The sequence below is a fragment of the Dama dama genome, chromosome 5 (assembly GCF_033118175.1).
Source record: "Dama dama isolate Ldn47 chromosome 5, ASM3311817v1, whole genome shotgun sequence".
Taxonomy (NCBI): domain Eukaryota; kingdom Metazoa; phylum Chordata; class Mammalia; order Artiodactyla; family Cervidae; genus Dama; species Dama dama.
Genome location: NC_083685.1, coordinates 105066337 through 105321615, shown reverse-complemented (window position 1 = coordinate 105321615; position 255279 = coordinate 105066337). Strand labels below are relative to the sequence as shown.

The window sequence follows — 255279 nt, the reverse complement described above, 5'->3', positions numbered from 1 at the left end:
TACTGTGGAGAAACTAAGACCGCCTGCTGCAGCTACTGAGCCCGCCTGCCACAACTACAGAGTCAGTGCACCACAATGAAAGATCCCTGGTGCAGTCATATAAATAAACACTTACACACACACACACACACACACACACACACACACACACACACACAGAGCTAATAGTCACTGAGTACCTACTGGGTGCCAGTGGCTGTGATAAGGACTGTTAAGAACTGTGAGCCTCAACTTCTTCACCTGTATGATGAAGAGGTGTATTACAGAAACTAGAAAGATTTCTTGCAGTTAAGTCCTATGATTCTGGTTTGTAGGTGGGAATGAAAGACAGGTGAGAGAGCCTTGAGATTGAGTTCCTTTAGTCAACTCCTAATTTTATAAGTGATAATACTATTTTCTCTATTCAACCACCTGGAAAAATTCCCAGCTTCCACCTCTAACCCCACAGGCTGAGATTATTGCTAAAGACTACTAGTCATTCAGGAAAATGGGTTATGTTGTGGATTTAGAGCAAATGTTTACTTTTGGTTCCTAAAAAGGAAGGAAATTCCATTTTTGGAATTCTTTGGCCTTGCACAAAAAGTGAGGACAGTAATGGGAGCAGCAGAGGGGTGGGGTTGACTGGGGAAGGAAGGGAGGAGTTTCTTCCGAAGCTTAATTACTGTAATCACTGGAAGACCAAAATTGCTAGTCTTGTTGTTTGTCTGGCCTTCAGGAACTTTTACAGTTATTTCTGTGTGAATCCCACTCCAGTATTCTTGCCTGGAGAATCCCATGGACGGAGGAGCCTGGTGGGCTACAGTCCACGGGGTCTCAAAGAGTCGGACATGACTGAGTGACTTAAATTTAACTATGTGAATCAGTTTCTCTAGTTTCACAAACTACTTTTTCCCACATGGGGAGAGTGGGTCCCTGAAAAAGGAAAAGAAAAGGGGGCTCCTAGTGCACAAGACCCTCTACTATGGTAGTGTGAAATGATAATTTATCACCCCTTATAAACTAGAACGTGCTCAGTGAGGCAGTCCAACTATGGAATTCAGGCTGTTGAAAAGTGCCAGAGAATTTTTCTGAGCCCTCAGTTTTTCCTTTGGAAAAGGTTTCCTTTTATTTATTTATTTATTTATTTATTTATTTATTTATATTTGGCTTCACTAGGATCTAGCTCCCTGATCAGAGTACTGCTGATCAGAGTACTGCTTTGGGAGTACAGTCTTATCCTCTGGACTACCAGGGACATCTCCTGATAGCCTTTTAAGGTGTCAGGATTAGATGGCTAAATCTATCCAGGTTGAAGCTGCAAGAAGGCCTGTTCCGTTGTAGTACCCTCCTCTATCCCTCACTCCCCACCCAGAACATTGGACTGCCAGAAATTCCCTCTAAAATGAGAAGGCTGAACATATGGCTGAAGCAAGAGTCCCATTATATGAGACTGTTTTAAATGGGACTAAGTTATGTTAGTCATATTTGTACTTAGGTCTATTTTCTCTCCACCTCCTTCTGACTTGGGTTAATGGAAGAAGAGGCCCATTGCCCACCTCTCAGTATACTTCTTATAGCTGAAGTTCACTCGAGGAATAAAAGACATATTTTCAAAACAGTGGGTTAGTTGGGTTTTTTCCCCCAATTATGGACAAAATATATACTCACTATAGAAAATTTGCTAAATACAGAAAAGCACAAAGAAATGTAAAACCACCTAACAAATCCCACTTTCAAAATATCACATGGTTAACATTCAACAATCTGTAAGGTAATCCAGGAAATCATTGTCCTTGTAGGAGAAGAGTCGAGTGCAAGGGAACTTGCTTTGTCTGGAGCAAGTGAGCATCCAGTGAGACTCACGCCGGAAACTTGAATTTTGTTCCCCCACTCCCTCACTTGGGTCTCCTAAGTAAACAGATAAGAAAGGTATACATTAGAATTTTAGGAAACATCAGAGAAACTCAGAGCCCATTTCCAAACAAGTTTAAAGAGATTTCACTGGGATAACACTGTTAGTCCATTCTAGATTAGAAATGAATTTTGACACATTTTTTAACCTAACAGTCATGCTGGGAAAGGAATGGAGATGAGAAGAAAGCCATCTAATTTTTCTGAATACCAGTTAGTTCATGTATATATTTTGGGGGAAGGTCTCAATGACCCAAAACATCATACCTAAAATCCACCATCTTTAAGAACTCAATGCAATTTAGCCAGATTTATTGCCTGTTAGATACTAGTCCTGTATGAAGCCCAAGTTGAAGGTGCTAGGCCAAGATCAAGATTAATCAGGCACAATATTTTCCCCCAAGACAAGCAACTAGTGAAGGAGGTAGACCTCAGAAACGTTAGAAGCATTAAGTCCTGTGCAAGTGCAACAATCTAAATACGTATAAAGTGCAATGATAAAGAGAAAAGAATGTTAACTCTGTTTGGAGGTTATTTAGGTAAAGGCCTCCTGGAGGATTTTGCCAAGGGGAAGGTAATCTCAGCAGAGGTTTGACTTGGGGGTTAACTCACAGATTCAGATAAGCAGAGAAAAATGATTTATTTGTTTTGTCTAAACCTGATCTGGCCTACTTCCTGAAATCTCACTGGTAGAACAGACCAAGTTCAAAGGAAAAAATGTAAAAGTAAAGTTGCTCAGTCGTGTCCGACTCTTTGTGACCACACGGACTGTAGCCTACCAGGCTCCTCTGTCCATGGGATTTTCCAGGCAAGAGTACTGGAGTGGGTTGCCATTTCCTTCTCCAGGGGATCGTCAAGCTCAGTCTAAATGGATTATTGGAACAGTTCCTTTAGGTCATGTGCAGTCTCTCTTGAATAAAAATGATGAGTCTTTTCAGCTAACCTCTCCCCTTCTTGGTCTTCCCCTTTAGAGTATTTAGATTATAGGAGAGAAATCTTTCTTTAGCCACTTGATAAAGGTGGATAAAAGTGAATGGGGTCTTTGGATCCATGAAGTGAACATCACTCATTGTCTTCTAGTCTCTAAGCAGTGTTACTCGCTTGCCTGGTCTCTAGATATCTAGCTGGCCTTTAAAGTTGAGGTTTTGAGGGACTTCCCTGGTAGTCCAGTGGTTAAGACTCTGCCCTTCCACCGCAGGCAGTGTAGGTTCCATCTCTGGCTGATGCACTGAGATCCCGCATGCAGTGTGATGCAGCCAACAAAGTTGAGTTGTTTTTTTTTTTTAATTTTATTTATTTATCTAGCTGTGTGTCGGGTCAATTGGGCTCTCTAGTGGTGGCACGCAGCCTTAGTTGCCCAGCAGCATGTGGGATCTTAGTTTCCCAACCAGGGATCAAACCCCATCCCCTGCATTGCAAGGTGGATTCTTAACCACTGGACCACCAGGGAAGTCCCAAAAGTTGAGTTTTGAGCTACTAGAACTCAGAGACCATTCTTTTGATATCACTCCCTATGTAACGAGCTTCTTTAACTCTGATGTTACTGAGATGTCTCTGAGGTCTGGCAGTGATGGTAGCCTTCCCTGTGGTCCTTACCTCACAGTTACCTGCTCTACTACCCACCCCCACCCCAAGTTCCCAGGCTAAGAAAGCTAAACCGCTGAGCTTCCCACTACCCAAATCCACAACACAGACAACTTGGTGTACTTGTTGCTAGCTTGATATGGTGTGGTCTTCAAGGCGGCATCATCCTGAGCCCTAGATAAGAGAAGAGTAGAGCCTTGAATGTTATTTTCATTTATTCTACACTTCTACTCCCTGGGACAAAGCCTGGACTTCCAAAAATGTAGATGCATATCTGATAGTTTTATTCTCTTTATTCCTATGTTCATTGCCTCCATCCTACCAATTTTCCAGTATGAGAAGTGAGGCCTTTTCCCATATATTCTTTCTCCATTTTAACTTCAAGTTAAATCTTAATAGTGAGCAGAGGTACTCTCTCTACATTTTAGGAGCCATGCAGGTTAGGCTACTGATATGTTAAAAAATGGTGGTGGAGGTAAAGTGCTATGGGTAGGAGTCAAGAACTTTGTCTGGCTTGTCAGACTAATGTCTTGGTGCATGTACTTGGTGCATGAAACAGGAGGGAAGGGAGCAGGGCACAACTTGGAAAGAATGACATAGCCCGAGGACAAAACATAAACTGATTAGAATCAAATAGGTCCAAGATGGCAGACAAATCAATTTCAACTAGACCATAATCCTCAGTATATGCTCATTGTAACACATCAGCAAGCTGAATAACATACCCAGAGGCACCATGACAGTTCCAAGGCTGACCATCAAAGACCAAAAAGTGGGCAGCAGCCCAATTCATGGAAATCTCTGCCCATTCCCCCAAATAGTTGGAATAATCCTCCCACTCATTAGATTATGAAATTACCCAGCCCATAAAAGCTAACCACACCACATTTTGAGGCTGCAGTCACCCTTTATGATGGCTCAAACTCTTGTCTGTGGAATATGTTTCTCCCAAGGTCACTCTTGGCTTATGAGATGGCCCATACTTTGTCTGTGGAGTGTGTTTCTCTCTAAATAAATCCACTTCTTACCTATCACTTTGTCTCTCACTGAATTCTTTCTATGATGAGACATCAAGAACCTGAGCTTCTTTAAGTCCTGAAAACAACAGTGTGATCTCAGTTGGAAGACTGTTAATTTTGGCTAGTTTCAAGTCCCAGCCTTGTGAGTTCAAATCCCAAGCAGGGTTTTGGCTAAGTTCAAGTCCCGGCCACATGGGTTCAAGTCCCAAACTGAGGTGAATGATTTCAGTCTTACTTAGATCTTGCTCTTTGCATTCCATTTGTATCTGCCTAATCTCCCTACCTACCTCCCCATCCTTTATGTTAAGGTAATGACAATGTTATGGATGTGAAAAATATTTGAGAAATCCAGTGGACAGAACTTGGTAGTTTTAGAGGATAACAGAAAGAGACCCACAGGTTTCTGGTTTGGACACATGGGTAAATGATAGCACCACCAATCAAGAGAGTTAATTCAGGGGAATTCCCTGGTGGTCCAGTGGTTAGGGCATGGAGCCTTTACTGCCAGGGGCCCTGGCTCAGTCTCTGGACAGGAATCAATATCCCACAAGCCACTTTGTGCAGCCAAAAAAAGAGTAATTCAGGAAGGAAAATAGCTTTTCTCCCCCCTCAAGAAAGCAAGGCAAGGATTTGTTAAGGCATAGTGAAACCGTGTACCTCAGACTAGGACCTGAATCTATGAGGCCGGGACTGAAACCCAGCCAAGAGCCACTGTCTTTAACTGAGGTCACACACCTGCTATCTGGACTTACTGAGACTTAGAGTCTTTATGTCTCAGCACACAAGGAATTCAGTGAGAGACAAAATAGTAAGAAGTGGATTTATTGAGAGAAAAACACTCCACAAAGTGTAGGCCATTGGAGAAGGCAAGAGTGGCCCCGAAATATAACGTGGTTAGTTTTTATTGGGTGGGTAATTTGATAGGTTAATGACTGGGAGGATTATTCCAACTATTTTGGAGAAGGGGTAGAGATTTCCAGGAATTGGGCCACTATACACTTTTTGGTCTTTATGGTCGATCTCAGAATTGTCACAGCACCTGTGGGTATGTTATTTAGTTTGCTGATACATTACAGTGAGTATATACTGAGAATCAAGGTCTAGTGAAAGTTGACTCATCTGCCATCTTGGACTTATTTGGTTCTAACCAGTTTATGTTGTGTCCTCAGACTTTCAAACGTTGTGCCCTGATCCCTTCCCTCCTGTTTCAATAGTACACTGTCAAGGGGAGAGCAGGCAGACTCAGGTGAGTAGCTACCAAGAAAGTAGCATTTTAAAATAAAATAGTAAGTTCACTTTGAATATTTTTAGTTTTAGGTGCTTCTGGACTGGATCTCAAAGGAAGATGGTAGTGTTGCCAAAATTGGCTGTCTGTGCACCAATGCCAGACAGAAATACAGAGATAAGAGTTTTGGGGGAGAAGGAAAGAGTGGCTTTATTACTTTGCCAGGCAAAGGGGGAAAACAGCAGGTTAGCACCTCAAGAACTGTGCTCCTCTCCCTGCTGAGTAGCAAGAGGTTATACAGTCAGTCAGGACTACCTGATAAGAATCAAGGCAGTAACAGTCTTGTATTCTTTTTTCTTCTGCCAAGTTTCAAAAGGGTAGTGTTGTTGACAAGATTAGGACGTGTGCAGGGTCTTAGGTGATCCAGTCTCCTAATCTTGATGAGCCTCTCTGGCACCTTTAATCTTGCTTCAGGCTGTTTCCTGGCTGCTCCTCCTTTGATTAGTAACTGTTCTGCCCTTTGGAACTCAGGTTGTGGAGGCTGGAGTCTCACCTACAAGAAATGGGGTGGGGGGCGAAGGGCAAAAGACCTCCATGCCCAGGAGTTCCACAGGGCACTGCTGGGCATCAGTAACTGGACAAACCATTCTAAGTCACTAATTTATGAACGTAGTTAAGTCTTGTTTGTGGACAATACTCCTAGGAAACTCATGATTCAATATTCACCCTTTATATTTTGCTTAGTCAACAGTTTTCTACCAAGTAGCTAGTTGAAATCAGCAACCCTGAGGGAATGGAAATTTTATTGGGTAAGAGAAAGAAGCCTGATATAATTTTGGAGGGTTTTTTTTTTTTTTTTACTACTTCTTAGAAAGGCATACTTGGAAAAATAAGTTAGATTAAGAAAGAACTTTAGTGTTTTCCTCTCCCAACTTTCCTCCCATTTTATAGCCCAGAGAATAAGGCTGACAGAGTGAAGCTTTGAGTAGAAAGCAGAGTAAGGGCCCCAGCCACAGGGATGGAGGGAATGGAGATCCTAGAATGTGAGAAATAATCCCTAAAGCCTAAAGAGAAAGACCACCTTAAAACAAGGCAAAATTACTTTACCATTTTGCCCAGACTGTGTCCTGTCCCTATAAGATTTTACTACTTGGAGAGGATGCTTGATACCTATCCTCAAGTTGCCACATCACCAGCGGGTGGCTGACTATTCAAGAGAAACTCTGTATATGTAATCACTTTGTATACTGTAAAGCATAGTTGCAAATGTTGTTCTCTATTCCTCAGAAAAGTACATAACCCAACTCTAAAGGAAAAGCCTAATCTACAAGCAGTGAACAGGATATGAACAAACAAATACAACATACTGTTGAATATGTTCTCTATTTAACGTATACAGCTTATCTGAAATAAAACAGAAAAAGTGGGGCTGGTTGGGAATAAGGTGTGGTGTCTGGTTGGAAGGGAAATAACCCACAGTTCCTTTATGACCTTTGTCACTTTTTTCTTCCACATATTCATGTATGAAGATGACTCAGCCCTAATACCAGTGGCTTATTTTTAGTAGAGGCAACAGAGCCATTTGAAAACCTAAGCATAGTAACTATTGCCAATTGATAGCTTTACACGTCAGAAACAGTCAACAGATACTCATTTGTTCATCTCAATTTAACATGTATGACTCAAGGGGCACCAGAGAGTCTTTCCTTCTGCCACAGTGCTGGAAATTCCTGGTGAGAAAGTCACTCCTTTGGACATGAGATTTCAACACTGGATGTCCCTTAGAGTGGAATGGAGTCCAATTCCCTCATTTTACAATTGAAGAATTAGGCAAAGTTATGGCTATGTTGGAATTAGTATCTAGAGCTCTGGACTGTTAGCTCAGTGATCTGTTCAACCTTCCATTTTTCAAATTCCTAGATCAAAAGCCAAATAATATCATATGTTAGATACAAGACCTATGGTCTGAGAGGAGGAAATATCCTGGGCTGATATCCTATTCTGATGTATATGTTGCATATAAGGGAATAACATTCTGTTGTTCACTATCAAATTAGCAGAAATCAAGACTCAGAGAAATGTATTCTTTGTTGCTTTGTAAAAATATTAAATTTCAAAATCTTAGCCAAGCATGAAGCAACAGGCAATGCTGACTGAGAGAGTACAAGAGGTCTGGAATTAGCTGCCGGGTCTGAATTGTGTTTCTGTCACTTACTAGCTGTGACATCTGGGGCAAGTTACTCTTTGTACCTCACTTTCCTCATCTGTAAAATGAGGTTAAGAATAAGAGGACCCATCTCATAAGGTTATTGTGAGGATTTGACGAGACAATACACATAAAATGCTTAGAATAGTGCTTGGCACATAAATGTTTAATAATTGTAAGCTAACATTATTAATTGATGTAGAATTATTAGCAAGAAGTCAAGCCCACTTCCCTTTCCTTTGGGGAATCTCTTCTTACTACAAGTCACTGTCTCAAAATCACACCTAACATGTCATTCTCTCAGAAGGATTTTGCATTTTCTTCTTAAGGTTTCTGCAGGATGATATTATCACTTGAAAACTACAAAGGATATGTTCTGGGGAAGTGGCCTGGTTGGAAATGAGACTTGAAGTGTCATGATTACCCTATTTAAGAGGGCCTCTGAGGAGATTTTTGAGCTGTCTTGAAATAGCAGGTCATGTGGGGTGACAACTAGAGGGCAGATTATAACCAAAGCTACAGGAGGTCCATTTTTTTTCTCAAGAGAAGATCCTTATTTAAGAGGACTTACCTGGTGGTCCAGTGTTTGAGAATCTGCCGTTCAGTGCAGGGGATGCAGATTCGATCCCTGAAACTGCCAAGCAACTAATCCTGCAACTACTGAAGCCTGCAAGCTCAGGAGCCCTCAGGAAACTAATGAGTCCCTGCCCCACAACGAAAGGTCCTGCATGATGCAACAAAGATCCTATGTGCGGCAACTAAAACCTGATGCAGCCAAATAAATCTTTAAATATTTAAAAAACAAAGATCTTAATTTTAAAAACTTAATAAAGCTAAAATTAAATTTTTTTTTTAATGAGAGAGAGTTGTCCAAAATAGTTAGGGAGATCTTCGGAAATAGTGGAGTGCCCAGAACTGGAGTTTTTCAAGTCCAGTTTTGGCAGCAAATGGCAGGGATATGGTGAAGGGAAGCACAAAATGGTAGTTGTAATAAATGAGTTTCAAGAATCTATTCATTAGATTTGAGATCTTAAAACCATTAAGCTGGCAAAGTTTCTTTTGGAGCCAGCCACTCCCCTTTTCTGCTTCTTTTTTAATTCTAATAATCTACCTGTTGGCCCTCCATTCTCCAAGATCCAGTGACTGCTTCCTGCCATGGGCTACCCAAAGTCTTTTACACACACCCACCAGCTCCCCTGCTGCTCCTTCTATCAAGAACTTCTAGTATCCTAATCCCAACCAGTTCATAAAGAAAATAAAAGGCTCTTCAAGCTAATTCTTACTAAAATATAAATGACTATGTGTTCTCTTCTCAAGGATACATCCTTCTTTTAAACGGAAATACTCATTTGCTAGTTATGTTTGGCATAATCACAAACATATAAAATAAACAAAGACCAGAATATGCCACTCCAAAATATTCCCCTTTGGCATATGAATTACCAACAGTCTCAGGAAAAGCTTGAAACAGAGCATAAATTTTCCTTTAGTAAAGGAAATTTCCAATTGTGTATCTCCCTCTTCCTAACCAGGCTTTATTTTCTGGGGGGGGGGGGGGGGGGGGCCCTGCTATAAACCTTGGTGGATTTTCTTAGTTCCCAGGTCCTCAGGGCAGAGTCCTAACCACTGGACCATTCCCTTAACAATTGTTATAAAAGAGAAGGTATCCACTTAAATTTGCTTAACAAACCTTACTAAACAACCCTTGTTTATTGTGCTATTCCTATGCCTTCCCATAACTTGCCTTCTCTGCCCAGAAGCCCCAAATTTCTTCTCCTTTATTTACCCCTTTGCATAGCTCATCATCACTGGGTACTCCCTAGATGCATGTGCAACACATCTGGTTTTCTTTTGTTAATCTGTGTTTGACCAGTCTAACTTATTGGTGGGTTCCATTTGGAGATTCTAGGATGGGTAGAGGAAAAGACATTTTTTTCCAGCTCTTCAATTGGACAGTGATGTCCCTACACTGCAGACAGTGACTGCAGCCATGAAATTAAAAGACGTTTGAAACTTCCTTGCAACAGCTGTGACAAAGCTAAATAGCGCATTAAAAAGCAAAGACATCACTTTGCTGACAAGGTCCATATAGTCAAAGCTATGGTTTTTCCAGTAGTCTTATACAGATGTAAGAACTGATTAGAAAAGCGTGACACTAATGCTTAAACAATTGATGCTTTTGAACTGTTGTGTTGGAGAAGACTCTTGAGAGTCCCTTGGACAGCAAGGCAATCAAACCAGTCAATCCTAAAGGAAATCAACTCTGAATATTCATTGGAAGGACTGATGTTGAAGCTGAAGCTCCAATACTTTGGCCACCGGATGTGAAGAGCCAACTCATTGGAAAAGACTCTGATACTGGGAAAGATTGAGGGTAGGACAACAGAGGAAAGATGGTTGGATGATATCATTGACTCAATGGACAGGAGTCTGAGAAAACTCCGGGAGAGAGTGAAGGACAGAGAAGCCTGGTGTGCTGCAGTCCATGGGGTTGCAAAGAGTCGGACACAACTGAGCGACTGAACAAAAATAACAATTGGAAAGAAGTATGCACACAGCAATAATTATTAGGTTGGTAGGATTAGATTTTTAAAATTTCCTTAAAAATTGCTCTTGAGGAATGATATTGAAAACAAAAGCATGACAGTAATGTTCATTCTGATCAGAACATGATTACACTGTGGAAGAGGAAAACCCAGAGAGCAGAGACCATTATGGTTCTTTGCCAGAGGTCTTTTTGTTTGACCTGTACTAAACTGTCCTAGGGAAAGAGTGAAACAGAGTTGTTCCTGAACCTTGCCCTCCAGAAGATTTATTCAACCTGTTTTTTCCCCTTCAGTTTTTCCCCCTCTCCATTTATTCTCTCCACTTCAGAGAGTATTCCTTGTTCTTAGTATCTTCAATTTTAATTGCAAAAAATAGAGGGGCCTTTCCATATTACTCTCAGCTGGGTAAGATCCTGGAAAAGGCTAGATGCAAAAGCAGGGATGAGAATGAGGGGGGGAAAACTGCATCTGTGAGATATACCAGTAAAAAAGCAAAGACAGGGTCATCTGGCAGAAGAAAAAACACTCCAAAGGACAGAATTGGATTAAACTATAATTAGTGGATTTAGAGGTAGAAGGTACAAGTGAATGGGCTGTGACTAGACTGGGAAAGAGACAAGATGGCATTATGATACAATAATAAGAAGGCAAAGATATTTCCAGCTCACAGACTGCCCTGTGATCCTCCTTATTTCCTATATCCCTTAGAGTTCAGTTCAGTTCAGTCACTCAGCTGTGTCCTATTCTGTGACCCCATGGACTATAGAATGCCAGGGCTCCCTGTCCATCACCAACTCCCGGAGTTTACTCAAACTCATGTCCATTGAGTCAGTGATGCCATCCAACCATCTCATCCTCTGTCATCCCCTTCTCCTCCTGCTTCAATCTTTCCCAGCATCAGGGTCTTTTCAAATGAGTCAGTTCTTCACATCAGATGGCCAGAAGTATTGGAGTTTCAGCTTCAACATCAGTCCTTCCAATGAATATTCAGGACTGATCTCCTTTAGGATGGACTGGTTGGATGTCCTTGCAGTCCAAGGGACTCTAAAGAGTCTTCTCCAACACCACAGTTCAAAAGGATCAATTCTTCAGTGCTCAGCTTTCTTTATAGTCCAACTCTCCCATCCATACATGACTACTGGAAAAATCATAACCTTGACTAGATAGACCTTTGTTGGCAAAGTAATGTCTCTGCTTTTTAATATGCTGTCTAGGTTGGTCTGGAGAAGGGAATGGCAACCCACTCCACTTTTCTTGCCTGGAGAATCCAATGGACAGAGGAGAGCCTCATGGGCTACAGTCCACGGGGTCGCAAAGAGTCAGATACAACTGAGTGACTTCACTCACTCACACTAGGTTGGTCATAATTTTTCTTCCAAGGAGTAAGCATCTTATAATTTCATGGCTGCAGTCACCATTAGCAGTGATTTTGGAGCTCAAAAAAATAAAGTCAGCCACTGTCTCCAATGTTTCCCTATCTATTTGCCATGAAATGATGGGACTGGATGCCATGATCTTAGTTTTCTGAATGTTGAGCTTTAAGCCAACTTTTTCGCTCTCCTCCTTCACTTTCATCAAGAGGCTCTTTAGTTCTTCTTCTCTTTCTGCCATAAGGGTGATGTCCTCGGCATATCTGAGGTTATTGATATTTCTCTTGGCAATCTTGATTCCAGCTTGTGCTTCCTCCAGCCCAGCGTTTCTCATGATGTACTCTGCATATAAGTTAAACAAGCAGGGTGCCAATATACAGCCTTGATGTACTCTTTTTACTATTTGGAACCAGTCTGTTGTTCCATGTCCAGTTCTAACTGTTGCTTCCTGACCTGCATACAGATTTCTCAAGAGGCAGCTCAGGTGATCTGGTATTCCCATCTCTTTCAGAATTTTACACTGTTGTGGTGATCCACAAAGTCAAAGGCTTTGGCATAGTCAATAAAGCAGATGTTTTTCTGGAACTCTTGCTTTTTCGATGATCCAGCGGATGTTGGCAATTTGAACTCTTGTTCCTCTGCCTTTTTAAAACCAGCTTGAACATCTGGAATTTCACGGTTCATGTATTGTTGAAGCCTGGCTTGGAGAATTTTGAGCATTACTCTGCTAGCCTGTGAGATGAGTGCAATTGTGCGGTAGTTTGAACATTCTTTGGCATTGCCTTTCTTTGGGATTGGAATGAAAACTGACCTTTTCCAGTCCCATGGCCACTGTTGCATTTTCCAAATTCACTGGCATATTGAGTACAGCACTTTCACAGCATCATCTTTTAGGATTTGAAATAGCTCAACTGGAATTCTATCACCTCCACTAGCTTTGTTTGTAGTGATGTTTCCTAAGGCCCACTTGACTTTGAATTCCAGGATGTCTAGCTCTAGGTGAGTGATCACACCATTTGGTTATCTGGGTCGTGAAGATGTTTTTTGAATAGTTCTTCTGTGTATTCTTGCCACCCCTTCTTAATATCTTATGCTTTGTTAGGTTCATACCATTTCTGTCCTTTATTGTGCCCATCCTTGCATGAAATGTTCCTTTGGTATCTCTAATTTTCTTGAAGAGATCTCTAGTGTTTCCCATTCTATAGTTTTCCTCTACTTCTTTGCATTGATCACCAAAAAAGGCTTTCTTATCTCTCCTTGCTATTCTTTGGAACTCTGCATTCAAATAGGTATCTTTCCTTTTCTCCTTTGCTTTTCACTTCTCTTCACAGCTATTTGTAAGGCCTCCTCAGACAACCATTTTGCTTTTTTGCATTTCTTTTTCTTGGGGATGGTCTTGTCCCTGTCTCCTATACAATGTCATGAACCTCTGTCCATAGTTCATCAAGCACTCTGTCTATCAGATCTAGTCCCTTAAATCTATTTCTCACTTCCACTGTATAATTGTAAGGGATTTGATTTAGGTCATACTTGAATGGTCTAGTGGTTTTCCCTACTTTCTTCAATTTAAGTCTGAATTTGGCAATAAGAAATTCATGATTTGAGCCACAACCAGCTCCACATCTTGTTTTTGCTAACTGTATAGAGCTTCTCCATCTTTGGCTGCAAAGAATATGATCAATCTGATTTCGTTGTTGACCATCTGGTGATGTCCATGTGTAGAGTCTTCTGCTGTGTTGTTGGAAAAGGGTGTTTGCTATGACCAGTGCGTTCTCTTGGCAAAACTCTATTAGCCTTTGCTCTGCTTCATTCCATACTCCAAGGCCAAATTTCTCTGTTACTCCAGGTGTTTCTTGACTTCCTACTTTTGCATTCCAGTCCCCTATAATGAAAAGGACATCTTTTTTTGGTGTTAGTTCTAGAAGGTCTTGTAGGTCTTCATAGAACCATTCAGCTTCAACTTCTTCAGCATTACTGGTCAGAGCATAGACTTGGATTACCATGATATTGAATGGTTTGCCTTGAAAACGAACAGAGAGCATTCTGTCATTTTTGAGATTTCTCCAAAGAAACAAGTGCTGTATTCTGGACTCTTTTGTTTACTATGATGGCTACTCCATTTCTTCTTAGGGATTCTTGCCCACAGTAGTAGCTATAACGGTCACCTGAGTTAAATTCACCCATTCCAGTCCATTTTAGTTTGCTTATTCCTAAAATGTCAACATTCACTCTTGCCATCTCCTGTTTGACCACTTCCAATTTGCCCTGATTCATGGACCTAACATTCCAGGTTCCTATTCAATATTGCTCTTTACAGCATCAGACCTTGCTTCTATCACCAGTCACATCCACAACTGGGTGTTGTTTTTGCTTTGGCTCCGTCTCTTCATTCTTTCTGGAGTTATTTCTCCACTAATCTCCTGTAGCATATTGGGCACCCACCAACCTGGGGAGTTCAACCTTTAATGTCCTATCTTTTTGCCTTTTCATACTGTTCATGGTGTTCTCTTAGAGTTAGGCAGGGTCATTTGACTAATTCTGGTCAATGAACTGGAAGGAACAGTGACAGGTGTCACTTGCAGGCCAATCCAACCATTTAAGGGTTACTGCCTGACTCTGCACCTGTCTCGCTCTGTTGTGCTGCACATAGGCCTTGTATTAAGATGGCAGAGCCACATGTTGGAAAGAATCAGGCTCCCAAGTCATTGAAGGGGAAGAACTAACCACAGAGATGATGGCCCTGCACAGATTTTAGGTGAGTGATAAAGTCTGGTTTTGATCAGTGCAATAAACTATATGTTTATGTCCCATACCCATCTTGGGACAACCAAATTCGTATGTTGAAATCCTTAGACCCTAGATAATGGTATCAGGGGGTGGGACCTTTGGGAAGGGCTCCCCCCTCATGGTGGCTCAGACAGTAAAGGATCTGCCTGCAACAAGGGAGACCTGGGTTCAGTCCCTGGGTTGGGAAGATCCCCTGGAGGAGAGCATGGCAACCCACTCCAGTATTCTTGCCTGGAGAATCCCCATGGACAGAGGAGCCTGGTGGGCTACAGTCCATTCCGTCACAAATAGTTGGAAATGACTGAGCAATTAAGCACAGCACAGCACAGCACAGCCACCCTCATGAATAGGATTAATGTCCTTATAGAAAGATCTTGGAAGATCCCATGCTTGCTTCCACTGTGTGAGGTTACAGTGAGAAGACTGAAATCAGTGAAGAAGGGGATTCTCACTAGACACGAAATCTATTGGCACCATAATCTTGAACTTCCCTGTCTCTAGAACTATGAGAACTAAATGTTTGCTGTTTGTTTATTTCTTTATTTGGCCACAAAGTGGCTTGTGGGATCTTAGTTCCTGGAGAACCCCGGCCTTTGGCTATGAAAATGCAGCGACCTAACTACTAGATGTCAGGAAATTCCCCAATGTTTGTTGTTTATGAACTACCTGTAGTATTTTGGGGTTTTTTGTTTGTTTGTTTTTTGTTCTCACCATGCAGCCTGTGGGATCTTAGTTCCCTAACCAAGAATTGAACGTGCCCCCTGCATTTGGAGCATGGAGTCTTAATAACTGGACTGCCAGGGAAGTCTCAGTATTTTTGTTATAGCATCTGAAGCGACTAAGATATTAACCTGTGGAAATGAAACCTTTCACCTCAGATTAGGACTTGAACCCATGTGCTGGGACTCAAACCTGGCCAAAACCCACGGTCTTCCAACTGAGATCACACACCTGGTTTCAGAACTCAATGAAGCTGAGACTCTTGATGTCTCATCACAGAAAGAAATTAGTGAGAAAGTGATAGGTAAGAAGTGGATTTATTTAGAGAGAAAACATAGTCCAAAGAAGGCAAAAGGAGAAAAGGGTGGGAGAGGTAGCTAGACAGTATCACCGACTCAGTTGACATGAATTTGAGCATACTCCAGGAGATAGTGGAGGACAGAGGACCATAGTGTGTTGTAGTCCATGGGGTCATAAAGAGTTGGACGCAATTTAGCAACTCAACAACAACCACACTTCATAGACAAGAGTGTGAGCCATTGCAGAGGGTGAGTGTGGCCTTGAAATGTGGTTTAGTTAGCTTTTATGAGCTGGGTTATTTCATGGGTAATGAATGGGAGGATTATTTCAACTATTTGGGGGAAGGGGCAGAGCTTTCTAGGAATTGGGCTACTGCCCACTTTTTGATCTTTGATGATCAGCCTTGGAACTGTCATGGTGCCTCTGGGTGTGTCATTTAGCTTGCTGATGAGTTACAATGAGCATACACTGAGGATCAAGTTCTAGTTGAAGTTGATTTGTTTGCAAATCTTGGACCCATTTAATTCTAATCAGTTTATGTTTTGTCCTCGGATGTCATTCTTTCCAAGTTGTGTCCTGCCTCCTTCCCTCCTATTTCACGATCAGTTTAAGTGCATGTACCAAGACATTTTTTTCTTAAGTACAACCCAGCCTATCCTGACTAATACAAAAGGCACTACAATCATAGTATTATAGAAATCACAGATTATATGACATTTACATTCACCCTCAATTTGAAGAGGTTGAAGGGAGGAAGGAGAGATATTGCTGAATCAGTCTACTATCATATTCAACAGTACAGACCAAAAATACCATGTGCAAGTCATAGGCTCCCAGTAGGCATTCTGAAGAATCAAAGGACATGGAAACAAGAAACAGATTGAAACTAAATCCCTGCTCTGAATGTAGAACCTCTTCAGCTACATAATCCTTTCCCCAAAGAGTTTTATCCTGAAAGACTATCAGGGTTAAGGCAAGTGGATGGACTATTATAGGCAAAGTCCTTATTTTTGCTAAAGGCTTTAATATACCTATTACCTTTATTATACCAAGCTTAAAACTTGAAGACAAGAGAAAAAGAAAGAAACAAAGTGGAGACAAGAGGAGAGTTGTAAGAGAATGTAAAAATAAATGGGATTGAGGAGTTTATGGACACAAGATCAGTGGTATTAGTGTTATTGTTCAGAGGCAAGAGCAGAAAATCCAGGGATATCAAAAGCAGGCAATATAATTAAATAGAACAAAGATGACTGATGTAATTTGCATTGGGTTGTGATCCTTAAGGTCTCATTGGGCCAGAGAAGTCTGTGTTTTCTGAGAACATCATATTCTATGTGGTATAGCATGGTAGTTAAGCATGTGAGCTCTGGAGTAAGAGTAAGATGGACTCATAGCCCAGCTCTACTACTTACTAGTTTTGCATTCTTGCTTAAGTTATTTAACATTCCTGTGTCTCTGTTTCCCCACCTGTAAAATAGGAATTAAAATAGTGCCCTTTTCATATGGTTGTTGAACCAGACTATGTGAGGAGTCTCTCATGATTCCTTCCCCAATCAGCAAATAATGCAGGTGTCCCAAAAAACTCTCCCTCCCCCTCCCTCAGTGATCAGGGTATCACTCAGAAGACCGAGGAGGTAGTTTTTCCTTCCACACTCTATAGCTAGAGGCAGACAGATGATCTGAGTATAGTTCTTGTGAAACAGAGGCAATTACCCTCACCAAATGATCCTGCTGTTTGATTTGTAGTTTGACTCTGGAGTCAAAGGTGGGAGGGTTCATGCTTCATTCTTGCTTACATTCGGTGAAGATGCCCTGGGGGCCCATTCCTACGTATTGTTATGAATGTTCTCTTTTTGCCCTGCGTTCCCAGATGTCTTTCTGTTTCTCATACACAGGCATAATGCATCAGTTCTGATTCCTTAAATCATTAATAACAAGACAATCATGACCTGAGTCAATTCTATTCTTTCCACAGTATTAGAGTATTGGTTTAGAGTAATGATTTCTCTGCATTCACAGTGATTCCCTCCATGGATGTGAAACCGGGAATATAACTTATTGCAGAGTGAAGCAGCACATATGTGATTTACGGCCCAGGCTCTGACACTGCATGAATTGGTTTAAATCCTGGTTCTACCTCTTCTAGCCATCTAAACTTGAGCAAGTCACCCAAGCCCCATGAACCTCAATTTCCTCACCTGAAGAATACGAATAGGCCTGGCTGGCTGGGGACCTGGAAGTTGGACTGGCCTTGGCTTGGGTAGGATGGCAGAGGTGACAGACCTCTGTGGCCCCGGTGACAATGGCAGTGTTTCACGATGAGGTGGAGATCAAGGACTTCCGATATGTAAAGAACTCAGAGATGTACTTCTACCCCTGCCCAAGCGGGAATAAATTCTGCATCACCCAGGAAGATTTGGCAAATGGGGAAGCATGGCAACATGATCTAGCTTCTCTCTCATTATATAAGTAATTTTTGACAAAGGTCAGTTTACTTGTAGAGAGACAGTCCCAGCCTCTTCCACCAATAATGAACTAGTTAAATGCTAAAGAAGACTTTAGGACTCCAAAGCCTGAACTTTGGGGAATGAGCCAAGCTGGAAAAATCAAATTCAATCACTATCTTCTTCCCGGGGATAATTTTTTTTTTTAATTCGCTGCACCATGTGGCTTTCAGGATCTTAGTTCCCCAACCAGGGATCAAATCCATGCCCCCTGCAATGGAAGCACAGAGTCCTAACTGTTGCAGGAACAGGGACCCCTTCCAGGGCCTGAAAGGGGGTCTTTTGTCTAACACTCAGAAATGAATTGTCTGAGGAGACACAGGTGCTGACAAATCAAGAGACTTTATTGGGAAGGGGCATCCAGGTGGAGAGCAGGAGGGTAAAGGAACCCAGGAGAACTGCTCTGCCTCGTGGCTCACAGTCTCAGGTTTTATGTTAATGGGGTTAGTTTTCAGGTTGTCTTTCACCGATCATTCTGACTCAGAGTCCTTCCTGGTGGCGCATGCTTTGCTCAGTCAAGATGGATGCCAGTGAGAAGGATTCTGGGAGGTGGTCGGACACGTGGTGTCTCCTTTTGACCTTTCCTGAACTCTTAGGGTTAGTGATGGCTTGTTAGTTCAGTGTTCCTTACCAGGACCTCCTATCATAAAATAACTCATATAAATGGTTACTATGGTGCCTGGCCAGGGTGAGGAGTTTCAGTCAGTGTGCTTCCCCTAACATAATCACTGGACCATCAGGAAATTCCCAACAGTCATTCTGTAGCTTGCTGTTTGTTAAAGTGTGGTTTCTTAAAACTGGCTGCTGAATTCATCTCCAGTTGAAAAAGCAAGTCCACCACACGACATACCTGAATTTTGTGCCTAGAACTTTGAGTTGGACGTTTTCTTAATTTTCCATCTGATCATAAAAGAAGATAATTTCAAATCAGTGCTATCTTTCTTTCCTTCAGTTTTGTTATTTATATGAAAGTGAAAGTGAAGTTGCTCAGTCGTGTCTGACTCTTTGTGATCCCATGGACTCTAGCCTACCAGGCTCCTCCATCCATGGAATTTTCCAGGCAAGAGTACTGGAGTGGGTTGCCATTCCCTTCTCCAGGGGATCTTCCCGACCCAGGGATCAAACCCAGGTCTCCCGCATTGCAGGCAGACGCTTTACCGTCTGAGCTCTCAGGGAAGCCCCTGTTATTTATATACTATACACCTAATTGCTTCATTATCTGACAAAAGCATCATCTACCTCAAGTCATTAGGATTCTTTTTTTTTTTTTTTTTTAATATTTATTTATTTGGCTGCATTGGGTCTTAGTTGAAGTACGAGGGATTTTTTTTTGACAGTGCACAGACTTCCTAGTTGTGCTGTGAGGGCTCTGAAGTACGGGGACTCAGTATTTGCAAGATGCAGGCTTCGTTGCTCTGAGGCATGTGGGATCTTATTTCCCCAATCAGGGATCAAACCCGCATCTCCTGCATTGCAAGGCAGATTCTTAACCACTGAACCATCAGGGAAGTCCCAGGATTCTTTAATTTTTTTTTAAAGGAGATTAAAACAAAAAGAATGAGGATAATAGTAGTATGTATATCATGAAGGGGTTATTTGGATTTAAAAATTTACTGTAAGTAAAGCACTTTGTACTTGGCAAACTTTCAATAAACATAGGTTATTATTCACTTCTGTGTAATAAATGAATGGTAAATATTGCCCCTTTGTAAATATTTTATAGACCTACAGATCCCTTTTTTTTTTTTTTTTTTGGGTTTTGTCATACATTGATATGAATCAGCCATGGATTTACACGTCTTCCCCATCCCAATCCCCGCTCCCACCTCCCTCTCCACCCGATTCCTCTGGGTCTTCCCAGCGTACAGATCACTTTTATGCAAATAATTTCTACATGTTTCTCCCTAGACCTAGCATCTCTTCTGAACCCCAGATAAATGTCCTCAGTTGATCACTAAATATTTTCTCTCTTGCATTGCTCTCCATCAGATTCGTCATTACATTAAACTCATCTTCCTCTAGCTGACTCCCTCTGGTCTTCCCTATTTCTGTTAATATTATTATTGTCACAGTTTCTTAGGTGTAATAATTTTGTCACCCATAACTATAAAAAAAATAACCAACAGCTGACATTTATTATTTACTATGTGCCAGACAGTGTGTTAAATTTTTATTGAATTACTTTATATAATCCTCAGAACAGTCTTACGATGATTTATCAAATATAGAAACTGAGGGTTAGTGATATTGGATAACTTCTGCAAGTTTATATAATTAATAAGTGACTGAGTCAAGAATCACCCTGACAGGACTTCCCTGGTGGTCTAATAGTTAATAATCTGCCTTCCAATGCAGGGTTCAATCTTTGGTTGAGGAACTAAGATCCCACATGCTGCAGAGCAACTAAGCCTGCCTACCATAATTAGAGAAGTTCATGCCACAACGACGTTCCCGCCTAGTCAAAATAAAAAAAAACACCTCACATCTTTTTAAAACAAAGCCATGCTCCTTAGCACTATCATCAGTGTTAAACAGGTCCTCTCTCTCTTTTTCAGTTATATCTGATCAATTCCTGTCAGTTTATCCTAGAAATTCTGTTATAAACATTCCTTTTAACACTTTAATCCTTATACCTTGATTATTGATGATGTCAGCATCCTAATAATGAGTTTCTTTTCTTCCAGCTTCTTGCTCTTCCAAATTTTAGCTAGATTCTTTACTGTCTAAAAGATAGCCCTTCCTACATACCAGGGTAATTTTGAATCATCTCTTCTGATCTATTTGTATCTCTGTAAAGTGAATGAATCGCGCTGAAACCATCCATCTCAGATTGGGACTTGAACCCACAGTCTTTTAATTAGAATCACTCACCTGATGTCTGGACTTACTGAGGCTCAGGTTCTTTGTGTCTCAGCACAAAAGGAATTCAGCAAGAGGCTAAGTGATAGGCAAGAGGTAGATTTATTAATATAGGACACTGGGGAGAGATGTAAGCAGGCAGGTGAGGGGGCTCTGCCCTCTGGATTAAGTGGGCTACATTTTTATAATCAAAGGAAAGTGAGGAAGGGGGAAAGGCACCTTCTTCCTCATTCTTTGAGTAGATGTCAGGCTGACATCACTAGCTCCTCCTTTTGTATCTGACAGGGGAGTGTCTGACCCTATGGGGTCAAACTAGGACTACCACAGCACCTATTCAAATCAGCAGAAGGGTGGTAATATTTTTCTCTCACTTAATGATCTGAGGTATATCTTGTGCTTTATAGTTAAGTAAGCCTGCTTCATTCCACAAAATTCCCATAGCTTTCTTGAGCGATCATTAACTTACAGTGGTCTCCCAATTTCCCTAGGTTTCCCTCTCTATCTATAATCTTCTACTGGGACTTCTACAACTACCTGTGTAACTATCCCATTCTATCCCTATCACTCTTGATAGGTTTTCTTTTTTTTTTTAGTTATAGGATATTAAGATATTTCTCATGTTACTGTCCTATCCCCAAGTTTCAGTGGGTTTCCATTAATTATAGCCGAAGGACTTAACTTAACCTAGCATTTAAAATTTGTCTCTAATCTTGATGGTTCTATCCCCGACTATTCTGTAGCAGTTTATGAAGAATGGCTAACCAGTTTCTCAAACGTTTTCTGCTTTTCTCTTATACCTTTACTCTTTGCTGCTTTCCTAGTCTCATAGTACCTACGAACTTATCTAGTTACCATCTTCTTTTTTGTGTACACAAATCCTACTTCTTCTATAAAATCTTCACTCTATCAAAGCAGTCTAGTGACCCCTCTTTCTCCCTTCACAGTAGTTGATATCGTTAGTAAAATTCACTAAACATTACTGCTATTATTATTTTGGGAGATGAATATATTTGATTGGCAGATTTTATTTTATCAAGGAGTGGGTGAAAAGCCAGTGATCTAATGTCTGAGATGGTGAATTCCCATTCTTGGAGGTTTCAAGCAGACGCTGAAACCCGTAGATAGGGTTTCTGGAGAGAGTATTGGTGCATTTGCCAGTTAAGATTACTTTCATCTTTAAATTCATAATTTTTTCTGATTTGGTTTGCAGAAACATTTATGTATGGAAGCATGGAGGGTTTTGTGTGAGGTTGGGAAAGGTAGATTAAGGTGAATCATGTAACTAGAATGGCTTCGAGGAAGAGATGAGACCATCCTGTTTTTCCATTGCCCATCTCCCTTCTCCAGCATTTGCCTGGGCAAGACCCTCCCCACCCAATAAAGTTTAAATCATCAAGTTAAAAGAACTTAACTCTAAGACATGGTCTTGCAGTCTACCAATCAATAGCATTGGAATTCTCAGATTCTCAGGATCCATCCCAGAATTTACTGAGTCAGAATTTGCATTTTAACAAATTCCCAGTGATTAATTTGTACACAGGTATTTTAGAAGTACCAGTAGAGTGGACTCTAAACATTAAAAAGGTGCTTTATATAGAACTCTATTGAGCTGATAATGATAGCTCAATTGTTAAAGAATCTGCCTGCAATACAGGAGACCCAGGTTCAACTCCTGGGTTGGGAAGATCCTCTGGAGAAGAGAAAGGCTACCCACTCCAATATTCTGGCCTGGAGAATTCCGTGGACTGTATAGTCCTTGGGGTTGCAAAGAGTGGGACCCTACTGAGCAGCTTTCACTTTCTACAAAAAAAGAAGAAAAAAAGAAAACTAGCAGTCAGTCAACAACTTTTTTTTCTTCTCTCATGCCCCACATCCTATCCATCAGTAAGATTTAGGTATAGGCTTGAAACCACCCAGTTCATATGGGACTTGAACTTAGCCAAAACTCAGATTGGGACTTGAACTCAGAGTCAGACTCACTGTCTTTTTCTATTTTTCGGCTGCACCACACATCATGCAGAATCTTAGTTCCCTGACCAGGGATAGAATCTGTGCTCTCTGCAGTGGAAGCACGAATTCTTAATCACTGATCCACAAGGAAGTTCCTTGAACCCACTGTCTTTTAATTAAAATCACTCACCTGTTGTCAGGACTTACTGAAGCTCATATTCTTTATGTCTTAACACAGAAGGAATTCAGTGAGGCAAAGTGATAAGCAATAAGTAGATTTATTAATATAGGATGTTTGTGAGAGATATAAGCACACAGGCAAGGACCCTCTGCCTTGAGAATCAAGTGAGAAGGCAGGTTTATTTAGGGAGATGCACACTCCATAGCCATGAAATTAAAAGACGCTTACTCCTTGGAAGAAAAGTTATGACCAACCTAGATAGCATCTTAAAAAGCAGAGACATTACTTTGCCAACAAAGGTCCATCTAGTCAAGGCTATGGTTTTTCCAGTGGTCATGTATGGATGTGAGAGTTGGACTGTGAAGAAAGCTGAGCACCAAAGAATTGATGCTTTTGAACTGTGGTGTTGGAGAAGACTCTTGAGAGTCCCTTGGACTGTAAGGAGATCCAACCAGTCAATCCTAAAGAAGATCAGTCCTGGGTGTTCATTGGAAGGACTGATGCTGAAGCTGAAACTCCAATACTTTGGCCACCTGATGCGAAGAGCTGACTCATTGGAAAAGACTCTGATGCTAGGAAAGATTGAGGGCAGGAGGAGAAGGGGACGACAGACGATGAGATGGTTGGATGGCATCACCGACTCGATGGACGTGGGTTTGGGTAAACTCCGGAAGTTGGTGATGGGCAGGGAGGCCTGGCGTGCTGCAGTTCATGGGGTCGCAAAGAGTCGGACACGACTGAGTGACTGAACTGAACACTCCATAGACAGAGTGTGGGCCCCCTCAGAAGGTGAGACGCCCTGAGAGATACACATTTAATAGACAAAATGCAGTCTATCTCAAAAGATGGGCACAGCCTGGAAATATAGGGTGATTGCCAAGTTTTTAATGGGCTGGCTGGGAGGATTATTCCAATTATTTTGGGGAAGAGGCAGGATGTCTAGGAATTGAGCCACTGCTCACTTTTGGTCTTTAATAGTTGGCCTTCAACTGTCAGGGTGCCTTTGGGTGAGTCCATTAGCATACAAATGCATTTCAATGAGCATATAATGAGGCTCAAGGTCTCCTGGAATTGAGTCTTCCTCCATCTTGGGCCTAGTTGGTTCAAACCAGTTTATATTGTATCCTCAATAGCTCTGTCATTCTTTAGGGGTTGTGCCTTGCCCCCTTCCCTCCTATTTCAGGTTTAACCTTAAATATATACCCTGTAAAAAAAAAATATATATATATATATATGTATATATATATATACCCTGTAACCGACTACTTTTCTTTCGTCACCAACTATTGCAAACTACCATCATCTCCCACTTAGACTACTACTAGAGTCTCAATTAGTTTTTCTTCTTTTATTTTCTTTTTAAAAAAGATTTATTTATTTATGCTTTATTTTTTGACTGTGGTGGGTCTTTATTGCTGCACTCAGGCTTTTCTCTAGTTGCGGTGAGTGGAGGCTACTCTTTGTTGACGTGTGTGAGCTTCAGTAGTTGTGGCACATGGGCTTAGTTGCTCTGCTGCATGTGGGATACTCCCAAACCAAGGATCGAACCAATGTCCCTTGCATTGCAAGGTGGATTCTTAACCACTGGACCACCAGGGAAGCCCTCAATCAGTTTTTCTGATTCTGTTTAGAAATTTTTAAAATTTTGAAATTTTAGATTAATGGAAAGTTGCAAAAAAAAAAAAAAATAGATATGAAGAAGTCCATGTATCCTTCATCCAGTGCCTCTAATGGTAACATCTTGTATAACTATACTACAATATTGAAATTGACATCAGTATAATCCACAGATTTTATTAGAATCTCATCATTTTACATGCACTAATTTTTTTGGTATGTGTATACTTCTTTGCAACTTTGTTACATGTGTAGATTCATATAATTATCTCCACTCCACAATCAATATACAGAACAACAACAACAAAAATATACAGAACAATTCTATTACCACAGGATTCCCTTCTGCTACCCCATTTTTTTTTTTTCTTTTTTCTTTTTTTCTGCACAGGATCACTTTATAAAACCAAATGTGCTACCTTTGTGAGCCAAAATTAAAGAATTTACTGAACTCTAATGTTGAGATAATAAAAAACATACAAGGTACAGTATTTTAAGACCAAATGGAGCAGTGAGGTAACACCTTCCAAATAAGATCTTTGATAATCTATGAGTAAGACTACATATGTATCCTAATGGGTGTTTTCTAGTCTTATTGTGGTGATCATTTCACAATATACACAAATATCGAATCATTATGGATACACCTGAAACTAATCTTTTATGTCAATTATATATTTAAAAAGAGACTGCATGGTCACAATTTAACAAGACTTTTAAAATCAGATATCTGTTAACCCCTCTGCTATTGTAACCTAATCACCAGAGTCTAAGTAAGTAATAAAAACTTATATGACATTAGAAGCCCCTTATCCTTTCCAGTCCCGTCACTGAATCCTGATTCTTGAATGTCTAACAAACATCTGAATCACTTGGGAGGTTTTAAAAGCATGGAACACACTTGGTTAAGGTTAAAAGAGACAGCAATGTGAAAGATCTTAGGAGACAGCACACAGCCTGGAGCTAATCCTGAAAGCCCCTAAAGCCATCTCTTTTAAACAAGGGGCATTCTGTCACCTTAATGGAAATCTCGCCACAGACGATTCCCATCTGCTACAAGCAAAAGACCCTCCGCCCCACCTAGCCCAGGGACCCCTTCCTCAGAAGGTGCCTTCGCCTCCAGCCTCTCAGCCCTCTCATTTCCATTCCACCCTTTATTTCTCGAAACACAGCCTCCCAAGAAACCGTCCTTAAGGACCCTGTCTCCCGAGAACGACCCTCGCCAGCCCCTCAGGCCCCACTCTCCTGAAAGACATCAGCGCGGCGCTACCCACTTAACCTCCAACACCGAGCCGCCACTGCCCCCGGCCGCCCTCTGGCCCCTGGCCCTGCCTCCCCTCCCCCTCCGACCTCCTCAGCCCCTCCTCGCCGGGTCCCCGCCAGCCAAACCCCCTGCCCTCACGCTGCCCGTCCCTGGTCCTCGCCCAGCCTCCCCCGAGCCACACCGCACCGCCAGCCTTCTCACCGGCCGCCCCCCTGCTACCCCTTTAGAATGTACCCTACCCTCTCCCTGGTCACAAATTCCTGGCAACCACTAATCTATTCTTTATCTCTATAATTTTATTATTTCAAGAATATTGTGCAGTGGATAAGAATTCGCCTGCCGATGCAGGGGACACGGGTTTAATCACTGGTCTGGCAAGATTTCATAGGCCAAGGAGCAACTAAGCCCATGCACCCCAACTATTGAGCCTATGTGTTGCAACTACTGAAGCCCCATGTGCTTACAACCTATGCTCCGCAACAAGAGAAGCCACTGCAATGAGAAGCCCACACACAGCGATGAAGAGTAGTCCCTGCTCACTGCAACTACAGAAAGCCTGTGTAAAGCAACAAAGACCCAGCACAGCCAAAACTAAAAAAAATAAATAATAATTTTAAAAAGAATATTAAAAAATAAAAACAAGAGACACTTCCCCGGCAGTCCAAGACACCATGCTTCCAACGCAGGAAACATGGACTTGATCCCTGGTCGGGGGACTAAAATCCTGCATGCCGTGTGATGTTGCCAAAAAAATAAAATTAAAAAAAAAGCAAGAATCTTATGTAAATGCAATAATATAGAAAGTAATTCTTTTGTGACTGGCTTTTTTCAATCAGCATAATTCTCTTGAGATCTGCCCAAGTTTTGGCATGTATCAGTGGTTTCTTTTTTTATTGTTGAGTAGTGTTCCATACTTGGGGGGGAGTTGTTGTTGCTTGCTTCTTAATTTTTAATGGAGTGTAGTTGATTCACAATATTGTGTTAGTTTTAGATGTACAGCAAAGTGAATCATGGACATTTGGATTGATTCCAGTTTGGGGCTATTATAAAAAAAGCTTCCATTGTTACTCAAAAACTGGATTCACCTCTTTGTGGGTGTCAAGCAAAAAGACACATCCAAGCCAAAGTGTGGGAGAAGGAAGAATTTATCACTTACAGCTAGTAAGGAGAACACTAGGGATATTTCCCAAAACAGTGTCTCCCCAACAGCAAAATTGGAAAGCTTTAAGCTAAGGGTACATGTCTTTTCATGAAGGGGCTTGAACAGAGAATTTAGCTTAGATTTGGGATGAAGGTTGACAGAGTTCAAGCTTTTGTTAACTGAAGTCATGAGGTTCAGAATATGTCAATATTATTATTCCTTAGGTTCTGACCAGTCTGGAATCTCAGCCTATAGCCATTCTCCACGAGGGTGGGGGCCTTAGTTCCTGCTGAACTCAAAGATATGTATTAGATTGTTATGCATGTCTCTTAAGGATCTAGGATTCTTTTATTAATAAACTATTGCTTCTTGATTGCTTTCTCTTCGTTCCTGCATTCTAACTTTAGTTCCTTCAGAATCCATAATTACTGAGCCCTCTTCAAGGGCAAGCCTTGTGGCCAGACTTTGATCCAAAGTGGCTTAGGCCAAAAATGGCTTCTCTTAAAGTCAAAAACACCAAGGCTAGGTCTCTTTCTCTGGGGACCTCCTACCTTATCTGCTTACACTATAATCTGTGTACAAGGTTTTGTGTGAACAGAACATAAATCACTTTCTCTAGGATAAACACCCAAGAGTGAAATTGCTGTAGCTGTACCATTTTACACTCCTGCCAGCAATGTATATGAGTGGATACAGTTCCTCCACCTCCTTGAGAGTATTTGGTGTTTTCACTGTTTTTCAAAAATTTGAGCCATCATCATAGGTGTATAGTGATATCTCATTGTAATTTTTAACTAATTTTATTTATTTGTTTGTTTTTGGCTGCACTGGGTCTTCCTTGTTGAGTACTTATCTAGTTGCGGAGAGCACGGGCTTCTCATAGAGGTGGCTTCTCTTGTTGTGGAGCTAGGTGTGCAGGGTTCAGTAGTTGTGGTCCATGGGCTTAGTTGCCCCATGGCATGTGGAATCTTCCCAGATCATGGATGGAATCTGTGTCCCCTGTATTGGCAGGAAGATTCTTAATCACTGGGCTACCAGGGAAGTCATTATTGTGATTTTTACATTTTCCTAATGGCTAATGATGAATATCTTTTCCTTTGCTTATTTGCTGTCTATATATCCTTTCAGTGAAATGTCTATTTCTTGTTTTTGCTCATTCTCTAATTGATATTTTTTTTTAACAGTTAAGTTGTGAGAATTCTCTGTATAATCTAGATATAAGGGCTGTGTTGGATATGTGACTTGCAAATATTTTATCCCACCCTTTAGCTTCCCTGGTATCTCAGCTGGTAAAGAATCCACCTGCAATGCAGGAGACCCCACTTTGATTCTGGGTCAGGAAGATCCCCTGGAGAAGGGATAGGCTACCCACTCCAGTATTCTTGGGTTTCCCTGGTGGGTCAGCTGGTAAAGAATCCACCTGCAATGTGGGAGACCTGGGTTCAGTCCCTGGGCTGGGAAGATCCCTTGGAGGAGGGCATGGCAACCCACTCCAGTATTCTTGCCTGGAGAATTCTCATGCACAGAGGAGCCTGGTGGGCTGCAGTCCATGGGCTCACAAAAAGTCAGACATGACTGAGCAGCTAAACACAGCACCACCCTTTAGCTTGTTTTTTTTTACCCTCTCCTCAGGGTCTTTTGAAGAGCCAAAGATTTTAATTTTGATAATGTTAGGGGAAACACTGACTGAAATTGCCCATCCTGGCCAGGCACCACAGTAACTATTTGCATGAGTAATTTTACAACAGGAAGATCCTGGTAAGGAACACAGAACTAACAAGCCACCACCAACTGGAAAAATTCAGGAAAGGTCAAAAAGAGACAGGAGAAACCAGTCCATATGTCCTCCCAGAATCCTTCTCACTGGAATCCATTTTGGCTGGATGATGTGCGTGCTATCAGGAAGGACCCTGAGTCAAAATGACTGACCAGAGACAACCTAGAAACTAATCCCATCAGCATAAAACTGAGACTGTGAGCCACATGGCAGGGCAGTTCTCTCGGGTTCCCTTACCTGCTGCTCTCCACCCGGGCAAACCTTCCCAATCGTCTCTTGCTTTGTTAGCATATGTGTCTCCTTGGACAATTCATTTCTGAATGTTAGACAAAGGCCCACTCTTGGACACAGGAAGGGGTCCCCCTACCTGCAACAATAAGATCCAATTTATCAGTGTTTCCCTTATATGGATGGTGCTTTTGGTGGCAATTCTGAAAACTCTGCCTGGTTATTGGTCCTAAAGATGTTTTACCATGTTGTTTTTCTAAGCTTTTTATAGTGTTGACTGAAAAAAAAACACACAGCCTAAAAAGTTGTGAATTAAGTTTTATTTAATGAACTTACTGAGACTATAGCTTGGGAAACAGTCTCTCAGATAGCTCTGAGGAACTGATCCAAAGAGGTAAGGGAAAGGTCAGAATATATAGTTTTTGCTCCCCCCCCAAAATGTTAGTAGAACATCAAAAGATTCAGTTGAGTTCAGTTCAGTCGCTCAGTTGTGTCTGACTCTTTGCAACCCCATGGACTGTAGCACACCAGGCCTCCCTGTCCATCACCAACTCCCAGAGTTTACTCAAACTCAAGTCCATTGAGTCAGTGATACCATCCAGCCATCTCATTCTCTGTCGTCCCCTTCTCCCGCCTTCTATATTTCCCAGCATCAGGGTCTTTTCAAATGAGTCAGTTCTTCGCATCAGGTGGCCAAAGTATTGGAGTTTCAGCTTCAACATCAGTCTTTCCAATGAATATTCAGGACTGATTTCCTTTAGGATGGACTGGTTGGATCTCCTTGCAGTCCAAGGGACTCTCAAGAGTCTTCTCCAACACCACAGTTCAAAAGCATCAAAAGATTACTGCTAATCAATTTTAGAAACCAGGCTTATGGTTGCCAAGGGGGAGGAGGTTGGAGGAGGGAAGGATTGGGAGTTTGGGATTAGCAGATGCAAATTATTATTTATAGGATGGATAACTAACAAGGTCCTACTGTATAGCACAGATGACTGTATTTAATATCTTATGATAAAACATAATGGAAAAGAGGATGAAAAAGAATATATTTACATGTATAACTGAATCACTTTGCTGTACAGCAGAAATTAACACAGTCCTTGTTAATTAAAATAAATCAACATTTAAAAAAATTACTTATAATCACAAAAAAGAGATTCATTGGGGAAAAAAAAGCAGTTTCACTAAAATTATTCCTTTGATATGCATTTTAACTATCTAGGGCCAGTATCCTGTTTTTCTCTTGATTTCCCTTCATGGTGCACCACTAGAGAGGCTACAGTGGTTAATAGTTTGATGACAGCCAATAGTCTTTGTTTACTGAAATGGCAGGCAACATTTTCTACCCCCCCCTTTTTTTTGTTCACATATTTTTACACTTATAAATCTATGATCCATTTCTTCATTTTGGAGAGAAAAACCTATAAATAAGGCCATGCACCTACGGTCAACTAATCTATGACAAATAGGGCAAGACTACACAATGTTGGAAAGACAATCTCTTCAACAAATGGTGCTGGGAAAACTGGAAGCCACACATAAAAAAATGAAATTAGATCATTCTTTAACTCCATACATAAAAACAAACTCAAAATGGATTAAAGATCTATATGTGAGACTAGAAACTATAAAACTCCTAGAGAAAAACATAGGCAGAACACTCTCTACATAAATCACAGCAGCATCTTTTTCAATCCATCTCCCAGAATAATGGAAATAAAAACAAAAATAAACAAATGGAATCTACTTAAATCCAAAAACTTTTGCACAGCAAAGGAAACAAAATGAAAGGACAACCCATAGATTGGGAGAAACTATCTGCAAATGATGTGACTAGTAAGAGATTAGTCTCCAAAACTTACAAACAGCTTATGATGCTTAAGAGCATCAAACCAAAAAACCCACTCAAAAAATGGGCAGAGGACCTGAATAGACGTTTCTCCAAAGAGGAAATACAGATGGCCATTAGATGTTCATTTCGAACAAGAGATGTTCGAAAAAGTGTTAAATGTCACTAAGATGTTCAACCTCACTAGTTATTAGAGAAATGCAAGTCAAAACTACAATGAGCTATCACCTCACACCGGTCAGAATGGCTGTTACCAAAAAAATCCACAAACAACAAATGCTGGAGAGGGTGTGAAGAGAAGGAAACCCTCCTACACTGTTGATGGGGTTGTAAATTGGTACAGCCACTATGGAGAACTGTATAGAGGTTCCTTAAAAAACTAAAAGTAGAGCTACCCTGTGACCCTGCAATCCCATTCCTGGGCATATATCCGGAGAAAAAGATGATCTGAAAGGATACATGCACCCCAATGTACATTGCAACACAGCTTACAGTAGCCGAGACATGGAAGCAATCTAAATGTCTGTCGATAGAAAATGGATTTTGTGCATGAGCCCATGCTAAGTTGCTTCTGTCGTGTCTGACTCTTTGTGACCCCATGGACTGTAGCCCATAGGTTCCTCTGTCCATGAGATTCTCCAGGTGAGAATACTGGAGTGGGTTGCCATTTCCTTCTCCAGGGAATCTTCCTGACCCAGGGATGGAACCTACATCTCTTACATCTCCTGCATTGGTAGGCGGGTTCTTTACCACTCACGTCACCCAGGAAGCCCCAAGAAGATGTGGTTCGTATATGCAATGGAATATGACTCAGCCATTAAAAAGAATGAAATAATGCCATTTGCAGCAACACAGTTGTACCTAGGGAGATGGCAATGGCAACCCACTCCAGTACTCTTGCCTGGAAAATCCCATGGACGGAGGAGCCTGGTAGGCTACAGTCCATGGGGTCGCTAAGAGTCCGACACGACTGAGCGACTTCACTTTCACACATTGGAGAAGGAAATGGCAACCCACTCCAAAGTTCTTGCCTGGAGAATTCCAGGGGCGGTGGAGCCTGGTGGGCTGCCGTCTATGGGGTCGCACAGAGTTGGACAGGACTGAAACGACACAGCAGCAGCAGCAGCAGATGTACCTAGAGACTGTCATATTGAGTGAAGTAAGTCAGAGAGAGGAGAAATATTGTATGACATCCCTTATACTTGGAATCTAAAAAGAAATGATACAATTGTATTTATAAACAGATGCACAGACTTTGAAAACAAATTTACAGATGCCAGGGGGACGGGAAAGTTAGAGATTTCTGAAGGTCATGTACACACTATTGAAAACGGATAACCAACAAGGACTATTGTATAGCACATGGAACTCTACTCGATTTTATGTGCCAACCTGGATGGTAGGGGGACTTGGAGAGAATCGATACATGTATATGTATGGCTGAGTCCCTTTGCTGTTCACCTGAAACTATCACAACATTGTTAATCGGCTATATTCTAATACAAAATAGAAACTTCAAATTAAAAAAAAAAAAAAACAAACCAACAGAACTGGCACTTCTACAATATGATCACCCATGGTAGTCTTATGTGCCACTGGGAGAACCCAAGACACATAAGACGGGACTCACAACTCTGGGGCCAAACCTAGAGGAGTCAAGCTCTCAAGCTTGGCTCAATACATGATCATCACTAGCAATTTTAGTTTGACAAACTGACGTCAGAATGAGAAATAAAGATTAAAAAAACAAACAAACAATAAATTGCCAAACTTCATCGAATACTCCAGTCAGGTTAATGTACATACAAAACTTATGAGCATTTACTTAATCAGAAATTAAAGAAAACCATGCCCTAAAAATGAGGAAACTCTTTTATCCTGCTGCTGCTGCTAAGTCCCTTCAGTCCGGTCCAACTCTGTGCGACCCCATAGATGGCAGCCCACCAGGCTCCCCAGTCCCTGGGGTTCTTATCCTACATCAAGTTAAATTAAAAAGCTGGCTTGATAAAAACATCTTCAGAATTCTGTTTTTAAATAAAGGTCTTCTACTGGGAAACTTTTATTTTTCTGTGTCTTTTGGATATAAATGTTCTACCAGATCTTCCTAGGAGATCTGTGTGTGTGTGTGCTTGTATGTATGTGTTTTAGATATCTGACCTCTTCCATGCTACTTTAAAAAACAAAAATTAATTTTTGGCTGTGCTGGGTCGTTGTTGCTTTGCCTGGGTTTTCTATAATTGTATCCAGCGGGAGCTACTGTCTAGCTGTGGTGCCCTGGCTTCTCATTATGGTGGCTTCTCTTTTTTTTTTAATTTTTTAATTTTATTTATTTATTTATTTTTTAATTAGTTGGAGGCTAATTACTTCACAACATTTCAGTGGGTTTTGTCATACATTGATATGAATCAGCCATAGATTTACACGTATTCCCCATCCCGATCCCCCCCTCCCACCTCCCTCGGTGGCTTCTCTTATTGTGGAACATTGGCCTCTAGCTGTGTGGATGGGCTTCAGTAGGTGCAGTGGGCGGGCTCAACAGTTGTGGCTCAACCGGTCTTAGTTGCTCCTGGCATGGGGAAATTTTCCTGAACCAGGAATCGAACCTGTGTCCCCTGCATTGGCAGGCGGATTCTTATCCACTGTGCCACCAGGGAAGTCCCTCCTTGAGCCTTTAGTTTACTTCTCAACCTTCCCCTCAATCCTGCTTTTTATTTATTTATTTATTTATTTTTCAATCCTTCTTTTTAAAACACCATTTACATAATATATTGCATACGAATTTGCTCATTTGTTTATTGTTTATCCCCATTCTCAATCCCATCGCCACCTTCAAGAAAACTTATTGCCATAGCCCAGACCCTGAAACAGCGCCTGGTACACAGACGGTAGTACTTGGATAAGTAAATTTGCTTGGCAGGCTGGAAAGAACGAGTAAATGTAAAAGAAGGGTTACGGTCTACTTCTAGGTCAGAAGCTCTTCAGACTTCCCGTGAGCGCCACCTCTCGGGAGCCAGTTTGGTCGAGAAAAAAGAAAGTGAGTCATAGAATCTTAACGAAAAAAATAAAACTTGTAAAATGGCCGAACGTAGCTTGCCGGAAGAGCAGGGAAAAACGACTAGCAGCTGCTCCCTAGAATGACGCCGGACTGTCAGGAGGAAGCGTAGGCGAGCTGTGTTCAGCAAAACGAGCCCTCCTGCAACCGATCTAGGCAGAAGCGTTCCGCGCGGGTGGGTGCCAGGAACCTGGAGGAGCCGGGGCGCGTTTCCGGCGGCTGCAGACGGTGCTGAAGCCCAGGTAGCAGGAGGGTTGGTAAGAAGAGTTCGGGCTCCTGAGAGGAAAGGGAAACGAGTGGAGTCTGGGAAGGAGGAGGTGAAGAGGTGGGACCTGTTCTGCTCAGAGAGGTGGCCAGGGGGATCGGATGGGAGGGAAGCGCCTGACGACTGGTCCAAACCTGTCAGCTCACGTCCAATGCCACGTGGACTTACCTTTGTCTGTGGCTGCCTTTCCGCGACTGTAGGGGTTGTGTCTTGTTTCTGGGCAGCAATAAATGACTCACTGTAGTACTCTTGTGTGGAAAATCCCGTGGACAGGGGAACCTGGCGGATTAAAATCCACAGGGTCGCAAAGAGTGGGACACGACTGAGCATGTACCTACACGTACACACAGAATGAATGATAGCGGTGTGTGTCGTGTATGTCCATAGGGACTGTTTGTGGCTCTTTAGTCCCATTTTCTCCTGGGGAATCGGTGCTTATCTTAAGCTTCCATTAGGAGTTCTCCACCAGTTTCGGGGCTTTGTCTTTTTTTCGTGGAGTTGCAGGGTGATTATCATTTAAGAGATTTTCTTTTCTCTTATTGAGTTCTAGTCCCTGTGACTAGGTAGCAGGACAGACACAGAAGTAAACCATCCCTGTATAGATGCAGCAGGCCAGTGGAAAGACAGATAAACAGAAAATTCAAATATATTGTTACAGTGTTGTAATAAGAGGTAACAGGAGAGAGGTACAGAAAGAGAGAGCCAGAAAGTGGTCCTGCTAGCCAGAGGGATTGTCTTTCAAGATAAGAGGATTCCTTTCTCATCTTGTGGAGAAGGATCAGTTTCTGAGCCCAGTCTTCTGTGTAAAAGGAAAAGTCTAGAATTGGTTCTCTCTAGGCTTCCTTCCAGCGTGATGTCCCATGTCAGATATTACTCATGGTTTTAATGCTCCTACGATCATTAGTCAGAATATGTTTTATGTCTCTTGACATAGCATAAGTTGCATAGGGTTGGGTGATTTGGATTTTGGTCCTCATCCTGGTGCTCCGAATCTGTTTGCTCATTTGTAAAAGGAGATCGTAATGAAAGAATCTCTCATACCCCTTCTACGTCTAAAACCATGACTGTGGCAGTAGGTCAAACCACATATCAGACTGCCCTTTACATTATCACTGTGGACCTCATCTGGATAGTTGAGAAAGATAGTGTCTTTTAAAAAATCTCCCGCCTTAGTTCTGCCACAGTATTGGGTACACAATACTGTGTTAGTTTGAAAACTGGCTCCTGTACACAGAAGGAAAGGAAGACAAAAGAAAGGCCAACCACTCAGATTGGTATGTGGCAAGTGTAATGAGCAAGAGTTTGAGGCCTGTCTTGGGTGGTTGTAAGGTGAGTAGATCTCTGCTCTTGTCCACCAGAATTTTAAAATTATATATAGAGGCCTTAACTAGGTACAGTCATGTGGTTCAGTTCAGATGGTCTCAACAACCCCTTACTGTCTCAAGGCTGCTGTCCTTGGAACAGCCCCTAATGTGAGGACAGTAGGCAGAGTGTAAATCCCAAGGACAGGGGCAGGGGTGAGGCACTTGCAATTGCTGAAATCAGCTGAGTGTCAACTGATGGTCAAAACCTCCTCCAATACTCAATCCCTTGTGACCAGCCCTTACAGTCTCACCCCCTCTCCTGCAGGGTCAGAAGTGTGCCCTGAGAAGTCAGCAAGTGGTTCTGCCACATGGAGGTGGCTTGTTTGGCAGCTATCTGACTGCAGTGGAGGCAGATGCCACAGCAACAATATAAAGGCACATGCAAGAGAAAAGACAGATTAAAATGATTCTCAAAATAAATAACAGTTTTCACCATCAAGAGCCCCATAATTTGAACCATTGATTTACTAAGTCCCTTTATGAGGCAGTAATAATGTCCAAGGCTATTCTGTTTTAGAGGACAGCTTTTCTCATTAAAGATTATTTTAGTGTTCGGTTAAGACAGGCTTTGCACACTGTCATTTAAAACTTGCTGGATGAACTGAGTAAGGGCCTCTCTGTATGTTTTAATGTCCTCCACGCCAGTGGAGGGGACCAAGTGATGGCTCTGTCCATGGGCTTCTCCAGGCAAGAATACTGAAGTGGGTTGCCATTTCCTCCTCCAGGGATAGGGCCTAGGAGTGCCCACATTTCTAGAGACAGTGGACTGGTGGTAGGGTGCTCATCTGCTACAAATGGACAGGTCATTTGGTCATTGTGAGGGTTTGAGCCATGGTAGAGGTGGGTAGATGGAACTTATTCTTAACAACCCCTTCAAAGGAAGGGAGGTTCTTTCCATGATATGCTGTTCCTTTGTGAGAAGCTCTGCCCAGAGGAGCATTGTGTACAGTGCTAGAAGCTGTTGCTCTGTGGGGTGTATTGGGTTTCTGCCCTCTTCCAGAGCTGGAACCAAAATCCTAGGGGTACTCTCCTTCTCTGCCACAGTGCCCAACTCAGACCTTCCGGAGTTATAGGTACATCTAACTCAAATGGTAGCCCAGCTTGGGAGATTCCCAGAGCTTTAATTTGCTTCACTAGTATTTATTGCCATCTCAAAGGCAAATAATCTGCTGCTCTAATAAGACTGCTGCTGTAATCCCCAGTCCCACGTATGCCTTCTCTTTACCATGTGATGTAAGGGATGGAGGCACTGTGCCAGGTGGGGAATAAAAGTCCTCCAAACCCGCCAAATTCCTACAAAGGCTTGTACCTGTTTCACATTCTTAGGGGTTGGATAAGTGTGTACCTTATCAGTGACAACTTCTGGGACAATTTATCCGACCAAAGGACTGCCAAAAACTTTACCAAGGTGTCTGGGCCTTGAATTTTCTGTGAATGTACTGCCCACCTTCTCCCTCATGGATGTTCCGACAAAGCCTGCAGAGTGTCCTACAGCAGGGGCAAGTTATTACGTGTTAACATTATCATATCATTGATATAATGGACCTGTTTTATCAGAGTGGGGAAAGGAAACAGGGACAAGTCTTGGGCTATCACCCAAGCATGTGGGGTTATGCAGGTAGCCATGGAGAAGTCCTTGAAACGTCCATTACTGGCCCCTCTCACATGAAGGCAAATTGATCTTAGTTATCAGGAACTTATGCTTATAAAAAGTTTTCCATAAATCTCCTTGAAGATGAAGCACATTTAAAAAAATATATATTTTTTTCACTGTACCAGGTCTTCATTTCTGTGTGCAGGCTCTCTCTAGTTGCAATGAGCGGAGGCTATTCTAGTTGTGGTGCTTGAGCTTTGCATTGCAGTGACTTCTCTAGGCTCTAGGGTATGTAGGCTCTGTAGTTGTGGCACTTGGGCTCAGTAGTTTGACTCTGAGGATCTAAGCACAGGCTCAATAGTTGTGGTGTGTAGGCTCAGTTCCCTGCGGCATGTGGAATCCTGGACCAGGGATTGAACCTGTGTGCCCTACACTGGCAGGTGGATTCCTCACCATTGACCACCAGGGAAGTCCAAGATGAAACACTTTTGCACGAACAGTTTTGCAAAAACATCATAGTAAAACAATGACTGTAAATGACAAAAAAAACTTTTAAATGGCTATGGCTGAAGATCTTGTGAGAGTTCATTATAATTCAGTTGACAAGGAAATGTAATATTTTTTTGACACACATTTTAAAATTATAGTTGATAACATTATACCAAGACATAGCAGATTTTTAAAAATTTCTTACAAGTATACCCCAAAGAAAGTTTAACATCACTTATTTGACAGTGCTTCCCATATAATTTAATATATTAAGTAGGCTAATTATTTTAATATCTCTTTTTTATAAGGAAAGAGATTATATCTTTTGAATTGTTCTAGAGGCTCTCTGGAAAATCCCAGAGTTAGTTCTAGGTCAACAAAACTATTTAGGAATAGATTTTTGGAGAGCTTATAAAAAATATAAAAAGGTTTTAAAACACAATTAAATAGGATCTTAGGTCACTGTGAATTAATAGTTATCTATTTAACTTAAGTTACAAAGACTCCAAAGGCAACTACAGAAAGTTACATAATTGTTTAAAAAAAATCCCCCAAAACTTTGCCCTTTTAATAGAGAAGACTCATAGAGAAGTACACCCCAAAACTCCTAAGAGAAAAAAACTTTCATTCTTTCTCTGTCTCTTGAAATTGTAAATCTTACCATGTATTTGAAATGTAAATATCACGGGAGATAACTAAAACATTGCCCACAGATTGAAGAAAGAGGGTGGGGAGGGGTGTGAACACACAGTCTGCTATAGGACCCCCCTCCCACAAAATCTAGCCCTCCGTGTCCATCAAAGGCAAGTACAAAAAAATGTTTTGTACTTTTCTTAAGTAATCAAAGACCTGAAAAGATAACATGAAGCACAAGAAATTATTTTGATAAAACACAGAATCTTTTTTTTCTAGGCAAGTTACTCAAAAGGTAAAGAAAAGCCTCTCACAGTCCCATAAGGAACAGACCAGTAGTCCAGCAAAACTTTGTCCTTTGTCCTTTGAAAGAAAATTGTTTCAGCTTTACATAAGTACACTATTGATATCAAAGCTTATTTTTCTTTAGGCCAACTAAATAGAGCTTTTTTACAAATTAATTTTGACAATACTCTGGAGATAGAAAAATATCACCTATATTTATAACATACATCCATAGACATATGAAATACAGATAGACACAAAGAATTCATAGCTGTCTCTCCAAAACTTTAGCCATGAATCAGGTATCCACTCACATGGCTAAAGCCTTTTACTAATATTTGTAGAGAAGACTAAAAATTTGGGAATTTCCTGGCGGTACAGTGGTTAGGACTCCATGCTTCCACTGCAGGGGGCATGAGTTCAATCTCTGGTTGGAGAACTAAGATCACTCAAGCCTCGCAGCATGGCCAAAAAAGTTTTTTTTGTACTTGCCTTTGATGGACGCTGAAGACTAGATTTTGTGGGAGGGCGGTCCTATAGCAAACTGTTTTCACACCCCTTCCCACCCTTTTTCTTCAATCTGTGGGCAATGTTTTAATTATCTCCTGTGATATCTATATTTCAAACACATGGTAAGATTTACAATTTCAAGAGACAGAGAAAGAATGCAAGTTTTCTCTTAGAAGTTTTGGGGTATATTTCTCTATTATCATAAGTCTAGGGTAATTACTGAAAAAGACTTTTTTCTTTGTATTAGGGGTTGGGCAGCGTGGAGTGCTTCATCTCTTTCATTGTCAATCACCACAACATCCTCCCCTTTGCGCTTCTCACTTTCCCAGGGATTCTGTCTCTTAGTGTCCTAATCAGGCTTTGTCACAGCACTTGGACGTTAATCTGCAGCGGCTTGTGCTCCCCTGGCTTTGCTACATAAAAGCTAAGGTCTCCAACTTATCAGCCTGCTCTTTCACCTTGTCTCCCAGCCCCAGAGCTGGCAGAGCAGTGGATGCCTGCATGTTCTTCTCTAACTTCAGCTCTTCTTCCAACTAACTCAAGCTTCAGCCTCTAGTGCCTCTGTGGCCAGTGGCCTGCCCACTGTGGCAGCCCTTCATTTCTCTTCTTTGTCACCTGTGTAGTTTCTCTAACAAACATGTTAAAGTAGCCAGGGTTTTCGGGGCACCCCTGTTCTCCTGTAGTGATCCACAAGCATCAAACATACAGGCCACCTTCCCCACATAGAGGTAGATGTTCAGCTTGGAGTTCCTCTAGGGATGCTTCTTTCTCAAGGCCCATTTCTTCAGTCTCTTGGCTGGCTCACCAATTGGTAGTTCACAAACGGGCCATGTACGCAGAGGGCAAGGAGAGACCAGAGACAGAACACTCTAGGTTGGAAGGTGGCAGTTTTAATAGGACAGGGACACATGAGGCTCATCTTGGCTGATTGCATTGTACCCACCCACCAGAAGCTTAAAATTTATATAGAGGCCTTAACTGGGTTCAGTCACATGCTCCTTGCAGATGGTCTCAGTAACACCTTACCTCTCTCAAAGCTGCATCCTTGGAATGGCTCCTGCTATGGGAACAGTGTACACAGTGTATATTCCAAGGACAGGGGACGGAGTGAGGAGCCTCTGATCACCTGGGTCCAGATTGAGGGTGAACTGGCAGTCACATCCTCTTGATATGACTTAACAGAAGCTTATTAAATCAAATGAAATAGCAATTATAACCCTGGCTTTTGGACCCTTCCCCACTCTGGGATATTAATTCATGGATGAGGGGACTGAGGTGGAATTAGGTTTTTACTAGAGTCCTGGAATTGATGTCACAGATTTAAACCAGCTTTATGGGATAATCTGCTTGAGAAGGATAATGATGTAGGCAGGATATTCAGTGTTGTTTCATCCCTCCACCTGTCTATCCCCAGGACCATGGCCAACAGCGAGCGCACCTTCATTGCTATCAAGCCCGATGGAGTCCAGCGAGGCCTCATGGGAGAAATAATCAAGCGTTTTGAGCAAAAGGGATTCCGTCTTGTTGCCATGAAATTCATGCGGGTAAGTGGACTTCATCTTGCTGTTTCTATTACTTCATAGAAATAGGGGAACACCGTAGGTCAGCCTCTTTCTCCCTTCAGATCATTTTAGGCTTCTCCATTTAGAGTGAACAAATGTCCTGAAATGGTGGCTTCTCCAGAGTCTTGGAACAAAGCAAGTTATTCAGGACTTTCAGAAGTAGCCTCCCTTTTCTCTTGGCAATGCAGAGTTCCACATATTACTGTAGCACAGTGATTTCTGACTCAAAGCCCTGGGCCTGTTTGAGCTGCTAATCTTGAGCTTCCTGAGCAGATCATTTTAGGGACTCCCCCACCCTCACCTTTGCCCCCACCCCCCACCATTTGAGGCAAATTGTTTTTCAGCAAGGAAATCTTTTTATCATTGCTTAATACCTGCCTAGTGTCTAGCATGTATTAGGTGCTATGGGGGCATATAGGGGGAAGTTGTGGTTGTAGGGGAGGCCCACCTGAAACAACAGAGAGCAGACACATTTGCAAGATACCTGCAAAGCAATATTTCAACAACTCCAAAGGATTGATTGGCCAAGAACCCTTCTTCAAACAGACCTGGGAAATAAGAACTTAAATTCTTAAAGCAAATACATTAGGGGATCATCATTTTTTTCCCTATTAAGGGTCAACTTTCATGAATCAATCAGAGAAAGAGTCAACTTTGGACTTTCCCAGTGCATTTTATTTTTTAGCTGTGCTGCATGGCTTGTAGGATCTTAGTTTCCTGACCAGGGAACGAACCTCGGCCCTGGCAGTAAAATCATCGAATTCTAGCCACTGGGCTGCCAGGGAATTCCCTGTCTAGTGCATTTTAAATTTAGTTTGATTTGCACTATAGTTCCACTCTGATGTTTTAGGAAGAGTGTTTTAATATAAAAGGGAGCAGACTGATGTTTAATGCTGAGGGGATAGCATGATAGAATGATTAGAGCCAGGTATTGGACTAGCAGTGCTTTCCAGAGAGTTTGTATACTGAATTAGGTTTTGAAGGTAAAGTGAAATCAAAGTATTATTGATCAGATATTTACCATGTGTTGGGCACATGTGTTTTCTCACTAGCTCTCATGACAACCCAGAGAGATACTTATTTCTATTCCCATGGTTGTTAACGATAAGGAAGCTAATTGAGGCTTGGAGAGTTTAAGTAATGTGTGGTTACCCAGTCGGTGATGCAGTTAGGATTTTAACTCCGGGCTCTCTGACCCGTAAGTGCATACATTTTGTCCTTTACACTGTTTCCTATCAAGGGCTTGGACTTGGTGAAGAATGGGAGGAGGGATAGCTGCCGTGAGCCTACAGGGTTATTTAAATCTGATGTGGAGGAAAGTGAAGGAAAACTTGAGTTCCCTTCCACCTGCCCCACCCCCCCAACCCACCCAAAAAAGCCAGCACCAATTAATAGAATTAAAAGAATGTTGGTAAGGGAAAGTCATCAGGAGACAATCACTGCAAGTTTCCCATTTGGATTGAAGGGATAGGTCAGGATGAATACTAACGGGGTGATGATGTGGCTGTGTAATTTTACTTTGGCAAGAGACGATCAACTGGGCTGAACGATAGCATGTTCAGGATGTGCTTTTTGGCAGCAAATCCCCACGTTTGTGTGTATCACTGAAGTGTGCAGCATTCTGTACGAAGCAGTACCACAGAACTGGGAAAGCCAAGGGATCTCATTAGACCCTTAACGAGCATGTAAGTGGTAGCAAAGAGGAAACACAGGTGAGTCGAGTTGGCATTGCTAAGCAGATGGTTTGCTCTCTATAACTAGTCTGATTTGTTCCCAGATACCAGCCTTGCAACGTGAAAGATTTATTCTTTAGTAAAATGACTTATTGTTAGATGGCATGCGCTTTTGGTTGGTTTGCAATACCTGTGGAAATTGCATGGTCACTGCACTGGGCCTTTGTTATTTTTTAAATGTGATGAGAAATGGCTTGGTTCAATTTGCTTTTCATCCAATGCTGAGACCACCTCCCTCCAAGATTTTAGTTGAAGATTGTTTGGGAATGGAAATTCATTGTATTGTTAGTTTTCCTGTCTAAAATACCATGGCTGGATTCAGCTCTAATGTTCTGTAATTTTATGCTGATCAATCAAGGACAATAGGGGAAAATTGGTACTAAGCTGAACACTTATAGTCCCTGTCTCTTCTTCCCTTTGGTAAGTTGAGTGAATTAGATTATAATAGAACAAGTGAGCTGAGAGCTCATGTTTTAAATAGCAGGATGGCTGAGTGGGAAATAACTAAATTGCTGGTTCTTAAATAGTTTGGGAATGAAATTTCTTTCTCTGTCTCATGGGCTAGGCTTCTGAAGACCTTCTCAAGGAGCACTATATTGACCTGAAGGACCGTCCATTCTTTGCCGGCCTGGTGAAATACATGCATTCAGGGCCAGTGGTTGCCATGGTGAGTGTACATGTTTGGGATGTTGACACAAATGGCTCAGTTGGGAGCAAAGAGTGAATATTGTGATTCTTGCTCCTAATGCCAGGTCTTCACTGATGCAAGGATGCTGAGCCTGGGGCATTGGACAATTAGGGTATGAGTTTTCTGACTCACCAAAGGCAAAATACATTTGCTTAGTGAGCTGAAGACTCACATCTGGGAGACATCAGGAGAGATATGCCTGATTGTAAGCTCCTGGAGGGTAGAGAAACTGTGTCTTATTTATTGTAGTAATTCTTCTCTGAGTAGGTATTGGTTGTCATCTTTGTGCCAGGCTCTTTTTCAGACACTGGGGATATAATCATGAATAAGACAAAAATAGGTAACTGTTTTCAAAGCTTTCCTTGCCTACATATCCTGAAAAGGGAGGATGGGCAGATAATAAAGAAACCAAAAATCATACATATCAGCTAATGATTAGTGATGCACAGAAATGAAATAAGATGACGTAATAGGAAGTGACCACATTAGATTGAGTGGTCAAGAAACATGATTTTCAAACTGAGTTCTGCATGAGAAGGAGCCGGCTATGCACAAATTTACAGTGAAGAGCATTCTCAACCAAGAAAATGGCATGTGCAAAGGACCTGAGGTGGGGAACTTTTTGAAGTACAGAAGGACGTTTGGAATAGATGAAACCTGGTGGGTGAAAGGGAAGGTTGGGTGAGATTAAATCAGTGGCAGAGGCAGAGGCCAGATTATGTGGAGCTATCTTGGCCCTGTACTTCAGGACTGCTGGGAGGCTGTAGGAGTTTTTTACACTTGGTGTTTTAAAAAGGCCACTCTGACTGCTGTGTCAAGAATAGTAGAAAAGCAAGAGGAGTGCAGGAAGACCAATATTCCCAGTGCTGGAACACTTAGATGCCGCAATAAATACTTGTTCAATGAATGAATGTCATTTTATGGGAGCCTTTTATTTTCTTTTTGAATTAATAGTTTTCAGATTTTCTGCCGAGATTGATTTTTTTTCCTTAACCATATCTTCTTTTGTCCTTGGAGGTCTGGGAGGGACTGAACGTTGTGAAGACAGGTCGAGTGATGCTTGGGGAGACCAACCCTGCAGACTCCAAGCCTGGGACCATCCGTGGGGACTTTTGCATCCAAGTTGGCAGGTAGGGGTTCTTGCATTTTACTCTTCTCTAAAGTCCATGTTAGGTGCAGTAAGAATTTGGTTTTCTGCAGCTGAGGGTAGATATGATGCCATATACAGATCAATTTATAATCAGAGTTTATTGTTTCCCTCTTTCTTAATTTGGCTTTTCTTAGTTTGGCTTTGCAGGCCCTCTGCCTTTGGTCATCATCATCACTCTGGTTATGCCTCTGCTGTGAGAGTAGAACCTGGCCAGAGTCTTCCTGAAGGCTCCCACTGCTTGCATTAATGTTCAGATGGGCTGAACATCAGAGGGCTGGATGTGTGGAGGGAATTCTTTGTCCTTACTTTGATGGCAATTATAGGTTTCTTCTTTTGACAAGGAATAATGTACCTGGAGCTTTGTTTTTTTATCCTGCTCTTACGGCTGTAGGCTTTCTGGCAATGGAAATGTGGGGAGCTTCTGGGCAGTTTAATCCTGGTTTTGGCCATCTCTTTCCCCATCCAGGAATATTATTCATGGCAGTGATTCCGTGGAGAGTGCAGAGAAGGAGATTGCCTTGTGGTTTCACCCTGAGGAACTGGTAAATTACAAGAGCTGTGCTGAGAACTGGATCTACGAGTGACTTGGAAGCAGACCACAGTGCTCATCCCATGCTAGTTTCCCTCCCTCCCACAGGCAAGGACCAGGCCATTGCAAACCTGGTTATTTCTGAGAACTTGCTTTTCACTTGGAGGGAAACTCTTGGAGCTGTGGGTGCTCCATGTACAGTGTTACATGCTATCATCAGATTAAAATGTTTAATCTCAAGGAAAGAGTCATTGAGTTACTTTTGTTGTATTGCTTTGTATTTTTTTTTTATTTTAGGTACTTGGCTAATCTAACAGAGTGTAAATACAATATAAATTATTTATATTAACCTGAGAGATCATACATACATGCACGTTTTTTGCCTGTCCCTCTTTTCCCCTGCATTCCGTCCATTCTTGGCATTGAGCCAGTCAACAGCTATCTGCCAGGGATCTGCTAGGTTGCCCAAACTGTACTATATACATTGAGGATTCACTGGAAATAAAAGATATTATTTTTCTTGCTCTTGAGAAGCTCTCAGAGATTCAGTGTTTGAGTGAATATGAGAAGTTGTAACTACTCCAAAACAGAAAAGCTATGTGGATAGTGGGCCTGGATTTCTGAGATGACCTTAAAAGATGCAGGAGTTATCTTGTAAAGGGTTTTGATTTGTTAGGATATTGATTTGGTTGCTTTAACAGAGACAAGATGGAAATGTATTTATTTATTTATAAGTTCAAAGTGGAAATCTAATGTTGATCACTGTGATTGCAGTTAACAGTACTGTACTATATACTTCAAATTTGCTAGATTGGGTAGATCTGTGTTCTCACCACAGGAAAGAGAGAGGGAGGGAGGGCGGGAGGGAGGAAGAAAATGGTAACTATGGGAAGCTATGGTTATATTAATTAGCTTGATTTTATTAGCTTGCAGGTAGATAGAGCCACAGGACCAAGTTCTGGCCAAAGAGATGTGAAAAAGTGAAGATGGTAAATTTAAGGTTGTACCTTGAAAAAGAAGAGGTAATCCTACCTCCCAATTTGCTGGAAGCTGGATATAGGGGTGGTAACATCTATCTTTGGTTAGATGGAGGGAACTGAATCCCTGGACCACCTCAAGGATTAGAGCCTTACCACTATGTACCATTAGAGCCTCACCTCTATACCTGCTTGGATTCCAACACCTCCCCCCCCCCCCCCCCCCCCGCCCCATCAGTTTTACTGAGGTATAATTGACAAAATTGTAAGATATTTAAAGTGTACAACATGATTTGATACAAGTATACAAACAGTATACATTGTGAAAGGATTTATTCCATTGGGGGCCACCTTTTGGAGCAACTGAGGACTAGATGTATTTCTATTTCATACAAAGAATGATGGGGTGACAGGGCAAGATAGAGTACCAGGACTTTGGGGGAATGAATATGTGTGTAGTAAGACAGGAGGGTTGTGAAATTGCATGCCTCATCTCAGGACTTAATGAAGGTCAGGTTCTTTATATCTCAGCTCAGAAGGAATTCAGCAAGACACAAAGGTAAGCAGTAGATTTATTAATATGGGATGCTTGTGAAGGGTACCAGTGGGTAGGCAAGAGGGCTCTTCCCTGATAACTGAGTTTTTTTTTGTATCAAAGGAAAAGTGGGGAGGTAGAGAATGGAGGAAACAGGACAGGCTCCATCTTGAAAGCAGGACTCTATCTTGGGCCGGACTGTGGACTTGGAGCTTTATGCCCGGTATCTATGGAAATGACATTCCAACTGGAAAACCAGAACCCCTGGATAGAAGAGCCCCAGGGCTCCTACCTAGACTCTCCCTCACCTAAAATACCCTAATTATCTGTGTAACCAAATAGAATCATAAATTCTATTATGCTTATTGGGGTATGACCACAGGCCTATTGATAATTGTCCACTGTTAACTACCTAGGCTTAAGGCATATGAATCACGGGTTAACTTTGATTGTATCTTTCTTTTCCTTTGTTCAGACTAGTTTCAGGAAATTTGGGGAGGTGGGTTTGGGCACATATACTTAGGGTATATAAGGTTTTCACAAAAACTGGTCAGGGTCCTTGGCTAAGAAGAGACTCTGCCTTAGGCCCACCAGTGTAATAAACTCCACTATCTGCATTGTCATTCTGGGTGAGTTTGTTTCCCGGAACGCGTGGCTACAAGACCACTTTCTTCCTCTTCTTTCATAAATATGTTGCAGGAAAATGGGGCACAAGAGGATGGTCTTGTCCTAGGTCTTGGGATGGGCCACCAAGTGAAGGTCCTTAAATTCAGGAAAGAATTTAAGAGCAAGCCATAGTAAAGTGAAAGCAGTTTTACTGGGAGATACACATTCTGTTACTGAACTTGTGTTCATGTGCCTGATGCACAATTAGGCCAAACAATACCTAAACATTGGAGTTTGGAGCAGAGAAAGACTTACTGCAGAGCCATGCAAGGAGATGGGTGGCTCATGCCCCTGAACCCCTTCCCCTTCTCCACTCCTGGCCCCATTTCGCAAAAGGTTTCAGCAAAGCATTATTAAAAGGTCAGGTAAAGGAGTGGGGTTGTAGGGTGTGTGATCAGCTTGTGTACAATTCTCTAATTGGTTGATTGTGAGGTAATAGGGTGATGTCGCTGGAGTTAACATAATCCTTAGGCTCTAGGAGACCTGGGGGCTAGGTGTCCTTGGTCATCAAATGGTTAAATATCTTCCATTTAGTGGGGGCTTTCACATGTGTAGAACTACTCAGGAAATGTGCATCAGGTACTATTATCTCAGTACTTCAGAGAGGAGCTAAAGCAGAGGATACTGGGGGAAGGGTCTGTGTCAGAAAGCCCCATGGGGGCCTCAGTTCAGTTCAGTCGCTCAGTCATGTTTGACTCTTTGCGACCCCATGAATTGCAGCACGCCAGGCCTCCCTGTCCATCACCAACTCCCAGAGTTTACTCAAACTCATGTCCATCGAGTTGGTGATGCCATCCAGCCATCTGATCCTCTGTTGTCCCCTTCTCCTCCAGCCCCCAATCCCTCCCAGCATCAGGGTCTTTTCCAACGAGTCAACTCTTTGCATGAGGTGGCCAAAGTATTGGAGTTTCAGCTTCAGCATCAGTCCTTCCAATGAACACCCAGGACTGATCTTTAGGATGGACTGCTTGGACTAGTTGGTTACAATTCCATAAGTAGTCTGTCTCAAGAGGCAAAGCAGCCCTGAGATGTGGGGTGGTTAGTTTTTATGGGCCGGGTATTTCCATAGGCTAAAGAGTAGAAGGAATATTCTAATCACCTTGGAGAAGGAGTGGGGATTTCCATGATTTGGGCCACTGCCCACTTTTTGGCCTTTCAGTCTTGGCCTTGGAACTGTCATGATGCCTGTGTTTGTGTCATTTAGCATGCTAGTGCATTACGATGAGTATAATGAGGCTCAAGGTCTACTGAAGTTGAATCTTCCACCATTTTGGGCCTAGTCAGTTCTAACTAGTTTTTGTTGTATCCAGTTTTTTTCAAGGCTGTGTTATCTTTTAAGGATTGTGCCCTGCCCCCTTCTCTTTTTGTTTATACCTTCTCCAGTCTTCCCAGCAAGAAAAGGAAAGGTGAAAGGCAGAGGGCTGCTATTGACTATAACCACAAGGTGCTATTAGTGACCAGACCAAGAGGCAAACAGCTTTGCAGAGAAATATTCATGAAATTCCCACTCTTTCCCACAATTGACATTTGATAACTCTGGAAAGAAAACCCAAATAAAAGTGTGCTACAGATTGGGGCCCAAGGGAACACTAGGTGTTCCTGCTCCAGAATGAAGACTGCCAGTGTACTGTGGTTTAATGCTCTGCAGCTAGAGGTTTGGAAAGTCAGCAAAGTGTAATAGAGGCCTGGAGTGTCAAGTCATCTAACACAGGTTATCAGTGCAGTGCCAGGACTACCAGGGTGATGACACGCAATTCCTGTGGTTAGCTCACTGCCCTGAGCAGAGAGTATGTTTGCCCATCTCAGGCTGTAAGCACTGCTGGAGAGGTGGAGGTGGGGGAAGCTGGTCACCACCAAAGCTAGTAGTTTGCCAGACAGAGAGGAGCTAGAGATTGTCTGCAAATGTATGACAGGCCTGATTTCTGTGAGAGGATCTAGAATCTTATCAAGGGTGTGTCTCAGACTGAACTGTATAACCTGGCCACATAATAGTGCCAGGGCAGAAGAGACGGTCATCTCACGGTGGGAACGTTGCAGGGAGGAAGCCAATTCGGACTCCATGTTCGAAATTGTTTCTTTGACTTTTCATTGCCTTATTATTGTAATCATACTTAATGGCCTCCCTGGAGGACCCTGCCCCTCTGCTTGACAGGAAAGTGCCTTTGTTCAGCTCTTGGACAGACAGTTTGTTCCTGCCCACCTGTGAATAGAGATTAACACACCCCATCCAAAGGCTGACCATTCCCTTGGAGATATTTTGCAAGACTGAAGACCCTTTCACTTTACTTCCCCAACGCCTCTCCCTCTCTAGTCTGTTTTTTGATTTTAGTTCCTCACTGCTTCTTTCTCTCTGATCTGTGAAAGAACCTGGCATCCATAAGATGGTTATTTTGAAGCGCTAACCTGCCAACGTCTCTGTCAGCTGCTTTCTGAATAAAGCTGTTTTCCTGCCTCAGCACCTCCTCTCTTGGCCTTTTGTGTGGCGAGCAGAGCAAGCTTGGACTCCATAACAGGAAAGGGCAGCTAAACTGGGCTGGGAAGGCTGGTGGAGAGACAGGCAGGAAGGAGCAGGGTATAGGGCATTTTGTTAAATTAGCCTTGGATGCCATCCTCCAGGCAGAGGCAGTAATCAAAGCAAGGCGGAGGGTCAGATGGTGTTTGAAAAGGATGCTGACGGAGGCTCCTTGCGGGGAGCAGTGAGGTTGAGGCGCGTTGGGAGGCTGCTAGTTAAGATGAGGGGAGTGGAGGGCTTGAAGCAGGGCTCAACTTGCTTGAAAGGAGGGAAGGGGAAACGACTTCACACGTAGGATAAGGGCTTGTGCCAGACGGGGAGGAGAGAAAGCAGCTCTGGGTACTCGGTGGATGGGCAGAAAATATGGTACTGACTCGCACAGAGTCGGACACGACTGAAGCGACTTTGCAGCAGCAGCAAGACCTGGAGATGTTTGAGTGCTAGGAGATACTGAAGACAGGAGTTGGACTGGACGCGTGCAGTTCTACTAGGGGATCATCCAGGTAGGGGAAAAAATCACTTCCTGCCCCTGAAGCCCTAGCCAGCTTCTTCCTTAAGCTCGGGGCTGGTCAGAGTCTTCCGAACGCGTCCGGCCTCGCGGGTTGGGCGGCGGGTCGTCCGGGGTGTGGCTACCGCCGGCCCCTCCTCCGCGGGCTCCCAGCCAAGTCAGTTGCTCAGCTCTCGGCTCAGGTCTAGGCTCTGGCCCTCATCGCTACCCGCACCCGCGCTCATCCCCTTACCGGTAAGGTTGCGGCTCCGCTCCCTTTCTCGCTCTGGGGCCCCTCCCCGCTCGTGCCGCGTCAAGCGGGTCCCGGGCCGCAGGCGTCCCCTGGGTCCCGCAAGCGTCCCCTGGGTCCCGCAGGCCTGGCTTTATCCCAAGATTTGGCCGCGTGTCCTCCGCGGCAGCTCTGGACGGCCGAGGGGCGCTGGCTGGGTGCGGGTAGGGCTTGGTTTCCAAAAGGTCACGTAGCGGCGGGAGGCGGCGGGCGGCTGCGGGCTGGGGCGGGCAGGCGCGGGCGCCACGTGGCCTCCCGGCCGGCGTCTGACCCCCTCGAGGCCTGTGTGGCCGCGGACACCGGGCCTTGATTACACCTGCCGCCCACAGGACCATGGCCCACGCGGAGCGCACCTTTATTGCTATCAAGCCCGACGGCGTGCAGCGCGGCCTGGTGGGCGAGATCATCAAGCGCTTCGAGCAGAAGGGATTCCGCCTTGTGGCCATGAAGTTCCTTCAGGTGATGCGCCCCGCTCCCTTTCCCCCGGCTGCGGCGTGGTCACGGGTGGTTTTCCTTCCCCGCAGCGCCGATCCGCGTCCTTTTCCGAGTGGGAAAATCTGGCTGATCTAGGGCCCGCGAGAACTTCCTTTCCCCTCCCTCCCCAGGGCGCCTGGGGCCCGCCGACCCTTCCCCAGGCCCCGGGGGCGGGGTGTGGGCGGGTACCCTTGGAAGGTTAAACGGAGGTAAAGTGACTCAGGTTGCGATGGGGCTGTGGGCCGCAGGAGGGCAGCAGGGAGTGGAGAAGGCCTGTGTCCTGGGCCCACGCGGGTCCACCCAGGCACAGGATGGAGACTGCAATCCTTTTGTGCTTCAGTTTTGCAACTCCTGGATGACTGAGGTTTTAGATGGGGCTTCCGTTCCTCTGCCCTTTCCCTGCAGGCTCCCTTTGGCATAGGACAACTTTTTATTTTCCACATTAAATTTGGGGCACAAATCTGGACCTCAGGGGATACATATCTAAGAACTGAATTTTAAACCAAGCTCCTCAGTGAAGAGATATTTCAGTTAACATCAGAAATGTTTAAAAGGGCATTATGAAAGGGCCAGAGGATTTGATATGACCTCTCTTTGGAATAGTTCCTTTGATTGCAGCCAACACTTAACTCCATAACCACCTTCTTTTAAGGATTATAACATCTGTATTACAAGGTCATTGACATGTTAGTGTGTGTTCACGATCAGAAGAATCTTTCTGCTAATAAACCCATCAGTTTCATGGTTTGGATGAGATTTTTAAAAAAACACATCTTAATGAATGTGAACTTAAATACATAACCAGGCTTTTAGAGAACCTACTAAGTTACTGGGGTAGGGAGGAGATCTGAGTAGTTTAATTCCTAATTGGTACCTTCTCTTCAATGCCAAGGCCTCTGAGGAACTCCTGAAGCAGCACTACATTGACCTGAAAGACCGCCCATTCTTTCCAGGGCTGGTGAAGTACATGAACTCAGGGCCAGTTGTGGCCATGGTAAGTTTCTTGTGGTGGAGGAGGTGGAACCAAGTGGAAGAATAACAGCTGATAGGTAACTGGGTTTGCTCAATGTCTTCATGTCCCTTTTTAGACATCATCTCCAGATACCCCAAATTCTTTGTTTTACAAATGCAGCCTGCTTGTGGTTAGTTTACAAAGCAACTGGGAGCTTGGGAGGAAAAAGGAAGCGAGAATCAGACATAACAAAAAGTTCTTTTAATCCTGTGCTAGAAATGAAGTGGTCTGTTTCTTCCTGTGGCATTAACTTCCAATTGGAAGTGAAGTGAATAGAAGCAGGGGGTATAATACAGGGTCAATAAAATTGTTGAGAAAGAAGACCTACTTCCTGTTCCCTGACAGTAACCTTTTCTTCTTTGTTTTTCCCTGGGATACACTTTCCCCTTTCATGTCAGTTTTTGCCACATCTTGCTCTACCAATCTTCTATGATGCCCTTCCCATTGATCCCGTTCTAGTCTGGTCACTTTTCTTTACCCTTTCATCATTACTTTTTTAGAGTTTGTGACCGCACAAGAATTTTTCAGTCTTGTTAATCTCTTTCAGACTAGGAAGTCAAGTTGGGCAGACCTTTTCTCTGTATCCTAGCAATACACTTGGGATGGAGTATGGAGTATTTTATATCAGCCCCTATTACTTCTGGGGTTGGTTGATAATCAGGTCACTGATTGGTCTGATTGATGTGTGCTGTTGTTCCATTGAAGTTGCATTCAACTCTCTGCAACCCCATGGAACGTAGCACACCAGGCTTCCCTGTCCTTCACTGTCTCATGGAGTTTGTGCAAAATGTCCATTGAGTTGGGGATGCCATCCAACTATCTCATCCTCTGTCACCCCCTTCTCCTGCTCTCAGTCTTTCCCAGAATCAGGGTCTTTTTCAATGAATTGGCTCTTCGAACCAGGTAGCAGAAGTATTGGAGCTTTAGCATGTCCTTCCAATGAATATTCAGGGTTGATTTCTTTTAGGATTGACTGGTTTGATTTCCTTGCTGTCCAAGGACTCTCAAGAGCCTTCTCTGACATCACAATTTGAAGCATCAATTCTTTAGCACTCAGTCTTCTTCATGGTCCAACACTGAATTTGTACATGACTACTGGAAAAACCATAGCTTTGACTAGATGGACCTTCATTGGCAAAGTGATGTCTATGCTTTTTAATAGGCTGTCTAAAGAGTCACACACGACACTGAGTGACTGAACTGAACTAGGTTTGTCATAACTTTCCTTCCAAGGAGCAAGTGTCTTTTAATTTCATGGCTGCAGTCACCATTCGCAGTGATTTTGGAGCTCAAGAAAATAAAATCTGTCACTGCTTCCACTTTTTCCCCTTCTATTTGCCATGAAGTGATGGGACTGGATGCCATGATGTTAAGTTTTTTTAATGTTGAGTTTCAATCTACTCTCTTTCATCCTCATCAAGAGACTGTTTCCTCTTCACTTTCTGCCATCAGAGTGGTATCATCTGCATATCTGAGGTTGATCTCCTGTCAATCTTTTTCTTTTTTTGCCCTTCTGGCAATCTTGATTCTAGCTTGTTATTCATCCAGCCTGGCATTTCACATGATAGACTGTACATATAAGTTAAATAAGCAGGGTGATAATATATGGCCTCTTTGTGGTATGCCTTCCCCAATTTGGAACCAGTCAGTTGTTCCATGTCTGGTTCTAACTATTGCTTCTTGACTCGAATACAGGTTTCTCAGGAGGCAGGTAAAGTGGTCTGGTATTCCCGTCTCTTTAACAATTTTCTACACTTTGTTGTGATCCACACAGTCAAAGGCTTTAGTCAATGAAGCAGAAGTAGATGTTTTCTGGAATTCCCTTGCTTTCTCTATGATCCAGCAAATGTTGGCAATTTGATCTCTGGTTCCTCTGCCTTTTCTAAATCCAGCTTGTACAATTGGAAGTTCTCAGTTCACATACAGTTGAAGCATAACTTGAAGGATTTTTGAGCATTACCTTGCTAGCATGTGAAGTGAGCTTAACTGTATAGTAGGTTTGAACATTCTTTGGCATTGTCCTTCTTTGGGATAGGAATGAAAACTGACCTTTTCCAATCCTGTGGCCATTGCTGAGTTTTCCAAATTTGCTGGCATATAGAGTGTAGCACTTTTAACAGCATCATCTTTTAGGATTTTTTTCCTTTTAATAATAGTTTATTTTTGGTTGTGCTAGGTCTCTGTTGCTGCGAGAGCTTTTCTATAGTTGCAAGCAGGGGCTACTCTAGTTGTGGTGCTCAGGCTTCTCACTGAGGTGGTATCTCTTGTTGCAGACCATGGGCTCTACAGCGCTTGGGCTGCAGCAGTTGTGTCCCATGAGCTCAGTAGTTGCTGCTCCTACACTCTAGAGCACAGGCTCAGTGGTTTTGGCGTACAGGCTTAGCTGCCTGTGGCATGTGGAATCTTCCCAGATCAGGGATTGAACCTGTGTCTTCTGCATTGGCAGGTGGATTCTTTACCACTAGCCATCAGGGAAGCCCCATCTTTTAGGATTTTAAATAGCTCAGCTGGAATTCCATCACCTCCACTAGCTTTGCTCATAATAATGCTCCCTAAGGCCCACTAAGGGCTTCCCAGGTGGCGCTAGTGGTAAAGAACCTGCCTGCCAATGCGGGAGACAAAAGAGACACAGGTTCGATCCCTGGTTTGGGAAGATCCCCTGGAGAAGGAAATGGCAACCCACTCCAGTATTCTTGCCTGGAGAATCCCATGGATAGAGGAGCCTGCGGGCTGCAGTCCAAGGGGTCGCAAAGAATCGGACACAACTGAAGTGACGTAGCACTAGCATTAAGGCCCACTAAGACTTCACACTTCAGGATGTCTGGCTGTAGGTGAGTGACGACACCATGGTGGATATCTGGGTCATTAAGACCTTTTTTGTGTAGTTCTTCTGTGTGTTCTTGCCACTTCTTAATTTCGTCTTCCATTAGGTCCTTACCGTTTCTGTCCTTTATCATGCTTGTCCTTGCATGAAAAATTGGTATCTCCAATTTCCTTGAAGAAATCTCTTGTCTTTCCCATTATATTTTTTCCCTAAGAAGGTCTTCTTATCTCTCCTTGCTATTCTCTAGAACTCTTACTTTCAGTTGGGTGTATCTTTCCTTTCACTTCTCTTTTCTCAGCTATTTGTAAGACTTCCTCAGGCTGGTTCTTTGCCTTCTTGCATTTCTTTTTCATTGGGATGGTTTTGGTCACTGCCTCCTGTACAGTGTTACGAACCTCTGATCATAGTTCTTCAGGCACTCTCCCTACCAGATCTAACCTCTTGATTCTATTTGTCATCTCCACTAAATAATCGTAAGGCTTTGATTTAGGTAGTATCTGAATGGCCTAGTGGTTTTCCCTACTTTCCTTCAATTTAAGCTTGAATTTTGCCATAAGGAGCTGATGGTCTGAGCCACAGTCAGCTCCAGGTCTTGTTTTTGCTAACTATATAGAGCTGCTCCATCTTCGGCTGCAAAGAATCTGATTGTGGTATTGACCATCTGGTGATGTCCACAGATAGAATTATATCTTGCATTGTTGGAAAAGGGTGTTTGAGATGATCAGTGTGTGCTATTAGGTAGAGGTAAATGTTTTCAGTGGTCCTGATGGCAGAACTGATGTACTTCTTTTTTTCCTACTGTCAAGGTCTGGGAGGGCCTGAATGTAGTGAAGACAGGACGAGTGATGCTTGGGGAGACCAACCCAGCAGATTCTAAGCCAGGCACCATTCGTGGTGACTTCTGCATTCAAGTTGGCAGGTAAGTTCTAAGGGGCATTAATCACTTTTCGTTAAAGCCACTTACTTTGGGTTTAAAACATGTATTTTCGGCATATTACAATTTTAGAAAAACTTGAACATTTAAATTAGGTGGTAATTATCACTGGAGGAATGCTTTCTTAAATAGCTACTTCTCTAGGCTACTTAAAATTTAACCCAAGACACTGCACAAGGGAGTTGCCGTTAGGTCCTTTGTGACAACAGAAAGTGACAAGAGTGGGGCAAGAAATGTTTTTAGTGTTGGCTCTGCCTTGGGGTGCTGTGTCCAAGGGTGTGTCACTTTGAGCCTTTTTGCTTCCCTCACCTACACAAAATGTTACAAAAATTTTACAAAGTTAGGAGGATTCAAATGAAATAGAGAGTCTCAGTAAGTGTGAATATTTTGGTTGGGCTTTGCAAATTAATGTTGTAACAAATACAGCAGAAATGGCTGTTAATAGTGTTACATCTCCTTTGGGGTTTGGCCTAGATAGTCCTATATTTTTCAAAATTTGAGAAGGAATGTTTTGTGGCATGGCAATTCTGGGTATAAGCACTGTTTCAAAAACTTAGAAACATAGTAAAGTTGAACCAAGGAATGCCTTTGAGTTCAGTATCTTTATAGTTTTACAGTTGCTTTTAAGAGGAAATAATTTGGGGTCATCAGCTGCTTCAAGGGGCAACTGGCTGAAAAAGTCTTTAGTGGCTCTCCTTTGTTTCATCCATTAAACAGACTTTCTTGTACTTTAAAATGTGGTAACTAGTAATTATTCTTCTTAGGAACATCATTCATGGCAGTGATTCAGTAAAAAGTGCTGAGAAAGAAATCAGCTTGTGGTTTAAGCCTGAAGAACTGATTGAATACAAGTCTTGTGCTGTTGACTGGATATATGAATGAGAGATGGTCAGAGCATCAGTCCCTTCAGGCACCACTTCCTGTGTTCCTGGGCACAGCTCTTCATTCCACTGATATGGAAGCAGCAGGATGGATGTTTCTTTCCTAAAGCATATTTACCAATAAAGCCTTTAAAAACTACATACAGCTTCCCGTGATTACTCGTTATTAAGCTGGAAGAAGTGACCTGGTCCCCTGGCTACTGTAGTGTTATCCACTGAATGAATTCTGCTTGTTATGGAAAACTCATCTGATCCTTCTCAGCATCTAGTATACTTCCAGGCTAAAAGGAAAGCAGTGAGGCTGAAGAGGACAAGTGCGGCACTGGTTGCGTATCTGAGGAAATAATGAACACTGTAAGATCTCAACCATCTAGTGGATGTAGAACTGCACATTTCTGTACAAAAATTCTGTTGCAACTTTGTAGGATAAACAGACTAGTCAAGTTGTCCAGATTTACACTCTTGTTGACTGCAAATTGGGCAAGTTGAAGAAGTGGAAAATGGAAACCTAAGGATATCAGTAAGATGAGGATACCATGGCAATGCAGGGTTAAATGAAACAATGTATGTAAAGCTGTTTGACCTAGTGCCTGGCCCATGGCTGGTACAGAAATATTCCCTGCAATCCTACCTCCCTTCTTACTCTCTACCCTAGAATGGGATATTTAAGATTATTCCCTGGGCTAAATTAGTTAAGTGGTTACAAAATCCATATTGTCTGTTTTTAAGGTTAATTTTACTGGACTGGCACAGTTGTAAAATGATACCAAACAGTACCTATCATTATCATCTGGATTTTGCCTTAAAAATTAGATTATAGAAATATGTGGGTTTATGAATAGCTGTTTTTGGAAACCAGTGACAGCTTTTTATATGTCACTTCCACATAAAAGACTTAACATTTTGTGGTTTGTTTCTTTTGCCATGGGCTTCTCGGTTCCCCAATCAGGTACTGAACCCAGGCCACTACAATGAAAGCCCAGAATGTTAACCACTATGCCACCAAGGAATTCTCTCAATTTTTTGTGTTTTTTGCACACACCGCTATAGTATAAGACAATGACAAATACATCAATCAGTTCAGTTCAATTGCTCAGTTGTCTGACTCTTTGCGACCCTATGGACCACAGCATGCCAGGCCTCCCTGACCCTTACCAACTCCTGGAGTTTATTTAAACTCATGTCCATTGAGTCAGTGATGCCATCCAACCATCTAAAAATCCTCTGTTGTCCCCTTCTCCTCCTGCTTTCAATCTTTCCCAACATCTGGGTCTTTTCAAATGAGTCAGCTCTTTGCATCAGGTGGCCAAAGTATTGGAGTTTCAGCTTCAACATCAGTCCTTCCAATGAATATTCAAGACTGATTTCCTTTAGGATGGACTGGTTGGATCTCCTTGCAGTCCAGGGGACTCTCAAGAAGTCTTCTCCAACACCACAATTCAAAAGCATCAATTCTTCAGCACTCAACTTTCTTTATAGTCCAACTCTCACATCTATACATGACTACTGGAAAAGCCATAGCCTTGACCAGACAGACCCTTGTTGGCAAAGTAATGTCTCTGCTTTTTAATATGCTATCTAGGTTGGTCATAACTTTTCTTCCAAGGAGTAAGCGTCTTTTAATTTCATGGCTGCAATCACCATCTGCAGTGATTTTGGAGCTCAAAAAATTAAAAGTCTCACTGTTTCCACTGTTTCTCCATCTATTTGCCATGAAATGATGGGACCGGATGCCATGATCTTAGTTTTCTGAATGTGGAGCTTTAAGCCAACTTTTTCACTCTCTTCTTTCATCAAGAGGCTCTTTAGTTCTTCACTTTCTGCCATAAGGGTGGTGTCCTCTGCATATCTGAAGTTATTGATATTTCTCCCGACAATCTTTATTCCAGCTTGTGCTTCATCCAGCCCAGCATTTCTCATAATGTACTCTGCATATAAGTTAAATAAGCAGGGTGACAATATACAGCCTTGACGTACTCCTTTCCCTATTGAACCAGCCTGTTCCATGTCCAGTTCTAATTGTTGCTTCCTGACCTGCATACAGATTTCTCAAGAGGCAGGTCAGGTGGTCTGGTATTCCCATCTCTTCAAAATCTTCCAGTTAAGACTTTGGTGTAGTCAATAAAGCAGAAATAGATGTTTTTCTGGAACTCTGGCTTTTTTGATAATCCACCAGATATTGGCAATTTGATTTCTGGTTCCTCTGCCTTTTCTAAAACCAGCTTGAATATCTGGAAGTTCATGGTTCACGTACTGTTGAAAGCCTGGCTTGGAGAATTTTGAGCATTAATTACTTTACTAGCGTGTGAGATGAGTGCAATTGTGCAGTAGTTTGAGCATTCTTTGGCATTGCCTTTCTTTGGGACTGGAATGAAAACTGACCTTTTCCAGTCCTGTGGCCACTGCTGAGTTTCCCAAATTTGCTGGCATATTGAGTGCAGCACTTTCACAGCATCATCTTTTAGGATTTGAAATAGCTCAACTGGAATTCCATCACCTCCACTAGCTTTGTTCATAGTGATGCTTCCTAAGGCCCACTTGACTTTGCATTCCAGAAATGTCTGGCTCTAGGTGAGTGATCATACCATCGTGATTATCTGGGTCATGAAGATCTTTTTTATGTACTTCTTCTGTGTATTCTTGCTCCCTCTTAATATCTTCTGCTTCTGTTTGGTCCATAACATTTCTGTCCTTTATTGTGCCCACCTTTGTATGAAATGTTCCCTTGGCATCTCTAATTTTCTTGAAGAGATCTCTATTCTTTCCCATTCTATTGTTTTCCTCTATTTCTTTGCACTGATCACTGAGGAAGGCTTTTTTTTATCTCTCCTTGCTATTCTTTGTATTCTTTAAAATACATCAATAGTGCAGTGTAAAAAATGTCAGGATTCTAATTTCAAATTAAGAACTGACAAGAAATGTAACATTTTCTAAGTCATTTTTTAGTTTCAAATGAATCTCATGTTTATATATGCTGCATGCTTTCACTACATTTAGTAGCAATTTCACTACAATTAGTAGATCCTGTGGTAGACCTGGGATCTGCATTTTAATGTGGAGGTACCCATCCCTGATCCCCATGCACCCTGGCTGAGCTACTTGTAATTAGCAGCAGCAGCTACGTACAGGTTTATTTTGTGCCAGGGTTGTTCTAGGAATTTTTTTGTTACATGTTCAGAACTCTTCCTCACTGCTGCTGGCTTACCTTATGAGAGTACAGGTTCTGTGAGGGAGGAACTGATCCAACTTTCCCTGGGGCCTTTGACTGCTTACAGAAGGCACTCAAGGGACTTCCCTGGCTGTCCAGTGGCTAAGACTGCAGTTCCACCTGCAGGGGGCGCAGGTTCAATCCCTGGTCCAGAAACTAGGATTCCCTCCTGCCGCCAGGTGCGGCCAAAAAAACAATTACAAAGAAAAAATAAAGGCATTCAGTATTTTGAATGAAAAAGGAAATCCCTCAAATACCAAGCATATTCAAGAACTGCTCATGGGCAACTTAACTTTAACGTTTTATTTTGTGTAAAAAAGGGCAAATTTAGTGAATTATTTTCATCTTGTACACAAAGTTATAATTTTAATGCTTTTAACACATCCATGCTGAAAATTTTCAATTTGGTAAAAATGAAAGGAACATAAATTTTTCCAAAGGAATTTTTCACGCCATTATATACACTTCATGAGAAAGTTTCAAACACTTTCTCAATTATCACAAGTTACCAAGAAAATAAAAGATTAAATTTGTACAGATATTGATCTATATATCAAATACATACAGAAATGATGTAAAAACCTTATGCAGTTTACTTTGACCTCTGTCCTCAAAAGATTTGCCCAGGGACAGATGCTTTTCTTTTGTATAAATGACTGTGGCTTTATTTAAAATATGAAAATCAAAGGAAGAAACCCAGTTTAATCACAGTATTTTTAAAATCCCTTCCCAATAGTAAAGGATCATTACCAAATATATAGCACCATAATACAAATAGTGATGGGAGAGGGTATTCACATCACACAAAATGAATAATAATAAAAACAAACAAACACTGAAAACCCGTGTTAGTATCCATAGAATAAGAAGTTGATAACAGCTTTAGCTTTCCTCATACACAGCAAGGAAAAAGTTAAAGAGTTTAAACTACCAAAAATCCCCAAATAATCCTAACAGGAAAAAAAAAAACAACAACAAACCCAAGGTCAGCAGTATATTTGAACCGTAAGAGAACGGGGCTACTGAGTTGTACACTTGGAGTTGTGGCTAAGACAAACTTCCTCTGCCACCAAGTCATTTTCTGTTCTTTCGGCAGTAGGAGTTAAGAGCCTGAACAGTGAAGAGGGCTTCAGATTGAGTTTATCTGGTACAGAGTCCTTACCATGACCATGTTGGTCATGGGATTAAGACAAGAAAATACTTCATAAATATTAACACGTGGCAAATTTGAGAACAGCCTGGCTTTACTGTAAAATTAGAAGCTTATAAAATCTGGCTACAAATGAGCATTTCACAGAACTAATTACCAGGCTCCAAATTAAATCCCTCCTGGTTTATTCGGTTCCCCATAGAGATATTAAGCTCAGGGTACTGTTAAAGCACACGCTACAACTGGCTTCTTGTGCCCATAACATGCAATCGGAGTGCTGGGTTTAAATTCACTGAGCCTGAGAATAAAGACTGTTGTAACCTTTGCTTTAGAAGTCTTCCAGGCTGTACGTTCATGGGAAGAGTCTTAAAAGTTGAAGATTTGGGAAGTTTATGTCACATTTACAGTAGGTCCCTCTCAGTAATGTTTAAGATAAATATCCAGTAATTTAACAGCTGAATTCACATATATTTGACACATAAGAATCAACCTGGCATTGATATGACTTGCATTTATGCCCCTAAAGAGACAGTATTAAGAAATGTTGACATGCAATTCCATACATTCTTACACTATAAAGTAACAAATTTTACTTCCAGTAGCAACTACAAAACCTTATGATATTAACCCCTCTTGCATAGAATGAGGTAAACCTGTGCATATTACCAATGCTATTATTCCCAAAAGTAGAGCAGTATTTTAGAAAATAAATTGCTGGTTTTTAATGTTCTATGCATTTTAAAATTCAAACAAAAAAAATCTTACCTAATATGGTCTCCTGGGGCTTTCCATTAACATTTTTTAAAGCATTCCATAGGCTGAAGGACTGTAGAGGTTAATCATTTTGATTAATTTCTAATTAGCCCTACCTATATTCCAGAGGAGATGGTTAATATTACCACTCTGAAGAGGCCAGGCTAATACCCAGAAGCACTTCTACAACAGATGCAATTAATTCCTGAGAGTTTAGTTTATGAACCTCACTGGTAAATGCTAAAGCTCTCTCATTCAGTCACAACTCAGTCAGAAAAATGCAGAGAGCAAACCTTTCACCAATTTACCCTTATATCCTTTTTTAAACAAAGCCATGTGAATTTAAAAATAGGGAATGTTTGAAATGGTCCAAATCAGTTATTACTGTTAAAATTAAATCTGAATACAGTTAAAGACAATTTATACATATATATATATATGGAATTTTAAGAAAATTAAATTCTCTTTCAAATTAGTTTTCTAACAAATCCAGGATAGTCAAAAGCAGAGCAGGAATGATTTTGAAATCTAGACTTATCTTGGCTTTAAACAACTGTTAAAATAATTTTGATTCTCCTGGTAGTACAGAACACATAAGTTTTGGGGTGTAGTTATATGAGTATTCTCTCACAGATGGAAAGAAATGGCAGAGAACTAATGAGAATTCCTTTTGTGGGATATTTTTTAGTAAGGAAAATAAAATAAACTTAGGACAATATTGCATTTTCCCCAATCCCTCAACATGTAGACCGAGATCTTGTATATCTTGTCAACTATTCCAGTTTAACACTTTAGTGTTAGGATAATTTTACTCATTTTTAATTAAAAGAGAACATATAAAAGTATCCAGAGTTCTTCCAGTTTCATACAGAACTCCAAATAAATTTTCACAGAATGAAACACTTCTGTACAAATATTTAAAATGGGCTGCAATAAAATGCCAACAAGCAGAATTAATTACCCTTCCATGATTTATGTGGTGATGAGCTCTCCACAGGGGGGATTCAGTTGCATATTCTGCAGCAGAGGAAGCTGGAGATGTGACTGGCCTAACTTTTAAAATCCCAAAATCTCCCAACAGGTACCAAAAAGGTTCATTAGTAATGACAGTTCGTTTGCATTTACAACAGTATCTTTCTTAAGTCATTTCCTTCAATCCTGCTACCTAAACTTTAATCTTACCAAAAAGTTAGAATTTCAATTCTTGTTAACAATGCACATAAATCCAAACTTGGAAAATATTACAAAATTCTTTCAAAAGCTTCAAATACAACACAAAAATTGTCCATCTTTATAAATTGAAAAATTTCCCCCCAAGGCTAAAATAGTTTCCCTACCCACTTGAAAAATCTGGAACTGAAATTTTCTATGTTTAGCAAAATGTCCCAGTAGAATAGCCCCGCTGTACAGTTGGATTGATTATAAAATCAGTCCTGTGTAAAATTCTTTCCCTCCCACCCTCAGTTTCTGAGCAACCTCAAGGCTCTTGTTTGATGTAAAAGTTGGCAGAGCCATTGCTTTCCTGATCAGATGCTCCTTGGAGGAAACTATAATCCTCTCCATCTATCAGCTCCTCTTTCAGCTGCAATGTAGTCACTGTAACAAAGAGATAAATATACAAGATGTTATTAAGTCTTTCTGGAATATTCAGATTGCTTTTAATCTTCATGTTCCACCAGCTTTATAGTTAATAAAAGGCTTCTTCATGTCTTCAATAATTTTAAAACTAACTCCCCCTGAAGGAAGAGCATTTAATTACTTTTAATTTTCAAAGTGTATTTGTAGTTGAGAAAAGCTTCAAAAAAGAACAACACTACAAACTGGACACTGCACAAATGAACACTGTCAATGAAATGTGGAAGGTGATAGTGATCACTAATTTGATTAGAATTTTTCTCATGATTAAGTATTCACTTTTATGTCAATGCCTATATAAATGATGTATTTTTTGGATAGTTCTGAACTATAGTAAGTAATACAATAAATATGACTTTAATATGTGATCTCCAAGGAGTACCTTTGTTAAAGACTCTTCATAAAAAAAGATAAAATCTAATTTTAAAATAGTATTAAAAATAACATAAAATATATGATCTACATATAATTTCTATCATTTATAAAAATAAATAAACCCAATAGTAAAGACATCTGTATTAAAACTAAAATCAAGAAAAACTTAAGTAATCATTTCAGGTAAAACAGAAATTGACTGACATCAGCAGTGTGAAAGTCACTGGTATAAAACAGCTAACACTTGGAATTCCCTAGCGTCCAGGGGTTAGGATTCTGCTTTCACTACTGAGGGCATGGGTTCAATCCCTGGTTGGGTAACTAAGATCCTGCAAGCCTTGCAGTGCAGCTAAAAAACAAACCAGAAACAAAACGGCTAACATTACCAATGGGATCACTTAACAGTAGTACTTACTGCCTGTCCAAATTTTTATCTGAAGACCTTTTTTTTTTTTTTTTAATGAAAAGAAACAACAGTATAGGCAGTCTTCAATTTATGAACAGGTCACGTTCCAATAGGTCTTTATTTTTATAGACAAATGTTTTCCAGTTTCCAGTATTTTCAGTGGGGTTTAGGTTTCTTGGTAGCCACTGAAGTCATGCTAGTCAGCATTTTTAGTGACAGGAGGGCTCCCTCTAATGCATGGACAAGCAAGAAGAGAAAGAAAAACCTTTTTCTTGCTGGTCCCAGCACTGGTCTTAGGCAAAAGTTTAGGCAGTTTAATTCTCAGATTTTCCTATCTTCTTTTATAAACATCTCTTAAGTTACCTCAACACAATTTGCCAATAACTTCAGATTGCCCTAAAGCCCACCCTTTACTTCCTATTAGAACTCTGTGAAGAAAAAATTACTTTCTTACTTTAAAAAAAATTAATTTTTTTGGATTGCACTGGGTCTTCATTGCTGCACATGGGCTTCCTCCGGTTTTGGCTTGCGGGGGCTAGTCTTTGTTGCAGTGCATGGGCTTCTCATTGTGGTGGCTTCTGTTGCAGAGCATGGGCTCTACGTGTGCAGGCTTCAGTAGTTGTGGTACATGGGCTTAGTTGCTCTGTGGCATGTGGAATCTTCCAGGATCAGGATCAAACCCACATTCCCTACTTTCGCAGGGAGTTCTTATCCACTGTACACCAGGGAATTCCCTAAAAGGGCTACTTTTAAAGTCAAAATAATGATAGAAAAACACTTTGTGTCTTGATTTCAGTTATAAAAGATTAGTTTCAAAAACAAGGGTCTTTGACATCTTATTTGGTAATTTAATCTTCTGCATTTCCCTGGGGGCACAGTGGTAAAAATCCACCTGCCAATGCAGAAGACATAGGTTTGATCCCTGGTCTGGGAAAATTCCATATGCTGTGGGCAACTAAGCCTGTGTGCCGTAACTACTGAGCACGTGCTCTAGAGCCCAGGAGACACAGCTACTGAGCCCAGGTGCTGCAATTCCTGAAGTCAGTGCTCCCTGAAGCTTGTGCAGCACTGAAGCTTGTGCTCCGCAACAAGAGAAGCCGCCACAGTAAGTCTGCGCACCGCAAGAGAGTAGTCCCTGTCCGCCACAGCTAGAGAAAAGCCTGCACAGCAGCGAAGACACCGCACAGCCAAGAATAAATAAATAGTCCTTAAAAAATAAGGAAGAGAGTAAAAACAAGCATAATCTTCTGAGACATGCTAATTCATTTTATTTTGCTTTGGTAATGGTGTTAAAAAATTTAAGTCCAGAGACAGAAAAGTGAATACACTATTTCTATAATAATAGCAAAACACACACCAATCAGACTGTTGAAAGGTAAAGCAAACATGACTGACTGCTTGCTTTCTTAAAAAATCCTTTAAAAATTACTTAATATGAAAAAAATGCTTTTATGGAGGATATCAAACACATAACAGTATCCTTCAAATCAAACCAACATGCATTAATTATTAAAGACATTTGGACATGCAAATAAACACATGGAAAAGGAAAAAAAAAAACAAATTTCATTAAAGGTGCAGTACCCACAATAAAAGGTTGATTAAAACAATATCTTGTTATATGATGATCAGATGGCTAAATGAATGAGAAAATAATTACTGTGCTTCAAGACCAAATATGTTCCATTCAAATGGGTGTTTTTTTTTCCTTTTTTTTTTTTTTAATGTAAGAAAATTAAATTGGTATTCTAAAGCACATCCTGAAACTATCTGCATTTATTATTAACAAAAAAGTTATGGATTATGCTTCTACTCATGTTAATATATGGAAACAATATTCTAAAAAATGTAACTCAAGATAAACATGAAACATTCACTGAGATGTAGGATGTTTTATCTAAAGTTTCAGAGTTTTCATGGAACCTAAAATAAAGCCTGTCTGGTATCTTCACACTCATCACTTCTTCTTTACAGGCCTTATTGTCAATGAATGATGGATGAAATAAAATAGACCCTGTGGCTGATGTCACTTTCTACACAAATGCATTTTCTTGGCTCTGTTTTTAAACAGAAGTTACTTTGCTGACTCTAATCACTAACATTTCAGGAGTTAAACAGAAATCACACTTTTCTAGTTAGAAGTCCATAAATAGTAAACTCTTCCAAAAGCAAAACAAACTATAGTTAGACCAGCAACACAGTCCCTATACAGTGTCACCAGAGTAAAATCACACCAAGTCCCATAAATGTGCCCCCAGCTCAGAAGACACACATGATAAAGTCTAGTGGAAAGGGAAGGCATCAGGAGGCCTTGTGGGCTCTATCCTGTATGTCTACTCCAAGTTCCTCGGTTTTACCAATCCTAAAAGTCAAGTTCTCTCACAAAATGTGATACACACCTTCAAAATCAGTCTAATGCATAAAACAAAACAAAACATCTAAAATGCAGTAAAAATCAAATATATCCAGAGTTCACAATATCTACAGTTAATTAAGTTATAGAAGACTTTCATAATAACAAGTACAAAAGGAAAAAAAAGCTAAAAAGACAAACAAGGAGCTGAAATGCTCTTTTGATATTTGAAAGTATTAAAGAGAAGATAAACTTGGATTTGCAGTCCTAGTCCATTTCTTACACAATAAGAGGTACTGTAATTTTTTCTAGATATAAAGATATGAGAGTGATCTTCAGAGAAACAGACTGGGAAGGATAAAGATCACCTAATATACTGTTTAAGAAGGCAAAAACTAAAGAACACATCCTTAAAAGAAAAGAAAAAAAAAGGCTGATGACAACTTCAGGTGCAAACAGAGCAATAAGAAGAAAACAGAGCTAGACACTAAGTCTCATCAGGGTTTTCAACAGGGATTTGAAAGAATGCAAGGCTTTTAAGGAATGAAAATTAGATGAAAAAATTTAGTTTACAAGCAATAGGTAGGACACATGGCAGAATATATGCCAAATTAGATACAACCTTGATGCTATTTGATCTGTACTGAGTCTAAAATTCATCATATGCAAGTGAAGATTCTCTGACATTCTACGGTAACATGTTTGTTCTTAGCAATGACAAAGGGCAGCCTTCCTTACTCTACCAGCTTATCCTAACCAATTCAACTTGAATTAAACATTAATCACTGTACATATTTCATGTTCATACAGAAATAAATTTCACTCAAATTCAATACCAAAATTATACAGGTATTTCCAAATTCATGTTATTCAACTAAGACTGTGGTAAATGTTACTACCAGAACCAAAATTACACAGGAATACAAAACACATCTGTTTACTGAATGAGATGCTAATGGAATGCTATGAAGAAAGCCTCATTTTTGGATCTGATTAATCATATTGGTCCCTTATAGCATATTTCTCCCTGAAGTCAAGTCACACAGAATTCTGCAATGCAAAATGTTCAACCATTTTAACAAAACCATGAAATAGTACAAGTTATCTCACAAATTCCGTAAGCTGAAATTACAGCTTTACCTGAATTTGAAGCTCAAAAGTGGCTTATAACAAAATAAAAATCCTTTCCTGATTATTCATTTTAGTGAAGTAACTACCAAGGACTAGTGAAAATGAATTTTTTAGTTGAAAGAAAGAGAAAAATTTGATGAGTCAGCATCTGTCATGCGAGACCATGCTTTGTCTCCCACCACCCTAACCCAGACTTTGACCCTCTGCAGTACCTGAAGTGTTGATGTGACTAATTACCTGTTTTGAGGCTGGGACTGAACTCTTGGCTAGTGCGGGGAGGTGGGAAGGCCTCCGGGGCTGTCTGTGCTGGAAGGGTTCAATATGGAGGAGGAGTCAACTCTTCGTCACCAGAGAAGCTCCTCCGCACCCCACCTGTCATGGGCAGGCTTGACAAACTGACAGGCTTCTTCCCAACTGGCATCTTCCTCTCTAAATATCAAGTTAAACTAAAGTAAGCTTTTACTTACATGCGTGGGAAGAAAAGTGTATCATAACTAGGAAAGGTTGTATTGCAGAGGATACTGTGAAAAGAGAACCAACTATGCAAGGTTTGTATTTTTGAAAACAAGGGTGTGTGTATGTGTGAAACAAGGATGTGTGTGTGTATGTGTCTGTGTGTTGGGGAGTGGATGATAAGGGAGATTATTTCTAGTCTCTCTGAGTCTAGTAATCCTGGTTCTTGACTCTGTAATCAATTTAAAACAAAACAAAGGAAAATGAATGACAGAGAGCATTGAGTGTGGAGAACAGCTAGCTGGCTAACTACTTTGAAGTAAAATTTTAGTTTGAGGGGGACTGAAAATCCAAGGGTAGAGAGAATTTTAAAGCCCTACTTGTAGGTATTTCACTGTGCCCATATAAGCCCAAACACTGTCCTTCAGGGAGAAATCAAACAGCTTAATTAATGAATTATACAAGTGGCAGAATTTCACTGGTATGAAATATGTTTCCCTAACTTTTGGTTTATAATTCACTCTTTCAGAAAAAAATTCTTACTCTGAAAAGCAGTTCTGAAATTTAAAGATTTGGGGCCTGCAAGATCTTAAGCAATCTAATTTCTTTTGAAACAGCCTTTGGTTATAGTTTCATTAGCACACATAGCCTTCAAAGACTTTTACAGTACTTTCACCACCAACAAAAAAATACTCTAAGCTTTGCAAAGACTGAACAATCAAGCATACCCCATTTATCTGGTTAAAAATTGAAGGATACTTACAGATCTTTGTGACTATAAGTTATATATGTTTTATTCCAGAGTTAACAAATAACTCAGGAAAGAGCAATCAGAAATTTGCTTTGCAAAATCAGAACTAAAAGACAAATCTAAGTCAGACAGTATTAATATGTAAAATGATCTGGAAACCAAGTTCCTATGAGTACACATTCAACTCTCAAATCAAAATCACCTGTAGCATTCATTTTAATGAAAAAGTCTAATGTACTACACACTTGGGGAGGTAAAAATGCAAGGAGAATCTTCAATTCTCTACTATTTGCAACAGTCCTTGGAGATGGTACAGAATTGAGTGCTGGTTTCCTGCTCTAGAATTATTAAACTTTTGAGAAAAAAACACTTTTCAGATTGGACAGATCGTGTCTATACAACAGTCGATATGATCCTCTTGACAGAAGACTCTTATTGTTCAAAAGCACTAGTTAATAGTTATCCCTTTACAGCATGAACACAGCTAATTAAAAATCAGGCTAGAACAATGAAGTCAATCAATTATTTTTGTAAAAAATAAGCCTTACCAAAGAACATACCACTAGATGATTTTAGGTTGAAGAAAGACCAGAGTCATAAGATGAAACAACAGAGCCAGGATATAATAATCTGCAGACAAACTTAAAAAAAAAAAAAAAAAAAGGTTTTGTGGTCTATCTGACTGACAAAAATCTTCATGCAATGGATGACTCAAGGTTCCTGGACTCCAGGTTCTTATTTTGAAATTTCTAATAAACTATTTGCTGAGTAATGTGAAAAAATAAAAGGAATAGATAGTATCCTAAAATGAAGAATGCTTTTCATTCACACATGACTACAAGCCTTATCCTGAATTCTGAAATTCAAAGTTTTTTTTGGGCAACAAAATCAGACCTCACTTGGTGATACTATTTATAATAATCTTTATTTGACCCATTAAATGTTACTATTTATATATATTCTGCTTCAAAGTGCCGCAGAGTCTGCAAGGGGTGTTACATAATATATGCTACACACACTGTACTTCTTTAAAAAAAAAAAAACCAGAATTCTAAAGTCCAAAGTGCATTTGATCTCTAGGATTTCTAATAAGGGACTGTGAGTCCATAGTTTTATCTTTTCTATGTCCAAAAGACAATTTAAAGGCATTAGAGATGATGTCACAATATTAAGAGCTATTAAAATATTAAATAATATGTTCTAATTTTAAATTCATTTTTTCAGCTAATCTAGAAATCTGATAATGTCACTAAATGTCCCATTTAGTGACACACATTATTAAATGTCACTAAAAACTGGGACACTGATATTATCACTTCATTAATTTCATATTTCTTCCCATGTCCCTAGCCTATTAATTCAAAATGATTAAACCCCATAAACCGTAACAAACCCAGGAAGAGTCACACTGAGAGAGGTATGTGAACTATGTATACAATGCTCAGAAATTTCTTCTAAAAGATGCCATAAAGTCACTGAGTAATAAAAAACATTCTTAAATTCAACACATTGTAAAGAAAATTCTGAAATCTCAAATTCTTGTCCAATTAAATGTAAAGACAGGCCAAAGCAGCCTGTACTCATTCAGTCTGAGAGAAAGCTCAGTGATCACACCTGCTGTGGTTAGTCCACTGACATGAAGTTACCACATGACTTCTTGCTAATCAGTTCCTGATAAACTGGAAATCATTTTAATCTGCCTGGTCTGGCAATGTTCTCTGGAGTTCTTTTAGGTAAATATCAACCATGGTAAGCAGCCAGTAAGCAATAATTCTGGGTCTACGGGAGGCTTACGTCTATAAAATAAAAGAGGGTAAGAGATAGGTCTTGACGGTTATCACTGTTGAGACTGATCTGGGTTTCATGTAGGGAAGAAACCAAGCACCACTGCAGTGGCTGCTCTAAGTCCCCAATCAAAACAACCACCAAAGTAACTTTATCTTAAGATGAAATAGTCCATGACAAGTTTCACAAAGAGAAAAAATCTATATATAGCTTTCTATGATGGAAGGGGAAAGATTTTAAAAGAATCAGAGCTATCAATATATTTTATATTATTTTGGCTATTAATGCCAGTTATCATTCATTGTAAGATAAAGTACTGTCAGAAAGCATATTAGTATTTTCTTAAGCTTGATTTCATTAACTATCAATTTGAATTTCATTTTTCTTTTATTTTTTTAACTTGAATTTCTTTTAAGTATCATTTTAGAAAGAGTTTTTTGATTTAGAAGGATAGGTTTTTAGTCTCCAAGTCTATTGTAAGCACCAAGCAACTGTTTTTATTTTTAATAAAAAAAATTTTTAAAAGGACTAATTTTCAGTTTTACATATTACTTCAAAAATCATTAATAGACTCTACTCTTTACCATCTATTAAATATTTGGTAATAATTTCTCCTGCCAATCAAAGACAAGTGCTTCTCATTTTGAAAAAGTCTGCCTTTTATGGCATACTGCACCTTTAAGCATAATACAGAATGCATAGTTATCAGGTCTCACAAGGGATACCATTTCTATGCAAGGATACCAAGTCCCCAGTTGGTTAACAAGTTAGGAAATGTACATAAACACCATGTGGTGACCCACTTTTCTTATGTCCTTTGTATTGCTGGGACTTAGTCTTTTTCTTCTGTTTTGATGAACCTGACTGGCTTTCTCTTGATGCTGAAAAATAAAGAAAATTGATATCAGATAATTTCTTACAACTCTTGATACAATTCAGATGAACTACCTTTACCAAAACCATGATGTTTATACAAGTACACAATGCTTCGAAAATAAGGGTACCTGTTCCTGTAAAACCATGAACCTCAATACCAGACAGACACCATTATTTATTCAATAATCACTTCTTACATATTAACAAATTTTAGCCGGTAACTTTAAACTCACTAAAGGAAGTCTAGTTTAATTCAGTGGGTGTTCTTAATGTTGTGTTTCTATAGTCATTAAGCAACTGACTATTGAGTTCACACTGCCATGGCACACGTGGCCTGATTCTGTGATATCATGGTTGAGTCTTAGCAGGTAAGATCTTACCTGGCAACCAATCAGACATAGGTATATTCTTGTCACGTGAGCTCACAAGATGATTTATGTGAGACAGTCCTTGGAGAACTGCTGATTTTTACAAAAGGACACCTTTTCTGTGTACCAACTTACACTGTGATGCTGGAGGCTGCAGTTGATATCCAGTTAACTGACACCACCCTACAGGATAGAGGTCAGGGGACTCACAGTCTACCCACTGATCATATTCTTCTTCCCATCCGTCAAAATGTATCCTCAAGAGACGATGAATAATTCGAGTTACTGTGGCTACACATATTAATCGTGGCTCCATGAGATCTACTGCTTCTAATTTCATTCCAACACGAAATCCATGATTTGGAACATCCTAACATGAAGAAGCAAAACATTAACACTGGTGAAAAGAAGAATGTATAACTCCATCATCACTAAGAAAGAAAAAAAGAGAAGTAACATAACCAGTTAACAATTTAGACCAAAAAAACCCCTTATTGAAACATATGAAGGTGAAGCATGTAAGAACTAGTTAGGAAATGCATTCATTCCTAATAATGAAACAAAGTTTGGAAACAAATTTCAGCTCCTATGTAAAGGAAATACCTACACTGTTTAACTAATATGTATGTGTTTATTTAAATTTACCTTATTAAACAGTTTTACTGGTGCTGCAATGGAGCCAGTTTCCCTGAGGTAGTCAAACCATTTAAAAGGAAGCTTTGTGTAACCTGGAAAACACAACTAGTTTAACTAGAAGTTCATTTAATATTAGTGTAATATAAAAATGCAGATATAAAATAATTCAGTACACATTACAATCTCATGAGCTAATGCTGTAGAGTACAATAATTACTCCCTGTTATATGGCTCTTCCTGTTTTTCTAGACAGAAACAGATGCACATGTATCCTACAAGAACTAGACTTTTGCTTTTCAATCCTAGGCTTAGAATAGTCTAATATTTAATATTTTTCAGTAATATTTTTCTTTCTTTGTAAGAAAGAACAGTGACTGGGCAAATACTGTTTTTATAGTCTTCTTTTTTGGCTTTTCTCTTCTTAAGAGAAAAATCCAAGGCTCAGATATTGAAATTAGGAAAATCACTGGTTAAGCCATATGAACTATTTAAAGGTGTCATTTTTTAAAAAGTCATATGGTAATTTTTATTTTTTTTGGTAATACCACCTGCCTTGTGAGATCTTAATTTCCTAACCAGGGACTGAACCCAGGGCCCTGACAGTGAAAGTTCCAAGTCCTAACAACTGGAATGCCAGGGAGCTTCCTCATACAGTAATCTAAAGATGAAAACTTGCTTTCTCTCAAAGGCTAAAGTCTATTTTTTAAAAAAAGTTTAGGTATGCAATAGCCCTGTGAGCCTACATCATCATCTCAACAGGGCTTGAGAATACCAATTCTTATTATAAAATGTACAAATGCTCAGAAAAAATTCTACACCAATTTAATTTATTAAAGCTAGCTAGGTTACAGGTTTTTATGTTTTCAGACACCCCACAGCTCTTGATATAAACATATACATATGTAACACACATGTTTATATATACATATTATATTTTCATATAGCAAGTCATCTAGGGCTAAAAATAAAAAGAAATCTAGGGCTGTGGTAAATGGTGTAGACAGGTACCATGTAAAAAGAAAACAAGGATGAATACCCAGTGTATATATTAGAAAAAAGTACCTCTGGGTGGAGTGAGTTCAATCATGTTAATTTCACAGAAACCAACAGGGAAAATAGAAGGGGAGGTTGCATGATAACAGAACCAGTCAGATCCATCTGCTGCTTCTGAGCCATCGATCCCAATCATCAGGAATCCATCAGCCAGCACCTTTTAAATTAAGAGAATTCCAAGTATTTAAAATTAGGTGCCACTATTATAAAAATGATCCTGTAAGTGACATTCTAAAAAGAAAGCAAAATCTATTACATAATGATCTCGTAAAAGGGAGAAATGTTTATTGAATTCTCTTAAATAACTGAAATTATAATGGAAAAAAAAATCTGTATAAATTCCAGTGTGTGCCAGAAATAAAAGCATGGTTACACAGAAGTAATTTTAGAGGTCTAGGGAAATATGCTCCTGACAATGGCCAAGGCTGTTTCTTCTGTGGCATGAAACAGGGCTGAGTGCTCTTTTACAATTTAACTATCTAGTCTCGGCTAAGCTTTAAATCTTATTCAGTAGGAGCTCTCACTTATATCCTTCTGATTTATCACATAGTGGAGTTTTTCTAAACTTCTTCCATCTTCCTCAAGCTCCAACTTTACCGCTTTCATGCTCTGGGTAACTGTGCTCCTCCATGATAGAAACTATGTGAGGGACCTCACAGTCCAGACTGATCTAAGTAGTAGTCCTTCCTTTGCCTCTCAAGACAAACCTCTCCGTGTCTCCCAATTCCCGTTACATCAAAAGTATTTTATTTTGAAACAGTTCACACTTAAAAAAAGGTATATAGAGTACAAATTCCTAAATACTCTTCACCCAGAGACCCAAGTCAAGTCATATCACTCAGTCGTGTCTGACTTTTTGCGACCCCATGGACTGTAGCCTGACAGGCTCCTCTGTCCATGGGGATCATCCAGACAAGAACACTGGAGTTGGTTGCCATGTCCCCCTCCAGGGGATCTTCCCAACCCAGGGATCGAACCCAGGTCGATTCTTTAGTCTGAGCCACCAGGGAAGCCCAAGAATACTAGAGTGGGTAGCTTATCGCTTCTCCAGGGGAACTTCCTGACCCAAGAATCGAACCAGGGTTCCCTACATTGTAGGCGAATTCTTTACCAGCTGAGCTATCCAGGAAGCAATGATCTTCTAGTTTGTCAAATCCAGTGCCTTTTCCCCAACACTTTAGCCTCCTTTACGATATCCCATACCAGCTGACTACTCAATTTTTGGAAACATTTATTCCCAGATTCTCATTACATTATGGTCTGCTGATTCATCTTCTCACCTCTGTGTTCATTGCTTCACATTTTTTTGGCAACCATCCTTTCACCTTCAACTCTTGTTTTTGATTTTAGCCCTTTTCTTTTGTTTTCATGATGGCATTCACTCTTCAATGGTTGACTTTTATGCCAAAATTTCTCAAGTTTTATCATGAGTTTTTCACCCTCCCAGTATCTCAGGCCTGCATTTTACCTGCATGCTGAACATATTCTCTGAGAGTTAGTACAGGGCATCAAACCAACAACTCTTTCTCCAGCTCCTTGCAAAGGCAATCAATTGCTGGGTCCCAACAACTCCCCAAAACATTCAGTGCTTTATCCTAGCCGTTAACTCTATCTCCACTATGTTGCTTAATATCATTGCTTTCAGCCTTCCCTATGTACTTTTCCTCTCTTACAGTTAAAACTTTCCTTTGCTATGTACTCTGTTCCAGAAAAACATCTATTTCTGCTTTATTGACTATGCCAAAGGCTTTGACTGTGTGGATCACAATAAACTGTGGAAAATTCTGAAAGAGATGGGAGTACTAGCCCACCTGACCTGCCTCTTGAGAAACCTATATGCAGGTCAGGAAGCAACAGTTAGAACTGGACATGGAACAACAGACTGGGTCCAAATAGGAAAAGGAGTACGTCAAGGCTGTATATTGTCACCCTGTTTATTTAACTTATATGCAGAGTACATCATGAGAAATGCTGGGCTGGAAGAAGCACAAGCTGGAATCAAGATTGCCGGGAGAAATATCAATAACCTCAGATATGCAGATGACACCACCCTTATGGCAGAAAGTGAAGAGGAACTAAAAAGCCTCTTGATGAAAGTGAAAGAAGAGAGTGAAAAAGTTGGCTTAAAGCTCAACATTCATTCAGAAAACTAAGATCATGGCATCTGGTCCCATCACTTCATGGCAAATAGATGGGGAAAGAGTGGAAACAGTGTCAGACTTTATTTTTTTGGGCTCCAAAATCACTGCAGATGGTGATCGCAGCCATGAAATTAAAAGACGCTTACTCCTTGGGAGGAGAGTTATGACCAAACTAGATAGCATATTAAAAAGCAGAGGCATTACTTTGCCAACAAAGGTCTATCTAGTCAAGGCTATGGTTTTTCCAGTGGTCATGTATGGATGTGAGAGTTGGACTGTGAAGAAAGCTGAGCGCCGAAAAATTGATGCTTTTGAAATGTGCTGGAGAAGACTCTTGAGTCCCTTGGACTCCAAGGAGATCCAACCAGTCCATCCTGAAGGAGATAAGCCCTGGGTGTTAATTGGAAGGACTGATGCTGAAGCTAAAACTCTCAATACTTTGGCCACCTCATGTGAAGAGTTGACTCATTGGAAAAGACCCTGATGCTGGGAGGGATTGGGGGCAGGAGGAGAAGGGGACGACAGAGGATGAGATGGCTGGATGGCATCACCGACTCGATGGACATGAGTCTGAGTAAACTCCGGGAGTTAGTGATGGACAGGGAGGCCTGGCGTGCTGCGATTCACGGGGTCACAAAGAGTCAGACACAACTGAGTGACTTAACTGAACTGTTCATGCCAGAAAGCTTTACCAACTAATGAAAACTCAACCTGATCAAGCATTAAAGACTGCACAGATTAATTTCACATCATCTTTCTGTCTACTTGCATGTTCAGTTCTCCTAGTTATTTCTACTATACTGGATATATATGTACTGATTTTCTCTTTAATCTTAACAGCTCTAAAACCTCTAGAAAGGACTACCTCCACTCATACGGGATTCTTTTTTCCCTTTCTGAACACAGCTTAGTGGATCAGGGGCTCGTATCCCACTTTCAGAGGACCACGCAAAAAGCTGGGCTCGGTTGTTCAGATTCTCTCTCCGTAATTAGAATTAACATACAGAGAGATAGCAGTCAAGCCATGGGTTGGAGCTGGCACTGAAAGGCTGTGATACAGAAGGGTGAATGAAGTGAAAGTCGCTCAGTCGTGTCTGACTCTTTGTGACACTATAGACTGTGGCCCTCCAAGCTCCTCTGTCCATGGGATTCTCCAGGCAAGAATACTGGAGTGGGTTACCATGCCCTTCTCCAGGGGATCTTCCCAGACTAAGGACCGAACCTAGGTATCCCACAATTGCAAGGAGATTCTTTACCGTTTGAGGTACTGGGGAAGCCCAACAGAAGGGTGAGAGGCTACCATATGGAGACTGAGTAGCAGGACACCAGCAGGGAGAGAGAGTGAAGAGTGGCACAGACACAGATCAGAGGTGGAACAAAGAGGCCCCTAAGAGGTGGAGGACAGCACCAAGTTCATGCCTTTCCAGGTTTCATCCCTGGGTCCTTCTAGGTCTGTGAACGTGCCCACTGAATCCTCAGAATGACTTTTCTAAAGCCCACTCGAGGGGGCTTCTGTTCCTTATAAACAAAAAGCCTGGCCCAGAATATTCAAAGCAACTTGTCTGATGCGTACTGTGTGTGAACCTTTCACCATTTCCTAAATGTGGTCTGTACCTTTCACTCTTGATGCTTTTGTGCATATTCTCATTCCCTGGCACAGTTTCCTTCTGCATCTCTTCTTGGCCCAGTTTCTCCCATCCTTCAAAATGAAGTTTTCAAATGTCCTGTCTTCCACAAAGCTTTTCCTAATTCCTCTGAGAAGATGCTCTTCTTTATCTGAATTCCAACAGTACTTGTACCATTTTTGAATCATGGTTGATCTTGTATGTTAAACACATTTTCCTACATCTTATCTTGTTCTACAAGACTGTAAGCCTTTCAGAGTCCAAACCAACCTAGCACTGCAAGAATTCATTTTAAGTATTTTCTGAGTGAAGCTTAATATTCTACTCATTGGACACTTATTTTTCTTTCACACATAGCATGATAGAATGGTGCTGATTCCCAAATCTGGCTGACTGTCAAGAGTTACACCTTGAGAACTTTTTAATTATTATTTTTTTAAACAAATACAAATATCTGGGTAGTCTTTCTTATGATTCTGATTGAGCAGGTCTACAGTAGGTCATGGAAATCTAAATAGCACCAGGGAGTCTGGATCGCTAGTCAGGTGAAAAGGAGGAATAAGGGTTTAGAGTCAGTCTGGTTTAGCTGTGTGACCTTGAACACAAGTATACAGGACATGGCAGCCATCATAACTTTTTAATTCTTTTGGCTTAAGGCTTAAAGGACTTCCCTTGTGGCTCAGCTGTTAGAAAATCTGCCTGCAATCCAGGAGACCTGGGTTCAATCCCTCAGTTGGGAAGAACTACCGGAGAACGGAAAGGCTACCCACTCCAGTATTCTGGCCTGGAGAATTCCATGGACTCTGTAGTCCATGGGGTTGCAAAGATATGATGAGCGACTTTCACTTTCACTTTAAGGCTTAAAACTGTGTTGAAATGCAAGTCACAATTTAATTACACCTTTATGTAAGTGTATTCTGTATCAATGGTTCTTAACCCTGATTGTACTTCAGAATCACCTGGGGACCTTAAAAAAAAAAATGCCAATGCAAGATTGATTAAATCAGAATGGGAGTGCGGGGTTGGAGAAGAGGCTTAGTCATATATATATATATATATATATATATATATATATATATATATATATATATATATATATATATATATATATTTTTTAAAGTTCTCCAGGAGATTTCAATGCCTACTGACAACTGAGAACCACTCTTCTACATCTTTTTCTATAAACAGTTTCAGAAGAGAGGAAAAAGAGAAAAGAAGCAATAAAGTACTACCAATGGAGGGAAAAAAGCACAAAAAGGAAACACAGGAAACTGAGGATAAACTAGCATTGTTACAATGTTGTATTGGACAAGTTTTGACTAGGAAGTAACTTAAATAAATATTCTTCCTTTAACTTAGGATATACTTCCATAAAATAAAAGTAGCAAACTCAAGATAACAATCTTGATAATAAGATATATACAAAGAAAACCTCTGGTATGAGAATTCAAATTTATCTTGCAATTACTACTGACATTCTCCCCAGTGAAGACACAGATGCACACATTTTAGGTGAAAACGAATGTTAGGGGCCTCCTTCTCCTATTTGTTGTTGTTTAGTTGCTAAGTCCTGTCCTACTCTTTTGCAACCCCATGTATTGTAGCCCACCAGCGTCCTCTGTCCATGGGATTTCCCAGGCAAGAAAACTGGAGTGGGTTGCCATTTCCTTCTCCAGGAGATCTTCCCAACCTAGGGATGGAATCCATGTCTCCTGCACTGGCAGGCGGATTCTTTACCAGTTAGCCACCAGGGAAGCCCATTACTTTAAAACTAGTTCCTATAACTTCATTTCTATATTTTAAAACCTATTCTCTTACCTTTCTAATGGTCGCAACACATATTGTGGAAAGATTTAATGGGTCTATAGCTTCCAATTTCATTCCTTCCTTGAACCATTCCCCACTCTGGTCTACTTCTTTTACCTAAAGAATTACACGAAAGCACATCTATTGTTACAGGTGTTACCAGTTTAATAATTAAAATAATACCAATTTGAAAAAGTTTACAAGATGAAAATACCAAGTACCTTCTCCTACCTACCTAATATTATAACTCAAACTTCCATTACGGAATAGAGAGAATTCAGGCAAATAGAATTTAAGAATAATTATAATCAATAGTTGTGACACATATGGATTACAAGGTCTTAATCCTTTTAGGTGAATATATGTAATTGTGATTTCCATAATATTAGGAAAAAACCCACAACCCTCTTTCAAACATAATTTACAAATGAGGGTTTTTATAAAAACTTCTTACCTTAGCAAATAAATGTGGTGGTGTATCAAAATGTCCATCCTGTTTCTTTGTAATATCTACAAGGAAAAGTTACATACTAATCTGTCAGCATTTGTGAGAAGACCAAAAACCACGTTTTTTTGAAGGTTTCAAACTCACAAGGTATGTATACTCTAAAACATGGCAAAAATACGTGCCTTCTACATTTACGGTGAATAATATTCTTTAAAAGTCTCTATCTCTTTAGAGTACATGTGCTATTAAATACATTCAGCCAATCAGAATGCTGGGAATTCCCCAGTTAGGGAATTACAGTTTTAGAAGTATGTTTTAAAGTGTTTAGTATTAAGTCTAACCACATTTAATTTTAGTATTTCTACTAACACTGAATGGAAAGGGAAAGGCTATTTTCTTTCAAATGGGCTGGATAAAAAAGTGTAAGAAAACAAATGTAGTTTATTTTTCACTTGAAAGGGCTTTATTTTTTACTTGAGCATAAGTGGAAGGAATATAAAGGAATTGGTTAGGACATTTAATTTTCTGGTGTGAACCTTCCCTAATTAAGGTAGAATAAGCAGCCCAAGGCAACTGATTTTGATATTTGCTATTCTGTGGAGAAAAATACCAAAGTAGTACAATTTAGCCTGAATGTTATTTTCAACAGGAATCCTTGTGACAGGTGCTTACCAGATCTTTTGAATCGATGGCCTATGCTTCGAGACCAACCAATATGATGGATTAATGGGCTGTGCATATGGCACCAGAAGTCATCTGTTCTATCTTCACTCTCTTCATATACTAGTCTTAATCTTCCTCCAATTACACTTTCCACCACTGCCACTCGAGTTCGACACAAATGCCTCTTGTCAACCACCTCTACTCTCATGCAAGGTTTGAAAGGATACTGCATGCTCTCTGAAACCTTGAAAGAAAAGCAGAACTTTTGAGAATTCATGACAAAGGTCTACAAATAATTTTAGTATTCTACTATAAAAATATCTAGTGCACTCAATAGATAACACAGGTCATTTGATTCACTGATTGAAACAATTCCTTAAAAAGCTTTGAAGTTACTCCATTTTTTAGAGCTCTCATTTGCCACTTGAGTCCTTTCTAAGATCTTGTCGTTACCTTTTGTGAGAAATCGGGAGGAAGAGTTTTGGCACCAGTAAGTCGTTTCACTAGAAAAGCTTTCCAGTTTGTATACTTATGCTGAATAGCTAAAAAAAAGAAATAACCAGTTATACTTCAGCAAAGAATAGAACTGCTTCAAAAGTTATTTGCTTTAAAAAAAAAAAAACCTAACAAATTTCCCTGCAGTTAAAATTCTGAAGAAGAGTATCAAAAATAGGGAAAAGAAGTATGTCTTGCTAGCAAATAAGTTACCTGAAAGAAAAAAATATTATTTTAATTTTTATGTCACTTGTCACTGTAATGTTATTAATTGTGAAACTGCATTAAAGTTCAGATACTTCAATTACAGTAAGGGTAAAGAAACTACTCACTTCTAGGAGGGACAAGAGGTTTTCCACTTGCAGCACACCAACCAACTGGATGGATATCAGAACCACATATACTACACCAGAAGTCCAGACCAGAGTCATTTTCAAATCCTTCATATCTTAAAAGGGCATTGTAACCTGAAACCAACAAAGCAGTCACCACATAAAAAGAAAATCAAATTAAATAAAACAGAATATAGCTGCTGGTAGTGAATATCAAATGTCATTGAGCATCTGCAACAGGTGCAGAGCTTGTGAATAGACAGAAGGCTGGGCCCCACATCCCAGAAATCATTTAGCAGATCTTGGGTGAGTCTTAGAAACTGTATTTCTAAGAAGTTCCCAGAAGTGATGACACTAGTGCTATATGGATGAAACTTTGAGAACGATTTGAACAATGGAAATTAGTTTAACTGTTTTCAGAGCACGGCCTATTTCTCTGAATATATTTCAATTCTACCCATAGTTTCTTAAATTCTAAAAAAGAGGAGTGAGAAAATTCTACTAGGATGCATAGTTTTGGAAATAAAGAATATTGTGGTAAGTTAATATAACCTTGTTAAGTCACAGAAATCCAGTTAAAGTACATTTCAAAGACACTGCTTTATCCAAGTGATCAGGTGACCAAATTATTTTCAGATAATTTGCATGTGGCTACTTTAAGAGTTTAAATTTTTCTGTCTTGTTGATTTGGAAATAAGATTTAAAAACACCAGGTAAAAAAGTTCAATGAACACAAATAAAGATATGTGAAATCACTTAAAATCTACATGTACTAAACAAACAGGGTCTTCCCAAGTGGTGCAGCAGTAAAGAATCTGCCTGCCAATGCAGGAGATGTAGGAGACTCGATCCTGGGTCAAGAAGATCCCCTGGAGTAGGAAATGGTAATCCTCTCCACTACTCTCTCCTGGAAAATTCCATGGACAGAGAAGCTTGGGTGGGTTACAGTCCATGGGGCCACAAAGAGTTAGACACGGCTGAGTGACTAAGCACGCATGCACTAAACAAATGGGAAGACTTATTTCCTGGAAAGAACAAATAGTATATATATATATATATATATATATATACTGTTTATAATTTAATAAACCTTATCTTTTAAATATTTAAACAGACAAACTTTTATTAAATACATACAACAGTAAAGAAAATAAGAGTATAAAATATCACTTCCTCAAAAAACCCTCTGATGTATGTAACAGTCACCTATAACCAGCTTTGTCATCTCTGTAAGCTTGTCTTTGACGAACAGTGTTTGTTTCTTTGCTTATTTAAAATATTTTTCTCTCAGTGAAATAAGTTACATGAGAAAGTATTTTTATTGTTTATTCCTTTTAATAAACCTTATCTTGATAACAGATTAAAACATTAAGGTCTTTAGTGGAATAAAAAATGCCCAATAAACTTGTATTTCAGGTTGGAAGCTAAGTTTAGTTAGCATTTTCATGTGTTAATATTTAGGTTTTGAAAATTTATAGCATTAAACTTTTAGTTTTAAAATTCAGTAATTCACAGAACAACTCATGACTTGCTAACCGTTTGTAATTTCTGGGTTCATGATCAACAACAGGTTCACTTCTAAAATGTCATTAAAGTGGCTTAAAATGAAATATATATTGCAATTAGAAATAAATAACAGAAATATAAAACCAGAGATGGAAGATAGAAATGTCTTGAGTATTAAATGCATTGATCTTTAGAGCCATTTATATGCAAAAATTTAAACATCAAGCAAAAAATACATATTGCTGTTTTAAACAAGGTACAGGGAATAATACAGGGATTTAGAGAATGTCTGTACAGCTGGGGGCTTCCCTGGTGGTGTAGATGGTAAAGAATCTGACGGTGATGCAAGATTTGATCCCTGGGTCGGTAAGATCCCCTGGAGAAGGGAATGGCTACCCACTCCACTATTCTTGCCTGGAGAATTCCAGAGGAGCCTGGCAGGCTACAGTCCACGGAGTTCCAAAGAGTCAGACCTGACTGAGCAACTAACACTTTCACTTTTTCACTTACATAAGCTGGGGAAATGTTTCATGGAAAAGGCAGGAACTGTACTAGGTTCAATACGGTAAGTGAGAGAGTGAGAGTGAGTAAAGGAATGAAGGTGACACAGAACATGCTGTGTGAGAGAGAAGGAAAACTAATCTCAGAACGGATCATTTATGTCGGGGAACAATAAAAAATCTGTTCAGTGGTGGACAGTGAAACTTAGTAATAGCTGTAAATGCTGACCATCCTGATTCTTTAAGGACAAAGAAGCCACTAAAGACAGAAAAATGGAATTGAGATCATTTTTAGGTAAATTAAGTCTATCAGCAGTACACAGGGTGGAACTGGAAGGGCATTTTTGGGAAGATGGCTGGAGATAAGACTAGAAAGAGTAGGATGAGTAAGATACCTCTTCCAATAATCTCAGGATACCTCTTATTATCTGAGTGGCTGCTCCTCCTCTGAAGTATCACAGTATCCTACCATACCACTTACTAAGCACCTTGTCATAAAATGTATTCAATATTTAGCAGATGTAAGTTCACCAAAAAAAGAAATCTTTTAAGTCTGCATATCACCTGCCCACAGGGTCTAACATAGTAGATACCTAACACATTTACTTCATGGGCAACAATGTAAAAAGGGCTGGGATACATGGAAGAAGTGGGACTGAAGAAAATGTAGTACCTAAAATAGATGAAATTTTCATCATTAGTTTACTTCTGATATTATGGACCATATTGCTTTTTTTAGTACTTTTTGTTACCTTCCGAAGTATTTCCCTGTAGAGGTTGAGGAAACTATAGGGCCCACAGATTTGGCCTACTGTCATCCAGAATAGTTTTTGCATTTTTAAATGGTTGAAAAACAATTCGAGGTAAAGTAATGTTATGATATGTAACAATTATATGAAATTCAAATTTTAGTGCCCATAAAAAAAGTTTTAGTAGAACACAGCCATACCTATTCATTTATGCATCGCTTTGGCTGCTCCTATGCTATGATAGTAGAGTTAAATGGTTGTGACAGAGATTGCTTTGCTCACAAAGCTGAAAATATTTACTGTTTTTTTTTTTTCTTACAGAAAAAAAATTTGCTAACCTCTGCCCTTTATCATACTTATTTGGCAATACTTGAAAATTTATAAATATGCTTTCTTACAAATTACAAAGAAGTGATTTTTAAAGTGAATTATTATGCACGGTTTTCACCTGCTAATTTTACTACTCCAGCGATCCAGAAGACTTTGGTAGGTAGGCTGCAGTCTGTGTTGGGAACTTCTACTCTCACATTTTCTGAGATATCACCCCAGCAGGTCCCCATAGGCGCCTGTCATATAAAAATTATTAAATTATCATCTTATGAAATCAAGTCTAAAACACATGGTTCAAAATTAAGCACTACTATTCAATCATGGTAACATTAAACTAAAAATACCATTTAATTGATTCTTTTTTTCTAAAAATATAATTGTTATTCCTTGCATCACAGAATTCTATTTAGAAAAAGCCAGTGTCAGGGACAAGCTCAAGACAAAGAGAATTCACATATACTACAACTGATCCATATCCAGTTCAAAATTCAATAGTGCCCAAATATAAGACTTGAGAGCAATTTTTATAAATGCCAAATTACAAACTTGATATTAGGTTTCACAGGAAAAAGTTGACTTAAAAATTCATTGTTTTATCATGAACTGAATGAATGTACTTTACCTTAACCTCTAATTTTAAAAGATCTGGCTAAAGAGTAGAAAGAAAGAATTCCAATCAGCAACGTGGTTTCCAATAACACAGAGAAACAAAACTTAGTTATCTGTATTTTCAACTTCAGTTAAGTTCGCAGAATATAAATATAGTCTGTTACAACAGACTTGTGGCAAAAGCACCAGATAAAGTTGTTAAAACGGTGAAGTTAAAGAGATTTTGGAGAGTTGTACATGGTAAATTGTTAAATGATTTATTATTTCAAAATTTCTCACACAGGAATTACAATAAACAAAGAAAACTTTCAATGTTAGATCTGGTAGTAATCAGCCTCCACACAAATGGTTAAGATGGGGACTCAGAAAACTAAATGAATATCATGAAGGGATTTGCCAACATTTAATGTGTTTCCAAATTACAATTTCCATTATATTTTACTCCTTAAATTTGAGGCAGTTTACCATTATTTGGAATTTAGCAATGGCTAATTAAACCAAAGTGAATTTAGGAGTTTAAATGCTGATAATACCAAACAGTCTCTGTGGCCCTTGAGAATCAGCTCCTCATTAAATACAATTCAGAACCCTGATCACAAGAAGTATTAGGTAAAGATGTAAAAGACTTGATAACATGAACAAATCAGGAAAAGACAAAATAGCTTCAAAGCTAAAAGATGGCTAAACACAAAGATATCCAAGAGTCACGCAAACTAGTCCATCTGAACACTGGGCAAATGTCTTCCATGCAAGGCTGCTCATCTTGGGTGGTCGCTAAACCAAAAGGGGGTTAGCTTAAAACAGTACTCAACCTGTATGCTCTCAATAGCTGAAGGAATTTCTGAAGGATAGGAAGAAAATGTCAAATAATACTGAACTAAGATAAGTCAAGAAATCAAACACAGAATCAACTTATGGCTATTTCTTTAAGTAGTAAGCAAAGAATATACTTCAAGCACTTGGATACAGTGGCCTATCTCAACTATTTCTAATTCTGGAAGGATACACATATCTATCTTCCTGAGCTGTACAAAAAATAATACATCCATTATGACTACCTCTTTCTGCCATTTTTAAATCGAAAGAATGGACTCTTCAGGTTCTGCTATCTCCCCCTATATCATTCTAGACTGTAGGGCCATCCCTATTGCCAGCAGATACGATCAGAAAAGGAGAGGCTGGAAGGAAGACAGGTAACAGATTAAGCTACCATATATTAACACAAAGACCATGTATTAATTTCTGTGAGGATAAACCAATTACACCAGACAGATGTAGTGGAATGTATGCATTAAATTAAGGTAGGATATCCATTCCTCTTTGTTTGGCTGCCAAATCTTATGAAATGGGCTTTATCTTTCATTAAGAAGGAAGACGCATGGTTATGCTGACAAGCTGTGTGTAAAGATGAGCACACTGCTAAAAGAATTTGGTATATAGGACTCCCTTTTGAGTTAGATGTGGCAATGTCATACTGACTTTTTTTTTTTAAGTCTTTTAACAATTGTTTGGAGAAAATAACTTTTAGTCACATTTTATTAAAAAAACAAGGGTCAATATGCTTGCTCACTTAGAAAATAAAGTTAATGCTCACTATAGTTTGGGGATGTTATGTTTTCGTCCCTACAGTCTGGATTGGTATAGGAGAAAGTAGCAGAAAGTGACATTTGTTCTTGCCTGTAAGGTTGTGGTTCTGCTAGGCCCTCTTAAACCAATCCATATGGTTCACTCTAAGAAAAAAAACGAACAAAAACAATAACAAAAAAGAGCACAATCATCACTGCGTAGTATGTGCTCAATGTGTTGAAATAATAAAGGAATTTTAAAGATACAGCTGCCCTTTTGTTTAAAATGGATACTCTTAAGTGTGGAAGACTAAATGACCCAGGGCTCGAGAGCCATCTTCAGCCAAGTCATCTGTCTTCTCTTGCTGGCAGGAGGGATACCTCTGAAAGTCTGGATTGGCATAGCATGGACTAGCAGAACCATCATTTACAGGTAACAACAAATTTACCTTCCAGACTCAGGACGAGAGGTCCACCTCAGGTTCCTCCCAAACCAGGAAGATCTGCTTCATCACTTCCTGCTCCAGGGCCACTCGTGAGGGCTATCTGGGAGCGACTCTCCTTCCCTGCAAGGTAAGCTGTCATCAGGTCCTGCAGGTCATGGCCAAATCCAAATGCTGAGGGCTCCCCAACACAAATGTATGATAACCTCCACCTGACTGTCCGTAAGAAAGTAACTGGATGGGATTCTTACTTTTTCTGTACTTTAAGAACATTCCCAGATAGTCCAATAGCCCAGATGGCTAGTATTTAGACTCTCAGAAGGCTGACACATTACACACATGATGCTTTGTGGGAGAAATACAGATTTCCCTCCACAGAGCTGAGAACTTGTAACTTTTGATAATCAGAATCTTCAGCAGTAATAGAATTCAACCGGGCAGAAGTCAGCCCTGAAGTTGTACACTGGTAACTATTATTGATCCTAATAATGATATGCCAAATATACAAAAAGCCACCATTAAAATACTTTGACTAATAGGCATATGGTGACTAAAGTGCAACTAGGAGAGAAAGATAAGCTATTATATGGCCAAAAGGGGAAAAAACAACATAGGAAATTGACTAGAAGAGAATTAGAAGTCCTAAATGTCATTTGCTGGAATTGACAGAAAGTAGGAACAGAAAAATAAAACAGTTCCCTCTTTCTCCAGAAAGTCCACTCACCTTTTGATTTGATAATAAGACCTACTTTTGGGGTTGAGTCATAGCAGCAGGGCTTCCCAAGTGGTGCTAGTGGTAAAGAATTGACCTGCTAATGCAGGAGACATAGGAGACGGGGGTTCAATCCCTGAGTGGGGAAGATCCCCTGGAAAAGGGCATGGCAACCCACTCCAGTACTCTTGCCTGGAGAATCCCATGGACAGAGGAGCCTGGAGGGCTACCGTCCATAGGGTCACAGAGTTGGACACTTAGCAACTTAGCACGCACGCACAATAGAAGGGGGATGGGAGTACAAGGAAAGGACAAAGAGAAAATGGGATGCTTGGGGTGAAAATCAGATTGAGAATGAGGGAATGCTGGACTTCCCTCATGGTCCAGTGGTTAAAAATCCACCTGCCAATGCAGGGGACGTGGGTTCAAACCTTGGTCTGGGAACCCTAGCTGCGGGGTAACTAAGCAGGCACGTGCCGTAACTACTGAAGCTAGTGCACTCTTGATCCTAGTTGCTCTTCAACAAGAGAAGTCACTGTAATGAGAAGCCTGCATACTGCAACTGGAGAGAAGGCCCTGCTAGCTGAGAATAGAGAAGGCCTGCGTGTAGCAATGAAGACCCAGCACAGCCAAAAATAAATAAGTAAATAAATAAAGCTAAAAAAAAAATGATGGAATGCTAGTGTATGTAAAAAGAGAAAGGAAGCAGTGGTTACTAATTTGAAAAGCATAAAGTAGTTCATAATTTTTAAAAAATATTAAATGAAAATAATCTAGGTTACTTAGGCCTTCCTTGAAACAGATTATTTTTATTATATTTTATTATATATTATATGCTACCAGAAGCCACTGCTTTCCCGCAGAGAATTTATTTTGTGGCAACACAATAGCTAAATTACAGTACTAACAAGTACCAGAGACTAAAAAGTTCTACTTTCATTAGAAAGAAACTCTGCAATCTAGGATGACATACTGAAAACTCTACCTTCAGTTAAAAAGTATGTGAAGTCATATTTATTTTCAATGGAGTTATGTATGCATGGTTAAAGCTAGGGAAAAAAAACAAAGAATAGTTTTATTTGAAAGAGACTATTTTACTAATAAACACAGACCCAAGTTTTACTAATAAACCATTGTTACCACACATACACAAACAAAAAGCCTTTTTTCTCCTTAATATATTCAATTTATATATTCAAAAAATATTTTTAATGCCTGTTGCAAAGAAATATTTATAACTTTATCCCTTTCGAAATAGCTGGACCAAAAGAGAGGATTAGAAAACATCATGTAAGCAATACAATGTGCTATTTGTGGAGGCAAAGGACCTTTTTAAAAATTACGTAAATACAACTATTTTCAAGGGAGAAAAAAAAGTAGGATGATTACATTTCTGCTTTTAGCAAGGACCATATCAATAAACTGACATCAGAATATATAGTTCAGGTACCAAACAAAAGAAATTTGAAGTCTGTAAATTCATAATTAAAGGCATATGATTTTAGCTTTTTAAGATTCATATACATTTGATATTGAAACATTTTGGCCTGTGCTGTAATGCTTCAGTTCAGTTGCTCAGTCATGTCCGACTCTTTGTGACCCTGTATCAAGCTTCCCTGTCCATCACCAACTCCTGGAGCTTGCTCATGTCCATCGAGTCGGTGATGCCATCCACCCATCTCATCCTCTGACGTCCCCTTCTCCTGCCTTCAATCTTTCCCAGTATCAGGGTCTTCTCCAATTAGTCAGCTCTTCACATCAGGTGGTCAAAGTATTGAAGCTTTAGTATCAGTCCCTTCAATGAATATTCAGGACTGATTTTCTTGAGGATTGACTGGTTTGATCTACTTGCAGTCCGAAGGACTCTCAAGAGTCTTCTCCAACACCACAGTTCAAAAGCATCAACTTTTCGGTGCTCAGCTTTCTTTATCGTCCAAATCTCACATCCATACACGACTACTGGAAAAACCATAGCTTTTGTCGGGAAAGTGATGTTTCTACTTTTTAATATGCTGTGTAGGCTGGTCATAGCTTTTCTTCCAAGGAACAAACGTCTTTTAATTTCATGGCTGCAGTCACCATCTGCAGTGATTTTGGAGCCCCCTAAAATTAAATCTTTCACTGTTTCCACTGTTTCCCCATCTATTTGCCATGAAGTGATGAGACTAGTTGCCATGCTCTTAGTTTTCTGAATGTTGAGTTTTAAGTCAGCTTTTTCACTCTCTTTCACTTTCATCAAGAGGCTCTTTAGTTCCTCTTCACTTTCTGCCATAAGGGTGGTGTCGTCTGCTTATCTGAGGATGTTATTTCTCCCTGCAATCTTGAAAGAAATATTCTACTTGATCTTTTTTTTATTTTGGCCATGCTGCATGGCTTGTAGGATCTTAGTGCCCCTACCAAGGGCTGAATCTGGGCCATGGCGGTCAAAGCATGGAATTCTAATCACTAGGTACCAGGGAACTCTCTATACTTAATTTTATAAGGAAATAATGGGGAATAGAGTGTATCTACTTAAAAGACTATGACATTAGAAAAGTTAAGAATGCTTTAAGGCTAAATATTCTTCATACATACAGAACAACTCTCTTGGTTTCAAACATAAATGCCAGTAGGAGAAAATAGTCTGTGAATTTCATTAACATAGGGTACCTAACTGGAATGCAGTACTGCAGAAGTATTTTGAAGATTTTTCCACAGTTAGTAAAGATAAGGTTACTGCTTTTAGAAGCTGCGAAATAAAAAAATAGATTAGTTTCTGGCCCTGTTCCTGGTATAGAGGTTTCACAGCCTTCGTAATTTCCTAAGGGATAAGAGCACTAGACATATGTTTTGTTCTAATATTTGATCTTTGACCTTGATTCCAGACACAGAGCTCCTAAATCCTTTGCAATTTCTTGGATGACAGCAGTGTCTTTTGTTCTAACGAGGCATCTCTTTGTGGGCCCCTAGCTAGCTTCAGGATGGGAGCTGGTCACCATATAGATCAAACTCTGATTAAAAGCTTCTTGGAATTTTCAGCCCCATCATCCATCTTCCAGGAAAGGGAAAGGAGTTGTAGACTGAGTTAATGACCCATTATGCCTATGTGATGAAGCCTCCATAAAAATCCCAATACATAGGATTGGGCTGGTGGATGAGTAAAGGTGCTAGGAGAGTGGTGTACTTGAGAGAGCATGGAAACTGTGCTCCTTCTCATATATCCTGTGCTACACATCTCTTCATCTGGTTGCTCATCTCTTCTATTATATCCTTAATGATAAGATAGTAAACCATTTCTCTGAATTCTGTGAGCCATTCTAGCAAATTATCAAACCCAAAGAAGGGGTCATGGGAACCCTGATTTATAGCTAATCTGTCAAAAGCAGAGATGACAATGTGGAACTTGCAACTGGTATTTGGAGTGGCGGCAGTCTTGTGGGACTGAGCCTGTAAGTGTGGGATCTGATGATAATTCCAGATAGACAGTGTCAGAATTAAACTAAATTGTAGGATACTCAGCTGGTATCAGAGAAATACTTGATGGGGCAGAAAACCCACTCATCTGGTATCAGAAGTACAGTATTGGTAGCTGTGTTAAGGTGAAACACAGAAGGGTTTTTCCTATAGGGGCTTAATTCAAAACCATTAAAACAAAACAAAAACAAGGGCTTCCCTGGTGGCTCAGCAGTTAATAATCCACCTGCCAATGCAAGAGACCGGGGTTCAATCCCTGGTCTGGGAAGATCCCATACGCCGTGGAGCAACTAAGCCTATGCATTACAACTACTAGAGCCCATTCTAAAGCCCGGGAGCCACAACTACTGAGTTCATTTGCCCCAACTATTGAAGCCCATATGTCCTAGAGCCCATGCTCTGCAACAGGAGAAGCCACGACTGAGAAGCCTTTGCACTGAAACTAGTTTCTCTTTGCAACTAGAGAAAAGCATGCACAGCAACGATGACCCAGCACAGCCATAAATAAATAAAAAAAAACAAAAAAAAACTGCAGGTTAAAGCCCAAAGTTGAAAATTTCAATCCAGCTACTGAAAAAGGTAGCAAGAGCTCCTTAATTTATAAGAGATGGAGTAGATGAACTAGATTATTTTTAAGATAATTTACAGCTTTGTGACCCTATGATTCAGGAATAATTAAAAATGGTATGATATTACCTAACACGTGAAACCAACAAAATACTGTAAACAACTATACTCCAATAAAATTTTTTTTAAAAGATGATATTACCAAATTTAGTGGTTTCCAACCACAGACACTGCCAAAGAAGGGAAAGCCAAGAGTCAGGTGCCAAGACTCCAGTCAATTCATTCTACTCTTTCCAGACCAGCTGGTATAAATTTCCTTTATCCTAGCTATGTTTATTAGAAAAAAGAGAAATTGTAGTGCTTAAAAAAAAAAAGAAGTCTGAAAACTATCACCTAGATAAAAAGTTGCATCACATATACAGCAATAATATGCAGATTTCTAAGTAGATATATTTAATGAAAACTTGACTCCATTTACACTGATAACTATAAAGAATGTCAAAAGTAACTGAGTGATTGACTATATAAACCATTAAGCATAATTACAGCAATATTCAGACAGAGTATTGTCCTATGACATATTTTGCAGAAACTTTCCAGAAATTTAAAGACAGACCATGGTAAAGAGGAATTCCACTGAAATTCTATGCTTTTAGAACTAATCATAATCATTTTTAAGTACTGGAATATATAAAGTATTTACCTGGGGTCCTTACTGCATAAAAGGTTGAGTTATGCTAAAGAAGCAGGCAGTCAAAGTTGTGACACCACCCTACACTCAAGTCCTGGTTCAACCAGAACAGTTCTGTTTCCATGTTTTTAGACTTTTTTTTTTTTCAGTGCTGCCTGGCTTGCAGGATTTTAGTTTCCTAATCAGGAATGGAGCCTGGGACCCATCAGTTAAAGCACAGAGTCCTAATCTCTGGAGTACCAGGGAATTCTCACAGATTGAATATTTTTAAAAATTATGCTTGAAAATAGAATCCTCTCAGAGTAGGGAAAGGCTCTCAACCTATGCTCAAGTTGGAGACAATGCAGGTGTAGAGTGTGGAGGAAGGGGCCTTTACTGATGAACAAGTGTTAGAGCAGGCATCAAGTGTTAGAAGACTGGAAAACTGATGAGTCAAGGCAGGACCCTGTGCTTGCAGCTCCTCCTAGCAACAATAAATCTAAAAGCTAGTAATTTTCCTTGGAGAATGCAAAAACTGTGTAAGGGGGAGAACCATGAAGAGTCAACTCTAAAGGACAAAATCAAGTACAATAGGAAGTCTCACCTTCTCAATCAAATGACTTCAAATAAAAATGCTGGTTAAGGCAACAAAGCAAACTCATTTTGTACTGAAAAACACTAAGACATTAAAAATAGAAAATGTTTCCTAGTTAATAAGGAAAAGACAGTAAAGGAAGATGAGTGGAGCAGGAAGGCACTGGGTGACAGACACTTTGCTTGTAAATGAGAAAAAAGAGATCCCATAGTATCCTTATTAACTATACAGCTAACTAAAGCTAGCTGCTTTTATCAATTGTAAAAAATTTCAATTTGTTTTTTATAAGACAAAAAAACAATTTCATTATAATAGAGATTTTCTTGCAAAGAACTTTAGCACAGTATTACTATTCAAAGATATTGACATGGAAGAAAATATTATATCTTGGGACGTTGAAATACTATTTTTAAAATATTCTGACTACTTATATAAAATAGCTGGACATGGGTTATGGTATTAAACCTAGAAAACCAAAATACTAAAGATAGAAAAAGAGATAAAGGCTACTCAGAAGGAAACAACAAACAAATGTTCCAGAAAGCTACAATGGAAGAGTTATTATAAATGAGGACTTAATCTAATTCTGATAGTCTTTGTATCAGAAAAGAACCATCTCAAGAGAGGAGAGTTAAAGATCTGTTTTGTAGTTCTCATGAAAGCTACCGGGGCCATATATTTAACATCTCTCTCAAGTATGACACTACTACCAACATTTCAATAAAATATATCAGCTACAGTATATTTAAGTGTCCAAGATTCCACTTAGGCTGGTTCAGATAGCAGGCCACTGACTAAGGGCTTAACACCTGTACTTTCAAGAAAGAAAAGTTAGCAAACTAATGAATTCGGCTTTAATTTATATTACGACCACTGAATTAATAGGCTTGGCCTTGATCAAGATCCTTTATTGGCCACAAATGAATTAAAATTTATTTTGATTTCCACAGCAAGAACTCAAGCTCAGTTTTGTTCACATGCTATTATTTAATAGGAAAGCCCTAAGTTAACAATATGTTAAGTGTACACAAAACTTCACTCATTAACTTTCTAAATTCTTTTCTTCTTATACACGGTCAGTAGCAGATAGAACCTTTAAATATAAATTAAAACTTATAGGTTAAAAAAGTATTGAAGAGAATTAAGCACAAATAATTGAATCAAAAGGAATTAAATCAAAAGGAAAGAATTTATCATTAGATACATTTTAAACATAACTCTCAATTACTTCAAATGTCTGTGACAATCTACTTGTTAAAAAGAACATCTTGCAAAAAATAATTTCAGTCCACAATACTACACTGCTAATAGTTCCTTCTTTGTTTTTGTGATTTTATATTCTTGACCAAACAAAACTAGATCTTTCCTCTTCTCAATTATTAAGTTAAATCACAAAAATTTAGGTAACATACAATGGATGGTTTCTATGAGGTTGAACCATATGATTTTGCTAGTATCAACTATTTTTGATACACAAAACAAGTAATTTTATATGGTTCAACTTAATGTGAAAATTGGATGAGACTCACACCTTCCCATTTAAAATAATTTCAACTTGCAATGTCTTTAAAGGAAACCTTTATTTATAAAACTTAAGGTTATGTAACTATTAGTAAGTACAATAATTAACAAAAAAGAAACATTTCCATTATGATGTATAAAATAAAGACCTTCTAAGGATAAGATGTTTAAAAAATGCTACTGTGCCTTCAGATTTAAACGATGATTAAGCATTTCAACACAAACAGAAAATTCCATACTCACATGTTTAAAGCAGGTAACTGGAGCTGCTATAAAGCTATTGCTATTGATGTAGTTACCCCAGTTGAAACCTTCTGTGGAGACTGCTGCTGAAATAAAATAAGTTTAGATATATTGGAGTTCTCAGATCTTTTATTTGTAAGAAGGTTATTACTTTATAATTGAAATGACACATATTTATCACCTCTAAATTGTTTTTTCCTATAAAGACAAAACTTCTGTAAATAAATATGAACTTTAGCATATATCATATTTGCAAACAAACGGTTTAACTTTTCTACACACAAGATATGCTCCTTGGGAAGTGAGGCAAGAGCTCTCCAATTATAAGAAACAAAGAACAACTGAAAGAAGATATGTTCAGGATAACAAACACTGTTCTGACTGCTCCTGTGTTTTATTCCCATGTAGCTCTAACTGCACACTTCACTGAAATTTCTATCCAGTATCTACCACCTAATACTTTCACTATCGTTCTTTACTGTCTGACTCCCTACTTACTGCCTTGCTTTTGCACTCCTGTTAAGAATCTTTCTGTTAGAAAAGATCCTTTCCTCAATCTCCTTCTCTTGTTACTCTCTTCTCCCCAATCCCTTTGAAGCCTAATAAATGTCATATTTCTTTGCCTTATCACCACAACGTTTCCCACTGTCCACAGCCAGAGAATCAATGCATAAAAAATAAATAATAAACAAAATAAAAAAGAGTATTATTAAGGAGACTGTCACAAGCACCATAACTTGTAAACACTATACTTTTCTAGGATAATTTACTGAAATGAAAGAAGCCTAGTGTCATTATGTGCAAATAGGGAACAGAAATAGCTTAGTTAATAGAATCCAAAATTAAAATGTTATTAATTAAAACTAGATGAATTAGTATCAAATAGTTTACCTCTTGCATTCACCCATATTACCTGATTTAGTCTTTGCTTGATTTTGTAAGGTAGCTTGATACTGAGCATATGCAGCTAGTTTAGCAACTAAAGGTTGTTTCTGAAGAACTTTTGCTTTCTTTGTTGGAGGCTTACCCTAAAACAAGAAAAGTTAAGTAAATAGGATTCTTTATCATTCCCCACCCCCAAATGTGAAAGTAAATAGGATTCTTTATCATTCCCCACCCCCAAATGTGAAAACTAACTTGATTGCATACTACTCATTTTAAGGAAACATTGAGGGTTTAGAAAATTATTAAAGCAGAGGAAACATACAGGAAAATTCACATGAGAAATGTTTTCTGGAATTCTGCTACAATGTAGATATCTAAAATGGGTAGCACAGCTGGCACAGACTTAAATAGCAATATGCAAATTAATATATTAATAAAAAATTATATTCCATAAAATGTTAAACTATAGGCTGTGGTGGATAACAGATTCCATCTTGTACTAGATAAATCCAGTGGTTATTCACTCATGCAGGTTGCTAAGCATTACTATTTATATAAGAAAAAAATAATTCAATGTTTAAACAGCAAGTGACTGAGGTTTATACCTTTAGCGCTAATGCAAAAGATCAATGACAAAATGATCATGGGCCAAATTCACAGTGTGACAAACTGCCATCCATTTGGGTACAGACCATTGCTCAGGATCTTTAGGGACTGTCTATCTGAAATACAGAAATACATCTAAGTGATGTATTTCCTTAATTTGGGGAACTTAAATAATCCTTTCAGTGCTATGTGCTACCTTATTACAATAAGATGAAGACGACGACAAATGTGATCATTCAAATAAAATATATTACAAAAACCAGCTATGTGATGCCTTTATAAAGTTGTTTATATGCTACAATAGTAATAACTTAAACGGTCGTTTTGTAGGCATTCCAGTCGTTTTGTAGGCATTCCAGTCACTTTGTAAGCACTGATGTACATTTATAGGAAGACAATTTTCTTTTAGTATTATGATTGTTTCCAAAAAGGTTAGTTGGATTAACCAAATACCCTCGGTCAAGGTATCAAAGGGGTTGCAATGAAAAGTACAAACCAAAAATAATGGAAAAATAACACTGAAGGGTAAATCATTCCCTGCCCCCAACACTGAAAGTTTCTAGCTTGATACTAATTACAAAGAAAACCAGGGGGGAAAATGGCTTCAATTTATTTATGTGTGTGTGTGTATATATATATAAAGATATTTATTACATATATACTTATTTAGAAAAAAAGACACAAACAATTCATAGTTTATTTTGGATAGTATGCCTTCTCTATTTATAACAGCTGCTCAAATTTTATAGAATGGACAAGCTCATATATTTCTTAAAAATGTGGGGTATAAAATACTAACAGGCTATTTAGACAAAGGTGGAGTGTACTGAATCACAATCAAATGACAGACAAACAGTGAAAGCCATAGAAATAACAGATATAAGAACAAGAAGGTTTCTGTACCGTTACCTGAAGTCTGGCCAAAATGCTTGCCTTCTTGGAGTTTGACGAGTAACTTCTTGAACATGAAACACTGCAGAAACGCTTTGTTTTAGAGTAAAAAGCATCTCGCACACCAACCATTCCACACATTTCACAGGTAGCTAATTAACAAATAAAAACACTGGTGTTATGATCATAAAACTGATTTTCATCTAACAGTTTAATAATTCCTCCAATTATCTGAAAGTTTTAATTTTTAAAACATTCCTTCAGGCAGATAGAAAGTTTCTTCTGTTACTTTAGAAAAATCCAAATAAAAGGTAGGGGAAAGATTAGAATGATGCCATGGCTATAGGCTCCAGAAGAACTGACAATAAAGTCTGGAAAGGCTTTAAAAAGGATCAAAAGACACACAAATGTAAGTTAGATTCAACTAACATTTCCTTGGTGCTCACCTTGTGCCAGACATTACAAGATCTAATGTTTGAAAGGATTATAAACAAAAGATGAAAAGTAGCTGCAGTCCAAGTGAAGAGTAATACAAAGCACCAGCACAGGTCTTTAAAATATTGTGAAGATTCAAACATAAGGGTAACAAAAAGTGAATCTCAAAAGATATACAAGTTGTGGGACTGCTGAATTATACAGTAGTCCTATTCTCAAATTTGTGAGGAATCACCATACTGTTTTCAATAGTGGCTGTACCAGTTTACATTACCACCAAGAGTATATGAGTTTTCCTTTCTCCACATCCTCCTCAACATTTGGTATCTCTTGTCTTTTTGACACGAGCCATCCTAACAGGTATGAGGTGATATCTCAATGTGGTTTTCATCTTCATTTCCCTGATGATTAGTGACGCTGAGCACCTTTTCATGTATTTATTGGCCATCTGTAGGTCTTCTTTGGAAAAAAATATCTTTCAGGTGCTTTGCCCATTTTTAAATTACATTATTTGCTTTTTCTGCACTATTGAGTTGTACAAGTTCTTCGTGTATTTTGGATATTAACGCCTTATCAGATAGTTTACAAATATTTTCTCCCATCCTGTAGGCTGTCTTTTCAATATATTATTTCCTTTGCTGAGCAGAACCTTTTTAATTTGTTGTAATCTGTGTATTTTAGCTTTTATTAGCTATGCTTCTAGTGTCTTACCCAATAAATCAATGTCAAGATGAAAGTCAAGGAGCTTTTTCCCTATGTTTTCTTCTAGGGGTTTTATTGTTTCAGGTGTTTATTGTTACACCATTTCAAGTTAATTTTTCTATGTGGTATAAGATAGGTCCAGCTTTTCTTCTACATGTGGATATCTAACTTCCCAACACCATTCACTAAAAACTGTCCTTTCCCTGTCACATGTTCTTGGTGCCCTTATCAGAAATTAGTCGACTGCAGCCCAGTGTATCAGAAAGGTATCTGACCTCCCACATTCACTGTAGCATTGTTAACAATAACCAAGTTAGAGAAACGTATTAGATGCCTTCTGATGAATGAGAGGATAAAAAAACAAGTTATACATAAATGTATATGTAAATGCATACGTATATGTAAAGTAGATACTATCCATTATAATCGAGTAGTATTCAGCCATATAAAGAAGGAAATATTGTCATTTCTGACAAGGACAAAACTGGAGGGGATTATGCTAAGTGAAATAAGCCAAAATGAGAAAGACAAATAGTGTATAGTACTACTTACATGGAATTAAAAAAAAAAAAAAAGCCTATTTCATAGAATGGTGGTTGCCAAGGGTTGAGAAGAGGGAGAAATGGCGAGATGAAGGCCAAAGGGTACAAATTTTCAGTTACAAAAAGAAAAAGTTGTGATGATCTAATATATAGCATGGTGACTGTAGTTAATACTACTACTGTATTATATACTTGAAACTTGCTGAGTAGATCCTGTGCTCACATGACACACACACACAGAATTAACTTTTGGGGACTTCCCTGGTGGTCCAGTGGTTAAGACTCCACATTCGCGATGCAGGGAGCCTGGGTTTGATCCCTGGTCAGGGAATTAAGAGTCCGCGTGCCACAACTAAGACACAGCACAGTTGAATAAATAAAAAGTTAACTTTGTGAGGTGATGGATGTGTTAATTATCTTGATCTTGGTAATCATTCCACTAGGTACATGGATATCAAATCACATTTATACATTTAAACATATACAACTGTATTTCTCAATGATTCCTCAATAAAGTTGGGGGGAAAAAGATAACATAGCAAACAACTACTTCAATGGATTTAAATCTCCACCTAAACAGTTACAACTGGAGGGACTTACAGTTTAACCAGTACTTATAAATTATAAGAAATCATGGAAAAATGTAAGGTACCAGAGGATGAGAGATAAAGGGGGTCTAATGGGGAAAAAAGCCCGAAGGATTTTCTGTTGTAAAAATTCTAGAACAGATTAAAAGGTTTGTGGATCACGTAGGTTAAAAAAAATGCAATCCCAAGGGGATAGTATGTCTTTGCCAAGAATGGAACATGTCAAACTAGAACTCCCATGACTAGGATGTAAGCTCCACCAGGGACTTTATTCTATATTATTCCTATCTGTATCTTTAAAACAGAATCCGGCACATATAAAGCTCCCTCTTGTGACAGATTACCACATTAGTATGTTATAACTAAACCATGGCAAGATGTATATTAATAGGAGTTAACACATTTGATAAAATCTCTCATGTAGCTCTGTCAATTAAGGACTGAGAAATTCAAGCTAAAGTAGAAAAGATCTAGGTAGCTATTAACTGGTTGGATGACCACACCTACTGGGTCCTGATAAATGAAGTTAAGTTCTTTGATATGGTGTGAATGATTGTGTACCAGGCCCTTCGATGCTTAACTTTTAATCAAAATATTAGAATATAATCTATAAGGCATAATCATCAAATCTGCAAATGACAATCAGAAGACACTGCATTCAACATTAGATGACCAAATTAGGAATATGCTTAAATGGAAACACAGTGTCCTGAAGAAAAGAGATAAAAGTTGAACCACCTCTGATCTAATCACACAAAGTGACCAACTATTTGCCTGAGGTCTTTTCCAGGATAATTCTAAAACCAGGAGGGTATCAGGCAAATCAGGACAAGTTGCCACCCTACTACCACACAATCTGAAATATCTCCAGAAGAAAGTGAGCAGGATACTGATGAATTAAAACACTGTGATGCTATGAGAAATGCTTGAAGCAACTAGGTTTACTCAGTATGCCCAAGAGAAACACTAAAAATAAATGCTTTTGTGTGAAGGGAAAAAGGACAAAAGTCAGAGTAAGGATAATCTTGGTTCAATATAAAGAATATTCTGGTAATGAGAGATACATTATCACTGAAGTGTTAAAACAGAAAACTTACAAGGAATTGTTACAGAGAAGGGAGACTTACCTTGAAAGTTTCTCTCAATTCTGGAAGTCTATTATCTTACACACTTCGAATTACATAGGGATTTATTATTTAATTACAGAATTTAAGTCTCATCAAGTTTCTCAACAGCCTTTTGTTTTCATTTTATTCTACTTGTTAATAAAGAGATCTAACACAAATCCAGTGATCTTATCTAGAACTGTAAGTTTCAGATTCTGTTTCTTTACTGTTCTTTAAAAATTTTAAGGGAAATGATAGGAGAAATGGAATCAAAACATACCCTCAAATATAAAGGTATGATAAAGGTGAAGGCAGTTCACCTGAGCTGAAGTATACGCTGTATACTCACCCATGCCAGATTTACCATCTGGGTATGTGTACACTTGGCCATTGTTTTTGATAATGGGGAGATTAGAAGGTAAAGGAGCAACTTCCTCTTCACTCTCCTCAGAGCTGGAGCTGCTACTTGTGTCCTCACTGCAGCTATCATAACCGTCAAACATCCCGAATGAGTCTCTTCTGTTCCTTTCAGATCGTGAAGAATGTTCAGTCTTCAAAGCAGAAGAAATCAATAACTATGATATAGCACTCATGTACACCACCCAAAAGACCTTAGTTCAAATTGTGATAAATGAGGTTTGCAAAATGAAAATCTAAATGTCTTTGCCAAAATGGAGCCCTTCATTTCCATGAGGCATAAACCTATTAACTACCATGTTAGCTAAAAGGAATAACAATGATGGAACAAACACTGAATGGGAGTCAGAAGATGTAACTTAAGTTCTGCCATAAACTAGATAAATTACTTCTCTACAAAAATCTGATCAGATGATTTTTTTAAACTTTAGTAAAATACTTGTAACAAATAGATGGTTTCTTAATTTGCCTTTTATCTCTAAAATTAAAATTTTTTATTTTAATTTAGAGCATCCAGGAAATAGATGCTTTTAAAAATCACTAGTTCTGCAGAGATTGGAACTTTTAAATTTGGGGGAGACAATTTTTAGATATCAGCTATTTCAAAAACTATAGAAGATAGCATTTCCACATGTAACACTATTTCATTTTTTCTTTAACATAAATGGTTAGACATAACCCAATTATCTCCATCTAAACACTATGCCCTTTTAAAAAAACAAGCACAAAGATACTATGTATCACATTTAGCAAATGCTACTCATATGTTCCTCCAAAAGATATTCCCTTACTCAAGCCACCAAAAAATCCCCAAACTAATACATACCACCACCCCAACTGTTCCTGAAATCAATTCCAAACTTCAAATTCAGTGATAAGAAAGTTAACAAAGCAGGAAATAACAAAGAGAAAAAAAAAAATGGAATATTTGAAATGAAAAAAAAAAAAAAAAAAAAAAACCATCAATAAACATACATTGAGTTACAGCAGAGTGAAATTGTCAACCAAAAATCTTTAGAGTCTGGTACCTATCTTATTCTTTTGCCCAGTTATAAGTTTCTTGGTATCATCTTACACTTTATGCACAATTTCTTTCCTGGCTAGTTTAAAGTCTTAACGTGACCAGTAACAAAGCTGAAATTTATTTCCAAAGCTTGACAAGATGAAACCATGGATATGCATCTCTTAGTTTTACTAAACAAACTATCATTTTCAGATATGCTAGTATTAGACAGTTTCACTGAGGAGGGGAACTGATTTTCCACTTGTATTATGTGTAACTATGAAAGCAAAAGAAGTAGTTTTTCAATCCATAAAATGGAAATATTATACACTCGAATACAATCTTAAGAAGTCATCCCCTCGGGAGGCTCTACAAATGTTCTACAAATATTGCCACATTAAAAAAAAAACAACTATTCATCTTTCAGAACTCTCTTTTAGACCCAATTTGAAAAAGAAAAGCTGACTGTTTGTAGCCACTTTAGAATTATTCTTCTAATCTCCCACTATTGTTTTCCCTAGCCTGATTATTCAGCAGATTTGGTTCTGAAAAGTTTTTAGTTATTTCTATAAATCACATGTATCTTCAAAGAATCAAAATCTGCTACCACCAGATTTCAAAAAAAAAAAAAAAGACTATGAAGGCAATTCAAAAGGAAAAGTCTAACAATATAGGTAATACTGGTAAGCTGGTAGGGAATAGGATAATCCTTGTTTGTATCAAGTGTGGGGCTAATAACACAGAATTATGACAGACCCAGGTTTGAGATTCAGCTTTGCCATTTACGAACTATGAACCTGGGCAAGTGATGAGTTTCTTTCTCTTATTCGTTCAGCATTCAGCAAGCATTTGTTTCTCAGAGAGGCTAAAGAGAGATCAATGGTTCTCATAAAGTTTACAGCAGACGAATCCACAGTTGGGAAAGATTCAAGCAAGGCCATGTGACAATACAAGGCATGTGAAAAGGACAAGGAAAGGGTAGTCAAATGAGATTGAGGAAGGATCCTGAGCACAAAAAAGGCAGCCACTTGAATATCTTGCTTGAAAATTTAACTCAGATGACCATTACATCTACTACTGTGGACAGGAATCCCTTAGAAGAAATGGAGGAGCCATCATTGTCAACAAGGGAGTCCAAAATGCAGTACTTGGATGCAATCTGAAAAACGACAGAATGATCTCTGTTGGTTTCCAAGGCAAATCATTCAATATCACGGTAATCTAAGTCTACACCCCAACCAGTAACACTGAAGAAGCTGAAGTTGCACGGTTCTATGAAGACCTACATGACCTTTTAGAACTAACACCCCAAAAAGATGTCCTTTTCATTATAGGGGACTGGAATGCAAAAGTAGGAAGTCAAGAAACACCTGGAGTAACAGAGAAATTTGGCCTTGGAGTATGGAATGAAGCAGAGCAAAGGCTAATAGAGTTTTGCCAAGAGAACGCACTGGTCATAGCAAACACCCTTTTCCAACAACACAGCAGAAGACTCTACACATGGACATCACCAGATGGTCAACAACGAAATCAGATTGATCATATTCTTTGCAGCCAAAGATGGAGAAGCTCTATACAGTCAGCAAAAACAAGAGCAGGAATGGACTGTGGCTCAGATCATGAACTCCTTATTGCAAAATTCAGACTTAAATTGAAGAAAGTGGGGAAAACCACTAGTTCATTCAGGTATGACCTAAATCAAATCCCTTATGATTATACAGTAGAAGTGAGAAATAGATTTAAAGGACTAGATCTGATAGAGTGCTTGATGAACTATGGACAGAGGTTAGTGACATTGTTCAGGAGGCAGGGATCGAGACCATTCCCAAGGAAAAGAAATGTAAAAAAGCAAAACGGCTGTCTGAGGAGGCCTTACAAATAGCTGTGAAAAGAAGAAAAGTAAAAAGCAAAGGAGATAAGGAAAGATATACCCATCTGAATGCAGAGTTCCAAGGAATAGCAAGAAGAGATAAGAAAGCCTTCCTCAGTGATTAGTGCCAAGAAATAAAGGAAAATAATAGAATGGGAAAGACTAGAGATCTCTTCTAGAAAATTAGAGATATCAAGGGGACATTTCATGCAAAGATGGGCTCAATAAAGAACAAAAATGGTATGGACCTAACAGAAGCAGAAGATATTAAGAAGAGGGGGCAAGAATACAGAAGAACTATACAAAAAAGATCTTCACGACCCAGATAATCAAGATGGTGTGATCACTCACCTAGAGCCTGACATCCTGCAATGCGAAGTCAAGTGGGCCTTAGGAAGCATCACTACGAACAAAGCTAGCAGAGGTGATGGAATTCCAGTTGAGCTATTTCAAATCCTAAAAGATGATATTGTGAAAGTGCTGCACTCAATATGCCAGCAAGTTTAGAAAGCTCAGCAGTGGCCATGGGACTGGTAAAGGTCAGTTTTCATTCCAATCCCAAAGAAAGGCCATGCCAGAGAATGCTCAAACTACCACACAATTACACTCATCTCACACGCTAGCAAACAAATGTTCAAAATTCTCCAAGCCAGACTTCAGCAATACGTGAACCGTGAACTTCCAGATGTTCAAGCTGGTTTTAGAAAAGGCAGAGGAACCAGAGATCAAATTGCCAACATCCACTGGATCATCAAAAAAGCAAGTGAGTTCCAGAAAAACATTTCTGCTTTATTGACTATGCCAAAGCCTTTGACTGGGTGGATCACAATAAACTGTGGAAAATTCTGAAGGAGATGGGAATACCAGACCACCTGACCTGCCTCTTGAGAAATCTGTATGCAGGTCAAGAAGCAACAGTTAGAACTGGACATGGAACAACATGTCCAGATAGGTTCCAGATAGGGAAAGGAGTACATCAAGGCTGTATATTGTCACTCTGCTTATTTAACTTATATGCAGAGTACCTCATGAGAAATGCTGGGCTGGATGAAGCACAAGCTGGAATCCAGACTGCAGTGAGAAATAAAAACCTCAGATATCCAGATGACACTACCCTTATGGCAGAAAGTGAAGAAGAACTAAAGAGTCTCTTGATGAAAGTGAAAGAGGAGAGCTGGCTTAAAGCTCAACAATCAGAAAACTAAGATCACTTCATGGCAAATAGATGGGGAAACAGTGGCAACAGTGGCAGACTACTTTTTGGGGCTCCAAAATCATTGTACATGGTGACTACAGCCATGAAATTAAAAGACACTTACTCCTTGGAAGGAAAGCTATGACCAACCTAGACAGCATATTAAAAAGCAGAGACATTACTTTGCCAACAAAGGTCCGTCTAGTCAAGGCTGTGGTTTTTCCAGTAGCCATGTACAGATGTGAGAGTTGAACTATAAAGAAATCTGAGCACCCAAGAATTGATGATTTTGAACTGTGGTGTTGGAGAAGACTCGAGAGAGTCCCTTGGACTGCGAGGAGATCCAACCAGTCCATCCTAAAGGACATGAGTCCTGGGTGTTCATTCGAAGGACTGATGTTGAAGCTGAAACTCCAATACTTTGGCCACCTGATGCAAAGAGCTGACTCATTTGAAAAGACCCTGAGGCTGGGAAAGATTGAGGGCAGGTGGGGAAGGGGACAACAGAAGATGAGATGGTTGGATGGCATCACCAACTCAGTGGACCTGAGTTTGTGTGGACTCTGGGAGTTGGTGATGGACAGGGAGGCCTCACGTGCTGCAGTCCATGGTGTGGCAGAGTCGGACACAACTGAGCAACTAAACTGAACTGCACCAAATGTCTGGTGCGGAATATTCTAGGCAAAGGAGAAGGCAAGACAAAGGCTTTAGGACTGGCATGTACTTGATACAATTGAAAGATCGGGGTAGCTGGTACCTAGTCGGAGATGGGGTTAGAGGAGGATGCTACAGTCATTACCAGAGCCCTTGAAGGCCAGAGTAAAAGTTTGACATATTTTTTTTTTCCCTGAGGGCAACATAAAGACACTATGAAATATTTTCCACAATGCCTGGAATATACATTTAGTAAAAACTGGCTACAATTCTAGTTGTAATAAATTCATACACCCTAACTCCATGCAGAGATTTTTTACACCCAGAGTTTTCATACAAACTTGTCGTCCACTTTACAGTCAGCCTGGTTAGCAGCTAACATTTACTGACCTCTTAGAGTCAATAGAGAGTATCTTATCCTGACTCAACTTGTTAAGAGAATATAAACCTAAAATTTCAGAGAGTCAAACATTTTAGTTTTAATAACTATAGGCTGTTAACATTTTTCAAAAAAAGATTATGATCAAACATATTTAGGAAATTTTCCTTACTTCAAAGCCCTCTTCGAACCCTTAACACACTGTGAACATTACAATAATTTAAGAGGAATATACAGTATGCAGCCCTTTCCAAAGCATCTTAAGGACTACTGTTCTAGACATATACTCTAATCTCTTCCATTCACCCTGCAAACACAGAATATGTCATCCAAGTAACACAAGGGGAATATAACCAGTGTTTATGTGATTATATTTACTGCTCCTCAGCCCAGTCACTGGATTGAACCTGGGCCACAGCAGTGAAAGTCTGGACTCCTAACCACTAGGCCACCAGGAAACTCTTTGTGTTTCACTTTGGTATAACTTTTCCTGGAGTTAGCAATTGTCTCATTCTTTTTTCATTTAATCACTATTCAAAGTATCTATTGCCTTTTTCTAAATTCTTCAACTGTCCAAGGTTCACTTTTATCCTGGAGCCACCTTCGTCCATCCTCCTCCAATACAGCATGGTTGCTTTCCAGACCTCCTGTACAGCTGTCAATCCAAGGATATCCCTTTCACCATTGTCTTGGCAAGTTTTGACAAATACAGCACTCATTAAACTATCACCACAGTCAAGATACAGAACCTGTCCAGAATCACCGTAAGTTTCTTCATGCTGCTTTGTAGATTCTTTCCCTCCCGTGGCCCCACCTGTTCCCCAAGTAGTTTGCTACTGCTGCTGCTGCTAAGTCACGTCAGTCGTGTCCAACTGTGCAACCCCATAGACAGCAGCCCACCAGGCTCCTCTGTCCCTGGGATTTTCCAGGCAAGAACACTGCAGTGGGCTGCCATTTCCTCCTCAAGTGCATGAAAGTGAAAAGTGAAAGTGAAGTTGCTCAGTCATGTCGGACTCTTCACAACCCCATGGACTGTAGCCCACCAGGCTCCTCTGTCCATGGGATTTCCCAGGCAAGAGTACTGGAGTGGGTTGCCATTGCCTTCTCCCCAAGTAGCTTACTGATCTGTTTTCTGTCACTGTACATTAGTCTTTTCAAAGTTTTAAATATAAATGAAATCATACAACTTTTTCTGGGGGGAGGGGGTATGGTTTTCACTCAGCATATTATTATGAAATTTGTTCCTGTTGTGAGTATCAGTGATTCATTTATTTTCATCACAAAGTAGCAAGATCAAATTATTGTGTGGACATATCAAAATGTATTTATTCAGTTCAGTTGCTCAGTCGTTTCCGACTCTTTGCAACCCCATGGACTGCAGCACACCAGGCTTCCCTGTCCATCACCAACTCCCAGAGCTTACTCAAACTCATGTCCATTGAGTTGGTGATGCCATCCAACCATCTCAACCTCTGTCATCCCCTTCTCCTCCTGCCTTCAATCCTTCCCAGCATCAGGGTCTTTTCAAATGAGTCAGTTCTTCTATTAGGTGGCCAAAGTACTGGAGTTTCAGCTTCAGCATCAGTCCTTCCAATGAATATTCAGGACTGATTTCCTTTAGGATGGGCTGGTTGTATCTCCTTTCAGTCAAGGGACTCTCAAGAGTCTTCTCCAACACTGCAATTCAAAAGCATCAATTCTTCGGCGCTCAGCTTTCTTTATAGTCCAACTCTCACATCCATACATGACTACTGGAAAAACCATAGCCTTGACTAGATGGACTTTGTTGGCAAAGTAATGTCTCTGCTTTTTTAATATGCTGTCTAGGTTGGTCATAGCTTTTCTTCCAAGGATCAAGTGTCTTTTTAATTTCATGGCTACAGTCACAATCTGCAGTGATTTTGAAGTCCAAGAAAATAAAGTCTCTCACTGTTTCCATTGTTTCCCCATCTACTTGTCATGAAGTGAAGGGACTGGATGCCATGATCTTAGTTTTCTGAATACTGAGTTTTAAGTGAACTTTTTCATTCTTCTCTTTCACTTTCATCAAGAGGCTCTTTAGTTCTTCTTCACTTTCTGCCATAAGGGTGGTGTCATCTGGATATCTGAGGTTATTGCTATTTCTCCCGGCAATCTTGATTCCAGCTTGTGCTTTTCGCAAGATGTACTCTGCATATAAGTTAAATAAACAGGGTGACAATATACAGCCTTGACATACTCCTTTCCAGATTTGGAACCAATCTGTAGTTTCATGTCCAGTTCTAACTGCTGCTTCTTGACCTGCAATATGATTTATCTGGAGGCAGGTCAAGTGGTCTGGTATTCCCACCTCTTTAAGGATTTTCCAGTTTGTTGCGATCCACACAAAGGCTTTGGCATACTCAATAAAGCAGTAGTAGATGTTTTTCTGGAACTCTCCTGCTTTTTCCGTGATCCAACAGATTTTGGCAATTTGATCTCTCGTTCCTCTGCTTTTTCTAAATCCAGCTTAAACATCTGGAAGTTCACGGTTCACGTGCTGTTGAACCATGGCTTGGAGAATTTTGAGCATTAATTTGCTAGCGCGTGAGATTAGCGCAGTTGTGAGGTAGTGTGAACATCCTTTGGGATTGGAATGAAAACTGACCTTTTCCAGTCCTGTGGCCACTGCTGAGCCTTCTCAACTTGCTGGCATATTGAGTGCAGCACTTTCACAGCATCACCTTTTAGGATTTGAAATAGCTCAACTGGAATTCCATCGCCTCCACCAGCTTTGTTTGTAGTGATGCTTCCTAAGGCCCACTCAGTTTCGCATTCCAAGATGCCTGGCTCTAGGTGATCATACCATTATGGTTATCTGGGACATGAAGATCTTTTCTGTATAGTTCTTCTGTGTATTCTTGCCCCCTTTTCTTAATATCTTCTGCTTCTGTTAGGCCCATACCATTCCTGTCCTTTAATGTGCCCTTCTTGGCATGAAATGTTCTCTTGGTATCTCTAATTTTCTAGAAGAGATCTTTAGTCTTTCCCATTCTATTATTTTCCTCTATTTCTTTGCACTGACCACTGAGGAAGCCTTCTTTCTCTCTCCTTGCTATTCTTTGGAACTCTGCATTCAAAGGGTACATCTTTCCTTTTCTCCTTTTCCTTTAGCTTCTCTTCTTTTCTCAGCTATTTGTAAGGTTTCCTCAGGTAACCATTTTGCCTTTCTTTTTCTTGGGGGTGGTCTTGATCACTGCCTCCTGTAATGTCCTTATGATTAGACTGGGTTTCTACTTTTCGGAAGAAGATCACAGATGTCAAGTGTCCTTTGCTACATGAAGGATATATCCTTCAATATAGTTTATCCCTGTTGATGCTGACCTTGATTACTTGCCAGAGAAATATGTCAGTTTTCTCTACTCTAAAATTACTACTCTCCCCTCCTCCATATTGTACTCTTTGGAAGGAACTATTGGAAGTCCATGCTTAAGGAGTTAGGAATTAAGCACCCCCTCCATAAGGGTGGACTATCAACACAAATTATCTGGAATTCACACAGATTTCCTCTACTTTACTAAGATAAAAATTCCTTCTTTTTGGATTTGAGGTTTTCTTATCATTAGATTCAGACTGTATATTCTCAGTTGAAATATGATACTGATGATACTTTTCTCAGGGAAGCAAATTTGGATTACATGGTGTCTATCTGCCCCTTACAGGTGATGATAAGTTTGAAGACTTGGTCTCATTGCCGTCTGTTCCTTCACTGAAGTTTTACTATTTTTCTTATTTAAATAAGCAGTCTATAGGAAGATGGGGCTTCCCCTGTGGCTCAGCAGTAAAGAATCTGCCTTTGATGCAGGAGACACAGAGGCATGGGTTCGATCCCTGGGTCGGGAAGATCCCTTGGAGGAGAAAATGGCAACCCACTCCAGAAATCTGGCCTGGAAAATCTCATGGACAGAGAAGCCTGGTGGGCTACAGTTCATGGGGTTGCAAAGAGTTGGACACACGACTGAGCAATTAAACAACTACTACAGAGGACACTTCAAGACCATGTGAATAAACTGCTCATCAAAATCTCACTCCAGATTTAGCATTCAATGATGATTTTTGCCCAATCTTTTACTATGATTTTCCAATCCCAGAAATCCTCCCATATCCATCAGCTGGTATTCTTCTGTAAAGGAGAGCCCTCTTTCTTATGGCTTTTAACTTCTGGATTCCTGTGTTTCAGTGGTTTCCCTATTGTCCTTTGTTATTTGGGGGTTCAAACCATGACAGATTCAGCCAGCTGGAGCCCATGCAGGCAGACTCCTGTGTAACTCTGACCTGGCCCTATCATGTTTTAGCATTTCTTTACTTTCTGGCATCACAAGACAGTCCAGGCTTATCTTATACTCACTTTCTGTCTCAAATCTGGAATCAACCATTTTTCCAAAGAGCCTTGGTTTCTTTTATTGGGAATGTTAGAAATAAAGACCTAGGTGGTCCATGTGCTCATTGCTACTAGGGTATCTCTTTGATTCTGGAGCCCTTCAGTGCAAGTAAGTTGGAATAAATATGCACACAAAAATATGACATTTGTCTTATATATATACAGTGTATTTCAGAAAATCATATGAGTTCACACTTACCTCTCCCATCCCTACAGGGCTTTTCCTTACCTTCCCACATTCGTATTTCTCTCTCTCTTCTTCTACTGAAAACCCTGGCCTCCAACAAAATTAACATTTATATGCTTCATCCTTTTCTATATTTAAATAGTTTCAGAAGTGTAACATCTATACTGATATAAAAATGAACTTTTATATTCAGAATTTCTTTGTAATCTCTTCTCTCCAAACCAAGGAATAGAATATCAAGTTCAAGAATTACTTGGATTTGTTATTTCTCTCTCCTTCAGTTGTGGTTACGTTACTAACTTGCAAGTCGGTTTTTGGTTTGCATCTCCCTTGACATCCTTAGTGAAATAGTTTCAGTTTCAGGGACTATCAAAAAAATCACAAGAGCTATACAAGGAGGTGTAAATTGCAGAACTATCATTTCCTTGCCTTACCCTATCACTGACTCTTCTAAGGTGGGTAACCAACTTTATTGCTTTCTGGTTCATCTCTTATTGTGTCTATGTTTTAAAAAGTTAAACTGGTATATTTATGCTTCCTTATTTTCTCTTCTTTCTTACACAAAAAGCCACATACTAAATTCCTCTGTCCTTTGCTTTTATTTAGAAAATTACCTTGGAAAACACTTTGCTTCAAAGCATAGACATTTTCCTCATTTCTTTTTAAGCTGAACGGTTCTTAATTGTGTGTGTGTTTATCAAACTAATCTCACTTGGACATTTAATAGGTTTCAGTGTTTTACAATGAAAAATATGACAAATTTTTGTCATATGACATATGACTAATGTTGCTGCCATGAATATATACATGTATATGAATTATTTGCAGTAAACCTTCAGGATGTATTCCCAGAAGTGTGACTGCTGGTTAGAATGGTGAATGTAGTAATTTTGTTAGCTACTGTCAAATTCTCCTGCATGGAGATTTCACCATTTTGAATTTACTCCGGCAATAGTGAAGTAAAGAGTGTTTTTTTTTGCCAATATGCTGATTCATATGCTGGCTGAAAACAGTATGTCAGTGCAGTCTCTTCTGCTGTTTTAACTTTTTACTTGGAAATAACTCCGAATTTTCAGAAAAGTTGGAAAAATAGTACAATGAAATCCTGTGTATTCTACCCAGATTCACTAATCGATAAAAAATTGCTCCATTTGTTTAATTCTTCTGTTGAAATGTATAAATATTTTTCTGAACCATTTGAGAGTGAGTTGCGTTAGTCTTTTCTTTTTTTTTTTTATTGCACCCTACCAGCATGAAGGATCAGAGTTCCCCAGCCAGAGATCAAACTCACACACCCTGAAGTTTCCACTGCAGAACCTTAACCACTGGACCACCAGGAAGTCCCATACATGTCTTTTTATTCCAAACTGCTTCAGTGTGCATTTCCTGAGAATATAAACATTCTCTCATAACCACAGCACAATTATTCAGTTTCAGGAAATTTAACATAAAACACTTTGCCCTAACTTACCATCTGTAGTTCAATGGACCCAATAATATCCTTTATAAAATTTCTTCCCTCCAGTCCAGGATCACATGTTCTATTTGTATCCTTAGTTTTCTTTAATCTAGAAGATTGCTTTTGGAGAATACAGGCCTCCTCCCCTTTTGGTGCTGTCTACGTTTTCCAGTATACTTACCTTACATACTTCTCCCTGAAATTAATAAGCAATCCTGGGGACACATTTAAAACAAATACTGTTTTTCATTGAAATTCCACCCTTCTCTTCCCTAAATTAGGCATCCAAAAGCTCCTGCAGAACCAAACATTATGATGTCACAAAATGATTTTCTAATTCTAGTATTCTCTTACCAGTCAGTAGGAAACTCTCTCATCATCCCCTTTATGTATCTACCTATCTACTCATTATCAGTATGAGCTCACTAACTCCTTTTTTTCCCCCCAATAGTTTATAATTCACTATTGTCCTTAATTATTTGGGGGTTCAAATCACCCCAGATTTGGCTACTAGTATCACCCTGAACTAACTCCACGTCATTCTGACATGCCCATATCCATTCTGGACAATGCCTTACTTTCTGGGATATCAAGATAATCTATTATTATTTTAAACCTACACTGCTCCAGCTCTGAAATCAACCATTTCTCCAAGGAGCTCTCATCCTTTTTAGTGGGGACTGGTATTAAAAACCAGTACAGTTCTATATTAAGCTATTTTTTATTATTCTTGTATATGTGTGTGGACTTGTCTGTTATCTTTTATCCTTTTATCTTCAGTGTTTTTAACCTTTCAAATGTTTATAAAACTTTGTATTTAGGAATTTACCCTAAATTTTCCCTTGTGTGTTATATATGACAAATTTTGATTTTGCTTATAGTTTTCTGTCATGCAATTAAAATTTTTTAATGTAGTAAAATTTATCAGTATTTTCTTTCAATGTACCTTGATCTTGAGTCACAGAAAAATTTCCAAATTCACCCATATACGTTATTTGTATAGTTTTTGATATTTGTATCACTGATCCAGAGCTTATTCTTATGTATGGTGTGAAGAGGGGCTTTCTAGGCAGTGCCAGTGGTAAAGAATCTGCATGCCAATGCAGAAGACACAAGAGATGTGGGTTTGATTCCTGCATCAGAAGATCCCCTGGAGCAGGAAATGCCACCCCACTCCAGTATCCTTGCCTGGAAAATTCCATGGGTAGAGGAGCCTCGTGGGCTACAAGTCCATGGGGTCACAGAGCCCAACACAAGTGAGCACACAAAAAAACAAGGTGAAGAATAGACCTAACATTATCTTTCCCCAACTATCTAGTTGTAGTAACACTTTTTACTAAAATGTCTATTTTATCACAGTGCTTTGAAACACCATTTTATGTAGCAGGTTTCTATATGTAGTTGCCTCCATATCTAAACTTTATATTATTTCATGTATTTTCCCTTTAATGTTTCAAAACACTTGCATGTTTTATTTTTCCAAATGAACTTCAGCACTAACTAGTTTAGCCTTGTATCAAAAAATTGTTGGGTATTATTAGTGTCTCATTAGATTTACTAACTTAGGAAGAAGTGACATCTTCATAATATTGAGATGTCTTAAGAAAGAATATGAAATGCTTTTTACAGCCTGCATCATCTTAGGAATTCAAGTATATTTTGTGGTTAATGTAAGTGCAATTTTTCCTTTTGTTATATTGTTGAATAGCACATTGTTCAGTTGCTCAGTCATGTTCAACTCTTTGTGACCCTATCAACTGCAGTACACCAGGCTTTCCTGTCCTTCACTATCTCCTGGAGTATGCTAAAACTCATGTCCATTGAGTCAATGATGCCATCCATCCATCTCAACCTCTGCTGCTCCTTTCTCCTCATGCCCTCAATCCTTTCCAGCATCACAGTCTTTTCCAGTGAGCTGGCCCTTTACAACAGGTGGCAAAAATACTGGAGCTTCAGTATCAGTCCTTCCAATGAATATTCAGGGATGATTTCCTTTAGGATTGACTGGTTAGATTTCCTTGCTATCCAAGGGACTCTTAAGAGTCTTCTCCAACACCACAGTTCAATAGTGTTAATTTCTTCGGCACTCAGCCTTCTTTAGGGTCCAACTCTCACATCCGTACATGACTATTTGAAAAACCATAGCTCTGACTATATGGAACTTTGTTGGCAAAGTGATGTCTCTGCTTTTTTTTAATAGTGTTTAGGTTTGTCATAGCTTTTCTTCCAAGGAGCAAGCATCTTTTAATTTGTGCAATCACCTTTCACATTGATTTTGGAGCCCAAGAAAATAAAGTCTATCATTGTTTCTGTTTTCCCCCCATCTATTTGCCATGAAGTGATGTGACTGGATGCCATGATATTAGTTTTTGATTGTTGAGTCTTAAGCCAGCTTTTTCACTCTGCTCTTTCACCTTCATCTAGAGTACACTAAGGTGTTTCATTTTATATCCTGCAATCTTGCTAAGTTATTTTGAAAGTTCTGTCATTAATTTTCTAGGGCTTTCCAGATAAACTACATGTCACCTGCAAAGAAACTTTTCTTTCCCACTATGCTTATAATTGTTTTCTTTTTCCCAAGTGAATTGGTTCATACTTCTAGTACAATATTAAACAGGGCAGACAAGGGGCACCCTTTCTTTCTGATCTTAGTGTTTCCCTACTAAGATGCTAGTTTTAGGATTAAGGTGTGTGTATGTATGTATATGGTGCATGTATATTTATGAAAATCACTTTAAGGAAGAATCCATCCATTCCTGTTTTCTTAAAAATTTCTATAAGGAATAGATCTTTCCTATTGTCACAGACTTACCCAGCATCTAAAAAGAAAATATGACTGTTTTCCTTAGAGGTATTAATATGGTAAACTATACATCAGTAGAGTTCCAAATACTGAATCATTCTTGTATTCCTACTGCAAACCTTACTTTATCACAATATATTTGAATATAGTGTTAGAGATTGCACAACATTTAGGATTTTGCATTGATATTCACAAATGTCTAATTTTCATTTCTTTGCATTATTTTTATCAGGTCCAAAAATTGGTGATTAGTCTTGCTTCATAAAAATAATTAGATAGTTTTCTTTCATTTTCTATGGTCTGAAATGATTCATGTAGCATTGGTCTCTAAAGGTTTCACAGAATCCTATGTGAAATCATTTGGGTCTTGTGTTTTGTGGAATAGGTGTTAGTTGCTCAGTTGTGTCTGACTCTTTGCAAAATCCCATGGACTGTAGCCTGCCGGGCTCCTCCAGGATTCTCCAGGCAAAAATACTGGAGTTGCCATTCCCTTCTCCAGGGGATCTTCTGGACCCAGGGGTAGAACCCAGGTCTCTTGCACTGCAGTCTGATTCTTTACCGGTTCAGCCACCAGGCAAGCTATTTGTAGGATAGCTACTTGATAAATTTCTCCATCTCTTCTATGGAAAGTGTTCAAGTATTTTTTTAAAAAAATCTCTGGTGAGATCAATTTTCTGAAACTGTATTTTCCTAATAATCCATTTCATCTAGGTTTTCAAGTTTATTTGCATAGTGTATGCAAAATAGTTGTTTATGATTTTCTCAATGTCTTTTGTATAAAATTATTATCCTTTTGTTATGCATTCTATATGTCTGTGCATCCTCCTCTCCCCCTTGATTAAACTAGCTAATGGTTTATTTATTTTGTGAATTTCAATACAAAGGTCCAGGATTGACCCATCAATTTTATGTATAGTTTTTACGTATAGCTTTTTAATAAGTTAATTTCTACATTTACCTGTTACTTCTTTCGGTTCCTGTGTTTTGCTTTGACTTACTCTGCTGTTCTTTTTCATTTCTGAGTTGGGAATTATTTATTTTCAATCTTTTAGTTTTACTATGCTCAAGTAACCAAGAAGGCAAAGTGATGTTATCTGAGGAGGCTTTATAAATAGCAGAAGAACAAAGAGAAGCGAAAAGCAAGGGAGAGGGGAAAGGTACATCCAATTAAATACAGAATTCCAAAGAATAGCTGGGAGAGACAAGAAGGCCTTCTTCAATGAACAGGGCTTAACAATAGAAGAAAACAACAAAACAGGCAAGATTAGAGATCTCTTCAGGAAAACTGGAAATGTCAAGGGGCCATTCCACCCAAAGATGGGCACAACAAAAGATAAAAATGGTAGAGACCTAGTAGATGCTGAAGAGATCAAGAAAAGAGAATACACGGAAGAACTGTATAAAAAAGATCTTGATGAATCAAATTACTATAATGATGTGGTTAGTCATCCAGAGCCAGACATTCTGGATTGTGAAGTCAAGTGGGCCTTAAGAAGCACTGCTGTTAATAAAGCTAGTGGATGTGATGAAATTCCAGCAGGACTATTCAAAATCCCTAAAGGATGAGGCCATCAAGGTTTTGCATTCATTATGTCAGCAAATCTGGAAGACCCAGCAGTGGCCACAGAACTAGAAAAGGTCAATCCTCATCCTAATTCCAAAAAAGGGTGGTACCAAAGAATGTGCTAACCATCGGACAATTGCACTCATCTCCCATGCTAGTAAGGTCATGCTTAAAATCCTGCATGCTAGGCTTCAGCATTATGTGAACTAAGAACTTTTAGATGTCCAAGTTGGGTTTAGAAAAGGAAGAGGAACTGGAGATTAAACTGCCAACCTTTACTTAGATTATAAAGAAAGCAAGGGAATTTCAGAAAAACAACTATCTCTGTTTTACCAACTAGGCTAAAGCCTCTGACTGTGTGGATCATTACAAACTGTGGAAAGCTCTTAGAGAAATGGGAATACCAGATCATCTTACCTATCTCCTGAGAAACCTGTATGTGGGTCAAGAAGAAACAGTTAGAACCCTGTATGGAAAAACTAATTGGTTCAAGATACAGAAAGGAGTACAACAGGGCCATCTGCTGTCACCCTGTTTAACCTATAGGCTGAGGACATCATGAGAAATGCTGGGCTGGATGAGTTACAAGCTGGAATCCAGATAGGTGGGAGAAACACCAACAACCTCAGCTATGCGCATGATACCACTCCAACGGCAGAAAGCAAAGAGGAACTTGAGAGCCTCTTGATGAGGGTGAAGGAGGAGAGTGAATGAGCTGGCTTAAGACTAAATATTAAAAAAGCTAAGATAATGGCATCTGGCCCCATTACTTCATGGCAAAAAAAAGGGAAAAGGTAGAATCAGTGACAGATTTCCTCTCCTTGGGCTCCAAAATCACTATGGACGATGATTGCAGCCATGAAATTAAAGGACACTTGCTCCTTGGAAGAAAAGCTATGACAAACCTAGACAGTGTGTTGAAAAGCAGAGACATTATTCTGCCGACAAAGATCCATATAGTCAAGGCTATGGTCTTCCCAATGGTCACAAACGGTTATCAGAGTTGGACCATAAAGAAGGCAGAATGCCAAAGAATTGATGCCTTCGAAATGTGGTGCTGGAGATGACTCCACAAATTCCCTTGGACAGCAAGCAGATCAAACCAGTCAATCTTAAGGGAGATCAACCCTGAATATTCACTGGAAGGACTGATGCTAAAGTGCCAGTTATTTTGGTTATCTGATACAAACAGATGACTCTTTGGAAAAGTGCCTGATGCTGGGAAAGATTGAGGGCAGAAGGAGAAGAGGGTGTCAGAAGATAAGATGGCTGGATGGAATCACTGATGCAATGAACAAGAACTTGGGCAAACCTCAGGAGATGGTGAGGGACAGGGAGACCTGGCATGCTGCAGTCCATGTGGTTGCAAAGAGTCAGAGACCACTGTGTGACTGAGTAACAACAAAGTAACCAGATGAGGCCCAAGATGGAGTTTCTCATGTTGAGCCCCAAGTCAGAAAACCAAAATTTAATGGTTGTTTCTACACTCAGCTCTTCCGGAAGAGACAGGCCTAGGTCAACCTAGGCACAAATCAGCACAAATTACTTGACGCAGCTCTAAGACCTCCTTTGCTCCATTAAGGCAAGTAACACCATTTTAACCAATCAGTAAATGTCTAGTAAAACTTCTTTGTTCCTCTTGCTCACTTTGGTCTATCAAAATCTCTTGGCCTTGTGCAGCTTTTCAGAGCTCCTTTCTAACTGCTAGACTGGATGCTGTCCAATGTATCAACTGCTGATAAAGCCCAAAAAACCTTTTAAAGTTACATTCACGTTTTCCTTTAACAACTGACTGATAATTTAGGAGTATGCATTTTCCTCTGCTCACAGCTTTAAGTGTATTCCACAGATTCTGATACATATGTAGTATTTTCACTATTGTTATTTTTATAAACTCTGTACTTTGTTTGCATTCCCCTTTTACCCAAGAGTTAATATTTTTAAACTGAGGCATAATTTTGAATGCCTATCAAGATGCAGAACTTCTCTATTACTTCAGAAAGCTCTCTCATGTCCTTTTCCAGTCTGTTTTTCTCCTCCCCGTAGTTTTAGCACCATTGGTTAATTTTGCATATATTTAAGATTTTATATAAATGGAATAAAACTGTATGGACATTTTTGGTATTTATTTCACTCAGCACAATATTTTTGAGATTTATCCATGTTACTACATGTACAATGGTTCATTGCTTCTTACAGCTGAGTGATACTCAACTTTCTCAATATATTAGTCTATCCATTCTCCATCCAGACTTGACTACTATGAATAAAACTGCTATGAATATTCTTGCCAAGACTTTATAACATATAATAGAAGGTTACTAAAGTTAAAGATGGAAGTGCCCTTTTGCTTTGCTTTTGTGTTCTTGAATAGAACCTAGTGATGTTTTCCTCATTTAGCAACGATTTTTGTGAATACTCAATGTTTGAAATATAGTCTCTACTAGGATGTAGTGGTGGACATACCTGAACATCTCTGCCTGATTTTGCTGTTGGATCTTTCATATTCTTATATTTTGTCTACAACTATCTAGTGTTAAAGTATTAAAGTCTTGAGATTTTAGTGCTTTTCACTACTACCATTTTTTTATAGCTTCTGATTTACACAGATTGTTGGTGTCATTTGGTTCATATATAACTATCATATCTCTGTTGTGAATTGTGGTTTTAGCATTATAAACTGTCTTCCTTTGACTTGATCAAGGCTTTTTGGTTTGATGTCTGTTATCAGCATTGTTAATCCTGCTGTCTTAATTTCTGTTTGCCTAGTGTATCTTCGTCTGTTCTTCCGTTTTTAGCTGTTTCAAGGGCTTTTTGTCTATTATAACATGGGTTTTAATTTTCTGATTCAATTTGACAATATTTTTAGTTGGTGACACTACACTATTTCTTGCTGTGTATGTTGCTTTTGAGAAATCCAAAACCATTCTAATTCTCTGGCCCCTGTAAGTCACTTCATCTTTTTGCCTGGAGGCCCTGAGAATTTTTCAGAATCTTTAAAGTTGCATACGTTTACTATCTTGGAGTTTATCTTCTGGTATGAAATTTTGATGTATTCAAAATTCAGAAAGTTTTCTTGGATTATGGCTTTAAATATTATGCTTTTATTCTTTTGCCTTCTTGAGAGACACCAATTACATGAGACTTTCTGGACCCATCTTTCATTGAAATTGTCATTGTCATTCTCTTGGTCTGCATTTTATCATATTTGCATTTTACTCTCTTGTGTGTTGGCAATTTGTAACTTAAACCTCATTTCTGTTACAATTTTTTCCTCTCTTTTCTCAGTTTAATCTGACTTTATTTTTTTCTGTCTTCTGTCCCTTTCTGTTCTGTTTTCTATTTGAGTGAAGGTGTTTTTCCTCACTTTTTATCTCCAAATACTGGTTTTAAGATGTTTTATTTCATCTTGAGTATCACTGGGTCAATTTTCTTCTGCATCACATTTTTCTTTTTCTGGGGATAAGGAGAGATATTCATCAGCTCCATACACTGATTCACATTGTTTGTTTCTTCTTACGGAAGTTCTGAATGGATGTGACTTACTCTTTCCTATTTCTATTCACTTCATGGTCAGAGTTCCCAGTTCAAGAACACCCTCTTTCTTTTTCTGAAAGATTATCTTCTTCTTCTTCCTCCTTCTTTTTATCCATGACTCTTAAGTCCTATGTCTTCATTTCTTCCCTATGAAGTACCGATCATTTCAGGTTACCAATACTGGTACTGCTTGCTTTTTAGCTCTTCTCTGTGGTTAGAGCTGTGAACTATCAGATTTCAAACCTGTGCTCATTTTTTTTTTTTTTTTGATGTTTGCCCAAAATTTATAAGAAAAACTTTTTGGTTAAAAAAAAGAAAGGAATAAAGGTATGAAAGGGACTGAGGCCTGGAAGCAGCATGGTAAGCCTGTGTTCAGTACTTTGGAACTTAAGCGCTGAATTTCTCTCTTTTGGAAGTGATATTTTTGTACTTCATTTAAGCCTTCCATGACCCTAAACTCTATCAACAAACCTATTAATACTTCCGTTTCCCCCTCTTCACATGGCCAGATCTCTTGGAATCAGATTTCTCTACTTTAAGGTAATTTGAAGGTTATGCTAATTTGTTTCATAATGCTGAAGGCAAGGGTAGTGTGTATGATTAATAATACAACTAATACTTATATGATGCTTAGTATGTGGTAAGGACTTTCTAAACAGTTAATATGAAGTAATGCATTTAATCCTTACAAATATTATTACTTCCTTTCTACAGATGAGGAAGCAGAGGTTCAAACAGATTAAGTGATTTGCTCAAGGTCATACAGCTAAAATGAATGCTAGCAATGAATCAAGGGAATAATCTTAAATTTATGTTCAATTTTAACCTCTTTTCTCTTTCTTAATTATGGTCCTCACTTCTACAGGCACAGAAAACAAAGACCAAATAAAACTGTTTCAGGTAATATGACATTTTGAACACTTTGTTCTTCAAAATAAAACTGAGAAATCACATTAGGTACTCATACAGTCACTCAAGACTTGAAATATAAGGTGGCGAGATGACTTATAAGGTGATGGGGAAACCTTGCCTAATATTAGGGCATATATGGTAACTGCTCATCCAGCACAGAGGATGTCAAAAGAAGGTATCTGAAACTCATACACCAGGTAATGGAAGTTTACTATTTAGAATTATGGCAATAGATACTAAATAAAAAATAAAAGAATTAAAAATAACTGTCTCATGAAAGCTGAACTGGGAAAAGATTGCTGCAAGGGATCTTTTATTTTATAAAACTAAAAGTAAATTTTTATTAACTACCTCTAAAAAATTTAGTAAACTGGTAAAAATAGAGAGACTGATGATATCTGGCATTGGCAAATTTATGTATGAGAGAAAAAGCACTCATATATATTCACATAGAAAGGCAAATGTATGCCATCTTTTTGGAAAGTAATTTGTATTACTTATGAGTATGTCTGTTGACCAGGGAATTCCACTTTAAGGAACCCATCCTTCAGAAACACTCATAGGACATAAGAATCCATGTGGAAGGCTATTTCTTATAGTAATAATGTAATAGCAAAAAAATGAAGGCAATCTAACCATTAGTAGGTGGATGATTAACAACAGGTAAAATACTGATTGAAAAAAAATAAATTGCCAAATATGAGTATATGACTCATTTCTTTATTAAAAGAAATAATGTGTGCTGGTATACACAGAGACTGATATATATATATGTTTATGTATATATTTAGAAAGATTCTGGAAGGAATAGCTAAACTACTAACAGGGTGAGAATGGGATAGGAAGGTAATTTTAACTTTTCCATATTTTTCATTCTTTTTTAAATAGCAAACATGTAACACTTCTATAATGAAAAATAAAACAAAAAAGAGGTTTTTATAGTGATGAAATACAGGAAGAAGTCACAAATTGTAGTAGAATTTCATTTCCTACCGTGATGGTCTCCCTGAAGAAACTTCCTCCTTATACAATCTACAAAGGAATTAAAAGATATAACCATTAACTTATTCATATAATCACCCACAGGTTCTAATAAAAGTGTAAACCTCTCCAGGAGAAATTTTACAGAAAATATTTGAGACTCTAAATGCAAGCACATATAAATAATAGTATAGGGCTTCCCCGGTGGCTCAGTGATAAAGAATCCACCTGCCAATACAGGAGATGCAGGTTTGATCTCTGGGTCGAGAAGATCCCCTGGAGAAGGAAATGGCAACCAACTCCAATATTCCTGCCTAGCAAATCCCATGGACAGAGGACCCTGATGGGCTACACTCCATGAGGTCACAATAGAGTCAGACACAACTTAGCAACTAAATAACAACAAATTAATAATACAATTTCAGTATGAATAAACTAACCAAAAGTTAAACCCATTCTCTATTATCCATACCAATAGGGTACAGTGGCCCATATAATTGTCAGTTTTATATTTAATCAGTGAATGTAAGTTTTCCAGAATCCTAAGTTTGAAAGTTGTATGTGTAAACTGATGAAGTTCAAAATAAGAATTAACATATACCCTGTAATGATGCAGAGAAGCTATGGAGCTGCTCAGTTCTTGCTGTTCTCTTCCTCATTCCCCTGTCAAAATACAATTTACTGGGCTAATCCAGAAGTGCCTTCATGCTTCTTAAGCTTATTATTAGGACAAAAATAAATGGTAAAGATTTGGGATTGTTGGGCATTTGTTTCCCACAAGTTCAATGTGAGAGAACATATCTATCCCAATGATATAATCATTAAAACTGAAAGCAATAATATCTTGAATACCCCACCCAGAGAAACTGAAAAGTACCCAGAGAAGGATAGGACAATATTCTACATAACAATATTCTAAAATGTAAAGCTACAGTGAGCAAAAGGAAGTTATCTTTGATATATAAAAATACAAATTTCTATCTCTTTGGGTTCCAGTTCTGGTACTTTATTACTTAGGACTTCGGATGTAACAATTATTTGGGTCTCAATTTCCCTCTCTTCGAAATTAGGAAAACACCACTTACCACACAGGAAGATGTCTGAAAAAAAAATAATTTGTATGAATGGGCCTTCAGTTCTTCCGAAGACAGTTATGAATCCTTAAGTATGAACCTTTTGAAAAGCTAATTAAAAATAAAATAACCTCATCAAAATTAAGTCTGAAATGTACTAACCTAGATGGTCTTTAAGATCATTCATTATTAGGTATCAATTCCATCCAAATAACAGAATTCATACTAAGGCTAGGCTAAAGTGTAAATGTACTTTAAATAATCAAACAAGAGCTTTTATTAATCTTAATGTAACAAAAATAGGTTAAATAGGTTATTCATCATCATGTTAATTTGATATACCTAAAAATATTGATGTAAAATGATGACATTCTCTTGGTGTTTATCTTTCAAAAATATATTTGGAGCTGGTTGCTCCAACATAAATATGTACAACCACTAACAATAACCATATGGTATTGATAATGGAACAGTTGAAACACACTCAAGTGAGTTATTTCTCTGATATACAAAATAATCTGAAACTAATTAAAGTTTTGAAGTCTAATAGTAAAGCGAATAAATGGTATTATCTAATATGTACTGAGCACTATACACAAAAATCATGCTGAGTACCAGAAATGCAAAGAAGTGTTAAACTTCATAGGCATGTCCTAACACTAGACTATAAACTATGGCCAAATAGTTAGGAGGACAAGAAATTACTAAATTAATGAAAATTGTATACAACTAGTTCTATAAGTATGAATTAGATAATACAGTGAAAAGGGAAAAAAGAAAAGCCATTCTGGAAAGATATCTTAACATTTTACAGTTTATAGCACCTCACATTTTATTATATAGTGGTCATCACATCTGACGGGAGGCTTATAGAAACCTTGGGAGGAAGGTAGGACTGATACCTGGCCCTTATGTAGATGAGGAAAATGAAGCTTGACAGATCACAGGTGAGGAGGTGGCAGAGCAAGAGCAGGGCCAGTCTGACAACTTTGTCCACAGCTCATTTTCACTATGTTACATTTTAAGTTATCAATCCTAACGTCAGAACTAGAGAGCGCCTCAGAAATTTTCTCGTACAGTGTTTCTCTAACCGGTCTGATAAAAACTTTCCTGAAGCGTGCATTTCTAGGCTCCACTGCAGACCTACTGAATGTTAACCTGTGAGAGAGAGGTTTATATTTTCACAAGATTTCCAACAAATGATTCTGGTGATGAGCTTGGAAAACACTGTCCTCTATCTGTACGTCCAATGTGGCAGACATGTAGCTATTTAAATTTACACTTGATTAAATCAGATTGGAAACTGGGTTCCTTGGTCCCACTAGTTACCTTTTTAAGAGCTCAAGAGAGACCTGTGGCTAGTGGCCACCATACAGCTGGCACAGATAGAGGACAGTTTCATCACTGCAGGAAACTCTATTGGATAATGTTAATTCTAGACCAACCCTTCTACTCTAAGGATGAGAAAACTGAGGCACAGAATCTTGTCCGGCAAGGGCTATGAAGTTATTTAGAGGCAGAACTGAAATGCTAATCTAGTTTGCCAGTGCCCCTCATGCTCTATCACTTCATCCCCTCAAATTCAGGGTTTATTCAAATGGGAATTATTTTCTTTCCACCCTCCCTTGTGGGTGGCAGTAAAGAAAGAAGAGAAATTCTAAATTTGTGGGAAGAAAACTTCTAAAAAAAAAAAAAGTATTTAATATTCATGATTAAATCAAACTATTTTGTAATTTTTATACAAAATTAAAAGTAGCCTTGGACAGGTAAGAATATCCTAGTGTTAGGAGTCATATCTTAGTCTAACTGTTAAGTCCTCCCTCTTCTACCATCCTGATGTTTTTCTCTCTTTTGAATCTGAAATTAAATCATACATTTTAACTGGCTTAACATTATAAATGTGAAAAAGTTAAATCTTCTTTAGCAAACATTCCATTTTAAAGATGAAAAATTGAGAAACAAAGGAGCAACCAAAAAACAGTGACCTCTAATTTTAGGATGTGGTCACTCAAACCACTGAGAATGCTTGGCTTTTAGTAATCTAGTAGTTTATAATTTATAAAACTAGTATGCTGTTTTCACTTCTAAGCTATAGTTTTACCTTCGACTACTATGTTACATTTAAAACAATTTAAATTGTTTTAATTTCCAATGTAACTGAGGGTTTGAAGCCTTGGAACACCTATGGTTTATACACTAATTAAATCAACATATAATCAGTCATAAATATATAGAGTAGTATCTTCTTTAAAAATAAAACCAGTTGTTCCTGTCTAGTATGTTTACCATGCAAATATCTCCAAAGTCAGTCAATGTAAGTCATGACAATTCATGTTTAAAGTGAATAGGAACTTGGGAACTTCACATTAATGGAAATTTTCAAGACAGAATTATACAGCTCCATTAACTTTTATCACTTATCTAGTATTCACTCCCTTGTTAACTTTTAGTGACTAAATTTAGTGAAAATATGTGTCAAAGTGTGTATAAAAAATTGTGTATAAAATTAAAAAGTTGGACAGTTAAAAAGCTGTCCTAAACATAAGATACTTATGAACAGATCTTTACTCAAGACAGTTTTTGCCATAATTTGCAAAGCACCCAGAAGCCCAGAGTATGGTGTTCTATATAAATAGAAGTTACTTGTTATTCAGAGAAAGAGGTGGTACAAAAAAAGACAGCTATTTTCTTTCTAACCACTCATTGGTGTTGAGGTAAACAAAAAAAATACAGTGTAAGCACATTAAAATACTTGGAGAGCAACAGTCTCCAAATTGTAAGAAAGGGAGAGAAAAAAATTTCTGTGCTCTAATATTTTAAATAGGGGGCTGGGAGTTTAAAGCGAAATTTATTCTCTGGCTTTTATACTAGATTCATTGGTGGTGGTGTTCAGTTGCTAAGTCATGTGTCTGACTCTTTTGGGACCCCATGGCCTGTAGCCTGCCAGGCTCCTCTGTCCATGGTATTTCCCAAGCAAGAATACTGCAATGGGTTGCCATTTCCATTTTTAGGGATCTTCCCCACCCAGGGATTGAACTTACATCTCCTGCACTGGCAGGCAGATTCTTTACCACGGAGCCAACAGAGACGCCCACCAGATTCATAACTTTTACATTTTATCTGTTATGTCTTGACTACCACTTCACCACATTACGAAGAGGAAAACGTGTGCCCCCAAGATTCTTGTGCCAATAAAACAACTTTTGGAAGCAGCACAGCTCATCAAATGAAGGAGAATATTAGAAAAATGCTAAGTGACTGTAGTAGAACTGAACTATCTCAACCACTGTGTGATTACTGGTGCACACCAATGTAAGGAGCATGAAAAATATTGCAAACTCTATGCAAAGATTATAAAGTATTGCAAGAGTTTCAAATCTCATTAAAAATTGGGGGAAAAAAAACTAGAGAAAGTATTGTGAAGGAGGGGCCCTGAGAAGGAAGCCCAGCTTGAAAGAAAAACATAGTCCCAAAGGCGGGGAGAGGAGTGCAGTTCTTCTGATTATCCCTCTACCAAGAGCTGCTTCCTAAGAGGCGATTTTAGGCATCCTTAGGAAACGTCACTTAGACATAGAGAAATGTGCTTTGGGATCCTGAAATTTCTAACTTTAAAAAAAAAAGAAAAAGCACCAATGAGAGAAAACAGCCATGAAATCCCTAGATCCTATTTTTCCAAGCTTCCTGCAGAAAAACAGCATCCATTCTCAGACATGTAAAGCCAGCACATCTGAACTGACCTAGCCAAGTTTTCAGCCAGCCCTATCTATCTCGTAAGCCCTCCTTCCCCCACTTCCTGGCCGTTCTTTCCTCACACACAAAATATAGGCCAATGAGCAGTGGGGTGGGTGAGGAGGATGTGAGAGAAAATTTGAGAAGTAAAAGGGGAATCCACTTAACAAAGACATGAATGAGGCTGAAGAGTCTAATAAGGATAAGCAAACAACAATCCTAACAACTGAACAGAAAGGGCTTTCCTGGGCAGCAGCGAGCGAGAGCTCAGTGTTTGGAGGGGTTTAGGCAGAGGCCAGGCTACCTACCACTTGTCAGGGAGGCTGCACAGGGGACAGCGGCTTTGGGTGACCTCTAATGTCTCTTCCGACTCTGAAATGTTAGGATTCTTATTTCACAAAAGAGAATACAATGGTCATAAAAGCCCACCAACTTCGAACCCTTTTAAAAGGCGACTACTTCCCAAACACCACTCCCACCTCCCCCTCCCACACGTGCCCACTCCGCCCCTTTTCAATTTTTCCACCTCCACGTGCGAAACGCCTCGCGGCGCCTGCCCCACAGCCTTGAGGCGCCTTCCCACGCAAAGCACCCAAAGTCTGCCCCGCGGGAGACGTGAGGACTCCTCTCCCCGACCCTGGGCGGCCAAAAAAGGAAGTCTCAAATCCAGTCTTTCTCCCCCAGCCAAAGCTCAGGGGGGTGGGGTGGGGTGGAATGAAGAGAAGAACTTTCCTCTAAAATTTGTTTTCCAGATAGTGAAGGGGATAGAGAGAACCCTGAAGAGTCCAGGGCTGAAAGGAGTGGGGGGAGGGGACACCCCCCAATCGTTTAACGGCCGGCAGGGGGAGGGGGGCTCCGGAGGTGGAGGGGGCGTGGGATAAGAGAAGCAGGCCTGGGAGCGGGGTCAGGGGGCTGCACGGGTTCCTGGGGTCAGGGAGCTGCGCGCGTCCCCCCCACCTGGCACACAAAGCAGCTGCCGCGCTCGACTCTCACCAGATCCTTTGTGTTTTCCATCAGGGCCTCATGGGTAGGGGTTGTCCGTGCTCCCCGGGCCCGCGGCGCCCCCTCCCGAGCTGGGGGCAGGCGCCTCTCCCCGGGACTACGGCGACTACAGGGGAGCCCCGGCTGGGCCCAGACTGGTGGCGGCTACGGCAACCCCCGGATTTCCCCCCTTTAACTCGGGTGGCCCCAGGATATCAACAACATTAGCATAGCCCTCCCTCCCCAACGCGCCTGCGCCGTGACCCGCGCCCCGATTGGCCCACTTCCCTACATACCCTCCTCTCTGTCTTCCAGCGTGGGACCCTCTGCAGGCTCCGTACTCCAAGGGTCGTACCAAGACGAAGGGGTGGAAAAGGCTATTGGGGCTCGTGTAAGTCGAGTGGTTAAAAAGGCAGGAGAAAGAGTAAAAGTTTCAGCCTGTCATCTCTGTCTTTCTTTCTATCCTTTCAATCAGTTACAGCTGCGAAGTTATGTTGGAAAAAAATTTCCACTCCAGTCACGCCGCTTCCCCCTCCACCCGGAAGATTGGTCCTCCCGGAGGAACTCCCACACGGGGAGGGGCTCGTGAGGGGAGTGGGCGTTACACAAGAGCACAGTGTTGGTCACGTGCTCAAAGGCGGTGCAACCTTCTTCCGGCCACCTGCGGCCTCAGCTCATGCGCAGTGACGTTCCACGTGAGCGCCTGCGTTTCCTCTCAAACCCAAAGATGCCGCCAGAAAGAAGGCGCCGAGTGAGACAGGACCGTAAGACCCAAGCGAGGCCAGACGGGAGAGCCAGAGCGCGATGGGGCGGGCCGCCCCGAAAAGCTGCCCCCTCATGCCAGCGAAAGTCGCTGGCCTGGCCGCGCGCGGCGGCCGCTGCAATCTCAGTTGCCTCGGAGGAGGAGAAACGGCTCCGACTGCGGAACCGTCTCACGCTAGAGGAGGACAAGCCGGCAGTAGAGCGGTGCCTGGAGGAGCTGGTCTTCGGCGACGTGGAGGACGACGAGGACGCGCTATTGCGGCGTCTGCGGGGCCCGCGGGTGAGGGACGCCGCCTCGCGCGGCTTGGGCCCGGGGTGGGCTGCGAGCCCCCGGGGGCGGAGCCTGGGCGCAGGGGAGTGGAGCCTGCGGTGCCAGGAAGCGCTCAGGTGGTAGGGAGCCGGGAACACGGGCGCCTTGGGGTGCCAGCCTTAAAGTCCTGGGAGGGCGGAGACCGCGCCTTTCTTCGCCCGCTTGAGTGCCGCTGCGCCAGGTATCCAGTAGGCGCTCAATACATACTCGTTTGCGTGCGCGCGCTTACAGTCGCTTCAGCCCTGTCCGACTCTGCAACACTGTGGATTGTAGCCCACTAGGCTCCTCTGTCCATGGGATTCTCCAGGCAAGATTATTGGAGTGGATTGTCATCCCTTCTCCCGGGGATCTTCCTGATCCAGGGATCGAACTCGCGTCTCTTAAGTCTCCTGCATTGGCAGGCGGGTTCTTTACTACTAGAGCCACCTGGGAAGCCCGCATACTCGTTTAGACTGTTTTAATCGTGAGCATCTTTTGTGGCTCGTCCCCACTATCTTCTCCCTGTTAGTCGTTGCATCACCTGCCTCAATACTATGCAGTGATTCAGGAGTTCCGCGTTGTTTGCGAAATCAGAATTCCTGGGCACAGGACTGGCAGTCTGTTTGTGGAATTAGAATTCCTGCGCACAGGCCTGGGAGTCTGTCTCATGTTTTAACAATCATACCAAGTGACTGACTGGCCAACTTTTGTATTCGTCTTTTAAATATTTGTGAGCCAATTTGGCGGCAGATTCTCTTCCTGGCGGTGAAAACCCTGCATGATTCAGTTCGGTTCAGTCGCTCAGTCGTGTCAGACTCTACCACCCCATGAACCGCAGCACGCCAGGCCTCCCTGTCCACCACCAACTGCCGGAGTGTACCCAAACCCATGTCCACTGAGTCGGTGATGTCATCCAACCATCTCATTCTCTGCCGTCCCCTTCTCCTGCCGTCAATCTGACCCAACATCAGGGTCTTTTCCAATGAGTCAGCTCTTCACATCAGGTAGGCAAAGTACTGGAGCTTCACCTTCAACATCAGTCCTTCCAATGAACACCCAGGACTGATCTCCTTTAGGATGGTCTGGTTGGATCTCCTTGCAGTCCAAGGGACTCTCAAGAGTCTTCTCCAACACCACAGTTCAAAAGCATTGATTCTTTGGCCCTCAGCTTTCTTTATAGTCCCAACTCTGACATCCACACATGACTGCTGGAAAAACCATAACCTTGACTAGATGGACCTTTGTTGACCAAGTAATGTCTCTGCTTTTAAATATGCTGTCTAGGTTGGTCATAACTTTCCTTCCAAGGAGTAAGCGTCTTTTAATTTCATGGCTGCAGTCACCATCTGCAGTGATTTTGGAGCCCCCCAAAATGAAGTCAGCCACTGTTGCCACTGTTTCCCCATCTATTTGCCATGAAGTGATGGGACCAAATGCCATGATCTTAGTTTTCTGAATGTTGAGCTTTTAGCCAACTTTTTCACTCTCCTCTTTCACTTTCATCAAGAGGCTCTTTAGTTCTTCTGCACTTTCTGCCATAAGGGTGGTGTCATCTGCAAATCTGAGGTTATTGATATTTCTCCCAGCAATCTTGATTCCAGCTTGTGCTTCCTTTAGCCCAGCATTTTTCATGATGTACTCTGCATATAAGTTAAAAAAGCAGGATTGATTGATTATATTTTTTTGCACGCTTTTTAAAAAAGAATCCTTTATCTGGCTTATCTTCCAAGATAGGAAGTCCTAGGCAATTTCTAGGCACTGGAAGAGAAACAGCAATGGACAAAAACTGGCAAACATCCCTGCCTTTTTGGAGTCAGATACTAGTGGCAGAGGCAGAAGATAAAACTCAACTATGTCAGTGAAATGCTGAAGAAAAGAAAAGACATTCAAGAAAGGAAGATTAAATTTGTGTAGAGGGAGCCTATAAAATAATACATGGGGTAGTGAAGCAAAGTCTTCCTGAATTATTCAGTTTCATAAAGGAACACAGACCTAGCAAGTATTAGTTGATTGTCAGACCCTCCTTTGGGTGCTTACAGGAGAGGTTGCAGAATCTAGCTGGGAGATAGAGAAATACTACTGGGAAAATGCTGAAGTATGTGATAGTTTCCCAGTCAGGAAAAGAAACTGTGAAGTGGGATTTGTTGGGCTTTGAAGGATCATAGGCTAGTAATAGAGCAGGTATAAATCATTTGAATATTCCTATCATGTGGTTTTGGGAAAGTTCAAGCTCACTTCAGGGGAAATTCTGTGGTCTAGATTTAGATTTGATTGTGTAGTATAAAGTTTTTTAAGTAGGTAGGGGATCAAGAACAGTTAAGAAAAATAGAGAACTGTGTCTAAGAATATGAAATATGGTTTAGTCATGATGTTCAATCATGTTATTTTATCTTTGGTGCCAGTCTGCCTCTGATCCTGTGATCTGTGTAGTTCTGTGATTTTCCCTACTCTTTTATCTAGCTTACCTTTTACTCTTGTCTTTTTTGGTTTTCTCAGCAAGTTGACTTTTTCTCCTAGACTGTTCTATCTTACCTTACCTGTCCAGTGGGTGGTGCATTTCTCTAATTTGGTTTTCTGTTCTGCCTCCAGTATTAGCTGTGGTAGCATTCTCTCCCATAATTTGATCAGAGGGCCATAGAAACAAAGCATTCTACAAACAATGTAACTACAAAGGCTGCCACCTTGAGATATGAAAGATTCAGTGCTTGTGGGTATTTTGTCTTCTCTAGGTTCAAGTACAGGAAGACTCAGATGACTCAGAAGTGGAGAAGGAAGCAAAAGATAATTTTCCACCTCAAAAGAAACCAGTTTGGCTGGATGAAGAAGATGAAGATGAGGAGATGTAGGTTGCCTAATTTTTTCCTGGAATCCCTCTGGATGCTTCAGAAGTTGTTTTTCAGGTTTTAAGAAAGTTCTCTTTCTGAATATGTGATTATGTGAAGATTTTAAAAGTACTGGAAAGCATATGGCGAAGATCATTCATAATCCCATCACTGAGGGAGAACCACTGTTAACATGTTGGCATGCATCTCTCCTCTCTTCTGTGCTCTATAGAAAAGCTAAGAGAGCACAGTGTTGGGGGTCAGACCTGAGTTTGCTTCCCAATTTGGCCAGTTCCTAACTGACTACAGGCCAGTTTGGAACATATCTTTTCTGCTTTGTAAAATGGAGATAGTAACTATATCAGAAGACTCTTGAGATCAAATAGTGTGTGTAGAGCTCTTAACACATGCCTGAAATGGAGAAAAGACTAAAAAAAGTTAGCCACCATGCACAATATGTACTTTAATTGATGAGAATGTATTGTATTGCAAGCATGTCTCCCCAGTTTAAAAAAACCTTTATAAACACTTTAAAATGGATACATTATCCATTATATGATTTAACCATAATTTACATGGGCTTCCCTGGTGGTGCTAGTGGTAAAGAACTCGCCTGCCAATGCAAGAGATCTAAGAGACATGGGTTTGATCCCTGGGTTGGAAAGATCTCCTGGAGAAGGGCATGGCAACCCACTCCAGTATTCTTGCTTAGAGAATGCCATGGACAGAAGAGCCTGGCGGGTGCCACCTCCATAGGGTTGCAAAGAGTTGGACACGACTGAAACAACATAGCAAGCACGCACGCATAGGGAGAATGTACTGTATTATAAGCATTTCTCCCTAATTAAAAAAAAAAACTTTATAAACACTTTAAAATGGATATATTATAATCTATTATATGATTTAACCATAATTACATAGCTGTTGTTGGGTAAGTTATTTTTTTAAATAAATTGATGTTGAGATGGGCATGTGTATGCATAAACCTTTTTCTTTTAAAATTATTTAAGGAAGATTCTTTTTTCTTTTGAATTAGAAAATGAATTTATGAAATCTAAGGCCAGAAGTTGAAGCCACAGACAGATAAATATGCAACATCACTGGGGCAAAGGAGCTTCTTTATTGATCCCTGCCACCACGTTTTATTAGAACTGGATGCCAGATATTCCATTGCTGCCCCCTTGAAGGAGTGCAGTGATGATGGAGTTGGGGGTGAGGATGAGGATGCAGAGGGTAGGTTTGAAAAGGAAGCAGAGGATGTGGCTCCAGTCTTTCAGAGGTAGAATCATCAAAGAGTAGACATTTGTAAGGTTGTTGACAATTACTACCAGGCTGACTCTGAAGTTCTACCAGTTTACTTTTCAATTGAAAAGTATCTGTTTTACTCCTTTTTAAAAGCTGTAATTTCTCTGTTTTCAGACCTTGTCAGTTTAATGGGTGGGAAATACCTACTTAATTTTTGTTGAGAAATTCAGTTTTTGTTAGTCATTGGTATTTCTTCAAAGTAGTCTCTCGTATGTCTTTGCTTGTTTGTCTACTAAACACTTTGATTTTGTGTACTTTTCAAGTAAAAGTTGTATGTGTTTAAAGTGGACAACATAATTGACTATACATAGTGAAGTTATTACTGCACTCATGTGAATTAATTGCATTTCCACCTCTTCAAAGAGTTACCATTTTTATCTGTAGTGAGAGCACTTGAAGTCTACTCACTTTGCAAATTCCAGTGTGTGATACTAACTGTAGTTATGCTTTGCATTAGCTCTCTATCCTACATAACTGCAGCTTTGTACTCTTTGACCAACATCTCCCTGTTTCGTCTACCTTCTCACCCCTGGTAATCATCATTCCACTCTTTGCTTCTGTCTGTTCTACTCTTCACAGTCCACACATAAGTGAGATCATGCAGTATTTTTCTTCCATGTCTGTTTTGTTTCACATAGTGTTCATCCATCTTGTTGCATATGGCAGGATGAGACTGTTTATTAATGATTTTAGTATACTAGTTCCTTACATAATTGAGAATTTCATACCTTTTAATGTCAAATTTATCACACATTATCTTCTAGCTTTAAAAACTATATAATTTTATTTATTTATTTTTGACTGTGCCGTGTCTTTGGTGTTGCTTGGGCTTTTCTCTAGTTGTGGAGAGTGAGGACTATTCTCTAGTGCAGTGTGCAAACTTCTCATTGTGGTGGCTTCTCTAGGGCGTGTGGGCTTCTGTAGCTGTGGCTCATGGTCTCAGTAGTTGCAGTTCCCAGGCTCTGGAGCTCAGGCTCAATAGTTGTGGTGCCCCACAGCATGTGGGATCTTCCCAGATCAGGGATCCAACCTGAGTCTCCTGCAGGTAGATTGCTTACCAGTGAGCCACCAGAGAAGCTCATCTTTTTGCTTTTTGTTTGCTTTTAAGTTTGTTTTAATATTGTTTGGCACAGAATATTCAAGTATATATGTAGTGAAATCTTTTTTTTTCTTTTTGCTGATTTTAATAGTAAAAAGTTCTGCATCAGAGAGAAAAATATTTACCTATATTTTTCCTTCATAGTATTTTAAGGTTTGGGTTTTTTGTATTTAACTCTGATTTACCTGGAATTAATTTTGGTGAATAGCTGTAAGCTGTGTCTAGAGAAGTCATGAATTTGAAATAGCTCACCAGAGGGTGAATTAGGTGACATGAAATATTAGAGATTTCCTTTTAGGAAGAATGAAGAATGTTTATTTGAGATGTTCCACATCTTATAAATCTTGGTCTGTGTTTGCTCCAAATACTAACGGCAACAACTGTTAATGTTAATTCTTTAAGTTATCTAAAGCATACTGTTCTACTTTTTTTTGTAGGGTTGACATGATGAACAATCGTTTTCGGAAAGATATGATGAAAAATGCCAATGAAAATCAACTTTCAAAAGATGAGCTTCAAAAGAGACTTAAAGAAGAGTAAGTGTATTTTATTTTGACTTGTTCAACCTTTGGCTGTAACAGCTTCTTGGGTAGTCAGATTTCCACTTTGAATCATAAAAGAATTGTCCTTGGAAAATGATTACACTCTATTATGAGGGAGCGTAGAGAGAACACAAGTACAAAAACCTTGGAGTACCACTGTCCAGTGTGCTCAGTGGTGCCGTTCACTTGCTGGTTGGTATGTGGTAAGTCATCTCCTTCCCACAACTTCTGGCTCTTTCAGTTGAACAGAACTGGGAAATACATATTTTAAAATAATGATTTTATACTGAAACATTTTATTAATTCAAACTTGTGTACCTTTAAAAGTATTTTAAGGTATTTTTATTTTTTTGTACTGAACATTTTTTTATATTCCTAGAGATTTATTACATTATCACTCTATTTTGACAGATTTATTGAAGTATAATTTACATATATTGAAATTCACCCTTTTAAAGTATCATTCTGTAAATTTTGTTTAGCAGGCACAGTTATGTAAGCCCATGACAATTAATACATGGAATCAAGAAAGAGAACATTGCTTTCACTCAGAAAGTTCTTTTATACCCCGTGATAGTCAACATTCTCTCTTCATCTTCTAACTCCATTGGCCCCTGACAAGCATTGATCCATTTTTTGTCTTTATAGATTTGCTTTTTCCAGAATGTCATATAAATACAATAATACAGTATGTAGCTTTTTCAATCTGTTAACCCCATTTAGTGAATTTGTTATGTCAGATATTTTCCAGCTTGAGAAGATCTGTTCAACTAGACCTTTTGTTATGATTAGTTGCTATTTTTCCTTTTATTGTGTTCATACATCCTTTAAATGCTTGAATATATTTGTATTAGCTGTCTTATTTTATTTTTTATTAATTTTTATTGGAGTATAGTTGCTCTACAATGTTGTGTTTCTGCTGTATAGCAAAGTGAATCAGCTATATATATACATCTATCCCCTCTCTTTTGGATTTCCTTCCCATTTAGGTACCACAGAGCATTGAGTAGACTGTCCTTTGCTATGCATTAGGTTCTCATTAGTTATCTATTTTGTACATAGTGTATATATGTCAATCCCAATCCCCAAGTTCATCCTCCCCCCCTGCCCCCATCCATACCATACTCTTGTTCTTTATATCTGTGTCTCTGTGTGCTTTGCTGATAAGTTCATCTGTATCATTTTTCTAGATTCCACATATAAGCAATATGACCTGGTATTTGTGTTTCTCTTTCTGACACACTTCACTTTGTGACAGTCTCTAGACTCATCCACATTTCTGCAAATGGCACAGTTTCATTTCTTTTTATGTGTATTAGTTACTTTTAAGTCCTTGAGTGTTAATTCTGTCAGGTCTTTCATTTCTGTTTCTGTTGACTGCTTTTTTTTCTGGTTATGGGTCATATTTTTCTGCTTCTTTGTAAATCTAATAATTTTGATTGTATTCTGGGCAGTGTGAATGTTGTTCAGTGCCTGGATTTTGTTTTTTGTTTTTAATGTGTGTTTAACTTTGTCTTGGCAAGCAATTAAATGACATGGAAATCACTTTGATCCTTTCAAGACTTGTTTTTAGAGATTTCTTCTATTAGGGTAGCATTTATTCTAGGCTGGTTTAGCCCTATTAAGATGTGACCTTCCTGGGATCTCTGCTGAATGCCCTGAGTGTTCCATAAGGACCCTTCCTCTGACCAGTTGAACTCAAATGTCTGAACTTTGGTTCTGTGCAACTTAGATCCCTCTAGTAGTTCCTTGCTTGACCTCATGAAATTTTATTCTATGAGTGTGTAGCTTAGTATTCAGAAGTGTCTGTGGATCCCCTGTGCAAATTTCTGGAGCTCTTTCTCTTCCTCTTCTATAGTTGATTGCCCCTCCAATTCCTGTTGTCTCAGCTTCTTTCGAGTCTGATCTTTTTCCCCTTGTCTCTGTGTCAGGGTCTTATAAAAATGCCTTGAGGGGAAAATCCCAGTAATGGTATGGCTCCCCTTGTTATTTCTCTTCTCTTGGGGATCACAGTCCTATGTTGCCTTTTGTCCAGCTTTTGAAAATAGTTTCATACATTTTGTCCAGTGGGCTTAGTTTGGTGGACTTGTCTCTGATTCTGTTTTAAACAATTAAAATGATTTTTGCAGCCTTCTACATACCAGAATATAATTAGCATGCTTCTCCTGGAGCTTATTTTCCCAGGGCAAAGTGCTCCCATTTTAGTCAAAGAATATACAATGAAGTTTTGTTTATTTTACCAATCTGATCATTTTCTTTTAGACATGTTCTAGTATTCTATTGTGTACTCTGTGAACGATAGCATTGATTTATAACCACAAAGAGACTTCTATTTCTTTACTTAATCACCAAATCTGGCATGTTTATATGTCCAAATAAGGCAACCGCAAATTTAATTAGTAACAACAAATATGTATCCAGGTGTCCTGTATCCAGGACTAGTTTAGATGGTTATCAATTTAGGTAGGTTGGGAATATCCTGTGTGACTAGCCCTTCTGTCCTTCAAGATAAGAACTTCTTTGGAAGAGATTCTATCTGTGTTCTGACCTATATTCTTTGAATGTACCAAAGTATAAATACAGTGGTCCCTGCAAAATTTTATGTTTTTGCTTAGATTTCAGCATGCTATGGGGGGAGTACCTGCCTGGGCAGAGGCCAATAAGTGGAAAACACCTTCAGATGGTGAGTGTTGACACCTCTGTTTAAATTGGTAAATAGATTCCTATTCTTGTTCTGTTTTTATTTGAGGTTTCTCATGAGACTCATTAATGTTTGAAATGTCTTTTTTTTTTTTTCAATACCTGGTTTTGAAGTCTACCATTTCTCTGAGGGAAACTCTTTTACAATAATCTAAGACTCAATAGCATATTCTTTACTTGTAAAAGGCGATAATGGATGAATTTTATTATGTTTTTCCTCAACAGAACTATGTTACATTATGGCATAGGATTAAGTAAAAAAAATAAGTAGTAGTGTTATTTCTTGATTCAGAGCCCCTTCCAAAGACATGAGCAACTGATCTAGCTGTCCACTAGGAGATGGAATGTTTTGCTAAGGAGCACCTGTCAGGTCAGGCCTAGATGATTACACACTTTCTAAAAACCTATTTTTCAACTCCAGATTTTAAGTTTAACTTGTACCAAACCTGTTTTCTACTGTTAAGATCTTTTGAATTTAGATGTTATGGTTTGGCCAAGACCAGATATGAGTTTTTGGAGTTAAAAATTTTAGACTTGGGATTGACCTTTGAAATCCTTGAGGGATTCTGCAGTATATGCTTTCATTGTAATACAGAAGCTCCTTTTTTAGCATGTTTGATAGCTGATGAATTTCTATTTGATTATTGTCATCACCTCTCCCTCCCTTCTCCCAACCCATGTCAGTCCTGGTATTCAAGTATAGGGAGCCCTTACAAGGAACCAGTTTTATACAGTTCTTATAGAAAACTCAATCAGTTAATAAGTAGAAACTTACCTTCTGGTTTCCAACTAGATAGGTTTAGAGGTTGAGGGACTCTTAGTGATGTAACCTGGCTTTATCCACTGCAAGAAGCATTTCCACAACAGCTGCTAGATGATAACTTAGCCTCTGCTTAAATATTTCAAATAATGTTGTGCTCTTTATTTGGCTGTTTCTTACTCTTTTCCTCTTTAAGAACTAATTGTTGTAATTTTTTACTATTTTGAAATTTAATCTTCCTACTCTCTAGTCCTATGTTTTGAAGAGATACGATCTTACCTGTCTTTCATATGAAACTGTTCTGTTATTTGAGAAATATTTTTCCAAGGGTTTTTTTTTTTTTGGTATGTTAATCATCTTGTCATCACTTTTTTTTACATGACATAATTACAAACTTTGGTCACCAGTTTATCTTCCTGGATGAAATATAATTTTATTATCCATTTTAGAATACTGCATTCATAGAATGCTCTATTTTAGATCCATGTAATTATAGATAAGGTTTTACGCTAGCACTGAAGCAGAAACTCTCCCAGATCCCACTGGCTTAATCAGGTAGAATTTTTTTCTCTGTGTGTACAATTAGGGTGGTGAAGTCATGTTCTACTTCAGGGGCCCAAAGTCTTAGAGATTCTGCCATCTTCATTCTGGGTCTTCCAAAGTTGCCAAAGCTATTGACGACTACCAATTGACTTATAGGAGAAGTGAGGGAAGGTCACCAAGGGAGGTTAATAAAACCTGTCCTGGAAGTGGTACATGATACTTTCACCCACATTTTTTTTTGCCAGAACTCAGTCACGAGGCCACACTTAACTGCATGGAATACCAGGAAATAGAGTTTGTCTTTGTGCCAAGGAGAAAAGGGAAATGAATTAGGTCAACAGTTAGCCAGTCTGTTACTATTTGGGATATTGAAATGTAATACCTTTATTGTGCAGATGACAGGAGTAAGGTTCAAAAGGACAGAAGAGATTTGTCCAAAGTACACTTATTGGCGGAGTGGTAACTATAATAACCTGGCTTTACAGTTTTAATCTCACAGTTATTTTAAAAAATTAATTAGTTAATTTTTGTCTGTGCTAGGTCTTCATTGCTGCATGTGGGCTTTTCTCTAGTTGCAGTGAGTGGGGCTAGTCTTCATTGCGGTGTGCAGACCCTAGAGTGTGTGGGCTTCAGTAGTTGCGGTGTGGGCTCAGTAGTTCATCACATGGCTTTAGTTGCTCCCTGGCATGTGGGGTCTTCCCAGACCAAGGATAGAACTCATGTCCCTTGAGATTCTTAACCACTTAACTCTGTCCCCTTAAGGCAGATTCTTAACTACTAGACCACCAGAGAAGTCCCACCATTTGTTATTTTATCTATAAATACTAGATTATTGTTTTTTTAAGGTTATTGTTTGTTTTTTTCTGAATTACTTTTTTGGCGCTGCTGCTGCTAAGTCGCTTCAGTCGTGTCCAACTCTGTGTGACCCCATAGAGGCAGCCTACCAGGCTCCTCCATCCTTGGGATTGTCCAGGCAAGAACACTGGAGTGGGTTAGCTCACTGTTATGTAAATTCCTTGACTGGGGATTAGACCTGTGCACCCTGCAGTGAATGTGTGGAATCTTAATTCCTGGACTGCCAGGGAAGTTTCTAGATTAAAAGAGAAATACCGCCCTCCTCCCCCTTAAACATAATTGTAATGCTGTTAGGATCCGTTGGATCATAGAAAAAGCAAGAGAATTCCAGAAAAACATCTGCTTCGTCGACTGCACTAAAGTCTTTGACTGTGTGGGTCACAGTAAACTGTGGAAAATTCTTAAACAGATGGAAATATCAGACCACCTTACCTGCCTCCTGTGAAATCTGTATGCGGATCAAAAAACTGCAGTTAGAACCAGATATGGAATAACAGACTGGTTCCAAATTGGGAAAGGAGTACATCAAGGCTATATATTGTCATCTTGCTTATTTAACTTATATGCAGAGTACTTCATGGACTGGATGAAGCACAAGCTGGAATCAAGATTGCTAGGAAAAATATCAATAACCTCAGATGTGCAGAGGATACCACCCTTATGGCAGAAAGCAAAGAACTAAAGAGCCTCTTGATGAAAGTGAAAGAGGAGAGTGAAAAAGCTGTCTTAAAACTCAACATTCAGAAAACTAAGATCATGGCATCTGGTCCCATCACTTCATGGCAAATAGATGGGGAAACAATGGAAACAGTGACAGGCTTTATTTTTTGGGGCTCCAAAATCACTGCATATGGTGACTGCAGCCATAAAATTTTTATAAAAGATGCTTGCTCCTTGGAAGAATAGCTGTGACAAACCTGCTGCTACTGCTAAGTCGCTTCAGTCGTGGCCGACTCTGTTCGACCCCATGGATGGCAGCCCACCAGGCTCCGCCGTCCCTGGGATTCTCCAGGCAAGAACCTAGGCGGCCTGTTAAAAAGCAGAGACATTACTTTGCTGACAAAGGTCTGTCTAGTCAAAGCTATGGTTTTTCCAGTCATCATGTATGGATGTGAGAGTTGGACGATAAAGAAAGCTGAGCACTGAAGTAATTGATGGTTTTGATCTGTGGTGTTGGAGAAGACTCTTTGAGTGTTCCTTGAACTGCAACCAGTCCAACTCTGGTTGCAGGAGATCCAACCAGTCCATCCTAAAGGAAATCAGTCCTGAATATTCATTGGAAAGACTGATGCTGAAGCTCCAATACTTTGGCCACCTGATGCGAAGAACTGACTCATTGGAAAAGATCCTAATGCTGGGAAAGATTGAAGGCAGGAGGAGAAGGGGACGTCAGAGGATGAGATGGTTGGATGGCATCACTGACTCGATGGACATGAATTTGAGCAAGCTCTGGGAGTTGGTGATGGACAGGGAAGCCTGGCGTGCTGCAGTCCATGGGTTTGCAAAGAGCTGGACGCGACTGAGCTAAACTGATATGCTTACAGTAATCAGTAATAATTCCTTAATATTGTGGTTGTTTTATTGGTGCTGTTTTGTCAATTTATCTACCCCTCCTCCCAGTCTTTTGAGATTGCTTTGTATTCTTGATCTTCACAAGTGCTCTTGAATCTGGCTAGATGTCTTTTCTAAGTTTTGGAAATTCTTGCCTGTTATCTCTTCAGATTATTTTTGTTACATTCTTTCTTTCTTTCTGGGATACCAATTACATTTATGTTAAAATTTTTTTAAAACAAACATTCTCTGTGTATTCTTTTCTGATGATTGGATGCATTCAGGGTGGTATGGCTGTAGACTATTCTGTATTTTCTCTTTGCGTTCTGTGCTTTAGTCTGGATAATTTTTTCTGATCCTTTTTCTAGACCACTAATTCTCCCTTCATGTGATTTTGATACCTGTTAAAACCATCCACTGGGGTGTTAGATTTTCATTACTGTATTTTTCAGTTCTAGAATTTCCATTTGGTTGTTTTTTTTTTTTTTTTTATGATAGTCTGAGATTTTGTTTTGTTTTTTAAGTCTTTATTGAGTTTGTTACAGTATTGCTTCTGTTTTGTGTTTTGGTTTTTTGGCCTAGAGGCATGTGGGATCTTTGCCCCCTAACCAAGGATCAAACCCTTACCCCCTGCATTGGAAGGCAAAGTCTTAACTGCCAGAGAAGTGCCTGGTTCTTTTTTTTAGTCATCTAGTTTTCTGGCTTACTTCTGAGTCTTGTCTTTCAAATATGTAAAATATGTCTTTTAAATGTTAAAAGTGAAGTTTTAATTTTTTTATTTTTCTTTTCCTTCCAGTCTTATTGAGATAATTGACATACAACACTGCATAAGTTTAAGGTGTACAGTGTAATGATTTGACTTACATACATCATGAAATGATCACCAAAATAAGTTTAGTGTATGTGAACATCCATCATCTCATATAGATAAAAAGTTATAGACATAGAAAAGAAATATTTTTCTTTGTGATGAGATGTCTTAGGATTTATATCTTAACAACTTTGATATATAACATATAGCAGAGTTATATTTATCATGTTGTACATTATATCCCTAGTACTTACTGATCTGATAACTGAAAACTTGTACCTTTTTGCCTGCCTTCATCCAATTTCCTCTTATGTTCCTCTTACCAGTCTCTGGAAACCACAGACCTGATCTCTCTTTCTATAAGTTTTAAACACAATATTTAAAATTTTTTTTGTTGTTGTTGTTGTTTTTTTAATATTTAAAATTTTTTGTCTGATAACTCCATTATCTAGATCTCCTGTGAGGATTGTTTGTTTTTCCTTAGGTTTTCAGTCAGATTATATTCACCTTGTCATTACTGACCTGGTTCTGTTTCATTGAGTGGTGGGCATTGTACATGAAAAATAGTATCAAATAGAAAAATGGTACTGCACCTATTTGCAGGGCAGGAATAGAAGACACGGATGTAGAGAACAGACTTTTGGACATGTGAGGAAGAGAAGATGGGATGAATTGAGAGAGTAGCATTGACTTGTATACATTACTATGTATGAAATGGGGCTTCCCTGGTGGCTCAGGTGGTAAAGAATCTGCCTGCAATGGAGGAGAGACAGGTTCGATCTCTGGGTCTGGAAGATCCCCTGGAGAAAGGAGTAGCTACTCACTCCAGTATTCTTGTCTGGAAAATTCCATGGACAGAGAAGCCTGGTGGGCTACAGTCCATGGGGTTACAAAGAGTCGGACACAGCTGAGTGACTAACACATGTGTAAAATAGATAGCTAGTGGGAACCTTCTGTATAGTACAAGGAGCTCAGCTTGGCGCTCTGTAATGACCTGGAGAGATAGTATGGGGGTGGGATGGGAGGGAGACTCCCAAAGGGGGAATATATATAGCTGCTTGACGTTGTATGGCAGAAACTAACACAATATGGTAAAGCAGTTATACTCCAATTAAAGAAAAGTAGTGTTGATTAACTAGCGGTCTAGGACAATGATATATTTCTCTAGAGAATTTTTAGAGTTGTTTTTGGCTAAGTGGCTGGGCAAGGGGTACTAGCAATCCTAAAACATTTTATTCTAATGAGACAGTATGAGGTTTTAAAGCTGGGTTTCAGTTCCTGGGAGATTTTCTTATGATTCTTTTATTTCACCTTTAATTTTATGTGTTACCTTTTGTGGCAACAATTTCAGAGCCTGGTAGTTTACCAGATCCCTTAGGCACCCTAGAGGGCTTCAGGTGCTAGGTTTTGCCCCCTTAACCTTAAACACTCTGCTTAGCTTTTCAGCTTTCTTTACTAGAATCATCAGTCATCTCCAGAGGAAAAGCAGGCCTGTTACCTCTCTTTGAAGTTCTGACACATGGTTTGCTACCAGTGATCTTCCAGTCAACTAAAAGTTCTAGTTCTTTTTCTTGTGAATTATTAAGCTAGATCTGCTGTTCATCCTGTTGCCAGTTTTGCCACAATTATGAGTTTCTCTTTTTAAATGTTGACTCAATTTATCTTTATTTCATGTTGTTTTAGTCAACTGTAGTGAATGTGTGCCTTTCATTCCAGAGTCAGGCTTTTAAACATATACATTGATGTATTTGTCATTTCCTCTCTTTCAAATTTATTTTGCTGTTTTACTTTTTACCAGTTGTAGCTTAAATAAAATGATTGAGGTTGGGAGAATGGGAGGGGAGTTGAAGTTTGAAATACAGGTGTTTGGGGGTAGGTGATGGCTATCTCATTGATTCTAAAGATAAACTTACGGGTTTGTTTGACTTAGATGAAAGTGAAGAGGATGAAGATGATTTGTTGCAAAGGACTGGGAATTTCATATCCACATCTACATCTCTTCCTAAAGGAATCCTAAAGGTGAGAATCAGTAAAATTGGACCAAACCAGCTAATTACCTCAAATCCAATATACTTCTACTTTCAGACCTATGGCTTTCTGTTATCTCTGGGATTAAATGTGCTCCCTGTCTTTTTGCCTTGATAAATATTTGTGTAAGGTTTTTTTTTTTTCCTTTTGCAAAAATGATAACATTAAATTACCTTCCCAGGAATCTTCTGTGATTCTTGCTTGATTCCTCCTTTTGCATTTCTCATCCTTTCTATTCACAGCAGCCTGGTTCCTGCTGCATGGCAACAGTTTCATTGCTAGACTCTCCACTTCCACTTCTTCCTCAACCATTCTTCCTACAGTAGCCTGAAGGGTCTTTTAAAAATAAAGCGTCGTGTCCTGTCACTTTTCATTGCTCTTTGTAAGCTTTCTTATCATGGTCTATACTACCCTCTTCTGGGACCTGACTTAATGCTTATGTCTTCAACTTCATCTCATCCCTTTTTCTCTTATTCCTTATTTAGTCCGCGCAGGCCTTGTTTTTGTTTCTCGCACATGCTGAGTCCTTTCCTGCCTTTGAACCTTTGTTCTTGCTCAATCTTCTGTCTGTTTTTTAAGCACAGCCAGTGGCAAACTCGTTCTTACCTTTCTGCTCACATAATGCCCTAGAAATGTCTTTCCACTTTGCCTGTTAAGTGGCTTACTCGAGACTTCCCTAGTGGTCCAGTGGTTAAGAATCTGCCTTCCAATGTGGAGGACTTGGGTTTGATCGTTGTCAGGGAACTAAGATCCCATGAACCACAGAGCAACCACGCCCATCCATTGAAACTAGAGAGACTGCTGCAACAAAAACTATTGCATGTTGCAATAAAGATTCCCTATATGCTGCAACTAAGACTTAATACAGCCAAATAAATATTTTTTAAATCTTTTTTTTAAAAAGTAGCTTCCTCTAGTTACCTTCTAATTTACTCCTGTTCCTGTACAGCCTGTTCATTACCACTTGTTCATTGTTGTAACCAAGTGCCTACCCAGCACTTACTTCAGATATCTGTCAAATGAACTGTTCTCTCTTTGACATAATTTTCCCCATTTTAAAATGGTAGCATGTGAATTATATGAGAAAAGGGGATGTTATCATGGTAAATGATTAGAGTGATTCTGTCTATCCTTACTCTGAAGGTAATTCATTTAGCTCCTCATAGAGTGAGCTAAATTCACTCCTCATAGAGTGAATTCACCTCTATTGAAAATGTAGTCATAAACAGAGCATCATATGATACTATGATGTTTTATATAATTTCATTTTTAATGCAGAGGGAAAAGCCTGTAAAAACAAAACAAAAGCGTGAAAATAGTCCAAATGACACATGAGATCATCATTACTTTAAACTAACAACTATATATCCTGAGAGAAAAACATTACCAATCCATACCAACCATTATTGTTCAGTTGCTAAGTCATGTCTGACTTTGTGACCCCACGAACTGCAGCACATTGGGTTTTCCTATCCGTCACTGTCCTGGAGTTTGCTCAAGTGGACATGCCAACCATAGAACCTTGGAAATGACCACTTATTGCCTCTTATTTTGTACCATGACTACAGGGATGCCAGAGTAGGAGTTTTAAGTAAAATTTCCATGGAAGTAAAAATCTCTTAACTCAAATGGATTTATCTTAGGGAAATGATTGTGTACTTGAGTTCTAAGCCTTAACGATTTAATCTCCTTCTTTGAAAGATTGTAAAAATGGATTCTTGAATAGTAAAACACTCTACTAGAATACTAGTTGGTCACAGAGCTGTGGTCTTCTGGTTTTCATTCCAGTGCAGTTTCTTTTGCATTGTAAACTATAATGTCTTTTCTTCGTGCTTTAAAGAAAATAATGTTAACCCATTTGAATTGATAAAATTTCAACTTTATGTTTCCACAGATGAAGAACTGCCAACATGCTAATGCTGAACGTCCTACTACTGCTCGGATCTCATCTGTGCAGTTCCATCCTCGTGCACAGGTTGTGATGGTCGCTGGACTGGATAATGCTGTATCCCTGTTTCAGGTATGTGGAGACTTGTAGTGAAAAGTGTTTATAATCAGCATACATGTCTTTGGAAATAATCAAAAGGAATATTTTATAATTCCTTATAGGTTGATGGAAAAACAAATCCTAAAATTCAGAGCATCTATTTGGAGAAGTTTCCAATCTTTAAGGCTTGTTTTAGTGCTAATGGAGAAGAGGTTTTAGCCACGAGCACTCACAGCAAGGTTCTTTATGTCTATGATATGCTGGCTGGAAAGCTAATTCCTGTGCATCAAGTAAGAGGTAAGGTTTCTATTGAATATATTGACACCCGCAGCCCACAGCTGAGTTTGTTGAACAGTATTTACAACCGCTTTTCTTTTTCTTAGGATAAAGTTCTTAAAAATAGAATTTCTTTGGTTTTAGTGTGTGGAGAATGTGTTGTTGAGATAATGTGTTTGAATGAAAAAAGTGAGCTGACTGTATTGGGGGGGAAAAAGCACATGTGGGGAAAAAAAGCATAGTTTGCAAATCTGTATTCCCTTAGACTAGAAAGGCAGTTGCACATATTTGGCTATAAAACTGTTGCAGCAGAAAGAATATGAGCCTGGGAGCTAGAACACCTGGGTTCTACTTCTTTGGACAAATTATTTCACTTCTTTGCTCTGAAATTTGGATACCCTCCAGTTCTTCTGGTGTTTGTTTTAATACAATTTTGATTTACATTTAAAGGAAATAAAGCACTGCTTTTGGAAGTTGTACTTTGAAAAATGAACCACTTAGAAGATGTATCATCAGATAAAAATTTGTCTTTCCTCTGCCTTATCTATTCTTTGGCATTCTCCTACCCCCGTTACCACAAAAATACAGTGACACCTTCATGAATCCTTTGGGAACCAAAGACCTTGTGATGAAATTGGTTCGGTTAACATTATAAATCTTGGGAGGTGCACCTGGCGTATGCTACAGAATCTGGCTATCTTTCTGTTAAATTGCACATATGTGGGGCTATAAAGGATGGGTTGCACTGTAGAACCTTTTTTCTGCTAGTGTTTAAAAGTAAGTAATGCCAACTTTAGATACACTTCTGTATGTTTTTTCAGTGTTTCCAGGTTTCTCTTTTATGTGTTACTGACACTTTCTATGATCCTTTCCAAGGGGGTTCTTAATTTATCTATTTATGCTTTAACTCAGTGCTTCCCAAACATTAACGTGCATATAAATCACCTGGGGATTATATTAAAATGCAGGCTCTGATTTCTGCATTTCTAACAAGTTCTCAGATGGTGCTGGTCCGTGGACTTCCCTTTGAGTTGAAAAACCTTAAACTGTGTCCGCATATTGAAATAGGAAACAACATATAGTAGTTGTTATTAAATATTATTCCACTAATCGAAAGGAATGTGCTCACGTCCTTTTGCCTTGTATCCTCTTGGGAGAAGCAAACCAGTGGTGACTGAGACCTAGTAGCTGGTGATGTGTACTGTGGATCTGCTGGTATGCAAGAGTATGTATCTGATCACTGGCTTCTTTTAAGACATGGTATTTATTTTTGGCTTTTAAAAGATAATTCCTTCTCTTCCCTCAATAAGCATAACTTCATAATAATGATAATAATAACAGTAATGGTAAATCAAATGTATTTCTTTTTGTGGTGTTATGTTACTGAATGTAACTCTTAATCTCATCATTATAAAACTTAATAACTCAAGAAATTAATTAAAGACAGTAGAAAAGGGGTGAAAATTGCTGACAAGTTAGTATATGCAAGCCTTTTGTGTATGTGAGCTCTTAATTGTTGTAAATGCAAATCTGAAAAATGAAGAATTCAGAATTGATGCATTCTGAAGAATTCCACATTGATGGTTCCTTCCACTAACCTGTCAGAGCTTGTAAAGTGGGGTCCATGGACTCTAAACATTCAGTAGTCTGTGAAATTGGATAGGAAAAGCATTACATCTTTATTTTCACTAAACTCTAACTGAAATCTAGCATTTCCTTCAGTTATGAAAATTTTAAACAATCAATATTTTTAGAAGAGTATCATACATTTCACTAGACTGGCATGTACAAAGGTTGAGAACCACAGATTACTAGTTCAAACTCCAGGTGCAGTTTCTGTTGCATTATTTAGATGGACAGTTCTTAAGAGAGCTGTCTTATTCTCGGTAAAGGTTTTAACTGTTTGGGAATTAGTTTGTCAGGCAGCCATTTTAATATATAGGCATTTTGATGTGGTCATTGCTGAGCCTCAGTTTTCTTTCTGTAAACCCAAGGATTCTAAAACATTAAAGAATTTTTTAGAAGCTTGTAACTGAGCACCTTGAAATGGTATGGATCTAACAGAAGCAGAAGATACTAAGAAGAGGTGGCAAATATACACGGAAGAACTATACAAAAAAAGATCTTAATGACTCAGATAACCACAGTGGTGCAATCACCCCCCTAGAGCCAGATATCCTGGAATGCAAAGTCAAGTGGGCCCTAGGAAGCAACATTACAAACAAAGCTAGTGGAGGTGATGGAATTCCAGCTGAGCTATGAATTCTGGTTGAGCTATTTCAAATCCTAAAAGATGATGCTGTTAAAGTGCTGTACTCGGTATGCCAGCAAATTTGGAAAATTCAGCAGTGGCCACAGGACTGGAAAAGGTCAGTATCATTCCAGTCCCAAGGAATGGCAATGCCAAAGAATGTTCACACTACCATACAATTGCACTCATATCACACACTAGCAAGGTAATGCTCAAAATTGTCCAAGTGAGGCTTAAGCAATACATGAACCAAGAACTTCCAGATGTACACGCTGGATTTAGAAAAGGCAGAAGAATCAGGTCAACGTGCCCACATCTGATGGATCATAGAAAAAGCAAGAGAATTCCAGAAAAACATCTGCTTTATTGACTACGCCAAAGCCTTTGACTATGTGGATCACAACAAACTGGAAAATTCTTAAAGAGATGGGAATGCTAGACCCCCTGACCTGCCTCCTGAGAAGTCTGTGTGCAGGTCAAGAAGCAACAGCTTCTTGGAACAACTGACTGGTTCCAAATTGGAGTACATCAAAGCTGCATGTTGTCACCCTGTTTATTTAACTTATATGCAGAGTACATGATGTGAAATGCCGGGCTGGAAGAAGCACAAGCTGGAATCCAGATTGCCAGGAGAAATATCAATAACCTCAGATATGCAGATGACACCACCCTTATGGCAGAAAGTGAAGAAGAACAAAAGAGCCTCTTGATGAAAGTGAAAGAGGAGAGTGAGAAAGCTGGCTTAAAACTCAACATTCAGAAAACTAAGATCATGGCATCTGGTCCCATCACTTCACGGCAAATAGATGGGGAAACAATGGAAACAGTCATAGGCTTTATTTTGAGGGGCTCCAAAATCGCTGCAGATGGTGACTACAGCCATGAAATTAAAAGATGCTTGCTCCTTGGAAGAAAAGCTGTGACGAACCTAGATAGCATATTACAAAGCAGAGGCTTTGCTTTGCCAACAAAGGTCCATCTAGTCAAAGCTATGGTTTTTCTAGTCGTCAATGTATGGATGTGAGAGTTGGACTATAAAGAAAGATGAATGCCAAAGAATTGGTGGTTTTGAACTGTGGTGTTGGAGAAGACTCTTGAGAGTCCCTTGGACTGCAAGGAAATCAAGCCAGTCAATGCTCAAGAAAATCAGCCCTGAATATTCATTGGAAGGACTGATGCTGAAGCTAAAACTCCAATACTTCGGCCACCTGATGCGAAGAACTAACTCATTGGAAAAGACTGATGTTGCGAAAGATTAAAGGCAGGAAGAGAAGCGGGCAACACAGGAGGAGGTTGGTTGGATGGCATCACCAACTCGGTGGACATGAGTTTGAGCAAGCTCTGGGAGTTAGTGATGGACAGGGAAACCTGGCATGCTGCAGGCCATGGGGTCGCAGAGAGTTGGACATGACTGAGTGACTGAACTGAAATGAGCTGAACTCAGCACCTGCTACTTTGTGAATGCTCATTGATAACTACTGCCACTGTTAAGAACAGCATATAATCTATCTGATCACAATCAGACCACTTCCCATGCTGTGGAATTTGGCTCTGTTCTGATTAACTTGGACGTTCTTTTTCTTATCAGTTGCTCACCAGTTGACCCAAAAACTCATTCTCTAAGCAGTAGCAACATTTATAATCTGACATTATTAAGTTGTATATCTTTTTTTCTCAAGGCCCATATTATGAATTTTATTTGGCTTCTATTTTGAAAACTCCAGCTTTTGTAAAACAGTTGTAATATTGATATTGGTATTTATTATTACTATATTTTGTGTGATGTTAAAAGCAAAATGCTGTGTACACATAACTGGCATTACACAGTGTAAATGAAACCGATTGGTGTCATTTCATGGAGGCTCTGAAGATTGCTGGTACCATAGTCCTTTATGTCTCAGTGAAGAGAGGAATTCACCAAGAGCACAGTGGTAGATAAGAAGTGATCTATTAGAATGGCACACCTGTGAGGCCTCCAAGCGGCTGGGTGAGAAATGCCATGCTCTGAGAACTTGGTGGGCTACAGTTTCATAATCAAAGGAAAAGTGAGGAGGGGGATAAGATTTCTTTGTCTTTCTTGAATAGATGTCATGTTTTCGTCATCAACTCCTCCAGATTGGGCACAGGAGTTTTCTTGTCCCTGTGTGATCAAGCTAGGTCCACAAATTTGTTTTTCATGTGTGTAGAGAACATATCCTAGGGATCATTAACTTACTTAGCTCACTGGGCAAGATATGTGTCTCATGCCACCATTGGTTTATTGTTTGGGAGCATGTCCTGTGCTTTTGTTGCTAAGCAAGCCTGTTTGGTTTTGCGGTTAAGCAAACCTGCTTTCTTGAATAATAATTAACTCACAGAGGTCTCCCATATTTTTCTGTTTTCTATTTCTAATTCCTAGTGGGATTAACTGTTTAATCACCTATCTTGTCCCTTCATTCTGTCCTTATCATTCCCCCCTCCAGGTGTTTACCCTTTTATTCTTAAAAAGGGGATAAGGGGTGAAGTTCTTTCAGTCAGTAGCTACTTTCAGCTGAGAATGGGCATAGGCCTGTCAGGGGAAGGAATAAACACCTGGCTGATTGTCCCTTTTTTAAAATTTCTTTTTAAATGAAAGAGGTGAATATTTGTAATGATAAAAGGTATAATTCACAAAGAAGATAGACATCATAAACCACCAGACACCTAGGAACAAAGAAACATGGATACATAAAGCAAAAATCAGGACAAATATAAGGGAAAAGAAAAAATAATCATAGTGACACATACATTTCTCTGAGAATATTTTATCAAGTGCAGAAAAAATAAGAAGCATCTTGAATGATGTCATTAATAATTTAAATGTAATATATTTCTGTTTATAGTATATTAATCTATAGCCTACACAAATATATGTTGTCACTTTTCTATTTGGAGAACTGCAAGTCAGTGTCACTCTGGTTAGCATTATCTTTTTAGTTCTCTTAGATGTTAAGCATTGAGGAATCTAAAAAAAAGTTTAGGAATCTAAAAAAAATAAAACAGTATGCATCAGAAAAGTCATTAAAAGAGACTATAACCATAATTTTAAAGATCTGAACCATTTTTTTCCCCAGTGGTTTCCAAATCCAGAAGGGGGTCACTTGAGGCCTCAAGTCTGTTTGTTTTAATTAGGCCCAGAGTCTCAGTGTTTTATATTTTAGGGTCTGTTGAATCTTTTATCTCAGTTATAGATTTAATCTGTTCCTTTTTTTCTGTTACTATCATTTGGTGATGAGGGTGACTTTTTGTCCCTCGAGAGATAGAATGGTTCCTAATTTAGTTAATAAGTCCCTTTTATGAAAGAAATAGGGTAATTAGGCATAAAAAGAAGGCAATGTAGAAGCAGCCGGGTTTTGATGTTACAGAAAAGGGGTCCCAGGAAAGTGGGCCCCTGTCTCTTTCCTGACATTCCCATTACATATTTCTTATAGTTGATAAGGTTTTCAGTCCTTTGGGTTAAGACCAAGAAGATGCAGCAGTGTTCAGGAGAAATTCTGTCAAGTGGCCTGCCATTCCAGTGACCACCTGAGGCTCAGGGTTAGTTGTATACGTGCCATCTCTGGGCAGGGCCACTTCTAGCCTTGGGCCCTGTCAGTCTTTGGATCGTGAAACCATCTATGGTTCCGAGAGGCCCCCGTCACTTGTTGGCATCTGGGGCCTTGACTCTGCCAATGCCCTGGCTGTTTGCAAGGGCACATGGATCACACTGTTTGTTCTAGTGTCCCTTCTGTCCACACAGGGCACACTTATCTTGTCTAGGTGCCCAGTGCCCATGGCCTTGTGTCTCCCATGTCCAGTTTGGCCCAGAAAGTCTGGCCTCTGCTTTGGTGGTCCCTGAGTAGACAAAGCCATAGCAGTCATCTGAGCCTTTTCTTTTTCTCTTTGGCTGCCTTCAGTGTTTTTGGCCATATCCCAGTTATTGAAAACCAGATAAGCCAGTTGAAGTAAATCACTCATAGATGGTCTGAGGACCAGCAGTTTTTTTTTAAATTTTGTGCCTGATGTTTGAGGCGGACTGGGCTATGAAGTGCATAGCCAAAAGGGCTTGTTCCTTGGGGGAGGAGAAGTCCATATTTGTGTACTTTTTATTTTTTTATTTTTGTTTCTTTTATGTGTATGTACTTTTTAAAAGCTTTTATTAATCACCCTTGAAAAACTGTAGTATTTTCATCCTGTCCCTGTTTTATTTTTTTTTTTAATAACAGGGTTCTCTGTAAACTTTTTTATACCACTTGTTAAACAGTTAATCATATGGTCCCATCTATCTCTATCAATAAAATTTACCTGATGATTCCATTGTGAATCTGCCTCGGGGGACAGCGTTGTTCCCTGCCTGGTGTACTGTACGGCTTTCCTGGGTTGCCATCTGGTTAGCATGGGCTTGGAGCCTTGGCTCTCGCCTGTGAGATAGCCCTTGTTGGAGCAGCCATTTCCATGAATAAAGTAGCTTTCACCGAGGCAATAGTTAGCTATATAAGAATTTCCTTCACATGTTAAAAAATCCACCATATAATTTAATTAAGATATGTACTTAACAACTTTAGATGTTATCCCTTCTACAGTAGTCCCCCAACCAGGTGTTAATGTCTAAGAACTTGCCACAAAGGAATAGTACAGAAAAAGTCCCCAGTGAACTGGTCTGACTGCAAATTGGAAATAAAAGATCAGCATTTTTAAGGGTCAGAGGGAGGGAAAGACTGACATTAAGGCTCAAGAAGTCATCTTCTGTTGGGCACTTTTAGTAATTGGGGGGAAAGTACCTCAAATCCTCCCCCCCTCCCCACTCACCAAAAAAGTTGATTCCCTTCAGGTTTTTGGGGGGTGAGGGGAGGGGGCATGGTGTACTTAAGAATACCTGATAAGAGGTTTTTTTATCTAGTGGGACTCAGTTCATTAAATGTTTATTTTTTTAAAACCATATATCCTCTGATTATAGATTATAAGCATTTGGTCTTTTTTTCAAAGATAAATTACAGTGATCAGCTTCAGAAACAAGCTTAGAATACCTTCTTAGTAACTCAGTTAAGTTTTACAATAATATAAAATAACAACCAAGGCTATTTCAAAAGTAAGTTTTAAACAGTAGATATGTTCCCTGTCCTGATGATTTTCAGAGTTTGCTGAGGCAGAGTCCCCTTCCGTGGTGGCTCATATGGTAAATTCAGGAGACCTGGGTTTGATCCCTGGGTTGGGAAGATCTGGTGGAGGGCATGGCAACCCACTCCAGTATTCTTGCCTGGAAAATCCAATAGACTGTAGCCCTCCAGGCTCCTCTGTCCATGGGGTCGAAAAGAGTTTGGACACGACTGAGTGACTAAGCCTCAAGTAGCAGAACTAAAATTTAATATTTATAAAAATACAATTTTCCCCAAAATTACACTTACTTTTACCAAACATGGCCAAATTAAGATAGATTTGTTTGTAAAATAAGAAGTTTGGTTAACTGATCACAGGCTTGTATGTTTTGTCCAATAAAGAAAAAGGATACCCCAAGTGAAAAACATTTTTATCACCCCTCCCCCTTTTCTTTTTTTGATGAGGGCTTTAGCTTTGTAACCAAGAAAAGCTTTAACCCACTAAATAAAAAATGGGGTTTGTCAGGGAGCCGGGAAGAGTCAGGCAGCTGTCTTGGATTTCCCATAGCCCTGATTGTTTAATTTACAGCTTAGTTTTTTAAATTCAGGACTGAAATCTTATAAACCAGTTTAGAACTTGAATCCACGTAGTTGGGACTCCAGCCTAGCCAAAACCCATATTGGAACTTGAACCCGAGCGCTTTTAGTTGCGATTACACACCTGGTTTTAGGACTTTATGAAGTTCAGATTTTTGATGTCTCATCACAGAATTCAGGAGAGACAAAGTGATGGGTATTTATTTAGAGAGAAGCACAATTCAGAGTTGTGCGCCATCTCAAAAGGTAAATAAGAGGCGTTATGAGAAACAGTCTTGAGTTTTAATCAGGGTTAGAAGAAAAGTCTCAGAATTAAGGTGGTTTCTTGCCAAATAAACTGAGATAGAAGAGAAGAATGAATTGCTCTAGTGAATGTAGTAAAAAGTCTTCCAGAGTTAAAAAGGAAAGAAGTAGAGTGGAAACAGATGTAGAGCATAGAAGGAAAACCTCAGAGTGAATGAGATTATTAACCTGTAACATTTAGTGGCTGGCTTTACCCCAGGCTAGCTGTTGAATGTGCACAAGCATAGCCTTTATGTTCTTTTTACGTTTCTGTGCAGCCACGACTCGAACCTTGTCAAAGCCTCCAGAGAGTGAAATTCTTCCTTTTCATAAACCATTTCCCTTGTCTTCTGCACCAGCAAAAAGATCTCTTCCACATCTCCTGCCACCTTTCTGTGGCAATCCATGCTGATTACCATTGTTCTTTCAGTTCCTTCTCTTTAAACATTTATATCGTCAATCCCCTGGCCTGTACTTAGGTACCTGATCAGAGCTCCAAAGCATTCAGGGTTGATCGGCCCGACTGCAACAGGCTATCATCGAAGGAGCACCCTCCCTGGAACTCTTGGCCCATGGCATCCCGTGGCCCTGCTAGGACCTTCTTTTCTTGCCACAGGCCTGCCGCAGTCACCAGCTGAAACTGATTGATGTCATTTCAGGAGGGCTCTGAAGAGCTCTGGTACCACAGTCCTTTATGTCTCAGTGCAGAGAACAATTCAGTGAGAGCAAAGTGGTAGCTAAGTGATTTATTAGAATAGGATGCTTGTGAGGCATGTAAGCAGGTGGGTGAGAAATGCCATGCTCCAAGAACTTATTCATTGGAAGGACTGATGCTGAAGCTGAAACTCCAGTACTTGGACCACCTGATATGAAGAACTGACTCATTGCAAAAGACCCTAATGTTGGAAAGATTGAAGGCAGGAGGAGAAGGGGACGACAGAGGATAAGAAGGTTGGATGGCATCACCAACACAATGGCCATGAGTTTGAGCAAGCTCCGGGAGTTGGTGATGGACAGGGAAGCTTGGCATGCTGCAGTCATGGGGTCACAAGAGTCTGACACAACTGAGCAACTGAACAGAACAGAACAGAACTTAGTGGGCTACAGTTTTATAAAATCAAAGGAAAAGTAGGGAGGGAGAGAAGAGCTTGTGTTTTGAATAGACATCATGTTTTCATCATCAGCTCCTCATCCAGGTTGAGCAGGGGAGTGTTTTTGTCCCTGTGTGGTCAAGCTATGTCCACAAGTTGTTTTATATGTGTGCAGAGAGCATGTTCTATGGATCATTAAATTAACTGAACTCACTGGCAGGATATGGGTCTCATGCCACCATTGTGTTGTTTTGGGGCGTGTCCTGTGCTTATGTTGCATAGTTTTGCTAAGCAAGCCTGTTTGGTTTTGTGATTAAGCAGACCTGCTTTCTGGAGTAATCATTAACTCACAGGGGCCTCCCATTTTTTTTTTTTTACTTAAAATCTCCTAGTGGGATTAACTATTTAATGACATATTTTGTCCCTTCATTCTGTCCCTGTCATAAGCTTTGGATAAAAATATCATTGTCTGTCTTAAGACAATTTTTCCAGTTAATTGATAAGGCAATTTTATTTGTTGAATGTCTGATATTTCCTTCTTGAAGACAACCTCCGCTCCTTAATTACCCCTAAACAACAGGCTTATTCAGAACGAAAAAGTAAGGTCTTTCATTGTGGGCAGAGAGCTGTGGACTATGTATCAGAGTCCTCTGGAACTTTGTCTCTACTGCTGCCGTCCTTGGTTTGTGTTCAGCCTGGTCCCGCACAGTTTGAGGGAAGTTTGTTTACTTGTGATACCTGTGCAGTCTGCGATCCTACAGGACTGTGGTGGTGCCCAGCTGTAGGCTCCATGGTGAATACTTTGTGTTGTCTCTTGTGTTCCCATTGCCTGATACTGTGCCCTTTGGATTGTGTCTGGAGGGGTTTCCAGCTGTAGCCTCAGACTGTGGTAGACCTAATCTCCCTTTCCTGATTCTTCATGTAATGGTATTTTCCCTGTGTTTGGAGCTGTCTTTTTTGATTCTGTAGTCAGTGTATAATGTTTGCCCAAAATTTGGGATGAATATTACCCTTATAAGACTAGAGTCTAGAATCATTGTGAAGAAGATTGGTAATCCCTAGCCAAAGTAACCCTAGTAATTGGAAACAGGTATCTGGATTGATTCCAGTCAAGGAAGTTAGGGTGTAGTCTTTTGGTGGAGGTCTAGAGTGGGAGGCCCAGTTTTGTAGTATTATAAACCAGCTAGACAAAGAGTGTTAATAGCCCAGAGATGGTCTGTGGGACCTTTAACCATCATTTTCCTTTGGCGAAACAGGAACTCTTCACTGGATTTTTCTAGTTTCTTTTTCCTGGTTAATACTTTAACTTAGCCCATTAAGTTTTTTTAAATAACTTTTTTGACTAAGTAATACATTCACATGGTGCAAAAATCCAAAATGTACAAATGAATGGCTAGTGAAAATTCTCTTCTACTCTTGTCACCCTGGCCATTTGCTTCCCTTCACTGGAAGTATAGCCAGTTATACTTATTATGCATCCTTTCTGTTAGGCAACTTTTTAATGAGTATGTTGGCTCTTTAAGCAATTTAATATCAGAAAGAATCTGTTGTATAGTATGAGCCTTTCAGGCATGGAAAAGAAACATGTGCCATTATAAATAAGTAAATTGACTCTCTGGTCTATATATTTAGCTCATGTGATTTGGTTACATGAGTCTTGACAAGCTAATTAACTCTTAAATGCATTACTGACTTGTGGTTTTGTTTTTTCCTTTTGGATCCACAAAGTTAAGAAATAGACTTCCATATATCATGGGATGTTTAGTAGGTGTATAGCAACTAGTTTCTACATGTTACTAAGTTTTAGCTATCTCTAATGGCAGTGTATTTCCCTTTGGTGATGAATGTTGTGACAAAGAAGTATAATTTATTATTTCAGTTTATTTATGGGTATTACTGTACATTTAGAAAATTAATCAATAAGTTTACTATTTGGAGTGCTGAGTCTCTGGCCTCCAATTAAAATGGTGAATGTTAACCAAGAGAAAGAACAGAAGTTTGCTAAGCATTTATGGCAACCCACTCCAGTATTCTTGCCTGGAAAATCCCATAGATGGAGAAGCCTGGTAGGCTACAATCCATAGGGTCACAAAGAATCGGACTTGACTGAGGGACTTCAGTTTCACTTTCACTTTATATTTGGGTTATGCTCGATGCATGGAGTCAGACTTATTCAGTGTCTGAGCCTACATTTTATTTAAGGCACTTAAAAAGTAAGAGACTCTCAATTGTCAGTCAGTAATTGCATGCTATTAATCCTTATTGATTCATTTCCTTTCTTAGGTTTGAAAGAGAAGATTGTGAGGAGCTTTGAAGTTTCCCCAGATGGGTCCTTCCTGCTTATAAATGGTGTTGCTGGATATTTTCATTTGCTGTCTATGAAGGTGAACCATTGTTAGCTGTTGCTTTTTCTAGGATAAGACATTAGTCCAAGTAGGAATAGCCTTGAACCATAACTCATGGTGTCCTTAAATCAGCATCCCAAGTAGAAGAACACAGTGGGGCTTGGAGAGAAGTTGTGGGCCGTAGGGGAAGAATTTTTTTTTTTGAAGTATAGGAAAGAACAAAGTTAAGTAGGTGCTACAAAACAGGAGAACCAGATCATTTTTATTTTACACATTGTGATTCTTCTTTACAACTCCTAACAATTTGATAAGTAATATTTCTTATTCTTTCAGACGAAAGAGCTAATTGGTAGTATGAAAATTAATGGGAGGATTGCAGCATCCACATTCTCTTCAGATAGTAAGAAAGTATATGCATCTTCAGGTAAGTTAACAACAAGATGTGTTTAAATATAAAATTTAATCAAAACTGAGTTTGATTTTAGACTTCTGTGTTAGTAAGAAAATCATTTTTATTTTTAAAATTCATTTTTCATTGCTGTTTGCCTTCTCATTTACTAACTAGTAATGGTGAAAGGTTAACCACTTAATGTGTACTATTTGGGGAAAAGATGGGAAGAAGATTCACATTTGAAAGATAATTCATTCTGAGACTTTTTTTTTTTTAAAGAATTGCATTTAGGGTCTACCCTCTTTTTAAAATAGTTTTAAAATATGTATTTCGTTATTTTTGACTCTTCTGGGTCTTTATTGCTGTGTGCTGGCTTTCTTTAGTTGTGGTGCCTGGGTGCCACTCTGGTTGTGGTGTGCAGGCTTCTCAATGCAGTGGCTTCTCTTACTGCAGAGGGGGCTCTGTGGTGAGCCGGCTACAGTTGTTGCTGCGTGTGGGCTGAGTGGATGTGCACAGGTTTAGTTGCTCTGCCACATAGGGATCGAACTGGTGTCCCCTGTATAGCAAAGCAGTCTGTTAACCACAGAACCACCAGGGAAGCCCCATTCTGAAACTTCCTTCTTTATAAAAGTTACTTAGAATCATTATGTCTTTTCTTTTAGCCCGCTTTCACTTGGATGCTGTTTGGAATTTTCTTCACTACTGACTGAAAACAGTTCTGATCTTGATATTTCTGTAGTGCTATTTTTTTTAATTAATTTCTTTTTTTATTGAAGGATAGTTGCTTTACAGAATTTTGTTGTTTTCTGTCAAACCTCAGTATGAAACAGCCATAGGTATACATATATCCCCTCCCTTTTGAACCTCCCTCCCATCTCCTGCCCCATCCCACCCCTCTCGGTTGATACAGAGCCCCTGTTCGCGTTTCCTGAGCCATACAGCAAATTCCTGTTGGCCATCTATTTTACGTTTGGTAATGTAAGTTTCCAAGTTATTCTTTCCTTACATCTATCTCACCCTCTCCTCACCTCTCACCATATCCATAAGTCTGTTCTCTATGTCTGTTTCTCCTTTGCTGCCCTGTAAATAAATTCTTCAGTACCATTTTTCTAGATTCCGTATATGTGCATTAGAATACAATATTTATCTTTCTTTTTCTGACTTTCTTCACTCTGTATAATAGGTTCTTTTCTAGGTTCATCCACCTCCTTAGAGCTGACTCAAATGTGTTCCTTTTAGTGGCTGAGTAATGTTCCATTGTGTATATGTAACAATTTCTTTATCCATTCATCTGTCAGTGGACATCTAGGTTGCTTCCATGTTCTAACTATTGTAAATAGTGCTGCAGTGAACAGTGGGATACATGTGTCTCTTTCAAGTTTGGTTTCCTCAGGGTATATGCCTAGGAGTTGGATTGCTGGATCATATGGTGGTTTTATTCCTAGTTTTTAAAGGAATCCCTGTAACATCTTACATAGTGGCTGTATCAATTTACATTCCCACAGTGTGCAAGAACTGTTGCTAGTTCAAGCCAAGAATGTTCTTTAACATTCTAGTGCAAGAATGTTCTGTTTTCTCCACCCACTCTCCAGCATTTTATCTGTAGACTTTTTGATGATGGCCATTCTGACAGGTGTGAGATAATATCTCATTGTAGTTTTGCTTTACATTTCTCTAATAATGAGTGATGTTGAGCATCTTTTCATGGGTTTGTTAGCTATCTGTATGTCTTCTTTGGAGAAATGTCTTTTTAAGTCTTTTTTCCAGTTTTTGATTGGGTCCTTTGTTTTTCTGGTATTGATTTGTATGAGCTGCAGGTATATTTTGGAAATTGATCCTTTGTCATTTCATTTGCTATTATTCAAGTGTTCTGCCTATGTTTCCTCTAAGAGTTTTATAGTTTCTGGTCTTACATTTAGATCTTTAATCCACTTTGAGTTTATCTTTGTGTATGGTGTTAGGAAGTGTTCTAATTTTATTCTTTTACCTGTAGCTGTCCAGTTTTCCCAGAACCATTTATTGAAGAGGCTCTCTTTGCCCCCATTGTATATTTTTGCCTCCTTTGTAAGACGTAAGGTACCCATAGGTGCATGGGTTTATTTCTGGGCTTTCTACCTTGTTTGATTGGTCTCTATTTCTGTTTTTGAGCCAGTACCATACTGTCTTGATGACTGTAGCTTTGTAGTATAATCTGAAGTCAGGAAGGTTTATTCCTCCAGCTTCATTCTTCTTTCTCAAGGCTGCTTCAGCTGTTCTGGGTCTTTTGTGTTTCCATATGAATTGTGAAATTTTTCATTCTAGTTCTGTGAAAAATGTCATTGGTAATTTGATAGGGATCACACTGAATCTGTAAATTGCATTTGGTAGTATAGTCATTTTCACAATATTGATTTTTCCTACCCAGGAACATGGAATATCTCTCCATCTGTTTATGTCATCTTTGATTAATCATTATCCAATAATTTACTGTGTACAGTTCTTTTGTCTCCTTAGGTTAGTTTATTCCTAGATACTTAATTCTTTTTTTGTTGCAGTGGTGAGTGGGATTGATTTCTTAATTTCTCTTTCTGATATTTCATTGTTAGTATGTAGAAATGCAAGTGATTTCTGTGTATTGATTTTGTATCCTGTGACTTTGCTAAATTCACTAATTAGCTCTAGTAATTTTCTGATACTGTCTTTAGGGTGTTCTATATACAGTATCATCTCATCTACAAACAGAGCTTTACTTCTTTTCCAATCTGGATTCCTTTTATTTCTTTTTCTTCTCTGATTGCTGTAGTTAGACTTCTAGAACTATGTTGAATAATAGTGGTGAAAGTGGACACCCTTGTCTTGTTCCTGATATTAGGGGGAATGCTTTCAGTTTTTCACCATTGAGAATAATGTTTGCTGTAGACTTACCATATGTTGAGGTAGGTTCCTTCTATGCCCACCTTTTGCAGTTTTAATCATAAATGGGTGCTGAATTTTGTCAAAGGCTTTTTCTGCATCTATTGAAATTATCATATGGTTTCTTTCAATTTGTTAATATGGTGTATCACATTGATTGATTTGCATACATTGAAGAATCCTTGTTTCCCTGGAATAAATCCAACTTGATCATGGTGTATGAGCTTTTTGATATGTTGCTGAATTCTGTTTGCTAAAATTTTGTTGAGAATTTCTGCATTTATGTTCATCAGTGATACTGGCTTGTAGTTTTCTTTTTTTGTGTTGTCTTTGTCTGGTTTTTATATCAGGGTGATGGTGGCCTCGTAGAATGAGTTTCGAAGTGTTTTTTCCACTGCAATTTTTTGAAAGAGGTTTAGAAGGATAGGCTTGGCTCTTCCCTGAATGTTTGATAGAATTCTCCTGTGAAGCCATCTGGTCCTGGGCTTTTGTATTTTGGGAGATTTTTGATCACAACTTCAATTTCACAGCTTGTAATTGGGTTGTTCATAATTTCTATTTCTTCCTAGTTCAGTCTTGGAAGATTCAACTTTTCTAAGAATCTATCCGTTTCTTCCAGGTTATCTGTTTTATTGCCGTACAGTTCATAATAGTCTCTTACAATCCTTCCTTTGTATTTCTGCATTGTCTGTTGTAACCTCTTCTTTTCCATTTCTAATTTTGTTGATTTGATTCTTCTCTTTTTTCTTGATGAGTCTGGTTAAAGGTGTGTCAATTTTGTTTATCTTCTCAAAGAACCAGCTTTTAGTTTTATTAATCTTTACTATTATTTCTTTGATTGCTTTTTCATTCATTTCTGCTCTGATCCTTATGATTTCTTTCCTTTGGGGTTTTTTTTGTTCTTTTTCCAGTTGTTTTAGGTGTAAAGCTGGGTTGTCTATTCGATGTTTTTCTTGTTTCTTAAGGTAGGATTGTATTGCTATAAACTTCGCTCTTAGAACTGCTTTTGCTGCATCCCATAGGTTTTGAGGTGTCATGCTTTCATTGTCATTTATTTTTAGAAGCTTTTTTATTTCCCTTTTGATTTCTTTTGTAACCTATTGGTTATTTTGAAATGTATTATTTGCTCTCCATATGTTTGTGTTTCTTACAGATTTTTTCTTGTACTTGATACCTAGTCTTATAGCATTGCAGTCAGAGAAGATGCTTGATACTTCAATTTTCTTAAATTTACTGAGGTTTGATTTGTGACCCAAGATGTGGTCTATCCTGGAGAATGTTCCATGTGCACTTGAGAAGAAGGTGTATTCTTCTTCATTTGGATGGAATGTCCTGAAGATATCAATGAGATCCATCTCATCTAATGTATCATTTAAGATTTGTATTTCCTTATTACTTTTCTGTTTTGATGATCTGTCCATTCGTGTGAGTGGGGTGTTTTGGTGTGCTACTATTACTGTGTTACTGTCAATTTCTCCTTTTATGTGTGTTAGTGTTTGTTTTATGTATTGAGGTGCTCCTCTCTTGGATGCATAGATATTTACAATTTTTATGTCTTCCTCTTGAATTGATCCCTTGATCATTATGTAGTGTCCTTCCTTATCTCTTGTAAGCTTCTTTATTTTAAGGTCTGTTTTATCTGATACGAAGATTGCTACTCCAGTCTTCTTTTGCTTCCCATTTGCATGGAATATATTTTTCCATCCTCTCACTTTCAGTCTCTGTGTGTCTTTAGGTCTGAATTGGGTTTCTTGTAGAAAGCATATATATGGGTCTTGTTTTTATATCCATTCAGCCAGTCTCTGTCTTTTGGTTGGAGCACGTAATCCATTTACATTTAAAATAATTATTGATATATATGTCCCTATTGTCATTTTCTCAATTGTTTGGGGTTGATTTTGTAGATCTTTTTTCTTATAAGTCCCTTTAACATTTGTTGTAAAGCTGGTTTGGTGGTACTGAATTCTCTTAACTTTTGCTTCTCAGAAAAGCTTTTTATTTCTCCCATCAATTCTGAATGAAATCCTTGCCAAGTACAGTAATCTTGGTTGTAGATTTTTCCCTTTCAGTACTTTAAATGTATCCTGCCATTCCCTTCTGGCCTGCAGTTTTTGCTGAAAGATCTGCTGTTAAGTGTATGGGGTTTCCCCGTATGTTACTTGTTGCTTCTCCCTTGCTGCCTTTAATATTATTTGTTTGTGTTTAGTCTCTGTTAGTTTGATTAGTATGTGTCTTCGCGTATTTCTCCTTGAGTTTATCCTTTATGGGACTCTTTGTGCCTTTTGGACTTGATTGACTATTTCCTTTTTGATGTTGGGGAAATGTTCAACTATAATCTCTTCAAAAATTTTTGCATACCTTTTCTTTTTCTCTTCTTCTGGGACCCCTATAATTTGATGTTGCTGCGTTTGATATTGTCCCACAGGTCTCTGTTCTTTTCATTCTTTTTACTTTATTCTGCTCTTCAGAAGTTATTTCCACCATTTTATTTTCCAACTCACTGATTTGTTCTTCTGCTTCAGATCTTCTGCTATTGATTTCTTCTAGAGTGTTTGTAATTTCAGTAATTGTGTTGTCTCTGTACGCTTATTCTTTAATTCTTCTAGGTCTTTGTTAATTGATTCTTGCATTTTCTCCATTTTGTTTTCAAGCTTTTCAATCATCTTTACTATCATTATTCTGAAATCTTTTTCAGGTAGTTTGCCTATTTCTTCTTCATTTATTTGGACTTTTGTATTTTAGTTTGTTCCTTCATTTGTGTAGTATTTCTCTGCCTTTTCATTATTATTACTTTTTAACTTATTGTGTTTAAGGTCTGCTTTTCCCAAGTTTCAAGGTTGAATTCTTTCTTCCTTTTGGTTTCTGCCCTCTAGGGCTGGTCCAGTCGTTTGTGTAAGCTTCCTATAGAGTGAGAGTTGTGCTGAGTTTTTGTTTGTTTCTCTGTTTTTCCTCTGATGGCCAAGACTAGGTGAGGTAGTAATCCTGTCTGCTGATGATTGGGTTTATATTTTTGTTTTGTTGGTTGTTTAGATTAGTTGTCCTGTACAGGTCTTGTATTCAAGTGGTTTCCTTTGTGGGAGTTCACACTATTTGATGCTCCCTAGGGTTAGTTCTTTGAGCCCCCTTTTTTTGCGGGGGGGGGGGGCAAGAATACTGGAGTGGATTGATGTTCCCTTCTCCAGGAGATCTGCCTGACTCAGGGATTGAACCTGGGTCTCCCACATTGTAGGCAGATACTTTACTGTCAGCCACCAGGGAAAAGTAGAAAGTCAAGAAACACCTGGAGTAACAGGCAAATTTGGCCTTGGAGTACGGAATGAAAGCAAGGCAAAGGCTAATAGAGTTTTGCTAAGAGAACGCACTGCTGATAGCAAACACCCTCTTCCAACAATACAAGAGAAAACTCTACACATGGACATCACCAGATGGTCAACACTGAAATCAGATTGATTATATTCTTTGCAGCCAAAGATGGAGAAGCTCTATACAGTCAGCAAAAACAAGACCGGGAGCTGACCGTGGCTCAGATCATGAACTCCTTATTGCCAAATTCAGACTGAAATGAAAAAAGTAGGGAAAACCACCAGACCAGTCAGGTATGACCTAAATCAAATCCCTTATGATTATACAGTGGAAGTGAGAAATAGATTTAAGGGACCAGATCTGATAGACAGAGTACCTGATGAACTATGGACGAAGGCTCATGACATTGTACAGGAGACAGGGATTAAGACCATCCCCATGGAAAATAAATGCAAAAAGGCAAAATGGCTGTCTGAGGAGGCTTTACAAATAGCTGTGAAAAGAAGATAAGGGAAAAGGAAAGGAGAAAAGAAAAGATATTCCCATTTGAATGCAGAGTTCCAAAGAATAGCCAAGAGAGATTAGAAAGCCTTCCTCAGTGATCAATGCAAAGAAATAGAGGTAAACAATAGAATGGGAAAGACTAGACATCTCTTCAAGAAAATTAGAGATACCAAGGGAACACTTCCTGCAAAGATGGGTTCGATAAAGGACAGAAATGGTATGGACCTAACAGAAGCAGAAGATATTAAGAAGAGGTGGCAAGAATACACAGAAGAACTGTACAAAAAAGATCTTCATGACCCAGATAATCATAATGGTGTGATCACTCACCTAGAGCCAGACATCCTGGAATGTGAAGTCAAGTGGGCCTTAGAAAGCATCACTGCGAACAAAGCTAGTGGATGTGATGGAATTCCAGTTGAGCTATTTCCAATCCTGAAAGATGATGCTGTGAAAGTGCTGCACTCAATATGCCAGCAAATTTGGAAAACTCAGCAGTGGCCATAGGACTAGAAAAGGTCAGTTTTCATTCCAATCCCAAAGAATGCTCAAACTACTGCACAATTGCACTTATCTCACATGCTAGTAAAGTAATGCTCAAAATTCTCCAAGCCAGGTTTCAGCAATATGTGAACTGTGAACTTCCAGATGTTCAAGCTGGTTTTAAAAAAGGCAGAGGAACCAGAGATCAAATTGCCAACATCTGCTGGATCATCAAAAAAGCAAGAGAGTTCCAGAAAACCATCTATTTCTGCTTTATTGACTATGCCAAAGCCTTTGACTGTGTGGATCACAATAAACTGTGGAAAATTCTGAAAGAGATGGGAATACTAGACCACCTGACCTGCCTCTCAAGAAACCTGTATGCAGGTCAGGAAGCAACAGTTAGAACTGGACATGGAACAACAGACTGGTTCCTAATAGGAAAAGGAGTACGTCAAGGCTGTATATTGTCACCCTGCTTATTTAACTTATATGCAGAGTACACCATGAGAAATGCTGGGCTGGAAGAATCACAAGCTGGAATCAAGATTGCCGGGAGAAATACCAATAACCTAAGATGTGCAGATGACACCACCCTTATGGCAGAAAGTAAAGAGGAACTAAAGAGCCTCTTGATGAAAGTGAAAGAGGAGAGTGAAAAAGCTGGCTTAAAACTCAACATTCAGAAAACTAAGATCATGGCATCTGGTCCCATCGTTTCATGGCAAATGGATGGGGAAACAGTGGGCACAGTGACTGACTTTATTTTTGGGGGCTCCAAAATCACTGCAGATGGTGATTGCAGTCATGAAATTAAAAGACGCTTACTCCTTGGAAGGAAAGTTATGACCAACCTAGATAGCATACTAAAAAGCAGAGACATTACTTTGCCAACAAAGATCCATCTGGTCAAGGCTATGGTTTTTCCATTGGTCATGTATGGATGTGAGAGTTGGACTGTGAAGATAGCTGAGCACCGAAAAATTGATGCTTTTGAACTGTGGTGTTGGAGAAGACTCTCAAGAGTCCCTTGGACTGCAAGGAGATCCAACCAGTCCATCCTAAAGGGGATCAGTCCTGGGTGTTCATTGGAAGGACTGATGCTGAAGCTGAAACTCCAATACTTTGGCCACCTGATGCAAAGAGTTAACTCATTGGAAAAGACGCTGATGCTGGGAGGGATTGGGGGCAGAAGGAGAAGGGAACGACAGAGGATGAGATGGCTGAATGGCATCACCGACTCAATGGAGATGAGTTTGAGTAAGCTCTGGCAGTTGGTGATGGACAGGGAGGCCTGGCGTGCTGCGATTCATGGGGTTGCAATGAGTTGGACACAACTGAGTGACCGAACTGAACTGAACTGAGGGTTAGTTCTCTGGTAGTCTAAGGTTGGAGTCAGTACTTCCACTCCAAAGGTTCAAGGCTTTATCTCTGGTCAGGAACAAAGATTCCACAGGTGGTTTGTTATGGCATTGTGAGATTAAAATATATATCCAAAACTGAGGAACCAAAGATGAAAGTAAAAGTTGCTCAGTTGTGTCCGACTCTTTGCAACCCCATGGACTTTATGGAATTTTTAGGCCAGAACACTGGAATGCATAGCCTTTCCCTTCTCCAGGGGATCTTCCCAACCCAAGGATCGAACCCAGGTCTCCCACATTGCAGGCAGATTTTTTTTACCAGCTGAGCCACAAGGGAAACCCGAGAATACTAGAGTGGGTAGCCTATCCCTTCTCCAGCAGATCTTCCTGACCCAGAAATCGAACTGGGGTCTCTTGCATTGCAGGCGAATTCTTTACCACCTGAGCCACAGGGACCCCAGACAAATGGTAGTTATAAAATTAGGCAAATACTCATTGGAATAATGGAATATGCATATACACCCATAAGTATATACACCCATAAGCACAGTCAAAATAGTCCAACAAAAATAAAGTACAGTAGATTGACCTGGTGGACAAATGATATCAAGAATTATATCTACTAGTTAAGAAGACTAACTAAAACACAAACTGGAAAACAAAACTAAAGCATGGTGCCAAGTGGGGCATAAAAAAATAAAATAAAATTTATGTTTAGAGGAAAGATAAGAATGAAAAGAAAGAAGAGATATGCAAAGTTAAATAGAGGTAGATAAAGAGGATTTATATTCATTAAAGATTAACTGCAAGGGGAAAAGAACAGTAGGAAAGGCAAACAAAAGAGTAAATGTAGAAAAAATAATAAAAGGTTTTTAAAAGTTAAAACTGAGAAAAGAAAACAAAAAAAGGAAAACTCCACAGAACTGTAAAAGCCCAACACAGAGACAGAGGTTTATAACAGCAATAACAAATGTGACTGAGAAAGAAAAAGAATCAAAAGCTTAATTAGATTTTATAGTGCCAGTAAAATCGACAACTCCAACCAAGGTAGGGGGTGGAAATGGAAGGAAAGAAAAAAAATCCAAAAGAATCTATAGAACAAGTCCAAGCATAAAAATAATCAATGTTTTTCGTGACCCACTGCTGTCAGAGTCCTTTCTCTGCTGGGAGTCACAGTCCACCTTACCTCCCTAGGATGCCCTCCAGCACTGGACCTGCTGTGGGGGCAGCTGAGATTCTAATTTGGTCCTACTCTTATGTGTTCTTGCCTCCAATATCCACAGCTATCAGAACTAGTGTGTTTTCTTTTGTAGGAGCTCTCAATGTCCTTTTATATTTACCATAGACATAGAGTCTGCCTAGTTGATCTTCTGGATTTAATCTGCAGCCTGTACAGCTGGTGGGAAGGTTTTCAGTCTTCCTGCCGTACTGCCCAGGAGTTTCAATTGTGGTTTTATTACCACCTCTCATGTGGGTTGTCCACTGGTGTTTGCTCCTGAGGCTTCCCTTGAGGACTTAGGTCTGCCTCTGTGAGGGCCAGGTGTGAAGGTTGTGCAGCTGCTTGGGTTGCAGGAGTTCCGGCAGCACCAGGTACTCAGGGGAGTTGGCAGCTAGGGCAGCGGGAAATATAGTGCTCTCGAAGGGTATGGCAGCCAGTATTGGCTGATACACTCCAGAATCCTTGCCTGGAGAACCCCCGTGACAGAGAAGCCTGGCAGGCCACAGTCTCCAGGGTCATGATTGAAGTGACCCTGAGTGCATAGATGAAATACTTTTTTTGCCTGTGGCAGCTCTGCCCCAGTGAGAGTTGAGCATGTAGGTGACGCAGCTGCTTGGCTTGTGGGGACCCTTGCGGTGCCAAGTGTGCAGGGACAGAGACTCCCTCTGCTGCAGGATTTATGGCCCTGTCATCTTCCCAACCCAGGAATTGAACCTTGCTGCTCCCACATTGTAGGCAGATTCTTTACCACTGAGCCACCAGGGAAGCCCAGTCAGTGTCTATTTTCCCTATTAATTAATTAATATGCTAGGTTTTTTGACAAATAGGAATAAATATTGGTACAGAGTAGTAATGTTCCTAATGAAATTGTCCTTGTATCCTGGGAGAGTCAGAGTTTGGGAGAAGAGTTGAAGGGTCAGCAGAGGTACTAGAATTTGGTTATATGAATTGGATATAAATATTAAATATTTACACAGTATGATGGTCTAATTTACCATAGGAAAGTTCCTTAAATTAGAGAAGGCATAATCAAAAGTTGAGCCTTGGTATGTTAGGGAATTACCTGTATTTTGATTGGTGTTCTCCTCTTTCCCTTTTTTCTCCTTTCCTCCTTGTGTAAGAAGTGATTTATGTGATTAGCATCGTGTTGTTCATATTACCTTATTTTATGTATATGAAGAATATTTTGATAGGATTGTTGAAGAAAGAGTTCACCTTTTTATCTTTTCAAAGAATAGTAGCATAGAAGGGTGTACGTTAGAGCAATAGACACAGTAAAGAGAGAACATAGATGAGTGAGAGGCTACTTTTGAGATGTACATAGGGTGATGATACAGATCTATAATGGGTCTGAGGAAGAGGGTGATCATCAATATGGAGTATATAGGAGAGAGAAGAAAGAATAAGGACAGATTTTGGTTGTTAGATCGCTGTTTCTGTCATGAAAATGTGTTCTCATCAGATTTATTATCCCCTCATTCTCCCTTCTCTAAACTATTTGTGCTTATTACCCAGAACTGTAAAGTTCAGTTCAGTTCAGTCGCTCAGTCATGTCTGACTCTGTGACTCCATGGACTACAGCACTCCAGGCTTCCCTGTCCATTGACAACTTCTGGAGCCTGCTCAAACTCATGTCCGTCGAATTGGTGATGCCATCCAACCATCTCATCTTCTGGTCGTCCCCTTCTCCTGCCTTCACTCTTTCCCAGCATCAGGGTCTTTTCCAAGGAGCCATTTCTTTGTTTCAGGTGGCCAAAGTATTGGAGCTTCAGCATCAGTCCTTCCAATGAACATTCAGTACTGATTTCCTTTAGGATTGACTGGTTTGATGTCCTTGTAGTCCAAGGGACTCACAAGAGTCTTCTCCAACACCACAGTTCAAAAGCATACCTCCTTAGAATTGTACATACTTCCTGAATTATATCCTTTTAGTCTAGACCAATTCTTCCTTCACTTCTTCCTCCCACTCTTGACGTCATCAGTATCGTCGTCAGTTTGGTATCTAAATCACCTAGCCTTACATATTAGGTAATCTAATACCTATTGATAAATGTTGGAAAACCTGTGCTGGTGGATATTTTGTTTTTTTCAAATTTTGCTCCAGTTATTTATCTGAGTGAAACATAGGAACTTTTCTGAAAGCTCAACTCAAGCCAAGAGTTTGTGATTTTTCACTCTAAACCTAAAGATACTATTTGTTAGTGACTAACGGGATGTAGTTTTGTATATATGAAAATGTATACAAGAAACATTTTTTAGGCCAGTTTCCTAGACCTAGGACATTTACTGGTCTTTTTAATAACTTGTACTATTAAAGAGGAGCTAAGAGTGAATTCAGTTGCCTTTCAAGTTTAAAACAAAGTTAACTAACACCCCCCACCTTTTTTTTTGGTTCTTTCAGGGGACGGGGAAGTTTATGTTTGGGATGTGAACTCTAGAAAGTGCCTTAACAGATTTGTTGATGAAGGCAGTTTATATGGATTAAGCATTGCCACATCTAGGAATGGACAGTATGTGGCTTGTGGGTAAGTAAACAGAGGTTCTGGTAACCTTTAATCACCTTTTGCCAATGAAAAAATATTACAGAATTGAATATACTAGATGGTACTTGAGTAGTTCTGTTTATAAAGTGTTTAGTGATATGAGATAATAAACCCAGGTCGTCTACATTTTATTATCTTAATAAAATTTCTTAATAGTTGTGTTTAATAATATTAATGGTGGTTTTTCAGCTCTTTAGCAAAGAAAATATTGGACTGCCTTCTTGTGTGCATGCATCCTAAGTCACATCAGTCGTGTCCAACTATTTGTGACGCTATGGACTGTAGCCCTCCAGGCTCTTCTGTCCATGGAATTCTCCAGGCAAGAATACTGGAGTGGGTTGCCAGGCCCTCCTCCAGAGGATCTTCCCAACCCAGGGATCAAACCTGTGTCTCTTGTGTCTCCTGCATTGGCAAGCAGGTTCTTTACTACTAGTGCCACCTGGAAAACCCGGACTCCCTTATTATGTTACAGTATTTTTTTTATGTTTGGAATATTTGTTTAAGTCTTAAAGATACTTAAAAGTGTATGTCCCTTCATCTAGCTATGTGGTATAAACCAATAACATGTTTTTTGGGATACTGTTGTTAGTATTATAGAGATCTTGAAAGTATTACCTAGAACATGTTATTGTGTCATTGCTGAGAAAAATGGTTATTACACTGGGGAAAAGATGGCTTTATTGTCCTATTTGCTTTTAAAGATGGAGGGTAGGAGAAGGAGGTGTTGGGATACTTACCTGTAATTCTAAATGATTTTACCACCAAATCACTACTCAGCAACTGTAATTTTAGAACTTCCAGAAGTCGATCTTTATGACTATTAGATTAAACACAATTGATCCATAAAGAGTTTTCATTCAGATTCTCCCTTGTTGGGCTGTCCAGTGGGTCCAGAAGCATAGCTTACTCACCACTTTTTCTTCACCTTTCTTCAAAGGCTAAAATTGGGGAAACTGCCTATAAATATCTCCACCACCATTTGGATATTGGTCAGCAGCTACCTTGTAGCCTGGGAAGAAAGGAGAGTAGAACCAGGCTGTGGTGCTTGGAGGCCAGGCTAACACCATGTGAGTCTGACAGGCAGGGGGACAGCCTGAGCCCAGCATTTGCTAGAGCATAGCAGTGTGTGACTAGCAAGTCTTTTGAAGTTCCTTTAAAATGTAGACTGGTAGTAAAATTATAAGTAATTTTAAGCAGACCTGCTTTACCTTTGTAAACTGCACAAACATAACCGTCACGCAGATTTGTGAAGTTAATCTTTTTCTGGTCTTTGCCTTCTTTTTGTATTACTTTTTATTAATCCCCTTTGACAGGCCCAGAGAGGAAAGAATCTAATATTAGCCATTTAAACTCATTTGATTTTAATTGCTTGTCAATGTAATTGAATTCTGATGTGCTTGGTCAAAGACCATTCCTAGGTTTTTATTGTTAAACCTGTAAAAAAAAAGGCCTTAACCCTTCTTAGAGGAGTTTCTCATGTAGGGGGAAGAGTTTTTGGTGGTACAGTCAGAGCAGAGGTAGGAGAAACAACTCACTTAGCTGGCTGACTGTCTGCTCCTTCCCTTCCTCCCACCTCCCTCTCTTCCTCTCTTGATCTCAAAATTTGTATGATAGTGTCTGTTAACTCTTCTCAGTGTCCTGGCTTAAAGTGGATGCTTTTGATTTACAGCTTTGCTCTGATAGGGACATAGGAAACTCAGAATATTGTAAATAGAGGTCTTTTATTTTATAGTGCCTTTTTTTAAAATGGATTTGGTTAATGTAAGGATTGCTACAACTCATGTTGTTTGGTTTCCAGTTCTGTGTTCTTTCCACACTGCCACCCCCTAAGTATTTTGATTTTATTTTAAAAGACTACTGAAAATTCAGGACTGTAGAAAACTACAAAATTTGTTATGATTTAGGGCCTGAAATTAATAGTTCTTTATTTCAGTGTTCTCATGAACCCATATAAAATGGGTTTCATTTTGCTTCATCTAGAGATTCTTTAAGACATGTGTGCTTTATAATGCAAGAAAAGCCTGTTTTATTCAGTGATAATGCTTTTGCTTCAGTTTCCTCATTCATAAAACATTTATTGGGCCTTGAGCTGGGGATTGTGAGATAGAACAATACATTTTCACCTTTTCATAGTTGATGATCTTATGTGGGGACATAATACATGTATCCGTATTCACAATGTGAGCCATCAAACCATCACAAGGGCTGCAGTTTAGATACGGTGTTTCAATGTTAAAAGTGTTAGGAATGGTGAAGGCTGTTATTTGGAATGTCTGAAAAGGGTTTTGTGGGATATTGGCACTTGAGCTGGGCATTTTGAGGGCCAGTTGGAATTCAGAGAAAGGTATTGCAGATGGTGGAGAGAATTCAGGTTTGTGTTCTAAGAGGCGTATGGATGGGGTCACTCTTAAGTGGGGTGGGGGGGTAGGCTACAAAGGTAGAGAAGCACCGGCAGGCAGAGAAGTCTTTTATGCTGTGCTGAATAATGTGGACATTATATTAAATGAAAAGAGAAACCATTAAAAGATTTTTAAGCAGAGAATCATGATGATAATTGAAATTTAGGGTTTGAAGTAGATAATTCTCATAGACTTTAGAAGGGGAATAGAGGTGCAGGTGAATGAGCCTTGAGGTCATTGCAGTAATCAGGCATTGAGTAATAAGGATGGGAATGGGAATTAGGTATATAGGTAAGTTAGAAAATTGGGATGAGAGAGGAGTGACATTCTAAGGCTCCAGGCCAAGACAGAAGAGTAGAGTTGTCCATAGAGTAAGGGTGGATGCGGGAGGGAGGCATGTCAGAGATAGGTTCACAGGGCAATGTTTATAGGCAGTTAGCAGTGAGTGGAGTTAAATTAAAGGCAGTCGTTTGATGGTCCATGGGAAGAAATGAGATGAGAGAGACACTAGAGCTAGGTTGATCTGGCTAATCACCATCATTCTTGTTGAGGAAGAGTTTTCTGTACTAGGACATTTGTGGTTGCTGATCTGCTAATGGATAGGCTGTTCTTGATTCAGGAACCTACTTCCAGTCCAGTCAGCTGTGATTGGGGGGTTGAAGGATGACAGCCAAGTCTATTTTTTTAGTTAGGAGTTCAGGGATGAGGGCTCCCTTTTCTTTGTTCTTGTTTTTCCACTTATGATGCCCTGGTTTTTACTTTTTTTTCCTTGTCATTGTTACTATTGTTTGTTTCTTTTTAACCTACTATCTCCCTTCCCTAGCTCTTGTCTCACTTACCTTTTCCACAAAGCATCACTGGAGCAACTTCAGTTCATACTGATTTTTCCTTTCTTTGAGGTTCTAGATCACATATAGAGAGTTTAGCTTATGTTCTCTTATATTGCTGAGTATTTCTTAACAGTCTTTGCCACCCTGCCCTGGGATTAAATTCTTTCTGCTGTTGTATGTTCTTGTGACAGTTTGCATTGTTGTTGTTGCTAAGTCATGTCCAACTCTTTGTGACACCATGACCTGTAACATACCAGTCTCCTCTGTCCTCCACTGTTTCCTGGAGTTTGCTCAAATTCATGTCCCTTGATTCAGTGTGATGCTATCTAACCATCTCATCCTCTGCCACTCCCTTCTCCTTTTGCTTTCAATCTTTCCTAGCATCAAGGTCTTTTCCAGTGGATCTTTGCAAGAATCTTTTCCAATGGATCTTTGCATCAGGTGGCCACACAGGATTGGAGCATCAGCTTCAACATCAGTCCTTCCAATGAATATTCAGGGTTGATTTCTTTTAGGATTGACTGATTTGATCTCTTTGCAATCCAAGGGACTCACAAGAGTCTTCTCTAGCATCACAATTCAAAAGCTTCGGTTTTTCAGTTCTCAGGCTTCCTTACGATCCAGCTCTCAACATCCATACATGACTACTGGAAAAACCATAACTTTGACCATATGGACCTTTGTTGGCACAGTGATGTCTGCTTTTTAATAACACTGTCTAGGTTTGTCATAACTTTCTTTCCAAGGAGCAAACGTCTTTTAATTTCATGGATGCAGTCACTGCCCACGGAAATTTTGGAGCCCAAGGAAATAAAATCTGTCACTGCTTCCACTTTCCCCTCTTCTATTTACGATGAAGTAAGGGGAACTGTGGTGTTGGAGAAGACTCTTGAGAGTCCCTTGGACTGCAGGGAGATCCAACTAGTCTATCCTAAAGGAGATCAGTCCTGGGTGTTCATTGGAAGGACTGATGCTGAAGCTGAAACTCCAGTACTTTGGCCATGTCATGCGAAGAGTTGACTCATTGGAAAAGACCCTGATGCTGGGAGGGATTAGGGGCAGGAGGAGAAGGGGACGGCAGAGGATGAGATGGCTGGATGGCATCACCGACTCGATGGAATGGGTTTGAGTAAACTCTGGGAGTTGGTGATGGACAGGGAGGCCTGGCGTGCTGCGATTCATGGGGTCACAAAGAGTTGGACACAACTGAGCGACTGAACTGAAGGGTATTGGATGCCATGATCTTAGTTTTTTGAATGTTGAATTTCAAGCCACACTTTTTGCTTTCCTCCTTTACCTTCATCAAGAGACTCTTTAGTTCCTCTTTACTTTCTGCCTTTAGAATAGTATCATATGCATATCTGAGGTTGTTGATATTTTTCCTGTCAATCTTGATTCCAACTTGTGATTCATCCCACCCAGCATTTTGCATGCATGTAAGTTAAATAAGCAGGGTGAGAATAGGGTCAACATACTCCTTTCCCAGTTTTGAACCAGTCCCTTGTTCCATGTCCAGTTCTTACTGTTGTTTCTTGACCCACATACTTGTCAGGAGACAAGTAATGTGGTTTGGTATTCCCATCTCTTTAAGAATTGCCCCCATGTTGTGATCCACACAATCAGAGGCTTAAGTGTAGTCAATTAAGCAAAAGTAGATTTTTTCTGAAACTCCCTTACTTTCTTCATGATCCAGTGAATGTTGGAAATTTTATCTCTGGTTCTTCTGCTTCGAAACCCAGCTTGGACATCAGGAATTTCTCTGTTCAGTGTTCATACTGCTGGTTATATGGATATCATTCAGTATTCTTAGTAGCATATTAGGATCAGTTATATTGTAGCACAAATACCACTGTAAGTTTCCATATATTAAGATGATTAACTTGTGCCATTTTTGTTCCACACATGTAAGCAATAATCACATAAGAATTCTTGGGGTAGGGGCTTCCCTGGTGGCTCAGCATTAAAGAATCCACTTGTGATGAGACTAGGGTTCAATCCCTGATCTGGGAAGACCCCACATACCACGGGGCAGCCAAGTCTGTGTGCCAGAACTATTGAGTGAGAGGTTTACAGACAGGAAGGCCAGGGATCTCCAAACAAAGGAAATAGGCTGCAAGTGTCAGACATTTTTTATATCTCTCTCAAGCTGCAGGAGGAAGCAAACAAGTGTTAGATTTTTTCCCCTTCTCTATACAAATTTAAAAGGAGGTTTCTCTTAAAATTCTTTGTTGCCATGACAACACCTGCCTCCACCTGAACTTAACTTTTCTCAAACCTTGAGCTAACCAATGAGTTTTTCTTATGGAAATGTTTTTCTTAAGCTATGTTAATGAACTGTGTATTTATCCTAGACTCTTGTCTTTCCTCAAGTCAGTTCTGCTTGAGACTCAGAACCAGGGCTCAACAAACCTGTATGTTTTACTCATGCATTGTTCTCCTAATCTATGTTAATGAAACTATATATTTATTTGGACACCTGCCTTTCTTCAAGATAAATGTCAATCATTTTATGGCTCGGGATGACTCACCTGGTGCCAGTGTTATCTCAAAATGAATGTTGGGGGTGAGGGGCCTGGTGCCACTCTCAATTTTGAGACATCTCCTTTCTCTAATTAACAGCTTGCTGATATGTATATAGTGAAAGTGAAGTTGCACAGTTGTGTCCGACTCTGCTCCCCAATGGACCGTAGCCTACCAGGCTCCTCTGTCCATGGGATTTTCCAGGCAAGAGTACTGGAGTGGGTTGCCATTTCCTTCTCCAGGGGATCTTACCAACCCAGGGATCAAACCCAGGTTTGCTGCATTGTAGGCAGATGCTTTACCATCTGAGCCACCAGCAAATTATAGGTATATAATATTTGCCTAAAGATAGGTATATAACATCTGGCTAAAGACTAGCAGGGGGGCACTCTTTCTACCCTCTTCTGATGTCTATGTCAGAGGCTTTCTCTGTCTCTTTTATACTTTAGTAAAACTTTATTACATAAAATGTTTGTGAGTGATCAAGCCTTGTCGCCGGCCCCAGATTGAATTCCTCTCCTCCAGAGGCCAAGAATCACGGTGTCTTTCAAGGCTCACGGTGTCTTTCATTTCTCATGTTTCATGATAGCAACAGCCTATTGTGCGCCTGCAACTATAAGCTGAGCCTGCGACTATAAGCTGCAACTACTGAAGCTCACATCCTGGAGCCCATGCTCTGCAACAGGAGAAAGCCAGCACAATGAGAAACTCGCACACAGCAATTGGCAGGTAGCCCCCGCTCCCCACAACTAAAGAAAAGCCTTTGCAGTAGGGAAGACCCAGCACAGCCAAAAATAAATAAATAAATATATATATATATATATATATATATATTTAAAAAGAATACATCAGAATAATGATAGTAAAGATGATCCAAACTCTTGAAAACAAAATGGAGGTTACAAGTAAATAGATTAGAGACAAGGATTGAGAAGATGCAAGAAATGTTTAACAAGGACCTAGAAGAAATAAAGAGTCAATCAGTAATGAATAATGTAATAACTGAGATTGAAAGCACTCTGGAGGGAAACAATAGTAGAATAACTGAAGCAGAAGATAGGATAAGTGAGGTGGAAGATAGAATGGTGGAAATAAATGAAGCAGAGAGGAAAAAAGAAATAAGAATTAAATGAGGACAACCTGAGAGACCCCTAGGACAATGTTAAACACCCCAACATTGAAATAATAGCAGTCCCAGAAGAAGAAGACAAAAAGAAGGGGCATGAGAAAACACTTGAGGAGATAATAGTTGAAAACTTCCCTAAAATGGGGAAGGAAATAGCCACCCAAGTCCAAGAAACCCAGAGAGTCCCAAACAGGATAAACCCAACGCGAAACACCCCAAAACATATATCAATCAAACTAACGAAGGTTAAACACAAAGAGCAAATATTAAAAGCAGCGAGAGAAAAGCAACAAATAACACAAAAGGGTACCCCCATAAGGATAACAGCTGATCTTTCAGTAGAAACTCTTCAGGCCAGTAGGGAATGGCAAGACATACAGTGATGAAAGAGAAAAACCCTACAACCCAGATTACTATACCCAGCACAGATCTCATTCAAATACGAAGGAGAAATCAAAAGCTTTACAGACAAGCAAAAGCTGAGAGAATTCAGCACCACCAGACCAGCTCTTCAACAAATGCTAAAGGATCTTCTCTACCCAGGAAACACAGAAAAAGGTTTATAAACTCGAATCCAAAACAACAAAGTAATTGGCCGCAGGATCATACTTATCAATAATTATCTTAAATGTAAATAGGTTGAATGCCCCAACCAAAAGACAAAGACTGGCTGAATGGATACAAAAACAAGACTTCTGAATGTGCTGTCTACAAGTGACCCACCTCAAACCGAGGGACACATGCAGACTGAAAGTGAAGGGCTGGCAAAAGATATTTCATGCAAATAGAGACCGAAAGAAAACAGGAGTAGCAATACTCATAATCAGATAAAATAGACTTTGAAATAGAGGCCATAAATAGAGACAGGGACACTACATAATAATCAAAGGATCAATCCAAGAAGAAGATATAACAATTATAATATGTGCATCCAAGTTAAGAACACCTCAAGACGTAAGGCAAATGCTAACAAGTATGAAAGGGGAAATTAACAGTAATAGAATAATAGTGGGATACTTTAATACCCCACTCACACCTATGGATAGATCAACCAAACAGCAAATTAGCAAGGAAACACAAACTTTAAATGATACAATGGACCAGTTAGACCTAATTGATATCTCTAGGACATTTCACCCCAAAACAATGAATTTCACATTTTTCTCAAGTGCCCACGGGACATTCTCCAGGATAGATCCCATCCTGGGCCGTAAATGTAGCCTTAGTAAATTCAAAAAAATTGAAATAATTTCAAGCATCTTTTCTGATCACAATACAGTAAGATTAGATTTTAACTACAGGAAAAAAGCTATTAAAAACACAGACATATGGAGGCTAAATAACATGCTTCTTTATAACCAACAAATCATGGAAGAAATCAAAAAGGAAATTAAAACATGCATAGAAACAAATGAAAATGAAAGCATGACAACCCAAAACCTATGGGATTCAGTAAAAGCAGTGCTAAGGGTAAGTTTCATAGTGTTATAAGCTCACCTCAAGAAACGAGGAAAATTGAATAAATAACCTAACTTTACACCTAAAGCAACTAGAAAAAGAAGAAATGAAGAACCCCAGGGTTAGTAGAAGGAAAGAAATCATAAAAATAAGAGCAGAAGTAAATGAAAAAGAAACAAAGGAGAGAAAAAAAAAGGAGACTATACCAAAAATCAGCAAAACTAAAAGCTGGTTCTCTGAGAAGATCAATAAAACAGACAGACCATTAGCCAGGCTCATCAAGAAAAAAAGGGAGAAGAATCAAATCAACAAAATTAGAAATGAAAATGGAGAAATCACAACAGACAACACACGACAACAGACAACAAAGGATCATGAGAGACTACTCTCAGCAACTATATGCCAATAAAATGGACAACTTGGAAGAAATGAACAAATTCTTAGAAAATTATAACCTTCCAAAACTGAACCAGGAAGAAATAGAAAATCTTAAGAGACCCCATCACAAGCACAGATATAGAAGCTGTAATCAAAAATCTTCCAACAAACAAAAGCCCAGGAACAGATGACTTCACAGGTGAATTCAACCAAAAATTTAGAGAAGAGCTAACACTTATACTACTCAAACTCTTCCAGAAAATTGCAGAGGAAGGCAAATTCCCAAACTCATTCTATGAAGCCACCATCATCACCCTAATATCAAAACCAGACAAAGATGCCACAGAAAAAGAAAATGACAGGCTAATATCACTGATGAACATAGATGCAAAAATCCTCAACAAAATTCTAGCAAACGGAATCCAACAACATATTAAAAAGATACATCATGGCCAAGTGGGCTTTATCCCAGGGATGCAAGGATCCTTCAGTATTCGCAAATCAATCAGTGTGATACACCACATTAGCAAATTGAAGGATAAAAACCATATGATTGTCTCAATAGATGCAGAGAAAGCCTTTGACAGAATTCAACACCCATTTATGATAAAAACTCTCCAGAAAGCAGGCATTGAAGGGACATACCTCAACATAATAGAAGCCGTATATGATAAACTCACAGCAAACATTATCCTCAATGGCAAATAATTGAAAGCATTTCCCCTAAAGTCGGGAACAAGACCACTCTCACCACTACTATTCAACATAGTTTTGGAAGTTTTAGCCACAGCAGTCAGAGAAGAAAAAGAAATAAAAGGAACCCATATTGGAAAAGAAGAAGTAAAACACTCACTGTTTGCAGATGACATCATCCTCTACATAGAAAACCCTAAAGACTCTACCAGAAAATTACTAGAGCTGATCAATGAATATAGTAAAGTTGCAGGATATAAAATTAATACACAGAAATCCTTTGCATTCCTATAACAATTGGAAAACAGAAATTAAGGAAATAATCATTCACCATTATGATGAAAAGAATAAAATACTTAGAAATAAATCTACCTAAAGAAACAAAAGACCTAAATAGAAAACTGTAAAACACTGATGAGTGTAATCAAAGATGACACAAGTAATGGAGAAATATACCATGTTCCTGGATCAGAAGAATCAATATAGTGAAAATGAGTATACTATCCAAATCAATCTGTAGATTCAGTGCAATCCCTATCAAGCTACCAACGGTATTTTTCACAGAACTAGAGCAAATAATTTCACAATTTGTAAGGAAATACAGAAAACCTCAAATAGCCAAAGCAATCTTGAGAAAGAAGAAAGGAATTGGAGGAATCAGTCAGACTTCAGACTATACTACAAAGCTTCAGTCATCAAGACAGTATGGTACTGGCACAAAGACAGAAATATATATCAATGGAACAAAATAGAAAGCCCAGGGATAAATCCACACACCTATGGACACCTTATCTTTGACAAAGGAGGCAAGAATATACAATAGAGAAAAGACAATCTCTTTAGCAAGTGGTGCTGGGAAAACTGGTCAAGCACCTCTAAAAGAATGAAACTAGAACACTTTCTAAAACCATACACAAAAATAAACTCAAAATGGATTAAAGATCTAAATTTAAGACCAGAAACTATAAAACTGCTAGAGGAAAACATAGGCAAAGCACATAAATCACAGCAAGATCCTCTATGACCCACCTCCCAGAGTAAAGGAAATAAAAATAAACAAATGGAACCTAATTAAAGTTAAAAGCTTTTGCACAACAAAAGAAACTATAAGCAAGGTAAAAAGACAGCTTTCAGAGTAGGAAAAAATAACAAAGGAAGCAACTGACAATCTCAAAAATATACAAACAGCTCGTGCAGCTCAATACCACAAAAATAAACGACCTAATCAAGAGATGGACCAAAGAACTAAACAGACATTTCTCCAAAGAAGACATACAGATGGCTAACAAACACATGAAAAAATGCTCAACCTCACTTATTAGAGAAATGCAAATCAAAACCACAATGAGGTACCATCTCATGCTGGTCAGAATGGCTGCTATCAAAAAGTCTACAAACAATAAATGCTGGAAAGGGTGTGGAGAAAAGGGAACCCTGTTGCACTGTTGGTGGGAATGCAAACTAGTACAACCACTGTGGAGAACAGTATGGAGATTCCTTAAAAAACTGAAAATAGAACTGCCATTCAGTTCAATCACTCAGTCGTGTCCGACTCTGCGACCCAATGGACCGCAGCATGCCAGGCCCCCCTGTCTATCACCAATTCCCAGAGTTTACCCAAACTCATGTCCACTGAGTCGGTGATGCCATCCAACCATCTCATCCTCTGAAGTCCCCTTCTCCTCCTGCCTTCAATCTTTCCCAGCATCAGGGTTTTGTCAAATGAGTCAACTCTTCACATCAGGTGGCCAAAGTATTGGAATTTCTGCTTCAACATCACTCCTTCCAATGAACCCTCAGGACTGATCTCTTTTAGGATGGACTGGTTGGATCTCCTTGCAGTCCGAAGGACTCTCAAGAGTCTTCTCCAACACCACAGTTCAAAAGCAACAATTCTTCAGTGCTCAGCTTTCTTTATAGTCCAACTCTCACACCCATACATGACTACTGGAAAAACTATGGCCTTGACTAGACGGACCATTTTTGGCAAAGCAATGTCTCTGCTTTTTAATATGCTATCTAGGTTGGTCATAACTTTCCTTCCAAGCAGTGTGCCATACGACCCAGCAATCCCACTGCTGGGCATACACACTGAGGAAACCAGAACTGAAAGAGACTCGTGTACCCCTGTGTTCATCGCAGCACTTTTATAATAGCTAGGACACGAAAGCAACCTAGATGTCCATTGGCAGATGAGTGGATAAGAAAGTTGTGGTACATATACACAATGGAATATTATTCAGCTATTAAAAAGAACACACTTGAATCAGTTCTGATGAGGTGGGTGAAACTGGAGCCTATTATACAGAGTGAAGTAAGTCAGAAAGAAGAACACCAATACATTAACACATATATATAGAATTTAGAAGGATGGTAATGACAACCTTATACATGAGACAGCAAAAGAGACACAGATATAAAGAACAGAGTTTTGGACTCTGTGGGAGAAGGTGAGGATGGGATGATTTGAGAGAATAGCATTGAAAGATGTATATTACCATATGTGAAATAGATGAGCAGTCCAAGTTTGATGCATGAAACAGGGCACTCAAACAGGGCAGTGGGACAACTCAGAGGGATGGGATGGGGAGGGAGATGGGAGGGGGTTTAGGGATGGGGGACACATGTACACCTGTGGCTGATTCATGCCAATGTGTGGCAGAAACCACCACAATATTGTAAAGTAATTAGTCTCCAATTAAAATTAATTTAAAAAAAGAATTTGTAGGCTATATTTAAGGATACTCTAATGTTCATGATGGTTAGATTTTATCTAAAATTGATATTTACAAGGGAGCTATATGGGTTATAACTTTTTGTCTTCTTTTAAAATTTGTTTTATTTATTTATTTGCGTCTTAGTTTGGGGCATGTGGGATCTTTAGTTGCAGCATGTATGCTCTTAGTTACAGCCTGTGGGATTTAGTTCCCTGACCAGGGATTGAACCTGGGCCCTCTGCGTTGGGAGCAAGGATTCTTAGCTGCTGGACCACCAGGGAAGTCCTTTGTCTTTAATTAAGATGGATTTTGGCATAAATTCGCTTTCAGCAATAAAAGAGGTTTAGTATTGAATAGATATTTTGATCCAAGTAAAAATATATAAGAAAAAGATCATTTTTGTCTTAGTTTGGGTAGTTGTAACAAAATGCCATAGATGAGGTGGATTATAGTCAGTAAAAGCTTATTTCCCATATTTCTGGAGACTGGAAGTCTGAGATCAGGTTGCCAGCATTCTTGGGTCCTGGTGAGGGCCTTCTTCCCAGGTTCCAGAAGGCTGGCTTCTTGCTGTGACCTCCAGAGTGAGTGAACCTCTGGGCTCACTTTTATAAAGTCCCTAGCCCCATTCGTGAGGGCACCATCCTTATGACCTAGTCACCTCCTAAAGGGTGACCTCCTCATGCTGTTACCTTTTGGATTAAGACTTCGACATAGGAATTTTCAGTTCAGTCGCTCAGTCGTGTTCCACTCTGCGACCCCTTGGGCTGCAGCATTCCAGGCTTCCCTGTCCATCACCAACCCCTGGAGTTTACTCATGTCCATTGTGTTGGTGATGCCATCCAACCATCTCGTCCTCTGTCGTCCCCTTCTCCCACCTTCACTCTTTCCCAGCATCAGGGTCTTTTCAAATGAGTCAGTTCTTCACATCAGGTGGCCAAAGTACTGGAGTTTCAACTTCAGCATCAGTCCGTCCAATGAATATTCAGTACTGATTTCCTTTAGGATGGACTTGTTGGATCTCCTTGCAGTCCAGGGGACTCTCAAGAGTCTTCTCCAGCACCACAGTTCGAAAGCATCAATTCTTTGGTGCTCAGCTTTCATTATAGTCCAACTTTCACATCCATACATGACTACTGGAAAAACCATTCTAGTGGGACACAAATGTTCAGTTCACAGCAAAATTTTCTAAAACCAGGATATATATTGTTTCTTCTGAGTGGTTAATAGGGACTACGTAAGAGTTAGCTGTACTTAAATTAAGGGCTTTTTAATTAATGTATATGAAACATACATCAGAAACTAAGTAGTTTGAAGACTTTAAAACACTAAATCTAACATACTATTTGTGTGTTGGCTATAACTTCAAACTGTGGAATCTTGTGTGTGAACTAAATTTGTCTTGTTTATGCATTGTGCCTGTTTCACTGTAGACAGTAAGTATTAAGTGAACAAGTGAGAATGTTGAGTGTAGGAATGAGAACACTTAATGTGTCACCCTTGTTAGTCTGAGTATTAATTTCTTGCAACTTTCAGCTTCATATTGCATTTGCTAATTAAGTATCTGTGAAGACAACTACCTTATTCTTACTCCTTATAAATGATGCTTGTAACGTTAGGTGGTCTGAAGATTTAGGTCAAAAATGTTTACTGAAACTTCTTGTCTGTGAATGATTCTGTTAGTCATTAAGATTTACATTTTATGAATATTGGGTATATATAATTCATTGTTTGTAAGTGTTTCAGTAAACTTGGAGTCGATGATCACTTCTGTAACTGTTGACTGTGGTATTATAGACCAAAAATCTAAGGTACTTGCTATTAGCTGTTGTGCAGCACTGTTTTGGATGTTCTCATAAATAGAATAGAATAAAAAAAGAAAGGAGGAGATCTAAACAGGGGAAAGATGGTGCTCATTCGCATATTAGAATGTTAGGTTGTCCAAAAATGCCACGAGAGTGGCCCTCTTAGCCTCTTTTGTTTGTCTTTGCATCCCAGGCATTTAAACAGTGCCTGTCATAAAGCTGAAATTCAGTAAATATTTATTGAAGGAATGAATAATGAAGATTCTAGGCTTCCTTGGATTTTCTAGCTACATTAGTAATTTAAAAGCTCCTAGCGTTAACAGGATTTCAGTAAGACTGCAGTAAAACTGATAGCCTATGGTTTTTGCCCTGGGATGAACACTCCAGCCCATAGTCCCTGTGTAACATGATACAGTTCCTATAAATATCAGCTTTTTGGGGGTGGGGTGTTATATCTTAATTCACTTGGATTGTGAAAATCCTTTTGCTTCTTTTTAATCTTTATTCATTTTTCTCTTTGCAGTTCTAATTGTGGAGTGGTAAACATATACAATCAAGATTCTTGTCTCCAAGAAACAAACCCAAAGCCGATAAAAGCGATAATGAACTTGGTTACAGGTGTTACTTCTCTGACCTTCAATCCTACTACAGAAATCTTGGCAATTGCTTCAGAAAGCATGAAAGACGCAGTCAGACTGGTAATGTTTCTTTACCCTTTCCTTTTAGCATTGATGAATTTAAAGTTTTAAGTTGAAAACATGGAAAGATAATAAGGAAAGAGTTGAATTATTTTAAAAAGAGTAGCCTCTTTTGTTGTAAAAATTGCTAGTATTGTAGCTTTTGGGTGTGATTATTGAAATGATATACAGTAGCCACCAAACTTGTGTTATTTCAGTTCTTTTGGGAAAGCTGTGCTGTCCCTTCCTAACATTTCTTAAAGGGTTGTCTTCATTTTCAGAAGTTTCTTTCAGTATATATATGAAGGAATATGTAAACAAATATTTCATCCCTCTGTAGTTTTCTTAATTTACCTTTATAAGATCTAGTGTCATAATAGAGTGGAGGCAGTTCTTAAATTTTGAAAATAAATTGAGCTTGGACATTAATCATGTAAAATGATTGCAGTTTAAATAGCTGGATAGTACTTGTGAAGATAGCTCTGTGCCAGGGGTTCCCAGGAACTCTCATAGGTTTGGTGAATGCTGAGCATTCCGTCACTCAGTTATGTCCAACTCTTTGCAATCCCATAGGCTAAAGCCCACCAGGCTCCTCTGTCCATTGAATTCTCCAGGCAGGCATACTGGAGTGGGTTGCCATTTCCTACTCCAGGGATCTTCCCAACCCAGGGATCAAACCTGCATTGCTTGTTTCTCCTGCCCTGGAAGGTGGATTCTTTTACCATGGCACCACATGGAATAGAATAGTAAATACAAGGACTCATAGGACTCAGAATATGGTCAGACTCATAGCTAAGAATTATTACAGAGAAAAGATACAAAGGATAAGGAAAAGGTGTATGGGGTAGGCCTGGAGGAAACCAGGCACAGGCTTCCAGAAGTCCTCTCTTAAGGCAGATCACATAGCACATGTTTAATTTCTCAAGTAACAAGTTGTGGCAACATGTGTTAAATGTTTTCTACCAGAGAAGCTCATCATAGACTCAGTGCCCAAGGTTTTTATTGGGGGATTGATCATGTAGGTACCCTCTACCTAGGAGGTACCTAAAGTAAAGGTTCCCAGAAGTCAAGTCAAGTGTTCAACATAAACCACAGTGGAGATCCCCTGGAGTAGGAAATGACAACCCACTCCAGTATTCTTGCCTGGACAAGGACAGAGGATCCTGGTGGGCACAGTCCATGGATTCACATAGCGTTGGACATAACTAAGGCAACTGAACATGGACTTATGAGCCATCCTTATCATTTAGGAAAAATGTCCCATCTGTGTAGGGACCTATATGCCAGTCAAGTTCCCAGACAGCATCTAAGGGCCACTTGTAAGCGGGCCTTTCTAAGGGTAACAGCCTCAGGCCAGTGTTGGCTCTTTTTTTTTTTTTTTTGGCCCAGCATCAGAGCTCAGCCTAAATGTTATTCCACCTCGTGAAGTTTCCTGCACTTCAGGCAGAAGCAGTTTCTTGCTGTGAGCCAGGTATACAGATGCCCAGGTACACATAGAACCTTGAATAGCAGCTTTGCATTGTGCTCCTTTTATATGTATACTACCAGATTGTAACCACTTTACAGAGATTCTTATTTTTATCTTACTTAGTACTCAGCAAATAAACCTTGCGTATTTCATCAGCTTTAATAGTGTATAGTTTACAAAGATTTACAAAGAATTTTACAAAAACTTTTGAGCCAGGTGATAGTCCTCAGAGGATTAGCTTATCCAAAGTCAGCAGCTACTAAAGGCCAGTGAGCTGTGATGGTAGATTCCGTATTCTTTCTAGCTTTTAGTTTTCTAAATAAATTTTTCAGAGCCCTAGAATGTGTGCAGGACTTCAGATGGCAAGTAGGAGGCTAAGCTCCTCCCTGTAGTATATAGAGCAGCTTTAGTATTACTTGTGATATATATATATTGGCATTCTGCCTTAAGATTTTCTTTGAGGGAAGAAAGTTCTACTGGAAAAGTGTGGAAAACATACCATTGGGTTTTATTGCCTCTGTTGAATGAATCATTTGATAAATAAGAGGGTTCTAATTCAAGTCAGCTTTAAAACCCCCACTCCTATAATGGAAGTGGTAGACTACCACAAATCAATTTTTTATCATTTTAGTGTTAAAAAATGTTTATCATTTTTTTAGTGATAAAACATTTAGTGTTTTATCATTTGGTGTTAAAAAACCATAGGATCTATTTTTCTTAATATATTCTGCAAAATGCCTTATAGTTCTGTCTAGTTTGCTTCAGTGATCATGGCAGCATTTATGTTTTTTTATTGTAGTAAAATCACATAAGGAATTCATTAGTGTCAGCCACCTCCCATTTTTTAAATGGTAGTCAACTATAATATCAAGCAGCTTCCCTGATGGCTCAGATAGTAGAGAGTCTGCCTGCAATGCAGGAGACCCAGGTTCAATCCCTGGGTCAGGAAAATCCCCTGGAGAAGGGAATGTCTACACACTCCAATATTCTTGCCTAGAGAATTCCATGGACAGAGGAGCCTGGTGGGCTACAATACATAGAGTTGCAGAGTCGGAGATGACTGAGTGACTAACACTTTCTAACACTTTCAAACATAATGTCTAATAGAAAAAAGACAGGTATAGCAGCTTCAGAATGCCTCTGTGAAACAGTGTCAGTATTACTAGATGAAGTCTCCTATAATGATCCAAACAGTTCTGTTATTCCAGCAGTGAATATAAATCTAAGTCATAGCACCATTAAGAGACTCAGAAGTTAAATTGTTATTACATGTTCAATCTTGGATGTTGTAGGACCCCTTAGTTATTAAAGTAAGGATGAGAGAGCTTTTATTTGTTGAATTTTGATAACTGGACCCTTAAATGTAAATGAGATTATGTTGGAGATAAAGGTAACTTTATGAATTAAAGACATTGGGTTTTTATGGGACTTCTTATTAGTTCAATTACAGCTTTTAATACAAGGGTCATAAGGAGAGATTAGAGAACAGCTGAGATCTAACCAGGTGGGGGTCATTGGTCTGAGGGAAGATGTACTAATTCAGTGTAATCTCTGGGGAACTTTTTTTTCAATATTTATTTGTTTGGCTGCACTGGATCTTAGTTGCAGCCCAGGGGATCTTTGATCTTCATTGTGGCATGCAAGATCTTTTAGTTGTGGCACATGGGATCTAGTTCCCTGTCCAGGGATCGAACCAGGCCCCCTGTATTGGGAGCAAGGAGTCTTAGCCACTGGACCACTAGGGACTCCCTAAACTGGGGCTCTTACAAGTAGATAGTTGAGTCTTTTAGGAAGGCATAAACCTGTTTTTTGCTCCTTGATATTCAAGTCATTAGGGGAGATAAAATTTTAAGTTGTTGATAAATTGGTATTTATCTTCCATCAGAACATGTCAGCTTGTTGTGTGAAGCTCTGGCCACCATGTATGTTTGTGTAGGTTATTTGTTGCACAGGGTACATTTAAAGGGACTCCATTTACATCATAAACTTTGTATTTACTGCAGTATTTCTGATAATTTTGGTAACAGAGTTCTGTTTATTTAGCTAAACAAATATACAAATGGTAAAATTGAACTTTAAAAATTGCTTTGCGTCTTATACTCCAGTTTTTGTCAGCGTCTTTGCTTTAATGTGTCAGAGAGCACTTCTCATTAGCCTTTGCATTGATGACAGGCTGTGCAGGCAGAATCTGCTTCCCGGAGAAGGAGAATAATTGAAAATGGTCTGGAGAGTCACTGTAAACTTTACTTTCTTGACTTAATGGTCAGTAGGCATTTACCAGGGTAGTAAGGCCTAGTGACTGAATGAAACCTGTGTAATAGACAGATGTATCTAACAGTTTAACCTGGTACTTGTCTGTGAAAGTCCCCTTGATTGGGTGGTTTAAAGTCTGACCTAAAAGTGAAGGATGATAGACTGCCATGATTAATAGCTGAATGAGAATTCTGTGAGTATGAAGGTGCTATGTTTCTTGGAAGAGCTAGAGAATGTGCGAGAGTTGTTAAAAATCCTAGTCTGCTTAAGATAATGGCTTCCTTGCTTGGATTTTATTTATCCACAAATTAGATGAGGACTTGTCTTGCCTAGCTTGGATTTGGGCCCATTCCCCCCCTGAGCAGAACTTTTCTGGAGAAAGAGACCTGGCCTTGAGGTGAGCTTTGGACTGTTTCTCAATCAGAACAGTTTCACTTGAACCAGGTTTTCATGGCTTAGCCTGTCCTTGAGGAGAGATTCTCAATAGCACATTGTTGAGAAATAAAAGTGAAAGTAGGCAATTGTATGATACTGGAAAATTTGGTATGATTTTGTCTTGGCTTCAGACTCTTCATAATATTCTGTTCCTTGTAATCAGATTTTAGTATTCTTTATTGTAGTTATTATGTTAGAACATTAATGGGTTCTACTACTGACTTTTCAGGCTTCCCTGGCAGCTCAGTCAGTAATGAAACTGCCTGCAGTGCAGGAGACCCAGGTTCAATTCCTGGGTCTGAAAGATCCCCTGGAGAAGGAAATGGCAACCCACTTCAGTATTTTGCCTGGAGAACCCCATGGACAGAGGAGCCTGGCAAGCTACAACCCATGGGGTCGCAAGAGTCAGACATGACTTAATGAGTAAACCACCACCGCTGACTTTTCACTTTGTTCATTCACTTATTTGTTTGATCCTCCTAGGCACCATGCTAGATGCTGCAGTTTATTAATAATGAAGCATCAAGAAAGCACTTTTTTCTCTTCTGTCCCTTCCTTCTCAGTTAATAGCGTATTGAAAATCAAATTTTAATTTTGGAATACTTTGCTGTATTAAGAGAACTGTACTTGATGTGTGTTACAATCAAAATGAACTTTTGTTCTAGCAAAATGATAGAATGAAGACTAAAATTTAAGATGAGCTCCCAGTTGTTTTAGTTTAAAAGCTTTTTATTGTTTCCTGCAGGTCCATCTTCCTTCCTTTACAGTATTTTCAAACTTCCCAGTTGTTAAAAAGAAGAATATTTCTCTTATTCATACCATGGATTTTTCTCCCAGAAGTGGGTATTTTGCCTTGGGCAATGAAAAGGGGAAGGCCCTGATGTATAGGTAGGTGTTATTATCTTCACATCTAACAAAATATACATTTTTCTACCATGAAATGTCACTAGCAAAAAATTTACTTGGGGGAGTTTTTGGAGGAGGGGGGTGATGCTGTGTTTTGAAAATGTCAAATTGAGGAAAAATTGCCCCTTTAATAATACTGCCACTTTCTCTGTGCCTTAACGTTTTTAGATTAGCCTTTGTTGACTTGACAAGGCTCTGTTTATTCCACTGGATTTAAGTGATATTTTTCAAAGAGGTGTTTATTTCTTTTCTGGCGGCTATAAGCTGTAAATATGGATATTAACTACAGAAATACCAAAAGTTTATGCTCTGTCCAGTTTCTTTTCTGCACTCAATTTACTTGGCTATAAAGCAAAAACAAATAAAATCTAATTACATTGTTTCTAGAAGAAGATGCTGGTGACAAGGTGACTCATGCGGGAAGAAACTGATTGAAGTCATAGCCCCCTTTCTTTGCTCCCATGTGCTGGCAACGAATGTTGTGTAGAGAACCCTGTTTTCATGTTTGTATGCTTCAGGGAAAGCCTGCTTTCAAAGAAACTGAAATCTGGGGTGAAGAATAGGAGGAGTACAGATTGGTTTTGAGGAGATAGTTGTGAAAAGAGAATGTAGCAAACAATAATATGCTTATAGTTTTACTTACTTTGGAAGAAATTTGGGTGGATGGTGCTAGGAAAATTGATAATTTCGTCATTCTCATTACAGGTCATTTTTGGAGTGATTATTTCAGTTTGGATTTTATAAAAGGGTGCAGATATTTACTGTGCTTCGAAATTCTCTTCCAAAGCTGTAATTTATTATAATATCGGAATTTTTCTTTTCTTAAGCCCCTAAGCCCATTAGAATTTTCACCAGCACATTGATCTCTAGTGAGAGTGCTTCTAGCATGTGGTTTGCAGTGACAGCATTTCTGCTGGAAGTGGCTGATTAGGTATTTCACGGATTCTGCTTTAATGCTTTGGAGCAAGCTGATGGCTTTTATCTAAAGTCTGAGGTATTAGCATTAGGATCCTTCAGAATATCAACTTGAGGAGTCTTAACATAGCTGCCTAGTGAGAGTGATTGTGATTACATTTCCACACCTAAAGTTTTCCTAAGTGCCATACTGTGATCTGATTGACAATACCCAGGGTAATCAACAATTGTTTTGATGATTTGTCTTTTACTTTTTTCAGGTTGCATCATTACTCAGACTTTTAAAAAGATTATTCAAAGTAAGAAAAGCTTTCGTTTTTTTTTTTTATTCTACAGAGTTTTAAGGTTGTACCCATTGCTGTCAGTTGGCAGAGGGACCATTTTAGCTGATATTTGTTTCTTTGCCTCTGAGTTGCTGTATCTTCAGTTAAGGGAGTGGGAAGGATATAGATCAGGAAGTTGGACTTGAACTTTTCCTTGGGAATTTCTTCTCCCAAATCACAACAATCTGGCTCTGTTCTTCTGAGGGAAGATTTTTAATATTATGTCCATAATAGTCATCAAAATTATAATTACTGAGTATATAATCTGCAAAGCAGAAGAGACTTAACTGAGAGAGGTAAGTATCTTCCTGTATAATTATAGGTCCCATAAGCTCAAACCCTTGTATTTTGTATGTTTCTTGAGAGTTTATAAGTGGCTTGCCTTATAGCTAGTGAATGGTTGGCCGTTAGTTTTGCTACCATATGTACTATATGTATTTGGCACATGGATGTATATATACATATATACCATATATATATAGTATACAGCATAAAGAAAAAGAAATACATATACATATGGTGTATATATTCTTTTTCTTCCACTTTTATTGAGATGTAATTGGCATATAGCACTGTAAGTTTCAGATGTACTGCATAATGATTTGATATACATATATCATGAAATGATTACTACAATAACTTGAATGAGCATCCATCATCTCATATAGATATGAAATGAAAGAAATAGATAAAAACTCCTTTCTTTTTGGTGAAGAAGTCCTAGGGTTTTCTCTCTTAACAACTTTCATATATGATGTATGGCAGTGTTTATTGTATTTATCATATTGTATATCACATCCCTAGTACATATTTATTTTATACCTCCAAATTTGTACTTTTTGACTTCAAGATACAAGGTTTTTGCCTTCCTCCAATTGCTGCTTGATATTTAAAACAGTAGAACATTATTTTCTTCCCGTGGCTTGATTTTCACCTGAGATAACGGTGGTCATTCTTACGTTGAACTTCGTAGTTGACCTGTTCATCACAGTTGAGTAATTTGATCTTCTCTGAGATTCATAAATGTTGAGGAGAAACTCTGAAACTTTCCTTTTCCAGGGGATCTTCCCGACCCAGGGATCAAACCCAGGTCCCCCACATTGTAGACAGACGCTTTACCATCTGAGCCACCCTGGAAGTGCATATAGGCTTAATTAGGGGAAAGAATTTTTGAAGGTAGCAGAATTTTGAGCAGAACACTAACCAGGAGGAGAAAACAGTCCAGTTATCTTGCCTCTTCAAACAACACTGCCAGTGCATGTTGTTTGTTGATGACCAGTGGCTATAAATCAAGTATATAATTTCTTCTGTTCTTTCCTCAGATCCAGTTGAGCCACAAGAAAAACCCATCCTGAAATCTCAGAGACTTTCCAGAATGTGTGATAATATATAGATAATGATATATTGAGTCAGATGTGCTTTTCTTAAGTTACTAGGAATGTTTTAATAAACTCACAGTAACTTTTGTTTGAAACTAAGTGTGTGTGCTTCTTCCTTCTCTACCTACCTACACACACACATACACACACACAAATTTGGGTGCATTTCTTTTAAGACTGAACCTGAGACATTGAACACACTGTCTATAGCCAAAAATAACATAGGTAGATAGTCTCATATTTCACATTAACCCTGATTAGTATTTCTCCCTTTCCCAGGTTCAGTCAGTTCAGTTCAGTCACTCAGTCGTGTCTGACTCTTTGCGACCCCATGGACTGCAGCATGCCAGGCTTCCCTGTCCTTTACCAACTCCTGTAGCTTGCTCAAACTCATGTCCATTGAGTTGGTGATGGCATCCAACCATCTCATCCTCTTGTCCTGTTCTCCTGCCTTTAGTCTTTCCCAGCATCAGGGTCTTTTCCAGTGAGTCAGTTCTTCTCATCAGGTGACCAAAGTATTGAAGTTTCAGCTTCAGCATCAGTCCTTCCAATGAATTTTCAGGACTGATTTCCTTTAGGATTGACTGGTTTGATCTCCTTGCAGTCCAAGGGACTCTCAAGAGTCTTCTCCAACACCACAGTTCAAAAGCATCAATTCTTTGGCACTCAGCTTTCTTTATAGTCCAACTCTCACATCCGTACATGACTATTGGAAAAACCATAGCTTTGACTAGACAAATCTTTCTTGGCAAAGTAGATCAGAAACAGTTAAAGTAGATTAAGACTCAAAAGGCAAAAGAGAAAGAAAACTTTATTTCACTGCAGCTCTTAGGAGCTGCATATTCATATTCGCAAAGATTGCTGGGCTCTAAATGATACTGGCACTTTAAAAATTTCCATGGGTAACTAATTGAAAATAATTAAAAACTGAGCAGACTGTGAAGAAGAAAATTTCCACAGTCAATTCCATACACACTAGTTAAAATCAATGCCTGTGAAAACGTGCTGTACATCACAAATTGCTAGAGACGTGCAAATCAAAACCACAATGAGGGAACACTCTGCACCTGTTTGAAAAGCCATTCTCAGTCTACAAAGGTAAATGGGAGAGAAGACATGGAGGAAAGGAACACTGACAGTACTGATGACAGGTAAATGCTAAGAATCACTGTTGAGAGGAGTATGGAACTGCCTTTTGTAAGTAAGACAAACATTGATTCCAGCCCAGGTCTGTGGAGGACTTAAAACACGTCCTGGTCAGTGTTCTTTCATCATCAGCACCAACAAGGGAAGAAGGTGCCTGAACAGCAGCTCCTCCCGAAGCCAGCAGACAGCCTCGGTGAGGGACCAGTCAGTCAAGTCTCTTCCTCATCAGGTGGTTAACAAGGCTGCCCCCTCATGGCGAAGGGCTCTTTCATTCTAAATTCATTTCACACAGAGAAGAAAGTATCAGACATAAACTATAAACTAAATCATGTATCTTTATTTTTAAATGTTAAAAAGCAGAAGATAAAAGCAGTAAAAAAAAATTATACTTTAAATAAATTACAAATTAATCAACTATTCTGACTTAAAAGAGGAGGAGGATGTAAACAAATTACTGTAAGTGAGCAGCCCTTGAGTGTGTGGGTAACACCCAAGAGCTCCAGCCGACTCCACCGCTAGACTTGGCAGCAGATACCATCCGGGAACCAGAGCTGCTCTTTCCATCACACCAGAAGGAGCCTTCTTTGTCACAGGGGCACAGAGAGAACCCAAGTCTGCCTTCAGGCACATCTTCTGCCAGGCTCCAAGCAGAAGGCTCAGCCTGAGTTGTGTTTTTCATGTTCTCCTGCAGATTAGTGGTAGTAAAATGAGGTGAAGGAAGCACCTAGAACTTGGGCACCTCCCCTTTCTGAGGTGGTTTTGTTAGGGGAAGCACACTGAGTGAAACTGCCCACCCTGGCCAGGCACCATAGTAACTATTTGCATGAGTTGTTTTACGACCGGAGGTCCTGCTAAGGAACACAGAACTAATAAGCCACCAACCAGAAGAGTTAAGGAAAGGTCAAAAGGAGACACCACGTGTCTGACCACCTCCCAGAATCCTTCTCTCTGGCATCCATCTTGGCCGAACAAGGCATGAACCACCAGGAAGGACTCAGAGTCAGAATGATTGGCTAAAGACAACCTGGAAAATAACCCCATCACCATAAAACCCAAGACTGCAAGCCATGTGACAGAGCTGTTCTCCTGGGTTCCCTTACCCTCCTGCTCTCCACCTGGGTGCCCTTTCCCAATAAAATTCTGTTGCTTTGTCAGCACATGTGTCTCCTCGGACAATTCATTTCCAAGTGTTAGACAAGAGCCCAGTCTCGGGCCCTGGAAAGGGTCCCCCTTCATGCAACAGTTTCATTTTCTTCTCCTGTAAGGGACTTTTTTGAGTTGAAAGAGAAAGGGCATATTTCCACAGTTCTCACTGGGATTTTGGGCTTAAAAGGTACCCCGTCATGGGGCAATTGTTGAGCTCATCACTCCTGGCTGCTGCTGCTCCTCATCCTCTTGGGTGGGTTTTGGGTTCTCTTCTTCCACACAAAGGCAGGAGTCCAGGGGACAGTGAGTGGAGTTTCCTTCTTTCCTAACAAGAGACAATAAGGGCAAGGCATCACATAAAGTGTTTATCCCCCAATAACTTGTTTGCTTTTTGCTGTTTGATTCTTTTCTGTTTCAAATTCAAAGCCAATAGGCATGGTGAGTGGCTTCTCTGGTGGTTTCTCAGGCAAAATCGGCCCACCATAAAGAATTCTGGAATCCAGTCTCCATGCTTTCAGTTTGTAGAGCCCTGCTTATACAGGGTTACATTTCTTGGATTTTGCATTACTTTCCAACACCTCCACCACCTCTTGCTGCATTTTTATTCTCTTCTTCAACTCTTGCTTATCGGTACTTTTTGGGATCTTCTGTAAACCACTCAAAGAACCTGAAAAAGAATAGGTATACATTTATGCATGACTGAATTAAGTGCCTGTACACCTTATACAAACATGACATTAGAAACCAACTCTATTTCAATATAAGATCAAAATGAAATTGCACAGAAAGAAAAAGAAAACAAAGGGTCATCAAGAAATGCTGCTGCCTTGTGGCCATTTTCCATAACAACATAAAAAACTGTGCTGATGGGCACTTAATATTCAGAAGGCCCGTGGGATTGTGAGTAAACAACACCTGCCTTAAAGAAATGTTCCAGGAGTGTTCATCAAAGCACTGGGCAGACGTTGAAGAGTCAACTGCAAGATGCTTCACTCATACCCTTTTAGAAGAAAATCACAGGAAATGATGCCAACCTTGCTAACTATTAGAGAAATCCAAATCAAAACTACAGTGAGGTATCACCTCACACCGGTCAGAATGGCCATTGTCAAACACTCTACAAATAACCAAGGCTGGAGAGGGTGTGGACAAGTGAGGACCCTCCTCCATCGATGCTGGAATGTCAATTAGGAACAGCCACCGAGGAAACTGTGCCTGCACGCGAAGTCACTTCAGTCATTTCTAACTCTGTTCAACCCTGTGGACGGTAACCTGCCAGGCTCCTCTGTCCATGGGATTCTCCAGGCGAGAATACTGGATTGGGTTGCCATGCCCTCTAGGCGATCTTCCACACCCAGGGATCAAGCCCCCGTCTCTTAAGTTTCCTGTGTTGGCGGGCATGTTCTTTACCATTTGCGCCACCTGGGAAGCCCATGGAGACAGTGTAGAGGTTCCTTAAGCATTGAAAATGGGAATGAAACTACAATACTCCTGTTGACTTAAAAAATATTCACAACCTAAAAGATGAGAATTATGTTTTATTCAGCAGGAATTTTCAGGACTTCAAGCCCAGGTGACACCATCTCAAATAAGACCTACTTTGAGGAGGTGAGGGTAGGAGTCAGGTTACACAGAATTTTGTAAGAAAGGGCAGGTAGTCTGAATATCATAAGATTATTGTTAAGAAAATGAGATATCCTGAGTTAAGGAATTTAGTGCTTTTCTGTGTATCGGAAGATGTATGAGTCAGGGCTCACTGATATCATTCATTTCATATTGCTCCTCACCTGTCTGGGGTCAGTGTCCTGTTTTCGCATCCTGAGTGTCCCTTCCTCAGGGCTCACCTTAGGGAGTGGCTATAGTCTGATGGCTGCTAGAGAGCAGATACTCTTTTCATTCCTGAGTTCCCTGAGGTCTCACCAGCTCACCCTGGAGGGCTGCAATTGCTGATGACTATGACATCCTTAAGGAGAAGGCAATGGCAACCCACTCCAGTCTCTTGCCTAGAAAACCCCATGGGCAGAGGAGCGTGGTAGGCTGCATTCCATGGGGTCGCGAAGAGTCAGACGCGATTGAGCGACTTCACTTTCACTTTTCACTTTCATGCATTGGAGAAGGAAATGGCAACCCTCTCCAGTGTTCTTGCCTGGAGAATCCCAGGGACGGCGGAGCCTGGTGGGCGGCCGTCTAAGGGGTCACACAAGTCAGACACGACTGAAGCAACTTAGTGGTAGTAGTAGTATGACATCCTTAAATAAGCAGGGTGACAATATACAGCCTTGACGTACTCCTTTTCCTATTTGGAACCAGTCTGTTGTTGCATGTTCAGTTCTAACTGTTGCTTCCTGACCTGCATACAGGTTTCTCAAGAGGCAGGTCAGGTGGTCTGGTATTCCCATCTCTTTCAGAATCTTCCACAGTTTATTGTGATCCATACAATCAAAGGCTTTGGCATAGTCAATAAAGCAGAAATAGATGGTTTTCTGGAACTCTCTTGCTTTTTTGATGATCCAGCAGATGTTGGCAGTTTGATCTCTGGTTCCTCTGCCTTTTCTAAAACCAGCTTGAACATCTGGAAGTTCTCAGTTCACATATTGCTGAAACCTGGCTTGGAGAATTTTGAGCATTACTTTACTAGCATGTGAGATGAGTGCAATTGTGCAGTAGTTTGAGCATTCTTTAGGATTGCCTTTCTTAGGAATTGGAATGAAAACTGACCTTTTCCAGTCCTGTGGCCACTGCTGAGTTTTCCAAATTTGCTGGCATATTGAGTGCAGCACTTTCACAGCATCATCTTTCAGGATTGGAAATAGCTCAACTGGAATTCCATCACATCCACTAGCTTTGTTCTCAGTGATGCTTTCTAAGGCCCACTTGACTTCACATTCTAGGATGTCTGGCTCTAGGTGAGTGATCACACCATCGTGATTATCTGGGTTGTGAAGATCTTTTTTGTACAGTTCTTCTGTGTATTCTTGCCACCTCTTCTTAATATCTTCTGCTTCTGTTAGGTCCATACCATTTCTGTCCTTTATCAAACCCATCTCTACATGAAGTGTTCCCTTGATATCTCTTAATTTTCTTGAGGAGATCTCTAATCTTTCCCATTCTGTTGTTTTCCTCTATTTCTTTGCATTGATCGCTGAGGAAGGCTTTCTAATCTCTCTTGGCTATTCTTTGGAACTCTGCATTCAAATGGGAATATCTTTCCTTTTCTCCTTTGCTTTTCACTTCTCTTCTTTTCACAGCTATTTGTAAGGCCTCCTCAGACAACCCTTTTGCCTTTTTGCATTTATTTTCCATGGGGATGGTCTTGATCCCTGTCTCCTGTACCATGTCACGAACCTCCGTTCGTAGTTCATCAGGCTCTCTATCAGATCTAGTCCGTTAAATCTATTTCTAACTTCCACTGTATAGTCATAAGGGATTTGATTTAGGTCATATCTGAATGGTCTAGCGGTTTTCCCTACTTTCTTCAGTTTAAGTGTGAATTTGGCAATAAGGAGTTCATGATCTGAGCCACGGTCAGCTCCCGGTCTTGTTTTTGCTGACTGTATAGAGCTTCTCCATCTTTGGCTGCAAAGAATATAATCAATCTGATTTCAGTGTTGACCATCTAGTGATGTCCATGTGTAGAGTCTTCTCTTGTGTTGTTGGAAGAGGGTGTTTGCTATGACCATTGCGTTCTCTTGGCAAAACTCTATTAGCCTTTACCCTGCTTCATTTTGTACTCCAAGGCCAAATTTGCCTGTTACTCCAGGTGTTTCTTGACCTCCTACTTTTGCATTCCAGTCCCCTGTAATGAAAAGGACATCTTTTTTGGGTGGTAGTTCTAAAAGGTCTTATAGGTCTTCATAGAACCGTTCAACTTCAGCTTCTTCAGCGTTACTGGTTGGGGCATAGGCTTGGATTACCGTGATATTGAATGGGTTGCCTTGGAAACGAACAGAGATCATTCTGTCATTCATGCATTTTGCGACTGCATCCAAGTACTGCATTTCGGACTCTTTTGTTGACTATGATGGCTACTCCATTTCCTCTAAGGGATTCTTGCCCACAGTAGTAAATATAATGGTCATCTGAGTTAAATTCACCCATTCCAGTCCATTTTAGCTTGCTGATTCCTAGAATGTCGACATTTACTCTTACCATCTCCTGTTTGACTACTTCCCATTTGCCTTGATTCATGGACCTAACATTCCAGGTTCCTATGCAATATTGCGCTTTACAGCATCAGACCTTGCTTCTATCACCAGTCACATCAACAACTGGGTGTTGTTTTTGCTCTGGCTCCATCCCTTCATTCTTTCTGGAGTTATTTCTCCACTGATCTCCAGTAGCATATTGGGCACCTACCGACCTGGGGAGTTCCTCTTTCAGTATCCTATCATTTTGCCTTCTCATACTGTTGATGGGGTTCTCAAGGCAAGAATACTGAAGTGGTTTGCAATTCCCTTCTCCAGTGGACTACATTCTGTCAGACCTGTCCACCATGACCCGACCATCTTGGGTGGCCCCACACAAGCATGGCTTAGTTGTTTCATTGAGTTAGACAAGACTGTGGTCCTGTGATCAGACTGGCTAGTTTTCTGTGATTATGGTTTTAGTGTGTCTGCCCTCTGATGCCCTCTTGCAACACCTACCGTCTTACTTGGGTTTCTTATACCTTGGACGTGGGGTATCTCTTCACGGCTGCTCCAGCAAAGCGCAGCCGCTGCTCCTTACCTTGGACAAGGCATATCTTCTTACGGCTGCCCCTCCTGACCTTGAACATGGAGTAGCTCCTCTCGGCCCTCCTGCACCCGCGCAACAGCCGCTTCTTGGAGGTCGGGTTGCTCCTCTCAGCCGCTGCCCCTGACCTCGGGCGTTGGGTAGCTCCTCTCGGGCGGGGCCCCTGTCCTCTAGCGTGGGGTAGTTCCTCTTGGCTGCCACCCCTGACCTCGGACATGGGGAAGCTCCTCTCGGCCACCGCTCCTGCACTGTCACAGCTTGGAGCTCTCGGCCGCTGCCCCTGACCTTGGGCAAGGGGTAGCTCCTCACGGCCACGCTTCTGCGCGGTCCGTCGCAGCCATCATGCTTATGCTGCCCACTAATGGTTAGAGGAAGGCAAATCAAAAGTCCAGTGAACTATCACCTCACCCCCATCACAATGGCCATCTCAGAGAAGCTCCAACAATACATGTTGCAAAGGATTCAGAGAGAAGGGAACCCCCCGGCACTCTTGATGGGACTGTAAATTGGTGCACCCATTAGGCAAAGAGTATGAAGTTTCTTCTAAAAAACTAAACATAGACGTACCATAGGATCCAGCAATCCCATACCTGGGTGTAGATACAGAGAAAACCAAAATTTGAGAAGACACCTGCAGCCCTATGATCACAGGTGCACTAGGACCATAAACAGGACACAGCAGCAATCTAAGGGGAGAACACAGATGAATAGATAAAGAAGATGGGGTACCTAGACTTAATATTATTCAGCCATTCAGTTCAGTTCAGCTCAGTTGCTCAGTTGTGTCTGACTCTTTGCGACCCCATGAAATGCAGCACGCCAGGCCTCCCTGCCTGTCACCAACTCCGGGAGTTTACCCAAACTCACATTCATTTAGTCGGTGATATCATCCAACCAGCTCATCCTCTGTCATCCCCTTCTCCTCCTGCCCTCAGTCTTTCCCAGCATCAGGGTCTTTTCAAATGAGTCAGCTCTTCGCATCAGGTGGCCAAAATATTTGAGTTTCAGCTTCACATCAGTCCTTCCAATGAACACACAGGACTAATCTCCTTTAGGATGGACTGGTTGGATCTCCTTGCAGTCCAAGTGACTCTCAAGAGTCTTCTCCAACACCACAGTTCAAAAGCATCAATTCTTCAGCACTCAGCTTTCTTTATAGACCAACTCTCACATCCATACATGACTACTGGAAAAACCATAACCTTGACTAGATGGACCTTTGTTGGCAAAGTAATGTCTCTGCTTTTTTTTTTTATGTCTCTGCTTTTTAATATGCTATCTAGGTTGGTCATAACTTTCCTTCCAAGGAGTAAGCGTCTTTAATTTCATGGCTGCAATCACCATCTGCAGTGATTTTGGAGCCCCCCAAAATAAAATCAGCCACTGTTTCCCCATCTATTTGCCATTAAGTGATGGGACCAGATGCCATGATCTTAGTTTTCTGAATGTTGAACTTTAAGCCAACTTTTTCACTCTCCTCTTTCACTTTCATCAAGAGGCTCTTTAGTTCTTCTTCACTTTCTGCCATAAGGGTGGTGTTATCTGCATATCTGAGGTTATTGATATTTCTCCCGGCAATCTTGATTCCAGCTTGTGCTTCTTCCAGCCCAGCGTTTCTCATGATGTATTCTGAATATGAGTTAAATAAGCAGGGTGACAATATACAGTCTTGACATACTCCTTTTCCTATTTGGAACCAATCTGTTGTTCCATGTCCAGTTCTAACTGTTGCTTCCTGACCTGCACACAGGTTTCTCAAGAGGCAGGTCAGGTGGTCTGGTATTTCCATCTCTTTCAGAATTTTCCACAGTTTATTGTGATCCACACAGTCAAAGGCTTTGGCATAGTCAATAAAGCAGAAATAGATGTTTTTCTGGAAATTTCTTGCTTTTTTGATAATCCAGCAGATGTTGGCAATTTGATCTCTGGTTCCTCTGCCTTTACTAAAACCAGCTTGATTAAAAAGGATCAAATAATGACATGAACTGTTGTTTTAAACCACCCAGCTTGTGGTCATTTGTTAGAGAAGCCACAGAACAGCCACACAAACCTTGCTTTGTAGGATCCTGGAAGTGTGGGTCTCACTAAAGGCGGTTGGAGGCTGGATTATGGAACCCTTAGAGTCAGCACTGGGTCCCCAGAAATGCTAAAGCAGTGGCTGGATCCCAGAATGTGGAGGGGTCAAGCCTGAAGCCCATCACTAGGGTACCAGCGGTGCATACCTTCCCAGGTTCTTACACCTTTGCACGTGGTGTGGTAAGTATCTCAGTCCTGACTGAGGACCTTTAATGTCACTGTCCACACTCATTAAGAACCCACCAGTTACACAGATGGAAGCCCAGTTAGGACACTTGCTGCATTGGTGAGCAGTTCTGAAGATGGTCAGAAGTGGGGACTTAACATGCAGCCAACAGCTGTTCTACCTCCTCCACCCCCCACCCCCCCCCGGGGTATCCTCAGTGGGAAACGGGGACCACACAGAGGCATCTCTAAGTAAACCTTGGCTGAGCCCCAGGCTAGCTGCTCCTGAGCCTCCTCCACCCTTCCCAGATAAAACACTCGAACATGAGCAAAGAGCTCACAGGTGGGAGGAGAGGGCTTGGAGCCACCCCAGCAACAGCATGCTTGCCGAGTTGGCTCGTGCAGGCCAGGCAGGATGGCCCTGAACCAGGAGGCTCTTCTGGAAGCTTTCCATTTCCCTACCTGAGTTACCCCTCCTATCCTGCTCCCACTGCCTTTTCCCTTACTTCCTCACCCCCGCCTGAGGAGATGGCCAACAGCAGGTATGGGTGACACACCTCTTCCTTACCTGGTCTAGAAAGACCTGATAACAAACAGCAACCCACAAGGTCCTCTCTCCAGCCCACTCACCCCACAAAGTATGGTGTAGAATGCAGCTGCAGGCGCTCTTACACCCATTTCTACAGACCTCAAGCCAGGCGCACGTGGGAAGGGCTGGCCGGCTGGGTCAGGTCAGCCAATCCTCCCCAATTAGGGGCTCACAGTTGCAGAAAATGGGCCTTGTTGTGCTTTCCAGGTGCTACGAACAGGTGTGGCTCCTGAGGGTCAAGATGCACATGGGGCTGGAGCTCTGGATTGTTTTCTAATCATTTTATCTGGCCCACAAGTGGGAGGTAATTTCAAGAAGACCCTCTCCTAATGAGAGGAATGCAGGAGTCAGGGAGAGGAGGGGTGGCATGTGGAGACAGGGGCCCAGTGCCTAGGTGCAGTGGAAGTCTCTGGAAGACTTGGTGGAGGGAGGCTGCATGTGAAGCCCAGGGTCACTGACCTGTCCAGGAGCAATTATTAGTTCAGGCCCTGCTCTGAGGGGCTCAGGGTCGGACCAACCAACAGGTGGGCTGGGGGCGCTCTGCAACGAGGGCTGGGTACACGGTTCCTGGTGCTGAGTCCTGCGGGGTACCTGCCCAGGTGAGCCTCATACCCTTGGAGGAGCCCGCCCACCAGAACCCTGTGCTCCTGGGAGGATCGTGTGAACGAGCGCCCTCTCTGTGCGGCAGGCACAGAGTAGCTTAGAGACTCCCCCGTGGGCAGCGCTGGGATAAGATGAGAACCAGGACATGCAGTGGGGCCCCTTAACCCACCTTGGGCCCATCCAGAGTGAAAAGGTCAGCAGGTGGGTGCTGGCCACTGTGCTGTGTGTGGAAGACCCCACAGGAACCTATCGGTTCTTATACCTGTTACTACGGAGGCCTCCCCAGGACAGAGCAGACAGCCTGCCCTGGGTGGTGAGAGCTCCTGGTGACCCTGCAGGGGACGTGAGAGGGAAGGACCGGGCCGGAGGGGAGTGAGCGCCTAGGCAGAGCCACGGGGCTCGGGGCCCTCGGGGGCCTGTCTGCCCTGAGCTGGGAGTGTACAAGCAGGTGATGAGTGTGATCCAGGAAAGCGGCCCTGGTAACATGAGACAGAATCCGCTTCAGAGTGACAAGCCTTCCAGATGATCCCAGAGACAGGACTGAGAGACAAGAGTCCTGGTAAAAGATGAGTGAATCCCCCTAAGAGGAGGCTCTGTGAGATGGCCCTGGGAGGGGGTAAAGGGAACAGGTGTGAACCTGCTGTGAATGGGCAGTCACCCTGGGCAGGCGGCGGGCACATACCCCACTCCATGGCTGCACATCTGTCCCTCTGGATGGGTTACTTGGCTTCTCAGAGCTTAAGCCTCTCAGCCTGCTTGTGGGGTGATGGTAGCATCAACTGACTAGTCATTTGCTCAGAACACGGCAAAAAGTGGTCTCATGGAAATTCCACAGAACACCATCAATATGGGACTCATGGGCCCTGTTTCCTGCAGGTCTGTCTTCAGAATCCGGAGAGCAAATGCAAGCAGACTTGTAGCAGGGCCTGGGATGGGCTCAGTTTTGGTGGTTGGTGGAATGACTGCTCTCGTCCCCAGGCCCTGCCAGCATTAGCCCTTCAGGCTCTGGGTTGGGGAGCCCATGGGGTGTGGATCCAGCTGTGTCCACCAAGAAGGCCTGGAGGACTCGGCAAGGAAGTGCAACTGTGGCCATTACCTGTACAGAAGCTTCCGAGCCAGGGTCCAGTGGGAACTTTTGTCCTGCATGTGGATTTCAAGTCCACAGCACACATCAGCTTTGAGCAGCTCTGTTTGTTTCTAGATATAAAGCAGAGTCATAATATCTACTATGTACTCTGTCCATAAAAAGGCACTTCTGATCTGGCTCTAGGCACTGCCTCTGGGTCTCTCCTGACTGGACGCCCAGCAGCCAGTGTCACCGAGTCAGGACTGTGAGGTTATGGGGGGATGAGAGCATACAGTCCAGGCCCTTGAGTGGCTGTGCTGTCCACAAAGCCAGTGCTGTAGCTTAAGTGTGCCCTCCACCCACGCTGCAGCCAGAGACCACTGTCCCCTTACAGATTGTTACCAAGTTGTATGGACCCTACTTGGGCCCTAGCCTGGCCGTGGCTCTCTGCCCCAACAGGAAAGGTTTCCTTTCTCCATTCAGGTTCAAGTAGGTGATTATGAAACCAAAGCTGAGACCAACACAGCACAGGCTTTATTCTGAGGCCAAAGAATGGAGAAGCGGGAATTAAGTTCACAGATCAGCTTCTCGCCCACCTGGAGAGAGGGCTTTAATTCTCCAGAGTAAAGACAAAGGAGGAGGAGTGAGGCTAATGCTGGGGAGGCCTGTGCACTGGGGGAAGAGACAGGGCTTTTTCCAAAGGAGAGGGGTGCCACCGCCTTTTTTATCCTTTTTTGGTTCTTCCTGTCTGGTCATGGCCACCAGTAGACATGTCACTTAATATGATAATATAGTAAAATCAACATACAATGAGACTCAAGGTCTATTGGAGGTCAGATTCATTGCCAGCTTGGTCCCAGCTGGCGCCATCTGGTTTTCTTTCTCTGTAGCTTGCTTTCTTCTCTCTGGATCCTTTAACTTAAAGACTTCTGTTAAATCCTGCTAAAGGTAGGGGTTGGAGGGTTGTGAGCAAGGACACCCCTATTAAAGGTGGGTTCACGGGTTTTCAGCAAGGGCCTGGAGCAGCTCTGACCACACGATAAGAAGGCTGAGAGGGCAGTCAGTCTGACAGCTACAATGGGCCTGTGGCCAGATGTGGAGGCAGTCAGCAGGGGGTGTGAGGTCAGGGGAGGTTCTCACTGCTTACAGGGAAGATGTGAACATGGGTCGATATGCAGACTGCCTGCAGACACTGCTACAGAACCCCTGACCTTTCCTGAGGATACTGGGTAGGAGAGGGGGATTCAGGCAACAGGGCAGAGAGCTTATTCTGGATGCTCTTGCGGGGAAGTGGCACAGCAACAAGGGATCAGCCTGCAAAACCCCAGAACCACTCCCAGATCAGCTCTACTGGATGTGAAGGAAAGGGTAGGGTCTGTAGGACAACCTCACCTGTGCAAGGGAGACAGGGTTTAGAACAGGGCAAGGAGCTGCCCACTACCTGCTGAGATTGCTGGGGCAGCGGTGACAACTAACTGCACATGGAGGTTCCAAACAACAGAAGCAAGGCCCCTCTCAGTCCTGGAGACCAGATGTCTGAAATCAAGGTGTCCCAGCACCACACTCCCTCCAGAGGCTCCAGCGAAAGGTGCTTCCTGCCTCTTCTGGCTTCTAGGGGCTCCAGGTGTCCCTGGGCTCGTGGCCTCCTCCCTCCCATCTCTCCCTCTGTCTTCACCTGGTGTCTCCTCCGTGTCTGCCTCTCTCCTCTTGTCTCTCTGAAGGACACTGAGACTGATTTAGGGCCACTCTGATCCAGGATGACCTCACCCCCAGATCTGTAACTAATTATACCTGCAAAGACCTACTTACAAATAAGGTTCCATTCTCAGATTCTGGGGTCATGATGGGGACTTAATTTTAGGGGGGGCCCACATTCAATCCAGGACAGCACCCAGACACCAGCTAGGCTCCTCAGGACAGCAGTCAGACACCAGCCAGGCTCCTCAGGACAGCAATCAGACACAGCCAGGCTCCTCAGGACAGCAATCAGACACCAGCCAAACTCCTCAGGACAGCAATCAGACACCAGCCAAACTCCTCAGGACAGCACCCTGACACCAGCCAAGTTCCAGCCAAGCTCCTCAGGACAGCAGTCAGACACCAGCCAGACTCCTCAGGATAGCACCCAGACACCAGCCAAGCTCCTCAGGACAGCAGTCAGGCTCCAGCCAAGCTCCTCAGGACAGCACCCAGACACCAGCCAAGCTCCTCAGGACAGCAGTCAGGCTGGTGACATCCTGTTTTTTTGCAGAGGGGTCTTTGGTTTCTTGTGGGAACTTAAGTTAGGTGAGGGACCCTGCTATCTGATCTCCTGGTCATTCCAGGGCCCATGCTCAAATGTTCCCCCAGGAGTGTGGAAGCATCCCTGGGCTCCCTCTGCATAGTCTACACTGACTGCTCCGTGATCAGACACCTGCAGGGGCTGGATTGGTCCCTGGACCTTCTTCATCGACAGCCTGGTTCACTGTGTGCAGGCCTACAACCATGATGTGTGGACCTGCAAGATCAGTGGGAGCCCTCCTGCCTGCCACATGGCCTCCAGTCTTGCCATAGACACCCTCATCCCATTAAGCCCCCACGAGCCCTGATGGGAGGGGTGAGAACTCGGCCATGAAGAAGACAGGGCAGGCCTTAACGCAGCAGGTGTAGGCAAGTTCTGAGAGTGCTCAAGTATTTGTTCTCCCAAGGCCCAGAATGTGGGTGTCTGAGCCGTGAGGGCTCTGACTTAAACCTCTCCCTGGGCGGGGCGGGGGCGGGGGCGGGTCACTGCAGGGAGATGGTCCTTGGATGATTTTCCAACTCTCCCCACCCCACGTTCACCTCCCCCACCCTCCCCCCTCTCCATTAATGGTCTTTAAATGGTGTCTCTCACCCGGTGGGCCTGTGGGGGAGGTTTCAGTATTGTGTGTGGGTCCAGTGACCAGTGCCCCATGTGTCCTACGTGTTTTGGGAGGGGAAGGAGCCTCACCTTCACGGTCCTGCCCAGAGATGGTGTTGGGGTGCAGCAGCCCCAGGCTTTATTCTGCAGAAGCTCACTTTCTGTGGACAAGTCTCCCCTCACTCCTCTATCCTCCCTGAAAACTCAGGAGCCACAGCATGGAGGCACCTCCAGCACCAGGACCCCACCCTAGGGAATTTCTCAGAAGCAGGCACTAGGTCTGGGAGCTGAGGGGAGGAGGGAGCTGGCCTCTTGGTGATGCATGGGGGCTAGGATGCCTCATACCCAGGAGAGCCTTGGACTCAGCTAACTACCATCTGGGATCTCCTTCCCCTCCCCAGTAGAGGACCCCTCAGATTCCAGGGCCCCAAGATCCCCTACCACTTCCAACCCCAACTGCAGAGTCAGAGACCCAGAGACCCACCTAAGTCACGTCCAATGCTTTGCAACCCCATGAACTGCAGCCTGCCAGGCCTCATTGTCCCTCACCATCTCCCGGAGTTTGCCTAAGTTCACATCCCTTGTGTCAGTGGTGCTATCCAACCATCTCATCCTCTGTCATCCCCTTCTTCTCCTGCCCTCAATCTTTCCCAGCCTCAGAGTCTTTTCCAATGAGCTGGTTCTTCAAATCAGGTGGCCAAAGGATTGGAGCTTCAGCTTCAGCATCAGTCCTTCCAATGAATATTCAGGGTTGATTTCCTGATTGAGGACTGACTGGTTTGATTTCCTTGCTGTCCAAGGTCTCTCAAGAGTCTTCTCCAACACCACAGTTCGAAAGCATTAATTCTTCAGCACTCAGCCTTCTTCATGGCCCAACTCTCACATCCATACACGACTGCTGGAAAAACCATAGCTCTGACTATACAGAACTTTGTTGGCAGAGTAATGTCTCTGCTTTTTAATATGCTGTCTAGTTTTGTCACAGCTTTTCTTCCAAGGAGCAAGCATCTTTTAATTTCATGGCAGCAGTCATTGTCCTCAGTGACTTTGTAGCCAAAGAAAACAAAGTCTTTCACTGTTTCTATTGTTTCCCCATCTATACACCATACGGTAATGGGACAAGATGCCATGATCTTATTTTTTTGAATGTTGAGTTTGAAGCCAGCTTTTTCACTCTGCTCTTCCACCTTCGTCAAGAGGCTCTATAGCATCACAGTTCAAAAGCATAAATTCTTCAGCCCTCGGCCTTCTTTATGGTCCAGCTCTCACATCTATACTTGACTACTGGAAAGACCATAGTTTTGACTATATGGACCTTTGTCAGCAAAGTGATGTCTTTACTTTTTAAAAATAGTTAAGGAACAATTAATTGGAAACCATACAGAATCAAATGAATGTAGATGTAAACTTCACAACTCACACCAAATTCACTCAGTTATTCACAGGCAAATTTTGGATACAAACTATTCAATTTATAGGAGAAAAGTGACATGAGTTTGGGTTTGGCCATGCACATCGTGAGCTTTGGAGTATTAACACACAATACTAAAAGGCAATTCACAAAGAAAAGCAAAGGATTCCCTGGACTTAATAAAATTAAAGATTTCTACTCTGTGAAAGACAAATCAAAAGACAAGTCACAAACTTGTTTCAGAATATTCTCATCCCCAAATGAGACACCAGATGAATCTCCATGAGCAGTCACTTCCTGTTACCCTTCCCCTCCCCCAGTATTTGACACCACTAACCCACTTTATGTCTCTAGATTTGCCTATTCTGGATGTTTCCTATAAATAGAATCATACGATTTGTGGTTATTCTGGGCTGGGTGATTGTGTCCCCCTGAAATTCACATGTTGAAATCCTAACCCCCAAGGTGATAGTATGAGGAGGTGGAGACTTGAGGTGGTGATGAGGTCATGAAAGAGGAGCCCCCATGAATGCAATTGTGTTCTTATTAAAAAAAAGACTCCCAGAGAGCTCTCTCGGCCCTTCCTACATGTGAGGACACAATGAAGACACAGTCCCCCACCAAGAACAGAGCTTCACCAGAGCCTGACCATCCTGACACCCTCATCTCAGATTTCTGGTCTCCAGAACTGTAGGAAATACATTTCTATTGCTGAGGCCCCCATCCTGCTATTTTGCTTATGGCAACTCAAGCATTCCAAGACGGCATCCTTCTGTGCCTGGCTTCTCTCAGTGAGTATCGTATGTTCAAGGTGAGTGCCAGGATGAGTGTGTTCAAGGTTGAGTGAGATCACGCTGCAGTGAGTGTCAATGCTCCACTCCTTTTCATGGCTGAGTAATATTCCATTGTGTGGATGGACCACATTATGTGTATCTGTTCTCTGTTCACCTGTGGATGGTCATCTGGGTGATTTCTATCTTTCAGCTGTTATGAATTGTGCTGCTATGAACATTCATGTACAAGTATTTCCATGGACATGTTTTCCTTTCTCGGGTTTATATGTGGGAGTGGAAGTACTGAGTCATGTGGTGTCTCCATGTTTGACATTTTGAGAAACTGCCAAACTGATTTCCAAAATGGTGGCATCATTTCACATTCCCACTAGCCATGTTTGAATATTCCAACTTTCCCCCTTATCATTGTCTGTCTTTTCAATTCTAGCACCTTAATGGGAATGAAATGCCATGTCATGGAGGTTAGGATTAGGGTAACTCCTTGGAAAGTAACATTCATTTCTCAACCCTGTAAGGGGTCACGATGACCACCACTTACCTTGTACGTGCAGCTGTCTTTGGTGAGTGTTAAGGACAAGGCCATGTCGTTTCCCTCAAAGACAGTGATTGCAGACTTTCCTGGTGGTGCAGTGGATAGGAATCCACCTGCCAATGCAGGGGACATGGGTTCAATCCCTGGTCTGGGAAGATCCCGCATGCCAAGGAGCAACTAAGCCCCTGTGCCATAACTACTGAGCCCACTTGCTACAACTACTGAAGCTCTCATGCCCTAGAGTCCATGCTCTGCAACAAGAGAAGCCACCACAGTAAGAAGTCCAGGCACCACAAAGAAGAGTAGCCTCTGCTCCCCACAACTAGAGAAAAGCCAATGGAAAGCAACAAAGAACCAGTGCAGTCATAAGTAAATATTAAAAAAAAAAAAAAAGATGGTGGTGCAGAACAGTCTGGTCAGACAACCACAGGGCTGCACCTAAAGGAAGTTCTCAGCTTAAATACTTACTTGTGACCTTATTAATGTCACTAGCTATATTACTTGTATTCTGCCTGTTTTCCAAGATTATTGTTTCTTGCATTACCGAATGTGTGACTGAGCCTCCCATAAAAATAATGAACAGGAGACCCGAAACAATTAATCAAATACATAGTTCTATAAGATCAGTGATTGTAACAGTGTAATTCTAGGTATGGGAAAAAGCCATGGAAGTAACCATTTCCTGGACTATCACTGACCAGTAGGACTCGCAGCCCAAGGCTTTGGGCTACTGTTAATAGGGCTAGTCTGGTGAGTGGCTCATCAATGAAATCCTCGCCCAACATGGGAATGAGCATTCCTAGGAACTTAGGACAAATTGCTCACCAAATGCCTCCCAAACCTTGGTCAAAATTAAGACCAAAGGGAAGGATTGTAACGTAAAGAAAATTTCCTGCCACCCAGCTCTACAGGAATGATATATTAACACTTCAGTCACTGAACTACAGGACACCCTGAAAGGAATTCAGACAACCATCAGGATGAGGCACTTTTGCGCTCTGGGAAATCTGGCAGAACTGGCCCTCAGTTAAATATTTTCAGGAGAAACGTTTTGTGAACCTGGACTCTCACCTCTTCACACACTTAGAAAAACACTAAAACCTTTAAGGCATCTGTTCCTCCTGAATAGCCGTGAGCAAATAATCCTTCATCAAAATCACACCAATTCTCTTCCCTCACCTCTTTAGAACAGTCCTCAGAGATTTGAGAACCTGTCTCCTGGGTTATAATCCTCAAGTTGACTCAAATTAAATTTTCCACTTCCTGCTTAGATTGTGTGTGTGTTAGTCACTCAGTTGTGTCCAGCTCTTTGTGATCCCATGGACTGTAGCCGGCCAGTCTCCTCTGTCCATGGAATTCTCCAGGCAGGGTTACCGGAGTGGGTTCCCATTTCCTTCTCCAAGGGATCTTCCCAACCCAGGGACTGAACCCAGATCTCCCACATTGCAGGCAGATTCTTTACCATCTGAGCCACCACAGAAGCCCCCTACTTAGATTGACCATTGAGTAATTTCTCGTTGATGATACATTCATTATCTTGATGGGGCACACGTGTTTCCAACCATATCAAATTGGACACTTTAAACTTGTACATCTGTCATACATTGATTACACCTCAATAAAGCTGTTAAAATATCCTGGAATTCTAGATAATAATGCATCATTGCACATTCAGTGACTTAATGAGAAGTTGCATTTTGATCTCCCCCCACCTTTTTTTTGCCTGTGCCCCCCGGCCTGTGAAATCTTAGTTCCATGACCAGGGATCAAACCCCTGCCCGCTGCAGTGGAATTGTGGAGTCTTAAACCACTGGACAGTCAGGGAAGTCCTTCCCCTTTTTTGGACTTATATAGCAACTGTGTTCACCCCAGCTCCATCTTATTCTGATCTTGGTGAGACTACTTACGGGATGCAACCTGCAGTTTGGTGAGCCTCCTCTCAACACAAACACCTGTTTTTCTTACACTGAACATTGAAATGAATCTTGACTGTCAGAGAATCCAACCAGGCTGGTGAGCCAGGCAGAGAGGGATGAAGATGCCAATTATATTCCACAAGCAATTATATTCCATAAGCTAATATACAGATTTAAAGAAAATGCACTTCAAGAACATCCTATAGTAAGAACTCTTTATTGAAAAAGAATATCACATACACGAAGGCAGAATAAGATGGACAGTGTTGCATATTTCCCAAGCCTGTCAAGAACATCAGGTTAAGCAAGACTTTCTCAGTGAAAGAGAAGCTGGTCAGGTAAGAAGTTGGTCAGAAGCTGGTCAGTGAAAGAGAAACCTCAGTTACTGAGCCTGGGGATGCTTTTGTCCTGCTTCCCAGACACTGAAAAAGGATTCCCATAAACCTTCTTGAAAGCTTCCCACTGTGTACTTTCAACAGGATTGAAGGAAACACTAATCAAGTTGTCAGCTGATAGGTTACCCAACCTTTCTTGTGATACTTGGTTATGTAATTGGGAAGGAATTGAATGAATAAGTGATTCTCATCTGAGCAAAGTATCTGTGCTAATATCTAAGAAATACAAACTAGCAATAGATCTATTTATTAAATCATTTCTCTTCCAGTCATGGTCATCTTTGGATACATGTGAAAAAACAAAAAAAGGAAAAAGTATTCACTCTATTAAAAATGTATTTCAAACAGATTTATTTTTAATAATTTTAAAAATGTGCAACCATATATACACTAATTTAATGAGTTTGAACGACTCATAAATGTATTGATAATTCAGAAATAAATGTAACCCTTAGAACTTTATGATCATAGTAAAAAAAAATCTTAGGTACTTCTAAGCATGGGAATGTTGGGTGATCAACAAGGCTTTTATGCAACAAAGTCTATCACATTGGAATAACATTCTCTGAGTGATATGGGGTGAAAAGACAGCTTCAAACAGAAAACAAAGATCAGAAAGCTAGTCTGAAATGCTCTGTCTGGTGTGAGCCCAACTAGAAGATGTGTTGGGGAGGGCAGATTATGGAGACCATAAGAGGACAGTGTTGCCAGGGGCTGGGTATGTTGAACAGAGAGAGCACAGGGGATTTTTAGGGCAATGAAATACTCTGAATGATACTGTAATGGGGGATATATGATATTGTGCATTTGTTCAAATTAACTTGATCTACGTACACACACACATGTAAAATAACCCAATAAACATCTATGTCCCAATAACTGCTACTGCTAAGTCACTTCAGTTGTGTCCAACTCTGTGCGGCCCCATAGACGCCAGCCCCCCAGGCTCCCCCGTCCCTGGGATTCTCAAGGCAAGAACACTGAAGTGGGTTGCCATTTCCTTCTCCAGTGCATGAAAGTGAAAAGTGAAAGTGAAGTTGCTCCGTCGTGTCGGACTCTTAGCGACCCCAGGGATTGCAGCCTACCAGGCTCCTCCATCCATGGGATTTCCCAGGCAAGAGTACTGGAGTGGGGTGCCAGCAGAAAACTGGGCCATTCATGAACAGTCTTTCACATAAGAGCAAACTGCACAGGCCAGTTGACAGAGGTGAGGTGGCTGGGGTTGCAAGTCAAAATGAATGAAACAGCAACTTCCCTGGCTGTTCAGTGGTTAGGACTTGGTACTTTGACTGCCACGGACCCAGGTTTGATCCCTGGTCAGGGAACTAAGATCTAACAATCTGTGCAGTGCAGCGAAAAAAAAAAAAAGGTGACATAAGAAGATACTCTGAACTGTTCAAAAACAGCACGACTGAAACAACGGACAATATACCGAACGTGGGGCTCTAGATCCACAAGAAAATTTCCTTTTTGCTGATGGGAATGCAGAACAGTGGGACTTTTCAGGAAACTAACAGAAACTGGTCAACCCTCTCAAATACAAACCCAAGAATGTGGTGAGCACCAGAATGTGTTCACCGAGGTGTTTGCAGCGATACTTGGTCCAGAATCGTAAAGACATGAAACACTCACAAAGATGCCTGGCAGGAGAGTGGAAGGGAGGAGGCTGCCCAGGGATCCAGTCAGCAGGGTCACAGAGCAACTGGAATGAGCAAAAGACTTCTCTGGTGATCCAGTGGTTAAGACTGTGCTTCCAATGCAGGAGGCCTAGGTTTAGTCCTTGGTCAGAAAACTAGATCCCACATGCTACAACTAAGAGTTTGCATGCTGTAACCAGAATCCCACATGCTACAACTAAGACCCAGTGCAGGCAAGATAATGAATGAACAAATAATTTTTTTTTTTTTAAAGGAGAAAGCCTCTTTTTTTTTTTTTTGTCACACTGCTGCATGGCAGGGGAATCTTAATTCCCTGACCAGACATCAAACTCCAGTCACCTATAGTAGAAGCCTGGAGTCTTAAACGCTGGACCACCAGGCAACTTTGGAGAGGCTTGTTTTTAATCCTTTCATATAAGCTGTTTCTCAGTATGGTTCTGAAAGTTTGCCATTGCAAGCCATGTGCTATGCTGGGATTTGTGACCTCTGGAGGAGAGGATTTCCTCCTCCTTGGGGGCCAGAGACGAGGATTGACGACTCAGAGCTTTTTGTGTAGCAAAATTTTATTAAAATATAATAGAGATAGGGAAAGCTTCTGACATAGACATCAGAAGGGGACAGAAAGTGCCAGCTTGCTAGTTTTCAGCAAGGCATTTTGTGTTAGCGAGCTGCTAATCAGATGAAGAGAAACAACCTAAGGCTGAGGGAATTTCACCAGGCCCTTCTCCCACAATATGCATTTTTGAGATAAAATGGCCCAATGTGTGTCATCAACTCCCCACCCCCCACCCTGCCATCGCCCCACCCCATAAAGCAATTGATGTGAATACTGGTTTGCTGAGCAAAAATCAGCTCAAGGTTTGAGAAAAGAAAAAAAAAATTAGTCTTAGGTGATTTGAAAAAACGTAGATTCCAAAGCAAATACATGGCTTCTTTAACTTAGCTTAAGAAAAACACTTCCATAAGAAAAACACATTGGTTAGCTCAAGGTCTGAGAAAAGTTCAGGTGGAACCAGGTGCCAATGGAGAAAGGAAAAAAGTGTGCCACTTGCAGTTTATTTCCTCCTGCCGCTTGGGGACCTCTGGTCTCCCCACCGAGGCTGTTAACACTCTCAGTTCCAAACAGTCATATAAACCATATTTATTATTTTATTTGTCAGGTTCAAATGGGGATACTGTTAGAAGAAAGGGGGGGGGTAGGATTTAAAAATGTGAGTTTTGTGGCTCTTAAATGTCTCTACTGCTAAATAAAAACACTTCAGCCTTCGTCTTTAATTATGCTGAAAGCATATGCTAATTCTGCAGTCTAGAAGAAATTAAAAATTTCATAATCAATTAGCTTATCGGGGGCCTGTTAGGGGAAGCACGCTGATGGAAACCACCCACCCTGGCCAGGCACCATAGTTACCATGTAAATGAGTTGTTTTACGACAGGAGGTCCTGGTAAGGGACATGGAACTAATAAGTCACCACCAACCGGAAGACTTCAGGAGAGGTCAAAAGGTGACACCACATGTCCAACTGTTATAGAAACCACGGCGGCACTCAAAGCAGCACTCAAAGATGAAGAAGATGAAGAACAGTGGGGTTAATTCAGCACTGGTGCAGGCCCAGTGGAGTCACCTCCAACGGCTGGGTGCCCCGGCTTTGTTCTGGGTATCTTTTATACACCATAAACTTCCCAGTCAAACAGCTCAGATCCCTCCCCTCCCCAGGTAGCCCTAGTTCCCACAGATGTAAGGAGCAAGCAAGATCACAGAAGCAAAAGTGGTGATTGATGAGCAGCAACTATTTAAAAACAGGATAATGGAAGGAAAAGCAAAAGACTGTTACTTTAATTGGGGGCTTTGATCTCGTTCCTACCTCATCCTCCCGTCTTGATGCTTAGAGTGCGTCTGTAGCTGTCACAGAACATCATCCTCTGGCACTTGCTGGTATTCCTTTAAAAGCAGCAACTGGGTGACCATCCTCCATGGGACAACTGCCACTATGAACCCTGTTACAACTATGATTAGGAGGGATATGAGGCAGGGAATAAGCAAGTATGACTATGACCATCCCAATCATTGTTTTAAATCCCCCTAGTGAAGAGAACCATCCTCCAAAGAGGCCATCTGTATCCCATCCCTTCCAGGTCTGAACTGGAACATGGGCAATTTTCCTGATATGTTTAGCTATGTCTATCACAACTTTTCCATTATCATCTGTTTGGAGGCAACAGTCAGTTTGACTGAATTTCCCACGGACGACTCCTTCCTCTGCCAGGAGGTAGTCTAGTGCCAAGCAATTTTGAATGATGGCAAGTCTCATCTGGGATTGTTGCTGTGCCAGCAGTTCCAAGGCAGCAGTGGTTTCATTGGTTATAATTTCTAGCATCACTTGCAGTCAGATTATTCGATTTAGCATATAAATGGGTGTCCTGTATCCCCAACTCCCATCTTGCGCCCTTGTGCCTGGACCATAATATTGAGTATTGATTGGGGAAGCCAGTCATTTTCGGGGTGATGGCCTCCTATCTCTGGAGACCGCCTTTCTCAACATTTTAAGTCATCATAGATTGGGACGCCAAGCGTGTCTCCTTGTGAGCCAGGTAGGAGGAAAACATCTGGCTGAATCATTCCTATGGTGCAGGTTCCTCCCCTCCCCATCTGGATGGGAGTCATGAATAGACCCTTCTCCCACAAATCCAAAAAAGACCCTCTGGGGCCTGCCATAAGTCTGGGTTTGTGGATTTAAGATGCTTCCAATATGGGCTAATGCCTGGGACTGCTAGAAAGGGATTGTTATCAGGTTGGTTTCCTGTACAGTTTTGCACTAGAATCCTGGTGGTGGAGTTGAAGGGAATGCAAGTGTGATTTCTATTCCCTCCTTTTTGGGGAGCCCAACACCAGCTTGGGGCCCCTGGTCACCACAAAAGGCTCTTACTGGTGTCACTATAGCCCAAGGGTCTTCTGCATTTTGTTTTTCTGACCCAGGTATAACTTATCTCTTCTCGGCTCAAACATTTTTCGCCTATCATCTCTGAGGACAGGGCCAATTCCAAATAGGACCTCCTGCCCGCCTACTAATTGTTCAATCCCACTGCAGTAGCAGAAAGGCGTCCAGTCCGGTGCCCTTCCAGGGCCATGTTTCACTCATCAGGGCTCCTCCGCAAACCCAGCAGTTAGCGATACCCAATTTTCGGGTAGTCTGCTCGGCTAAATGGACAAAGAGATTATATTCAACAGTAGGCACTTTTAGTTCATCTTTTAGGGAACCTTGGAGTTGATTGTATAGTCCCTTGAATCCTGGCCCAGGGCTTAATGTCGGTGGGCCAGGGGTGGCTACTAAGGGGTCAGGGTCCAGCCGGATATACTCAATCGGCCATTTTCCTAGGTCGATCTGAATTTTTGTTTTCTCTTCACCTAGTTTCCAACAAGTTGCTTGTCCTGGAAACCCATAGCATCTTTTGCCATCTATATTTTGGGCTTTAATTTCTCCCTTCCAGTAATGTTTCCCTTCTCTAGTGCGTGTAGAGGCTGAACTATAACATGCGGCCGACTGGTGCAAATAGTAAGCAAAGGCACGGCAGACCTACCCCTTCTCATAATAGAAAGATTCTATACATTCAGAACAATCATCCTGACTCTCAGATGAGGAGGAGATTTTACAACTTAACAGAACTATAAGGCAAAAATACGTCATTTTCATATTTAAGCTGATCACATTAGGAGAAAACTCCAAAAATCAAGAACTATGGAGAAGCAGACAAAGCAGAGGGAGAGTTTTTTCTCTTTTGGGAGAGAAAGAATAAAGCTTTACTCTGCATAAGATGAATAGGGCGAGTCCCAGTCCAGTTAATAGCCAATATATCTGCCTTTTGTCAGTCCAGTTGGTTCCTCAAGCTTCAGCCATGTATTGACTGACCAGCTTCCAGTGTGGTCCGAGTAGGGCTTCGGGGTGGCTGTTTCCTCCTTCACAAGATCAAGCCCAGGGGTTCCTCCAGACTGAGGGCTGCTTCCCATGCCCCTCAGCTATTGGTCAGACTTGTAGGCTTGACTCTGGAGTAATGGATCCAAGCGTCTATTCCTGCCACCCTGAGAGCAGTGCAGGTAGTTAAGATTACAGAATAGGGCCCTTTCCACATGGGTTTTAAAGGCTCTTTTTTCCAATCCTTTACCCATGTTTGGTCCCCTGGTTGGTGGGAATGTGCTGTTATGCCTAAGGATATCGGTATTCTATCAACTGTCCATGTATGTATTTGAGAGATTATGTGTCATAACCCTTGCAGCTGCCTATGTAAGTTCAAGTTCCCCAGTTCTCTGGTGTCTCCCCTTAGGTTGACTAGCTGGGGTGGCCATCCATACAGGATTTCTAATGGTGAAACCCTATCCCTGCCCAGGGTGGACACCTCACCTTCAAGAGGGCCATGGGTAACATGCCTACCCAAGGTAAGCTATTCCCCTGGCATAGTTTTGCTAGGGTTTGTTTGAGGGTTCGAGTCTTGTGTTCCACTTTCCCTGAGCTCTGGGGCAGGTAGGCAGTATGCAATTTCCACTGAATCTTCAAAGCTCTTGCCACCTATTATACTGTCTCAGCTACAAGTGCCTGTCCATTGTCCGACCCTATGGTCAGAGGCATTCCACATCTGGGGGCAATGTCTTTCAGGAGTGCCTTTTTCTTTTGATACCTGGTACCCAGCTTCTATTAACAAGGAGAAGAGGACTTTTGTTCCTTCTAGGCAGCAAGTCTGTGTTGTCCTGGCCAGCAGGAGGTCATTGACGTATTACAGCAGGACACAGTCTAACTCCTGTCCAGAAAAGTTAGCCAAGTTGGCAGCCAAAGCTCTGCTGAAGAGTGTAGAGGAGTTCTTGAGCCCCTGAGGAAGCCTCATCTAAGTGAGCTGTTCCTCATCTCCTGTGTGTGGGTTTTCCCATTCAAAGGCAAATAGCAGTTGGTTGACAGGTGCAACCCAGAGGCAGAAGAAGGCATCTTTCAGGTCCAAGCAAGTAAATCATTCAGCTGTGGAAGGGATCAGTCCTAGTAGGGAGTACAGATTAAGCACTGCCGGATGCAGAGTAAATGCTGCCTTGTTCAGAGCTCTTAAGTGCTGAACCAAATGGTAGTCATGAGTCCCTGGCTTCTTCACGGTTAGTCATGGGGTGTTCCAGGGTGACTGGCATTTCATCAGAAGTCTGTGTTGAAGTAGTCTGTCTGAATAAGCCTGGATTCCCAGTCGGGCCTCCCGGGGAATCAGATACTGTTGTAGTTTTACAGGCTGAGCTCCCAGTTTCAGATCAACCAGGCTGGGAGCATAGTGTTTTGCCAGACCCGGGGGATTTTCCTCTGCCCAAACTAGTGGGTACTCAGTTTCCAATTCAGGAGGAATGGTCTCTTCTCCTGGAGGGAGGAATACAGGTGCCATTCTCCTCTCCTTATAGCGAGAGTAATAATCGAGGAAGAGGGTGGTCAGGCTAGCTTTAGCTGGACAGATCCATCAGCAGAAAAGGAAATCTGGGCCCCCATCTCAGCAAACAGGTCTCTTGCCATTGAGGTAACAGGGCAGTCGAGCAGGTAGAGGAATTGTGCATTACCACATGGTCTCCTAGTCAGCTCTGTCAGGGACTGCAAAACAGCCTGCGGGTCTGGGCACCTGTGGCCCCGATGATGGTAGTTTCTTTTCCCAAGAGGGGGCTGTCTGCTGGGTGACCACTGAATGCTCATCACCTGTGTCCACCATAAAGTCCATTGGATGGCCCCCTACTTGAATTCTGACCATGGGCTCTCGGGGGCACGGTTGGAGAGAGTCTGGTCCCCCCTAGTCGGACTCTGCTCCAGCTAGCAGATTAGCGCTGGGTGGCTCGGTTTGATATCAGCTCAGTGAGCCTGCGGCTTTGGTTTTCTTCTCAGGGCACCAGGGCACTCATTTTTCCAGTGTCCCTTTTCCTGGCAACAGGCACACTGATCACGGCTGAGGGGAAAGCTCCCTTTCGGATCTGGGCCCCTTGCCTTATGGGGTGGTCCCACCGGGGTGGGGGAAGGCTTTGACAGGGCAGCTGCCAAGAGTGCGGCTTTTTGCTTCATCCTCTTCTCTGCTTCTAGGCATGCTGTTTGGTTGCGATTGACAAAGACTTTGTTAGCTATTTCTAGCAGTTCTGTGGCATTTTTACCTGCAAACCCTTCTAACTTCTGTAAATTTTTTCTGGATGTCAGATTGGGCCTGTCCCACAAAGGCTGCATTTATCAACCATTGATTTTCAGGGGCTTCAGGATCAAAAGGGGTGAGGACCCAAAAGGCTTCACATAGCCTTTTATAGAAATCGGCCGGGCTTTCATCTGGCTTTTGTAGCACCTCAGTGGTCTTAGCCATGTTAGTAGGCTTCTTAACCCTGGCTCTTACCCCCTGTAGGAGGGCCTGTCAATACCTCTCCAACTGGTTTCTTCCTGCACTCGGTACTGAGGTCCCAGCGAGGCTCTTCCTCCGGGAAATTCTCCTGAGCCCAGTCCTAATTGACTCCCTGGGGCTTTGGCTTGGAGCCATTTCCAAGCCTCTGTCATGACTCTTCTGCGCTCCTCTGTATTGAATAGGGTGAGGAGAAGCTGTTGGCAGTTTCCCCAGGTAGGGCGGTGGATCTGGAAGGTGGATTCTAAGAGATTGACCAGAGCTTGGGGATTTTCAGAGTAGAGGTGGTATGATGTTTCCAGTTAAGGGAATCAGTCATGGAAAAAGGCTGGTAGTAAAAAAAAAATGGGTCCCTTCTCATGTAGGATCCCATCGGCAGCAAAGTGCTGCAGCCCTTGAGTCTCTCGTAAGGGCATTAGTACTGCTGAGTCAGCTGCTCCCTGAGCTGACCAGAGGCACCTACCCATTGGTTCTGGGGTGGCTGGCCAAGGGGGCACAACAGCTTCAGGACCATCAGGAGGAGGAGGAGGAAGGGAAGGTGGTGGGCTGTCTGATAAATGGGGATCTGCTGCTCTGGGAGCAAGAGCCGTGGGGATGTAAGGTGGGGATATTGGAGGCAGCTCTTCAGCCTCTCCCTGGAGGATAGGTGGTTCCTTCTCTTGGCACGAGATCCTTTTCTTTGATTGAACTACTAGGACCTTACACTATCCCTGACCTGCGGCATAGAATCAAACCCAAGGGGGCCCTAAATGGGCAATTTCAAACCATTGATATATAGAAATTGGTCCAGGTGGCTGGAGTCTCCCGCTATGACACTACTCGGACAGTGGGCATATCTAAGGTCCCTTCTGGGGGCCACTGACCCCAAAGGAGGGCCACTCCACGGTACAAAGACTGTGCAGTTTTTCAGGACCCAATTTTACACCATAATCTCCAGAAAAAGTGAAAGTCACTCAGTCGTGTCTGACTCTTTGCGACCCCCATGAACTATACAGTCCATGGAATTCTCTATGCCAGATTACTGGAGTGGATAGCCTTTCCCTTCTCCAGGGGCTCTTCCCAACCCAGGGATATGAACCCGGGTCTCCTGCATTGCAGGCAGATTCTTTACCAACTGAGCTATGAGGTGTGAGGCAAGCAGAAGTAACGCCATGGCAGGCAGCTTAGATTAGGAGTAGGACTTCCTACTTCTGGGTGGTAAGATTATCAGGCCACCTGGATACAACCAATCTGCTTAACACTGACCACTGTTTGCCAATTAGGAACAGGGCGGAAACCCCCGAGAAAGTCCCGCGCGCACGAAAGTTTTGAGTGTGTTTGACCAATGAAATTGCTTTGCAAACTTGTAACCACTCCACTTAAACCAACTACCAATGGCGTGTTCTCACCCTATAAATTTGTGTAACAGCTTGGGCTCAGGGCTCTCTGACCCCGCACCACTGCATTGGATGTGGCAGGAGCCCTGACTCGAGTCAGCAATAAACTTCCCTTTTTGCAAGTTGCATTGTCTTGGAGGCCTTCTCTCTTCCCACTCGGGAACTCGGACATCGGGCATAACATGAGGGAAGCCTGATCCCCAGAAAACTCCTTTCTTAAAATTCTTAACCATGCACTCTAAGATAGTGAGTTTAGAAGTCAAGTTGCCCATTATGTGAAAGTTCCCACCCTGAGGTAGTGTCCCACAACAAAACAAAGGGAGACACTCACTTTCATCCATCTGGCCACTCCCCTTACGGAAATTTAGACACCTCTTAGCATTAGCAGGTCAATATAAACCCCCAACCCAGACCAGCCTTGCAAGGACAGATTAAACCCCCCAGAGGCTGGCACTGCCCTGAATTGAATGAGCTCATCATGGAACCACAGGTTAGGACCCTCTCAGACTCCGTAGTCCAAAGACAGTGGAGCACTGGCTTTCACTCTCTCAATCATTCTCTCACACACACCAGAATTAACAGACCACCCGAGGGAACATACCCTATTCTGAGTGACTCTCTGGTCATTGGGAGGTGACCAGGCGCCCCTTCTGCCGTATGGTGGGTCCTGACTCAGGCAGATGTCCCCAGGGCACTCACCCATCTGACATCCTGTACTGGAACCCGTTTCTGCTCTCCTTCTGAGTCTGTTGGGGAAGCAGCATGGCCCAAGGCCAGCGCAACTTGAGTGAGAATCGAGATCCAGCAAATGGCTGGGTGGTGCCTATCGGTCTGTCACTGGGTAGGCGGCCACAGCTTTCTCTGGTTCCCTGACAAGAGTGGCGCAAGGGGCCAGTTTGGTTGTCGGCTTCCTGACCAAAGCACCAGAAAATATTATAGAAACCGTGGTGTTGGAAAGACACAAGTGTCACTCAGAGATACAGAACAGCAGGGTTTAGTCAGCACTGGTGCAGGCCCAGCAGTGTCACCTCCAAAGGCTGGGCGCCCTGGCTTTGTTCTGGGTATCTTTTATACACCGTAAACGTCCCTCTCAAACAGCTCAGATCCCTCTCCTCCCCAGCAGCCCTAATTTCCATGGATGTAAGGAGAAAGCAAGATCACAGGAGGGAAAGTGGTGATTGATGAGCAGCAGCTGTTTAAAAACAAGATAAGGGAAGGGAAAGCAAAAGACTGTTACTTTACTTGGGGGCTTTGATCTTTCTCACACCATCTCCCACAATCCTTCTCACTGCCATCCATCTTGGCTGAGCAACGTGTGTGCCACCAGGAAGGACTCTGAATCAGAATGATTGACCAAAGACAACCTGGAAACTAATCCCATCACCCTAAAACCTCAGACTGCAAGCCATGTGGCAGAGCAGTTCCCCTGGGTTCCCTTACCCTCCTGCTCTCTGCCTGGGTGCCCCTTACCAATAAAATCTCTTGCTTTGTCAGCACATGTGTCTCCTCAGACATTCATTTCTGAGTGTTAGACAAGAGTCCTCTTTCAGGCCCTGGAAGGGGTCTCTCTTCCTGCAACAAATGGCGACTCTGGTGGGGACTCCTCTTCGCTGCGACTGACATCCTGACCACTCAGGGTACTCAGGGACCAGCTTGCCCACAGATGGATCAAACCCAGCTTCTGCAACTGGGACCCTTTTGTCCCTGGTCTCCTCCTGGTGCGGACAACTGGCCAGAGTGCCCAGACTGGGTAAGGAACAAGAGATCTTGCTCTCCTTCCTTCTCTCTTTCCTCTCCTTAACCCTCCTTTTCCTACCCTTTCTTTTTCTAGCCCCCCGGTCTAGAGACCTTTTTACATGACCTTCACTCAGAAGTACATACTCTAAAGGATGATGTCAATATTTTTCTTGATAAAGCAAGCTTGGAAAGTCAAGAAAGCATTGGTTTCATAAAGGCAACAAAAATACTGTTGGAAAAGAATTCAATGGATATCATGAAAATAAGAGTTTTTCCAGAAGTATGGATATACTCCATGGGCCAAGAAAAATTCAGTGGATGAGCAAGAAGTCATTGACTCTAAATCAGAGTCCAGTGAATGAATGTCATGAGAAGCCTGACGTGAAAGATGATTTGTTGGATTCTGCTGCTCCAAGCACTTCTGCGAAGTCACCGCATAGTCCACAACTTTCTGATTTTGGACTTGAGCAGTACATCGTATCCCAAGTTCTGCCAAACCCTCCCCAAGCAGTAAACAATGAGAAAGAAGAGCCAAAAATTTTAAGTCCATTTTCCAAACAGTCACTAGTAAAAACTCCAAAATGTGCACTAAAGATGGATGATTTTGAGTTGGTATCTCTGAATACACAATGTGTTTAAATGACGATTACACAATTGGACTTAAAAATGTAAAGACTAACAGTGAGACCATAGAAACAGAACCAGTGCCCAATGATAATGTCTTTGCCATTCCTGGACTCATAATCCAGCTGTTGGAAAAAAAATGGTGCAGAGCACACAGATTTTCCCTTGGCATCTATATTCTGCACTCCTGGTTTGAAAGTTCTTTCTACAAAGAGCAGCACAGTTCTGGTATCCACAAATTATCCATTATCAAAAGCAAACATTTCATCGAATGATTTGGCAATGAAAGAAAGTACAAATTCAGATGAGTGCTTTGAGAATTTTGCAGATCCCTCTTCTCCTATGGTTTCTTCTTAAGAGAATCTACTCAAAACACCTACACCTCCAGAAGCTACTACAATTCCAGAAGATATTCGCCAGATGTTATCAATATACAACTCAAGCCTAGTGTCTCTGGTAGCAGTCAGAGCAGTGCTACCCGGCAAAGTGTTCCTTCCTTGGCAGGGAGGACAGAAGGTGTGAGATGCCAGTAACAAGGAAAACTGGTGAAGAAATGATAGTGGATCCATCCTCCCATTATGGAAAATGAACAGAATGAGATGAAAGCAAATCTGGTCTCATTTGGTTTTTGACATCCCCTACATCGTCCCCCTTTGGAAAAGCCAACTCATGTTAAAGATGAGTATGGACACTAGTGTCATAAAGTGCTCTTTATTAAGTTTGATTTAATCTAGCCTGTCTTGTTGATACGTAGTTCAGTTGCTCAGTTTTGAAAGATCATTACTATTTCATTGATTTCAAGTTTACCCTGCCTCATAGAATTATGTGGTTTAAGTAATATTAAGAAGCAGGATAAATAATTTTTGAAATTTAAACATTACTGTTTGCCACTCAAATGAGGCCACCTTCAGTCTTCTCAGGGCTAGACAGCTGCTGCTAGAGCTGGGCTTCTTCCTTGGGGCTAGCTCTGCCCGCTGTCTCCTCTCATGACTATCCCAAGTCTTCTATACCTTTTATTTCAACAATGCTCTTTCAGACCCTGTTGTTTACAAAGGACAGCCTAAACTGATGTAGGAAAAGAGGAATTTACAGGCCTAGGTAGCTATACTGAAGTGAGTGTCTCAAACATTTGGACTTAGACACTCGCCTGCTATCATGTCAGGATGGGTGTTTTCCTCTAACTTGTCAGTTTCATCCTCTCAAATCAGCTCTTCCCAGCACATGACTGCGACCTCCCCAGACCCCCATCTAGCTCAGTACCCAACAGAGCCCGAGCCTTACCCTCTGGAAAATCCTAGGCATCCTCCTGAGTGGGTGCTCCTCTCTGCACTGTCAGCTGTGCCCATGGACCTGTCTCTGAGAGCACCACGCTGCCCTGTCCATGGAGCCCATGAGCCTTATGATCTAAGTCAAGATGAGTCAGCAATTATCCTCTTTTTATGGTTGTGCCTTGAAAGTCAAATGGGAAGACGCATCACTTTGTGTCTCTTCATTTTGTCAGAAAATTGTCACCAAAGAACAACTTATTCTTTGTCCTAGGAACTACTGTGTAGTTATAATTTAGGTTTGGCTAAATAAAATGTTAAATTAAAAAAAAAAGTCAAAATAGAGCAGCTATGGTTCAGACATCCAAGGTAATAGCTAGGTGATACTATGGGTGTAATTTCAGACTAGACCTGTATTGCTATACACTTGAGTTTTCTGAGTTGTGTCAGGCCTGGATGCCACCAGACATTCTCACAACAATGTCTGCTGGTAGCTAGTAACTGCAAACTTACTTTTTATAGAGCTAGGCAACTGGCTACCTGGCTACAAGTCTCCCAGAAGTGCCAAGTCCAGACTGGGTTTCAGGCCTATTCTTTTGAAAAGAAATGAGATTTATTTTGTCTATTAAAATTCCAGTTGTCACTTCTCCAACTACTTCTAATTGGGTTTGTTACACCAAAATGGCAGGCCAAGGGATTGAGATTTTAATCATACAAGACTCAGATCTAGGACTTGGAACTCAGGAATGCTTCCAATTCAGTGTCTATTCTCCAAACTAACCAGTCCTATGCTCCATTTAGACAGGAAGTTATCACAGTCATAATTGCCCAGTTCCCTGAATTAAAACTGAGCAGGACTCCATGGGGCTCTGGAGTACAGATCTGTTCTGTGTTCTCCATTTCTTGTCTGTAGGATATGGACTTCATTCAGCCTCCTTGACCTTCCCTGAGTCCCAAAGGGCAGATTCAAACAGTTGCTAATCAGAGAAGGGTGGGGATACAGAAACAGAAGGAGCAATCAAATGATGGTACAACCTTGAGGCAGGGTCCTGGCTCCTACTCAGGAAGCATGCATAACAATGTCCTTGAGTTCTTCTGCAGAACTGGGACCCTCATCCAGGTGAAGGATGGTAACTTCAGGCTGAGCACAAGATTCCTAGAGCACCACTCTGTTGCCTTACCACCAACCAATCAGAAGAAAGTCACACACCCTCAAACCCTCACCCTAAATGTTGCCTTCTGTTTCTGGGGCCCAGTGATGACCATCCTTTTAGGCCTCCTATTTGCCCCTGTCTATTTCATATCTGACAGGGACCAACAATTTCAAGCCAAATTGCTGTTCTTACAAGGGCAAATGCTGGTTTCAGGCATAAAATATCTTGGCTTAGATCCTGAGAAATCAGTATGCAGGTTAAAAAGCAACAGTCAGACTGGGATGTGAAACAACAGACTGGTTCCAAATTGGGAAAGGAGTAAGTCAAGGCTGTATATTGTCACCCTGCTTATTTAACTTATATGCAGAGTACATCATGTGAAATGCTGGGTTGGATGAAGCATGAGCTGAAATCAACATTGGCAGGAGAAATATCAATAACCTGAGATATGATGATGACACCACCCTTATGGCAGAAAGTGCCTCTTGAGGAAAGAGCCTCTTGAGGAAGATGAAAGAGGAAAGTGAAAAAGCTGGTTTAAAACTCAACATTCAAAAAACTAAGATCATGGCATCCAGTCCCATCACTTCATGGCAAATAGATGGGAAAATAATGGAAACAGTGGCAGGCTTTATTTTCTTGAGCTACAAAATCACTGTAGATGGTGACTGCTGCATGAAATTAAAAGACGCTTGCTCCTTGGAAGGAAAGCTATGATCAACCTAGACAGCATATTAAAAAGCAGAGACATTACTTTGCTGAAAGGTCCATCTAGTCAAAGCTATGGTTTCTCCAGTAGTCATGTATGGATGTGAGAATTGGACCATAAAGAAGGCTGAGCACCAAAGAATTGATGCTTTTGAACTGTGGTGTTGGAGAAGACTCTTGAGAGTCCCTTGGACTGCAGGGAGATCAAACCAGTCTATCCTAAGGGAAATCAACCCTGAATATTCATTGGAAGGACTGATGTTGTAGCTGAAGTTCTAATACTTTGGCCACCTGAAGCAAAGAGTTGACATTGGAAAAGACCCTGATGCTGGGAAAGATTGAGGGCAGGAGGAGACGGGGATGACAGAGGATGAGTTGGTTGGATGGCATCACCGACTCAATAGACATGAGTTTGAGCATGCTCTGGGAGTTGGTGATGGACAGGGAAGCCTGGAATGCTGCAGTCCATGGGGTGGCAAAGAGTTGGACATGACTGAGCGAGTAAACTGACTGACTAGATCAGGTAGAGAGAGACTTCTGCTCTCCTAGGCAGGCCTACGCCCATGAACAGCAGGAGGAAATTGCAGAAGAAAGAGACCTCTGTCCCAATTCCCAAGAAGTATCTTGAGTATGAAGTCTCTCAGAGGGAAGTTGTTAGGGGAAGCACACTGATTGAAACCATCCACCCAGCCAGGCCCCATAGTTGTTTTTGCATCACCATTTGCATGAGTTGTTTTACAACAGGAGGTCCTGGTAAGGCACATGAAACTAACAAGCCACCACCAACGGGGAAGGGTTCGGGAAAGGTCAAAAGGTGACATCACATGTCCAACCACCTTCTAGAATCCTTCTCGCTGGCATCCATCTTGGCTGAGCAACGCATGCACCACCAGGAAGGACTCTGAATCAGAGTGATTTGCCAAAGACAACCTGGAAACTAATCCCATCACCATAAAACTCGAGACTGCTAGCCATGTGGCAGAGCAGTTCTCCTGGGTTCCCTTACCCTCCTGCTCTCTGCCTGGGTGCCCCTTCCCAATAAAATCTCTTGCTTTGTCAGCATGTGTGTCTCCTCAGACATTTATTTCCGAGTGTTAGACAAGAGACCACTTTCCAGCCCTGGAAGTGGTCCCCTTTCCTGCAACACACCCATTTTGTTTTTCTCTTTCTCGCTCCTTTTTTTCCTTCTCTCTGTTTCACCCCACCCTCCCTCCCCTCTCCCTTTTTTTATTTTTTTACATTTTGGTAGAAAATACATGAGTTCTAGAGGCACAGAAGCACAGATTTTAATTTTTATTTGCACTCTAAGCGCCATATTTACTGTTTTTCTTTTGGTGAGTTAATTACCCCTGTGATGTTAAGTTTCTTCTGTTATAGAATGGAAACAGTGATATATAACTTACAAAGTTTTGAGGATGGACTGAATGAGCCAATACATGCAAACGCCCATGGTAAGCACATAATGCTAATGTCATTTCCCCTCCACTTATGTCATAATCTAGTTTGGGGATAAATATTTTTTAGGTATTACCAAACCAATTATATAGATAACACAAAATTAAGACTGAACTCCAGACCCAATAGTAAAAGAAAAAAAAAAAAAAAAAAGAGCCATCATTTTCTTTGAGAGAGAGAGACAGAGAGATGAAAAGAGACAGAAAATGTGTGTGAGAGAGAAAGAGAGATGCCAGAGCTAACCTGCAGGCCTTCTATTTCAGAAATGCCCAGCCTGTTCTGCCCTTCCAGGCTGGCAGGAGCACATGGGAGTGGAGGTGTGCAGGTGTAAATATGACCAGTGACAAAGGGCTGAATTGCCCCAGACCTAGGGGATTTCCATTTTTACTCTGATCTTATCTGTGAACACAGTGGTATTTTAGCCTTATGTGGAGACAAGGAGTGTAAAGCCTTCCCACCTCAATGGTCAGGACAATGTGGGGTTGGATAATGAGCTCCCTCTGTCCTCCAGTATCCCACCTTGAATGCCAGCCAATTATAAACTTGAGCTTCTTCCTGAAAATGTGGTGTCATGTGAACGTCTCAGACAAGACAACTCCATAAATGCCAACCTCTGTAGCACCACTTCGAGATATCCCCAGGATTTAGAAACTTATTCCCAAGTCTGAGAGATTACAGTTTAGAAAAGGTGGTCCTAAATATCTCTATGGTAACAGAAAAAAAGTTCAATATCAGTATCAGAACATTGAAAAACTTCCAATTATACTTAATTGTTTAGTTTCTGTACTTCAAAGTTGTAGTCCCCCAGATACACTGCCTGCCCAGTAAGGACAAGCTTGTGCAACTGTTGATATATTACTCAGGGGTCTCCAGAGAACTAGAACCAATGTAGCTAAATAATTAAATACACGCATATATGCAGACACAGCTACAAATATACAGATGTTACATACATACATACATACGAAAGAAAAAAAGTGAAGTCGCTCAGTCGTGTCCAGCTCTTTGCGACCTCATGGACTGTAGCCTACCAGGCTCCTCCCTCCATGGGATTCTCCAGACAAGAGTACTGGAGTGGGTTGCCATTTCCTTCTCCAGGGGATCTTCCCAACTCAGGGATTGAACCCGGGTCTTCTGCATTCCAGGCAGACTCTTTAACCTCTGAGCCGCCAGGGAAGCCCACATACATACATAGGTAGATAAAAAATGCGAAGATACATGCAGATAGATGATAGATACTAACATGCATACATATCAGTTCAGTTCAGTCGCTCAGTTGTGTCAGTCTCTTTGTGACTCCATGGACTACAACACGCCAGGCATATATATAGATGGTAAATATACACATACAGAAATATATATTAGTATATATATGTATATATACTTACACAGATGGCAAATACATACATATGTATATGAGACTTCCTTGGTGGCTCAGTGGTAAAGAATCCGCCTGCCAACACAGGAAACGGGTACAATCCCTGGGTCAGGAAGATCTCATGCAGAAGGAAATGGCCTGCCACCATTTTGTTAGAACTTGATTTTCTTTCCCTGTGCCTTGAGACCAGGGCTTTCAGAAACAATTATCTGGACCATCTCTAACTCCTGAGACTGAGGAAAAACGGGGAAAAGCCTTTAGAAATTTTATTTATTCCAACTGTTATTTATAAACTAGCAAATTTTATATTGTAGTATCTAATTCATGACTAAGCTCAGAAAATGAAGCTAGATCTTGCTTTGTGGTCTAAATATGCCTCTATATGTCTGTCTTTGTCTCTGGATAATATTTTTGAGATTAATTTGTAAATGAGCTCTATTTAACTGGCTTAAAGAAAAGTGTAAGGCGAGTGCAGAGAAAAAGAGAACGAGCTGGGCAGTCAGGCAAGAAAAGGAAATTTGTTAGAGGGAAAAGAGAGGGTAACTGGCTCTTAAGGAGAACCAGCATTCTCCCTTTCTGACGGAGTCCGTCTTATACCCCACCAATGAAAAATTCTCTGAAGGGATGGTCAGGTAGCCATCTGGAATCTGGTGGTCTTGCAGCTTTGAGAAGATAAGTGCCAGTGAGATAACAGGATGCCATTTGGGCAATTTGGTCAGTCTCACAGATCACTGTGATTTTATTCTTCATCAGCAAGGTTGACATAATGAGCCATCTTATCAATAAGACCCTGTGTGGGCCCTATCAAAAAGTAAGGAGAATTTTATAATTAAAAGTCAAAATAGAGTAGCTATGCTTCAGACATCCAAGGAAATAACTATGTAATTCTATGGGTGTAATTTCAGACTAGACCTTGTCAGGCTTGGATGCCACCATTCTCAAAACAATGTCTGCTGGAAGCTAGTAACTGCAACCTTACTTTTTATAGAGCCAGGCAACTGCCTACAAGTCTCCCCGAAGTGCCAGGTCTAGACTGGATTTCAGGGCTATTTTTCTAAAAAGAAATGAGATTTATTTTGTCTATTAAAATTCCAGTTGTCACTCCTCCAACTACTTCTAATTGATATGTTACATGAAAATGGCAGACCAAGGGATTGAGATTTTAATCATACAAGACTCAGATCTAGGACTTGGAGCTCAGGAATGCTTCCAATTCAGTGTCTATTGTCTAAGCTGAGGCAGTCCTATGTCCCATTTAGACAGGAAGTTATCACAGTCATAGTTGCCCAGTCTTCATTCAGCCTCCTTGACCTTCCCTGAGTCCCAAAGGGTAGATTCAAACAGTTGCTAATCAGGGAAAGGGGGGATAGAGAAACAGAGGAGAAACAATCAAATGGTGGTACAGCCTTGAGGCAGGGTCCTGGTTCCTACCCAAAAAAATATGTATAACAATGTTTTTGAGTTCTTCTACAGAACTGGAGCCCCCACCGAGGTGGAGGATGGTAGCTTCAGGCTGAACACAAGATTCCTGGAGCAGCACTCTGGTGGTGGTTGCCTCACCACCAACCAATCAGAAAAAAGTCACACACCCTCAAGCCCTCACCCCAAATGTTGCCTTCTGTTTCTGGGGACCAGGGATGACCATCCTATTAGGTCTCCTGTTTGACCCCTGTCTATTTCATCTCTGAGAGGAGCCAACAGTTTCAAGTTAAATTGCTATTATTACAAGGGTGAATGCTGGTTGCAGAAGAAGAGTACCTCAACGTAGATCGGGTAGAGGAAGACTTCTGCTCTGCTAAGCAGGCCTATACCCATGCACAGAAGTACCTTGAGTTTGAAGTCTCTCAGTGGGGAGTTGCTAGGGGAAGCACACTGACTGAAACCACCCACCCTGGCCAGGCACCATAGTAACCGTTTGCATAGGTTGTTTTATGACAGGAGGTCCTGGTAAGGAACATGAGACTAATAAGCCACCACCAATGGGAAGAGTTGGGAAAAAATCAAAAGGAGACACCACATGTCTGACCACCTCCCAGAATCCTTGCTGGCATCCATCTTGGCTGAGTAACGCCTGTGCCACCAGGAAGGACTGAGTCAGAATGATTGGCTAAAGACCACCCAGAAACTAATCCCATCACCATAAAACTCAGAGACTGCGAGCCATGCGGCAGAGCAGTTCTCCCGGGTTCCCTTACCCTCCTGCTCTCCACCCAGCTGCCCTTTCCCAATAAAATCTCTTGCTTTGTCAGCACACGTGTCTCCACGGACAATTCATTTCCCAGTGTTAGACAAGAGTCTACTTTCAGGCCCTGGAAGGGGTCCCCTTTCCTGAAACACCCCCACTCCATCAATGGGACCAAAGATTGCTCAGCCTCCAGGGATGGGATAGCATCCCATGTCAGGGAGGTCAGACATATTAGAGTAGGAGCTGCTTTTCTTTCCTTTCTTTAACATCTTGCCAATGCTACAGTGCATTATATTCAATATGCAAAGTTGTGATTGTTGTCAGCGTACAGTCACCTGATTCAGGTATTACGTTATCTATGGAATATTTCTACTGTTTTTTGGATTTTGCCATAGAAGAATGAGCAGTTTGCTGAGCCACAGGTCCTTGTGAATTGTCTATCTCAGATATACTTTTCTGTACATACAAAGAAGGAAGATAGATAATTACTGTGGATTATCTCCTAGAGATACAGATTTCTGTATATCTGTGGAAGTATGGAAGGAAGAAAGAAGGGAAGGAATGAAGGAAAAGGAAAAGGATATTCCTTCTGGATAATCAAGTGATAGGGATTCCACATGATCATCTCAACAGATGCAACAACATTTGACAAAATCCCACGTCCACTCATTGTAAACTCTCTTTTCAGAATAGGTACAGAGAGGGAGTTCCCTGGTAGCCTACTGGGTAGGACTCCCGGCTTTCACTGCTGGGGCCTGGGTTTAGGGAACTAGATCCCACAAGCTGTGCAGCCCAGCCCCCTACCCTGGCACCCCAAAAAGGAGTATTTCACAACATAACCAAGGCACATTTGATAAATGAAAAGGTAATATCATACCCCTCAGTGTATGATATTAGATTTGGAGACCCTCAGTGAAGTCGGACTCCACATCATGATGTGTGGGTGGACAGAATGAGTGTGGCCCCCTGATGGGGGCAGGGAAGCAGTGCAAGTCTGCAGTACTGGACCTTTGACACTGGGCCTTCATTAGCGTTTCATGCTGAGGAAAATACTTCAATGGAAGAGAGGGTATGAAAACATGAGTCAGAGTCTATTGTCAGCTGACAGGCAGCAAAGGAGACTATGAGACGTAAGTTTAGAGTAAATAGAAAACAGGCCCAGAGAGAAGATGGAGAAGAAGAAAACAAGAAGCGAACCAGTAAAAGCCATGTGTGTAGGCATGATTAAATGCTGAACAGAAGGAGAAAAGTACATTGCCTTGTACAGGTCATAAATTAAAAATGTAGAATTAACATTTGAAAGGTCAATGGGAATTCTCATGAGAGAGCAGAACTGTGGGCACTTAAACACTAAAGCCTGGAAGAGCACAGAACAAAGGGGAAAGGGAAACATCACTAGATTTCTATGGCTCAGTTGTCTTCTGTGCTTTGTGAAAACCCTAACGTGGAAATGAAAGAGCATCTAAGTCTGGGGCTATCAAAGGGGAAAATAAGCCAACAGGTTAGATCCACCAGGGGAGAGCAGGCCCAGGTAGAATGGGGGTGGGGGGGAGATGGGAATAGGGATAAGGAGTCCTGCCGGACCAAGACCAGGAGTAAATGTCCCGCCTTGGAAGTTCATCCCCCAACAGTTTAAATGGCGGAAGTATGTTCAAAAATTCAAGGGGAAATATGCATAGTCTGGAGAACCATGACATTTTTCCTTCTGGTCATGATCTGGTACTAGATTTTTTTCCTCCCCTGAAAACAAGTACAGAATTTTCACGAGTGTATTATTTGTTGTCTCACATTGGGCACCAAGAGACAGTCCCCTGAGGCGGGGATGGGGGTAGAGGGAAGGAACATACTACCGTCCAGGAGAGAAACTCAAACAAGGACTAGAGGGAATGCCCTCAGGGGCTCTTCAGGGTCAGGGGCAGCCTCTCTCCTTACCCGTGGGGAAAGAAACACAGTCTGGTAATCAGGGGAAGGGAACATCAGATGGAGGACTCTCAGGGCACACTAGGGAAATATTGATCCTACTCTAGATGCTGACCCAGTAAGCCCTCAGTTCCCCAGTAGCACTCTCAGACACAGCCCTCCCAGTCTCTCACCTCAGCCCTGGCTGAGTTCACAGTCAGACCCACCCTCTGCCCAGCCCTGCGACTGTTACCTAATCCCATTAGGAGACCCACCCAGCGACCCCATTTTGTTTGTCAGTATCTCCTTGGTAAGAAGTGGCCATAGAAGATGGTATAGACTTGAGTACTCTGGGACCCTGCTTTGAACTATTCTCGTTGGCAGATGTCCCTGAGCTGGGCCACCAGGCTGACAGAGGGCCCAGTCACCTTGCGGGCAGCCCTCTTGCTGCTCAGGCTCTGGGCAGTGCTGGCTCCTGTCCAGGGTTCTCCAGGACGTCCCTCATGGTGCTGCAGCTCTTCAGAGGTAGTGACTCCCAGGAAGGAGCTGCACTGAGACAAGAGTGTCCAGACGCTGGGCTGGCTCTCCTATAGCCTGCGTTTTGAGGGGCAGAGGCATGTTATCCACATGTGGTGCAAGAAATTATTTTCGCCCAGACACCTGCCGCTGATGACTCAGGATGACCAAGGAGCCCTCCAGACAGACTACCCCTTCGTCCCTTCAGACTGCTACTACCTCGGTTACCTGGAGGAGATTCCTCTGTCCATGGTCACCTTGGACACTTGCTATGGGGGTCTCGAAGTTATCATGAAGTTGGATGAACTCACCTATGAAATCAAGCTCCTCATGTATTCTGAAAGGTTTGAACACATAGTTTCTCAGATTGTGGCAGATGCCAGTGGAACAGAACCTGCATTTAGACCGGATCACAAGGCGGATAGGCAGCCATTGCCCCCTGAAGTGGATGTCAGTGTAGCCCCCAGAGTTACTTCCAGAATGTTTGCAACCTATCCTTCAGTTATGTCAGGATTGGGTCAGTTTTCCAATTTAATGTATCATGTATACAACAATGTCACTATGTGTGTAAAATTCTTGTTACAGATCAGTAATATGGTGGACTCCTTTTATAAGGGTCTTGTGTTGAATTTCTGGCTCATTGCAGTGCTAATATATGATGTACAAGATCCTACCAGAATGAATGATCATAATGTGCCATATGGTCCATATGCTTGTTACCATGCAGCAACCTTTCTACCATATGTAGATCCCAGTACATCCTTCATATTTAGTCATAATGGACCCAATTTAACTCAATCTGAATCAGAACTTTATGTATTGTGCAACAGTCCTTTTAGTCTAATCTAGTTGGTCATCTAGGGAGACATATAATCTCGTTAGGCATTTTAACAGCCCGATTCAGTGGGAGACAAATTGGTCTGTATTATGATGAGGATAACTGCTTTTGCCTGAGGAGGAGTAGCTGCATTATGGGAACATTCCCAACCTTGACAGATTCCTTCAGTAACTGTTCCACTCTTCATTGGCAGAGCATAGCAGGATTTTGGGGGCAGTTGTACATTTGCAAAAGCTAAATGCTTTTTTAATGAAAGTTTGATAAAAGAACGTTGTGGAAATTCTGAGGTAGAGGATTGGGAGGACTGTGACTGGCTCCTTCAAGCAGTGTTATAACAACCCATGCTGTAAATTTAATTGTATGTTCAAGGTAGGGGCTGAGTGTCATATAGGAGACTGCTGTACAAACTGTACCTGGTCTAAGAGAGGAACACTCTGCAGACCAATCCAGAATATATGTGATCTTCCAGAACATTGTCATGGAACAGTCTCTATATGCCTCTGGATGATCTTTATATGCAGTATGGAACGACCTGTTCTGAAGAGGGTTATTGCTATAATGGGACCTGCACTGACTGCAGTGTACACTGCAGAGAAATTTTTGGAAGAGACTCTTTTCACGGGCATGATGACTGCAATGAAATAAATAGAGGAACCAATCGATTTGGACACTGTACTACTATGCACAGGGTCTTGAAATTTAATGGTTGTAAAAGTAAAAGTATGGAAGGCTCCAGTGTAGCAATATCACTCAACTTCCCCCATTGCAGGAAGAGGTTTCATTCCATCAGCCAAGGATCTCAGGGGTCTGGTGTTGGGGATTATCCAATCACTATAGACTTGATGTAATAGTTGATGTTGGTCAGGTGAGAAATGGTGCGCTCCTGAGAAGATCTGTATTAACAACTGCTGCAATACTAGTCTCAAATGACTGTCCCCCCAATAAATGCAATTTTAGAAGGCTTTGCAACAGCTACAGACAGTGCTTTTCCACATAGGCTGGAAACCTCCAATGTGCCGAAGCAGAGGTCCTGGAGGGAGCATCCCGAACAGACCGGCTTCAACTGGTTTTGGACAAATTGGCTCCATAAAAACAAGTCAAAAATCACTCCAGTACTTGCAGCTGATCTTTGGTTGCATTTATGCGTTCATAGCTGCACTCCTCTTTGGTGTAGCCACCAATGTTAAAAGTATCCAGACCTCCACAGTTAAGGAAGTGACAGTAAAAGTTGCTTAAATTATGAACCAGCCTCCCAATCCCCGTACAACCAATGGAAATATAGGAGTCATATCAGTACACATGATGAGAACAGCAATAAGACAACAAAGGTGAATTTCATGTTCTAGAAGTCTGCAGGCAATGACGGGGCAGTTTCAAAATCTCGGGCCATCAGGAGGCATTGACATTTTCACATCAGGTCTCTTGGAACTGCACTCGCAAATAAATCTTGAAAAACCACTTGTTGGTGCCCTGCAATATTTGTAAACTCTAAGAGAGCAAACAGCTGGACAGTTTGGCGAGGATTGAGACCTGAATCAGCAGCTGGGTCTCGACCTATGTTCACTGGTCCCACTACTAACAAAAGTTTTTATGAGCTTCTTCAAGGGGCAGATTCATGACATTTCTCCAGCCCTGGGGTTTTTCTCTCCTTCTCTTTAATCTCTCCTTATCTAAACCCAAAGTGGGTTCAGGGTAACAGAGGGCTCCTCCCAACCAGTGTGATGTGTGTCCTTCTGGGGTGGCTGCGGTCTACGGGGTGAGAGCAGTGCGCGCTCAGTTTCCAGCCAGCATAAACTATGACTCTCTGGACAGTGTTATTTCCCCAAGTGGACACCAAGACAGGAGGCTGAACGTAGTAGCATTTATGGAAATCCCATCTGAACATGAGGCCCATCAGTGACCTCGGCCGTCACAGGGAGTCCCGTGGGTGTGAATCCCTGCCTTCCTTCCTTTTAAAACAACTTGAAATTTATTTATTTACTTTTGGCTGTGCTGGGTCTTGGTTGCTAGGCAAGGGCTTTCTGCATATGCGGTGAGCAGGACTACTCTCTAGTTGCAGTGCGCAGGTGGTTTCCCTTTTGGTGGAGGACGGGCTCACTAGCTGTGGTGCATGGGTTTAGTTGTTCCGTGACATGTGGGATCTTCCCAATCACAGATAGAACAAGTGTTTCCTGCACTGGCAGGTGGATTCTTTACCACTGAGCCACCAGGGAAGCCCTTCTCTTCCTTCTTGCATCTATACTTCAAGGCACTCTCAGGGAATGTAAACCAACTAATGTCTGGTGAATAACAGGAGGGTATAGAATACCCCTGTGGGAGAGGAGAACTAGTCTCCTATATGTGAACAGTGTTCAAGGAACTAAATATTATTTAAAATATGATGTAAAATTAATAAAATATAATGTGTAAGTGAAATGAAGCATTTTATTATAAATCAACACTTCAAATTATGTTGACTTTTCCCCATGCAATACAGGTACACCACATAGGATTAAAAAGACACAATCTCTCACAAGCCTAGGGAGTTACACTTCCCACATAGACCACAAAAAAACTGCTTGTAGTCGAAACCTCATGTCCACATTGGGTTTTCCTCAATGCACACAGTTACAGCTATCCTGCTCCTACACACACTACCCTCTCATATCCAAATGCATCTTGATGGCCTGTCTTTAAATCTCCTTCCAATTTCCAACATTCAGTCTGCACTGGGTCTTCCAATGCTGTGCCCCTCTCAGTGCATTCCATTCTTTTACTGGTGAACATTAAGGAGAATTGAGAGGTGAGATGAATTCAATACTCACCTGCTTCCACACCGTAGATGTTAATGGTGTGGTTGATGCTGGACCACCCTATGCCCGCCTTTTACCCCTCTTCTTTCTGAAGCTCAAGGAGCAGACCTCCCCTACGTGGCTTGTCCGGGGGGGTCTCCCTACTGGGGATCACCTCCCCTCTCCCTGAGGCTCACTTGCATTTCAAGTTCAGTGTTGGACTCAGGACACCAAGTCCTGATTGCCTTTGAACTCTTGCCATTGTCCCCGTTTCTTCTCTTTCTGACTGTTGCTCCTCACATCACATCTCATGATTTGGCTACTGCATTCTGATTGAAGTCCAGAGACGTGTCTGAAAATTGATGGAGCTTCTGAGTCATGTGACTTTCCCCCCAAAAGAACCTCCACCACCCTTGACCCCATCCCCCATAGAACTCAGCACACACGTAGATCACCTTGTTCCAATTAGGGACTGAGCTATTAATACTTCAGGTTGGGGTCCAGGTGTGTGAGGGCTGCTCTGTTTGTGGTTTTCTCTGATTTACAGGACAGTCTTCCAGGGGCTGCAATGAGAATCTGGGCTGTTGCCCCTCAGGAACCAGTACAGTTCAGTGTTGACCTAATCTTTAAGCAGACTTGGACTTCCCTGAAAGTGAAAATTTGTTGCTGAACCACGAAAGACCCCGGGATTCTTGCCCTCCAGAGGAGAAGAATTCAATCTGGGGCCAGTGATGAGGCTTGATCACTCAGAGCTTTTGTGCAATAAAGTTTTATTAAAGTATAAAAATGGAGAAGGAAATGGCAACCCACTCCAGTATTCTTGCCTGCAGAATCCCATGGACAGAGGAGCCTGACAGGCTACAGTCCACGGGATTGCAAGAGTTAGACATGACTTAACAACTAAACGACCACCAAAGTATGAAAGAGATAGAGAAAGCTTCTGACATAGACACAAGAAGGGGGCAGAAAGAGTGCCCCCCCCACCCCCGCTAGTCTTTAGCCAGATATTATATAGCTACTAGCAAGCTGTTAATTATAGAAAGGAGATGTCTCAAAACTCAGAGTGGCACCAGGTCCCTCATCCTCAACATGCATTTTGAGATAACATTGGCACCAGATGAGTCATCCCAGGCCGAAAAATGATTGACATTAATCTTGAAGAAAGGCAGGTTTCCAAGTAAATACATAGTTTCATTATCATAGATTAGGAGAAGGATGTATGAGTAAAACATAAAGGTTTGTTGAGACCTTATCAGTTCTGAATTTTAAGCGAACAGACTTGAAGAAAGACAGTCTAGGGTAAATACATAGTTCATTAACATAGCTTAAGAAAAACATTTCCTTAGGAAAAACTCATTGGTTAGCTCAAGATTTGAGAAAAGATAAGTTCAGGTGGAGCCAGGTGTCATCATGGCAATGACATTTTAAGAATTTTATGTTGTTAAAATTTTAAGAGAAACCTCCTTTTAAATTTATATAGCGAAGGGGAAAATCTAACACTTGTTTGTTTCCTCCTGCCACTTAACAGAGAGATAAAAAATGTCTGACACTTGCAGCCTGTTTGCTCTCTTTGGAGATCCCTCGCCTTCCTGCCTGTTACCCTCTCATTAGCTCAGTTGGTAAAGAACCTGCCTGCAATGCGGGAGACCTGGATGCAACCCCCTGGAGAAGGGAAAGGCTACCCACTCCATATTCTGGCCTGGAGAAATCCACGGACTACACAGCCGCAAAGAGTCGCAAAATGTCACAAAGAGTCAGACATGACTGAGCAACTTTCACTAAGCAGATTACAGAACACTAGGCTTGGACTGGTGTTTTTTCCTTCCCTGGAACCTCCTTTTATTTAAAATTTAATTATTTAAATCTAAATATTATTGAGATAAAATTAATATATATCAATATATATATAATATATATTATATACGTGTTGGTGTACAAAGGGGTGATTGCCTGCATACATACATTATAACATGACCATAGCTTTTAAAATTATTTTAAAATGTTTATTTATTTATTGGCTACGCTGAGTCTTGGTTGCTGTGCGCAGGCTTTCTCTGTAGGTGCGCCAGGCAGGGGCTACTCCTTATGGCAGTATGGAAGTTTCTCATTGCAGGGGCTTCTCTTGTTTTGGAGTGCGAGCTCTAGAGCAAGGCTCAGTAGCTGTGACGCATGGGCTTTGTTGCCCCGCAGCATGTGGGATGTTCCCAGACCAGGGATTGAGCCCATGTCCCCTCCATTAGCAGGTATTACCACTGGGCCACCAAGGAAGTCCAAAAGCATAGTTTTCTTTTGCTCACTTCAGCAGCACATATACAAAGCATGGCTTTCTTAACTTCTAGTGGTAAAAATTGGTTGTAAATGTATGAAAGTACCATTGGTATTTGTATTTTAAATTTGTAATCTGCAAGTTCCTTGAAATTGTTCATTAATTTTCACAATTTTTTAATGGAGATAGCCTTTTTTCTTCCTTTTTTAAAAAAAATGTATGTATTTACTCAGGCTGTGCCTGAGTAGTTGCAGCACTGGGAATCTTTAGCTGCAGCACTGGGATCTTTAGCTGTGACTTGTGGGATCTAGTTCCCTGACAGGACTGGAACCCAGGCCCCCTGCATTGGGAGCATGGAGTCTCAGCCCCTGGACCACCAAGGAAGTCCTTCTTCTTCCTTTCTGATTTGGATATATTTTGTTTATTTTCCTTGCCTAATTGCTCTGGCTAAAACACCAGTTGACATATTGCATAACATCCTTGCATTGCCCCTTATATTAGAAGACACGCTTTTAGCTTTTCACTGTGGAGTATGACATTACCTTTCAGCTTATAAAATGTGCCTTGATTATGTTGTGAAATATTCCCTCGGTGCACCCCCAACTTTTTTGTGTGTGTGACAGGGGTGAAGGGGGGATGCTGCACAGTTTGTAGGATCTCAATTCCCTAAACCTAGGGCCCAGCAGTGAAAGCCAGGAATCCTAACCACTAGGCCACCAGGAAACTCCCTCTCTGTACTCATTTTGAAAAGAGTTTACCATGACTGCATGTGGAATTGTGTCAAATGCTGTTGCTGAATCTGTTGAGATGATCAGGTGGAATCCCCATCACTTAATCATGGTAGATGGTCCATGCAATTAAAAAGGAAAAGTTAAAATTTTACCTCCCTCTCCTCCTGCCTCTGTAACTCAGCTTGCTCCTTGCAAAGTCTGGATCACGTAGGTCACGTAGTCTCAGAAAGTGGGGATTTACAATACTAGGAACTGGAGCTTATCTCACTCACCCTTGTCCTGCTCTTTGCAATCACCCAGTCCCTGCAAACCTGCTTAATCATGCTTGTCTGTGTAAAGGTAAGGCATCCCCCTCCCCATCTTGACCAATGCTCCCGCGCGTGTGAAACCCCTTAGTTTAAACTAGCTTATTAGCAGCTAGTGCTGCCCACTATAGTCTGTCTATAAAAACTCTGTAACCCCTTTGTTTGGGGCTCAGAGCTTGGAGTGTTAACTCCTCTGGGCCCGCTGGCAGTAATAAACCTGAGTTCTCCAACTCTCTGAGTGTGGTGCTTGGTTTGGTTTCTCAATTATGGGTTTCTGTAACATTCCTGGAGGCCCCAGCAAGATTCCAACCACTCCAGCCTCTTGAGCTGCCAGACTGGTGATTTGGCTGGGTCGGAGTGGAGGAGCCCCAAGACGAACGACGAGGCATGCCACCTGACAGTATCCCGGGTTCCCTTTCGGATCAGCTTTCTGACTCTCTGGACGACCAAGCCCTGACCAGACTCATTGGAGGGATGGACCAACTCACCAGGAACGGCCCCAGGATAAGGTAAGGCCCTGGGGCCAATCCCCAGTCAGGACCTAACCCAATGGATAGAAGAGGAGACTGATAACTCCTTGGGCTCCCAGGAAGGGAACATCAGATAGGGAGAACTGGGGACTCGGGAAAAAGGGAGGTATTGTGATAACCTCTGAGTGACTGATTGTGTATGCATGATTGCTGACTGAAGGAAGTGAAAATGAGCTCCACAGTCCTCGGACTACAGAGCCTGAGAGGGTCCAAAACCTGTGGTTCTGTGACGACCTCATAAGGCTAAAAGGCAGCGCCAGTCTCTGGGGGATTTGATCCCTCCCTACGAGGTTGGTCCGGGTCAGGGGTTTATACTGACCTGCCAATGCTAAGAGGTGTCTTAAATCTCCCTCAGGGGAGTGGCCATGGGGACGAAAGATGAATGCGAACGTGTATGGCCTGATTCCCTTGCACTTTAGACTCGATTGTGTGGCTTCACGGCCTTTGCAGCTATGGAGTCCTAGCGGGCCCTAACTTGTGGTTCCATGGTGACCTCAATTGGCTCAAGACAGTGTCTGCCTCTGGGGTACACAGTCCCTCTGTTTAAGACATATCCGTATCAGGGGTTTATACTGATCGCCAATGCTAAGAGGCACCTAAGTTCCCCCCAGGGATGCGGCCAAGCAGGCACCTGAATGGTCTCTTTTGAGGGGGCACACCCTTGTTTGTCTTCGCGCCACCAACTCAGGGCAGGATACACAGGGAGGGAGAAATTATTGGTTAGTGGTTATTCTGTTGACTGACTCCTTGAGCCGACATCTAAGAGATTAGGTTTTCCTCAAAACCCTGCCAGGTAGATTACATTTGTCAACATGGGGGGAAGTTCCTCTAAGCCAACAGTTTTAGACTGCATGATAAAATCTTTAAGAAGGGCATCGTAGGAGATTACAGAGTCAAGATGACTCCCAGGAAGCTTCGTAACTACTGTGAGCTCAGTTGGCCATCCTTTGATGTTGGATGGCTGCCAGAGGGCACTCTCGACCTGCCCACTGTCCAAGCAGTACACCAGGTCGTCACTGGGACTCTGGGACATCCAGATCAGTTTCCATACATAGACTCCTGTCTTCTAATAGTACAGACCCTGCCCCCATGGGCAAGATTTTGCACAAACACACAGGAACAGAGTAGGGTATTTGTGGCCCAACCACTCAGAAAAAAGAAAAAAGAAGGGGAAAAACCTATATTCCAGGGAGATCCAGTGGAGGACCCACTACTGCCCCTCCATATGTTCCCCTGACTCCACAAGCCCCAGCACAGTCAGCTCTGGACCCATTGCCAGACAGTCCACCCCACTCCATGTTCCCTGAACCAGCTCATGAGCAAGACTCCAGCCCCAAGCCAGTAGGGAAGCAGCTCTGCTCAGCCAAACAATCTAACCATCAGGCCACAGCCCATCAGATGCCACTGCAAAAAACTCAAGGTCCTCAACAAGTAAACGAGGACAGCTCAGTCCAGTCTGGTCACTCCATGCTTTATTACCAGCCCTTCAGCACTACTGGTCTCCTAAACTGGAAACACCATAACCCAGCGTACTCTGGCTATGATTGACCTCCTAGAGTCCATTTTCCACACCCATCAGCCTACATGGGACGGCTGTCGCCAGTTCCTTATGTCTCTCTTCACCACTGAGGAAAAGCTACGTATCTCAACAGAAGCCCAAACATGGCTCCAAGGACAAGCCCCCACAGAGGTCTTAGGTGTAGAAGGATGGGCACGAGAAGCAATGCTGGAGATGAGACCTAATTGGGATTTCAATACCAGAGAAAGACAAGAAACCCTGGGTTGACACCATGATGCCCTTCTACATGGACCTAGAGCGGGAGCCAAAAAGCCCACCAATATGTCCAAAATTACAATGATAATCCAAACAGCAGAGGAGACCCCCACCGATTTCTATGAAAGCATTTTGGATATACACCCTGTTCAACCCTGAGACAGTCGAGAATCAATAGATGATTAACGCTGCCTTTGTGGCTCAGTCCCATGCAGACATCCAACGAAAACTCCAAAAGCTGGAAAGCTTCACTGGGATGAATGCCACACAGCTCCTGGAGGTAGTAAATAAAATCTTTGTGAACTGAGACCGTGAGGCCCAACGAGAAGCAGATAAAAAAATGAAATAGAAAGCAGCCCTGCTAGCAGCAGCATTGAGGAGCTCAGATCCAGTGAAACAGACTGTTCCCTCATGGAAAGGGGAAACTAAGAAGAGACCACCCACTACACTACGACCAGTGAGCCCATTGAAAAGGGACCAGACATTGGAGGAATGAATGCCCCCATTGCAGAGGGACATCTAAAGGGTCGAAGAAATTCAGTCAACCCAACAAAGAAAGGTACCAGCCTGAGCCAGCTGTCCAAAACCTTATTGGCCTGGCCGGAGCAGAATCAGACTATGGAAGACCGGGCACCCTGATCCTGGGCCCCCAGGAGCCCAAGGTCATCATAAAAGTAGGGGGCCAATCAATGACTTTTATGGTGGATACCGGAGCCGAACACTCCATTAACCACACCTGTGGCTCCCTTCACAGGCTGGACAGCAACTATTGTTGGGGCCACAAGGGACATGGCAACCCGCTCATTTTGCAAGGCCCATTCGTGTCAGCTAGGGGGCCATCTGGTGACTCATGAATTTCTGTACTTACCAAAATGCCCCATCCCCCTGCTGGGCAGAGACTTACTGACAAAACTGGGGGCACAAATCACCTTTGCCCCCAGAAAGCCTGCGAGCCTCACCTTGGGGAGCCAATCGGTTCTGATGATGGACATGACCATGCCCAGGGGAGATGAATGGTGTCTCTATTCCTCAGGGAGGGAACAAATAAATCCCCCTAGTCTGCTAAAAGAATCCCCTGATGTCTGGGCAGAGAAGGGACCCCCAGGTTTGGCCAAAAACCATGCCCGCATTGTAGTGGACCTGAGGCCAGAAGCCACTCCTGTTAGACAGAAACAATATCCAGTACCATGGGAGGCATGCCTGAGAATTTGGGACCATATCCAGCACCTATGAGATGCCGAGATCCTAATCAAATGTCAGTCTCCCTGAAACGCTCCGCTCTTACCAGTCAAAAAGTCTGGAGGGAACAACTACCGCCCTGTCCAGGACCTCTGCGCCATCAACAGTGCAGTGATCCATCCAGTGGTCCCAAATCCCTACACTCTCCTGAGTCTCTTACCCACTCAGGCAAACTAGTTCACCTCTCTCCATCTCAAGGACGCATTGTTCTGCCTCCAGCTATCACCAACCAGCCAGCCCTTGTTTGCCTTTGAATGGGAAGACCCACACATCCAGAGAAAGACAAAGCTGACTTGGACTCGACTGCCACAAGGCTTCAAAAACTCACCTACCTTGTTTGGTGAATCCCTGGCTGCAGACTTTGCTGCCTTTCCCAGAGAAACTTTCAACTGCACCCTACTCCAGTCCGTGGATGACTTGTTGCTAGCCAGTCCCACCCCAGGGAACTGCTGGAAAGACACCAAAGCCCTGTTGGCTCTACTGCCCACCACAGGGTAGAGGGTGTCATGGAAAAAGGCTCAGATCTGCAGACGGGAGGTCAGGTACCTGCGGTTTCTCATCTCAAAAGGGCATCGAGTGCTTGGACATGAGAGGAAGCAAGCCATCTGTTCAATACCTCTTTCTTGGCTGAACACCAAGAAAGAAGTCCGTGAGTTCCTCGGAGCGGCCGGATTCTGCCGGATCTGGATACCAGGTTTCTCTGAAATTGCCAAGCCTTTGTTTAAAGCCATAGCAGGGTCTGGTAAGGACTCCCTAGAGTGCAGACCTGAACAGGAAAAGGCCTTTGAGGAGATAAAGAGACTCTTGAGCAGCTCTCCAGCATTAGGGCTGCCTGATGTGACACGGGACTTTAACCTCTGTACCTGAGGAAAATCACACTGCACTGGGCATCCTCACACAAACAGTTGGGCCATGGCAGCTCCCGGTCACATACCTGCCCAAACGACTGGATCTAGTGGCCGTGAGATGGCCGCCACACCTCCGGGCATTAGCTGCCACTGTGGTTTTGGTCAGAGAAGCAGATACGCTTACTCTAGAACAAAACATAAATGTAAAGTTCTCCATGTTATTACTGCCCTGATGAGTAGCCAGGGGCATAAGTGGCTGACCAACTCCAGGATGACTCACTATCAAGGACTGCTTTGTGAAAACCCACAGGTCCAACTCAAGATTGTGCAGACACTGAACCCCACCACCTTTTGACCTATGGAAGCAGGAAACCCCAACCTAACTGTGAGGAGGTCATAGATGAAATTTACTCGAGCAGGCCAGAGCTGACAGACATTCCCCTCCAGAGCCCAGAACTGGAACTGTTCACTAACAGAAGCAGTTTCATCCAAGATGGGCAGTGCAGAGCAGGCTATGACATAACAACAACTGACAAGATAGTGAAGGCAGAGGCCTTGCCGCCAGGGTGGTCAGCACAACGAGCTGAGCTATGGGCACTTGCCCAGGAGCTAAGGCACACCAAAGCGAAACAAGTCAACATCTATACTGATTCAAGCTATGCCTTTGCTACTTTACATGTACATGGAGCCATTTATAAAGAAAGGGGACTATTGACAGAGGGGGGTGGGGGAGTGGGGGAGGAGATTAAAAACAAAAAAGGAATCTTTCAGCTGTTAGACGCAGTCTGGAAGCCTTCCCAAGTGGCAGTCATCCATTGTAAAGGCCATCAGCGAGGAACCTATCCAATCAGCGAAGGAAATTGGTTGGCTGACCAGGCAGCCAAGGAAGCAGTGATACAACCGAGCCTCACAGTAGACCCGAGTCAATCTTTAAGGTCCTCTTAGCACCAGAATTGCCTCTGTCCCCAAGATACACCAAGGAAGAAGATCAGTGGGCTCTAAATGAGGGAGGAATAAAATAAAAGGAGGGCTGGTGGAAGCTCCCAGACCAAAGACTCTATCCCCAGCAATATAACAATCCAGCTGGTAAAACAACATCATGAGATAACTCATTTAGGAAAAACTGCGCTGGAGAGTTTATTGAGCCACTACTGTTTCATTCCTAAGCTCCCAACCCTGTGTGCCCAGATCAGTGCTAGATGTGTGACTTGTTGCACAAAACAATGCCAGACAAGGACCAAGACCCAACCCAGGGGTGCAGACAGTTGGGACACTGCCCTTTGAAGGTCTAGAAGTGGACTTTACTGAGGTGAAGCCCTATAGGGACTGTAAGTATTTACTTGTGGTAGTCTGCACCTACTCGGGATGGGCTGAAACCTACCCCACACGCACTGAACAGACATGAGAAGTAGCCAAGCCCTTGCTAAGAGACATAATCCTGAGATATGGGCTGCCTCTCTCCATAGGGTCTGGAAATGAGCCACCTTTTGTGTCTGAGATAATCCAAACTGTATCCAGGTCACTGGGAATCAAACGGAAGTTTCACACTGCTTACAGGCCACAGAACTCAGGGAAAGTTGAACGCATGACTCAGACCCTCAAGACCACATTAGCTAATCTCTGTCAGGAGACCCAGTTATCTTGGGTTGACATGTTACCCCTAGCCTTACTCTGAGCCCAATGCACCCCAAGGTCCTCAGGCTATTCTCCCTTTGAGATCTTATATGGGAGAACACCCCCAGTGACAGGAAAACTCAAGGGAGACCCCCAGCAACTAGCTAACCTGGAGATATCCCGACACCTCCAGGCCCTGGGAAAAGTCTTCTATCATATCGCTCGAGAAACCTTAGAAAGGATACCCATTCCTTTGAGCAATTGGGTTCATCTGTATCAGCCAGGAGATGAGGTATGGGTTCAGTACTGGAAAATGGAACCTCACTTTGGACAGGCCCTCACACAGTCATCCTGGCAACACCTACTGCTGTTAAAGTTACAGGCATCATCCTTTGGATCTACCACACCAGAGTCAAGAAGGCAGCGGCTTCCTGTAATGAGGACACGTGGAAAACAGATCCAGGGTCCCCTTGAGGGGGACCCCAAAAACCCCCTTGAGGTCTGGTTCCAAAATCAATGACCCTCACCCATGAAGGACACTGAGCCCTGCTCTAGTCGCTCCGGGAGCTGACTAGTCAACACATGACGGAAGCTTGAGGATTCTTCAGCCTTGCTCCAGCCACACTCTGGCAGCTGGCTGGTCAACTCACAGCGGAAGCTTAAGGATCCAGCTATCAAAATATCAGTGGATTTTCATTGTCCTGAACTCTGTGCCTGATTGGTGCTATTGCTGTGCTCTTCGCTACAGGACTAGCTTCAGTCACACCCCAGGACTGGGATTTGGGTCAGAAGCTGCAGTTAGCTGTTATCTCACTGTAGTGGGAAGCCTCATTCTTATTAGATGTCCCTTACGATCAATTCTCCTTACTAATTAAATTGCTCCACAGTATATCTGATCCCCCTTCATGTTAGGCTCAGTTGCTATAGCTGTGACAACCCAAAGATCGGGAGAAAACCTTTTGCTAGTGCTCAGTTATCTGTTATGTGCAGGCTACTTAGCAGCCTTTTGGTGTCCGTCGCTCTAACAGATGATGCTGTTCCTTATCCATCATGCACTTGTCAACATTACAGTCAACCCTTGGAAAAATCACTTACTTAATCACTGCTAGAGCAATGTATAGGTAGTCAATCCTACAGGCCGATCACCTACTTGCCTTCATAACCATGCGCTGTATATCCAGGGGACTGGATGCCAAAAATGTTTTCCAGTTATGCCCCCAGCTGCCGCTACCTTTCCCCCACCAGAGGATCCAAACCCCAGGTGGTATCTCAACACCATAGCATTGCTGTCATGCCCCTGTGCCTCCATCTACCCCCAAATGTCATGCAGATGTTACAACTCAGAGCAGGTATCTGTCTGTCAAATAAATGGAAAAACCTACTGGACAGGGACAATAATGCAGACAAACGAAATCATAGACCAACTTTGCCCTGAAAAAATCAGGCTCTGCCTGTTGGCAGTATAATCCAGGTTACAGAGTTAAGTCCTCCTTAGATGCTAGTCTGTACTAGGTTCTCAATGCAACTCATCGCCTACTTAATGACACCAGACACCAGCTAGCCAGGGATTGCCAGCTTTGCTTATCCTTAGGAGCTCCATGGTATTTAGCTACACCAATACCATTAAATAATGCAACAGCCATGGGAACTCCTATAGACCCACGCTTACAAGGACCAGTCTTAAGGACAATTGAGTTAACTCAAAAGGCTCCAGAATGCTTTACGAATGATACAGGAATTGAACCTGTTGGCAATTTAGCCAGGGACCAATGTAATCAAACTTTAAAAGGTGAGTGACCCACTCATCCTCCCACAAATACAATATGGTGCTGCCCCCATCAAGGCCTTTTCTTTGTTTGTGGGACAGATGCTTACTTATGTCTACCAATCAATTGTATGGGTATCTGCACCTTAGCTTTCCTCACTCCCCAGATGAATATTGTCCCTAACAACCAGACTCTTACCGTACCTCTGGCAGCACATATATGGTCAAAAAGAGCCGTCCAGTTTATACCCTTATTAGTTGGTCTAGAATAGGGATCCCATGCCTGGGATAGGTATGGGAACAGGAGGAATTGCTTCATCAGCCATCTTTTACCATACACTATCCAAAGACTTCACAGACAACATTGAGAGAGTGGCCAAATCTTTAGTGGCCTTACAGGACCAACTAGACTCCCTGGTTGAGGTGGTTTTACAGAATAGGAGAGTGTTAGACCTATTGACAGCTAAAAAGGGAGGACTCTGCCTCTTCTTAAAAGAAGAATGTTGCTTTTATGTAAACCAATCAGGAATAGTCAGCAATATGGCCCAATAGTAAAGGAATGAATCATAAAAAGGAGAGAGGACCTAAAATCCCTGGGTAACTGGAACAATATCTGGAGCTGGGCATCATGGCTTCTCCCTTTAACCGGTCCTCTCTTCATGTTCTTTGTAGCACTCTTGTTAGGCCCTTGTATTCTCAATACAATTACCCAGTTCATAACCTCTCAGATTGAATCCATAAAGTTACAAATGTTAAGAGCTCAATATAGCCCCCTAAACAATAGGGAACTCTGAATGTCCTACCAAAACACGAGATAAATGCTTTCTACAATGAGTGATAGAAGCTCAAGAGGGGGGAATGAAGAGGAAAGTTAAAATTTTACCTCCTCCTTCTGCCTCTGTAACTCAGCTTGCTGCTTGCAAAATCTGGATCATGTAGGTCACGTAGTCTCAGAAAGTGGAGATTTACAATACTAGGAACTGGAGCTTATCTCACTCACCCTTGTCCTACTTTTTGCAAGCGCCCAGTTGCTGCAAATCTGCTTAATCATGCCTATCTGTGTAAAGGTCAGGCATCCCCCTCCCCATCTTGACCAATGCCCCCACGCACGTGAAACCCCTTAGTTTAAACCAGCCTATTAGCAACTAGTATTGCCCACTATAGTCTGTCTATAAAAACTCTGTAACCCCTTTGTTTGGGGCTCAGAGCTTGGAGGGCACTCCTCTGAGCCTGCATAATAAACCTGAGTTCTCCAACTCTCTGAGTGTGGTGTTTGTTTTCTCTAGTACTGGTTTCTGCAACACAATGCCTTGGTGAATTTGGTTTGCTGAGGATTCAAGCATCCATATTCATCCACTTTATTGATCTGTACTCTTTTTTTTTTTTTTCAAGTAATGTCCTTGTGTTTTTGGTATCAGAATAATGCTGATCTCATAAAACCAGTGAAAATCATTCCCTCTCCTAGTTTTTGGTAGAGTTAGTGAAAGACTGGTATTAATTCTTTTTAAACTAATGGGTAGAATTCATTAATGGAGTCATCTAGTCATAAAGTTTGTTTTAAGGTTTTTGATCACTGATTCAATGTCCTCATTCATTATTGGTCTTTTCAGATTTTTTTTTCATTATGAATCAATTTTAGTTGGCCTAAGAGTCAAGGAGTTTGTCCATTTTTTTCTTCTAGGCCATCCACTCTGTTGGTGAGTTATTTTGATAGTAGTCTCTTATGATCTTTTTTATATGTGTGGTATCAGGTATAGTGTCTCCCCTTTTCTATTTTATTTATTTTGAGTCCTCTGTTGATGAGTCTACCTAAAGTTTTGCCCTATTTTTATTATCTTTTTCAAAAATGTAGCTTTTAATTTCATTTTCTTTTTAGTTTCTATTTCATTTATTTGTCATTCAAATGTTTGTTATTTTCTTTGTTTTACTTACTCTGAGTTTAATTTGCTCTTCTCTCTATAGTCCTTCTCCTCCATGGATCACCACCTTGTCATGGTGAAGGGCCTTGCATAAGTCAATGAAGCTACAAGCCAATCCACGCAGGGCCACGCAAGACAGATAAGTCATAGTGGAGAGTTCTGACAAAACATGGTCCACTGGTGGAGGGAATGGCAAACCACTCCAATATTCTTGCCTGAGAAACCCATGAACAGTATGAGAAGGCAAAAAGTTATGACACCAGAATATGAGCCCACCAAATCAGAAGATGTCTAATATGCTACTGGAAAAGAGCAGAAAAACAGCTGCAGAAAGAATGAAGAGGCTGGGTCAAGGTGGAAATGCCACTCAGTTGTGTATGTCTTGTGGCAAAAGTAAAGTCCGATGCTATAAGGAACAATATTGCATAGGAATCTGGAAAGTTAGGTCCATGAATCAAGATAAATCGGATGTGATCAAGGAGGAGATGGCTAGAGTGAACATCAACGTCTTAGGAATCAGTGAATTAGAATGGACAGGAATGAGCAAATTTAATTCAGATGACCATTATATCAACTAGTGTGGGCCAGAATTCCCTGAGAAGAAATGCAGTAGCCCTCATAGTCAACAAGAGAGTCTGAAATGCAGTACTTGGGTGCAATCTCAAAAATGACAGAATGATTTCAGTTCATTTCTAGGGCAGACCATTCAACATCACAGCAATCCAAGTCTATATCCCAACCACTAATGCTGAAGAAGCTGAAATTGAATGGTTCTATAAAGACCTAAAATATCTTCTGGACCTAACACTAAAAACTGATGTCCTTTTCATCTTGGGGATTGGAATGCAAAAGTAGGAAGTCAAGAAATATCTAAAGTAACAGGCAAGTGTGGCCTTGGAGTGAAAAATGAAGCAGGGCAAAGGCTAACAGAGTTTTGCCAAGAGAACACACTGGACATAACTTCCAACAGCACAAGAGACGACTCTACACATGGACATCACCAGATGGTCAATACCGAAATCAGATTAAGTATATTCTTTGCAGCTGAAGATGGAGAAGCTCTATAGAGTCAACAAAAACAAGACCTGGATCTGACTGTGGCTCAGATTGTGAGCTTCTTATTGCAAAATTCAGGCTTAAATTGAAGAAAGCAGGGAAAACCACTAGGCCATTCAAGTAGGACCTAAATCAAATCCCTTATGATTATACAGTGGAGGTGATGGATAGATTCAAAGGATTAGATCTGGTGGACAGAGTGCCTGAAGAACTATGGACAGAGAGGTTCAGAACATAGTACAGGATGTGGTGACCAAAACCATGTGAAAGAAAAAGAAATGCAAGACAGCAAAGTGGTTGTCTCAGGAGGCTTTACAAATAGCTGAGACAAGAAGAGAAGTGAAAGGCAGGGGAGAAAGGAAGGAAAGATACACCCAGCTGAATGCAGAGTTCCAGAGAATAGCAAGGAAAGGTTTTTTTAAAAAAGCATTCTTAGTTAAGAATGCCAAGAAAAGGGGGAAAACAATAGAATGAGAAAGACTAGAGACCACTTCAAGAAAATCGGAGATATCAAGGAAACATTTCATGCCAGGATGGTCATGATAAAGGACAGAAATGGTAAGGACCTAACAGACTCAGAAGAGATTAAAAAGAGATGGCAAGAATACACAAAAGAACCATGCAAAAGAGGTCTTAATGACCTAGATAACCACAATGGTGTGATCACTCACCTAGAGCCAGACATCCTGGAGTGTGAAGTCAAGTGGGCATTAGGAAGCATTACTATGAACAAAGCTAGCGGAGGTGATAGAATTCCAGCTGAGCTATTTCAAATACTAGAAGATGATTCTGTTAAGGTCCTGCACTCATTATGTCAGGAAATTTGGAAAACTCAGCAGTGGCCACAGGTCTGCAAAAGGTCAGTTTTTCATTTCAACCTTAAAGAAGAACAATGCCAAAGAATGTTCAAACTACCACACAATGGCACTCATTTCACATGCTAGCAGGGTATATTCAAAACCTTTCAAGCTAAGCTTCAACAGTTCATGAACTGAGAACTTCCAGATGTAGAAGCTGGATTTAGAAAAGGCAGAGGAATCAGAGATCAAATGGCCAACATTCGATGATGGATCATAGAGAAAGCAAGGGAATTAAAAAAAAATCTACTTCTGTTTCATTGACTACACTAAAGCCACTGACTATGTGGATCACAACAAACCGTGGGAAATTCTTAAAGAGATGGGAATACCAGACCATCTTTCCTGCCTCCTGAGAAACCTGTATGTAGGACAAGAAGCAACAGTTAGGACTGGACTTCTAACAACAGGCTGGTTTAAAATTGGGAAAGGAGTACGTCAAGGCTGTGTACTGTCACCCTGCTTATTTAACTTATATGCAGAGAACATCATGCGAAACTCGGGGCTTGATGACTCACAAGCTGGAATCAAGATTGCCAGGAGAAATACGAGAAACCTCGGCTATGCAGATGACATCACCCTTATGAGAGAAAGCACAGAGGAACTAAAGAGTCTCTTGATGAGGGTGAAAGAGGAGAGTGAAAAAGCACCCCTTGCTGGCAGAACTGCTGAACCCATTTAACTTTGGGCATTCACTGAAATGGAGATTATATCCCATAATTTCTCCAAAAATATTTAAGCAACAATTAATTGAAAATCATATGACATGAAATGAATGTAGACATGAAGGTTATAACTTACACCAACTCATTCAAAATTATTTTAGGCACATTTAAAATACACAGTTATTCAGAATTATACCAAAAGACATAAAAGACTGGGAAGGAATACATGAAGGCTGTGTACTGTCACCCTGCTTATTTAACTTATATGCAGAGAACACCATGAGAAACACTGGGCTGGAAGAAGCACAAGCTGGAATCAAGATTGCCGGGAGAAATATCAATAACCTCAGATATGCAGATGACACCATCCTCATGGTAGAAAGTGAAGAACTAAAGAGCCTCTTGATGAAGGTGAAAGTGGAGAGTGAAAAAGCTGGCTTAAAACTCAACATTCAAAAAACTAAGATCATGGCATCTTGTCCCATCACTTCATGGCAAATAGATGGGGAAACAATGGAAACAGTGACAGACTTTATTTTGGGAGGCTCCAAAATCACTCCAGATGGTAACTGCAGCCATGAAATTAAAAGATGCTTGCTCCTTGGAAGAAAAGTTATGACAAACCTAGAGAGCATATTAAAAAGCAGAGACATATAAAAATAAATGAAAAAAAAAAAAAAAGCAGAGACATTACTTTGCCAATAAAGGTCCATCTAGTCAAAGCTATTGTTTTTCCAGTGGTCATGTATGGATGTGAAAGTTGGACTATAAAGAAAACTGAGCGCCGAAGAATTGATGCTTTTGAACTGTGGTGTTGGAGAAGACTCTTGAGAGTCCCTTGGACTGCAAGAAGATCCAACTAGTCCATTTTAAAGGAAATCAGTCCTGAATATTCATTGGAAGAACTGATGCTAAAGCTGAAACTCCAATACTTTGGCCACCTGATGCGAAGAACTGACTCATTTGAAGAGACCCTAAGGCCAGGAAAGATTGAAGGTGGGAGGAGAAGGGGACGACAGAGAATGAGATGGTTGGATGGCATCACCGACTCAATGGACATGAGTTTGAGTAAACTCTGGGAGCTGGTGATGGACAGGGAGGCCTGGTGTGCTGCAGTCCATGGGGTCACAAAGAGTCAGACACAATTGAGCAACTGAACTGAACCAATCTACATGACCTTGTGTTTTGTTTCATAGATCATGAGCTTTGAATTTTAACACACAACACAAAAAGGAAATCCACAGAAAAGGAGCAAGTAATATCACGGACTTTAAACAGCTAAAGATTTCTACCCTGTGAAAGACCTCCTTCAGAAAATCAAGAGATAAGGCAGAAGCAGGGAGAAAAGTACTTGCAAACACATATCTAATAAAGGATTAGTCTCAAAAAAACAAATACCTCAAACACAAATCACCCCACTCAAAATAGATAAAAGATATGGACAGACACCCGGCCAATGAAGATATACAGAGTTTACAAAAATATGCTCAATGTCATACACCATTAGGGAATTACAAATCAGTACAACAATGGGATATCACTGCACACCTGTGAGAACTGCTGAACTCCCAGAAAATGGCAAAACCAGTGCTTGGAGGGTGAGGAACAACAGGAATTCTCTCTGCCTACTGGTGGAATGCATGTGCAGCCACTTTGTAAGACAGCTTAGCAATTTTTCCCAAAACTAAGCAAGTCTCACCTTGGGATCCAAAAAGAGTGCTTCCAGTATTTAGGCAACTGCTTTGAAAAACTATACCCAAACCAAGGATGGAATTATGCATAACAGCTCTACTCATAATAGCTAAAAACTGGGAGAGATCAGAAAGATCTTCAACAGATACATGCATAAACAAATTGGGGTACATCCCTGTCAAGGAGAACAGAATATGCCAACCCAAAATACTCTTTGGCATAAGGATTATTTTGACCTGGTTTTTTATAAAAATACACTGAAGAATTTCAGGAAACTGAGTAGAGTTTTCCCTTTTTGAGGGACGTTTACGTCTAGAAGGGAAATCTCCATTCCAACGGCGTCTCCCTGTCTGTACCAGGAATACAAGGATGACTAAATCGCAAGAAACTCTCAT

General features: G+C 40.9%; 5 protein-coding genes and 1 pseudogene across 17 annotated transcripts; 5 read left to right on the top strand and 1 right to left on the bottom strand.

The window, feature by feature from the left end:
• Nucleotides 1–17949: 17949 nt before the first annotated feature.
• LOC133056017 (diphthamide biosynthesis protein 3-like) lies at nt 17950–18197 on the top strand. Its single transcript, XM_061141102.1, has 2 exons — nt 17950–18059; nt 18134–18197. The coding sequence occupies exons 1-2, from the start codon at nt 17950–17952 to the stop codon at nt 18195–18197; spliced, it is 174 nt and encodes a 57-aa protein (XP_060997085.1).
• A 15926-nt stretch (nt 18198–34123) lies between these two features.
• On the top strand, nt 34124–45116 carry NME1 (NME/NM23 nucleoside diphosphate kinase 1). 4 transcript variants are annotated; one of them, XM_061143710.1, is made up of 5 exons: nt 34124–34386; nt 40624–40753; nt 43070–43171; nt 44210–44322; nt 44809–45116. In XM_061143710.1, exons 2-5 carry the CDS (start codon nt 40628–40630, stop codon nt 44924–44926), a joined length of 459 nt encoding a protein of 152 aa, XP_060999693.1. In that variant the 5' UTR covers nt 34124–34386; nt 40624–40627; the 3' UTR covers nt 44927–45116. The 4 variants fall into 4 exon arrangements, with proteins under 4 accessions (XP_060999693.1, XP_060999692.1, XP_060999690.1 ...); XM_061143709.1 differs by having other exon boundaries at nt 34126–34311; XM_061143707.1 differs by having other exon boundaries at nt 34128–34394.
• Nucleotides 45117–50149: 5033 nt separating this feature from the next.
• On the top strand, nt 50150–56601 carry NME2 (NME/NM23 nucleoside diphosphate kinase 2). The gene is made up of 5 exons (XM_061143706.1): nt 50150–50303; nt 50667–50796; nt 51704–51805; nt 55454–55566; nt 56346–56601. The coding sequence occupies exons 2-5, from the start codon at nt 50671–50673 to the stop codon at nt 56461–56463; spliced, it is 459 nt and encodes a 152-aa protein (XP_060999689.1). The 5' UTR covers nt 50150–50303; nt 50667–50670; the 3' UTR covers nt 56464–56601.
• Nucleotides 56602–59958: 3357 nt separating this feature from the next.
• On the bottom strand, nt 59959–127763 carry MBTD1 (mbt domain containing 1). Of its 10 annotated transcripts, none has more exons than XM_061143700.1 (19): nt 127562–127763; nt 126593–126656; nt 122084–122145; nt 121495–121533; nt 100472–100673; nt 96763–96902; nt 95282–95396; nt 94369–94454; nt 84109–84226; nt 80906–81040; nt 80532–80620; nt 80088–80322; nt 79422–79477; nt 78980–79084; nt 73405–73552; nt 72352–72434; nt 71842–72076; nt 71266–71343; nt 59959–63169 (listed from the first exon to the last, which is right to left on the bottom strand). In XM_061143700.1, exons 5-19 carry the CDS (start codon nt 100623–100625, stop codon nt 63051–63053), a joined length of 1896 nt encoding a protein of 631 aa, XP_060999683.1. In that variant the 5' UTR covers nt 100626–100673; nt 121495–121533; nt 122084–122145; nt 126593–126656; nt 127562–127763; the 3' UTR covers nt 59959–63050. The 10 variants fall into 10 exon arrangements, with proteins under 10 accessions (XP_060999683.1, XP_060999681.1, XP_060999679.1 ...); XM_061143698.1 differs by lacking the exon at nt 127562–127763 and adding an exon at nt 127278–127523; XM_061143696.1 differs by lacking the exon at nt 122084–122145.
• A 148-nt stretch (nt 127764–127911) lies between these two features.
• On the top strand, nt 127912–192322 carry UTP18 (UTP18 small subunit processome component). Its single transcript, XM_061143705.1, has 14 exons — nt 127912–128307; nt 131046–131158; nt 133980–134078; nt 136700–136767; nt 143235–143323; nt 145227–145352; nt 145442–145616; nt 157193–157293; nt 157588–157678; nt 169809–169932; nt 184397–184571; nt 189452–189594; nt 190788–190826; nt 192173–192322. Exons 1-13 carry the CDS (start codon nt 127942–127944, stop codon nt 190810–190812), a joined length of 1695 nt encoding a protein of 564 aa, XP_060999688.1. The 5' UTR covers nt 127912–127941; the 3' UTR covers nt 190813–190826; nt 192173–192322.
• Nucleotides 192323–217743: 25421 nt separating this feature from the next.
• On the top strand, nt 217744–224003 carry LOC133055614 (spindle and kinetochore-associated protein 3-like; annotated as a pseudogene).
• Nucleotides 224004–255279: the final 31276 nt, after the last annotated feature.

Coding starts and splice junctions, on each gene's coding strand:
- LOC133056017 (XM_061141102.1), top strand. CDS start 17,950: ATGGCAGTGTTTCACGATGAGGTGGAGATCAAGGACTTCCGATATGTA. Junction 18,060..18,133: donor AAATTCTGCATCACCCAGGA/AGATTTGGCAAA, acceptor TTTTGACAAAGG/TCAGTTTACTTGTAGAGAGA.
- NME1 (XM_061143710.1), top strand. CDS start 40,628: ATGGCCAACAGCGAGCGCACCTTCATTGCTATCAAGCCCGATGGAGTC. Junction 40,754..43,069: donor TTGCCATGAAATTCATGCGG/GTAAGTGGACTT, acceptor CTCATGGGCTAG/GCTTCTGAAGACCTTCTCAA. Junction 43,172..44,209: donor CAGGGCCAGTGGTTGCCATG/GTGAGTGTACAT, acceptor TTGTCCTTGGAG/GTCTGGGAGGGACTGAACGT.
- NME2 (XM_061143706.1), top strand. CDS start 50,671: ATGGCCCACGCGGAGCGCACCTTTATTGCTATCAAGCCCGACGGCGTG. Junction 50,797..51,703: donor TGGCCATGAAGTTCCTTCAG/GTGATGCGCCCC, acceptor TTCAATGCCAAG/GCCTCTGAGGAACTCCTGAA. Junction 55,567..56,345: donor TTCTGCATTCAAGTTGGCAG/GTAAGTTCTAAG, acceptor TATTCTTCTTAG/GAACATCATTCATGGCAGTG.
- MBTD1 (XM_061143700.1), bottom strand. CDS start 100,625: ATGTTTGACGGTTATGATAGCTGCAGTGAGGACACAAGTAGCAGCTCC. Junction 94,455..95,281: donor TCAAGCAAAGACTAAATCAG/GTAATATGGGTG, acceptor ATTTTATTTCAG/CAGCAGTCTCCACAGAAGGT. Junction 80,621..80,905: donor ACCTCTTGTCCCTCCTAGAA/GTGAGTAGTTTC, acceptor TCTTTTTTTTAG/CTATTCAGCATAAGTATACA.
- UTP18 (XM_061143705.1), top strand. CDS start 127,942: ATGCGCAGTGACGTTCCACGTGAGCGCCTGCGTTTCCTCTCAAACCCA. Junction 128,308..131,045: donor GGCGTCTGCGGGGCCCGCGG/GTGAGGGACGCC, acceptor TGTCTTCTCTAG/GTTCAAGTACAGGAAGACTC. Junction 145,617..157,192: donor TCCTGTGCATCAAGTAAGAG/GTAAGGTTTCTA, acceptor TTCCTTTCTTAG/GTTTGAAAGAGAAGATTGTG.